Below are 288,358 nucleotides of genomic sequence, written 5' to 3' on the forward strand. Positions count from 1 at the left end.
TCTAGAAGAAACATGTGTTACACAATATTCATGAAGCGTACCCAGAACATGTGTTTTTATGATATATCAGCAGTGTTTGGAAACGATTTTTGTTCGTTAAAAACATGGCTGTCTGCGGGATGAGGGTAGCAGCTGTTATAACATGGGTATAGTCAAACCTTGTGACACTCTAGAAGTCTGATGTTTTGCACAATCATTATGAGACTTGCATAGAACCTTTTTTCAAATGATATATCAGCATTGTTTAAAAATGACCCTTGTCCTTTTAAAAACATGGCCGCCGTTGGGTAGGGCAGTTTTCTTATGTGAGTATAGTGGAACAAGGAGGTGAGGCTGTTGTTCGAGGCAATAGTGATATATTGTGCCAAATGACTTTCCACGAACCAGAAAAATGGCCACATAGCGTATGTAGTCGTGGTTACCATGGTTACCAACACAATTTTAGGCATTTACTTTTGTTTAGAATGAAGCTTGTAAATGTGGCTACAAAATAAAGAGGTTAGTTATCACAGCAAATGTAAAACATTTGAATTAAAAAAGAAAATGATATGTCAATACTCAAATTTTCGTTTATTTTTCCATTATGACCATGAAATGACCTTGACCATGACCTTTGGTGACCTTGATGATCTGTTTGGTAGAAGCCCTATATCAATGGATTACTTCTATCAGATATTAAAGTCAGTACATATAGGTGTTCAATAGACGAATTCAATTCATCTTTATTAGTAATTGAATCATAAAACGGCGGCAATCTTGGACGCCATCTTGGATTTCTAAGCCCTCCGGCACTTTCCAGAAAAACGACATCTTGTTCTGAAATCTACAGACCCTGACGAACATTTTTGTATATTAAACCCTCTGTTTATGAGTTGTGGCCAGTTAGATGTTATAAAGCTTAACAAATTTGCAGCAATAGTAGGGCAATTTTCAACTTCTGTCGTAAGTACTTGCATTAATGAGTAATAAACAAACTTACCCAGGACACGTGTATGCATATAAACTGACCGTTGTGATATGACTGAAATATTGTTCAACACGGCGGAACATTCCAATAAACAAAACAAGTTAACACAAAAAAAGTGTTATGCTTACGACCATGTTTTGACCTTCGACCTTTTGACATGTGTCTTGAACGCGATTCTACGAACAGATGTAAGTCCACAACCTCCACACCATGTATTAATATTAATTGCTCACGTGTACTATTAATGTTGGGGTCACCGCATTGGAAGGTAAATACATATCATACAGGACATGTATTTTCATCATAATTCACCAAAACGACAGCATTGCACGGAACATCGTGTATTAAACATGAATTCTAAGCAAAAGACTGGATTCAAGTCTTACTACTGCGACCGATACTTTTTTCAATATCAAAACGAAAGATTTATCATGTTTTTCACCAGACAGGAATGCTCGTTTAAAGGCATCATATTGACAAAGACAAACATATTGAACAAGCAATGCATACAGCTGTTTTTAATTTGTTGACAGTATGAACTAACTATCACTTATCAATTATCACTATCATTGCATAATACGGACATAACATCATCTTCTACATCATCTCCTTTATATATATCTTGAACAGACCGCCAACCTGACTTCACTATCAGATGTACACAACATTAGATCCAAAAAATTTCCTATAACAATCTAAAATAAGAATCGATTTAAATCAGTTTATTTTTTCACTCTGTTACTGGTATCTTTTCGTCTGTAAAATCAATTATATAAATGTATGTTTTACATTTATTATGAAGTATTATCCTATATAATCTTAATGCGCCTCAATAAATCTGGATCTGGTGTGTGCCTAAGAACAGACATAGACGCAGCTTCATTATACAAGATAATTCAAATGGCATACTTTAACAAGCAAAGTAACGGCACATCGTACCAGTAGGTTCGATACACAAAGACAAACATCGGAATGATTCATTTGTCGTAAAAAATGTATTAAGATGTAATTATATCAACTAACGAACATTTTCGATACTCTGCATTGTACGATCCAAATGACATAGTTATATGTACAGCTTAATGTTTACACGGTCTTACGAAACAAATGTCTGTGTTACATCCATCAAGCCAAAAAACAATGTTTTTTCACTGTGTATGATGAGAGTTCTTTCCGTATTGGCTTTAAGACATCCTCAACCACCATTTTCAATATAACATATATGTAAACCTGTATATTATTAAGACTGCTTACAAGTTCTTTCTCCCCCGTATTAAAGCAGATCCGCCATTCTACATGTTCATATTCGCTACCTTTAAAACCCACAGGTGTCACAAATGCTCCCATTCTTCCAACTTTGTCAACGATATCTGGTGGTGGCCAATGGCGACTACGTTTTGCCCATCTCAATAATATGCCAGGACAGTGACAGTGTACAGAAAAGACATTGTCTGTATGCAATACCACATCGGACCTCGGCATTGATGGTCCTGAACGTTCATGACGCACCTCGCCTTGCGGTAATTCACTTGTTTTGTAAATATCAAGTTGGAATCATTGTAGCATGTCTCTCCAGTAAATGAAGCATACAATGCCCGTGGTAGCACATGTCGGTGTTTAATGTAAACACAATAGTTTCCCTTGGTAATGTGTCAGAATTAACACCATCTTCAAAACAAATGATGCCTCATACTACAAAAAGTATATCGTAGTCACTTTCATACACGCGTGTCAGTCCCTCTGCCTTACTACGCGTAGTTAGTCTTAGTACTGTAGGCATCCGTGCAGTCAGCAGCCTATCCATCTCCCTGTAGGCGTCTCTTCGTGCCTGTCTTATGGGAGACCCATACCCCAGGCAGTTCATTATATTGTACATGTCTCTACCGAGGCTTCTTCACATTGAACCTCTATGTGCGGAAACCATTAGAATTGCAGGAAAATTGCTAAACTTTGTGAGACTCCTCATAGCAAATGTAGTCTATACATATACTTCACAAACCCATACCATTTATAAGATAATTATGTCGTTTAATAATAAAAATCATTCAGTTGTTAAATCTGTTCACAATATAAACGCATATGTATGTGTGCAGGTGTTATGGGATAATAATTTTTAATTATGTAAAGGGTAATCAGTATTGAAATAAGAACACGAACACGTCAAAGGATTAACCTTGAGTAAAGGATCCATTTAATACTGCAGAAGTGTTCAGCAAGGAACGTACTTTTAACGCATTATTTATTTTCTACGATGCTATCTTAACAGCCAATTATAAAGGAATGTGTTTTAAAACATAATGTTTTGACGCATGATACGAAACCAACTTCTACATGAACTGCATAAACACTCATACTTACAACTTCTATGTGAACTTCAAAATCACCAGTACTTAAAACGTCTAGGTTAACTACACAAATGCCAGTGCTTACAACGTTTCCTTGAGCCTCATATACACCAGTACTTACAACTTCTACTTCTACTTGAACTGCACATGCATCAATACTTACTAGGGAGTGACGACTGTGAAGGCCGCTGTTACGTCGAACACGTTTATCATCCGACTTATTACGCCAGGGACCACCTTCCGCCATATTTAGAATTATGTAATTAAACTATCATTTGTGCCCGTAACAAATACAATATTTTGAAAAGCATTTAAATCATTTAAACTATGCGTGTGAAATATGACGATTTTTCAAAGTGACCAAAATTGAGCGCGTTTATTGTAAATTGTTTAAAATACTACTAAATCTAATCAAAGCTCTGAAAGCACTAAAGTTGTTCTCAATTGTAAAATCTTAGACGCAACTCATTCTTTATAAATAGGTTGAAGCTGTTTTATCGCAAGTGTGAAATAAACACAAGCCATTCAAATGTATAAAGAGTGTGTATTAGCACCATGCTGGTATGTGTGTGCATTGTTTATCATTTTATTTATGTTATAGAGATAACTAAGACAAAATGACAACAACATGTGATTTTAAGACGTTCTGAAAGCATAGGAAAATATTATCAAAATGGTATATTGAGAACAAGTTAAGATATCATAAAATTTGCATTTACCATCATGTTCAATGGACACTGTTGGAATATCGAGTACCTATCACACTAAGAATATTATTTCCTGATGGAAATTCCCTTTACAACACTTTTTTGACAGCAAATAAAAATTCAAAATGTACAGTAAGACCTTAAATAACCTTTACATAACGACAGCAGATACGAATGAATAATTCGAATATTGCATAGGCTGATTCGAGAGAAATTCTCGGAGCTTGACTCAATCACTGTGTCTGCGCGAAGCGTAAAGGATGAAAAACTGTTCAGTGTAAGGAATTCTGTACTATTCGCTGCATGTTCAAACTACACATAGACACAACTTGTGGCCCAGTTACAAATACAAGTTAAAGTACATCTTGCTGAATTTCAGGGTTTGTAATCGGTCACTTATTGGTCAGGAGAAGACATAATTGACTATCGATAAACACAGTGTTGCTTTCAAGATGAGAAAACAAACTCCACCGAAATCGTGTAGGGGCATAATAAGATATCATTCATAACATAACACAAATGTTTGCCGCACTCGGTCAGCAAGTCTTGAAATCGTTCCTATGCGTCTAAAAAGGATACTTTAATTTTCCAGTGTGCTATATTTGCTATTTCAAATTCAATTTTATATCGAAAAGCAGTGTGCTTAAATGTGCCATTTACAATACGCCATGAGATTTTTAAAGACCCGCGTCATGCTAAAATGGGTATTATGCCATATGCGCCCATCATAGCTATAGCCCACCCAGCCTGCGCATCTTGCAGTCTGGTCAGGAGATACATAATAAGATCATGTCACATTGAGTGATTTTATAGCGGACAGCATCGCATCTGTACAGACTGCGCAAATGCGCAGGCTAGACTTGAACTTCATAGAACCCATTTTCGCATGACGCGGCTATGAAAGTGTGACTTGAATGTGTCGAAATAATATTGCATGCTTATCAAATATTAACATACGATATATTTCGTGGTGAAAGAAAACTCTGCGCTAATTAAATATGAACATACGATATATTTCTATGGCGTAAAAAGAAACCTGCGTGTTTATGAAATTTTAATATACGATATATTTCGAAGAAGAAGAAAGAAAACTGCGTGTTTGTATTCAAATATTAATAACGATATATTTCGATGGTGAAGAAAGACACTCATGAGGTGAATCAACGTTTTATACAACCAGAACTGTGAATATAAACAAACTTAACCTTTTATTATTGCGTTGTTATCATCGGCGCAATTGAGAATACAAGAACGTTTCCCAGACATATTAGATTTAACCCCGCTTTACGAGTATGTGCAACAGACGCGTGCAAGAGTATTGGGCTCTCCATATATCATGTTAATCAGCAGTAGTTCTAATGTTTCCCTATAACTTGCCTCAGATTTCGAAAGAATAGTGCTGCGCAATGTACCACGTGCTTCAGACACCGCACATAGTATTATTTAAATTTTTCATAAACATTCTCTTCCGCTACAGGTATAATTCATTGTTTAATGGTGTTTTCTATACACGCTCCGTTCAAATATATTTATTCATCACGATATATCACTGGGGCGTGCGTTATGTGTCGATTTGTGAATTAATATAGTGAACGAACTGAAACCTCTGACATATAAGACGAATCTTTCTCGACGCAAGATGCAGCTTCTCGTAGCTAGCATATATGGCTTGCAAAACGTGGTTAAAACCCTAGTTTTTTGGAACCTAACAACTAAAAATGGCAAAACAAAAAATTATCGCCGTATGTCGAAGTTGGTCAAGTCTGATGTTATAAACCTATACACGTACAGATTACTAAACATTACATTTTTTATATGATTAAGTTATGTAAAACAAGGAATTTGTATTTTTTAAAGCATTACACTTTTACGGTGATAAGAAATTAAACGCAAAAAGTACGCTAACAATTGGTAATCGAAAGAATGGGGCATCATACCACTAACCGGTTTAAGCGATGTCTGGTTGTCCCTGAAATTGTGAACACTAATCAATTTATCCCGATACTGAAAAACAGATAACGAGACCAGTACATCACTCACTGTAAAACCAGTGTCTCATCATATAGCTTGATAATATTTAATCAATTTAAACCTGCATCTGAACGATCTCGATATTGTTGAAAATAAACTGAACACAAGACTATTATAGTTAAATTACGTTTTTCGTCTTAAAAATTCTCTGTAGAAAAAGAAAGTTACCAGAACAATGTAGGAAATAATTACAAATGTGTTAGGAAACATAATTGACATCGAACATGAATATCACTCTGTTCTTCAATGTCATTTATATGATGATGTTCCAAATACAGTAATTCCAATGTATGATATATCCGTTCGAAATATGTTAAAGTTTAACGAACTTATTGATAGCATAAACAAAATAGTTTTAGGAAAAAGTTATATATACCATTATATGTACTTGAACGCGCATGATGTAATTATAGTATATACGCCTTTGTATTCAAATTTTCAAATTCCGGTGTCATTGCATTTCAAACGCGAAAAACGAGGCCGTCAGGTAGGGCTCACACGGGTCAAAAATATTCTTCGGGTCGGGTCGGCGGGTCAAAATTAAAATACCCGAGAAAATTCGGGTCGGGTCGGTTCGGGTCAGATAATAAATAAGTAAATTAAAATAAAACTACATTAATTGTCATAGCATGTTTTAGCGTTCTTAAATATTCAACTGCTTGTCAAGTTTATTGTTTAGAATATTATATTTTTTATTGTTTTGATTTATTTAATTTTGAATGAAATACTGAACTGCATAAAACTATTTATTAAGTTTACACAAGTTGTTGAACTTAATCAGCAAACGTAAGTATCAATAGCGATCAAAAGTGCATGTACGGGAAAAAACAACATGTCAGCAAAAATAGAGCTTGTCTTATTTTCAGGAGAGAAGCCACAGTAACTTTCACTGTAAGCTCTTATTGCATTTTCTACTTTAATGTCAATATATTTTATAAAACAAGTTTCGTTTTTTAACGTCGCCATTTTGGAATCTGAATAACTAATTAGACTCGACATGTATGCTTTTGGTGCGTTACTTCTATTTATGTATGACTATTTGTAATAACAACACTGCTTAAACTGATAAAGGGTGTGATTTTACTTCACTTGTTTAAAAGTGATGATTTGACTACACGTTCAACATGTAATATTGTACTGCGTAGCTTGCGACCGAATCGGTATCATTCGCAGAAACTTTGACCCGGATCCGCGGGTATTTTTTGACCCACGGATTCGTTTTTTTTCGGGTAACCGTTTGAGCACTACCGTCAGGTTGCTATTGACAATTCTAAAGAAACGTCGATACATAGAGAATAACAGGTTATTGTACCATCGTTTTGTAATATATCAGGCGAAGCTTATAATAATATAGCGGCGAGGCTTGCCGAGCCGTTATTTTATTCGTGCCGTGCCTGATATATTACAAAACGACGGACGGGACTGTAACCTGTTTTTCTATTTATCATACTACATTTTCCTTAAAATCTGCAAAAAAATCCATTTTTTCATATTTAAAATGTACGGATCCCCGCTGATTTTGCTGATCGGCTTTACACGTTGACATACATGTAGCAACGGCGTTCAAAAAGACGACACGAATACTCGCTTATTTTAAACATCGCATCGAGAGAAAAAAGTTATGTGCACTACGAATGGGAAGAGTACACCCACTGTTATAAACGTCTTGAATTGGATATCAGGATGGACTGCAGCGACAAATTTAATCGAAGAACACACTTCACCGAATAGTTTGGAGACGCCATTTTGGAGATGCGTATTGAAATTGACATTTTGATGATGGTGTCAATAATCCTTTGTTTTAATAGTTTCAGGATTAGCATACAGTTATCATTTGTCTTGACTTTCTGTGCAACACTTGCGAGTGCAAGGACTATAATATTACATCGATATTTAAGATTTATTGCCCATTGAAAACGTCATTTTACTTCTGTGGTGCAGCCTGTGGTGATTTAAAACAATAATTTTTTTTGTGATTTTAGACTTTACACTAGTATAATAATATGTACATTCTTGGTATTAAATTGTTTGTTTTTTTATCCTGATTCATGTTGATAGAAATTGTTGACTTTATTGCAAATCCCACGTAACTCCACACATTGACTGATATAAGAACTTCCTGTTGACCATGATATAAAAATATATCAGGCAACTTTATATCAGGCAGATATCAATGCGGTGGTATTATACAATTCGGGTTTACAATGACGTAATTTGACAACGCATTTATGAGATATTTTCGGCTATCTATTTATGCTTTGTGACTTCATTGGGGAAATGAAAAAAATATCATGCTTGTGGATTATCCAATACGGGCGATGTCTTTTTAACGGAAAAATCAATTAAATGATACGCATTTTATACATATTTGTTGCGTTTTTTAACCTTGTTCGATTGTATACAAAGTTTACTCGTTACAATACAGTAAAATCCCATGCAAGTACAGAAACAAGGTAATAGCAATAATAGATGCATCAGCAATATAACCTACAATATCTGCCACATATTGATATTCAGAAAAAAGTTTATAACATGTCGTTGATGAATCCAGTAGTGTCGTTTTACTTATTTTTGGGACGTATATGAAGACTACTATATCACATGAACGTTATCAATCAAATCACGAGATGATGCATACAACCGAATATATGACAACCTTGCTAACGTTTCATATATTGGAGAACATTATCAATTTGACTATTGATAGAGTATATAATGACGCTTTAAAGTAGATGATGACTGTTTTTGACGTGTACGTTTTTCATAGCTAACAACTTAAACCGTAAATATGGCGACGCTGCGGAAAACAAAACAGAAATGCATATTTAGTCACATTTGCAATTTTTAAATCTCTTCCATATGTTTCGCTTATCACTCAATCGTTTGCAGTGCTGCATCGTTTACAGAAACAGCAAGCACAAATAATAAACACTCACGCAAATATTTAATTGTTCACACACAAAATTTGCTTCTAAAGCAATAGTATGGACTTTTTTACCTTGGGTCGACGACTACATTTTTCCCATGTATTTTTTAACCGATATAATAATGTTAAATTTGTCAGCGCAAAGCCTGTAACTTGTTGTTGACCACTCAAAAAATAGCGTAAATTTTATTTTACTTTATATTAAAAGCACATATATATGTAGAGAACTATTGTTTTTTGGAAGTACGATTTTTATGCGCATGTGTATGTGTAAAACTTCGCATTTACTTTGCAGCTTCGTATAGAGATACATCTTGAACAACTGAGATTATGCATATTAAAGTTGTTTTACTGCTATTAAATGCACCGATATTAGAATACAGTAAGATTAAGATATACTATATATACAAATTAAAATGAATTACAAATCATTCGCTAAGTATAACATGCAACAAGCAACATGAGTAATATACTACTTATAAAAACATAAAACAAAGCCGTTATATTCAGTAAACTAGCTTAATATTGATCCACTGCACCATACCGGTTTGAGGTCACTGAAATATCAATATGTATCCGTATCATTTTGACCGTATAAATGAAGGCGCAACTATTTACATTCATTTCAAATCAAAGGCACACATTCGTGTGCGCAATGTTAATTCTAAGGTACGAATACCGCAGTTATTATGGAATAACGGGTCGTTATTTCTTCTGCTACTTTTTAGTCTAAGATTACATAGTTCGCAAATCGTTGCCTATAAAAAGGGAACTACTACGCAATATACCATAGTTAGTAACACTTTAAAACGTTTCCTTCTTTCCATCATTTTGTTTTACTTATTGTATTTTTATTTCGCTTCACGGAACTTTAAAATGGACCCAAACTATAAGGAGTCGGTGGTAAATACATCGAAAATAAATTGTCATATATTGTCTGCTTTTTCATTTTCATCATGTTGCTAAGGTAACAAGATACTGTATGAACGCAAGCTTAAGATTTGAACATGTTTATACATTCTCCTTTTGTCCTGTTCTTTCTTTCAATATTGACAGTACTAATAAGTTGACGTTAAAAGTACAACCAAGGGGACATTTTAGCAGCCAATGCGGATTAGTTTGCTGCTTAAAACATTATGCGCGTCTAGGGGGAAAGTATAATAGGAATACGGTACTCATGGGAAAGGTTATTGCATCTTATAAAATGATAAGTAATGTTTCTACAATGTAACACATAGTTAAATGTGCTACAGCCTCGACGTAGTCATCAAGGGTGGATCTGCGATTTTCGATTGCCGATATTATAAAGATGTGGCGATCGTGTGCTTTGTCTTTTTGTGGGTTTAGGTTTGAATGCAATTAACGTAGTAACGATTCGTTTGGGCGATTAAGGAGAATTTCATAACCGGTAAGTTGAGGACAGGACTGAAGATCCGTGCAACTGAGTCTGAGTACATTTTGATTGAATATCGATATTGCTACGAGGCGAATATATGCGAATGGACTGTACGGGTATCATGTTGGAAAGGTATGATGGGATAAGTATGTTCTTCATTTTGTACAGGTTAATAGACTTATAATATGTTCTTCTGTCGGATAGGAAATCCCATTTAAGATCCACTAGGACACGGTCTCTTTTTATCCAGAAAAACATAATACCTCTTTTTTCACGTAAACGTAATAAACATCAACAGCCTGATACTGTAATTAATGAAGTTCCAGTCATGAAAGTTAAGTCCCACAAGCATCTTGGACTAAACTTTTCAGACGATGCAAAATGGGCAACTCATATCTATTTTATGGTTGACAAGGTCCGGCAGCGAATTGGCATCCTCCGATTTTGAAAGTATTAATTATATCGCACAAGTCTAGTGCGCATGCATCTTTCATTTATCCGACTCCCGTTTGGAGTAATGCGATGTTGTGCAGGACAATTGTTCTAATGAACTAGTTAACGAAATTGAAGCTGTCCAAAACGAGGCTGCAAGGATCGCAACGTGCAATATCAATTTATGTAGCTGTGACCGTCTCCAAGTGAACACTTTTAATGGTGCATATGTATAAGGCATTTCATGATCAGAAAAAATGTGACCATTCTACTCATCGTTTAATAAGAAGAGAAGTTATATAGCACACTGCGTATCACTTACAAACTTCATGAACTTCATCATATTTATTGCTTTACTTTATAATTAATGCATCGTTTAATAAGAAGAGAAGTAATATAGCACACTGCGTATCACTTACAAACTTCATGAACTTCATCATATTGATTGCTTTACTTTATAATTAATGTATCGTTTAATAAGAAGAGAAGTAATATAGCACACTGCGTATCACTTACAAACTTCATGAACTTCATCATAGTGATTGTTTAACTTTATAATGAATGTTATCATTTACTGACGTCAGACACTTAGAGATCATGTATGATGGTGGTATTGTGCTTATCACATTTAATCATGTTAAGGGAATGTGAACAAGACTTAACACTACACTGTGTTCAGTGCAATCTGTAGGCTTATGTAAATTAAATAACTTGAACTCAATCACCAAAAACAAGTGTGATAAAAGGGAATAACTTTAACCTTCACGAAAAAGATAACTCTTTAATATTCTTTTTCAATGTATGTGTATTTCTTTACAAACACAAAAGACACATGATTCAAATAAAATATAATGTTTTGCGTTTAAAGTACTACCCCGGGGTTTAGATCAGCGAAGTTCCAGGATGTGTTGCAAACCGTGGCGAATGGCACTTATGATACGTATTCTGATTGTATGTGATCAAACATTTATTAAGCATTTTAACCCATGGTATAAAGTGTACTTCATTCAAATTATTTGTGTGTTTCGTGTTTGTTCAGACCCCAAGCACACCGAGCCAATGATGTATCAATCAAGACGTATCAATAATATAATCACTGAAATTAAGCGAAAAGCATTATTTAAAAAAGGGATTAGCATTTTACAGCGTTGCATCAACACACAAGATGTTCCAACAGCAACCCTTGTTCAAGATCCCAGACATGAATTATGTTCTTGAAAGTGTAAAAATATTCATACAATAGTATTTTTTACAAATAATAACATAGTACTATGTTATGTTTGTAAGTTAATAATTACCGAATACATATTCTTCGACAGCACAACTATTCAGTAAAGATATGGCAAGTAATATTAAGTTTTACCACATCGTATTTATATTCAGCAATGTTTTAAGGTGGATGAAATACAATTTTATTTTATTTTGAGCATGTAATTAAGTGATCAAAAGTATTTCATTTATTACGATAAATTAATTTTAGCTTGAAATACTTTAACACACGTTCACAGTTCACATGATAGTTTAAAGCACATGTTATGTTATTGAAGGGATGGGGGGACTATACATTCAATTTTATAGGATGAAAGTTGACATTACAAAGTTGTTAATTATATTTTTCAACTAAATAGTATATAGTGATTTTAATTTGTTTATCGAGTATAAATGGAAATAAATGTATTTAAAAAAACATTATGTCAATTTATACTTAAGCAACTAACAATACAATACAATATATGTGTTTAATCTACGTATTGCCACTTTTTGCCCGCTTTTCGAACCCGTTTTTAAACGAGTTAAATGGTTATTTATACTCACACATTTTTGTTTGTTAAGTATTATTTGTTCTCTAATATTTCAAATCTCTTAAAAAGTGCGTCCTTATTTCACATAAGGTTTTTAATAATACGCTTAATTCTCTTTATATTATTTGAACACATGTGCACTTGTTATTACTATGCTTGTAAATGACAATACAAGTATTAACAATGTTTTAAATGTGCTATAAATAAAAATATTAACTTTATTTGCGCAGTTATATATTTGGTAATTTCGGCTAAAGAAAATGTTTTATCAACAGGTGTTTGCTTTTTATTTTAATGCAAAAGATCTTCATATTAAAATACAAAAAGTCATAATGAACGAGGATTATAATGGGAACACAATAAAAAAAACGCGTGTGACTATCAACGTAAGTTCTCTACTTCCACAACATATTCAAGTCCAATACTACATTTTCATCTTCATTGAAGTATTTCAAGAATGATGTTGAAGGTAAAATACATAACGTTGTGTTTGTGCTATAACACATGCTTGCTTTATTGATAACTCTTGTTAAATATAAATCTAGAAAAAAATAACTTAATGTATGATTATTTACCTGAACAAAAAGTTACACCGTTTAGTACGATACTAAAATTTATAATATATGTTTATTTAGATCGGCACAATACAACATTGTCATGTATATAATATGCCTTGAATGATAATCAATCAAAATATTTACAGCACATGTTGGATTACAGATATAACGCAAACAATATACTAGACGAGGGAATAATTTCCGAAAATTTCAAGAAAAAGTATTCCGTTAATCAACCACAGCGAAGCATGATGGCAAATATCCTCGAAATCATTAATCAACAGATCATTTCATATACCAAGTTCCTGCATGAAATAGAATGTATTCTATCACCAATGAAAACAAACTCATACATGGTTGGCAGTTAGTTGACATACCGACAAGAAAATGATCTCTAGTTCTTAATTATAATATCAAGTTAACAAGAACATGAAGCATAACAGTGCATTTTCTTTTTTGGTTATACCAATAAAGTTTTGATGTGATCGTTGGAAATAACAAGATGTTACCTTCCGCCAATTACACATACATACACATGTAATCAAAAACCCTATACATACTTATATATGTTAACATTGATGCAACCTTTTCATTTGCAATGTTCACGTTTTAATTTAAAAGTATGACATGAATATGAAATAACAACTTACTTGCAAATTATACAGCGCACACAGCTATTCGGACTTATGTCAACATATTTGTATGTCCATTTGAACTATAAAACTAGCTTTGTTCTTTCAGCTCTGTATACCCCCTTTGCTGATTTGGTCACGCCTGTGTGTTTCCTGTTAACAAATACAATAACATGAAATGTGATTGGTCGGTTTAAACAATATCTACAAACACACTTAAAGGGACTGTCAACCACGAATGACGAGAAAAAAAGTTCTAAAACACCGTATTTTTTTATAATTGTTAGTTTATGTTGATTAAAATATCACGACTTGTATATTACATTACTTGAAAAAAGTTCATTTACAGTATATTCGGTGATAAAATTTCGCGATGTGAAATCGAAAGTACATCGCGAAAATAGGTGACATAACGAGATACATACTATAAATAACGCAAGTAGATTGATCATTTTATATATAAAATATATACAATTCACTACGCATGCACAAATAGCATTCCTGGGTTTACCACGTGACGATGATGATAAATCTACTGATGTTATTGATAGTGAACTTGAAGTTACCTGGTAGACATAGCCAGTAAAATTTCTTACCAAATATACTGAAAATATGATAACTTGACAACTTTATTCAAGTAATAAAATATACCAGTCGTGATATTTTAATCAATATAAACTAATAAAAGTAAAAGAATACGGTTATTACAACTTTTCTTTTCTGCGTCGTCGTTGTTGACAGTCCATTTAAGTTTAATATTGATATTGTTGTGTCTTAAATTTTGCCTTGTGTAATAGGACTATTTAATTAATATTTGTACAACCAATTCACGCTGTACAATAATAAAACTGTCACCTCGAAACAAAATCACATTATGTACTTAATTTACTCGAATACAATCTATTGAACAAAAACATTTGAGAACAATGCTGTGTTGGTTTTTACACTACTATAACATTGCCGATACGTATGTCAAAGCAGTATATATAGGAGAACGTTTAAAAACATATATTATGAAACTATTAAACATTTTAAGTTTAAATTCATATAGTGTTATAAATAACTGTAAGATTATCATCTTGTCATAGCGTTTTATTATTTTTTATATTTGAAGTGAATTATTTATTTGACTTGATTTTGTAACTGGTTTTTTATAATCTATATAAAAATCTATATAAAAAAAAGTTAAATATGTTATATTAGATTTGTATTAGTAGAATCATAAAACATTTTATCTTCGCTTTTTCGTAGAATCATTATTCTAAAGACAAGATATACCTAGGTTTTGTATATGTGACAATTTTAAAATGTTTTTGTTTTCTGTTTGATACGTGTTGTTTTACATTATACGTGTACAGTTTTTATTGTATAATGTTGTTGAGAGGCCTCGCTATAACTAAGATTACAATTGTTGAATATGAATAATTGTGTGTTATACACGTGTTGCCGCTAGGTGATACCGTCAGAAAATAAACAGTATAATATAAATGTATAATTAATAATATTAATATTGCAATTACAGCTATGTTATTATGATTATTATGTTTGTAATCATGTAAGCACAATGTGTATAGGTAATTATCATCTGTACATATGCCATCGGGAGGCATCTATACGTAAATAGTTATAATCTTAGCCCATGGATTGTAATCTTGTTTAAATATAATTATATAGTTACACTGTGAATGAAATACCCATAATTTCGTTCTCCAAGCGAACAAGTTAGTACCATATGTTAACAATCTAACATGGTCTTAATTTTGTGGTCTAAGGCATAATTATTGCTAGAGTAGTTTTCGATATAATTGTCTTTATGTCAATAATCGAGTGAATGATCTTTATTCTCATTTCAACATACATTTAGAATATAATTCAACAAGTATATTATACTCGTATGTGTGGTCACGTGGAGAAAATTACTTTTAAGTTATTAGTTTTTTGTTCAACATTGTATTTTATGTTAAAGTAAGTTTCTTATCGTCAATCTCGTGTTTCAATACCCATATATGCTTCACTTGGTAAGAGGCATACATTCATAATAATCTTCTTTAGTAATGTTTAGTTATCGTCAGAACAACTTAAAACATATCAGTAAATGAAACCCTAATAACTTGCAAAAACATACAAATGTTCTCTTAAAACCTGTACATGAAACTTTTACAAAATGATATGCAAGTGTATATTTTTGATTCATAAACATAATGTTTACCATAATATCATTATGAACATTTTAATATTAACATAACTATCATGTTTATACTGTGTCTTCAAAAACGGTTTAAATAACAATCCAGTAACTTGAATATGCAATGAGACAGACATTTTTTATTGCACTAATAATGTCGTAACTTGTATTCCTACATATTACGAATTCAGGTCTTGTTCTCTGTGAGACGACATGTATGGGTCATGGTACTCGGAACATGTAATAAAACATATATGTAGCACTTAGATTTGCAGAAGGAATCATATAGTGTGAGGGGAAATCAGCGTATTGAAATGATACACATGACACAACTGTTCACAGATGTCGGCATGTTTTGTAGTTTGTCGTGAAATTTTTTATATTGATAAATGTAAATATTGGCTATAAAACGCTCCAGTAAAAAATCAAGAATTAAAAAAAAGAAAAAAAGGTAAATGTCAGCAGGGCTCGAACCACTGACCTCTGGAGTCCTGGAGTAAAAAATCTACCACTTAGACCACTCTTCCGTCCTTCCGTATACCATGCCAGATATATCTTCTACTTTATATAAGCAAGGCTCGTAAGTTCATAAAATATAACGACAACAACAGAACTCTCCAAATTATTAGGTCATTTTGCGTTGCAACGCTTTATAATTTTCGAGTTTCTAAATCGTCAAAAGATGCATATAATGGCTATTTTAGAGCATGGTAAATGTTCAGTATTACTGTTTCCTCACAAATATCATAACTACAACAAAACTTTGCAAATCTGAAACAACTTTTTTCAATTTTGTTTATTTACCTAAACATGAAAAGATCCCTTTAACCAATCGACCTATTTTATTTCTGTGTAATAGGCTTAACATTAAGTTTAACTGTGACATCCTCAGTCAAATGATTTAGGTAAATCAAGCTTATAAACGTTTGCACGTTTGAATGGCGTCAGCACGGCGAAACGCAATTTACAATGGGGTGAACGTAAATAATGCATCAGTCGGGTTTAAGTGTGATGTTCATGATAAATAGGCTGCTAATTTAGTGCGCAATGTTTATAGATGTAAATGAAAACAATTTAAATAGAACCAACACATTCATAATTTCCACGATTTGTTTTATTTCAGTACTATAAAGTTCTTTTACAACATATCAAATTCTAACAATCAGGTGGGTGACGTTAAACACAAGATCATCAAAACGTTATAGTAATTGGTATAATGTCTTTTTGTATATACATTTTCTGTCATTATATTTTTGTCCTAGTTTCGTTCATCTTAAATTTTGGACATGAAAATAATACTTATTTTTTTACTATCCATAAACTTAGAGTAATTAAGGTATATCAAAATATTGTTTTATCCTTTAATATATTTTTTCATTTAAATTTGTTTACACCATACTTGAGAAACGTTAAGAATGACACAAGGCATGAACAAAATGGTGAATAAGCATTAAGCATTACAAAGAAACAAGCAGAAAACAAATCAACTCAATTTCTAGACAATCAATGACTGTGTCAGAAAAACTAAGTACTCCCATAATCCCTTCGTTAGCAATACACGTTTACACGAACGTTATCTCTGATAATTGGATGTTAATTGCCAACATCGAATATTACATTTGATCGGACGATTGGGGAATAACAGTAAATGAAATAGTTTATTCCAAAAGTCCATTCGCAAGCGGTTAACGCTTCAAGTGTAATCTGCGGACAGGTTTTACAATTATTTTTTCTGCTCGCGTATTCAATAAGTTACGGAAAGGGTCGTATCCAACCCGTACATCCTTCCCATGACCCCTTGATCGGGAGGCGGAAAATTACAACGGGCGAGGCATGGTATGGTATTGCGCAGGGGGGGGTTAGAGGGTTAGGGTTTGGGTTAGTGTTAGGGGTCGGGTTAGGGTTTGCGTTAGCCTAAACCCAACCCTAACCCTAACCCGACCCCTAATCCTAACCCTTACCCTAACCCTTTTTGGGGGTTATCACCCCTGACCATGCCTCGCCCGTTGTAGTTTTCCGCCTCCCCCGCTTGATCAATCGGAACCGCGGAAATATCGAACCCGTGATTATAGAAGTGTATCGTAAAACTTTTAAAACTCAAGCGCGTTTTCTTAAATCTGATCTTGCTTTATCTTTTGATCAAACAGACGTAAACACTAGAAAGAAATTCAGGTATGCACTGTTAAGTATTTAACACAATGGCTCATGTGATGATGTTCCTCTGACACCAATATAGTCAACAATCATTTAGAGAACTTATCTGATTTTTCAAACAAAATACAACAAATACAAATACAGGGAAGTTATGTATTGTTGTAATGATCTAGCAGACACCGAAACCGGAAGTTTTAAATGCCTCTTTTGCAAAGCTTAACAGGATAGACATCTAGACACGCAATCCAAATAATCCTACTTGAACTAATATACCGCATGAAACAAAATAACCCTCTCCCTGCACACACATGAAAGTGTGTACACAGTGCTGTCTAAACCATCAAGAAGTAATTATTAATCCGTCAGTTGAATATTATGTGATTTAACACACTTGGATATTCATTTACTTACCCCAAAAGGCTTAAAAGAATATGAAATACATCATATATGTTTGATTTTGAAAACATGCCAAAGGGTAGCTTCCTCCACTCTCTTTTGAACAGGTAACCAGTTCAAAATCTTAAAATGTTCATTAACTATATGTGACATATGACATAGACTGAGGACAAACCTTATTAATTTATTTTGTGTGACCTGAATGTTATCTTTCCAAAATTTGATAATACCTCGATACCAAAAACAACATGCGTAATCGAAATGAAATTGGATTAGAGCCATGACCAGAACACGTCGTATGTAACTAATCATACCACAGGAACGTTTGTAAGAGCATAAACATTACTATATTGTCATTTGTGACCTAAAGGCTATCATATATATGCTTTATGTTTTACATTTTTCTACGCGTATTCCAATATTGCGTAGAAGAGGAATAGTTTTGAAAACGAAAACTGAATACTTTCAACACTAAGAGCGCAAAAAATCGTCAACCACAGAGTGAAACAAGCTGACGCAGACAATTTAACCTGTTCAGGCCTTGCAAATTGTAAGTTTCATGTCACCAATCATAAGAACCATCAACTTATCAACACATCAAAATATAAACATTCGGCTGTTAGTATCGGTAGTACCGTGCATTATAATAATTCCTTTGCCTAACCTGCTCCGTGTAATTTATATAGGATCTGGCACAAGTTGTGATATTATACCATATTTTATTAAACGAGTTCAGGAATCATGTTAGTAAGCGAGCCTTTGGCGAGCTTTCTAACGAATTTCCTGGCTTTTTTTCAGAACTTTCTTGGAAATAAGCAAATTCAATAAATATTTACGCAAACATAATGATAAATCCCGAATGTTGGTTACATTTGGTGACGTCTTTTGACGTTGCAACGTCATTTCAGCAAAATAATAAAATGCGATTGGTCAATCGAACGAAAACTAAGCCAGTGAAAACTCTTAAAAATTAGATTACACATGTGTAAGATAAAAATATTCGTAATGGTTATATAACATGGGAAACAGGGTATGGCATGTGATTAAACAATATTATCATACCACCGCATTGATATCTGTCTGATATAACGTTGCCTGATACATTTTGTTATATCAGGTCAACAGGAGGTTTTTATATCACTCATGTTTGGATTAACATTGGCGTGCTCATGACGTTACTATTAAGACGTCAAACGACAAAAGTCATATTTTTTCCTGCTAAAACTGCAGTTTTATAGTGATTTTTTTCATCATTTCTTTACAATGGGGGACGTAGAGGTATGATAAACAGAAAAACAGGTTACTGCCTGATCTTTTTGTAAAATATCATATATTTTAACGATAATAAAAAATCGTTTTCAAGTATTAATCGCCATTTCATTCAACTAACATAATCATCATAACCGAACCCGCATATCACCGAGCCTAAGTGTCTCAGATGGTAAATAACTGGCTAATCAATCATGAAATTGTAAAATCGTGATTACCGGAATCCTACGTAAGATCGACTATCTCCGGTATCCTCCGTAAGATCACCTATCTGCAGAATCCTTCGTTAGATATATTATTTATGCTAACTTCCAGTTCGCTGAGCTTGCCATGAGAGTATGGGTCAAAACAACTGGAGCGTAATATGATTCGACTACTACTCGAACAGTCAATAATACTTACAGGACACTACTGAAACCATTGAGTGAATGCGTTTGGGCGGATGAGTACATGAATGCGTGGGTAAATGCGTGGGTAAGTGAGTGCGTAAGTGAGTGCGTAAGTGAGTGCCTGAAAGAGTGTAAGATTGAGTGAGAGAGTGCTTTCATGAATCAGAGGTAGGCAAGAAAAGCCGTAAATGGTTAAAGTTGTGGTTGCCATGTTTAAAAGTATCATGCATATATATGGGGCTTTAGACCGGATGTCCATAGAATTCATTATCTTCAAAATATAAACTGAGTTTATGAGTTCACTTTGTTGTTAGGTTTGGTAACTGTTTACGGCAGACACCTTTTTACAATATGAGAACAGCAAGACAAATTTGCACTTATACACCGTCAATACTGTAAGACACTTGCGGCACAGTTATTCCTCAACATGTAGCTTGCAGTAACGACATGCTTAGTCTTATAAATACTTAAACATTATATGGCAAGTGCACTAGGGAATTTTAGAAACATTTAAGGCAACGTTACACTAGTAAAATACAGACACGAAAAGTTTGCCGTTAACGGACGCCGCAGGATCTCAGGTTTTAATAAGGCTTTTGGATCTTGCTGCGTTTCTTATATACTTCAACGTGACAACTGACGTTTTGGGTGGTACTACGTACAACGTGTAGATCTGGAGACGGAACGAGCTTCTAACAAAATAGTCATAGTTTCATTCCATTTTGCTCCTTGGGCTAATGTTGATCCATACTTGTGGCACCGGGTCACTTACCGATTTATTGTTCTACTTAAGCCAAACTCTACAAATATTTAACCCCAAAAGTATTGGAAAATTCATTACAATAACATACTGCTGCCTCGTTTCTGCAATGTTCCTACATATCGGGCAATACAATCGAAAATAATACCTGAAAGACTTTAAATAAAACAGCCACATATGGATTTGTGTAATGTGCATGTTTATTTAAATTTTACAATAAAAGGGTAATTGTTCAACACATCCTGTGCAAATATTCATCGGCTGTTTTAACTTTCAATCACAATAACAAGGTTTTCGGGCAACTTTATATGCACTAATTTGTTTGTTTCTGTCTTCCAAATGAGTGGTACGAGACACCACTTACAAATAAAGATTAAAATACTTAATACATTCGTGTAACTGTATAGTGCGTGGTTATTTATATCATATCGGACGACATATGACCCAGTACTAGCAATGGCGGGGTCGTTTAAATACCACTTAATATGGGTAAATTGAAATATAATTATACACCAAACGTTTGAAATTAAGCATTCTTAGCTAAATTGAATCTGATATTTCTATGAATCACGCAATACACATACTTTATATACCGACATGTAAATCATTTGAACTTCTTAATGTTGATATCACGTTTAAACCCCTTTGTACATTTCATCGACAGGAGGCTTGGCTAAAGTTCAGAGATACCATATCAATCATCCATTTCAACACGATATCATACAACTTGTTGTGTGACTGTCATAATCAAACATTTTAAACACGTAATGTTTCATCAGTTCTATTTCATTACTGAAACGTCCTATGAATAACATGTTTATCGTTTGTTCATAATGTAGGATTCATATTTAAAGTCACACACCTTGAAATGAAATACATGTTAATCATTACATATAGATGCATTTTGAAAGTGTGCATAATTGCCATTAAATGCATAGCCTAGTTAGCAAGTAACGTATTATTTTTTAAATTTCAAAACCGAAAGTAGGAGTTCTATACGTTTACGTCCATTTCGACAAACGCGATTATTTTAAAGTTTTTTAGCGCAAAAGAGACGGATTTCTACATTGTAACCCGCAGATATATTCTAATTGGCATAGATAATATAAAATCCATAGCCTAGTAAGCAAATAATTTATTTATTTTTTTAAATTTTAAAACCGAAAGTAGGATTTCTAGACGTATACGTCCATTTCGACAAACGCGATTATTTTTAAGTTTGAAAGCGCAAATAGACGGATTTCTACCTTGCAACCAACAGATATATTCTAATTGGCATTGATGCAATATGTTTCTTATTTTTACTTAAATTAACTAGGCCATGTATTTCAGTTCAAGGTGTGTGGCTTTAAGACATTGGTTAATAGCAATGGCTTTTAACATCAAAACATGAAATCGGATGTGCAAAGGGGTGTATTACTAATTAACAAATTAATGTAAAAGGAGAAACTCAAAAACAATATTAGGAGTTGAAACCACCGATCTTGCATGTACAGTAACATAAAATGCTTGATATTATATATACAAAAAATAGACAGAATACGTTAAAATTAATGGTTTATTTGGTAGGATTCACATTGTAGCATTGTAAATCCAACCTAAAAGTGTAGTGCTAACAGACAAATGTGGTCGAAAAAGTACAAGAAATGTCTTAAACATGTCACAAAATAAAAAAATAGCTCTAATCCTACAGTCTCTTAATACTGATTACAATTGAAGAACAATACTGCGATATGTTCGAATGCATCCATAATGCACAGGTCAAACTGTTTAAGTATTAAAAATATCGGAATATTGAAACATCAGAAGGTGATAAACGTGTATTTACACCAGCTAGTACCGACGGATAATGCTAGTTCCTGAGTAATTTGATTATTTATACCAATGATTGTCTGAATGATCGACAAATTTCGTGCTAATAATTTATAGAGCTAATATATGTCATTGCATTTAATGTATTATGTAATTTTTTAGAATATAACATTTAAAGCATTATGCCTTATGAAGAATTTGCGGGTTTCTAAGTTTTGTAGCAAATATAGGATTACCAGTATTACGATCGACAAGGCTTCAGCGTGTACAACTTCGATTAACGGACGGAATGTTTATTCATAAAATATCACAACCCAATATACGCTATACACAAGATGCTAACCATTAATCACGTGCTTCACAAGTACTGCACACATTAACTTTGGAATATATTCATAAGAGCCGCATTCTAAAAAAATTAGGTTTAATACATATGCTTTAAGTGTTTGCTCTAATTAGACTGCGTATGCCTTACACTCTAAGCAAGGGCAACATCCATGTAAAGACTGAGTTGTTCGCACTCGCTTATAATTGATGACACCTTGTGTACGGTGCTTCGTTTGAATGAGGTCTTTTCTAAACAATGATTATGATGAGTTGGAACGGCCTTAACATAATAATATAGTTTTACAGATAATTAGAGTAAGCATGCAAGTTTAATTACTGATTTATGGCTATCAAAACAAATTATGATTATTTCGAAGTATTTATATAATGAAAGTTAGGTAATGAAAAGTATTTTTCAATAAAATATGTGTTGCCCCTTTACAATGTTCATTACTATTTTGTTAAATACATTATTTAATCTTATAAGCGTTATGGTAATTATCGAATAGTACATGCTGTATTCTCCATCTATTTCTATATTGGCTGCGTGTTCGATTCATATGTAAATTGACTGCGACGATGTCTATATTGGCAGGGTTGTATACCCAAACATGTGCATGCTGTGCTAAAAGCTGCGTTTATACCGACAGGTTCATTTTCATTGGCATATTTCAATGTTTAATGTAAAACGTAAAAAGTTGTGTTTGTGCAAATTATTGCAAATGTTTACTTAATTGATCACTCTTCTCAAAGAAAGAAAACTCGTGTCTAATCGAATACCTCTCTCATTTAGAATATAATTTCATGATGAAAATTCCCTGTACAAAACTTTTGAATTTGGATACCATATACAAATTCAAAATATACAATAAGATCATTGATGCAGATAAATAAAAAATAAATCTGCGAGCAATACTTTTTACTCGGGAATAAGGTAGTCATCAAGACAGCCCCGTTGACCCGTACATTGTTGTTTATGCATTACTTGTTACCCGAGCAGTTCACACGGTATCAACCACTCTGACCTAAACATTGGTATAGAGCACTAATTCGCTTTTTCCGCGTAGCTGTTTTACTCAGCTTTTCATCTAAATGACTTTTACAAGACGCCAGCAGACACGCATGAATATAGACATTCTTCTATAATCGATGAAAACAAACTCAGACATTGGCGTCAATTGGGCTACATACCGACAAAAAGTTGATCAGTAGTTCTCAAATATGAGTTTAAGTAAACAAGAAAATGAAGCATATCTGTGAATTTTCAGTTTGGGTTACTCCAACATCGTTGTGGTATAACACGTTGATAAATTCTGCCAAATACACATGTATTATCCATAAACCTATTCAGGTATATATTTAAATAGTTATAAAACATTTTCATTTGTAATGTACACATTTAAATTGAATAGTATACTATGAAAAATATAACACTTGACAATTATTCAGCGCACATATATTATATATGCTCATTTACACCTGAATAACCTGAACACGATACGCGAACAACTAAAAAGGCATATGAACGAGAAAAAACTTTGTTCTTACACTTCTATGATATCGCTGATACGACCGCCAGATATCATTTAAAATTTATATTATTTATATAACATAATCTTGGAATCTTGAACAAACATTGTTGTAATGTTAACTAGTGATGTATTGTTTTATAGTATACGTGTGTAATCATGAGTTCATATTGTTTGAAAACCTCGTTGAAAAAAAAAATCACTATCGCTTCATCAAGTTATACGATACAAGTTGTTTTAAATATGATTTCTTTAATTCGACGATCGATTGAATAGTCATTATGTTTATAATTTAAGACCTTTAGAATATAATACAATAGGTAACAGTAAACTCGTATGTTTCATCAGGCTGAGCAAGTAACTTTTAAGTTATGCGATATGTATGTTCACCATGGTCTTGTTTTTTATAGACAGTGTCTTATTGCCAATAACTTGCGTAAATTCCAATATTTGCTTAGGTTGTAAACATGCAAAACTTTTCACCGGAGTTTTGAATACTGCTCGTTTATAGTTACACATGTATTCGATTGATTCAATGTCTCTTCTTTCTAACAAATTTGTTCGTTAAAGATAAATCACAAAATTATTGTCAACTAGAGTAATAAATAATAATTGACATGATTCAAATTTAAAGATATAGAAGACAAAACAAAAAATCCAGATTCAAGGTTTGGTTGAGATAAATTGTGTTTCAACTTACGTCCGTTAATATTTAAATATATATGACATAATAACTCAATAATTCGATGGCACAGATTTTCAGAAGCTAGTTTGTATGTGGTATATCAACGTAAGCGATACATTAGTCATTATAATAAATAAATATATCAATACAATACATGAATGCATGTATGTTTGTTTTCCTATCAATAGCGTATATGCAGTTCTCAATGTTTATAAGTTATAATCATCCGGATTCATTCCTCTATTAAATGTTTTTTTTTGCAATTTTGTTAATGGTAAAATTAAACATAACAAAACGCTCTCAAAAAGCCTATCCGTTTGAAACTTACTTACTGTCAGTGCCTTAATCGAAACGGTAAAGGCGACAATTCAAACATATTTTTATCCTGACATAAGATTTTGGTTGTTCGGGTAGAGATATATTATCCGGTAAAATTGAATATACTATCGAGCAGGTAGAAAACGATAATTTGTTTATGACACTTGATACAAGGATTGCTAGACGATTAAGCGTCACCGTGCCTATTTAAGACATTCAAATTTGAATAAAGGTCAATATCAAATATTTAGTTGTTTGTCGTTACCTTCCAATGAGAAAACCAATCAACGTTATTTGAGTGAATTATGAATCAATAGCCCGTCGTCATATTTAGATTTCTTAAATACATTTATTTTTTAAAATCGTTTTTATCCCTTTAACGACTAAGGTTATGATACAGTATAACCTGCCCCCAAGACCACCTTTGAATAGCGACCCCCTTTCCATAACAACCACATCGATTTCCTCCCGAACGATTTCACTATATTTTACCTGCAAATAACATCCACATGCAAACAACGAAAGGCGACCGCCATTTTACATTCCCAAAATTCCATTTTGATAGCTAACAACGACCACTTCAATCATAACAATCAACGATTTCACAACTTTCAATAAAACAATGGCCGCCTTGATGCTGTAATAGTCACGTGATAAACATCTTGCTAGTACACGCGTCGGTCGGTATTGGCAAGTGACAGTGTACTGAACTCGATAGCAGTTTTTTGTTTATTTAATACACATTGCTAATTGGTAGACGCTTGCTTCGTTTATGCATTTGATAATTTGTCGAAAGTGTAAGAAGTTGCCTTTTTATTTTAGTGGCTCGCGATTAATGTACTAATTTCCGAAAATATCAAAGAAAAATTTGGGGCTTACATCAACTCATAAAGGAAATGTACGGTTTCGTTACAATTACGATGCCAATTACACATATACATTTTGATATTCATTCCTTTCTTAAATTTCTCCGTGATAAGTCGGCATAGATTTTAGATAAGTAAATTGTCAGTTTAAGTTAACCCTTATGACTTCCAAACGTAAGTGCTTGATGTTGAAAGAACGCGTTAAGGTGATTAGTATGTTATGCAAAGGACACAGTTGTAGAAGAGTGGCTTCTCTCTGATAGGCGTTTCTTGTTTGATTTAATTATTTTTAATTTGTTTAGCAGTCACATAAACAACCAAGCTATGTAATATGGAATTTTTACACCCATTATTGCTGCTTCTTCCTGTATTTGCGCGATGATTATCTGAGATATTAACTCTATGATTCTACATTCTCAAATCTTTTCTATAAAGAAGGAATGTAGTTGACAATTGTTAATAGTTTTATTTGATCGTTCGTCAAAAAGTTGTAATTCTGTTACTCTTGTATCTTCAATGCAATTGAGTAATTAAATAGTAATTAAATTGAATGCGTTTTAATTCCCTTTTATTATTGTTTAATTTGAGTTACAATGCTATGACGTTAAATTTTATTTACACTTGAATGTATAATGAATATTGCTGGGCCAAGTGTGAGGTTGAGCGCTCTATAACCAGGTTTAAACCCCCAATGCTTTGCATTGACCGTTCCAAGGCGGTGACCCCAGCTTTATTCATATTTTGTGTTAATGTTGGTTTGCATTGTGCTGTATTGTGCTGTTTTGTACTGTTTGTGCAATCGGTCACTTGCCTTAAATAAAGGACCAACTAATTGTTTTTAATGAAAATTTAATGCTGCTCCAGCAGCTGGAGTTTCACTTCTTTATATTGTGATCTTGGTGTAGGCAAGACTCAAATCCAGAACATTCTGAAGCGTAAACATGAGATAATGGACGAGTTAGCATATTTTGCAAAGTTTCAATCGATCCTGCGAATAGAGACCACCTGTGAATAAAGACCACATCAAACACATCCCTTGAGTGGTCATTATTGACAGGTTAGACTCTTTAGACGTGTTCATTTACTTTCGTATTCCTGTATACAGACCGATAACACACAAATTACTGATCATTTGATTACGTTTAAAGTTTTCCAATCACTTCCATTTAAAAGTAACGGATAATTTCCCAGTCATCCAAAGTCACGCAAATCACCACGAGCGCTTTGGAATGCCTTGTTTTGTTTTACCTTTCAACTGTGAGCTTATCGCATCAACTTGAGTGGATACAAATCCGGACTAAGATAAATATGAATGTCAAGTGTGGTAGCATCTCTATGTAGCTTTATAAGGGACTGTAACTGTAATTTGCAGTTATGTTAGCTTTTACGAAACTGAATTTCAATTTTGGTGGGGTCTTGTTTTGTGTGCGTGTGTGTATGGATTAGGGCGGATTGCCGCCGGAGGAAACTCCTCCTGTCCGGTATTATGGCCATAAGCCAAACTCGTGCGCGATTTAAACTGGGTGATAACCCGGTTCACCTAATTGGGAAGCGCGTGTACCGACCAATGCTCTTACCGGACAGCGAATGCAGCGATATTAAGTTTCATGTTATAACTCTAATCGACTTAAAAAAAACACCATCGCAAAGCATGATACAAATATCATTCAATATATGTTCATGTCATGTTCCAAAGACGCAGTATAGTTTCTTAAATAATATGCGTTATCATGGGGTGTGACTGTATATGACCGTAAATTGAGGTATAAAGAGACAATTTAGCAGTTTTCATCTATTTTAGACTGGCCAAGCTAATAAAGGTTCTCAATATAAACAAGTGAACCAAGTCTTTTGATGTGTATAACCAGTATTTGATATTTTAGGATAAATTTAGAACGTTCCTAGCTTAAGGATCACAACGGGGATCTTTGATCGCAGTAGTAAATTTGACAACAAGTCAATGGCGCGACATATAATAGTTAAACGGTAATGTATGCAATAATGTACACCATGTAGAGAACCAATTCAAAAATGTGCGAGTATTGTTGTTTGAAGTTATGTTTTATAAATAAATAGGAATAATCGAACTTTTATCAAGTTTATATGTTCAAATTATGTTGACAAAGGTTTATGGAGAATTTTTTTTCCCAATACATTATCTTAGTTTTTAAATGCATGTATATCTTGTTAAATCATATTATATTACCGTAGTGTCGTCAGTTTTAACCTTCAGTATATTTTTTACACAATTAATCACGTTCTGGAACGGCGCGCTTCGAGAATCGCCGCTTGTTTCTTATATTCCATGGCGCAAAACTAAGAAAAGAAAACAAACTATCCGTATTAGTCCGCATATCAGAACAAATAGTCGAACATGAATACATTACTTGTATACAGAAAACACGCCTTTGCTAACGTGCAAAATTTCAGAACATAGTAAATGTAATGCAATTTTCAAAAAGTACTAATAATACACATGGATACTAAAGTAAGTTATACATAGTTAATTACAAAAATGAGCTAATAGAAAGCAATTTTTTTTTCAAAGTACGAAATAAAACAAATGAATTTAAACCACTGCCGAGCTCTATTACATTATACGCGAGCCAAGTTGCAATCATTCTTTCATTGGCATGTTTATGTATTGTATGCAGCTCGTTTATCGTTTAGCATAACATGACCATCGATATTTATATGTTATAAAAGTATGTATTTTAAATTAGCTGGCGTGTACTTGGCTAGAGTATGCATGTTTTTGGCCAGCACTGGGAAAACACATGTAAACATTGGGCCATTTTGGTTTTAATAAATTGGAACACGTACTTACTGCATGGTATACTGCTCATGCAATTTGATCTTAATGTTCACATAAATGTTTACCAAAAAAACCTCTTTTTTTCACTAAATGAGTTAGTCACTTTGATATCGTATATGATAACTTTTTTATTACCGTCTAGACTGTCATTAGCCTTATTACAAACTAACGCGTAAAATGATCATGTAGAACAACCCATTTGTCGCATGGTGTAACCTATATTGATATAAATGTCGTATAGAAAAGGTAGGATTCACAGGAGGCTTATATTCGAGTAAAATGTTGTCAGGGGACAATTTTGATATTATACTATTCGTGAAACTCTTAGTCAGACGCGTTTTTTTTGAAATTTAAGACACCATTCAATGGTTAAATAAAATATGAGTATTCAATTGATTGATTAACTAAAGAAGAAATTTACTTCTGGGTGTCAGAGTATCTCCAGTACCCAGTTAACTTAGCCAGTCTAAAATAGATGTATTAGGTAGACCATATATGCAGGTTGATTTATCAAGGTCATTCTTGAGCGCTATGAAAGCTGTAGAACTGCAACGATTCGATCCGATGCATCGAAAAAAGTCGATTCGATTCTTTAACATATAGACATAAATACGTAAAGCGCGCTGTACTCTGACTACCGGTATTTGATACGGGTATAGGTTTTATCTTTACCAGTAATTACGACGCGCGCGATTGGTTACTTATTACTTTAGTCATCCAATCAATCAGCGCGTTACGGTCTACTTTCGAAAAAAGCGTCAAAATGGCTGAACAATTTGTGGCCAACAAATTGAAATTATCAGATGAGCATAGGAAGCTAAAATCAAAAGAGTGGCAGTATTTTGGGTTTCGGGATGGTAGCCCTCGCGATAAAGCTACGTGTAAACTGTGCTTCACGGACGTGGCGTACCCTAAGTCCGGCTCAAGCACTAATCTAATGCAACATGTCAAACGCAATTTTAACGTTGATTTAGCAGGAGGTAGCACCAGAGTAGCTTCTCAAGTCGCCAGCATTATTATTATTTATTTATTGTCACCTACCGATTTCACCGGATGGTTTACGCTCTGTCTGTCAGTCTGTCAGTTTGTCTGTCACACTTTTCTGGATCCTGCGATAACTTTAAAAATTCTTCATATTTTTTCATGAAACTTGAAATATGGATAGATGGTAATATGGACATTATGCACGCCATTTCATTGTGTTCCTACGTAAAGAATTATGGTTGCTATGGCAACAAATAGACTATAAAAACTGCTGAAAATGGTGGTTTTCTGGATCCTTCGATAACTTTAAAAGTTCTTAATATTTTTTCACGAAACTTAAAACACGGAAAGATGGCAATATGGACATTATGCACGTCATTTCAGTTTGTTTCTACGTCAAAAATTTTGGATGCTATGGCAACCAATACATATATTTAAAAAATCTGACAATGGTGGAATTTTCTGACAATGGTGGAGCCGGTAGGGGACATATATTGCTTGGCAATTGTCTTGTTTATTATATTATTGTGTAGATAAAACAATCTTTTAGTCAGAAGTGTATTGATATTAATATTGAGTTCCTAAATTGATATTTTTTTTATGAGTTTTATTGAAATATTGACATAGTTTGTCAGGAAATTGGCAGTTTCTTGCTAAATATTTCTTTCAAATGTTAATTTAACCCACCTTCAACAGTTTTTAAAACACTGTTGAACCAACCAAACTATATCTAACAAACACACAAATGCCCGAGATATCTAGGTATGCAATACAGATATCTAGGTATGCAAAACATTTGAACAGAAATATTTTGAGGCCGAAGAGTGAATATATGATAAAACTAGGTTGAAAGATGAATCGAATCGAATCGAAACAATCGGTATCGGACTGTCTGAAATCGAAATCGAATCAAGCTGTTGGTGAATCGTTGCAGCTCTAGAAAGCTGAACGCCATTATGAAGGCTGAACACCAGTATAACCATAAGCGCGCAACACGCTGTGTTAAAAAATTGTTTTCATATAGTAATCAATCAGAATAGCATTCGGTCATATTATATAGCTTTATCTCACGATTCCAATGTTTGTATGCGCGTATGCGAATGCCTTTATGTAATGATCCTTGTATGGCATGTTATGGTTTAAACATTATATTTATTCCTTTCTTTTTTCATGTTCACATTTATTAATGAATGTATGTTATGTATTATTGTATATGATTGTAGATCGGGTGTAAAGAATATGAATTGGTTTTACAATACGGTTCTGGTTATAGCTTGGAATGCTATATATTCTGTATGCAATACAACATAAGCAAATATGTTCCAACAACTGCCCGCCAAAATGACATATTTTAAATACAATTGTATTGTATTGCTGAGAGATGCACTCATTCAAACAATTACCTTTAGGACTTAGGTCACTGAGTGCGAATGTAATATAATTATACTTAACGGAATGCATTATAAGAACGTAGTGTGAACTATACTAGAACCAATTTCGGCAAAGTTATTTTTAATTGTACCAGAATATTTATCATGTAATGTAGTGTGCACCCGGAGGAGCAACAGTGGGAGGGGCCAACAGGGAACAGGACGTAGCATCCTGCTATTTAGAGCATGCGCTGCAACTTATTTCTCGAATGTCTCGTTAATGGGCTTACATTGAAAGAACAAAACAATAGGACAAATATGTTCATAATACGTAAATAACCATACTGTGAAGATAAATTAACATAACTGTTTACCAAAACCATATTGAATCTATCATAAATATATATCAGTCAGAAAATATCATTCAATTTGCAGAAAGGTCGATGTTTGCTCTCACTTTAAACCTCTGCAATGGGTTTTCCGTGTAGCAACTACTCTATTGTCTTAAAGGAGCCTTTTCACAGATTTTGGCATGTTTTGAAGTTTGCCATGAAATGCTTTATATTGATGAATGTACACACTGGATCTTAAAAGCTCCAGTAAAAAATCAAGAATTAAATTTAAAACGAAAAGAAAACAAGTAGACCGCAGCAGGGCTCGAACCAGTGACCCCCGTGTCCTGGAGTAAAAACGTATTAGACCGCTCGGCCATCCTGCCAAATAAGAGAACGTATTTTATACTTTATATAAGCAATCTTCGTAGTTTCACAAAATTAAACGTCAACAAAAGAACTCTCCAAATTATTCAATCTTTTCGCGTTGCAACGCTTTAAATTTTTCAGGTTTTAAAATCATTAAAAGATTAGTATAATGGTTATATTACACCAAGGTTAATGTTCAGTATTACTGTGTCCTCACAAATATCATAACTATAACGAAAATTTGCGAATCTGAAACGTAAAAAGATCCCTTAAAAATTGATTTTGAACTAACTTTAGCCTTGATTGATATCTGTGTATCTACACACAGTAGCCTACATTCACAAACCAGCCTCTGTATGTTTGTATCTCTGACTTAAGTTTTTTAATCTAGTTTTTGTTAGTAGGGCCGGCTAGCCCACTTTTTAGAACGCTGGAGTACACATTCGGATAACGAACGTGATCCCATGCCCGCTGTGATCTGATTAGCTTTGCAATGTTTGTTATGGCCATTCTCATAAATTTATTTGGAGTGGGGTAGGCGTCAGTTACTGGCATGAGTACTTGTACTATGTAAAGGGTATTGAGCGCAACTATACGAACAAATGTAACAAAACCATGTATTTAGGAAGAAGCTCTTTTATTTACAATAAAATACTTCGCAAGGTACCTACCAAGCATAAACAACTGTCAATAGCCCTCGATAAATCGATGCAGACACCAACGTAGGGACACATTGCGAACAAACTGTTAGGCTCCGCAATTCAAGCTAAAAATATTAAAGATAATATTTAATCAATTTATTGAATTAAATGACTCCATAATTACATGTTTACATTATAAAACACAAAACGCAAGAACGCACGATAAATTAAAGTATCCATTATTGTTGACAAGATATCGGAGTCTAGCATCACGCACGATTTCTCAATCAATTATGTATCTAAATATTATTTGCACCCTTCAATAATATTTAATCAATATGCATAGTCTCGTCAAAATTTCCATACAGTCAACATGGCTTTAAAGGGCAAAAAATATTATGTCAATATTATTGAGTCAATAAAATTGAAAATGATATTATGTGTGGATGGGCGGCTCAAAGGGCAAAAAATATTCTGTCAATATTATTGAGTTAATACAAATGACAATGATATTGTGTGTGGATGGACCGCTTAACGGCAAGTTATTAAATTTACATACATACGTCGAAATATCATGCGATACACATCACAACAATTTATTTCCGACGTATGATCGGGTTCCAGGCTTTATCGTCCGCATGCAACATTTCAGAAAGATTAATGATTTCTGAACGGAAAATTGCATCAAGATAATAATGAAATAATGAACCTGTCATTCGAACTTCATGTAGTGTAATTTAATTGCTGATTATGCAAATATATACAGTAGATAACTAATCATATTGCAATATATCAAATTACACACGTGCATATAAATAATGTATTTATCTCGTACAAGCCCTTTATAAAATACGTTATGTGGTGAGTTGGAGGACAATGCATTTGGGAATATACATGGAATTACTGTTAATTACAACAGACTTACAAGAGCATCTGTTTTGTATTTCAACAAGATCATTCAAACGACTTCCTTCCCAATTCATCCGCTGGCGGACCTCTCTCACAATCTCAGCTATACGACTCTCTATCGCCTGCAGCATAGGTTCCGACTTATTAACCACACGATTTTCATCCATGCACTGTATTAATCTGTTCCAGTACTTAAGGGACAGCAGTTCAAGCTCAACTCTCTTCTTGTTATACCACAACAGTGGCTCTGGATGCCATATTATTGCCTTCCGTATCCTCCGCATTCTTAGTAATGTATTTGCATCTTCATTTATTATGCAAGTGATAGTTTCTACCCGAATACGCGTTTGTCCTTCATCCAGTCCGCATGCTGCCATTAGATTCCTTTCTGGTATCATACAATATGGCAGTTTGATCTTTAATATTGCCGTTCTGAGTTGCTCTAATCCTTCCCTAAGCCAATACAACAAACTGCTTTCATTGAACTGTGCTTGTTGATTGTTCTCAGTTAGCCACAATAAAATGTTTTTAACTGTGTGTGATGAAATTTCTATCTTTACAGCCTTTAAAACATCATTATGCCATGTCCCAAAAGGACTCGGCATTGATGGTCCTGCACGTTCATAACGCACTTCGACTTGGATAAATTCAATGTTATTGTGAATATATAAATATAAATCGCTACTCAGGAGAACATGCCCATTGTCAACCTCACCTAGAGCAGCGCGCACAAATCGTGGAATCATTGTACCCTGTCGCTCTAGTAAATAAAGCCTACAATGTCCGTGGTAGCACATATCGGTTTTTAATGTAAACACGATAGTCTCCCTTGGTCATCTTTTAGAATGAACAACACCTTTTAAACAAATGATGCCTCTTACTACATAAAGTTTATCAATGTCACTTTCAAAAAAGCGAGTAAGCCCCTTTGCCTTGTTACCCGTAATGATCTGCGCGAGTTCACCACCTGACTGTGCAGTCTGCAGCCTATCATACTCCCTGTAGGCGTCTCTTCGTGCCTGTCTTATGTTAGACCCTTAGTCCAGGCAGTTCATTATAGTACATGTATCTACGGAGGCTTTTTCGCATTGAACCTGAATGTTCGGAAACCATGACAATTGCAGGAAAAATTGAAATGTTGCTTAACTTTGTGAGACTCCTCATAGCAAATGTAGTCTATACATATACTTTACAAACCCATACCATTTATAAGATAGTTTGTGTCCTTAAATAATGGAAATAAATAAGTTGTTAAATCTGTTTACAATATATACGCATATGCATGTGTGCATGTGTTATGGAATAATAATTTTTGTCACATGCCATTCCCTTTTTCCCATGTAATATAACCATTACATATTTTTTTTATTACACATGTGTAAAACACATTTTTAAGAGTTTTCATTGGCATAGTTTTCGTTTATTTTCCAATCGAATTATGTTATTTTGCTGAAATGACGTTGCAACGTCAAATGACGTCACGAAATGTAAACAACATGCTGGATTTATCATTATGTTTGCGTAAATGTTTATTTAATTTGCTCATTTAAAAGCATGTCATAAAAACGATATGGTACGAGTTGTCATATCATACTACATTTTATTTAAACTCGTCCAGGAAATTCGTTAGTAGGCTCGCCAAAGGCTCGCTTACTAACAAAATTCCTGAACTCGTTTAATAAAATATAGCATGATATGACAACTCGTACCAGATCCTATATAAATCGTGTAAAGGATAATCAGTATTGAAATAAGAACACGAACACATCAAAGGAGTATTCTCGAGTAAAGGATACATTTTAAACTGTATAAGTGTTCAGCAAGGAACGTACTTTTAACACATTATTTATTTTCGACGATGCTATCTTAATAGCCAATTATAAAGGAATGTGTTTTAAACCATTATGTTATGACGCATGGTACGAAACCACCTTCTACATGATCTGCATATACACACGTACTTATAACTTCTATGTGAACTTCACATATACCAATACTTACAATGTCTACTTATACAACATATTCACCAAGACTAACAACGTGTACATGAACAGCATATTCACCAGTACTAACAACGTGTACATGAACAACATATTCACCAATACATACAACGTGTACATGAACAACATATTCACCAGTACTAAAAACGTGTACATGAACAACACATTCACCAGTACTAACAACGTGTACATGAACAACACATTCACCAGTACTAACAACGTGTACATGAACAACATATTCACCAGTACTTACAACGTGTACATGAACAGCATATTCACCAGTACTAACAACGTGTACATGAACAACATATTCACCAATACATACAATGTGTACATGAACAACATATTCACCAGTACTAACAACGTGTACATGAACAACACATTAACCAGTACTAAAAACGTGTACATGAACAACATATTCACCAATACATACAACGTGTACATGAACAACATATTCACCAGTACTTACAACGTGTTCATGAACAACATATTCACCAATACATACAACGTGTACATGAACAACATATTCACCAGTACTAATAACGTGTACATGGACAGCATATTAACCAGTACTTACAACGTGTACATGAACAGCATATTCACCAATACATACAACGTGTACATGAACAACATATTCACCAGTACTTACAACGTGTACATGAACAACATATTCACCAGTACTAACAACGTGTACATGAACAGCATATTCACCAATACATACAACGTTTTCATGAACAACATATTCACCCGTACTTACAACGTGTACATAAACAACATATTCACCAGTACTAACAACGTGAACATGAACAACATATTCACCAGTACATACAACGTGTACATTAACAACATATACACCAGTACTAACAACGAGTACATGAACAACATATTCACCAATACATACAAAGTGTACATGAACAACATATTCACCAGTACTAACAAAGTGTACATGAACAACACATTCACCAGTACTAACAACGTGTACATGAACAACACATTCACCAGTACTAACAACGTGTACATGAACAGCATATTCACCAGTACTAACAACGTGTACATGAACATTATATTCACCAGTACAAACAACGTGTACATGAACAGCATATTCACCAATACATACAAAGTGTACATGAACAACATATTCACCAGTACTTACAACGTGTACATGAACAACATATTCACCAGTACTAACAACGTGTACATGAACAGCATATTCACCAGTACATACAACGTGTACGTGAACAACATATTAACCAGTACTTACAACGTGTACATGAACAACATATTCACCAGTACTAACAACGTGAACATGAACAACATATTCACCAGTACTAACAACGTGAACATGAACAACATATTCATCAATAACAACGTGTACATGAACAACATATTCACCAGTACTAACAACGTGTACATGAACAACATATTCATCAGTGCTTACAACGTGTACTTGAACTGTTCATACACCAATACTTGCAACGTGTTCATGAACAACATAATCACCAGTACTAAAAACATGAACAACATATTCACCAATATTTACAACGTGTGCATGAACAACCTATTTAACAGTACTTACAACGTATACATAAACAATATATTCACCAATACTTACAACGTGAACATGAACAGCATATTCACCAATACTTACAACGTGTACATGAACAACACATTCACAAGTACTTACAACGTATACATGAACAACATATTCACCAATATTTACAACGTGTACATGAACAACATATTCACCAATACTTACAACGTGTACATGAACAACACATTCACCAATACTTACAACGTGTATATGAACAACACATTCACCAATACTTACAACGTGTACATGAACAAAACATTCACAAGTACTTACCAGAGAGTGTCGGCTGTAGAGACCGCTGTTACGTGGGACATGTTCATGATTAGACTTATCACGCCATGGACCACCTTCCGCCATCTGTAAAATTATGTAATTAAAGTGTACATTTGATTATAAACTATCTTTTGTGCACGTAAGAAATACAATAAATCGAAAAGCATGAACATCCCATCATTCTATGTAAGCCAATACAAAAAACATTATTGTACCTAAAAATAGCATTTATAATTTAGTCAACGCATATGTATCATCCATTTTAAACTATGACTGTGAGATTAAGTGATTAATCAAAGTGAACAAAGAAGCGCGTATATTGTAAATTGTTGAAAAGACTATCAAATCTAAAAATGTCCACAAAAATATCATTATTGCTAAATGCAGAAGTTGGTCAAGTCCGCTTTTATATACATGTACTCATATACGTACAGATAAATAAACATTTTGTTGATATTATGTTATATAAAACAAGGACATTGTATTGTTTAAAACGTTACACTTTTACGGTGATAAGAAAGTGAACGCACAAATAACGCAAACAATCGGTTATCGAAAGATGAGGTATTCGAAAACAATCCGGTTTTACTGATGCATGGCTATTCCCTGAATCTGTTAACATTGATCGATTTATCCCGATACTGAATCAAAGCGCTGTAGGCACTGAAGGCCTGTGGCTAGGTTAAGTATGACGTAAACTGCGTTTACGATGTTTTGTCCGAATTTCTCCCTTTGTCCGAATTTATACGGATTGACCCTAGCGGTTGAGTGCAGAAGCTCAGAGACTGTAATTACAAGACAATAGTTGTGCATATACTACAGTGTACATAGACGGTGGAGGACAACACGATACTGGTTGTGGGAACGATAACCTTTTGTTCAACTCTACAGACCTGGTAGAGGTTCGTCTACATAGGTGGTGAAGATATACAACAACAACAACAACAACATGGCCGCAAAAAAACTGTTATTGTTGGCGTCAAATAAATCACTTTCAATAGAGTTAAAAAAGGTTTCTATTACATAATTAACCGATCAGGAAAACACTCATACTTCCTTTGTAATGTGTATACAAAAGAAAATCCACTTAAGCCCAAATCCCACCTTTGCCGGTCGACCGGCGAGGACCGGGATGATTCGTAGATTTTTTTTAACGCAGACACAATATTTCCCGGTGCCGCCCCGGTTGAAGCCGGTCAACAGCCCGGCAGAGTCCCGGTCAACCCGGACTGGCTACGGTTTATCCCGGTGAAGCCCTGGTAGAGCTCCGGTTGTCGCCGGTAGTGCCCTAGTGAAAGCCGGCAGCGTCCCGGCATAGCCCCGGTTGTCGCCGGTAGTGCCCCGGTTGAGCCCCGGTAAAAGCCGGCAGAGCCGAGGTATACCGTAACACCACCGGCACTCACCGCGTCTCTACCGGCATCAGAACCGGCAGAGCTACGGCAACGCCCCGGTTTTACCCCGGTCGTCGCCGGTAATGCCCCGGCGGAGTCCCGGTGAATGTCGGTGGCGTTCCGGCAGAGCGCCTGTTTTCTTATATACCGTAGCAATACTGGGACTCTAACGGCATTCATCGGGGCGTTGCCGTAGCTCTGCCGGGGTATGTATGGGCTCGGTGGAGCTACGGTGCCGTCCCGGTTGTTCCCGGTGCCGTCCCGTTGTTCCCGGTGCCGCCCCGGTCGTTGCCGGTTCTTCCCGGTGACTCCCGGTTCATTTTGGAGGTATTAAACATTTAAATACTTTCCCAGTGAAGCCCCGGTTCATCCCGGTCGTCACCGATGGAGCCCCGATTCATCCCGGTAGAGCCCCGGTTCATCCCGGTAGATCCCGGATAAGCAAAGGGGCTCCGCCGGAATCATAGTGAGACTTTGCCTTTACCGTGATAAAGAACGGTGTACAGATTGTGTACGTTGTCTCACGTAAAACTTTTCGCGCTCGATTTGCGCGCTCGATCTGCGCAGTGAAATATCATATCCGATAACTTCGTATATTTCCGAAAATGATCATGAATATATGTGGTTGTTGTTTTTTCATTTTCTTTTTTCTTGAATGTCTCGTTAACGCAAAATAAAATAATATCTTAAAATATGTTTATAAATACCCATTGTAATGTCTTTAAAAAATTATCAGAAAAAAAATTCTTCTTACTGTCTCTGTAGACACTCGTATGTTTTCGGCCTAGACCGTCAAGTGACTTATTATCGCATGAATATGCAAACAATAATAAAAACTATGTCGTAGCCAATACTTAGCAATTTTGCTTCAATGATATTTTGTACACGTTTTATGACACTGTCATGTTACATAGTGATGTTCTGTATTTACAAGGCGGGTTATTGAGATCTGCGAAGAACTGCTTTGATTGCGCATGAATTACCGCCAAGTGGTAAATCGGACTTTTGAGAATTCATTCATTCGTGGGTTTTGGCAGCCAACAAATTCTGACTGTCTCAGAAATCTGTATCATTGCTATGGCCTTAGGGCTACGCCCCATGCCAAAAATAGATCACGAGACCATTATATCACTAACTGTAAAACCAGTGTCTCATCATCTAGCTTAATGATTTTATATATGAATTTAAACCTGAATCTGAAAGATCATCGTATCTCGATATTGTTGAAAATAAAAGGAACACAAGACTATTATAGTTAAATTACGTTTTTCGTCTCACAAATTCTCTATATAAACAGAAAGACACCAGAACATTGTCAAAGATCATTGCCAATGTGTTGAGAAACCACATTAACATCGAAGATGAATATCAGTTTGTTTTTCAATGCCATTTGGTTTAAACATATTTATTCAATAATGTGTTTTACAACATAATTTTCACGCATCTAAAGTTTATAGGATTTGAACGATAGCTAGGCTAGTAGGTTTCCTTTCCTCAGTAGTATATGTACAAAACATAATGGCGGTATTTGCATTCTAAACACAAAACATTTGAATAATAATTTGAGTTTAAACAAGTTTATGTGTATGATGGGAACCAAAGCTGTTTAAGCATGTAAAAACAATTAATTAAGAAAAGAATATTGCTGGCGTGATTATGATTAAAGAAATCGTTTGTGAAAACAAATGTTAAAACTTAGAGAACCGATAGTTATACCACTCTTACCTTCCTGAGCCTTCGATGAAACAATGAACTGCATCGAACACTGCATAGTTATCTCTTATGGAAAGATTATCATCTCCATACAGTAGTGTGCGGAGTGATATAACCGTGTATTGTTCTAAAGTTCTTATTAAAGTTAATCTTATACCTGCATATAATGGACAGACCAGTAGAAAGTGAGTAGTGTCCTCTATTTTTCCGCATTGACGAAGAGGCGATGTAACCAGATTTCTATCAAATAAATGTTTATTAAGAGAACTACAATTAGTTCTCAGACGTGTGTGCAGCAGCTGCTGTCTTCGCTTACCATCATAGAACAACGGATTACTACGAGGTTTGTTAAGATCCAGGGCCTTTTTAAAATCAGATATGTTATCAACAAGTTTTGCTTCGTCTGGAAGTGAATTCTAAGCAGCAATTATTGAGGGAAAGAATGAATGTTGGTACAGAGCAGTCCTAGTCCGAGCACCATCTAAGTAGGTGAGGTGCGCAATAATCTTGTAGATCGCTCGCCAACTGATTGTAGGGACAGTGAGAATAAATATTCTGGACAAAGACCTTTGACCATTTTAAAGAAAAGAATGAGTTTGTGCTTGGACCTTCTTGTGCCAAGAGTTTCCCAGCCAATTTCATTAGAAAGTAAATTTAAGGACAAAAGTCGGGTACAGCCGGAAAAAATTCGGGCAGCTTCAGTTTGAATTTTATCTAACTCATTTTTTTTTCATACATTGTACAATTATCCCATAAAACATCTGCATATTCTATAATAGGTCGAATAAGCGTGAAATAAGTTATTTCAAGTGATCTTCGGTCAAGGCGAAAACTTAGAAGTTTTTTAGAAGTATGACACGTGACCATGCCTTTAATTTAATACACTCAATGTGTTGTTGCCAGCTTCCATCATTTGACAGAATAACGCCTCAATGTGTGTGACTATTCACTGCGGGCATTGGAGTATCGTACATATTGATAGGAGTATGATAGGGTTTGTCCCTCTTGCGCGATATAACAAGTGATTCTGACTTCAATGGATTGAATTTTACCAACCATGTATCGGCCCATTTTTCAATTTTGTCTTTATCGCGCTCTAAAACAGCGGCTTCAGTATTAGGACTGTCAACAACGACGAATAAACAAGTGTCGTCTGCAAATAAGTTTTTATGAGCTTGAATGTCATTTACAATGGCATTTATATATGCAAGAAATAATAGGGGACCAAGTATGGAGCCTTGTGGAACTCCAGCCCTGATTTCGGCTAGGGAAGATGAAGCCCCGGGAACCACTACCCTTTTACGCCTTTGATACAGATAGTTAGACAACCAGTCCAAAAGTTTATCTTTGATACCGACGCGTTTCAGTTTTAATATAAGGCCACTATGCCAGACTTTGTCGAATGCTTTGCTTATATCGGAAAAAACACCCTTACTTTCAATCCGTCATCGAGTGCTTTACAAAACGTGTTGTTAAGGTATGTAAGTTGGTTGACAGTAGTCACCATGCATAAATCCGGATTTAAATCTTGTGAAAAAATTAGTATCACGCAAAAAGTTAAATACATGTTTAAAGATAATCCGTTCTAGTACTTTTTCTATCCATGGTATTCAGACGTGAAATAGGGCGATAATTAGAGGGAATGGAAACGTCCCCTTTTTGAATATTGCACAAACGTTTAACGTTTTCCAATCAACGCCATTTATATACTGATTTTATGAAAAAAATATTTCCAAAGTATTATACATTCCTTCGAAATATGTTCAAATTTAGCGAACTAATTAATAGCTTAAACAAAATGATTTTAAGAAAACAGTATATACTAGTTTACTAGTATATTTGCTTAACGCGCATGTTGTTATTATAATATATAAGCTTTCTTATAAAGATTTTTTCAAGTTCTCAAATTCCGGTGTGATTTTTCTCCAAACGCGAAAAAAAAGGACGAAAAAGAAACGTCTTAACAATTCGGGTTTACAGTGACGTCATTCGTCAAAGTGTTAATTTTTAATTAGGAAGTCTATATTGAATGTTGTTCAGAATATGAATACGTCAAACTGAATTGTAATGTTACACGGCTTTGTGCTTGTTTATTTGTTTTGTGTAATTGTATGTATGTAATAAAATATACATAATACGAATACCACCAGCTGAATTTTATGTTCCGCTGGTTTGATTATGTTTGATTGTGTTTATTTGTTTATTTTAATGGTTTGTGTAATTATATTTACTTGTATTCATACTGGATACGAAACTGCGTTATTGTAGTTATGTTATGTAACATATCTAATGTAATCACTTATTGTATATATGTGTGCATAATATATGTAATCGAGTTTTATCATTTTCAATAGTATTCATAATGTTCAATCCTTCCTGTTTATAGTCCGGCTACACATATTGTTTGAATTACAACAACAATAAATTAATAAAAATAACATTTATAATTATAAGCTTATAAACAAAAATAAATCAATTAATTAGATTTAACTCAATCAATGTTATACATTTATAAATCCAACTTATATGCCGTATGCATTAACATTTCTCTGTTTAAACAGAAAGCGCAAACAATAAGAAAATAATAATTCAACAGAAATGTCATAAATGAACACGCGTTGACATATTTTATGCGCCAAAAAAGAATTAACTAGACGTTAGCAAATACACATTGAAAGACATAAGCAACAGTCAATAGCCTGAAAAAAGTATCTAGTAAGAAAATGTTTTTAACATACAATTTTTGCATTCTAAACAATCTTTAGCTAATTTAACAACACAATCAAAAATGAGCGACGTAAAATATAACTTGGCAATGTTTATACTTACAATGCTTTAATATTAAATATATTTACAAAAACCGTTAATTTGATAGCCTCTATGAAGAGATTTGAAAACCTCCTTGAACATATATTATGGGGTAAGTGTTTAATAGTAAAAAAGAGTCACTAATTTGATAACAGTGATTGAGGATTGACTGCTCGTGTTCATTCACATGTTCATGTTTGTTCTTTATTTGATCCAGGTACTAAAGTATTTGAGTTATCTATGTTCAAACATAAAGCTATACTGTAACAATAAAATACAAATACACACATGTGACCAGCACAAAAACAAACTATAGCTCAAGTCATCATTATGATACAACATAATTGTTTCTAAAAAACACGATCAGTGTGATTTAATTTGAAACACGCATACAATCGTTTGCGGCATGCATATGTCTTTAAACTCACAGTTAGATTGTATTCATGGTCACGTTGTTGGATGTCACATACACCTTTGGCATGAGTGAGGACTACTTCCTCTGTCAAGAACGCTGTGATAGTAACTTAAGCATTTACATCGACAACTTCGCCTTAATTGCATCTTTTTAAGTATCTGAACAAATAAAAATATTGTTTCACAAAAAAATAAAGAATAGAATACAACAGTATAATTGAGACATAATTAGTTTATTAATGACGTTTGTAAAACAAAATATTAAGAAAACAGGATTAGGTATGAAGCAGTAACTTCACGTCAGCCTTTCGATATTGTCATTGAAAAAATAAATATTCTCATTATATATCTGCATTTTTTTCCCACACCCAAATTAAAAGCCTAACATCTGATATACATATAAAACAATCTGAATAAATATTCACTTGGTCATACGCTCTTTTGCGCCTTTTTGTAGGCCTTCAAGCGTTATTAAATATCAAGTAACGTCGTCTAACCCCCATTTTGTCAAGCCTCATTTGATATCAAGTAACACCGTATAACCTTAATTGAAAGCCAAATAAGCTAATCAGGCTTTCATGCAGATATGCTGATTACAATTTCAGACTTTACACTGACGATAAAGTTGTAATCCATGTCCTTTTACACGCTTATACACCTCCACAACAGTGATATCATGTCTATTATGTATTAATGAGCAACACATTAGGAAAGCAGGCTCAATGCATTTGCTTAAAGTGTCGTCCAAGTGCAGTATGCACAGGCTTATCATGGACGACATTTTCAGCTTTAAGGGATTTTTTATTTAAAAAAAGTATCTTCTTAGGGAAAATCCGTTTTCGGCAGAAAGTGTTGTCCCTGCATAGCCTGTGCGGATTGCACAGGCTTATCTAAGACGACACTGTACGGACATGCATTCAGCCCAATTTTCCCACAGCCAGGCTCAATTGAAATATTTCATCCTCAACTGAAGCTGGGTTTGAAATCAGGTGGAAGCAGGTCTATAGATGTGTAGTACAGGACGTAGGCCGCAGATGTCTGCAAAAAAGGAAACGACTTCATATATAGAAGACATAAACTTTAGAAACATTATCAGGAGATACATTCCTGACCGTTGGTCTTTACTTAAGGCAAATGACCATTGCCTATACATGGCAATACATATAACACTATAAAAGACTTATAAAAGCATGGTTGGGTTCATTAAAAAACAATTTAAACACATGTGTTATTGTATGTAAAATTTGTAAACTTGATGTTTGCAGGAAAGGCAGTCACATAAGCTAAATGTTCATACACGTGATAGAAGCTCATTCAAGAAAAAAAAGATAAAAAAGTTTTATTAAAATTTCATTGCAGTTTTATAAGATTGTAGTAGTTTCGAAACATTTCCTTAGATTATTTTTTTTACAAAACACATAAAATAACAATATGTGTAAGGATTTTATGATTCTTCTAATAAATAAATTGTAAAAAAGTAAAATATATTTGAGCTTTGCTCTTTGAAAAGGGGCATAATGCATGTGCATTAACTTGATTTTTGCTAAAAGAGACTTCACTGAAATGAAAATATCGTAAACTCAGGAATCATTGCCCCTTATTAGCCTGTGTTGACTGCACAGTCTAATCTGGGACAACACTTTATGCACAGGCATGTAACCCGGTTTTCTCAGAGCGTAACTCATTTTAATTATACCTTGACACTGGATTCCGATGTTTCAAAGACTTCACTGTCATCAAACTTGTACCATGTCTGGGTGCATGGGTTTTTACAACAGGCTGTGTCTGGAGAAAAATACATTTATATATTACAAAGCATTTCTATATAACATGGGCTTACGATGAAATCTGTCAAGAAAAATCAATAACATTTTTCGTGTTAGAAAAAACGACTTTAAATTTGACAAAGTAGTGGTATACTTACAATGACCACCGTCCAGAGTTCCAAAATGATTCTACAACAAAAAGCAAAGTTTGATATCTTATGTCAAAAACACTTATTTAAACAATAATAATAAACAAAATGCATTATACAGAAAAAGTATTTTTCCTACTATCACATCTAGACTTGCATAACTTGTACTAATAGCCCTCTTGTCATAAATGATTAGTTAATACTTTTTATTTAACTTATTTATAGTATGTCATAAACTTAATTGATCTAGCTTGTCAATCTAGGCAAGGCAATATTGTACACATAAATGGTTGAAACATATTGCATGAAATAAATTAGTATATATCTGTTACGTGAATCTGACCTATTGCAAAGAATAAATGTTAATCTGTTACTCACTGACACTGCATACAGTTTATAAGACTTTGGCCGTGGACCAATCACAAACGAGGACATATCCATCCCACTGGTCGGGAAGTCTACATGGGCGTTGATCTTGGTGCGCCACTGTCCCTCATAAACAAACCTGGAAATGTCTGAAGATGTCAGTACACACATCCAAAAATGTCTATTGGTATCAGTATTCAGATCTCGAAATATCAGAATATGTCAGTACATTTGTACACAAATCTAGAAATGTCTGAATATGTTAGAACACAATTTTAGAAATGTCAGAAGATGTCAGTATATATTTATAGAAAATGTTAAGAATCAACAGCAAGATCTCTCATTTTGCCTTAGGAAAGCTCTTTAGGGAAAGCATTGTTGGAAAATTACTAAACTGAACACTCCTATCTTAACCTCCCCTTTACCTGTTGAGAGCAATTAGACGTATACGAAGCAGTTTTCAGATCCCCACCTTACCTGTTGAGAGCAATAAGCAGTATGTGAGGCAGTTTCCAGATCCCCGCCTAACCTATTGAGAGCAATAAGCAGTATGTGAGGCAGTTTCCAGATCCCCACCTTGCCTGTTGAGAGCAATAATCAGTATGTGAGGCAGTTTCCAGATCCCCGCCTAACCTATTGAGAGCAATAAGCAGTATGTTAGGCAGTTTCCAGATCCCCGCCTAACCTATTGAAAGCAATAAGCAGTATGTGAGGAAATTTCCAGATCCCCACCTTACCTGTTGAGAGCAATGAGCAGTATGTGAGGCAGTTTCCAGATCCCCATCTGACCTATTGAGAGCAATAAGCAGTAGGTGAGGCAGTTTACAGATTCCCATCTTACCTGTTGAGAGCAATAAGCAGTATGTGAGGCAGTTTCCAGATCCCCCCTTACCTGTTGACAGCAATAAGCAGAATGTGAGGCAGTTTCCAGATCCCCATCTTACCTGTTTACAGCAATAAGCAGTATGTGTGGCAGTTTCAAGATCCCCATTACCTGTTGAGAGCAATTAGCAGTATGTGTGGCAGTTTCCAGATCTCCAGTTTCATGATAGCGTCTCTGTAAGTTCTACACTGGGGACATTCCCACTTGGAGTTACCCGTCATCTTCTCCTCGGCAGAAAACTGACGCAGGCAGTCCTGAAATATATATGCCTCCATCTGGGAAATATATGAGCCTCAATATGGGAAATATATCAGCCTCAATCTGGGAAATATATCAGCCTCAATCTGGGAAATATATCAGCCTCAATCTGGGAAATATATGAGCCTCAATATGGAAAATATATGAACCTCCATCTGGGAAATAAATGAGCCTCAATATGGAAAATATATGAACCGCCATCTGGGAAATATATGAGCCTCAATCTAGGAAGTATATCAGACTCAATCTGGGAAATATATGAGCCTCAATCTGGGAAATATACAAGACTCAATCTGGGAAATATATGAGTCTCAATCTAGGAAATATATGAACCTCAATCTTGGAAATATATGAGCCTCAATCTGGGAAATATATTAGTCATAATCTGGGAAATATATGAGCCTCAATCTGGGAAATATATGAGCCTCAATCTGGAAAATATAGGAGCCTCAATATGGGAAATAAATAAGCCTCCATCTGGGAAATATATGAACCTCAATATGAGAAATATATGAACCTCCATCTGGGAAATATATGAGCCTCAATCTGGAAAATATAGGAGCCTCAATATGGGAAATAAATAAGCCTCCATCTGGGAAATATATGAACCTCAATATGGGAAATATATGAACCTCCATCTGGGAAATATATGAGCCTCAATCTGGGAAATATATGAGCCTCAATCTGGGAAATATATGAGCCTCAATCTGGGAAATATATGAACTGCCATCTAGGGAATATATGAGCCTCAATCTAGGAATTATATCAGCCTCAATCTGGGAAATATATGAGCCTAATTCTGGGAAATGTATTAGCCTCAATCTGGGAAATATACAAGCCTCAATCTGGGAAATATATGAGTCTCAATCTGGGAAATATATGAGTCATAATCTGGGAAATATATGAGCCTCAATCTGGGAAATATATGAGTCTCAATCTGGGAAATACATGAGCCTCAATCTGGGAAATATATGAGTCATAATCTGGGAAATATATGAGCCTCAATCTGGGAAATATATGAGTCATAATCTGGGAAATATATGAGCCTCAATCTGGGAAATATATGAGTCTCAATCCGGCAAATATATTAGTCATACTCTGGGAAATATATGAGCCTCAATCTGAGAAATATATGAGCCTCAATCCTGGAAATATTCGAGTCATAATCTGGGAAATATATGAGTCATAATCTGGGAAATATATGAGCCTCAATCTAGGAAATATATGAGTCATAATCTGGGAAATATATGAGTCTCAATCTGGGAAATATATGAGCCTCAATCTGGGAAATATATATGAGCCTCAATCTGGGAAATATTTGAGTCTCAATCTGGGAAATATATGAGTCTCAATCTGGGAAATATATGAGTCATAATCTGGGAAATATATTAGTCATAATCTGGGAAATATATGAGCCTCAATCTGGGAAATATATGAGTCATAATCTGAGAAATATATGTACCTCAATCTGGGAAATATATGAGTCTCAATCTGGAAAATATATGAGTCAAAACCTGGGAAATATATGAGCCTCAATCTGGGAAATATATGAGTCATAATCTGAGAAATATATGAGCCTCAATCTGGTAAATATATGAGTCTCAATCTGGGAAATATATTAGTCATAATCTGGGAAATATATGAGCCTCAATCTGAGAAATATATGAGCCTCAATCCTGGAAATATATGAGTCATAATCTGGGAAATATATGAGCCTCAATCTGGGAAATATATGAGTTATAATCTGGGAAATATATGAGCCTCAATCTAGGAAATATATGAGTCATAATCTGGGAAATATATGAGTCTCAATCTGGGAAATATATGAGCCTCAATCTGGGAAATATATGAGCCTCAATCTGGTAAATATATGAGCCTCAATATGGTAAATAGATCAGTGTCAATCTGGAAAATGGGCCTAAACTGGATTTTCTCTAAGAATAGAATGTCCTTTATAGTAAAAATACATAAAAGTGGAAAGTGTCATCAATGATTAGCGTGTGCGAACTGCACAAGAATAAGGACCAGTTTTCCCTCAGCAAGGCTCATTTGACATAATGAAGCTCCAAACGCATTATCAGGAGCCCTTGGCCTACCAAACAAGACTTTATATTTGAAACATAATATAAGGCATAGAATATTTTTATCCCGTTTTAGGTGTAACAAAGGCATCAACAAGAGCTGTCAGAAGACAGCGTGCTCGACTCTTTGAGTGCTTGACAGTGTAACGTATGCCATCATGGGGAACTTGTTCATATTCAATAAGGTCAAGGTAATATAGTCATATTCTAACTGGAAGAGGGCCATAACTGAAACATATTGATCGCTTATGTTTTAAAGAAGTGGTGCATTATTGACGATTCTGAGTTCAGGTATATTTCCACAATTTATTGAACATTTGTAAAGCATAAAACAAAATAATAAGATTATATTTCAAGTTTGATAGCAATAGCTTGGGTGGGATGGTTTGACAGTCTTTCAAAAATAAAATAATAATGTGTGGTGTGGTCATTTATTAGATGATAATAGTATTTAAAAACTAAGATTTTTTTTTAATTCCGTCAAAATGCCAACCAGAGTTATGTAACTTGTCCTGTACAGTCCGCTTATGATAGTTAGCCAGTGTTCCAAGTCTGAAAGCAATAGCTTTGATACTTTAGGAGTAAAATTGACCAAAACACAAAACTTAACCAAATTTTCAATTTCTAAGTATAAAAGTTGCCATAATGCTATCAAAATGCCAGTCAGAGTTACAAAACTTTGCCTGCACAGCCCCCTTATGATAGTTAGTAAGTGTTGCAAATTAATATGAAAGCAATAGCTTTGATACTTTAGGAATAAAGTGGACCTAAACACAAAACTTCACTAAATTTTCACATTTCTAAGTATAAAAAGGGGCATAACTCTAAAAATAATGCTGACAGAGTTATGCACCTTGACCTACACAATTATTTGTTGTCATAAAGAAGTATTCCAAGTTTGAGTTAATTATCTTTGATAGTGTTAAAGTTATTTGACTTAATAAAAAACATTTTTAACCAATGGCGACGCTGACGCCGCGACGAGTAGTATAGCTCCCATTTTTCTTCGAAGAGTCGAGCTAAAAACGACCACTGGACGCTCAATTCTCCAATACAATTTTAAAGTACCCATGTTTCATTGCCACAATAAGTTTATTTTTGTGATGAAATAATTAATACCCCAGTTAGTACCACTTCAATTGTGAAATTGGACCTAAAGCTAACAATCTCACTCAGTTATAAGTCCATACAAATAGTTGAAAGAAAAACAATAATTCCACCATTATCATAGACGTTTGAGTAAAGGAATAATACATGTTTCAAACGTCTCAAACAATAAGCATTTTTATACACAGTTGACCACAATCAAACGCTATATTTTGAAACAAGAAAACAGAAATTATATGAAAATTTAGCATTCAGTCCAGCTATGAAATAACTTTTTTATTTTGTTTATTATTTGTGACCTTCACAAGACAGATTCTGCACTAATTGACCACAGAGCATATAACCCAAATAGACACTTACCCCATGTGTACATCTGGTTGTCTTGGGGATGGGCAGGGACAGATACATGAATGCCTGGAACTAGTAGACACTTACCCCAAGTGTACACCTGGTTGTTTTGGGGATGGGCAGCGACAGATACATGAATGCCTGGAACTTCACACTCTGTTTCCGGCACGTCAGACACATGATGGTGGTCTTTAGCTGACCCTGTTTGAAAACACAGAAAATGACATTGAGATAAAAACAAGCAAATTCTTTGAATTGATTTATCCCAATAAAAATATGTTTTGTGACGGACGGACAGACAGACAACGTCAATTCTATATCCCTACGCCTTTGGCAGGGGATAATAATAATTATATTAGGCCTATACAACAATCAGTTGATAATGTATTCCAGCACATACCAGTTGAATAAACATTGTTACAAGAAGGCAAGAAGACCAACACTTTAAGCACATCATAAAGTGCGGAGGGGCTACTTCAATCACACATCAACACACCTGGAACAATTCTACTATAATGGACTCGTTGTGCAGTTTGTGGTCTCTCCAGGAAATCTCTGCAGCCTTCACGTCAGGAAGTCCCTCATTGTTCTGTTCTGGGATCCGAGGTTTGACCTTCACCTGCAGGTGTCACAGTAATGAGTCTTGCTATAGGAAAATGGGCTGGTAGGCACTTGCATTATGTCGTCCCAGATTGGCCTGTGCAGTGCACACAGGCTAATAAGGGAAGACACTTTCTACCAAGAGTTAATTTTCGTTACGAGGTGATCTCTTTTATATTAAAAAACCCATACAAGCAAAAAGAACATGTTGACCCTGATAAGTCTGTGCACATTTGCCAAAGCTAATCCGGGGTGACACTTTACACACCTGTATTAAGCCCCGTTTTCCCAAGATGTGGCTTAAATATAGGAACAATGACTATAAAAATCCTTGCCAATAGTCTTTACAAAATAGAAAATTATTTCAAGTATTACAAGGTTTTGGCCATGGTCAATTGAGCAGTTTCTGAGACATTAAAGTGTTACCTTGTTGAGTCCTTCATGCAGTCCGTCCATAAGGAAGGTGAGGAACTCCTGCGAGTCCTGGTGCATGTAGCCTGCAATCATGGGCTGATGTCGACCCACCACGGCCTGACATAATAATATAAATGTAAACATAATAATTTGAGCTTCGTTCTGGGAAAACTGGGCTTAAAGCATGTGCATTAAAGCTCATCCCAGATTGACCTGTGCAGTCCGTTGTCATTTCCGTATAAAGGAAGTCTCTTCTTATCAAAATCCACTTAAAGTGGAAAGTTTCGTCCCTGATTAGCCATGTAGATAGCCTGTGCATACTGCACATAATTATCTCAGGAGAAACTTGACGCACATGTATTAAATCAGGATTTCTTAGAGCGAGGAACATATATATGTCATACATAAAAAAACTAGGTTAGAGTTGAAAGCACATGAATTTATTAGGTGAGGCTTAGAAAACATAAAGCACGAGCCTCTTCAAGTGGTTCAGAGTTTCAAGCCAAGCAAATGAGTATTAGCAGATCCACAATCAAAAACTGACCATTGCCCTACTTTGGTTTGTATTGTGGATATCATATGTATGTATTTAAGACAAGTTTTTGATATTGTCTTTTCATAAGTTCTTGATTATGAGACGTTAATGTATTGACTATTTGTGTTGTAGACAGATTAGAAAATAGCAAAAAAGGGCAACAGCAAACAGTGTGATTACATATTACCTTTAAGTCCCTGGGTGTGATACAGCGGTACTGTCCCGACCACAAGGCCTTCACCACATAGGCAAAGTCATCCACCACCTCACCCAGGCTGTCCCTGTTAAACAGCAACATATTTTCCATTAGTCATCTACAGTTTTATCAACTAACTAGTCTTATCGAGCCTTATTCTGGAAAAATGGGGCTAAATGCATGTGCCCAAACTTTCGGCTTAAACTAAATTTTCAGGAAGAACAGACTTGCATGTTGTTTAAAATGTCCACACAATTTGTATGCCAAATAACAAAGATTCAACAGTATATTAACTTGTTTATCCAACGCTGTCTGCTTTTAATGTATTAACCTTGTTCTGGTAAAACTTGGCTAAATGCATGCACTTAAAGAGTTTCCCTTATTAGCATTTGCAGTCCACACAGACTTATCAGGGACGACACTGTCCGTTTTTAATTGTTTTTGTTTAAAGAAAGCATCTCTCTTAACAAAAATCCAGTCTAAGCAGAAAGTGTCATCCCTGATTAGCTTGTGCAGATTAAATGCATATTTTTTTTTGCAAAGCAGAATGTTGCTGTTTTACCTGTTGATGTCTCGCAGGTATATGTCCATGATGAGGTACGTAATCAACGGTGAAGTGTTGTTCAGACACTGGATGGTGCTGTTCATGTAGCAGCTGTTGCCGAGGTTACGTAGACCCGTTAATGCACGATCCTACATGTGAGAAGCAACACTGTTATGATGCTCTACAATAAAGTCCCATTACGGAAAAACTGGGTTTAATGCATGTCAATTAATGCATACGCAGTGTCGTTCCATATTACCATGTGCTTGCAGCACAGGCAAATCAAGAACAACACGTTCTGCCTAGTCTAGATTTGGTTTAGAAGAGACTTCCTTAACATGAACAATTCCATACCAGTGGAAGGTGACGTCCTAGATATGTCTGTGAGGACTGCACAGGCTAATTAGGACACTTTAAAAACATGCATTAAGACTAAATTCTAAAGAGATAAAAACGCAGGAAAATGACTTCATCGCCATTGACTTAAAAATAAAGAGCAGGTATTTGAATAAATAGTGTATTTAAATTGTAAGCAGGTATCTATCACTAAAGTCATTTAAACAAAGATGAAAAACCAACCATATATATTCAATGTTAATTGATGGATCAAAGAGACATACATTATGATTGCAAATATATATATATATATATATATATATATATATATATATATATATATATATATATATATATATATATATATATATATATATATATATATATATATATATATATATATATATATATATATATATATATATGGCAAATGTATGTCTAAACAAGAGATGTGTTTGTCAGAAACACAATGCCCCCTAATGTGCCTTTTGACCTTTGGCCTTGAAGGATGACCTTGACCTTTCACCACTCAAAATGTGCAGCTCCATGAGATACACATGCAATCCAAATATCATGTTCAATATTTCAAAAGTTATCGTGAAACTTTAACCAAGGTTAAAGTTTTGGGTCAGAATGACAGAATGACTGACAGACAGGCCAAAAACGATATGCCCCCGATCATTTGATTTATAAGTTGATTTATCATGCTTTATAAGTTGATGAAATACAAGTCACTTGTTTAGTCTCAAAACAAAATACATGCTTTATAAGTTGATGAAATACAAGTCAACATACTAAAATCTATGTATCATTTTACTCGCTATTTTTCCAATACTAAATCACCTGGATTTTTTTAACGACGTCATCATGGAGATTTGTGAACTTAAAGTCACATAAAATAAAAGAAAAATAAAACAAATATAAACAATTTGAATATGAGCTAAAATGTCTCTGACATGAATCAAGCACTTAACCAGCCTTTTAAGTAGCATCATCTTACTGTTAACACATTTGACATTCTACTTATAATATTCCGTCATAACAAAACTCTGAAATTGGTAGTTGCTACTAATATATATTATGCCATATCCCCAACATTTAAACAAAACAGACTTTGCAGAACAGAAAGTGCTAATAATAATTTTATCTCTTTATAGTTAAGTCCATACAATGTTTTCATATCATATTCTTCAGGCATTGTATGCATGACTGACATGGCATCATAACGGCATAAACATTGTTCTTATGCGTCATACAAATACAAAATAGAGAGTTATATCGTAGTCAATATTGGAATTTTGTTTATCAATAAATTTATGTAAATATATGTTCAAAGTACTTTGTGAAAGATAATGAAGGAGTATTACACTAGTCAATTGTTACAAGAGTATGTATCAGTCTTATGGGTTGCGCTATTTTTGTCTGCCTCTCCTAAGAAATACGGTTTAACACAAGCCACTCCACTTTGCTGAGGCTCACTCTTGAATCAATAGACTAGGGTTATATTCTGTATGTATTCATACATTCATATATAATACATAATATAATCACTCACCACACTTCCATATATGGGGTTCAGATCTCGTCTCTTGGTTGGCATGGGTATGAGCTCCTCCCTGGAAACAAAAACAAGAGATCAACCACAGAGGTTCACAGAAAGCAAATAATCGACAGATCTTAGCTCACATAAGTACAGGATGCTGCTAAAAAGGGACATATTTGAAAATTTGACCAGTTTGATGATATTTTCTAATTATTTTCTGAGCCAAAGAAATTGTGTAATTTAACACTTGTAAGTATTGTTTTCGAGCATTGGCTTTTTTGTAATTGCAAATAAAATGTTGCCACAATATCTTTAATTTCAAAAGATATTCATATTAATTTTTTGTGTAGAGAAGTAAATATCGGCACTCATTTTTAGTTTCGATCCACTCACTTACCTCACATTCGTCTTTCCCCACCCACTCACCTTAAATTCCTCTTTTCTCCACCCACTAGCCTCAAGCTCCTCTTTGCTCCACCCACTAACCTCCCATTCGTCTATCCCCACTCACTAACCTCAAATTCCTCTTTGCTCCACCCACTAACCTCAAGTTACTCTTTGTTCCATCCACGTACCTCACATTACTCTTTCTCCATCCACTAACCTCAAATTCCTCTTTGCCCCACCAACTAACCTCAAGTACCTCTTTGCTCCAACCAATAACCTCAAATTCTTCTTTGCCCAACCCACTAACCTCACATTTCCCTTTGCCCCACCCAGATACTTCACTTTTCTCTTTTCTCCGCCCATCTATCTCACTTTTTCTTTTTACTCCTTCATCTAACTCATTGTTTCTATTATCCCCCTACCTGGCTATTTCTCTTTGCTTCTCTTTCTTTCTGTCGATCTCAGCCTGTTTCCTCCGCTGTTCCTCCAGGGCGGTCTGTCTCTCTCTCTCTCTCTCTCTGCTCTGGCAGCAATCTCTCTCTCTCTGCACAGCCTCTCCTCTATCTGAAGTCTCTGAGCATCCTCCTTGTCCTAGGGATGAAGCCAAGTAAAACTTTAGGCCTCGTTCTTGGAAAACTTGGCTAAATGCATGTGCGTAAAGTGTCGCCCCAGATTAGCCTGTGCATTTTGCACAGCCCAGTTTTCCAAGAATGCACGCATATGCACAAAAAAGAATACAACAAGAGATAATTGTCAGAAACACAGAGCCCCCTTCTACGCTGCTTTGAAGCTATATATTTGACCTTTGACCTTGAAGGATTAACTTGACCTTTTCATCACTCAAAATGTGCAGCTCCATGAGATACACATGCATGCCAAACATCAAGTTGCTATCTGTAGCGACATATAAGTTATAAGCATTTTCGAAACCAAAATGCAAAACCTAAATGCAAAGTGTGACGGAAAGACAGACAGACGGACGGTATGATCACTATATGCCCTCCTTCGGGGGCATAAAAAGATACACTGTTTTTCAGTGAATAATGAAGCAGGCCTTTTTGTCCTTTTCAGGAATAAAATGTGAACATTAACTAACTGTTGCCCAAATGTTGTTTTGTTTTCCTACAGAAAACAATATGAAAAAATTTCATATTGTTTCTGAAGAAAAAACATCAACATTTTGATAACAGTTACAATTGAATTATGCAGTTGATTCATTCCATTCTCAATTTCACAAAACAATACTAATTACCATTTTTTTCCTTCGGAAAACCTGGTCAAAAAGGTGCCTGAGAATGTCTTTGTTTCAGAAAACTTAATTTAAACAATATTGAAATATGGCTGACCTTTTTGCTAAATTTCATAAAACAGCATGTGTTTTTTTTACTGGCCTTGTTCTTTTTCAGCAATATAAACATCGAGAAATATAAGCTGTACCAGCAGGACAGGCACCGATAACTTGAACTTGTGTAAAGTTGTTGAGAGTTTTCTTCATTTTAGAAAACACTGCGGCAAGCTTTTATATGTGACACTTTCCTCTTTAACAAGAGCTTGTCACAGTAGTGCCATATGCCCGCCAAAATGTGTTTGCTTGTATGACAACATTTGTTTTAGAGAGTAGAATAATATTTGTAAAAACAAATAAAGAGAGATAATTCATTATGCTCCGGACAAAAACAATTTTTTTTTAAATAAAATTCATTTTAATCATTAAATACTTACCTGCTATCCCTAGCTATACCTTCCCAGGTGGGTTAGCTTCTCCAGAAATCTTCAAGTGCCGGAATTCGACCACCTCTCCTACTGAAACAGATCAGGTTAAGCATAGTACAATGTAACCTAACCGGAAATCAAGAACCGTAACTCATCTTACTTTTCTAATTAATTATGAAAATATAAAACGATGAGCGGGGTTGGGAGGTGGGACTTACCGATAGCAGGTAAGTATTTAATTATTAAAATGAATTTTTTTTTTTTTTAAATTGTTTTAATATTATAATTAATTACCTGCTATCCCTAGCTGATTTTGTAGCTATGGTGGGAGGTTCTCGTATATTTTCCCATCACAGCAAAAAACCTATTATCAGGTTTCTCAGCCAAAGATATTCGCAATATGTCCTCATACAATCTTCGTTAGTACTATATTGTACTTAGTTTCTGGATAGAACGAGTACATTACGCCATGGAAGAAACTACTGTTTGAGCAACCACAAGAGGACCCAATCTATATAAATTGTTCTGATGACACTCAAGAAAACGAAGATAGAATGAGAAAAAGGTGGTCGGATTCCTCCAAAAAGTAGCTTGAAGCACTTCAGTAAGTAAAATATTATTAATATACGCCCACGAAGCCGAAAGAGCTCTTAAATCATGCGGTCTAATCTTAAAAAGGGGTAAATCCCTAGATGAGAGAAATGAATACGCCTTCTTAATAGTCGAGGCTACCCAACGATAATGCGAAGCCTCAGACACATCCCCCTTTTAATGGAATGAAAAGTCTCTAACGAGAACCTCGAATATAGTTTACTCTTAAGATAGAATTTTAACGTCCTGACTGGGTAAAGAATTCTATCATTATCATCTTCATGTCCACAAATATAGAAAGATTTGAAATTTGAAGGGTTATAAGCCATAAAGGGGAGTTGATTTTAAGCAAGGAATCCTGGCTAACATAACAGAATTACAGATATGAATGGTAAAAACCATAATAAGATGAAAACAGTCTTAAAATATATATTGGGACTGTTAATAAGCCCGATGGAACAAAGGTTCATAGGAAGCTCATTAAGCAACCAAATAACACAAGCCAAACCTATTAAGAAGGTAATTGAACGAAAAACATAATGTTGACGTTTCATAGCTTGGATCAGTATAAATATGTCTCTCTGAGATATGAAATTGACCTGTGAAGAAGTTTCCTGAAAATAATTGTACAGGATACTACAAAAAAGGTCGTAAAACCATAATCCCATGGTTCATTAATTAGTTTCCATGAAATTATGGCACAAACTCACCAAGAAGGCAAGATATTTACAGTTATGTAAAGTGGACAAATGTATAACAATCGCACACCCTGATGGACCAATTTCTGTGAAATGCATTATTGACGTTTTTCAGAATCAAACTGCGATCTACGATCGCATTACGATTACTATTAGCGTTCGATGATAAACAACGTTTTCCGATTAGCTTTGCATATACATCCACGCCATTGTAAACATAATGCTGCGCATGCGCAAATTATATTCCATTAAATCCAACGGAAAATAATTCGACAGAAAGAACTGCAAGACAAAACGTCCATCAGGGCGTTGAGACGACCTGGTATGTGTAAAACGATAGAGAATTTTCTTGCACAGAATGAAAAAGTTCCTGGTTTCCAGACACAAAGAGTGATAAAATGTTCACCTCTGTGTCTGGAAGTAAACAACGACCGATGTGTGTTAGTTGAAACGTCGGTTTATTGTCGTTTCATCTAATCCCCGTTTCGTCTAACTTATCGGTAATAACAGATGTGAAGTCTTTTCGTCAAACCGATGAGGTCAGTTCGTCTATGTGTGAATTTGTATTGTTATCCGGTTCTCAATATGGCCTTCGTTTGCAATTACTAACTACGGTAATTATTAAAGACGTTATTTACTCAAAAACACGCGTGGCTTGTGTTTGTGAGTTGTTTGGTATCACAGCTTTTGAGTTGTTGTTCGCACATCGGTGTTTTGGGGTATAACTAAAATGTTTCACAAAGGAAAAGTCACAACAGATGTGTTGTCTGTTGACATCATACACAAGAGTCTCGAAAATGGTTCCAGATGAACACCCTACTCTTCCTTGATCGCGTCTGTCATAAGATACAAAGACGGTTGCGGAGGAAGAAGGAGCACTCCTGTCAAAGGAGTCTACTCGTCTAGCCACCATTGAAGCTGTGGTATTAACTCCGAAAGAATTGGAATCTGTGATAACATATTGTCCGGAAACCATTTCCAACAAACTGAGAGGTTTGTAGCTTCTAGTCCGTTCATTATGTAAGGATCAGATAAATCCTAAGGCACATTCCACAGTTCTCCTAGTTTGGAATGTCTATTAGATGATTCAAACGATTGAAATACTGGTAAAACAGTAGAACCAATAGGAAGGCGTGTATCAATGCGAGAAGCATCAATAACAAGCCTGTTGGAATCAATATTAATGACTATTTTTCGTGATTGAGATTGTCGAATAGTAGACATCCCCGCAGGTATTGGGCAATAATCATCACTAAGATTTGAAATATCATTCATAAATCCGATTAATTGATTACAATTATTGATCCGTGACATCATTGGAATCTGCCTCTGAATCGGCTTCATTGTCTACAACACCAGAAGTGTGTAAATAATCAGCGGAAACAGAATGGAAAAACTAGGCCTAGTATCATGTACCAAATTGCGAGTATCTGATAATGATGAATGACCATCCACCAAATCAATCATCTGATAATTAAAACCAGAAAAATGTGGTAAATTATCAGGATTGACCGGTACGAATTGCCCAGACGAATATTAAAGCCCTAACGTGTCCAGATTCGACGGTGTTGGAGCAAGAGGTAACCTAAAAAATAGCAAAGCCGATATCCGTAGAGCAGAGTAAGTATCTGTAGTGGTGAGACAAACACTATACGACAAAGTCTGCGAAAAAGTACCAGTCTAGCAACCTTTGTTAATGTTAAACTGGAAACTGTATCTGGTACATAGGGTACCTCAACATTACAATCCGAGACAGGATAGTAATGTGTAAGATACGAGTAGTCAGAGCGAGACTGTCTACGTGAAGCATGATGACGAGCTTATACCTGCAAAACCGAGAAATAGATCGGATGCAATGGAAACGACGTCTCGTAGAGTAACGTCTCCAAGAGTCTCGAGATGATCGGAAACGATCAAATTGACGCCGTTATTGAGGGTTACTCGATAAAGAAGATCGTGTAAGACGTCTTCATATTTGTCGGTACTAGTTGACGACCCAGATGCCTTAAAAGAAGAAGATGAGGATAATAATCCGATGATGAATATCGATGTCTGTTCTTGATCGATGACCGGTGCCCGGTGACCGTTAGTATTGACCGGTGACCGGTAGTATTGACCAGTGACCGGACCGATACCACGGACCGGTGATCGGTGACCGGACCAGCCCAGGTGAGTTACCCGGTGATGTACCGGTCATTCTATGACCAGTGTTGTCATTGGGCAATGGTCGTATGGCGTCTGTAGTCCTTGACCAATGCCATCGAGCATAAACCGGCTGACGGTTGTGACCATATGGTCTGATATTGATCGATTTTGTAAAGAAGAGAGCATAGTAAGATCTCCATCATGCCCTATACCCGGTGAATGATGTTGCCATTCTCGTCCATAGAAAGTGGTAGGAATGATAGGATTATCCTCTGATATCGAATAATGACTATCCGCAAATTCAACACACTGATAATTAAAGACGGAAATAGACGATGCATTATCAGAAGTGACAGGTACATAATTCCAAAGGAATCTTGAACCATGTGTCACGCATAGACGGTATAGCAGCCGGGGGTACCGACTAGGAATAGAAGTAGATGCCCTCGGTGCAGATAAAACAGCTGTTGTGGTGAGATGAACACCAGAATAAAAGGGCTGTGAAATCGGATCAGTCACTGCGACATGTGTTAACATCATAATGGAAACTGGTGCATAGGGTATGGCGACATTACAATCAGAAATAGAATAGTAATGTGACCGGTCATAAAAGTCGGAACGACAATGCTTCAATGAAGCTTGTCTACGATCTTTATTCATGTAATGACGTGATCTAGAACAGCAACGATGGCGAGAGCTAGAACGGCTACGACGGTAATAACGCATCCTCGAGTATCGTTTCCGTGATGATGGATGATGTTCATAACGATTACGTGAATGAGGACTGCTCGATGAATAAGAGCGTGTACCTCTATCATCGGAACTAGTCGACGACGAATGTGCATTCGACGACGAAGATGTGTTAAACTCGATGAAGAAGAAGAACGTCTGTTTCTGATCGTTGACCGGTGATCAGCAACTGTTGACCGGTTAATAATCAGTGCATGTTGACCGGTGTACGGTGACCTGTCAGTATGACCGGTGACTGATGACCGGTGTTTGTGACGAATGTGCATTTGACGAAGAAGAAGTTGAATAATCCGATGAAGAAGAACGTATTCTGATCGTTGACTGATGAGTATATATGACCGGTGACCGGTATTCGGTGGGTCTGACCGGTGACCGGTGACCGGACCGGTAATTGTTGACCAGTGACCAGTGGGTATGACCGGTGACCGGTGGGTATGACCGGTGACCGGACCGGTCTCTGTTGACCGGTGGGTCTGACCGGTGACCGGACCGGTCAATGTTGACCGGTGACCGGTTGGTCTGACCGGTGACCACTGACCGGACCGGTCAGTGTTGACCGGTGACCGGTGGGTCTGACCGGTGACCGGACCGGTCAATGTTGACCGGTTGTTTTGACCGGTGACCGGACCGGTCCCCGGTGACCGGACCGGTCCCCGGTGACCGGTGGGTCTGACCGGTTACCGGACCGGTCAATGTTGACCGGTGACCGGTAGGTCTGACCGGTAACACCACCGGTCCCCGGTGACCGGTCGTTGTCCGGACCGGTCCCCGGTGACCGGTCCGGTGCCCGGTGACGTACTGGTCATGAAATGACCAGCGTAATCACCGGATAATGATCGCATGGCGGCTGCCATTTGGTCTGGCATTGGTCGATGTCCTTGACCAATGCCATCAGGCAAAGACCGGCTGACGGTTGTCGCCATAAGGTCTGATGTTGATCGACTTGGAAAAGTACGATCGCCATCCTGCCTGATACCCGGTGACTGATGTCTGCAATGCGTCATCTGTGTTCTTCAAAGTCACCGGGTATTTGTATCTGCGACCATCGTGTATTCGATGATATGAAAGACAAGAGCAAAACATATTCGACAATAAAACTGGTCACAGACCAGATTATATTACGGTACATAAAATCATTATTTGCCCATAATGAAAATAATTAGCATTCTCTTATTATCATTGTAAAAGAGAAAGTCAATAGTACCTATGTTACGATTGCAGAAGTTTAATTTAAAAAAAGATCGTCATATGGAAAGTAAAATCATTATTGCACACAATGGCAAATGATCAACATTCTGTCATTGTATAAAAGAAAACCTATGCCCGATCTTGACCAATGCCGTCATGACTGATGCTGCAATAGATCATCTGACGTTTGGTGTAACGTCATCGGAAATTTCTCATCTGTTGAAGATTCATATGTACGTTTTCTGCAAGAAAACGTTCTGCGACGGATTGCTTTCCGCCACGTCGCATCGTCTAACGCACTACAAACAGAGAATTTATGTTCAAAGGAACAATTAGTGCATAATAAACAAGTCTTGTGGAAATCCCACGAAGCCTTAATATGCCTATACAAACCTCTAGTTTGTAAACTCATTCCTATTCTTAAGAGAAAAAGAAGAGAATCCGCGTAAGAAAACAATGTAAAAAGAACAAAATAACTGAAATAATCAGTTAAACACAATATTTACAATGTACAAACTTGTCAATAAGTTGTTGACAAAAATCACGAAATCCTCGTGCTCAAATCATGAGCACATGGAAAAACCCGGCAAAAAGTGAAAAACAATGAATTATCAACAAAATAATTTACAAGAAAGATTTCTGAATGAAGCAGAAACGATAAATTATACAATTATTCAATTTCAAACCCAATTCCACCACGCAGAATAGAAATAAAAGTCCAAATTTAAAGCCGATAAAAAATTGCGATCTGCACGGTGTGTTGTCCAGAAACGTAAGATGAGTTACAGTTCTTGATTTCCGGTTAGGTTACATTGTACTATGCTTAACCTGATCTGTTTCAGTAGGAGAGGTGGACGAATTCCGGCACTTGAAGATTTCTGGAGAAGCTAACCCACCTGGGAAGGTATAGCTAGGGATAGCAGGTAATTATTTATGATGTTAAAATTTACTTTGAAATTAAATAAAGGGATATTATTCAAACACTAAGGTAAATAGAGTTATGGTTCTTAGTCACTGCACTTCTCCTACTTGTCATCTGTTTAAGTTTGAAGTTTCAAGTAAATCTCTTCAGTGGATTTAGAGTTATGCTTCGGACAAAAATTTACTTTAAAATTATATAAAAGGGGAGATAATTAAAAAATTAAGGTAGATAGAGTAATGGTTCAGTAGATTTAGAGTTATGCTCCGGACAAAATTTACTTTAAAGTTATATAAAAGGGGAGATAATTAAAAAATTAAGGTAGATAGATTTATGGTTCTTAGTCACTTAATCTTTCCTACTTGCCATCTGTTTATATTTCAAGTTTCAAGTAAATCCCTTCAGTAGATTTAGAGTAATGCTCCGGACAAAAATTTACTTAAAAATTTTATTATAGGGGAGACAATTCAAAAACTAAGGTAGATAGAGTTATGGTTCTTGGTCACTGCACTTCTCCTAGTTGCCATCTGTTTATATTTCAAGTTTGAAGTAAATCCCTTCAGTAGATTTAGAGTTATGGCTCCGGACAAAAATTTACTTTAAAATTATATAAAAGGGGAGACAATTCAAAAACTAAGGTAGATAGAGTTGTAATTCTTGGTAACTGCACTTCTCCTAGTTGCCATCTGTTTATATTTGAAGTTTCAAGTAAATCCCTTCAGTAGATTTAGAGTTATGCTCCGGACAAAAATTTACTTTAAAATCATATAAAGGGGAGATAATTCAAAAATTAAGGTAGATAGAGTTGTGGTTCTTAGTCACTGCACTTCTCCTAGTTGCCATCTGTTTATATTTCAAGTATTAAGTAAATTCCTTCAGTAGATTTCGAGTTATGCTCCGGACAAAAATTTACTTTAAAATTATATTAAAGGGGAAACAATTCAAAAACGAAGATAGATAGAATTATGGTTCTTGGTCAATACACTTCTCCTAGTTGCCATCTGTTTATATTCTAAGTTTAAAGTAAATCCATTGAATAGATTTGGAGTTATGCTCCGGACAAAGTTTCAGCCGGACGGCCGAATGGACGGACAGACGGACGGACAGACGGACAGGACCAATTACTTAATCCCCTCCGAATTTTTTTCGGCAAGGATAAAAAAATTAACAATAATGCAATATGGCTGACATTTTAAAAAAATTAGAACAATAATCATATGTGGCTGAAATTTCCTCCGTTTCAGAAATCAATGTGAAGAGAAATGTGGCATACTTTGTTTTTCCTCTTTTACAAAATACTGTCAAAAGTTGGTAAATGTGTCTGACCTTTATGGAATGTGTCTGACCTTTATGAAATGTGTCAGACCTTAATGAAATGTGTCTGACCTTAATGAAATGTGTCTGATCTTTATGAAATGTGTCTGATCTTAATGAAATGTGTTTGACCTTTATGAAATGTATCTTATATTTATGAAATGTGTCTGACATTTATGAAATGTGGCTGACCTTTATTAAATGTTTCTTACCTTATTGTCTTGTTCCAGACGGAGATTTTTTGTCGCCTCCTCTGCAGCAGTCATCTCCCTTTGCCTGCGCTCTTCCTCTTCACGAGCCCTCAACTGAGCATCCTGGCGTGGCATAGTGATATTGAATGATAAACTATAATTTGAGAAGCGCTCTGGAAACACCAGGGTCATGTAAATGTGCATTAATAAGGCTAGATTAGGCTAATCAGGGATATCACTTTATGCTTTTATAGCATTTTTGGTGATACTTTACGCAAATGTATCCCTCCCCACTCTCCACTTTTATAGCTTTAACTTTAGCATTGTTAATGTACAACAATCAAAATTGCACATGAACAATATTGTGTTATACTGAACAAAACATCTACGTTTGAAATTAATGGTGTCTGTTAGACTGTATAGGACAGACTCTCATGTTGATTTCAATATACAATTGCATTGCTTTGTCTTTCAGTTTTTGTTTTTCAAATTTAGACATACCATGCTAGTATCAATGGAATGGAATGTTAACGTTAATAAAAGGAACATAATTATAAGTATGAATCACCTGCAATGTAAGTGTTGTTGAAATTGTGATTATTTTCTTAAGCAATCAACAGAAATGAAAAGATAACTTTAAGAAAAATTAATAAACATAAAATGTCACATAAGTAGACAAGTGTTTGGATTTATCTAAAGCATTGTTTTGTTAAAACTCAAGGGAAATATTTTAGAACTTTCCACATATAAGCCATACAAGAACACATCATACCAACCTGCAATTCTCTTTCTTCTATCCTTTTTCTTTGAATTTCTGCATCTTGCTGCTGTTTTCTCTTTTGCTCTGTTTCCTCTTGTTGTTGTTTTCTCTTTTGCTCTATTTCCTCTTGCTGCTCCTTTCTCTTTCTCTCCAGTCTCAGTTTTTCCACCTCTTCCTGTCTTCTCCTCTGATCCTCTTCAGCACGCGATTCTTGTTGTCTTCAAGCAGTAAATACTGATTGTTAAGACTGGATTGGTCATTGTCTCCGGCTCAGTTTTTATAAAACAGTAACTCTAATACTCTTAAATATTCTACAATTTAAATGTGGAACGGAAAATACGTTTAAAGGCACCTGGCCATACTACGGGGTTACTGTACTTTTTAGTATATATTCCGTATTTATTTTATGTCATTTATTTTATTAAAATGCTGAAATAAAAAACATGGAAAACTAATGGCAAAATGTAAGTTATCAGCCAGTTTCTACCTGTTTTCTTCTTCCCGATCTTTCCTCAGTTCCTGTGTTCTGGTGTTCTGTTTTTCCTCGTCCATTTTCTGCTGAAGACGCCTCTTTAACCTGGCAACAGTCAAATAACAGCATGAGAGGCAACACCTAATTAGATCTTGTTATAGTAATGATGAAAGCCCCAAGTATCTAGAAACTTCATCTCAAGTTTGTGGTGAAACTGAAATGAAATATGTGTTATTCAGAAATACCTTCACATGTTGCAGGCCAGGATATTATTAAGACACAGGGGCCTTATACAATCAATTAACTGGTCATGAACGTAAACATCTCTTTATTCAATTGTGTAGAATTCTTATCATCCATTTAATGTTAATAATTACACTATTCTAAAATCAAATATGCCTTTTATGTTCAACAAACTTAAACAAAATGACTAGATCAGCTACAAAATAACAAGCTTAATTACACAATGACTAGCTTAATTACAAAACATCTAGCTTATCTACAAAATGACTTGCTTAACCAAGAAATAACAAGCTTAACTACAAAATGACTTGCTTCACTACAAAAATGAGCTGCTAAACTACAAGATAAATAGCTTATCTGCAAAATGGATTGCTTAACTACAAAATAACAAGCTATGCTACACAATGACTTGCTTAACTACAAAATTACAAGCTAACCACAAAATGACTAGCTTTACTACATAATGACTAGCTTTACAACAAAGTGACTAGTGTAACTGAAGAATGACTTTGCTTAACTACAAAATAAAAATAGCTTTACTAACAAAATGCCTCAACTTAAAATGTTATGATATAACAGATACAATCAAAGCCTGACAATAACACATTTAAATTTTCTTTGACAGAACAGCTAAGGGTTGAAAATTCAGTACGCTACTTTAATAACAAGCTCAGGTTTTTTGTATGATGTGATTTCAATAATGATGGTCATCTCTCACCTTTTAATGCAATCAGACTATATGAAATGTCAATGAAATGTTATTCATGGTAAATCATGAAACTTTTCTATCTCCTTAACATTTCTATGTTACACTTGTTTTGCCTAAATCCCTCTGACTGTGTACCTCATAAGGTCTGCCATATCTGCTTGCTCTTTTTTCTTCATTTCTTCCAAATGTGAGAGACTTTTCTCCTCTTCTCTCATTTTCTCCAGTCTGGCTTGTGATTCCTCAATCAATCTCTCACTCTGCACCCTCATGTCTTCAAACTCCTTTTCCTTGATTTTCTTTTGCCTTTCAAGTTCCTGAAGATCTTTAGATATTTCACTGGAAATTCTACTCAAACCTGTTGCTGGATCTAATTCAGTTTTATTTTCAATGTGCTCAGTCCTTTGATTGTCTGCCCTGGTGTCAGTATATGTAACATTAAAAAATCCGGCCCTGAAATCAGGATTTGTAGAACCTTGATTCTGATTGGCTGGCTTGCTGGTTGCTGCAGACCTGACATCTGGATATAGAAAACTTGATGAAGATTCAGACACATTAGAATTTGTTTTCACACTTATTTTTGTAACTTTGGATTTTGTAGATCGATCAACAGTGGATTTTAAAAACCTATTGATGGTTGTTTTACCACTTGGTGTTGTTAAGCCTCCATTTTGAAAGCCACTGATGCTGTCTAATGAACTTGAATTCGTTGTGGTGTCTGCTGGTTTAACTTCGGCTGTTGTGGGTTGCAGGCATTCCTGGTCATAGTCGGGGTCGTCAAAATCCACTGAAAACATACGATTGTATAAATAAGCTGTGTTATGGGAAAACAGGGCTTAATGCATGCATGTTAAATGTCCTCCCAGATTAGCCTGTGCAGTCTTCAGATCTGATAGCATTTTATTTAAGGCATTTGACAAACACTGCCAAAACAATCTAGCATTGTAAAAAAAGCATACAAATATGTCTCCAAAGAACCATAAACAAATTTAGATTTAATTAAAACTATAAACACTGCGCAGTTCTTACACAGTCCCGCCTGCGTGTCCTGTACAACTGGCCTGGATATCTTGTCAAAGGACGGGTTGAGACACTTCATGGGGTACTCCAGCATCCACTGTTCATATCCCCCGTCCAGGATGAGCGGCTCGCTCTTGATGATCACTGTACTGTCATACTGAAATGGAGTGCATGTGCTTGCATGTTTTAATCTTCAGTTTAAGCGGAAAGTGTTGTACCTGATTAGCCTGTGCAGACTGCACAAGCTAATCTTGGACGACACTTTACGTTCAATTAAGCCCTGTTATCCACCATAAAGGATGGGAGCTCACTCTTGATGATCAATGTAATGTCAAACTGAAATAGATCTGAAGCCTCGCTATTTGAATACAGGTCTTTATGCATTTCCGTTAAGTATTGTACTGTCAAACTGAAAAAGATCCGAACCCTAGCTCTGTGAAAAGAGTTCTTAATGCATGTGCGTGAAGTGTTATACTGTCATACTGAAATACTTTGAAAGTTCATGCATGTTACAATCGAGCATTGAGCCTTTTTTCAGGGAAAATGGGGCTTATGGAATATGAAGTTCGCTAATCAAGGATGATACTTTATGCTTTCATAATTTTTTGTTGAAAGAAAAAGGCTCTTCTTAGCAAAAATCCTTTAAGGCTGAAAGTGACACTTCACGCACATGCATTAAGCTGTGTTTTCCCAAAGCGGGGCTCAAATATATTGGAGTGCAAATGTAATTACCTTAAACAGTGCATCTTTCAGTGTATGTAGTGTGCTTCCAATCTTCACGTTCTCGAACCTCGAGGTCCAGTCCAATAGAACAATGTGATCAATGTTACCTCGCTGCTTCCATAGTGAAAGTGAGTCCATGGGGAGGGCCTTCTCTATGTACGACACCGTCGTCCTGGAACGGAAAGTGACAAGTGCGTACAATCTCATCCAAGATTAGCCAGTGCAGTCTGCGCAGACTTATCAGAGACGACCATAGTCCATGGGGAATGCCATGGGGAATGCCTTCTCAATGTCAGACACTGTGGTCCTGAGAGGGAAGTTGAATGCTCTTACAGGATAAAAAATGGTTTGCTTATTTAAGGTGCAAGGGATGTGAGGTCACGGTGGCATAGTTGATATGGTTGCTGGCTAGCAACTATGGTTGCTGGCTAGCAACCGGAAGGTCACGGGTTTGATACCCACCAGGAGCATTCTTTCGATCTATCCGAAAGACACAAAGTAATCATTATACCCAGGAAAGGGATTTGAGATCATTTCAAAAAGCCAAAAGGCTTTCAATGCAAACCAGCAAAACTAAATAGGTTGAACTAAGAGATGTGAAACAAGAGTTGTGTATGCACCCACTTTAATCTGGTTCATATAGAATTGCCCTTGCCAATCTGTCTGTCGGTCCTTGTTCACATATGTACACAAACTCATTTCTCTTGTATAGATGTAGAAGAAGATAAATAAAGACCAACAATAATGACTGTAACATTATTTGCATTTGTAGCAATGAAATGTCGAGGGTTTTCATAAAATGTGGACACTTTAAATCAGGAATGTCTGGATTTTTAAGATAAAATTAGAAATTTGTGTAAGTCATTTTTTGTTGTGTTTGTGTTAAGTTTGTGGATCGGTCAACCTGCAAAATCAACTAAAAAAATGGTGGACGATCAAAGGACTGGGAGCATTCATAATAAAACCAATTAACGAATAATACTGATTTTACAGTAATTACTGAACACAAGTTGAACCCTTTACCCCATAAGATGCAAAAATGACTTTTGCATCCAGCATAAAACCAGAACAGCCTGCGAGTAACTTGCAGTCTGTTCAGGTTTTATGCTGCTGGCTGCTCATCAGTAAGTAAGGGTTGGAAATGAAGCCTTTAAAATTAGAATTTACCAAGAAAGGTATTTAAACAAGACTATTGCCATGCAATGAAAGTCCCCTACCTACGCAGGATCCACCATTTTCAGCAATATTTGTAGTTTATTTGTTGCCATAGCAACCACAATTCTTGAAGAGGGAACACAATGAAATTATGTGCATAATGTGCATAATCTCCATATGGTCAACTATCCATGTTTCAAGTTTCATGAAAAAATATATGAACAACTGTTAAAGTTATCGCAGGATCCACCATTTTCAGCAATATTTCTAGTCTATTTGTTGCCATAGCAACCATAATTCTTGACGTAGGAACAACATGTAATGACGTGCATAATTATCATATTGCCATCTGTCCATGTTTCAAGTTTCATGAAAAAATATGAAGAACTTTTAAAGTTATCACAAGATCCAGAAAAGTGTGACAGACTGACAGACACACAGAGCGCAAACCATAAGTCCTTCTCCGATTTCACCTGTAGGGGACAAATAAAGGTAACTTTCTATGGGACTACAAACATGTCAAAATGCATATCTAAGTGGTAAACGTTTTAACATCATATAAGTCTCCTACAAATTGACTTTGTGAATACGGGCCAAGGTTATTGAAATAGTCACTAACCCAGGTTTTACTGCTGATGCTGGCACATTGATGATGGCTTTGTGGGTGAGTCTGGACTCCTGGAAGTCCTCTATTGACCTCACATCCATCAGTATCAGCTGGGTGTCTCGGTCCTCCAATATCTGGTTCAGCTGGGCACAGGTGAGCTTGCCTGGATTGGACTTTGGGGGCAAAGGGCTCTCCAGTTCTGCAAGCAAACAGACATCATCATAAAGTTAGTTTTTGTTCCAATTCAGGGGACGATTCTTGATGCAAAAACAGTATATAATTTTCCCAACCTAAAATTCCCAATTGAAGGCTTAATTTGATTTTTTTTTCTCAACATTTAGAGTACCCATCAAGCTCTATAAGTTGAATCTTAGTAAATATAATAGTATTATCAATTTTGAAGCATATGTTAACAAAACAACATCACTCATTTCGCAATTTTAGTCAATCCCAGCAATTTTTCCCAATCCAAAGGGACCCAGACCCATTCTTAATATGGTGAAAAAAACACTGTCATAACAAAATATGTGTTTGTCAGAAACACTATGTCCCCTTTTTGCGCTGCTTTGAAGCTATATATTTGACCTTTGACCTTGAAGGATGACCTTGACCTTTCACCAATCAAAATGTGCAGCTCCATGAGATACACATGCCTGCTAAATATCAAGTTGCCATCTTTAATATTGCAAAAGTTATTGCAAATGTTAAAGTTGGCGCAAACAAACAAACACACAAACAAAGCAACAAACCAACAAATCAATAGACAGGGCAAAAACAATATGTCCCCCACTATAGTGGTGGGGGACATAAAAAGTTCTCACTAAATGGTACAGCTAAGGGCGGCTTGTCTAATCTGGGTCAGTCTTGAGAACAGGCCATGTTTTACAGTAATATTAGCAATTACAATAATGCCCTAATCAGACTTCGCACAAGTGAGTGGTCACAACACAACAGTTATTCCAATTTAACTCATGAATTTTGCATTTGGAATATAGTTCTTTTTTTCATAAAAGCCAATGAAACATGTCAGATGGTAACATAACAAGATAAGCTAGATAAATCTTGATGTTGCCGTCTGTCTTTCGTCCATTTACTTTAAGATCACATACATGAGCCTCTATCTTGGAAAATCAGACTTAATTCATGTGCATTATGGGTTGTCCCAGATTAGCCTGTAAAGTCTGCACAAGCTAATCAGGGACCACACTTTCCGCATTTATGGATATTTTTTATTTAAACCAAGTCTCTTCTTAGCAAGAATCCAACTCAGACAGAAAGTTTCTTTTCTAAGTAGCCTGTGCAGACAGAACAGGTTAATCCGGGAAACACTTTAAGCACATGCAATAGGGCCAGTTTTCCCATAGCGAAGCCCTCATTTATTTTACAGCTGTTTTGTACCCCCATTTGTATTCTGGTCCTCTTTTTTCCTGCCGTATATCGTGGCTGTAGACACATCGTTGTCCTTCTTTTGTCCAGGCTGCTGAGGCTCAGAGGGTTTCCAATTCTTCAGAAATGCCAGTTTGTTGGCAACCACTTCTGCTTCCAACAGGTCGTATCTACAAACACAGAGCAAGTTGAATCTATAAATAAAGAGCAAGTCATATCTGTAAACACAGAGAAAGACATATCTACAAACACAGAGCAAGCCATATCAACAAACAAAGAGCAAGTCATATCTACAAACACAGAGCAGGTCATATCTACAAACACAGAGCAAGTGGTATCAAAACACACATAGAAAGTCGTTTCTACATATAGAGAGCAAGTCAATTCTACAAACAAAGAGCAAGTCATATCTGCAAACACTGAGCAAATTGTATCAACAAACACAGGGTAAGTCATATATATAAACACAGAGCAAGTCATATCTATAAACACAGAGCAAGTTGTATTTACAAACACCGAGCAAGTTGTATCTAGAAATACAGAGCAAGTCATATCTGCAAATGCTAAGCAAATTGTGTTAAAACAGAGCAAGTCATATCTATAAACACAGAGCAAGTTGTATTTACAAACACAGAGCTAGTTGTATCTAGAAATACAGAGCAAGTCATATCTAGAAATGCTGAGCAAATTGTGTCAACACAGAGCAAGTCATATCTTTAAACACAGAGCAAGTTGTATTTACAAATACAGAGCAAGTTGTATCTAGACATACAGAGCAAGTCACATTAACAAATGCAGAGCAAGTTTTGTCTACAAACACAGAGCAAGTTGTATCTACAAACACAGAGCAAGTTGTATCTAGACATACAGAGCAAGTCACATTAACAAATGCAGAGCAAGTTTTGTCTGCAAACACAGAGTAAGTCGTATCTACATACATAGAGGTAACACTTTACAGCTCAGATACATGTTTTGACTTGTTTGTAGACCCTAAAAAATCAAATTTATTTTAAGACTGTTCATACTAGATTCAAATTTTAAAGGCTTCATTTCAAACCCTATGATACTGATGAGCAGCAAACAGCATAAAACCTGAACAGCCTGCAAGTCACTCAAGACAAGTCTGAGTTTGTTAACCGATATCTGTGATGACTAAAATACTGTAAAAAATGTCAAAATATTCAACCAATCTGAACAATGACCTAAACTTGTGTAAGTTATACCACAATTGCAGTTCATGAACCCAAACTGTGTGACATAATGTAGTTAATTTATAATAGTAAACACATTATCACTTTCAATTAAAAGTGTGTTACCCTCAGTGAGCGTACAATGTAACCTACTACTATTTTACCTCTCTTTCAGACTTCCAGAGAGTTCCTCTGCCTTTTCAATGGCTGACATCAGATTCTTGGCACCGAGGAGGTTGTAATAGTAGGTCTGCAATGAATAATTGGGTCAAAAGTGATAAAATTTCAAAATGATTGCATAAAAAAGCAGGACTATTTTACAACTAAAGGGACATTACACAAACTTATTTTCTTGCAATTAACATATCAAGGGACCTTACTCACCTTCTCTTTCCTAAAGTCTGCAGTTTTCTTGAGGAAAGTGATGACATTGAAGTACTTCATAAGCAATTAAACATTACAAACAAAACATAATAAAGGGACTTAACAAAACCTCGTTTTCTTGCAAGCATTATAGCAAAGGACCAAAGCTCCACCCTGCCGCCTCTGGCTCCCAACATACCATTGTTTCTTCGGACATTATTATAGACAAAATTTTATTTGTAGTATTAATAAATTAACTACACTTTTACAGTGAAACTAGTTTTTATAATTTAATAATGTTTTAACTAAATAGGCATGCAATATATATATATTAAAAAAATACTCACGCTATATTGAGCTTATTATGCCAAAGGGATAATATTGCCCTCTCACTTAAAATATTCTTTGGACAAATGAGCACCCTGTTTTTTTTTCAAATCCTAGCTGAAGAAACAATCACCTTCTCCTTTTTATAGTCAGCAGTTTTCTTGAGGAAGGTGACCAAATTAAAGTACTTCATGAAGAGAACGTAGGCTCGTTCCTCGTCCTCCATCAGGTCACTATGTTCAGCTTCCTTAAGAATCTTGTCAGCGGTCTTCACCAGGCTGAAACCAGTCACAGGAAATATATTACCCCCGCTCCTGGAAAATGAAGCCAAATGCAATGCAGCATGTGCATAAAGTATCATCACCCGGGTCAGGGAAGACACTTTCCGCTAATATGGTATTTTTTTGTTTAAGAAAGTCTCTTCTTAGCAAAAATCCAGTTTGTCCTGTGCAGATGACACTTAACAAACATGCATTTAGCCATGTTTCACTCATATACAAAATAAGTTTTTGCTTCATAGAAAAAAAATTACGCAGAATCTTGCTTTTTTTAAAGATGGACTGTACAATAGAAAATGTTGAGTCAGGTGGCTTACTTGATAGCCATTTTATTATGAAAATAGTTTCAAACATCAGAAATGGACTATGCTAAAATGCAGCACTAGAGGGCGCAGACTGATTATTTGACAATATTTAAGAATTAAATAGGATTGTGTCTATAGTATTTTGTTTTGCTTATAATTTTTGTATTTTGATTTCACTATGAAAGTGTAACTTAACAAACATACCATTTTCTTTCCTCCCTTTCCTGCCTCTCTAGACAAGTCAACACATGATGCGATATTGAATGGGTTCGATCACCATTTGAGAGCTTTGTTTAGATCTCCCAAAAAAAGACATCAAGTACTGGTTCCACCCAGGAAATGGACTCGAGTATTTTCTAATAAGCCTTAGGCTTAGATGAAATTAAGTTTAAATAAATAGGTTTAAACTAAACTTAAGTATGACTAACTAGTTTCATGTAATATTGTATAGAATATAAAGTTGTTTTTTTACATTTTTGCATTGTTTGTTATCATTTTGGCGGGCAGCTCTGCCTTTTTGTCTAACTCCCCCATGTTTTTGGCTATGTAGAGCTCCTTCTTCTTGGAATGTTTGCTGGACGACCCTGGCATGTTGATGGGTCACCTGCGCTGGAATTACACATAATAATTACAAGAGCCTCATTCTGGAAAATTTGGGCTTAATGCATTTGCGTTGTCCTTAATTAGCCTGTTCAGACTGCACTTTCTACCTAGACAGGATTTTGTTTAGAATAAACTTCCTATAAAAGAAAAAAGTCCATTAAAGCGGAAAGTGTCATCTCTAGTTGGCCTGTGTGGGCTGTCAACGTTAATTAAAATTTCGTACATCATTTAAATATTTTTCGGAAAATACACGTGTTTTTATTTTAACAAATAAATGCAAACAACACATAATTTATCCATTATATAAAACATGTTTGTATACCTATTGAATACATGTTATTAAAATTTAGCAGTCAAATGTATATTTTACAATTTTAATAGGGGTATAATACTCGCATTAGTGACTCGAATGTATGCATCTCGAATATGCCCTATTTATGACACTTACTGATTGATGTATAATAGAAGCTGAGAATATACCATAATGATTAACACGTCTGTAATTACCAATTGAAGGTAAAGTGCCACAATCGTTATTATTGTACATGTATATCGGCTTAAGTTTGCATCTCGAGTACGCCCAATTTATGACACATATGGTTTGATGTTAACAATTACACTAATTGATAATTTATGTGTCATTAAATGACGAAATAATAGAACAATTGCCATTTATTGCCACGTCATTTTTATATTTAATATTTTGTCACAATCCTGAATGAACATCAATTAGTTATTGATTAAGACATGATCCCTACGGTCCGCAAATGTTCAAATTTAAACAAGCATGTTGTCATTAATGTCATTACAGCCACTAAAAAAAATTAACAAGTATGTTGTAATTTATGTAATTATATCAACTTTAATATTTTATACAATATTGAAGGAGTGGAACACGAAATGAATATTAATTCTGACATGTTCCGTATGGTCCGCAAATGTTGAAATTTAAACGAGTATGTTGTCAGTAATGTCTTTACATCAACTTTAATATTTTATTAACTGTATTTATACAATATTGAAGGAGTTGAATACGAAATGAATATTTATTCTGACATGTTTTGTATGGTCAGCAAATGTTCAAAATTTAAACAAGTCATTAATGACATTACGTCAACTTTAATATTGTATTAAATGTATAAATACAATATAAGGAAGTGAAACAAAAAATGAATATTAATTCAGACATGTTCCGTATGGTCCGCAAAATCCGGGCCGTATAGTCCGCTTATCTGGGCCATATAGTCTGCTAATCTGTGCCGTATAGTCCGCTTATCTGGGCCATGTGGTATGGGTCGTATGGTCCATGGTCCGTATTGTCCCTAATTCCATTTAAGTAGTACACACCCCAACAATGACCAATCAAGTAGTATGCTTTATGCTTGTTGAGTCATGGACGTGGGTTATTTTCATGAAGTTGTTAAATCACACACATTTTGTAAATATATGACTTATCATTATGAATCATTATGAACATAATCATTATCATTTGTTCTTTATTTTTGTTGTTTTTTTCCAAACATTTCTCTTTAATATTAATAAATAATCGATATCGTTGATGGTGTCAAACCCCCATCTTGAAAAGAGGTTCTTGTAGAGCCGTGCATTCTGATTGGCTATTTTATTTTCAAGATTTGAATTCTATAGTACATTTTATAAATAGCCTTATAACTGGTATTGCAAGGGAGTTTAATTTCTTGTGAAATAATGTCAACAGAAGAAAAAGTTTGAAAAATACTTATACATAAACGATTGTGTGTTCCTTAGGAACACTATATGATCAATACATAAAAGAGGAAATATTTCATGAATTACAATTTTTACCTGTTTTTGTAGCATTTGATTTTTGTTGCATTGTGACAAAACACTTTCCGTAACAGACTGCATCATATGGAATGTTGTATCTATCTATCTATTTATACCGCTACACCCTCTCTCGAGTATTATGTGATGGTGCGCTGCCAGTGCAAGACATTAAAGGAAGAAATGTATAGGAGACTAAAAGTATTACTGTACAGTATTTATGACAGATGAAATAAAAGTTGATAATGTTAATTTAAGAAATTGAATATACAGTTAAAAGAGATAAAAACTATATTTTCAGTTTAAACATGGTGGGATAAGGTGGTCACCCCCTGTTTGAATTGACCAATGGTAGGGACCTGCACAAGCTCAGATGGCAGTGCGTTCCAAAGAATAATGGTAGCTGGAAAAAAGGAATATTTATAGTAATTACATGTGGTTAGGATCTGTCCGTATGAGAGAGGGTGTGAGTGCCTGGAAGATCTGAAAGAAGGTTGAATGTAGTGGGGTAAGGGAACTGCAACCAGCCCGTGCACAATCTTGTAAAATCTTGTCAGGCCTCCTATTCTCAAGGGAGCGCAAACCTAAATAACCTAACATTTCTTGGACACTGCTGTATGATGTCTATTGCGACCCATCGCGCAGCTCTGCGCTGGACCATTTCCACTTTTTGGATGTTCTGCTGGGTATAGGGACACCAGACAGAACTTGCATGTTCAAGTTGAGGTCCGACCAGGTTATATAAGCGAATTCCCTTACGATTGAATTTTTAGAGGGGATGTTACGTTTAAGGAAGTTAAGTGTCTGGCTAGCCTTGGTTGTAAACTGATTTACATGTTTGTTCCAGTTAAGGTCCGAGGAAGTAGTGACGCCTAGGTACTTTGCATCACTAACAGTTTCTAGGACTCGGCCATGGAGTTAATATGTAAACATAAAGGAGCGTTAAGACTTTGTGATACTGTACACTTAGAGGGATCAAACTCCATGTCCCATTGGGCTTCCCATACTTGTAACCTATCAAGGTCTTACTGCAAGATCCTTTCTTGGGAGGTATTGTTTACGGTGATGTAAACAGCAGTGTCATCGGCGAATAACCTCACCTGTGAGACAATATTTTCAGGCAGGTCATAAGAGCAATCCTGCCAATCTTAGACCTATCTCCCTTACCTGCGTCCTTATTAAATTACTTGAGCATTTAGTAGCATCCAATATCACAAAACATTTCCAGGCTTCATCAATTTTAAGAGAAGTGAGTAACGCCTGGACACCCTTTACTGAGACGGTAACCTTGGGCATGGAGGGATATTTGCATTTAAGTTCCTGAGGGGTATATATTAGGGATTGGACTTTCATTTTGCACAGTTGACATAACCTTATTGGAGGCATTGGGGTGAAGACTGATTGGAATTGACGATTTGATATGTTAGCTTTGTCCTTGCAGTCTGAGTGGAGTTTGTTATTTTCTAATAAAGGGGAAATGCCTTGAGAATCCTGTTTTGCATATTTTGTTAAAGAGAAGAGTTTCTTGCGGGCAAATTTTTTACCTTCATGACTACAGTACAGTCCACGCGTTTTCCCCAAAAAACGCGCTCCCTCCGCGGGGCATTTGTCTGCTAGAGAGTGATTCCGCGGCGGGGAGGGCAAGGTGTACTCGCTAAAATGCTCTGCATTCTGCCAAGTTAGCTAATACGCACAGCGTTTATTACTTAAGCCTAGTCGGTAAATGCAGACAATCAGGACACCGCCGCGCGACACTGCGGAAGCAGTGTGCTACTGTGCATGCCAAATAATAAAAATATTGTTATTAAAAATTGTTTAAATACTGTGGCTTATAAAAAAAAAGATAATTGTATAAAAAATTAATACATGTTTTTATTCACAGGTACGTAGATTTTAGTCTACATGATGAAAATCAATCATGGACCGAAAATAGAAATTTTGTTCTCTGAAAATGTTGGAAATTCATCCAACAACTTCAAGAAAATCTTGAAACAGTTCTTCCATCAGGGTTTGACTTTGACATGATACAAACTGCCCTGAAGCTTACGACATTTATATATGGAGGTGCGTACTTGAAAACCACCTTTAAGGTTCAGTATCTTCCAAATGAAGAAGAACTTATGAACAATATAAGCAAGATAATAAGAGAAGAATTGATTCCTCGCGAAGAGATGGAAAAAGTGGTAAAAGTAAACGGTGATGACAACAATCAGTGGGAAAATGATCTTCCAAAAAGTCAATACAGAGATGCAACAATGCTGTACTCGAGCATGAAACACAAGATTCCAAAAATGTTGGTAGAAGAATTAGATAGGAGAATAAAATATGTAGATCTCACTCAATCTGGAGATCAAAAACAATCTGGGGATGAAGAAACTTCAAGTATTATTTATTCCAGGATATAAAATCAAAGAGAAAAATTGTTAAGAAAATATGGTGATAAACTTACGACTAAATGGCCGATTTCTTAGCCGGTGCTAAGGGAAGTGAGAGATCTTGCACTTTCTCTCATGAACCGACTCAATAAAACCAAGTCGGCAATTTTTGACATTGAATTTTTGATTTGGTTGCTCTTGAGGGATCCAAAACTTTCATAAATTTTATTACCGGGCTACCGATTAATTTCTATAAACTGCAGATTTTTACTTCTCACTGACCTTACATAGTTTTCTTAAAATATTTCAGAAACATGGGAACACTGATGGAAGAATTTCTTGGGAAACTGTTTAAGATATTGCAGTAGATCTTGACAGTGAAGAAATACAAGACATACAATCCGCAGTTGATGATCTCTTGAGAAAGTCATTAGCTGATGTGGAAGATAAATACCCACACTTCAAATCCAAAAAGATAGTGCCATGTGGAAATATGGCTGAAAAAACTCGGATCTGGAGATTTACGGGAGATAACACAACAGCTGTCTTAGAGTTTGACTTTCTGGCCATAATACAAAAGTTTCAACCAGGATCTTTCAGATATGTGAATTCTTGTGAAGGGTTTATGGAAGTAGAAGACATATTGGGACAGTTTCCAGAGGAATATACTAATGATAGTGATGAGGCTGGTACAATTGGTAAGATCAGCATTAAACGCTTTTCCTTCAATTATAGGCTATACATGATGAAATCGGTATCAAATCTATGCAGGTGTTATGAATTCGAAACTGAAGAAGACATAATTAATGGCTGTGAAGTAGTCAGATTTGGTAATGTCAAAAAAAACGTGGTGATATGATAAGAATTGTGTGAAGTGCAAGGTGTAAAAGAGTACAGGCACTTTGGTGTTTGCCACTGGAGGTCAATACCTTCCAATAGAATTGAACTGCACAGTAGCGTTTCTATGGGAAAGGAACACCGAAAAATGTTTAACATCACCATGCGAGTTGTCACGGCAACAGAAGAATATAAATCAGAAATTTATCATCCTCATCGACTTTCTACCAGCAATTGAAGTAACAAAGATCAAACCTGACTTATCCACAGAGTTACATGGCACTGGATCTGACAGTCACAATAGCAGTAAAAGCGGAACTACTACACATGAACATGTTTGTTACCTGGTTCCAAAAGGATGTAAGCTTTCGATTAAAGTTTTTTTTCAAGTTTTCAAGTGTGTGGTGATTGTTCTCCAAACGCGGAAAACGAAGACATCAGGTCGCTTTTGGCGATTTAAAAGAAACGTTGTTACATATCGGGCTTACAATGACCTTATTTGGCAACGTGTTCATGAACTATTTACGGATATCTTTTCGTGCTTAGCAAGATGGGGAAATATCATGTTTGTTGATCATCCAATACGGGCGCTGTTTTTATACATAATTGATGCGTTATTTTACCTTGTTCGATCGGTTACAAAGTTCACACGTTACAATACAGTAAAACCGCATGCACATACATAAACATAGTAATAGGTATAATAAATGCAACAGAAATATAGCCTACAATATCTGCGAGATATTGATATTAAAAAATATATATGTTTACTACCTGTCGTTAATGCATCCAATTAGTATCGTTCTTCTTTGTCGGTGGCGTAGAAGGCGTACATGTTGAATTTGTACAAATATCACATGAACGTTATCAATGAATCACGAGATGATGCATACAATCAAATACATACCAACCTTGCTCAGGTTTCATATATTTGAGAAAATTGTCAAATCGGCTATCAATAGGTAGTATAGTGACGCTTTCTCAAATAAACGGATTATGCTCCAGTCACTCAAAGCCACGAACATTACCACGGGGTGTAAGTTTGACCATCATTTCTGGTAGCGGCTCTTTGTAGCATTATTTACGAAGTTTGCGGGGTCATTTCATAACTGAAGCTGAATTGTATCAGGACCACGTGTGTCCTTGCTCGCCTACATAATTAACTTACTAGACTGCCAAAAGTAGGGACGAATTTGAAATTATAGCTGTTATTACCTACTATGTAAGTTGGTGGTGTGCTGTGTGTGGAGGGTGTGTGGGTACTCTGAGGAAACTCCACCTGTCCGTTACTATGGCGACTTACCTAACTCACATGCGCCGAGAGCGGAGATTTAACCCGGTGGCCTTGAAGAGAAGCGATTGTACCGACCACCCCGTTAACAGGACAGTTAATGTCGTTCAGCAAGATTAAGCATCCTGCAATGAATTAAACGATTCTACTAAACACCATCATATACCATTGATAATTAGTTTATTTAAGATAACCTGTCATGACCCATGTCGCAGTCTAGCGGCTAAACTTAAATGCGTTAACAAGAATGTATGATTGTTAAGGAATGGTAGCTTTAATTGACGTAAATATAGACGATTTATCTGGCAATTACTGTAAAGCTATAATAAAACAGCCTCGGCTAATAACTCAATTATGATATTGACGTTGCTAATAGATAATTTTATCAGTGTTACACATATTTACTATCACTGAAAATTAGTTAAATCGAATTTGGTCAATTTTACATGATTTAAATGTATTCGTACTGATTTTTTATACATTCAAAAATGTTAGTTTTTTTACCTGATCTTTGTTCTTAATTGTATCCAAGTTCCTGATAACAAATAAGTTTGAATTATTTGCTGGCTGACATGGATGCACAGTTAATACTTATATTACAATGAACATGCCACATACGTCATCTGATTATGTTCCCCATTCAAATTCAATGAGTTGGCAATGATAAGTTTGTATTTGACAAAGCAATTTATCAGCTAGAGGTTCGTTTAAGATAGCAATGTTTACTTTATAATGCGTCAGCACACTTGGTTTTAATAAACGTCTTTTTACGAGTCACAATTTAGACTGATAAGATTAAATATGTACTTCCTTGATCTTTACAGAACATCACAACGCAAAGACTTATGTATAATACACTCTATATTGTAATACACTGATTAACATCCGATCCATCTAGATGCATTATAAAATGCTATTTAGATTTGCAATTATATATAATCTAAACATACTCATGTTGTATTAAACTAGTAATTTACCATTTATTTAAACTTCCGTTATAGTTATGCTGGAGTGTTGTTAGCGATACATGTCGCCATACGAAGCGTGTAATAAAAGTTTTAACCATCTGTCTTTTACATACATTAATACTGTATTAGAGGTGTTTTTTTAATTATCAGTGTTGTTACTCATTTTATTTACATCTGCTAAAACGTCTCAGCGATTCAATATACTCGTGTTGCTGGTGGGATACTTAAGAGTGTTCTGTAAAAAAGGAGAAAAAAGTCCACGAGTGAAAAAACTAACAGGAAAGTTGAAAGCAAATAATGTTAAAGAATGTTAAAAAAAAACTAAGTTGCGCAAAATGTTAAATAATTTTCGTTTTCAGATTCTTAAATGCAAACATGTACAAAATACATGTATATCTTTGCGATTTTCATCGACTTGCGGTAACCTTTTTTTTAATAAATGTATACTTATTTTAATTATGACTAAAACACGAGTTCACACACGTCGGTGTCGTACTGAACGTTGTGCTTCTAACCACATGCGGATTTATTACCAGTGGTTTCCTTTCAAATTACCCGGTGAAATCCCTGCTTCCCCCCTTAGGAAATAATTGACTACATTTAAACATTACTTATTCATGTCATCCTTGTTTTTTAGTAATATAACGTATATATTTGTACAAAGTATCATTTCATATTTAATTAAAAAACACATGTATAACCCACTAAATGAAAAGAAACACCACACAATTTAAATTTACATTAATACTCAAATTTGATCGATAAAAAAGGTTCGCCATTCCATATCTTGCGTATTCTGACATTAAGGCGATTTAAACCCTTTTGTGTCTAATCAAATGCAAACATCTACTTAGCATTCATAAGAGTCCTTATGAAGATTAGTTCATTTTTTGGTTCCTTAAGTTGTGACACTCTCAAATATTAATATCAGGCTTAAAGGGATCTTTTCACGCTTTGGTAAATTGACAAAATTGAAAAAAGTTGTTTCAGATTCGTAAGTTTTCGTTTTAGTTATGATATTTGTGAGGAAACAGTAATACTGAACATTAACCATGCTCTAATATAGCCATTATATGCATCTTTTGACGATTTTAAAACCTAAAAATTATAAAGCGTTGCAACGCGAAACGATTGAATAATTTGGAGAGTTCTGTTTTTGTCGTTAAATTTTGTGAAACTACGAAGATTGCTTATATAAGGTATAAAATACGTCAAGAATGTGTACTCGGCGGAATAGCTCAGTAGGCTAAAGCGTTTTTACTTCAGGGCTCTGGCAGGACTACAGGGGTCACTGGTTCGAATCCTGCTCCGGGCAATGTTCTTTTCCTTTTCTTAATTTTTTTCTTGATTTTTTACTGGAGCTTTTATGATCCAATGTTTACATTTATCAATATAAAGCATTTAATGAATAAGTCAAAAAATGCCAAAATCTGTGAAAAGGCCCCTTTAATGTGTATATGCATAAAACAAACTCGTACTGAGATAACCTTATCGATGTATTGGTAAAGCAAAGCGATACTAGCTTGATGATAACGCGGCATTTTAATATATCAGAGTCTAATTTTTTAAACAGCGCCGTACAAATTCTTGATTATAGTTATGATTTCCTACTCTTCAGCAATATTAGACGAATGCGAAAAACAAACCTGTCATATGTGGGAAATTCAAATGAAGAGCAGGAAAAACATGTTGTCGTAAGATAAAGTAGCAAAGGTGAAAATGCTGTACAAGAATCCATGTGATTGATTCGATCTATACAAAAATTCCTACCAACTGATATACGCCCGGTTCTTCGAACTTTGAGCGGTGACAACTCTAAGCGTTCGGGAACATACCAAGTGGTGACACATTCGGTTGCACTGAGAGATACGTTTGTATTTAACAGGAACATATTGTATCCGACATTTACATATCAGTCTACTGGCAGTGGCTATTCATTGCTCTCACCATAACCTCTATAGAGGCTCAATGAACATTAAATAAAAATATGAAGAGGCTCAAAAAGGGCATTCATTTGAGTAACAATAATAATATCAAGGGAAGCATTAAAAAAATAAAAACCCATAAACATGTAGTTAAAGTTATAATTTAAATAACACTATATATTTCATATATTTGTCTTTCAAAACATGTATAAATAAATATATTGTTAAATAAATATATAACGCTGCACTACACATTTGGATTTCAGGAGCTTGTTGTCCAGCCAGATGTGAGTTATTTACCTTTCTATTATGTCTACGGCTATTCTTCCCCTACATTTGATTCGAGAAGGGCAGTTGGCATATAGAACAGAACAGAACAGAACATAAGTTTATTACGACTTGTACATAGTACATCGTCAGTCTTAACCTTGTAATTATACATACATCAACAGGCCATGTGAATAGGAAGTGATCATACAGTTATAAGTAATATACATTCAATCTAACGTAATGCATGCAAGTAGTTTGAGGAAAAAGAAAGTAGCATTTTTACAAACTATTTATGTGGCAGGGTGGCTATCTAGTTATCAACATTTACGGAAAAAGAAAATAGCATTTTTACAAACTATATACTGGAATACGTATTTGACCATAGCACAGGTAAATTAAAGTATCAGGTCAAGTTAATGTAATTAAACTGAACGCTGTGTTATGACCTAATTATATATATATATAAAAAACACTAACAAACAAATCCTTTGTAAACGTAATATTATGTTTTGTCCATCCCACTGAATCATGGGCCTTGTGCGCGACTGTACAAACAAAGCATAGAGTATATGTAACTAGCCCAAAATAAGCACAGCACGCACTCACCTTCGCTTACACATTTAGCCTATACATTTAGCATTACAATTTAAAATAAAATGATTAAACACAAATAGCCATTCAATTAATTAGAGTTTAATTAAAATGTTAAATATTCCCCATAACAATAGAAAGGAAAATGAATCATGTTAAAAAACTATGTCATCCAGTCCGACTGCTGGCAAAGTCTTAGTGAATTATGTATCTGTGTTCCATGCCGCAAAAGTGTATGATCTGTACGGCACAATGAGTATATAATCAATTTTTCACCGCGATATTTTGTAATCAGATATTAATATCATTCACGATTTAGAACTTTCTTACTACAAACTGAGTTCAAGTATTACTATGACATATAATATGTCCTAAACGTAAACAATTGTCTGTAAGATTCGTCGATAAATTAATGTTAACGTCAATGAATTTAAAACATGATAGTTTATTTCACTAGTTAACCTACGCCGCAGTAGTTATATATTATATATTATATTGTAGCAAACATAAACACCATTATCTATACTATATTAACTTGAATTATACAAAATCGAACGAAATGCATATATTTGCCTTCGTGTAATTGTTTTGGCCATTATTAAAGTAAAATGGTAAATTACCACAAAATATCCCATCTTCAAAACCCATGGTATATATGCGTTATCACTGAATCATAATCCTGTGGGAGAGCAGGCTAAAACTAGTTCATTATTATAAACACACATGACTAAAATAATGACCTATGCAATTAAACCACTACTCAATAACCAGGCAAGCAACGGTCGTTTGCTCGGATTCTTGTACGAAGCGATGTTCGCCTAGATATCCTTAATTATGTGCGTTTAAAGAGCCTGTGTAAATGAGTTATTTATCTTTTTCTAATGCATCTTACTCGAAAACAAGTTTTGTTTAAATGCATAACATTTTCAAAGACATACGCATTGAACAAGGAATGCATATATACATATGTTGTAAATTGTTGAATGTATGAAAAATGCATTTTCGACGATTTATTCATGAAACGCAAATCACATCCCCGAGTTATTTCACAATTCATCATTTGACGGACCTCTATCACTATCTCATGTATACACGTCTCGCTAGAGAGTTCAACATATGATCCGAATAATTTACAACATCATTCTCATATACACCTCAATTGACATAAATTTAAATGTTTCACTCTGTCACGGGTGTCTTTACGTATTAAACATAAATTATATAAACGTATATTACACCTTAACTTTGTAATATAGTCCTATTATATAATCTTTGATGGTATAATATAAGCATAAAAATATGTTTTTCGAGACATTTTGAGACGTAATATTTCTAAGAAGGGACCATTGTCAAAGCTTCAATAAACATGTAATTCATATGGCATATTTTACCAATCAAATCAACGGAACATCGTACCAATTCGTTACATAGACAATGAAATACTTCAATGTTGAATGCTTCACGTATCTGTTATAATGTACTAATATTGAACTAACATGAATACGCACACATTTCGATACTCATTCTGCATTTTGCGATCATATATGTACATATAAAACTTAATGTTTTAACGGTCTTCCGAAAGAAATTTCAGCCTAACATCTTGCAAGGAGCATGGTGAATAGAAGACAACGCTCAACATTAAAAACAAAAAGTTTGCTTCCAACAATACAAACGCATGAATCAACAAGGAAATATGCATCATACAAATAAGCTTAGTTTATGGAAAAAAAATCAGTGCATTTTTTATAAGATTGGGTAACGATTATTAATAATTATTAAAAAAGTTGATCTGAAACAAAGCATAAATTTATAAAGTAACCGATTTATACAAGTTCTCGGTATACGTTATGAGTATGAGCACTAATCTAATTGTACGTGCGTATTTTTAAGTTAACTTACACAATTTAAAACAATCAAATAAGTCACATTCTATCAATTAAATGAATTGCAAAGGAAAAACAAAACAGCACGTATTCATTTCAGCTACAAGCAAACAAGCATTCAACTGTATATAAGGGAAGCTCCAAGTATAAACAGTCGTCAACTCAACAGTAATTGACATCATGTGAAATAACTTAAATATGTCGGACAATGTGGTATATATTGTATTGTATTGTATTCAAAAGAAATAAAAAGTCTCAAATACATCTAACACATGTATAACTTTATAGTAAATATTAGTATAGACGATGAATGTTGTGAATTGAAATAGTGAGGTATAAAAATGTATGACGCACTCATACTTCTGACGTAGGGACAGGCATGCTTTATAGTATTTTGCAACGCGTTATATACATGCACGATGTTTTTTCTAGAACATACTGACTCTTCTTTCTATGACATTCAAAACACTTAAAAGACCCTAGAATATGGGTTCGCGCTGCAATTAATTGCGCGATTTCAGAAAGTAAACGCTATGAACGGAAAATATTCATCAAATAAATATTGAATAATGCTCGTGTCAATTCGAACACTTACAGTTACATTTTATTACTTAATGGTGCAATAATTTATCATGTAACCATCCATATCGCCGGAGATCTAATTACGCATTAGTACGTAAATAGTGTATGTTTTAGACGTCCTAAATTAACTACGTTTTGTAGTGAATAGTTGGACATGTAAATTTTACGAAATTACTGTCATCTTCAACAAAATCACATGTTTATCATGTAAAATATCTCGATCAGATCATTCAAACGACTTTCTTCCCAATTCATCCTCTGACGGACCTCTCTCGATAACTCAACCATACGACTCAGTATCGCCTGCAACATAGGATCAGACCTATTGACCACACCACTCTCGTCCTTGCACTGGTCACATCTGTTCCAGGGCTTCAGATGCAGCAGTTCCAGCTCAACCCTTTCCTTGTTATACCACAACAGTGGCTCTGGGTGCGAGATTATTGCCAACCGTGTCTTTGGCAATCTAAGTAATATATTTGAACCTTCGTTCATCATGTCCGTGATAGTTTCTACCCAGGTACGCTTTTGCTCTTCATCCAGTCCGCAAGCTGCCATTAGATTCCTGTCTGGTATCATATAATATGGCAGATGGATCTTAAATATTGCCGTTCTTAGTTTTCCAAGTCCTTCCCGAAGCCAATAAAACAAACTATGTGTATCAAACTGTGCTTGTGGATTGTTCTCTGCTAGCCAAAATAAATGTTTTTCACTGTGTATGATGCAATTTCCTTCTTTGCTAGCTTTAACACATCCTTAACCACCATTTTCAATATAACATGTATGTAAACCTGTATATAATTAAGACTGCTCACAAGTTCATTCTCCCCCGTGTTTAAGCAGATCCTCCATTGTACGTGTTGATATTCACTACCCTTATAACCAACAGGTGACAGAAATGCTCCCATTCGCACAAGTATCATCCATTTTAAACTATGAGTGTGAGATTTGGCGATTTATCAAAGTGAACAACATTGAGGGCGTAAATTGTAAATTGTTCAAAAGACAATCAAATCTAAAAATGTCAAAACAATCATTATCGCTATATGCCAAAGTTGGTCAAGTCCCATTTTATATACTTTTATGTTATGTAAAACAAGGAAATTGTATGTTGTGTGGCGTTTCACTTTAAGGTTATAAGACATTGAACGCACAGAAAAGGCAAACAATTGGTCATCGAATGAAGGGGACATTCAGAAACAAACCGGTTTTACCGTTGTCTGGCTATTCCTTATATATGTGAACACTGATGAATTTATCCCGTTACTGAAAGCAGATCACGATACAAGCACATCACTTACTGTAAATCAAGTGTCTCATCATCTAGCTTAATTATTTTATATAGGAATTTAAACAAGCATCTGAAAGATCATATCATCTTGATATTGTTGAAAATAAACGAAGCACAAGACTATTATAGTTAAATTAAGTTTTTCCTCTAACAAATTCTCTATAGAAACAGAATACACCAGAATATTGGAAGAGATCATAGCAAATGTTTAGAAAACCAAATTGACATCGATGATGAATATCAATGTGTTCTTCAACGGCATTTATATGCTGATGTTATGAATACAGTTTTTCAAAAATAATATATTCACATTACAAAATATGTTCAAGTTTAACGAACTAATTAATAGCTTAAACATAAGGTTTAAGATATATATATATATATATATATATATATATATATATATATATATATATATATATATATATATATATATATATATATATATATATATATATATATACGTCGGGTCGCTTTTGGCGATTTAAAAGAAACGTTGTTATAAATCGGGTTACAATTACGTCATTCGGCAACGTGTTCATGTACTATTTACGGATATATTTTCGTGCTTAGTGAGATAATTGGGGAAATGTTGAAAATATCATGTTTGTTGATGATCCAATACGGGCGTTTTCTTTTAAGAGGTGAAATCAAATAAATGCAACACTTTTTACTAGTATTTATAACTTTTACGTGAACTGCCCATCCACTACTACGAACAACTTCTACGTGACTTACATTTGACTTTAAAATAGCTTACTGTTGTATTGATATCGGAAGTAATGGATAACGTACATAGTGTTCACCATCGAACCGAGTTATGTTCATGTTGTTTATCAAGTGTTACAATTCAATTATGAATACTTTTGTATTAGGGTTAATAGTTTTATATTGATATTCATTTATACGTATTTAAACAAACTTAGTTTATATACATAAGTTAAGAAACGATCTGAAAACATTTTGACCAGCATAGTCATCTGTTAATAAGAAATATAAAAAATGATATAAGACTTCGTGTCACTTATACACTTCATGTCAGTACATTATTATTTATTTGATATGTTTATTAGACCCGTTAAAAACTGAGAGTGCATTACAATAATTTATGTGGGTTGTGTTGTGCTTATTATCTTTTAAAGCCTCTGACCAATGAAATACATGTTAATCAATACATATAGATGCACTTTGATAGTGTGCAAAATTGTCATTAAATCTATAACCTAGTTGGCAAGTAATTTATTATTTTTTTAAAACGGTACCGCTTTTAAAACCGAAAGTAGGATTTCTATACGTATACGTCCATTTCAACAAACGTGATTATTTTTAAGTTTGTAAGCGCAAAAAGACGGATTTCTACCTTGTAACTACCAGATATATTTTAATTGGCATAGATAAAATATTTTTCTTATTTATACTTAAATTTACTATGCCAAATAAGTTATGTGGCTTTAACCATGTGTTGGGAATTCAAACGAGACTGCACAAAACGGTATATGTCTTGAGAACTTCCTGAATGTAATTCATGTTAATTGTACTATATCGCCATAAAAACGTTTTCCAAACATTGCTAAAATGAGATCACTATGAACTTAATTAAATAGAAAACATTTAATCATACATTTCACGGCATGTCGATTTGTTAAAAATACAACAAATGCTTAGTTAAATCCAAATTGTGTGTTCCGCGTTTGCCCGAGATAATCAATGCGTCATGTTCCTGGACATCTTGCTAACTGTGAAAAATTGTTAACATGTATACTTAAAGGCACTTTTACGCTTTTATCAAAATGTCTCGACTCTTCGTCGTCGGATTTCGTTAACAAAAGGAATATTATAACACATACATCACTGTGAATATATCCTTAATATATATTTGAATTGGTCTTAAATTCGATACGTGATCATTAAAACTTTATACCACTGAAAAATAAAGCCACACAATCCCACAATCTAACACAATCTCAAAGGAAATCGTCTAATGTTAAATTTTGTTAATTTAAGATATTTTAATTGTATTTTTATTAAAGTTTTAATACATGCACACATGTAGTTTTCTTGCCTGGTCGTTTTTGTATATTATCCAATTTCCCAATAGAAAATGATTTTGGATTCAATAACTATTTGATTAATGGCTTGTATGCATGAACCACAGGCAGCAGTATCGTAAATTTACCCCCCCCCCCCTGACCTTACCCCCCCCCCCAAGCTTACCCCAGGGGTTCCAGATTGTTAAATGTACACTTATTGTGACGCGTAATAAAATTAAATCCATTGAGTGACATATAGCGAGAAAGATGAATTTAAATAAATATTAAAGTACATCCGGCTAAGTGAATGGTAACATACCAAGCGGAAACACCTTCGGGTTCACGGCATCATACCAAGTGCATGGTGTCATCTCCAAGTGAACGGTAACATTCACAGTTGTGACTTTTCCAGGTGTACGTTAACGTACCAAGTGGTTATACCTCAGGGTAAACGGGAAATTACCAAGTGGCGACTTCCGGGTTTGCGTTAACATACCAAGAGGCGACAACTCCGGATCTACTGGAACATATCAAGCTGTGGCACCTCCGGATGTACGGGGACATGCCAAGTTGTGTCATATCCAGACGTACAGTTACAACCAAGTGGTGACAACTGCGAGTGTGCGGGAAAATACAAAGTTGTGACACTGGCGGGTGTATGAGAACATACAAAGATGTGTCACCTCCGAAGGAACAATACCAAGCAGTGAAATCTCCGGTATGTTGGGGATCATTTCCAGCAATGCAGGTTTTGCGGAAATGTAGTATGATACTGATATCTGTTTGTGTATGGGGATAAACCGGCTAAATGCGGTTATTGTTTACGGGAAGTCCCTGAGCGTGAGAGTCAAGCAGGATTATGTAATTTTCGGACGAGACCCGCACCTAATGCACGGAACGTCGTGAAAAGCGATTGCCATGAGACGGGGGAATGTCGGAACCGTCGGAGTGGCTGACGTCGGAACCATAAGTCCGTGGCGGGTCTTCGGGCGGATAATCCAAACACAATCAAATGTAGAGATTTGATAGATTACATGACGCATTTCTCGGGAAGGTGTCAACCTACCGAAGTAGGAAAAACAGACATTCAATGCTGGAAATAAAGTTCATCATCATAATCATCTTGATCATCATCCTCATCATCATCATCATCTTCTTCTTCTTCTTCTTCTTCTTCTTCTTTATCATCACCATTATCATCATCATCATCATCATCATCATCAACACATCATCATCATCATCATCATCATCATCATCATCATCATCATCATCATCATCATCATCATCATCATCATCATCATCATAATCATCATCAATCCTCCTCCTCCTCATCATCATCATTATCATCATCATAACTATCATCATCATCAGCAGCAGCATAATCATCAATAATCATCATCATCATCAACATCATCGTCATCATTGTAAAAAACCGTGTGTATATCTTAAGTACTAGAAAATTTTGTTCATTTAACGTATAGTCTTCGAGAAATTCGAAAATACAGTAAATATTGTAATAGTCGGAACGGCTTAACAACATAAGGCTAATACCAGTTTTGTTGCAACATATACCCACTCTTATGTCTCTTCTTCTGTTTCAATACAAATAAGTATCGGGTCGCCTTAAAATGTAAAATAACCCATGATTACATTCCTTGTTTATCTCTAAAACTAAAAACACGTGCTGTTATAAATATTAACTATATATATTGATTCGATGGTGGAACACATTTGTATTTTGTGATGCGCATTTACTGGTGCAATATTATACGACTGTGTTTCCTGGTAATCAACTCAGAGTTGTAGCATTTAACATGTCAAATTTTAGATTACCGACAATTCAACTGATCTGAATTTAACATGTGTCAGTCACGTGACTTCCCTGATTGAATCACTAATATGTAAGTAATCACACGTTTCATTAAAATCTTTTGTATTTAAGATAATATGAGTACACTTAACAAACCTTTAAAATAAATTCCCACGACACTAGAAGCGACAATACATCAGGCTTCTTAGCTCACAACAACATATACAAGAGGAGATAAATCACGGAACAGATAAAGAAGATATATTTGCCAACATTTACAGAAACTTGTACTGAACTACTAAAGAGCTGTTTGAGGACTGGGTGCTGACATGACGTGCTCTGTAGTGGTATTTGCATACTGCAGGTATGTTTTCTGTTCTTTAAAAAATCCGCAATTCGAACTCTTATCAAAAAGCATATTTTGGGTCCGTTTCATAAACAATTCTTAAGTTTTTCGTAAGAATTTTGCGATTCTTACGTACGAACGTTCGTACGCCAATTCCTACGAACGATTCATAAACGCGTTCGCAAACTTAAGAATTCTCACGCATCTTACAAACGTTAAACCAGTCTACGTTCTTCAATTGAAGGTTTGAAATGACGTTACACTATACTATGGCGCCATCTATCAGATTAAGTCTACGAAAATCAATAAAACCTATTGATTACGTATAGATTTTATCTTCATTTTTTTAGGTTTCTTTGTTGACATTGAAATGCACTATTATTGGGCTAAAAATGGCTTAGAGTAAAATGCTGAAAGTTACTGCCAGCGTTTGATATATTTATCCGGATTTACAACGGAACGTTTTTATATTGATTGACATGTAGAAAATCTGTATTATTAAGAAGATGGTATTCCACATCAGGTAAGATTATAAATCTGCACGACATCGTGATAACAATCGCATTTATAAAACATTGACATGTAATGTTTTGTTTTTGAAGGTAAATAAATGTTAAAACTGGCTAAATTGTAATTTTCTTATAATTTTAAATGTAAGTATATGGCATTTAAGTTATAATACTAACTTTGTTTATGAGTCAGATGGTAATATTTGTAAAGATATTTGTGTGTTTGGGCTATTTTGTCAAATTCCCGTTCAAAGTCCAATATCATAAAGCGCGCAAAGGAATACGAAACAATAATCTCTTTGAACAAAACGTTCCTAAACATGCTTTGTGAGTAGGAATTTCGATAAAATAGAGGCCATTTTACAGAATATTGACATTAATATAAACACATTTAAAAGAAAACATAGCTCACAACAACCGATTTAGTGTAAGATTGTTCGGGTATGTTTCAGTATATTTTTCGTATCCGGGGTACATTTAAGTAAATGGAAGGGTACCCGACCACGGGGTACATTTAAGTAGTTCCCGAGCCGACACTGATAAATCGACGTTACTTACATGTGTGTGTGTGTTGCAAATTGGACACTTCTATATTAAATTGAATAATAATTCAATTAAGCTTTGGTAAGACATATTTTCTGATTTATAAAATATTTTGTAAAAAGTAACATTTATATGATGTTTTATGTCAGGAAATTATATTTGAAGTCTGCAAAAAAAATTGAAATTTTATCTTATTATTTCTTTATTAAATCAGTTATTCATCATGTCAGCAACAGTCAATCTTGTTTTTTTATAACAGTGATTTAATTATGGATGTGTGATAGTAATAAATTTTGTTTGTGTTTCAGTATAGAACAGATATTGTATGAAGTATATAAAGGCGATTCATTGACTACTTGCGCAGATGCATCCTGGGTGAAAGAAGTTATGTCTTACTTAGGCAGCATATTAGTCAACTGCATGTAATAACTTATGTTTTGTATATACCGGTAGTGGCTGTTATCATTATTATATTTCATACTCATTTACAATACTTTGTAACTTCAATTTTGTTAAAAAATAGGCATCTGAACAATACAAAACTACAAATAAAAATATATTTTTAGTTTGAATGTTTTGTATCTTTTAATAGGAAGTTTTAATTAAGAATTTGCATGTGTATGTGATCTAATGAAGACAAAGATTTCATAACATATCTTAATTAATTTAGTAACTGGTACATGCTAAAGTTTGGTGCATCCTGATGATTAACATGCAGTTATAAGAGTTTCAATCATGACTCAAAGTTTTGTTTCATTCCAAATAAATTAAGGATACATCACATTTTTGCACTGGTACTTTGTATGTTCTTTTTTTTTAAGAAATGTTGATGTGGAATCAATTAAAGAAGTTTCAGTGTCTCTTCTCTATTCTCTAATTTGAGCGATAGAGCTTGTCGGAGATTAAGATTGCCATGAACTTTTTTAATTAGAACAGTGAATAGTTACCCTTACAATAGAAAATTAAAACCCAAAGTATAAAGTAGAGAACATGCATGTCCGTGTCTTCTGTATCAATCAACCATCATCCATCATTCCATGTATTCCAGTGTGCTCCATACATTCTAGTTTGACATAGATGTAACTAACCTTTTAATTTGTATATAAGAGTCGCTTTTTTTATTATCCTCTATTCTGTATTTAGAAAATGCTTATCCAGTACTTCAAACCATGGTGCGTGGTAATTCAAAAGAAACGTTAAACTTTTACATTTGACCTTGTTTTGTCATCGCGATTTTGCAAACAAGGGAATCAACTGTGCTCTCTATAAAGATAAATCACTAAAATGTACAACAATTTACCGACTTTTTCATTTTAAAGAGAGTATTATTGCGTCATTTATAGAAAAAAGCATTAAAAATCTTTTTTTAATTTGGTAAAATTTGTCAAGACGATCACTCGCTTAGGCGGCCATATTTTGCGAACGCTACGACGGCCCTTGACCATTCGTAACTTTTACATTGGAACTGACGCATTCGTAGCAAGTGGTTGCTTAAGAATTATTTAATGAAACGCTCGGATTTTCTTACGAAGTTCGTAAGTATACTTACGTAAGAAAACGTGCGTACGAACGTTAATGAAACGGGTCCATTAGCCCGATCCGAATATAGATGTTTTCAACTCGCAAATATAGGATTATTGTCATTTTGTAATAAAACAAGAGCTGTGTTCGTGAAACAAAATGCCCCCTACTGCGCCGCTTCGAAGCCATATATTTGACCTTTGACCTTGAAGGATGACATTGACCTTGACATTTCACCTTTCAAAATGTGCAGCTTTATGAGATACGCATGCATGCCAAATATCGAGTTGCTATCTTCAATATTGCAAAATTTAACATTTGACCTTAATCTTTGACCTTGAAGGATGACCTTGACCTTTCACCACTCCAAATATGCAGCTCCATGAGATATGCATGAATGCCAAATATCGAGTTGCTATCTTCAATATTGCAAAAATTGACCTTTGACCTTAACCTATGACTTTGAAGGATGACATTGACCTTTCACCACTCAAAATGTGCAGCTCCATGAGATGCATATGCATGCCTAAATATCAAGTTGCTAGTTTCAATATGGAAAAAGTTATGGCCAATGTTAAAGTTTTCGGACGGACAGACGCCATATATTTGACATTTGAGCTTGAAGGGATGACCTTGACCTTCACCTTTCACCATTCAAAATGTTCAGCTCAACGAGATACACATGCATGACAAATATCAAGTTTCTATCTTCAATATTGCAAATTTGACCTTTGACCTTGACCTGAAAGGATGGCCTTGACCTTGACCTTTCACCACTCAAAATGTGCAGCTCCATGAGATGTACATACATGCCAAATATCAAGTTGCTGTCTTCAATATTGCAAAATTTGAACTTTGACCTTGACCTAGAAGGATGACCTTGACCTTGACCTTTCACCTTTCAAACTGTGCAGCTCCATGAGATGCACATGCATGCCAAATATCAAGTTGCTATCTTCAATCAAGTTGCTATCTTCAAATTGAAAAAGTTATGACCAATGTTAAAGTTTTCGGACGGACATAAGATATATATTTGACATTTGACCTTGAAAAATGACCTTGACCTTCACCTTTCACCACTCAAAATGTTCAGCTCCATGAGATACACATGCATGCCAAATATCAAGTTGCTATCTTCAATATAGAAAACGTTATGGCCACTGTTAGATTTTTCGGACGGACGGACAGACGCCATATATTTGGCATTTGACCTTGAAGGATGACCTTGACCTTCACCTTTCATCACTCAAAATGTGCAGCTCCGTGAGATGCACATGCATGCCAAATATCAATTTGCTATCTTAAATATTGAAAAAGTAATGGCAAATGTTAAAGTTTTCGGACGGATAGACGCCATATATTTGACATTTGACCTTGAAGGATGACCTTGACCTTCACTTTCTACCACTCAAAATGTTCAGCTCCATAAGATACACATGCATGCCAAATATCAAGTTGCTATCTTCAATATTGCAAAATTTGACCTTTGACATTTGACCTTGAAGGATGACCTTCACCTTCACCTTTCACCACTCAAAATGTGCTGCTCCATGAGATGCACATGCATACCAACTATCAAGTTGGTATGTTAAATATTGTAAAAGTTATGACCATTAAAGTTTTCGGACGGACGGACAGACTGACATACTGACATACTGGCGGACAGTTCAACTGCTATATGCCACCCTACCGGGGGCATAAAAAAATGATCGAGTGTTTATGAACGTCTAAATTATGCGCATGGTTATTATAATTTAATTTACAAGTAAAGAGGTGCATGATGACAGGTACACACCAAACATGCACGCATATCAGTTGAGTTTATTTATAACGTCAAAACAATTAAAACTGGGTAACAGTTATATAACAACAGAACATGCGCGGATAATTATGGATTAATTATCAATTTAGAACTACAGAATTGACTCTAGTATTTAAATCGGTACCGACAATTCATTTCCATACCAAACGAATTATTACTAATGTATTTAACTAGACAGGAATTCTCGCTTTAAGACATAATATTTAAACAGACATACGAATTGAACAATAAATGCATATAAACATAGTAGTAAATTGTTGAAAGTATGAACTATTGCATAACTATCACTTGCGACGATTATTGCATAATACGGATATAACATCATCAGAATGAATTTTAAAAGTTACCGATTTATACATTTACGCGGTACGTAATTACATTACTATGAACACTTATAAAAGTGTACGTACCGTTTTTTTCAGTTATCAAACACAACTTAAAAATCCAATAATACACGTCAGAAAAATTAATGAATTACGGCGGAAAAACAAAACACTATTCATATTGTCGGAAGTCAAACCCCACATGAGCTCATTAATATTTTATGTTTTAGACGCCCTAAAAAAACTACATTATGTAGTGAATTGTTGGACATTTACATTTCATTTAATACTGTCATTTACAACACAATTACATGAGCATCAGTACATTTATCTCATTGAGATCATTCAAACGACTTCCTTCCCAATTCATCCTCTTACGGACCTTTCGCAATAACTCATCCCTACGACTCTTTATCGCCTGCAGCATAGGATCCGACTCTTTGACCACACCATTCTCATCCATGCACTGTATAAATGGTATCAATCTGTTCATTAACTTTAAATGCAGCAGTTCAAACTCCACTCTCTTCTTGTTATACCATAACAGTGGCTCTGGATGAGACAGTATTGCCTTCCGTATCCTCGGCAGTCTTAATAATGTATATGAACCTTCGTTCATCATGTCCGTGATAGTATTTACCCATGTACGCTTTTGCCCTTCATCCAGTCCGCATGCTGCCATTAGATTCCTTTCTGGTATCATATAATATGGCAGTTGGATCTTTGATATTGCCGTTCTTAGTTGTTCCAATCCTTCCCGAAGCCAATACAACAAACTGCTTTCATTGAACTGTGCTTGTGGATTGTTCTCCACAAGCCACAATACAATGTTTTTCACTGTGTATGATGTAATTTCTTTCTTTACTGGCTTTAAAACATCCTTAACCACCATTTTCAATATAACATATACGTACACCTGGGTGTTATTGAGACTACTCATAAGTTCATTCTCACCAGTATTAAAACAGATCCGCCATTCTACATGTTGATATTTGCTACCCTTAAAACCAACAGGTGTCACAAATGCTCCCATTCTTACAACTTTGTGAACGATATCCGGGGGTGGCCAATAGCGACTACGTTCTGCCCATCTCAATAGTATGCCAGGACAGTGACAGCGTATAGAATGGACATTGTCTATATGCCAGGGCCCATAGGACCTCGGCCTTGATGGTCCTGCACGTTCATGACGCACCTTGCCTAAATCTACCTTATTGTTGAGATCAAAATATAACGTACTACTCAGGAGAACCTGCCCATTTTCATCCTCACACAGAGCATCGCGAATTAAAGTTGGTATTATTGTACCATGTCGCTCTTGTAAATGAAGCCTACAATGTCCGTGGTAGCACATGTCGGTGTTTAATGTAAACACAATAGTCCCCCTTGGTAATCTTTCAGCATAGACACCACCTTCTAAACATATGATGCTTCTAACTACATAAAGTTGATCTGTGTCACTTTCAAACAAGCGTGTCAGTCCCTCTGCCTTACTACCCGTAGTTATTATTAGTGTTCCAGGTACCCGTGCAGACTGCAGCCTATCATGCTCCCTGAAGGCGTCTCTCCGTGCCTTTCTTATGTGAGACCCATACCCCAGGCAGTTCATGATAGTACCTGTCTCTACGGAGGCCTTTTCACATTGAACCTGAATGTGCGGAAACCATCAATATTTCAGGAATAAATTATATGTTGCTAATATGTTTAGACTCATAGCAAATGTAGTCTAAACGGGTACTATACAAACCATAACATTTGTAAGATAATTATTTCGTTAAATAATGGAAATCATGAAGTGGTTAATTCTGTTTACAATATAAGCGCAAATGCATGTGTACATTATAAAGAAATGTGTCTGAAATCATTATGTTATGACCTATCGTACGAAACCAAATTCTATGTAACCTGCACATACACCAGTACATACTTTCAAGGTGAACTACACAATCACCAGTACTTACAACTTCAAGGTGAACTACACAAATACCAGTACTAACCAAATCTACGTGAACCTGACATACACCTGTATTTGCACAATCTGCGTGCAATGCATACACATAAGTACTTACAACTTCTGCATGAACTACATATGCACCAGAACTTACAATGTCTACTTCAAATGCACATAGACCAAATACTTACAACGTTCACATGAACAACAAATACACTAGTGCTTATATATAGTTTCTCCCTAAACAACACATACACAGGTACTTGCAACTTCTCCGCATTCTAAAAAATACACCAGTGCTTACAATGTCTACGTGAACTGCACATACACCACTACTTACAACGTGTAAATGGACAACACATACACCAGTACTTAAAATGTCTACTTGAACTGCACATACACCACTACTTACAACGTGTACATGAACAACACACACGCCAATACTTACTAGAGAGTGACGACTGTGAAGGCAGCTGTTCCGTGGAACACGTTCATCATCCGACTTATCACGCCAGGGGCCACCTTCCGCCATCTGTACAATTATGTAATTAAACTGCACATTTGATTATAAACTACTATTTGTGTCCGAAAAGCATCAACAGCACATCATTATGTGTTCGCCCTAACAAAAGACATGATCGTACCTATAAATATCATCTATAGTTTATTTACCGCATATGTAACATCCATTGTTAACTACGAGTGTGAGATTTGGCAATTTATCAAAGCGAACAAAATTGAGAGCGTTCATTGTTAACTCTTTAAAAGACTAACAAATTATACAAAATGTCAAAACAATCATTATCGCTTTATGCCGAAGTTGGTCAAGTCCCCTTTTATGTACTCATATACGTACAGATAAATAAATATTTTTTTGATAAAATGTTATGTAAAGCAAGGAAATTGTAAATTGTTAAAAGCGTTACGCTTTTACGGTGATAAGAAATTGAACGCGAAAAAAACGCAAACACCGACCTCGAAAGAAGGGGGCATTATTAAACAAACCGGTTTTAGCGAAGGCCTGGCTATTCCTGGAATCTGTGAATACTGATCAATTCATCCCGTTTCTGAAAACCAGATCACGTGACAAGTTCGTCACTGATTGTATATCCAGTGTGTGATCATCTCGTTTAATGAATTTAAACATGCATCTGAAAGATCATCGTATCTTGATATTGTTGAAAATAAAAGGAACACTATACTATTATAGTTAAATTACGTTTTTCGTCTCACAAATTCTCTATAGAAAAAAGAAAGACACCAGAACATTGTAAGAGATAATTGCACATCTGTTAGGAAATTGACATCAAGGATGAATATTGCTTTGTTCCTCATTTGCATTTATATGCTGATGTTATGAATACATTAATTTCAAAGTATTATATATTCCTTAAAATATGTTCAAGTTTAACGAACTAATTAATATCTTAAACAAAAGCGTTTAAAAAAATATACCTATATATTTATTCAAGCGCATGTTGTTATTATCATATAAAAGCTTTCGTATAAAGTATGTTTCAAGTTTTCAAATTCCGGTGTGATTTTTCTCCAAACACGAAAAACGAGGACGTCTTTGGCGATAAAAAAGAAACGTCGTTACAATAACGGTTTACAATGACGTCATTTGGCAATGTGTTAATGAAATATTTACGGTTATCTGTTCGTAATAATATTAATTGTATTTGTGCACATAACAAAATACTACAATCCATATGAACAGTTATTAACAATTCAGAAATATCACAGATAGTCACCATCATAGATAATAATACACACACACACACATATATATATATATATATATATATATATATATATATATATATATATATATATATATATATATATATATATATATATATAAACAAAAACGCTGTATTATTTTTTGCCGAAGCTTTCGACCTCACGGTCTTCATCAGCGGCCATTTTTTATTTTCAGATGTTTTATTATGAACGGAAATGACGTCGTGCATTTCCGGCGTCAACGTTTTTTACGCGCCCTTTTATTAACGTTTATTCTTGCACGTTGATGCCATATGGTCGGTATGTCCTTAGTTTTGACTTCCACAATTGTTCCATGGTTTTGCGGTACTCGTCCGACCCGCTGAGTATTTCGAGTCCCATTATTTGGAAATCATCCATGGAATGTCCGTCGGTGTAGAAATGTTCAGCTACCGGGTCACTGTGCTGTGTGCGAATACGCGACAGATTCAATAGATGTCGCTGGTACAGAGTTCCGCCGGTCTCTCCCACATACACGAACCTGCGACAGCGACGACAGTTGACCGCGTACACAACATTGGATGCTTTGCAATCAACATTGTTTCTGACGCTGTACTTCCTGCCGCTGGGATCTGTGAAATATTCCGCCTTCATCATGTACGGGCAAATGGCGCATCTTTGCGCCCCACAGGGCCCGCTCATATTGGGTTTTCGGAAGTACATCCTATTGTGTTTTTGTGCACTAGGATGTCTTGCAGGTTGCAATCCCGTATGAAGGCTACTAATGGGGGCTCAGAGAATACTTCCTTCATTTTATCAGACGTGTGCAGCGTGTGTAGGTGTCTACGGATGATACGGCCGATGTTGGGTAGTGCGCGCGAAAACGTTATCACCAGCGGAATCCTTGTATTATGCTCCGAGTTTGTCTTTTCGCGCAAAAGGTCCTCTCTCTTTTTATTGTCGACCTTTATCAATTCGGTCTCTACAAACGCCCCGTCATATCCACGGTTCACGAGCTGTGTTTTCGCCTGTCTGTGCTTCCGGTAGGCAACCTCCATATATATATATATATATATATATATATATATATATATATATATATATATATATATATATATATATATATATATATATATATATATATATATATATATATATATATATATATATATATATATATATATGGTTTATATTCTATTACACTTTATCACACGTATTGGTCAAAATTAAATTATAATGAAATATAGATATAAAAGTGCACTGGATAACCCGTCAAGTTTTGACGAAAGATCGTACAAAACTTATTTCCAACGGGGTCCAAAGCCGTCACATGTAGATCTGAGTGACGTAATATTATATCATAAATTCGTAATATATGATGGAAAAAAGTGAAAACGGTCTCACAATGTCATATTATGGTATTAATAAAATAATTCTTGTTTTTAAATACGAAAACACATCGTATGATGATGAACTTGACAGGATTGCATAAACACAGTTTATAAATGTATTACAAAATGGTTTACAGTTTAAAAATGTATAGCAATATAGTTTACATTTTAAAAATGTATTACAATATGGTTTACAGATCTAAAACCAAATGATAAAAAGTTAATAATACAGATACTCTTGTTTCTCAACTTTTTTCATTTCTTCTAATAAATGTTTCTTAACAAGTTTTTTGAACGTTTTCTTAGACTTTGTGCATCGTATATGTTTTTGCAAGTTATTCCAGTCTTTTATTGCATTATGGTAAAAAGATTTGGAAGTAAAAGTATCAACTGGATGTACGTGATGATCACCCTTATCATTAGATCTAGTCCCGAAAGAATGGATATTACTACATTTAGTGAAATTGTTGTGCATATAACTGGGAGCTATATTGTTAAAAATCTTATATACATGATACAGTCGCAATTGTTTACATCTATACTCAATATTCAGAAATGTAAGATCCTTAAAATCTGCAACACGAAGTGATGTTCTACAATGGTAGTTATGAATAAAACGTACAACTTTGTTTTGAGCTACCTGCAGTTTCTTTTTTAAAGTTTGTGTAAGACCACAGAACCAGGAAGATGATGCGTAGTCTAGATGGCATTGTATTAAGGAATTACAAAAAGTCTTCCTAAGGGACTAATTTAAAAAACTTTGTTGACGATATACAAATTTAATTCTTGAATTAACTTTACTTAAAATACTATCTACAATAGATGTACCTGACAAATCTGAATCTAAAAATGAACCGAGTTATTTAACTGTACTTGAAGATTTCATTTCCTGGCCATTACATGAAATAGTAAAATTTGGATTTTGCTTAACTTTTTCTTGGATCCAAAAAGAATACATTCTGTTTTCCAAAGATGCAAAGACAGTTTGTTATCAATTAGCCATTAACTGCAATTTTCTAGCTCTTTGCCTAGAACCTGACTAAAATAAGATGGATCTATGTGGGAAAACAAAATCACACTATCGTCTGCATAAAGAATAAGTTTGCAAAACGAACTAATGCTTGTGCTCATATCATTTATATATGCCAGGAACAATAAAGGCCCAATGCTTAGTGAGTTGATTAAGAAAATATCACGTTTGTGGATTATCCAATAAAAACGCTGTCTTTTTAATGGTAAAATCAATTGAATGCAATGCATTTGATACATATTTGTTGCGTTATTTAACCTTGTTCGATTGTATGCAAAGTGTACACGTTACAATACAATAAAACCGCATGCAAGTACAGAAACAAAGTAATGGGAATAGTAAATTCAACAGAAATATAACCTAAGATATCTGCCACGTATTGATTTTCAGAAAAAAATATGTTTATTACCTGTCGTTAATGTATCCAGGAGTTTCGTTCTACGTATTTTGGGGGCGTACTTGTGGACTTTGTACATATATCACATGAACGTTATCAATGAATCACGTGATGAGGCCGATGCATACAATCGAATATAAACACACTTGTTACGTTTATTATGTTTGAGAACATTTTAAAACGGTTTATCGAAATAGAATATAGTTACATTTTAAAGTAGATGATAACTCGCTTTGAAATCGCTTCTATAACTTTCGTTTAACCAAAGATGTAGATAACATGTTCTCTCTGGTTTAACACTCCGTCATTTACAGTGCTGTATCTTTTAAAGAAAAAGCAAGCAAAACTAATGAACACGCATGCAAATATTTAATTGTTCACAAACGAAAGTTGCTTATAACGCAATAATATGTCACGTTTAACGTGGGGTCGACTACATCCCATGCATGTATTAACCGATATAATAATGGTGTTTGGCGCAAAGTCGATTAATGGCTGTTGAACGCTAAAAATGGAAATTTAAATAACTAAATAAATCAAAATATTGTGTATAAATCAGCTGCTTTAAAGGATTATTATATCCGTGTTGTTGTTTTTTATAGAGAACTTTTCTGGACCATTCACAATACGCAAGCTTATCTGGGTATAAAAAAAAGACCCAACAGCCTTCCGTACAGTTTGATAATAAACACTGACGTGACGATATAGTGCGTAAAACTATACGTAAGTCATCTTTACGAGATAGCGTGTTGTTGATAGGAAGTTACTAAACCGCGTTGTTTTTAAATCGCTTATAACTAAGAAGTTATCACTACGCCATGTATCGTGCGACTCAGAATGGATTGTTGATTTGCGTTTGGATATAAAGAAAGTAGTTCGCGATTAACGTGTGCTTGGTACAGTACGAATGACAAGAACAAATGCGTTAATGCGCTCCGACAAGTCATGTTTCTTATAACAAAAAGTTCCCACGATGAAAGAACATGCTGGGTATGCTTTTATCGATCTATACATTCAGGGGATCGACGTTTTTATCATCAGAAACTTAAGGTTAATGAAAATTTCCGTCAAAGTTTAGTTTAAAAGAGATCTTGTAGTAGTCGCAGCATATTTTCAATTCGGATCGGTGGGTAAATCAGTCCTTACAGATCTCGTTTCTGCTCTATAACCTTGTTCAAGCTAGGGGACGTGTGGATGATGCATAAGCGACTACTTGATAAATTATTGCAGGAAAGAACTTCTAAAACGCAGTTATGAATGGTTTATTCCAGTAACAACGCAGAATACAGACAATCATTACATACAACAAAACTTTACATTATTGCAATATACAAAACGAGTTTTATCAATTTCAATGGTAGTACTCATAATGTTTAATCCTTCCTGTTTATAGTCCGGCTACACATATTGTTTGAATTACAACAACAATAAATAAGTAATAATAACATTTTAAATTATAAGCATATAAACACAAACAAGGGCTGTTTGTAAAACATGCATGCCCCCCATATGGGCTCTAAGTTGTAGTGACAGCCATTTTGTAAATATGTTTTTGTCACTGTGACCTTGACCTTTGACCTAGTGACCTGAAAATCAATAGGGGTCATCTGCGAGTCATGATCAATGTACCTATGAAGTTTCATGATTCTAGGCATAAGCGTTCTTGAATTATCATCCGGAAACCATTTTACTATTTCGGGTCACAGTGACATTGACCTTTGACCTAGTGACCTCAAAATCAATAGGGGTCATCTGTGAGTCATGATCAATGTACCTATGACGTTTCATGATCCTAGGCCTAAGCGTTCTTGAGTTATCGTCTGACAACCACCTGGTGGACGGACCGACCGACCGACAGACCGACATGAGCAAAGCCTTCGAAGGGGGGCATAATAAATCAATTGATTAGATTTAACTCAATCAATGTTATACGTTTATAAAACCAACTTACATGCCATATGCATGTACATTTCGCTGTTTGAACAGAAAGCGCAAACAATAAGCAAATAATTATTCAACAGAAATGTCATAAATGAACACGCGTTGACATATTTTTTGCGCCAAAAAAGATTAAACTAGATGTTAGCAAATACACGTTGAACGACATAAGCAAAATTCAATAGGCTGAACAAAGTATCTGGTTAGAAAATGTTTTACACATACAATCTTTGCATTCTAAACAATCTTTATCTCATTGACAACACAATATAAAATGTGCGACGTAAAATATAACTTAGTAATGATTATGCTTACAATGTTTCATATTAAATATCTTTACAAAAACCTTTTATTGGACAGCCTCTATGAAGAGGTTTGAAAACCTCCTTCAACATATATTATGGGGTAAGTGTTTAATAGTAAAAAAGAGTCACTAATATGATAACATTGATTAAGGATTGACTGCTCGTGTTCATTCACGATTTGCATGTTTGTTCTGTATTTGATCCAGCTTCTTAAGTATTTGATTTATCAATGTTCAAACACAAAGTTATACTGTAACAATACACTACAAATACACACATGTGACCAGCACAAAAACAAAACATAGCTCAAGTCATAATTCTGATACTACATTATTTCTTCAGAAAAACACGTGAAACACGCATACAATCCTTTGCAGTATGCATATGTCTTTAAACTGACATTTAGAGTGTATGCATGGTCACGTTCTTCGATGCCACATACACCTTTGTCATGAGTGAAGACTACATCCCCCGTCAATGAAGCTGTGATCATAACTGTAACATTTACACCGACAACTTCACCTTAGTAACGTCTTTCTGGTTATAACTTACAATTTCCTGAACAAACACAGCTTTAGTTTCACAACAAAGAAATAGTAGATAACAGTAGAATTGTGACATTATTAGTTCATTTATGAAGTTTGTTAAACAAAATATGAAGAAAACAGGACTAGGCACCGAACGTTCTCATTATATATCTGGATTATTTTCACACACTCAAATTGAAACAAAACATTTGATATACATATAAAACATACTGAATAAATATTGGCTTGGCCATACGCTTGTAGGAGCCTTCTTGTGTGCTTTCAATCGTCATTTGATATCAAGTAACACCGTCTGACCTCCATTCTAAGCCAAATGAGCTTATCAGACTTTTATGCTGATATGCTGATGACAATTTATGACTTTAAAATTAAAATCAAGTTGTAATCCATGTAATTTAAGAAGCATTAACAGTCTACAATAGTGATTCCATGTGTACATTATATAAATGAGCCATACACTGGGGAAATGGGCTGAATGCATGCCTGTTAAGTGTCACCGTTCAGTCCGCACAGGCTTATCATGGATGACACTGTCCACTTAGACAGAGTTTTTTATTTTAAGAAATCTCTTCTAAGAGGAAATCAAGTTTCGGCAGAAAGTGTCATCCCTTCACAGGCTTATTTTAGACGACACTTTTCAAACATGCATTCAGCCCAATATTCCCAGAGCGAGGCTCCTTTGAAGTGTCTCATCCTCAACTGAAGCTGGGTTTGAAATCAGGAGGGAGCAGGTCTATAGACGTGTAGTAAAGGACGTAGGCCGCAGATGTCTGGAAAAGGGAAAACAACTTAATAATATAGGTGAAATTAAACTCCAGAAATATTATCAGGAGAAAAACTCCTACCCGTTAGTCTTTACTTAAGGAAAGATTGCCTATACATGACAATACATATAACTCGATACAAGACTTATTAAAGCATGGTTGGGTTCATTATAAAATAATTTAATCACATGTTTTATTGTATGTACAATTTGTAACTTAAGTTTTGCAGGAAAGGAAGTCACATAACCTAAATGTTCATACACGTGATGGAAGCTCCTTCAAGTGAACAAAAGATAACACTGTTTTATTTAAATTTCATTGCAGTTTTATAAGATTGTAGTAGTTTCAAAACATTTTCTTAGATTATTTTTTATTTTACAAAACAAATAACATATCAATATGTGTAAAGATTTTACTATTCTTCTAATAACAAAATTGTAAAAAAGTAAAATATATTTGAGCTTTGCTCTTTGAAAAGGGGAATAATGCATGTGCATAAACTTGATTTTTGCTAAAAGAGACTTTACTGAAATGAAAATATCGTAAACTCAGGAATCGTTGCCCCTTATTAGCCTGTGTTGACTGCACAGTCTAATCTGGGACAACACTTTATGCACAGGCATGTAACCCGGATTTCTCAGAGCACAACTCATTTTAATTCTACCTTGACACTGGATTCCGATGTTTCATAGACTTCACTGTCATCAAACTTGTACCATTTCTGGGTGCATGGGTTTTTACAACAGGCTGTGTCTGGAGAAAAATACATTTATATATTATAAAGCATTCCTATACAACATGGGCTTACGATGAAATCTGTCCAAAAAAATCAATAACATTTTTCATGCTAGAAAAAACAACTTTAAATTTAAAAAAAATAGTGGTATACTTACAATGTCCCCCGTCCAGAGTTCCAAAATGATTCTACAACAAAAAGGAAAGTTTGATATCTTATGTCAAAAACACTTATTTAAACAATAATGGATGAAACAAAATGCATTATACAGAAAAAGTATTTTTCCTACTATCACATCTAGACTTGCATAACTTGTACTAATAGCCCTCTTGTCATAAATGATTGGTTAATACTTTTTATTAAACTTATTTATAGTATGTCAGAAACTTGAATTGATCTAGCTAGGCATTATTTTACACATAAATGGTTGGAACATATTGCATGAAATCAATTAGTATATATTTGTTACGTGAATCTGACCTATTGCAAAGAATAAATGTTAATCTGTTACTCACTGACACTGCATACAGTTTATAAGACTTTGGCCGTGGACCAATCACAAACGAGGACATATCCATCCCACTGGTCGGGAAGTCTACATGGGCGTTGATCTTGGTGCGCCACTGTCCCTCGTAAACAAACCTGGAAATGTCTGAAGATGTCAGTACACACATCCAATAATGTCTGAAGGTATCAGTATTCAGATCTCGAAATATCAGAATATGTCAGTACACAAATCTAGAAATGTCTGAATATGTTAGAACACAATTTTAGAAATGTCAGAAGATGTTAGTATATATTTATTGAAAATTTTAAGAAACAACAGCAAGATCTCTCATTTTGCCTTAGGAAAGCTTTTTAGGGAAAGCATTGTTGGAAAATTACTTAACTGAACATTCCTATCTTAACCTCCCCTTTACCTGTTGAGAGCAATTAGACGTATACAAAGCTGTTTCCAGATCCCCACCTTACCTGTTGAGAGCAATAAGCAGAATGTGAGGCAGTTTCCAGATCCCCGCCTAACCTATTGAAAGCAATAAGCAGTATGTGAGGCAGTTTCCAGATACCCACCTTGCCTGTTGAGAGCAATAAGCAGTATGTGAGGCAGTTTCCAGATCCCCGCCTAACCTGTTGAGAGCAATTAGACGTATACAAAGCAGTTTCCAGATCCCCGCCTAACCTATTGAGAGCAATAAGCAGTATGTGAGGCAGTTTCCAGATCCCCACCTTACCTGTTGAGAGCAATGAGCAGTACGTGAGGCAGTTTCCAGATCCCCATCTGACCTATTGAGAGCAATAAGCAGTATGTGAGGCAGTTTACAGATTCCCATCTTACCTATTGACAGCAATAAGCAGTATGTGGGGAAGTTTCCAGATCCCCATCTTACCTGTTGAGCGCAATAAGCAGTATGTGAGGCAGTTTCCAGATCTCCAGTTTCATGATAGCGTCTCTGTAGGTTCTACACTGGGGACATTGCCACTTGGAGCTACCCGTCATCTTTTCCTCGGCAGAAAACTGACGCAGGCAGTCCTAAAATAGGGAAATATAGGAGCCTCAATCTGGGAAATATATGAGTCTCGATCTGGGAAATATATGAGCCTCCATCTGGAAAATATATGAACCTCCATCTGGGAAATATATGAGCCTCAATCTAGGAAATATATGAGCCTCAGTCTGGGAAACATATGAGCCTCAATCTGGAAAATATATGAGCTTCAATCTGGGAAATATATGAGCCTGAATCTAGGAAATATATGAGCCTCCATCTGGGAAATATATGAGCCTCAATCTGGGAAATATATGAGCATCAGTCTGGGAAATATATGAGCCTGAATCTGGGAAATATATGAGCCTCAATCTGAGAAATATATGAGCCTCAATCTGGGAAATATATTAGCCTCAGTCTGGGAAATATATGAGCCTCAATCTAGGAAATATATGAGCCTCAATCTGGGAAATATATGAGCATCAGTCTGGGAAATATATGAGCCTGAATCTGGGAAATATATGAGCCTCAATCTGAGAAATATATGAGCCTGAATCTGGGAAATATATAAGCCTGAATCTGAGAAATATATGAGCCTCAATCTGGGAAATATATGAGCCTCAATCTGGGAAATATATGAGCCTCAATCTGGGAAATATATGAGCCTGAATCTGAGAAATATATAAGCCTCAATCTGAGATATATATGAGCCTCAATCTGGGAAATATATGAGCCTCAATATGGGAAATATATGAGCCTGAATCTGGGAAATATATGAGCCTCAATCTAGGAAACATTTGAGTCTCAATATGGGAAATATAAGAGCCTCAATCTAGGAAATATATGAGCCTCAGTCTGGGAAATATATGAGCCTCAGTCTGGGAAATATATGAGCCTCAATCTGGGAAATATATGAGCCTCAATCTGGGAAATATATGAGCCTCAATCTGGGAAATATATGAGCCTCAATCTGGGAAATATATGAGCCTCAATCTGGGAAATATATGAGCCTCAGTCTGGGAAATATATGAGCCTCAATCTGATAAATATATGAGCCTCAATCTGGGAAATATATGAGCCTCAATCTGGGAAATATATGAGCCTCAATCTGGGAAATATATGAGCCTGAATCTGGGAAACATATGAGCCTCAATCTGGAAAATATATGAGCCTCAATCTAGGAAATATATGAGCCTGAATCTGAGAAATATATAAGCCTCAATCTGAGAAATATATGAGCTTCAATCTGGGAAATATATGAGCTTCAATCTGGGAAATATATGAGCCTCAATCTGGGAAATATATGAGCCTGAATCTGGGAAATATATGAGCCTCAATCTGGGAAATATATATGAGCCTCAATCTGGGAAATATATGAGCCTCAATCTAGGAAATATATGAGCCTCAATCTGGGAAATATATAAGCCTCAATCTAGGAAACATATGAGCCTCAATCTGGGAAATATATGAGCCTGAATCTGGGAAATATATGAGCCTCAATCTGGGAAACATATGAGCCTCAATATGGGAAATATATGAGCCTCAATCTGGGGAAATATATGAGCCTAAATCTGGGAAATGAGCCTCAATCTGGGAAATATATGAGCCTCAATCTGGGAAATATGAGCCTCAATATGGGAAATATATGAGCTTCAATATGGGAAATGAACCTCAATCTCAGAAATATATGAGCCTCAATCTGGGAAATATATGAGCCTCAATATGGGAAATATATGAGCCTCAATCTGAGAAATATATGAGTTTTAATCTAGAAAAATGGGTTTAATGCATGTATGTGAAGTGTTGACCCAGATAAGCATTTGCAGTCTACACAGACCAATCAGGGACAAAAACAAGTGCCTCCACTGGATTTTTTCTAAGAAAAAAATCCTTTATACGGAAAATACCATAAAAGCGGAAAGTGTCATCACTGAAAGCCTGTGCGGACTTGCACAATCATTAGGACCCGTTTTCCCAAAACAAGGCTCATTTGAAACAATGAAGCTCCAAACACATTATCATGGCTAATGGCCTACAAATCAAAGCTTTATAAACTTAATATAATGCATAATATATTTTCATCCATGTTGGGAAGGACAGAAGCACCAAAAAGGACCACTGGATGCTGAAATTCCTTGAATAAAATGTTCAAGTTCTCATGTCTCATTGCTACAATGAGTTTATTTATGTAATGCAATAATGAATATCCCAGTTAGTACCACATAAATTGTGAAATTGACCTAAAGCTTGCAATCTCACTCAATTGCAAAAAAATAATAAGAACAAGGGACAAAATTGTCACAAAACCAGGTTTTCATTGTGGAAAGAAAATCTGATAAAGGGAGACAACTCAAACTGAACTTTTGAAATGAACAAACAAAATTAACCCCCTTTGTAAGTTTGTTTTAAAATAAATCTATTTTTAGTCGTGGCGACCTTGACATTGGAGATATTGACGTGATTCTTTTGTGCGACACACCGTCCCATGATGGTGAACAAATGTGCCAAATGATTTTAAAATCTCATAATGAATGACATGTTATAGCCCAGACAAGCTCATTTATGGCTATTTTTTACCTTTGAACTCAAAGTGTGACCTTGACCTTGGAGATATTGACGTAATTTTTTCGCGCGACATACCGTCTAATGATGGTTAACAAATGTGCCAAATGATTTTAAAATCTCACAATGAACGACAAAGTTATGGCCCGGACAAGCTTGTTCCGCCCGCCCGCCAGCCCGCCAGCCAGCCCGCCCGCCCGCATTCGCCAATCTAATAACCACCAGTTTTTTCCTTCGGAAAACCTGGTTAAAAACGTAATTCCACCATAATCATTGACTTCTGAGTAAACAAATAAAGCATGTTTAAAACGTCTCACACAAGTAGCATTTTTTATACACAGTTGACCACTCAAATGCTATATATTGAGACAAGAAAACAGAAATTCTATGAAAATTTACCATTCAGTCCAGCGCTGAAATAACTGTTTTTATTTTATTCATTATTTGTGACCTTCACAAGACAGTTTCTGCACTAATTCATTACAGAGCATATAACGAAAGCAGACACTTACCCCCAATGTACACCTGGTTGTTTTGGGGATGGGCAGGGACAGATACATGAATGCCTGGAACTTCACACTTTGTTTCCTGCATGTAAGACACATTATGGTTGTCTTCAGCTGACCCTGTATAAAAAAAACCACAGAAAATGACATTTAGATCAAAACAAGCAAATTCTTTGAATTGATATACCCCGCCAAAAATAAGTTTTGTGACAGACAGACTGATGGACAACACCAATTCTATATCTCTTCACCTTTGGCAGCGTATAATGATGATTATAATATACAACAATCATTTGATAATTTATTCCAGTATACACCAGTTGATATAAATTGTTACAAGCAGGCAAGAAGACCAACACTTTAACACATCATGAAGAGCGGAGAGGCTATGTCAATCACACATCTACACACCTGAAACAGTTCCACTATTATTGACTCGTTGTGCAGTTTGTGGTCTCTCCAGGAAATCTCTGCAGCCTTCACATCAGGGAGTCCTTCATTGTTCTGTTCTGGGATCCGAGGTTTGACCTTCACCTGCAGGTGTCACAGTAATGAATTTTGCTATGGGAAAACGGGCTGGTAAGCATTTGCAGTCCAAACAGGCTAATAAGGGAAGACACTCCCCATAGATTTGATTCGTTTAGAAGAGACTTCCTTTGTGCTTAAAATTCCATACATTTTATAAGTGGAAAGTGTCGCCCCTGATAAGCCTTTGCAGACTGCACAGGGCGGCTAATCTTGTAATACAACTTAAGTACATCCGTTAATCTCCGTTTTGCTAGAGCAAAGTCAAATATAGGAACAAAAAACAATTAAAATCCTTGCCAATAGTCACTGCCCAAATACAACATTATTTCAAAATGAAAAGAATAAGGCCATTATCAATTGAGCATAATTGAGCCGAGTTTTAGAAATGTAAGACATAGTGTTACCTTGTTGAGTCCCTCATGCAGCCCATCCATAAGGAAGGTGAGGAACTCTTGGGAGTCCTGCTGTTCATACCCTGCAAACATGGGCTGATGTCGACCCACCACTGCCTGTAATAAAAATATGAGCCTCGCTTTGGGATAATGTGGCTTAATGCATGTGCGTAAAGTGTCGTCCAAGATTAGCCTGTGCAGTCTGCATAGGCTAATCAAGGACAACACTTTCTGCCTCTACTTGATTTTTGCAAAGAATTTATTAAAATAAAAAATACAATAAAAGCGTAAAGTGTCGTTCCTGATTAGCCTGTTCGGGCTGCACAGGCTCATCTGGGATGATACTTTATGCATATGTATTTAGCCCAGTTTTCACAGAAAACGCCTCTTATACATGTCATACATAGCCGGCAAACATGGAATAATGTCGACTAACCAATGCCTAAAATAATAATATTTATTCTATATCCAATAAATTCATCCAATGGGCATTCTTCATAAGTACCACGTGACCGTCCAATATATTCCGGTATTGGATCCAAAAAGTCTGTATTTTTTCCATATTGGACAGTTGAGTACAAGTGCACTAAGCAATTGTTTTATAACGATAAAAGCCGTTACCGAGAAAAAATATCCGAATGTACAATATTCGATTCACACAGGCGATATTTAGATTGTATTTCTTAAATAAATAAATTGGATAAATGTTAGAAATTAAAAACAAATGCAACAGCAAGTGATATTGTTATTGTTTGAAATTGAAAAACAAATGCAACAGCAAAACAAAAACTCTATTTTATTAACCTCAATGACAGCTTTAATCCAATGCTTATAGCAACACAGTTAAATGATATGCCCTTCCATATTCTGTTCTTCCATCCCTTTATCGAAATGTATTTAAATCCACACTTTCTTTGATAGCGTTTGTATCCCATGCTAACCATTCTGACCCAAAACACGATTTACGAATTCGTAATCCTGTCGGAGCGAGTTGTTTTATTCCTATCGAAGTTAACAATTATGCATTACAAACACACAATCCGAAATACGTTTTGGATTCGTTCGATGATTTAAAAAAATATTATGATTAATTTACTGTTAAACACAAACACGTCCATAGTGATTAGTGTTGTCCTTAAAATGTAGAAAGTCTTGCTTATACTAGTATGTTTCGTCAGAGAAATGGCGTCACACGAGATACGTCATAAATTGCGTAATCAGATGAATGAAAATAAAAATACGGAAAGCTGGTTTGGTAATATATTTTAAAGAAGAAACAAAAGAGCGTTAGAAAGGGATATAGAATAAAAAGATTATTAGACGTTTAAACTGTACAATACGTGATATATTTGGACTCGCACACAGTTTGAAGTCATATTGGACTCGCCTAACGGCTCGTCCAATATGACTTAAACTGTGTGCTCGTCCAAATATATCTCCGTATTGTACAGTGAAACGTCTAATAACCTATAAATATGTCATACATAAACTATACTATGTTTGTGTTATATGCACATGAGTTTACTAAGCAAGGCCTTAGACAACATAAATCATGAGAATCAGCAAATGATTCACATATTTGAGCCAAACAAATAAAGTTATATGGTAATCTCTTTATCCTATCATTTACACATGTTTCTGTCTTCCTTACAAAAGTCTCCAAAATATATTTGTAAACAACGTTTAACCATCAAATGAGGTAATGGAAATAAACACAATAAGCAAGATACTGGGCATATTTACTTGATTACCTTAAAATCCCAGGTGTGATACAGCAGTTACACATTACCTTAAAGTTCCTGGGTGTGATACAGGGGTTACACATTACATTAAAGTCCCTGGGTGTGATACAGGGGTTACACATTACCTTAAAGTCCCTGGGTGTGATACAGCAGTTACACATTACCTTAAAGTCCCTGGGTGTGATACAGGGGTTACACATTACCTTAAAAATTCCTGGGTGTGATACAGCAGTTACACATTACCTTAAAGTCACTGGGTGTGATACAGGGGTTACACATTACATTAAAGTCCCTGGGTGTGATACAGGGGTTACACATTACCGTAAAGTCCCTGGGTGTGATACAGGGGTTACACATTACCTTAAAAATTCCTGGGTGTGATACAGCAGTTACACATTACCTTAAAGTCACTGGGTGTGATACAGGGGTTACACATTACATTAAAGTCCCTGGGTGTGATACAGGGGTTACACATTACCTTAAAGTCCCTGGGTGTGATACAGCAGTTACACATTACCTTAAAGTCCCTGGGTGTGATACAGGGGTTACACATTACCTTAAAAATTCCTGGGTGTGATACAGCAGTTACACATTACCTTAAAGTCCCTTGGTGTGATACAGCAGTTACACATTACCTTAAAGTCCCTGGGTGTGATACAGGGGTTACACATTACCGTAAAGTCACTGGGTGTGATACAGGGGTTACACATTACCTTAAAGTCCCTGGGTGTGATACAGGAGTTACACATTACCTTAAAGTCCCTGGGTGGGATACAGCAGTTACACATTACCTTAAAGTCCCTGGGTGTGATACAGCGGTACTGTCCCGACCACAGAGCCTTCACCACATAGGCAAAGTCATCCACCACCTCACCTAGGCTGTCCCTGTTAAACAGTGACATATTTACAGAAATCATGTACAGTTTTATCTACTGACTAGTCTTATTGATGATATTCTTTAACAATAGTCTCACTAAAGATATGCCAATTGAGTTATAACCACATTCCTGTAATACTATTTCTTTGTGTATTGATACTTCCATCAATGCTACAGGATGTTAACCCTTTGTTATCCCCACGCTTTTTGAAAAAAAGGTGAGGATATTGTGGTTATCTCCGCCGTCCGTCCGTCTGTCCGTCCGTCCGTCCGTCTGTCTGTCTGTCTGTCTGTCTGTCTGTCTGTCCGTCCGTCCTGGCCACTATCTCCTCCTACACTAAAAGCACTAGAACCTTGAAACTTACACACATGGTAGCTATGAGCATATGTGCGACCCTGCACTATTTGGAATTTTGATCTGACCCCTGGGTCAAAAGTAATAGCGGTTGGGGTGGGGCCGCGTCAGAAATTATCACTCATTTTTTTAGGTTATTTTACATTTACTTCTTTATTTCTACACCGATTCACTTCAAATTGATACTGGACCTCTCTTATGACAATACGGTCAATCTCAACCATGCATGGCCCCATTCCCAACCCTGGGGCGCCCCGCCCACATAGGCCACACCCACCAAAAATTTCCATTTACTATAATTTTTTCATTTCTACACGGATTCACTTCAAATTGATACTGAACTTTTGTTATGACATTAGGGTCAATCTCAACTATGCATGGCCCCAATCCCAACCCTGGGGCGCCCGCCCACAAAGGCCACACCCACCAAAAAATTCCATTTACTATATTTTTTTCATTTCTACACGGATTCACTTCAAATTGATACTGAACTTCTCTTATGACATTAGGGTCAATCTCAACTATGCATGGCCCCATAACCAACCCTGGGGCCCCGCCCACATAGACCACACCCACCCAAAATTGCCTTTACTATAATTTCTTCATTTCTACACCGATTCACTTCAAATTGATATTGAACTTCTCTTATGACAATACAGTCAATCTCAACTATGCATGGCCCCATTACCAACCCTGGGGCGCCCCGCCCACATAGACCACACCCACCCAAAATTGCCTTTTACTATAATTTCTTTATTTCTACACCGATTCACTTCAAATTGATACTGAACCTCTCTTATGACAATACGGTCAATCTCAACTATGCATGGCCCCATTACCAACCCTGGGGCCCCGCCCACATAGACCACACCCGCCCAAAATTGCCTTTTACTATAATTTCTTCATTTCTACACCGATTCACTTCAAATTGATACTGAACTTCTCTTATGACAATACGGTCAATCTCAACTATGCATGGCACAATTACCAACCCTGGGGCGCCCTGCCCACATATGTCACACCCACCCAAAATTGCCTTTTACTATAACTTCTTCATTTCTACACCAATTCACTTCTAATTGATGATGAACTTCTCTTATGACAATACGGTCAATCTCAGCTATGCATGGCCCCATTACCAACCCTGGGGCACACCTAGGTCAAACATTCGGCGTGGGGATACGCGTCGGCCTCTGCCGCGCCATTTCTAGTTACATTTTGTTTTTGCATTTTATGAAGTCTTATTATACACTGTTTACAGCAAACAATTGTTTTAACTTGTCAATGGCTTAACTCAATTTGAATCAAATATTAAAATTAAATCAATAGACAAGAATGCAACAGTTTGTTACTTTTTATTTGGTTTAAAATGACCTCACAATTCTTATCTCCAAGAACAAAGAGTAAATGATGAATTAACAGGTTTATCCAACACTTTCTGCCTTAATGTTGTTTTCTATTTTACAGATGTTTCCCATTCATCAATTTAACATTTTACCACTCAGAAGTCAAGTTAAAATGGTTAAGTGCAACCAGCATAAACCAGAACAGCCTGATAGTAACTCGCAGTATGTTTAGGTTTTATGCTGTTTGCTACTCATCCGTATCTTAGGGTTGGAAACTTATCCCTTAAATCTTTAATTTACAAATATATTAACTATGATTTTTTAAGGGATTACAAATTGGTCAAAAAAAGTATCATAACCGTAAAAGATTAAGATGAAAAGGCCCTCCTGTAATAGCCTGAACAGAATGCAACCACAGAGTTTCCCTAAGAATATTGCTCTGTTACCTGCCACAGAACAGAAACATAGTATTGGCCTCAAGCTTTTTCTCAATTCTGTCAAAGTGTTCTTTGCAGTCTAAATATTGAGCATTATAGCAATGTCGTGTGGTTAGGAATACATTGGTAAAAGTATTATGAATGTTTGTATTGTATTGCTCTCAAGTATTTACAAATAACTAAATAAATATTTTTTAACCAATTTTAATGTGTTACCTGTTGATGTCTCGCAGGTATATGTCCGTGATGAGGTAGGTAACCAACGGTGACGTGTTGTTCAGGCACTGGATGGTGCTGTTCATGTAACAGCTGTTGCCAAGGTTACGAAGACCAGTCAACGCTCGATCCTACACGGGGAATGCAACAATGAAAGAATTTTTTCACCATTTTTAAGAGATCAGGGCCCAGGAAATTGACTTAATTCCTGACTTGATTTATTTGCCCTAGACTTTGACTGAATTGTCCTTGACTTTGACTTAATTGCCCTTGACTTGATTTAATTGCCCTTGACTTTGACTTTATTGCCCTTGACTTTCACTTAATTGCCCTAGACTTTGTCTTAATTGCCCTTGCCTTGATTTAATTACCCTTGACTTTGACTTTATTGCCCTTGACTTTGAGTTAATTGCCAATTACTTTGACTTGATTGGCCTTGAGCTTGACTTAATTGCCCCCGACTTTGATATAATTGACTTGACATTGACTTAATAGCCCTTGCAATTGACTTAATTGCCCTTGACTTAAATTCCCTTTAATTTGACTTTACTGCCATTAACGTTGACAAAATTGTCCTAGACTTTTACTTAATTGCCCTTGACTTTGACTTGCCCTTGCCTTTGATTTAATTGCCTTTGACTTAATTGCCCTAGACTTTGTCTTAATTGCCATTGACTTTGACTTAATTGCCCTTGACATTGACTGAATTGCCTTTGAAATAGACTTAATCACCCTTGACTTAATTTCCCTTTTTTTGACTTGATTGGCTTTGAATTTGACTGAATTGCCCTTGACTTTGACTTAACTGCTATTGACTTTGACTTCATTACCATAAGAATAAAAAGCAGATACTTTTTATGTATATTTAAGTGCTGTGTGCGCCTCTTGAGTGATACGTTTTAACAAAAGCCACTCCACTCTGCTGAGGCACACTCTTGAAACAGTTGACTAATGTAATATACATTCATATAATCTATCACTCACCACACTTCCATATATGGGGTTTAAATCTCGTCTCTTGGCTGGCATGGGTATCAGCTCCTCCCTGGCAACATATACGAGAGATCAACCACAGAGGTCCACAGAAAACAAATAATGGAAAGATCTAGGATCACAAAAAGTACAGGCTACTGCTAAAAAGAGGCATATTGGAAAATCTCACCAGTTTGATAACATTTTCTAATAATCAACACTTGTAATTATGTTTTTTAGCAAAGGTATGTTTTTGTATTTGCAAGTAAAATTTTGCCACAGTATCTTAAATTTCAAAGGTATTTATCAATATTTTTGTGAAGAGACGTAAAGATTGGCGTCTTGGTGGAAGCAATAAAGGAGCAGAAGGGCATTGTCATGCTCAAGATCTTTACTGACCACATACCCGGTTGCTAGGCAGACACCCTATCAACTACCCCACAGCAACCTGTCATTGATGAAATGAGCAATAGAAACAGATAATACTGAAAAAAGTTGAGATTTTGTGTCTAAGAAACATTACCTGTCAACTGGTTTGGTTCCCCTGTTTACAGAAGGCAGGGGTCTCTGTTGTTGAACCAGTCTGTCCTCATTTTCAAGTAGTTTGGCGATGTTAGGTGATGAGTTGGACCTACTCAGACCCCGCCTTTGGGTTTCGGGTTCATCCTTGAGTTTTGTTGTGTATGTACCAGATCTTGTGTCTAAAATATTAATGGAACAGTATAAACATAAAAAAATATGTGCTCTGCTCTGGGGAAATGGTGTTTAATGCCTGCACAGTCTATGTAAATATAACATGTATTAATGAGAGATTATTTGAACCATAAAACATAAGCTAATTATACCATAACATATTAAAATTCATTTCTTAAATTGTCACAAATTGTCAGAACCAAACTTTTCCCCAAAGCAAGTGTCATAAGTTGAAGACTTATTCTCAAAAGCATCGTCTTCACAAGTGTAGTCCCATCAGATCAGGACTTATTTCTCAAAATGTTACTAGTACCAGACTTGTTTACAACAGTGATAAAGTGCAGCCACTGACCTGGGGGAGGTTTCCACCGTGTTATCCCCAGGCTATGGTTAACATGAATATCTCTATGTTGCAGGAACTAGTTTATGAGCCAAGCTCTAGGAAAACTGGACTTAATGCACGTGCATAGTTTCGATCTATATCAACCAGTGCAGTTCGCTTAAACTGGATTTTCATTTACAAGCAACTTCCTTAAAACGCAAAATTCCAAAAGCACTTGTAGCACATGCAGTGATAAACTGCAGCCACTGACCTGGGGGAGGTTCCCACTGTGTTGTTCCCAGGCTGTGGTTCACATAGAAATATCTCTGTGTGGCTGGGTCCAGTTTTTTCTCCCATCCGACCGGCAGATTTGGTGATGGAACAATTTTTGTGCGAGATTTCGCTTCTGAAATGAGAGTAAACATGCAGTGTGTTGAAGGTGTGTTGTCTCTGTTATCACAAAACCTCACAATTTTTAAAGATATGCGCTATGTTAAGACATGCTTTGACATGAAATACAAATATTTGAATAATTTTCCTTGCCATAGTAGATTTTCCAATGATTAACCCTTTGCATGCTGGGAAATTTGTCGTCTGCTAAAATGTTGTCTGCTAAATTTCTAAAATTAGCATTTTCTTCGATTTTTTTCAAAGAATACTATCAGAATAGCAAACAGTTTGGATCCTGATGAGACGCCACGTTCTGTGGCGTCTCATCTGGATCCAAACTGTTTGCACAGGCCTTCAAAATTCGGTTCCCGCACTGTTTTTTACATACACATTTCATGACAGAAGTCCATGACTGCACATTTCGAAACATAAGTCTATGACAAACCATTCACAAGTCGTAGTTTCTCGTCAGCCTGTTTGCGCGCCTCCTCAGCTCTCCTCCGGTCCTCCTCCTCTCTTGCGCGTCGTTCTCGCTCCAACCTCTCACGCTCAGCAGCCTCCTTCTCCTGCCTGCATAAGGATAACAGTGGCTTTGTGCTTGTCATTAATTTAACAACATTCTGGGAAAACTGGGCTTAACGCATATGGGTTGTGTTGTGCCTAATTAGCCTGTGCATTTCACACAGGCTTATCAGGGACAACACTTTCAGCACATGCATTCAGCCCAGTGTTCACAGAACGAGGCTAAATTAATATAAACAAGATGTGTTTGTGAAACACTATGCCCCCCCTTATATTTGACCTTTGACCTTGAAGGATGACCTTGACCTTTCACCACTGAAAATGTGCAGCTAAATGAGATACACATGCATCCCAAATATCAAGTTGCTATCTTCAGTATTGCAAAAGTTACGGCCAATGTTAAAGTTTGACGCAAACCAACAAACAGACAGGGCAAAAACAATATGTTCCCCAGTCTATAAAAATGTGGAAACACATACTGATGTCATATACAAGCTATAAATTTGAAAGCCCATTTAAGTTTCACGCAAATAAATTTGACCATTTGCCTAGCCCACTTACTCACTTTTCCTTTTTTTCTTCCCTTTTATTCTCCACCTTTTTTATCTACCTTTTGCTTAACTCTCCTACACATACATTTTTTCTTGGCTCCAAAACCCACTCACTTACCTCACATTCCTCTTTGCCCCACACACTTACCTCACTTTTTTCATTCCCCCGGCCCACATATCTCACTTTTTCTTTTTACTACGCCAACTCCTTCATCTGCATCTGTTACCCACCTACCTGGCTATTTCTCTTTGCTCCTCTTTCTTTCTGTCAATCTCAGCCTGTTTCCTCCTTTGTTCCTCCAGGGCTGCCTGTCGTTCTTTCTCTGCTCTGGCAGCCAGATCTCTCTCTCTGCGCAGCCTCTCCTCTATCTCAAGTCTATGAGCATCCTCCTTGGCCTAGGGATGAAGCCAAGTAAAAATATACGCCTTGTTCTTGGAAAACTTGGCTAAATGCATGTGCATAAAGCGTCGTCCTAGGTTAGCCTGTGCAGTGCGCACAGCCCAGTTTTCCCAGAATGAACGCATATGCACAAGAGAAAATACAAAAAGATACACTGTGTTTCAGTCAATTATGAAGAGGACCTTTTCTTCCTTTTCAGGAATAAAATGTGAACAATGATTAACTGTGGCCCAAATGTTCTTTTTTTTGTTTCAGAAAACAATATGAAAAAGGTGACATGTGGCTGACCCATTCTTAATTTCACAAAAAAATACATAAACAAGTGACTGGGAATGTCTATGTTTCAGAAAACTTAATTAAAACAATATTGAAATATGGCTGACCTTTTTGCTAAATTTAATAAAACAGCATGTTTTTTCACTGGCCTTGTTCTCTGTTTCAGCAATATAAACAAAGTGAGACATAAGCTGTACCAGAAGGAAAGGCGCCAATAACTTAACTTGTGTAAAGTTGTTGACAGTTTTCATCATTTCAGAAAACACTGCAACAAGCTTTTAAATGTGACACTTTCCTCTTAAAAAAAAGAAAAATGGTGAAATATGGCTGACATTTCAGAAAAATCAGAACAATTATGAAGTGTGGCTAACATTTTCCTCTGTTTCAGAAATCAATGTAAAGAGCTTTATGAAATGTGTCTGACCATTATGAAATGTGTCTGACCTTTATGAAAAGTCTCTGACCTGTATAAAATGTGTCTGACCTTTATGAAAGTTGTCTGACCTTTATGAAAATTGTCTGACCTTTATGAAATGTATCTGACCTTTATGAAATGTGTCTGACCTTTATGAAATGTGTCTGACCTTTATGAAATGTGTCTGACCTTATTATCTTGTTCCAGACGGAGTTTTCTTGCCGCCTCCTCTGCAGAAGTGATCTCCCTTTGTCTTCGTTCTTCTTCCTCACGAACCCTCAACTGAGCATCCTGGCATGGCATGGCATGGCATATTGATATTGAATAATGAACTATTATTTGAGAAGCGCTCTGAGAATAACAGGCTCATTTCAATGTGCGCAGATTAGGCTAAATTAGGATAATCAGGGATATCACTCTCTGCTTGCATAGAATATTATGTGATACTTTACGCAAATAAAGCCCTGTTTTCCCAGTGCCCATCTCATTTCTATTGTCACTATTAAGCCTGCACTGACAAAATTATAGTAAATGACAACGTGAAATTTATCTCTCCCCGCCTCCACTTTTATAGGTAGCTATAACTTAATTAAGCAATGTTAACGTACGGAAATAAAAATTGCACATAAACAATATCATGTTATACTGAACAAAACATCTACCTTTGAAATGAATGTTGTCTGTTGGACTGTATAAGACAGACTTCCATGTTGATTTTAGTATACTAGCTTTGTCTTTCAGTTTTTGTTTTTCAAATTTAGACATACCATGATAGTATCAATGGAATGGAATGTTAACATTAATAGAAGGAACATAATTATTAGTATGAATCAAATACAACGTAAGTGTTGTTGATATTGTGATTATTTTCTTAAGCAATCAACAGAAATGAAAAGATAACTTTAAGAAAAATTAATAAACATAAAATGTCACATAAATAGACAAATGTTTGGATTTATCAAAAGCATTGTTTTGTTAAAATTCAAGGAAAATTTTTTAGACCTTTCCACATATAAGCCATACAAGAACACATCAAACCAACCTGCAATACTCGTTCTTCTATCCTTTTTCTTTCAATTTCTGCATCTTGCTGCTGCTTTCTCTTTTGCTCTGTTTCCTCTTGCTGCTGTTTTCTCTTTTGCTCTATTTCCTCTTGCTGCTCCTTTCTCTTTCTCTCCATTCTCAGTTTTTCCACCTCTTCCTGTCTTCTCCTCTGATCCTCTTCAGCACGCGATATCTGGGCTAGTTCTTGTTGTCTTCAAGCAGTAAATACTGATTGTTAAGACTGGATTGGTCATTGTCCCCGGCTCAGTTTTTATAAAAAAGTAACTCTAGTACTCTTAAATATACTACAATTTAAATGGGGAATGGAAAATACGTTTAAAGGCACCTGGCCATACTCCGGGGTTACTGTACTTTTAGTATATATTCCGTACTTAGGGTACATATACATTGTAGGATACTTAAAGAGTTCCCAGGGTACTTTTAAGTAGTACCTGAACCGACAATGACCGATCGAGCATGATTTAGATGTACCTGTTAAATGCTTACAATAAAATTAATGTAAAAAATATAAGGCAAATAACAGGTTTTTTAGAATTTTAAGTAATACAGGTGTCCTTTATTGGTAAAAACACTTAATCAATTAAAGATTGTGTATGACTTTCAAAACGGCCTTTATGTTAATTTTGTTATTACACCATATGCCTTAGTTTCATGATAACATCTGTGTACTTTTTGAATTATTACTATTTTAAGTTTGGGTTCTTGTAGTTTACAGTGATCTGACTACGGACCTTTGATAATCCGTCAACATAATCATTATATTAATTAATTCAATACCAACCTAATCAAAGTACATTGTATCTTCAAAAGAGCTACCAAAGGATCCAGACGAACAGAAGGAGTACAAACCTAGCCCTCCCCTGCCTCCCTGTAAATTACCCATCACCCATAAGCAAAACACCCCTAAAATGTTTGAAAAGCCCCTAGATGTACTGAGAAAAAACAACTCTATACTATATAGGAAGGACAAAACATCAGGAGAGCAAATCATTATCATATTTGTCATTTATTTTATTAAAATACTGAAATAAAAAACATGGAAAACTAATGGCAAAATGTAAGTTATCAGCCAGTTTTTACCTGTTTTCTTCTTCCCACTCTTTCCTCAGTTCCTGTGTTCTGGTGTTCTGTTTTTCCTCGTCTATTTTCTGCTGAAGACTCCTTTTTAACCTGGCAACAGTCAAATAACAGCATGAGAGGCAACACCTAATTAGATCTTGTTATAGTAATGATGAAAGCACCAAGTATCTAGAAACTTCATCTCAAGTTTGTGGTGAAACTGAAATGAAATTTGTGTTATTCAGAAATACCTTCACATGTTGCAGGCCAGGATCTTGTTAAGACACAGGGGCCTTATAAAATAATTAACTAGTCATCATCGTAAACATCCCTTTATTCAATTGTGTACAATTCTTATCATCCATTTAATGTTAATAATTACACTTTTCTAAAATCAAATATGCTTTTTATGTTCAACAAACTTAAACAAAATGACTAGATTGGCTACACATTAACAAGCTTAACTACACAATGACTAGCTTAATTACAAATTATCTAGCTTATCTTCAAAATGACTTGCTTAACCAAGAAATAACAAGCTTAACTACAAAATGACTTGCTTCACTACAAAAATGAGCTGCTAAACTACAAGATAAATAGCTTTTCTACAAAATGGATTGCTTAACTACAAAATTACAAGCTAACCACAAAATGACTAGCTTTACTACATAATAACTAGCTTTACAACAAAGTGACTAGTGTAACTACAGAATGACTAGCTTAACAACAAAATGAATAGCTTAACTACACAATGACTAGCTTTACAACAAAGTGACTAGTGTAACTGAAGAATGACTAGCTCAACTTAAAATGTTATGATATAACAGATACAATCAAAGCCTGACAAGAATGCATTTACATTTTCTTTGACAGAACAGCTAAGGGTTGAAAATTCAGTACGCTACTTTAATAACAAGCTCAGGGTTTTTTTATGATGTGAATAATTGCAGTAATGATGGTCATCTCTCACCTTTTAATGCAATCAGACTATATGAAATGTTATTTCATGGTAAATCATGAAACTTTTTTATCTCCTTAACATTTCTATGTAAGATACACTAGTTTTGCCTAAATCCCTGTGACTGTGTACCTCATAAGATCTGCCACATCTGCTTGCTCTTTTTTCTTCATTTCTTCCAATTGTGAGAGACTTTTCTCCTCTTCTCTCATTTTCTCCAGTCTGGCTTGTGACTCCTCAATCAATCTCTCACTCTGCACCCTCATGTCTTCCAACTCCTTTTCCTTGATTTTCTTTTGCCTTTCAAGTTCCTGAAGATCTTTAGATATTTCACTGGAAATTCCACTCAAACCTGTTGGTGGATCTAATTCAGTTTTATTTTCAATGCGCTCAGTCCTTTGATTGTCTGCCCTGCTGTCAGTATATGTAACATTTGAAAAACCGGCCCTGAAATCAGGATTTGTAGAACCTTGATTCTGATTGGCTGGCTTGCTGGATGCTGCAGACCTGACATCTGGATATAGAAAACTTGATGAAGATTCAGACACATCAGAATTTGTATTCACACTTATTTTTGTAATATTGGATTTTGTAGATCGATCAACAGTAGGTTTTAAAGACCTATTGATGGTTGGTCTACCACTTGGTGTTGTTAAGCCTCCATTTTGAAAGCCACTGATGCTGTCTAATAAACTTGAAGACATTGCAGTGTCTCCTGGGTTGACCTCGGCTGGTTTTGGTTGCAGGAATTCCTGGTCATAGTCGGGGTAGTCAAAATCCACTGAAAACATAGAATTTTACACATGAGCTGCGTTATGGGATAACAGGGCTTAATGCATGCACATAATATGTCCTCCTAGTTCAGCCTGCACAGTGTGCACATCTGATAGCATTTTATTTTAGGCCATTGACAAACATTGCCTATACAATCTAGAACTGTGGAAATAGCATACAAATATGTCGCCCATGAACCATAAACAAATTTAGATTTAATTGAAACTATAAAGATTAGCGCAGTTCTTACGCAGTCCCGCCTGCGTGTCCTGTACAACTGGCCTGGATATCTTGTCAAATGACGGGTTGAGACACTTCATGGGGTATTCTAACATCCACTGTTCATATCCCCCGTCCAGGATGAGAGGCTCGCTCTTGATTATCACTGTACTGTCATACTGAAATAGATCCGAAGCCTGGTGTTATACTGTCAGACTGAAAAACATGAAGGTTAATGCATGTAACAAGCAAGAAATACACTATCACTTCCACTGCTTGTATCTACCATCAAGGGAGAATCATAGAAGTCTCTATTATCATTATTACTTTACTGTCATACTGAAATAGAGTGAAAGGTTCATGCATGGAACAAACCAGAATTAAGCCTCGTTCTGGGAAAATGGGGCTTAATGAATCATGAATGTGTGTAAAGTGCAGCACAGGCTAATCAGGGATGATACTTTCTGCTTTTATGTTTTTTTGTTTTAAAAAGCCTCTTCTTAGCAAAAACCACTTTAGGCTGAAAGTGACACTTCATGCATTAAGCTCCAGTGACACTTCGCGCACATGCATTAAGCTCCAGTGACACTTCATGCATTAAGCTCCATTTTCTCAGAGCAAGGCTCAAATAAATTCGAGTACATCACCACAGCATCCATCGGCGCCATGGCATAATGGATACAGTGCCCGTCTAGTGACCAGGAGGTCAATGGTGTAATCCCCATTATGGGAGCGTTCTTTTGATCTTCCCAATAGACACCAAGTACTGGTTCTGTACTGGTTCTAGGCCCAAGAGACGGACTCGAGAGTCTCTCACATAAACCTAAGGCTTTCTATAAACCGTTCTATGCAACGGAGGTAAAATAAATACGTTTAAACTTACAGTATTCAAATGTAATTACCTTAAACAATGCATCTTTCAGTGTCTGTAGAGAGCTCCCAATCTTCACATTCTCAAACCTGGAGTTCCAGTCCAGTAGAACGATGTGATCAATGTTACCTCGTTGCTTCCATAGTGAAAGTGAGTCCATTGGGAGGGCCTTCTCTATGTACGACACAGTCGTCCTGGAACGGAAAGTGACAAGTGGGTAAAGTGTCGTAACAGATTAGCCTGTGGGGTGTTGTCAAATAAAATAAAAAATTTGAGTAGGTGATTTTTAGATTTGTGTGTTAAGTTTGTGGATTGGTCAACCCATGAAATAAACAACAATTTAGTGGTCAAACAAAGGACTGAGAGCATTGAAAGTAAAACAAGTTTACGAATAATACTGACTTTACAGTAATTACTGAACAAAAATTAAATCATATTAGTCTCCTACAAAGTGACTTATTAATAAGTGCCCAGGTAATAGAAATATTCACCAACCCAGGTTTGACTGCTGATGCTGGCACATTGATGATGGCCTTGTGGGTGAGCCTGGACTCCTGGAAGTCCTCTATTGACCTCATGTCCATCAGTATCAGCTGGGTGTCTCGGTCCTCCAACATCTGGTAGAGCTGTGCACAGGTCAGCTTGCCTGGATTGGACTTGGGGGGCAAAGGGCTTACCAGTTCTGCAAGCATACTAACATTATCATACAGTGTGTTTTTCTTCATTCCCATTCGGACAAAATTCCCAATTAACAAAAGTTTTTAAATTCCCCAAATGAAACCTAAATATTCCCAATTGAAGGTTTATTATTTTTTTTAGATCTCAGCATTTAATTCGCACCCAGCTCTATAAGTTGAACCTTAGAAAATATAATATTGAAAACACTTTTATTATAAATTTTGAAGCATTTTTTAGCAGAACATAACAGCACTAATTTCCAAATTTTAGTGTAAACACAGCTATTTTTCCCCAATCCAAAGCAACCCGGACCCATTCCCAAAAGTGTGAAAACAAACACTGTCATACAATGTTCTCACGGCTGTGGCCAGCTTATCTTTTTTTCATAAAAGCTAATTAAACATGTCAGAAGGTAGAAGATCAAGATAAGCTACATAAATCTTGATTTTGAAGTTTATCTTTCTTCCAATTACTTTTAGATCACATGCATAAGCCCTTTTCTGGGAAAACCAGACTTAATGCATGTGCATTATGGGTTGTCCCAGATTAGCCAGTAAAGTCGGCACAGGCTAATCAGGGACCACAATTTCAGCTTTTATGGATTTTTTTATTTAAAAGAAGTCTCTTCTCAGCAAGAATGCAACTCAAACGGAAAGTGTCTTGTCTGATGAGCCTGTGCAGACTGCACAGCCTAATCTGGGACGACACTTATGCATGTGCAATAGCGCTAGTTTTCCCACAGTGAGGCCCCATCATCTATTTTACAGCTGTGTTGTACCCCCATTAGTCTTCTGGTCCCCTTCTTTCCTGTTGTATATCGTGTCTGTAGACACATCGTTGTCCTTCTGTTTTCCAGGCTGCTGAGGCTCTGAGGGTTTCTCATTCTCCAGAGATGCAAGTTTGTTGGCAACCATCTCTGCTTCCAACAGGTCATATCTAAAAACACAGAGCAAGATAAATCTACAAACACAGTACAAGTTGTATCTAGTATAATAATCTACAAACACAGAGCCAATCTAACTTAAAAACATAAAGTAAACTACAAACTTTGAAGTGTTTGTAGTCCTTTATAACACCAAATTAAATTAAAGACCTTTCTTACTAGATTTAGATTTTCAAGGCTTTGTTTCCAACCCTTACATACTGATACACGTCAAAAATGATAGAAACCTGAACAGCATATGAGTTACCCACAGAGTGTTTGCCATGTAACCTACAACTAATGTACCTTTCTTTCAGACTTCCAGAGAGTTCCTCTGCTTTGTCTATGGCTGCCATCAGATTCTTAGCACCAAGAAGGTTGTCATAGTATGTCTGCAATAAATAATATTTACACAACAAGTTGACAAGGAATGTAAGGTTATTTGACAAGGGATTAAACTCTTTTATGACAAGGGATGTCACGACTCACGAGTAGAATAAGGATGTTTCTCTAGTTGAAAAGGGATATAACTCTCGTTGACAAGGGATGTGACTAGTAGGAAAAGGATGTAACTCTCATTTACAAGGGATGAAACTCTAGTCGACAAGGGTTGTAAGTACTAAAAAAAGGACGTCACTCTAGTTAACACCAAATAAAACTCTAGTTTACATGGCTGGTAACTAGTTGACACGGTCCAAAAATGTCTTAAGCTATATGCTGTCAGCATTAAGACAGACAGACATTTTATTTGACTTGCACGATGTACATTGTCAACATCACATGTGTTTGGAATTGATATATGTCAACATGTATATACGCCGAAAACAAGTGTCAACAAACATGAATATGAACAAAACAAGTGTATATTGAAGTACAATAGATTAATGCATGGCATAAAACCCAAACACTTAACTAAAGGGACATCATTCAATCTTATCACAGCAAGTGACATAACTGACCTTTTCTTTTCTATAGCCTGCCGTTTTCTTTAAGAAAGTTACGACTTTAAACAACTTCCTAAACCATAAATATACAATAAACATACTTATAGGAAATTACACAATTTTATTATCACTGTTTACTTGTATTATAGCAAGGGACATAACTCACCTTCTCTTTCCTATAGTCTACAGTTTTCTGTTACAGCAAGGGACATAACTCACCTTCTCTTCCCCATAGTCTACAGTTTTCTGTTACAGCAAGGGACATAACTCACCTTCTCTTTCCTATAGTCTACAGTTTTCTTTTACAGCAAGGGACATAACTCACCTTCTCTTTCCTATAGTCTACAGTTTTCTGTTACAGCAAGGGGCATAACTCACCTTCTATTTCCTATAGTTTACAGTTTTCTATTTCAGCAAGCGACATAACTCGCCTTCTCTTTCCTTTAGTCTGCAGTTTTCTATTACAGCAAGGGACATAACTCACCTTCTCTTTCCTATAGTCTACAGTTTTCTATTATAGCAAGGGACATAACTCACCTTCTCTTTCCTATAGTCTGCAGTTTTCTTAAGGAAGGTGACCACATTAAAGTACTTCATGAAGAGAACGTAGGCTCGTTCCTCATCTTCCATCAGGTCACTATGTTCAGCTTCCTTGAGCATCTTGTCAGCAGTCTTCACCAAGCTGAAACCAGTCATGTGAAACATACTAGCCCCGCTTTGGGAAATGGGGCCAAATGCATGTGCATAAAGTGTCCTCCCAGATTAGCCTGTTCAGTTTGCACAGGCAAATCATGGATGGCCCTTAAAGCTTTTACAGTATTTGTGGTTTAAAGGTGGTCTCTTCTCAGCAAAAATCCGGTTTAGCCGGAGTGTTGTTCCCTGATTAGCCTTTGCAAACTGCACTTGTAAGCTGAACTCGGTATACACTTTACTCACATGCTTAAAACCATGTTTTCTAAGATCGAGAATCATATCGTTTGCTTCAAAAGTTACAATATGAGAAGAATCCAGCTGTTTTTAAAGATCAACTTTGAAAGTGTAACTTAACACTTAGAAAGTACCATTCTCTTTCCTTCCTCTCCTGCCACTCCATACTACTCAACACATACATGTATTGGTTTGATCCCCACTGTGAGAGCATTCTTTACATCACCCAAAAAGACACCAAGTACTGGCTCTAACCAGGAAATGGACTTGAGTGCTTTTAAGAGAGCCTTAGGCTAAGATGCAATTAAGCTTAAATAAATAGGTAAAAACTTAACTAAAGTATAACTATCTGTTTTCATATAATATTGTAAAGAATATGAAGTAATTCTCTTGTTTTATACATTTTTGCATTGTTTGTCTTCAGTTTGGCAGGCAGCTCTGCCATTTTGTTTAAATCTCCCATGTTCTTGGCTATGTAGAGCTCCTTCTTCTTGGAATGTTTGCTGGACGATCCTGGCATGTTGACTGGTCACCTGCGCTGAAATACACATAATAATTACAAGATCCTCATATTGCGTAACATAAAATACATAAATACTTTCAGTTAACATTTTAATATTCAATAATATAAATAAAAACAACATTAGACTGTGCATGGCATTGAAGCTGATGTTATTAGGAACCAAGAAGGATACATGTACATGACCTAAGTCACTCACCAACGATGAAACAGAAATGATCTGATCAGTTTATGAGATGTTTCCATGAACTATTTGAGAAATCATCCAATATATCATCATGATAATTTTGTGAGCATGTATCATCTTGATTGGGCAAAAATTATAACTTCTTCCATGTGCACAATGTTTATCCTCCACGTGGTTCTTCTTGCATGCTCTGAGCTTTTACGAGTACATACGTACAGCTTAGACCTGGAGGGTCAATAGCTAGGAGTTTAATTATTGCAGCTGGAAGTTGGATTATTGCAACTTCTTTTGAAAAATAATTATAAATAAACGATTTTGCGCTCCTTAGGAACACTATATGAACAATACATAAAAGAGAAAAATATTTGATTAATTACAATATTGACCTGTTTTTAAGCATTTGTTTTTTGTCACATAGTGACAAAACGCTTTCCGTAACAGACTGCATCATGTGGAATGTTCTATCTAGGGATTTCACACAATCTCCATACCCACAACTCAACAAGAACCTTCCATACTTACCTGTACTGTTCCATCTACATCTCCATCATACGTCGGCGCAATCACACTTGATTATTACGCGACTGGTGGTGCTAGGTCAAGAGAAAGATGAAAATTCAAATGATAGGATAGATAGAAGAGATTTGATAGTTAAAAGTTTAGAGATAGAAAAAGTTTGCCCAGCTACGTTTTCACCTATTCAACCCAGACCTCTCGTGTAACGGTGGCCGCGGCTGGCACAGCAATGGGAATCACTAGGGGTTACTTGAAGCTGGGCACCTAACAGTGATTAGAAGGTGAGTGAGGAAAGCCCCTGCTTAAAGGATACCAAGTCAGGGGCCTCTGCGACTGTCGCAGGGAGGTGGTTCCAAACGGATATAGTATGTGGGAAAAATGAATTCTTGTGGTAGGATGTGAATGTAGACGACTGGTGGTACTTCCTGTTTTGATCCTTAGGGCAACTTGGGGCTTGTATAAGGTACTGGTTGGCTGGAATATCTACCAGGTCATTGATGATCTTATACAGCATGGTGAGTTGCGCTTAAGTCCATCGTGATTTGAGCGTCTCCCACCCCAAGTGCTCGATCATGGAAAATACGCTGCTGGTGTTGTGGTAACGGTTGGTTACATATCTAGCAGCCCTCCTCTGTACCATCTCGAGCTTGTATGCCATGTCCTTTGTAAGGGGTTCCACACTGTGAAGCAATACTCAAGGCCTGGCCGGACAAGAGAGCTGTATGCCGTGGTCTTAACCTTCTCATTGCTGACGCCTAGATTGCGCTGGAGAAAACCGAGTGTGCTGTTTCCCTTTTTTACTGTTATGTCCACATGGTGGTTCCATGAAAGGTTTTGAGACAAGGTCACTCCCAGGTACTTGGTAGTCGAGTCAGTCTCAAGGATGTGATCTTTTAGGGAGTAATGGAACATGATTGGGTTCCTCTTTTTGTGGACACGAAGAATGCTGCACTTCTCTGGGTGAAAGTCCATACCCCATTGTTTCTCCCATTTGGCAAGCATTATCAGGTCGTTGTGTAGGATCTGGCAATCTTCTTCCGAGTTGATTTCTCGATACACCACACAGTCATCTGCATATAGCCTTACTCTGGATGTGACATGAAGTGGCAAGTCGTTGATGAAAACAAGAAATAAAATGGGTTCGAAAGAAGCTTCCCTGGGGGACTCCGCTGATGACGGGTGCTGGCTCGGATGTTGCTCCATCAACGACTACCCTCCGTGTGCAGTCTGTAAGAAAGGCTGCAATCCACTTCAAGGTTTTGCCCCTGATGCCATAGTGACTGAGTTTGGTGAGCAGGCGACTATGTGGCACACGATCGAAGATCTTGCTTAAATTGAGTACAGCAAGGTCATGTTGTTTATGGCGGGCCATGGAATGGACGAGCTCAATCGTCAGCATCAGTAGCTGGGTTTTGCAGCTCTGTCTTCTCCTGAAACCGTGTTGGCAGTACGTGAGCATGGCATGTCTATCAAGGTGGCACATTATCTTGCTTACAATAATGTGTTCCAAGATCTTATATGCTATACATGTCAGTGAAACCAGCCTGTAGTTGCTGGCTTTGAATCTTTCCCCTTTCTTGTAAATTGCCAACACATTGGTTGTCTTCCACACGTCTGGTTTACTGCCATTTGATAGGCACCTACTGTATATGATATTCAGGAAAGGAGCACACTGGTCTGCCATCTCTTTGTAGATGCGTGCAGGAATTAAGTCAGGCCCGGCTGCTTTTGAACATTAAGTTTCCTGAGAAGGGCATGTATACCTTCTGTGGTGATGTCTATTTTTGGCATGATAGGTGATGGTTCACCCTCAGGTATTGGGATGCTGGAACTGTCCTCCTTGGTAAAGACTGAGTGGTACTGTCGGTTTAGGATGTTGGCCTCTTCAGTCCCAGTGTTTTTGTTCACTTATAGGGGAATGGTGGCGGGGCCCATCCAAAGGGGAAAAATGCGTTGTTTTTTAGGAAAAGGGGAAAATTAAAAATTCACTCTTTTATATGTAATGATATTTATTATATGAATTCACATGTTTGTATGAATATAATATTTACAGAAGAATGTCTCTGTCCTTTTTCTGAAATATATATCAATGATTTTTTCTACATTAGTTTCAGACAGTTCAGCCTTCATGCACAGTCTCAGTTTTCTTAGCCTTTTTGAGTCGAATTGAGTTTTTTTAAATCGATTAAATGGCAAATTTGAGCATTTTTTATCAATAAAATGGACCAAAGGCCTTTTCCTGGCCATTTTGGGAGACAAATGCAATTGATGTGAAAAGTCCACTGATTTGGAAAAAACTAATCTGATTTAATGTAACACTTAATAATAATTAAAAATCATATAAATTATAGTTATATACTTTGTTAGTTATTTATGAAATAAATTTGAGATATATCTGTCATAATTATGAAACAGTTCTTTCTTAAAAAAAAACAAAAAAAAAATATTTTTTTTTTTTTTTACTTCTGAAGGATATTTTTTTTACAAAATGGGAGAAAAATATATACTCTTTTTTGAGGGGAATGGGGCCGAATATCAGCCCCGAAATTGCCATAAAAAAAACACTGAGTCCGATCATCATGCAGTTTTCCTTTATTCTTCAGTGGAGCTACCCCGCAGTTGTCTTTCCTTAAGGATTTGATGTAATTCCAAATTTTTTTTTTGTTTCGAGTGTTGTTCTGTGTTGGTAAGATCTACTTCTATTAGATTTTCAATATATCTCCAGTATTCTTGTCTTTCATGTTTCTGGGTTTCTTTCTTATCTTTGAGGCATCAGCTTCTATCCTTAAGGGAACCAGTAGATTTAAATTTGGAGTGAAGTTTGTTCCTTTTTCGATGGAGGGACTTAATTGTTTTTGTGATCCATGGTTTTTGGACTTTGTTGTTGGGATGTACATGCGACTTCAATTTGTTCTTGAAAGCCTTCCAAGTGTGGTCGATTAAGATGTTGGCAGTTTCTTAAGTGAACTCTGGTAGGTAGGCAGACAGTTCATCTCTGAGCCTGTTAAAGTAATGGCTATATTTCTAGAATATGAAAAATACTAGTTGCTTTTACTGCCTTTGCTTTGCTTATGTATTATTAAGTATTTTATTTTGATTGCCTGTGCTTGCTTCTACGAGTTTGCTTTAAGTTTGCCTCTAGTTGTTTCTTGCTTCTATTTTGTTGCTTGCTTATAGTTTGTTTCATGCTTTTATTCTGTTTTTGTTGTGAGAAAGCTGCCGATCAGTTCATCTTGAATCTGATTCGAGGTGATATTCGTCTTTAGCACTTTTTTATCTGTCGCATTTTTGTGTTTCTTTTTTAATTCAGTTTCTTACATTGCTGTCTTATTGCAGTTTTTAAACCTACTTGCAGGTCTAGATCAGCATCTTCCTACATAGTTTTTAATTGCCTCCTATGTTATTCTATTTTATTTAAGCTTTGATATGATTTTTGATATGCTTTTGTATTCTATTGAAATTATATTATGTCATACACTGACTCTGAAGCTGGTCCAGCTTTTTTGTGCATTATTGTTTTGATAATACAGTTAGCCCCTATATGCATGCTACAGTCTTTCTCCGCCCCCACATGTGCAAAACCAGCAGGAAAGTCAAATATTGTCAAATTTAGTTCAATGTTGCATGTAATTTTTGTCCTAACCTGTGTTTCACCCTTAAACATATATATGACTTTTCTTTTTAGCTGTTTTACTCATGTTTTACTGTTTATGTTTGTTGTTTAGTTGTTCAAAAGCTTTGCAGCTTATGTTACTTGTTATATGTCTTGCCGACTCATAATAAAATTTATTTCATTTGATTTGAAATAATATAATTGACCATTTTACAAGTCAATCTTATCAAAATCTAATCTAAACCAACTGCTTATAGTCCTATTTAATAAAAGCAACACACGCAATACTTTCTCATAAAAAATTTGACCAGCCTAACACAACTTACATCAAAGAAGTTGTGAGGTGGTTAAATGTTGCAAAATAGCTTATGTCAAAAACTGATTCAGTGTAAAACCAAAAACGAAACTGTACAAATACAAACCTGGCACAGCAGAAAGTTAATAGTATTTCGTAGTTGTCAACAAAATCAACTTAATTACAATTATGAAACGGAAATTTCACATTGTAATCATAATCGCGATGCTTTTTCCTGAAATTTTAAAGTGTCAACTTTCACTGTCCACCCTGTTTACATGTTAAATAAAATATATAATTTTGACGAAATATATAAACGAAAATAGAGACATTGCACACAATAAAATAACAAATAATAATTTATGTGATGTCAATATAATTTATTGTTTTTTATATTGTATTTATATATAGCTTTTGCGTCAAGTAAACATTTTCAATGTTTTAATTAATTTCGTTTACTTTCCAATTGTACAAATTTGTTTAACTCCGGAAGATGGCGTGTCCCACTTTCACTTTGAAAATTTTCATTTATTTATTTATTTTATTTTCAATTTGCAACATCTTAAACTGTAAAAAGTCTAAGGAGAAGGAACCAGTTAAAGGAAAGAAGAAAGACATTCGGGATTTCAATGATGCCGACATAGAAAAACTTTACGACGAGTGGGAAGTATGATGCTACACATATTCGCGATATTACTGTAGGCTACAATACGCTAAGTTCTTGATACCATAGTCACTCAGGGCCCCTTGCTTCACTTTGGGGGATTGGAGCCGGGGCCCATAGAGGGTGGAATTTCGCATCGTTTTGGGCGAAAAGGAGAATTTTAGAAGATCTTTTCACCAACCATTCAACACCTAAAATTCGGTATTTCTACAACCCGAGCATTATCTCAATCTGACTGGCTCGGTCTTTTACATAGGTCGCCATTGTCAAGATTTTTTTTATGGTATCATACCTTAGACGATGCGGAAACAGCATCGTCAAAATGTAAATACAAAAAACAAAATTTGTGGAGCGAATTTTTAGCTGAAATAGGGGAAAAAAGTATACTTTTTCATGGGAGAACTCGCCGATATCCGGCGGTATAAAGTGCAAAACGAGGGCCCTGATAGTATATCATTTTTAAAAGCTTCACTGGCCAGAGGCCAGCAGGGTTTATGTCATGGTCCTCTGTCCGTTGTGCGTGCGTCCGTGCGTACACTTTTTCTTTAAACATCTTCTTCTCCTAAACTACATGTCCAAATCTGATAAAACTTCTCACAAATGTTCCTGAAATGAACCTCTTTCAAATTTGTTCAAATTATGCCCCTGGGGTCAAATTTAACCCCGCCCTGGGGGTCAATAAATTGAACATATGCTTATATAAAGCCTATTTTGTGCAAACTTTAAAAATCTTTTGTCCATAACCATTGGGCCTATTACTTTTGGTATGTAGTGACATTTAATAATTCTCTTCTTTGTTTGTTCAAATTATGCCCTGGGGGTCAAATTTGACCCTGCCCCGGGGGTCACAAAAATGAACATATGCTTATATAAAGCCTATTTTGTGCAAACTTTAAAAATCTTTATGTCCATTACCGTAGGGCCTCAGGCTACCAAATTCGATATGTAGTGACATCGAATAGCTCTCTTCTTAGTTTGTTCAAATTATGCCCCTGGGGTCAAATTTGACCCTGCCCCGGGGGTTACAAAAATGAACATATGCTTAAATAAGGCCTATTTTGTGCAAACTTTCAAAATCTTCTTGTCCATAACTGTATGGCATAGGGCTACCAAATTTGGTATGTAGTGACATATAATAGTCCTCTACCAAGTTTGTTCAAATTATGCCCCTCGGATCAAATTTGACCGTTCCACAGGGTCACAAAATTGAACAAATGCTTATATTGGGCCTATTTTGAACAAACTTAAAAAATCTTTCTGTCCATAACCATTTGGCCTTTTTCTACCAAATTTGGTAGGTATTAAAATCTTAAAGCTCTACCAAGTTTTTTTCAAATTATGCCCCTGGGTTCAAATTTGACCCTGCCCCGGGGGTCACAAAAATGAACATACTAGTATGCTTAAAAAAGGCCTATTTTGTGCAAACTTAAAAAATCTTCTTGTTCATAATTATAGAGCCTAGGGCTACTAAATTTGGTATGTAGTGACATTTAATAGTCCTCTACCAAATTTGTTCAAATTATTCTCCTGGGCTCAAATTTGACCCTGCCCCAGGGGTCACAAAACTGAACATATGCTTATATAAAGCCTCTTTTTGTGAAAACTGTAAAAAATCTTCCTGTCCATAACCATTGGGCCTAGGGCTACCAAATTTGGTATATAGTGACATCTTTTAGTTTTCTACCAAGTTTGTTCAAATTATGCCCCTGGGGCCAAATTTATCTCTTGATTTGAAGGCTCCCATTAAAAAGTTGTTCAAGAAAATTTGAATCGTCAAAAACATGGCCACAGGAAGTCATTGAACTTTGCCTGTTTATGCGTTTTTGCTTTTTATTCATTATGGGATGAATAAACTATTTTCTTCTCAATCTAAAAGTTTATCAAAATGCACTTGGAATAACTTTTTAATTATAAGAGATAAATGCATACATGTCAAGCGTGAAAGGTAGACCAACATGTTAACTATCCATAAATGTTAACCCTTTACCAAAGGACACATTTTGGACTGCCCCAAATTGAAAGAGATTGCAGACGAGAAATAATATTGTAAAGGACTATTTATAAATTGGCTGGGTGGGGTAGAAATCATTGTGATAAAAAGAGAAATTGCTCATTATGAGCAATTTCTCCTTTTTGAAACCAGAAGTCCTCTTTCAAAACGAAAACAAACTCTTCAGAAGGAGTTATGGTCTATTGGAACGTCAGATGGAAAAAGTAAAGGAAAAGTTAGGTCAAGCTAATTGTTTGTCATGATATCTCTTTTAACCTCACGCCATAGGCAAGTAGTGTTGCCATGATCGCAACATCTTGATGAATTAAAATTCAATTTTTTGTCTCATAAACCTTTACTTTGTTTAACAAATAACCTCTACGAAGTTATCATTCCTAGTGCCTTTCGGCACCTCATGAACCTGAAAAACTCGTAACTTTATGTTTCCTCAGGCAAATATCTTCTTTGTACAATAAACAATTTCTTCACCACGTTAACAATCCTGCTACACTCACTAATGCCTCAAGAATGAAGTAAAGTTCAGGTGATCTACGTCATAAGGTATTTTGCATATGTCATGAACTATATAAGTAACAGAAACTTTGAAACCTACAAACACTTTTTAGAATTTTGGAAAAAGATTCATGATTGAATGAAGGAACTTTCATTAATCTTGTAGAACATGCGTAAATTTGATCTTCAGCAACTAAAAATTTGTGAAATAGAAAGAACGACAATATCTTTTGGAGAGATAAATGTACCTACATTATAAGCAAAGGACCGGTGCGACAATTCCCGGGCTTTTTAGTCTGTTTAGTTAACACTGTAGTAACGTTTTCCATATATAAAAATGCTCACCCTTCCAACTTTAAGCGCCCAGTGGGATGAGGGATAGAAAGAGAAAGTCACATGCTTGAGTACATTTCAACCCATGCGCATTGCACGCTTTTTTCGCATAAAAATCAGTGGAGCGATACAGGGCCATCATGGTCCTCTTGTTTCTATTCTACTTTTGTGTGGGGGAAGGGGGGGGGGTATTTTTTGACTTTGCGAACAGTCTAGTAATTACAACAAAACTTATTTGCTGGATTTCATTTCGCTGCAGTTCACTATAACGTATTTAAAACAAAGATTGTATTTGAAATCTATCTATCTATAAAATATTGATTATGAATATGTGCTGAAGCTGTAGCTTAATTCAGATGCCCAATCCACCAACAGGCTGTAAAATTATGGAACTTGCCCCTCATTTAACTTTCACAGTTGAAATTATGCTCACCAATGGACAATTTTTGTGATAAATGTTAGACTACATGTAGGTGATTTCCCCAAATCAGGAACAAAATAAGTGAACAATTAAAATACAAAATACCCATAAAACAGATAAATATGGCTGAGATAAACATGCTTAAGTTGGCAAACAAACATGATTTTTATTAAAATACAAAAAAACAACAATCATGCATAATTAAAAAAGACATTTACCTTCAGTGCTTTTGGGGTACACATTTGGGATGTTACTTTGCCCCACTCCCAAAGTCAAAAGTACGTTTTGTTTCTCAAATGACTGCCTAAAATTCCCAATTGAAAATTTTCAAAACAAATACAATGTGTAGAAAAAATGCAACATTTACTTAATATCCCCATGCAGCTATATGAGTTGAACCTTAGTACAGTGATTTTTTAGCTCGGCTGTTTTCGGAGAAACCCCGGGGTATTGTCATAGCCAGCTTGTTGTCCACCGTCGTCGTGCTAAAACCTGAACATTGGCTCTAATATCAAAGTGCTTCCATCTACAACTTTGAAACTTCATATGTAGATGCACCTTGATGAGTTCTACATGCCACACCCATTCTGGGGTCACTAGGTCAAAGGTCGAGGTCACTGTGACCTCTAAAACAAAGAAAAATTCTGAAAAGCTTTCTTTTATTCAAAACTGCACCCGCAGCCGAGCGTGGCATCTGTTATGCGGTGCTCTTGTTTACTTGATATTTTACAGGCTGAGGCTTTTGGGTTGAGAAATTAGCATTATAAACCATGAAATTGGGAGAAATTAAGTATCATTGATATGCTTACAAATAACTGTTTTCAATTGGCTTATAAGTGCATGTTTAACTGCATTATTTAATTGATATTACACAGTGCTATATAATTATATTGGCTTGCTTTATAATAATTTTAATAAACCAACCTGTTGTAAAGGCTGTAATTTTGGGTCAACAAATATCAATTTAAACATATTCCTAAGAAAACCCCCAACTGATTTCCCAATTGTAGTCAAAATTACACAATTTGTTCCACAATTTTGGACAAAAAACTTTTGACTAATTTTCCTTATGTGAAACACTGTTCAGTATTATTATTTCACAGGAGGGAGACGAGGACCAGTTGGAGCCAGATGAGTTGCCGGAGTGGAAGAGAGACCCTCCCCAGGTGGACATGTCACAGCTCAACATGCAGGACCCTGAGGGCATGCTCAAGGCTACCAAGAAGGGGAGAACACTCATGATGTTTGCTACAGTGTCAGGTAGGACTGTGAACTAAGGGGAGAACACTCATGATGTTTGCTACAGTGTCAAGTAGGACTGTGAACTAAGGGGAGACCACTCATGATGTTTGCTACGGTGTCAGGTAAGACTGTGAACTAAATGGAAAACACTCATGATGTTTGCTACAGTGTCAGATAGGACTGTGAACTAAATGGAAAACACTCATGATGCTTGCTACATTGCAGGTAGGACAGTGAACTAAGGGGAGAACACTCACGATGTTTGCTACAGTGTCAGGTAGGACTGTGAACAAAGGGGAGAACACTCATGATGTTTGCTACGGTGTCAGGTAGGATTATGAATTAAAGGGAGAACACTCATGATGATTGCTACGGTGTCAGGTAGGACTGTGAACTAAGGGGAGAACACTCATGCTGTTTGCTACCGTGTCAGGTAGGACTGTGAACTAAGGGGTAAACACTCATGATGTTTGCTACGGTGTCAGGTAGGATTGTGAACTAAGGGGAGAACACTCATGATGTTTGCTACGGTGTCAGGTAGGACTGTGTACTAAGGGGATAACACTCATGATGTTTGCTACAGTGTCAGGTAGGATTGTGAACTAAGGGGAAAACACTTATGATGTTTGCTACAGTGTCAAGTAGGACTGTGAACTAAGGGGAGAACACTCATGATGTTTGCTGCAGTGTCAAGTAGGACTGTGAACTAAGGGGAGAACACTCATGATGTTAGCTACGGTGTCAAGTAGGACTGTGAACTAAAGGGAAAACACTCATGATGTTTGCTACAGTGTCAAGTCGGACTGTGAACTAAGGGGAGAACACTCATGATGTTTGTTACAGTGTCAGGTAGGACTGTGGACTAAGGGCTGAACACTCATGACGTTTGCTACAGTGTCAAGTAGGACTGTGAACTTATGGGAGACCACTCATGGTGTTTGCTACAGTGTCAAGTAGGACTGTGAACTAAGGGGAGAACACTCATGATGTTTGCTTCGGTGTCAGATAGGACTGTGAACTAAGAGGAGAACACTCATGATGTGTGCTACGGTTTCAGGTAAGACTGTGAACTAAGGGGAGAACACTCATGATGTTTGCTACTGTGTCATGTAGGATTGTGACCTAAGGGGATAACACTCATGATGTTTGCTACAGTGTCTGGTAGGACAGTGAACTAAAGGGAAAACACTCATGATGTTTGCTACAGTATCAAGTTGGACTGTGAACTAAGGGGAGAACACTCATGATGTTTGTTACAGTGTCAGGTAAGACTGTGGACTAAGGGCTGAACACTCATGACGTTTGCTACAGTGTCAAGTAGGACTGTGAACTGATGGGAGACCACTCATGATGTTTGCTACAGTGTCAAGTAGGACTTTGAACTAAGGGGAGAACACTCATGATGTTTGCTACAGTGTCAAGTAAGAATGTGAACTAAGGGGAGAACACTCATGCTGTTTGCTACAGTGTCAAGTAGGACAGTGAACTAAAGGGAGAACACTCATGATGTTTGCTACAGTGTCAAGTAGGACTGTGAAATAAGGGGAGAGCACTCATGATGTTTGTTACGGTGTTAGGTAGGACTGTGAACTAAGGGGAGAACACTCATGATGTTGCTAAAGTGTCAGATAGGACTGTGAACTAAGGGGAGAACACTCATGATGTTTGCTACAGTGTCATGTAGGACAGTGAACTAAGGGAAGAACACTCATGATGCTTGCTATGGTTTCTGGTAGTACTGTGAACTAAAGGGAGAACACTCATGATGTTTGCTACGGTGTCAGGTAGGACTGTGAACTAAGGGGAGAACACTCATGATGTTTGCTACGGTGTCAAGTAGGACTGTGAACTAAGGGGAGAACACTCATGATGTTTGCTACAGTGTCAGGTAGGACTGTGAACTAAGGGGAGAACACTCATGATGTTTGCGACAGTGTCAAGTAGGACTGTTAACTAAGGGGAGAACACTCATTATGTTTGCTATAGTGTCAAGTAGGACTGCGAACTAAGGGGAGAACACTCATGATGTTTGCTACAGTGTCAGGTAGGACTGTGAACTAAGGGGAGAACACTCATGATGTTTGCTACAGTTTCAGGTAGGACTGTGAACTAAGGGGAGAACACTCATGATGTTTGCTACAGTGTCAGGTAGGATTGTGAACTAAGGGGAGAACACTCATGATGTTTGCTACAGTGTCAAGTAGGACTGTGAACTAAGGGGAGAACACTCATGATGTTTGCTACAGTGTCAGGTAGGATTGTGAACTTAGGGGAGAACACTCATGATGTTTGCTACGGTGTCAGGTAGGACTGTGAACTAAGGGGAACACACATGATGTTTGCTACGGTGTCAGGTAAGACTATGAACTGAGAGGAGAACACTCATGATGTTTGCTACAGTGTCAGATAGGACTGTGAACTAACGGGAGAACACTCATGATGTTTGCTACAGTGCCAGATAGGACTGTGAACTAAGGGGAGAACGCTTATGATGTTTGCTACGGTGTCAGATAGGACTGTGAACTAAGGGGAGAACACTCATTATGTTTGCTACAGTGTCAGATAGGACTGTGAACTTAGGGGAGAACACTCATGATGTTTGCTGCGGTGTCAGATAGGACTGTGAACTAAGGGGAGAAAACTTATGATGTTTGCTACAGTGTCAGGTAGGACTGTGAACTAAGGGGAGAACACTCATGATGTTTGCGACAGTGTCAAGTAGGACTGTTAACTAAGGGGAGAACACTCATTATGTTTGCTATAGTGTCAGAAAGGACTGCGAACTAAGGGGAGAACACTCATGATGCTTGCTACAGTGTCAAGTAGGACTGTGAACTAAGTGGAGAACACTCATGATGTTTGCTACGATGTCAGGTAAGACTGTGAACTAAGAGGAGAACACTCATGATGTTTGCTACAGTTTCAGGTAGGACTGTGGACTAAGGGGAGAACACTCACGATGTTTACTACATCGTCAGGTATGACTGTGAACTAAGGGGAGAACACTCATTATGTTTGCTACAGTGTCAGGTAGGACTGTAAACTAAGGGGAGAATACTCATGATGTTTGCTACGGTGTCAGGTAGGACTGTGAACTAAGGGGAGAACACTCATAGATGTTTGCTTCAGTGTCAGATAGGACTGTGAACTAAGGGGAGAACACTCGTGATGTTTGCTATGGTGTCAGGTAAGACTATGAACTAAGGGGAGAACACTCATGATGTTTGCTACGGTGTCAGATAGGACTGTGAACTAAGAGGAGAACACTCATGATGCTTGCTACGGTTTCAGGTAAGACTGTGAACTAAGGGGAGAACACTCATGATGTTTGCTACAGTGTCATGTAGGATTGTGAACTAAGCAGGGTTGGCATATTGACCGGTCAATTGAGTATTGACCGGGCCGGCGGTCAATACCCGGTTAAAACCGGTCAATACTGGTCATTACTGGTCTTTACTGGTCAATACTGGTCGATTGAAAATTGTAGCATTTAAACATCACAAAGGAGCCATTTTATATTAAATGAATAATTATTCTGTAATTGATAAACTCTTTTCTGAGTTATTTATTGTAAAAAAAATCTTAAAAGCTGTAAAAAGTTACTTCTTTATTATTTATGGAAACAGCCACAAATACATAAGGACTAAGGCAATACCTTTATCTCAGTGTATCACATCTGCTACTAAAGTATTATTACTATTGTAGGTACCATAGTATTTCACTTATCTATTGATATATCTATTTGATAAGCAGATGGACAAACAGAACTCTTGTGTATTCTAGGGTAATAAATCTGGCCTCTAAGCCTTAATTGGTAATAAAATGCATGCAGTGTTATGTCTCTGATATTGACAATTAAGCAAATCTGCCCTTAGGCACTCACACAAAAGGAGATTGCATTGTACTTAATAGTTACTTTTAACTTGTTTCCTTTCTGTATTAAGAGGGTTTATTCCCTTTCATATTTAAAAGTTCAATTGGTATTCAAATGAATAAACAATCAAAGTTCTTGAGTTTGCCAAAAAATAATGTTTTCTAATTGTGGGTCTACTCTTCTTTTAAATTATTTTTTCTTTTAATAATTATTTCTTAATATGTTTTTTATTTTTATATCAATGGAAAATGAAAGATTTTTTCACTATTTTGTTTAAAAAGTATTTAAAGAAATCAATGCAAAAATACATGACAAGTAAGGATCATGTCAAAAAGGTGCCATTTAAGGCCCTATCATCAGTTTTGGGTACCCTAACCTGTATAGGTGAGAAGACTGTTAGAAGACTGTAGGGACAGTGGGGCATGAGGAACAACTCATACACAGTAATTGACAGGTTCAGGTTCTTGTTGAATCAAGCACAGAATTATCTGAGCATTCATAATTCATTACAATTTTTAAAAAAGTTCAATCGACCAGAAAAATCCAATTGACCAACTTTGACTAATTTGCAAATTTTGAGAGATTGGCCTACAAATTGCATGAACAGGTATAAAATAGTGGGTATTAATAGCTTAAGACATTGTTGGCAACATGTCTGTTTAATTTATATTATCAATATTGTTTAATTAGGCATGGAATATAAATCAAAATTGGGGGTAAAGTTCAATCGACCAGTATTGACCAGTAATGACCACTTCGGGAGTATTGACCGGGGCGGTTTTAACCGGTTAAAACCGGCGGTTAAAACCGGGGGTGGTCGATTGGTGCCAACCCTGGAACTAAGGGGATAACACTCATGATGTTTGCTACAGTGTCAGGTAGGACAGTGAACTAAGGGGAGAACACTCATGATGTTTGCTACGGTGTCAGGTAGGACTGTGAACTAAGGGGAGAACACTCATGATGTTTGTTACGGTGTCTGGTAGGACTGTGACCTAAGGGGAGAACACTCATGATGTTTGTTACGGTGTCAGGTACATTCAGCTTTTTATGCATAAAGTGTCATCCCATGAAAGCCTGTGCAGTCCACACAGGCTAATTAGAGACCATATTTTCCAATTGAATGTATTTTGAGGCTTCTGGTGAGGTGGCATATAGAAGTCAGTCTTTCCATCTGGCATTCAATTCTCCGGAGGTATTTTACGCAATGTTTTCAGTTAATGAGCTGATTTTTGGTTTGTGAGTCTACCTACATGACCTACATAAGAAGTGTGAAATTGATTTTAGGCGAAGTTATGGGTCTTGGACTTGTTTTACGGATTTTTTTTACTAAACACTTTCAGATATTTAACTGGTTTTTGATGTGTGAGCCTACCTACATGACTTATAGATGAAGTGTGAGTTTCATTTAGGTCAATTGATTTTTGGCTAAGTTTAATATGGGCCTTGTTTTCTCTGAAATTTGCAGTAAGGGGGTTTGTGTTTCTTATTTTGTTTTAAAGAAGGTCTCTTCTAATCAGTATTCAGTGTAGGCAGAAACTGCATACGTTGTATTCTTATAATACTGGAATGACACTGTACGCACATTCAGCCAAGTGTGCACAGAACGAGGCTCAAATAGGGATTTAAAAATAGTCTGTAACCTCATTACTAAGCTTTGCCTGAAAATGCCTCTCATTCTTGCATTATTACTATTTATATGTTTTCATTTAATTTGTTGCTGTTATACTTTTGTATGTTTCCCCTATAATTTGTGCAGTATTTCTTGTTATTTCGACAGTTTGTTGCAGTAATACTTGTTATCTCAGCTGCTTGTTGCTGTGTTACTTGTCCTTTCCACTCATTCTTTCTGATTACATCGATATTCACACTTCTTGTTACACACATACTTAGCACACATTGTTCCAGTAATACTTGTGATGTCCACTGTTTGTTGCAGTAATACTTGTTATTTCCAATAATTGGTGCACTTTGACTTGTTATTTCCACTGTTTGGTGCAGTATTACCGGTACTTGTTATTTCCACCGGTTGGTGTAGTATTATTTGTTATTTCCACAGTGTGATGCAGTAATTATTGTAATTTCCACTGTTTGTTGCAATAATACTTGTTATTTCCACTGTTTGGTGTAGTCTTACTTGTTATTTATACTGTTTGGTGCAGTCTTACTTGTTATTTCCACTGTTTTGTTGCAGTATTACTTGTTATTTCCACTGTTTGTGCAGTTAGACTTGTTATTTATGCCATTTGGTGCAGTTTTACATGTACTTGTTTTTTGCACTATTTGTTTCATCATTACTTCTTTATTTCCACTGACATTTGCAGGCAATCCGTCCCAGCCTGAGACAGAGAAGATAACCCAGATCTGGCAGGGCAGCCTGTTCAACGCCAACATGGAAACACAGAGGTAACTCACATACAGCAACTGAATCTGTGGCAGTTCATTCCTGAAGTCCGTCCTCTATGCAGGGGTTTCATAATGAACCTGCTATCTTAAACAAAATATGTTGCAACACCCTGCTATTATGATAACTGAAACTGTTTACATGCTAAGCTTTAAATCACTCTTGAACATCATCTTACCAGTTTAAAACTTATTGAAACCAATCTTATGTGCAGGTAAATGGTCAGCAACAAACATGCAATATCTCTATTAAGTATGAGTATTACAGACAAAATTGAGAACAGTGTGACATTTATTTACAGGTATGTTGTCAGTGACAACCAGGTGATATTTATTTGCAAATATGTTGTCAGTGACAATCATTTGATATTTCAGGTACATTGTCACCAACAACCATGTGATATTTGCTGGTATGTTGTCAGTGACAACGGTATAATATTTGAAGGTTTAATATGTGACAACCATGTGATATTTTAAGGTATGATTTCAGTGACAACTGTGTGATATATGCAAGTATGTTGTCAGTGACAACCATGTGATATTTGCAGGTACGTTGTCAGTGACAACCATGTGATATTTGCAGGTACACTTCAACACCGTTATTTCGAACACCAATAATCCGAAGTCTCCGTTATTTCGAAGTATTTTTCCGGTCCCGATTTTGGTTCTTCTTTGTTTAATGTAAAATTTCATTGTTAATCCGAACTTCGTTAAACCGAAGAAATCGTTAATTCGAAGTGATTCTGTCGGTCCCAACACTATAATTCGCACCTAATTATCAATCTTTAATCCGAAGTCAAAACTGCAAAATACTGAGCGTAATTTTACACCTTTGTCGTGGCGCGTCAAAAGCCGATAATTACACCTCTGTCGTCTGCGTGAACGCCGGTGTTCAGAGAGACATCGCGTATTATTAAAAAAAGGTTAATTCATTTCCGAAAATGTATTCATATGTATGTATGTCTGATAATTTGTGCTATTCATTTTATTTTATATGTTCTGTAAATAGAGAAAAATAACAACAAGAAAAAGAATCGTTTTATTCCCCCGTTTGATACTTTCTTTTACCGCTTGTTACGGTTCTTTAATCTGTTAATTCATTTCCGAAAATGTATTCATCTGTATTTACATGTATGACAATTTGTGCTATTCGTTATATTTTATATGGTCTGATAATTTGTGATATTCGTTTTATTTTATGTGTTCAGATAATTAGCGCATATTCAGTATATTTAATATGTTCTGTACATAGAGAAAACATAAAAAGAAGAACAAGAATCGTTTTATTCCTTCGTTTGTTACAAGTAGAAATCTATTGCAATCTGACTAGTTTACTTTTTTAAGTAAACAATTATTAATAGTAGCGTTTAACTGAACCATGCGAGTTCCACAACGTTTTATTATTACAGAATCCTCAGAAGTCGTCTGTCAAATGTTTATTTCGAATTATCGTTAATCCGAAGTTTTTTTTAACGGTCCCGACGACTTCAAAATAACGGTGTTGAAGTGTATGTTGTCAGTGAAAACTGTGTGATAAATGCAGGTGCATTGTCAGTGACAACCATGTGATATTTTCAGGTATGTTGTCAGTGACAACTGTATGATATATGCAGGTACGTTGTCAGTGACAACCATGTGATATTTGCAGGTACATTGTCAGTGACAACCATGTGATATTTGCAGGTACATTGTCAGTGACAACCATGTTATATATACAGGTATGTTGTCAGTGACAACTGTGTGATATTTGCAGGTATGTTGTCGGTGACAACCGTGTGATATTCATGCTCAAGGATGGGGCCACAGCCTGGGAGATCAAGGACTTCCTGGTTCAGCAGGACCGCTGTGAGGAGGTCACCATAGAGGGCAAGAGCTACCCGGGCAAGGTTAGTTGTGTGGGAGAGATACCTGGGCAATGTTTGTGGGATATCTGGGGAATTGGCATGAGATATCTGGGTAATGTTTGTGAGATATCTGGGGAATCGGGTGAAATATCTGGGAAATGCTTGTGAAAGATCTGGGGATTTGGGGTGAAATATCTGGGAAATAGGGGTGAGATATCTGGGAAATGGGGGTGAAATACATAGGAAATGGGGGCGAGATACATGGGAAATAGGGGTTTGATACATGGGAAATGGGGGTGAGATATCTGGGAAATGGGGGTGAGATATCTGTGAAATGGGGGTGAGAAACATGGGAAATGGGGGGCGCGATACATGGGAAATGGGGAGAGATATCTGGGAAATGGGGGTGAGATACATGGGAAATGGTTTCAGATACCTTGGAAATTTGGTGAGATACCTGGGAAATGGGGGGAAGATATCTGGGAAATGGGGGTGAGATATCTGGGAAATGGGGGGGAGATATCTGGGAAATGGGGGGGAGATATCTGGGAAATGGGGGGGAGATATCTGGGAAATGGGGGTGAGATACATGGAAAATGGGGGTGAGATACCAGGGTTTTTTGTGGCCCGATTTTATAGCCGAAATTCGGCTATGTTCCCAATCCCAAAAAGTATACTTTTTTCCCAAAATGTGACCTAAAATTCCCAATTTCCAAAAAAAAAATTTTTTTTTAAGAGGTGTCTAATGCGTATTTTATCTCAATTTTAATTCAATTACATCTAACAAAGTATTATATGATTGTGTTCTTTTAATTAGAATGATTATAAAGAGTTATGTTATATCAAATTTAGTATTTCCCTAATCAGTGGACTTTTTGTTTGGAATAAAAAGGCTAATGAATTTTATTTTCCCAATTTCATGAAATTGCCGATAAAATTCCCAATTCCAAAGCCATGGGCTATCTTCCCAAAAAGTGGGAAAAAAACCCTGGATACATGGGAAATGGGAGTGAGATACATGGGAAATGGGGGCGAGTTACATGGGAAATGGGGGTGAGATACATGGGAAATGGGAGTGAGATACATGGGAAATGGGGGCGAGTTACATGGGAAATGGGGGCGAGATACATGGGAAATGGGAGTGAGATACATGGGAAATGGGGGCGAGTTACATGGGAAATGGGAGTGAGATACATGGGAAATGGGAGTGAGATACATGGGAAATGGGGGCGAGTTACATGGGAAATGGGAGTGAGATACATGGGAAATGGGGGCGAGATACATGAAAAATTGGGGGTGAGATACCTGGGAAATAGGGGTGAGATATCTGGGAAATAGGGGCGAGATTCATGGGAAATGGGGGCGATATACCTAGGAAATGGGAGTGAAATACCTGGGAAATGGGAGTGAGATACATGGGAAATGGCGAGATACATGAAAGATTGGGGTGAGATACCTGGGAAATGGGGGTGAGATGAATGGGAAATGGGGGCGAGATACATGGGAAATGTGTGTGATATATCTGGGACATTTGGGTGAGATACATGGGAAATGGGGGTGATATACATGGGAAATGGGGGTGAGATATCTGGGAAATTGGGGTGAGATACATGGGAAATGGGGGTGAGATACATGGAAAATGTTTGTTATATATCTGGGACATTGGGGTGAGATACATGGGAAATGGGGGTGAGATATCTGGGGAATTGGGTGAGATACATCGGAAATGGGGGTGAGATACGTGGGAAATGGGGGTGAGAAAGATATCCAGTGACACTCTCTTGCATAGCTGATTGTGATTTGATGAATGGTCATCAAGATTTGATTGGAAATGATGCCATCATTTCCATAAGAAAGAGATCTTTTCAAAAGCTATGTAAGACACTTATATAATTGTCCTCCGCCAAAGACGGAGAGATATAGAATTAGTGTTGTTTGTCTGTCATTCCATATGTAGTCTGTCAAAAACTTTTCAAGGCTATATCTCAGAAACTATATAAGATATATAGAAACTATATAAGATATTAACACGAAACTTCATGGATGTAAAGATATCAATAAGGAGAAGTGCCATGTACAAGAACCATTACCCTGCACTTTGTTTCGTAAGAGTTATTGCCCTTTGTTTTGTTTTTTTAATGATGTAACTATGATGTAAATTTTCAGGGCTAAATCTCAAATACCATAGATAAATACCAAAGATTTCAACATGAAATTTCATGGATGTATTGATATCAATGAAGAGAAGTGCCATGATTAAAAAACATAACAAGATTTCAACATGAAACTTCATGGATGTATTAATATCAATGAAGAGAAGTGCCATGATTAAAAAACATAACCCTACACTATCTGAAAAAAAGGTTATTGCCCTTTTTAAAGATTAAATTTCCAGGGTTATAATTGTGATACAAGATTTCAACATGAAACTTCATGGATGTATTATTTTCAATGAGGAGAATTGCCTTGCACAGGAACCATAACGCTAATCTTTCTTATATAAGAGTTATTGCCCTTGGTAGATTATTATATGATGTAACTTTTCAGGGCTAAATCTTTAGGCATGCTGAAAGATTTCATAATGAAGCTTTATTGGTGTATAGTATTAATAAGGAGAATAGTAAAAACAATTACCCTACTTTTTTAGGATTATACTGTATATCAAGGGATTTGCACCCTTCCATTAACAAAATGTATTAAGCGGGGATATCAACAAATGTGCTTGTTAATTATGATTTGCTTTAAAAAATATCTTATAAAATATCTGTTATTGAAAAAATTGCTTGAACGATTTTATCTTATTTGTCTATAAACATCCATTTAATTTTATTGTTTGTAAGTGTTGGTTTCAAAGTGACTGACAACTTTGTCTGTATTGACTTGATTTTCTGCTTGAGAAAACACTCAGAACACATAAGCCTTGTTCTGGGAAAACTGGGCTTAATGCATGTGTTTAAAAGTCAGGGACAACACTTCTTGCCACTATGTTATTTCTTATTTTAATGAAGTATTCACAGGCTAATCTGGGATGACACTAAACATGCATGCATTAAGCCCAGTTTTATCAGTACAAGGCTTATATTATAATTAAAGTCGTCAGAGTTTCATGTTTTGTTTTTGTTAAAATCCAGGGCGCCTCAGGTAAAGGTGACAATAAAAAGGAGAAGACGAAATCAAAAAATGCCAAAGAGACTGACAATAAACCAAAAGATAAAAAAGACAAAACAAGTCAGAAATCCAAAAAGGAAGAAGAAATTACAGACAACAATACAAGCAGGAAGAAGAATACCGAGTTATGATGATCATTTTAAATGTTATGATGAGTAATTAAATGATGTGATGAGGTTTATATACTGATAAGTTGGACATATATTTGTGTTAACAAATAAAAGATAAAAATACAGGCTGTACAAAACGGTTGAGTATTGAAATACATGTATTTAGGCATTTATTTGAAAAGGCAACTTTATCCTATTACCAGATGAAAATCAATAGTATAACAACGATCGTATAAACATGAGCTTTATACTATCGCTATTTTTAGATCAGATTTGGGTTTTTCCAAAAATTGGAGAATCTGTTTTTGTCAACTACGGAAAAACTAAATCGTCAAAAAATGCCATATTTGACAGTTATTAATGGAAAATTGTGATGAAATAATAGGATAAATAGAATATTATGTGAGTTTTGGATAAAGATCAAGTTTATCATGCTCGGCACGAACCATGTCAGCGCTCGGCAAGCCTCGCGCTACATCGGTTCTAAGCCTGGCATGATAAACTTGATCTTTATCCAAAACTCACATAATATTCTCTATTTATTATGAATTCAAAAAAAAGAAGTAACCTTGCATGAATTTGGATATGTACATGTAGGTAAATGGATAAGCATTCTAATTGTATCAGTACAGTAAAGTTAAATGTGTCACACAGCACTCATTTGTGTTATATGTGTCAAATGAAATAGCAAGGCATCTGTGTGCTAAGGTCACATTTCTGGTTGGACTAAGTATTTCAGATGAAGTTCTACAATGTTCAGTTTTGGGAATCTCATTAAAGCAGGGTGTTGTGTTTATGTTAAGTTACAAATTATTTTCTCATAAGAACATATATAACCTTTTTACTTATCATTGTCCAGTTAGCGGTCAAATACTATTTGCTATAAATATAAGCCTTGTTCTGGGAAAACGGGGCTTAATGAATATGCGTTGTGTCATTCTAGATTTGCATGTGAAGTCTGCACAGGCTAATCAAGGACACTTCACTTTACTGGAATTTTTCATTTCAAGGTTGTCTGTTCTAAACAAAAACCCAGTCTAGGGTCTAATTGTCATTCCTGATTAGCCTGTTAAGAATGCACAGAATAATATAGGACGACACTTTACACACAAGCATTAGGCCCTGTTTTCCCAGAGTGTATTTCCATGTTTTCTTCTTGTCCCACATGTTGATTTTGTTGCTCATACTCAATGCATGGGGCAGGCTAGTTCTCCTTATATTGCTCATGAGCAACATTGTGAACAGTCCAGCAGTAACATTTTCTTCCCAAGCATCATGCTCAAAACATGTTTTCTTATCAAATCTCCACAGAGCTTGTAAATGGTTCTGGCCAGTTGAAAAACATGGTTACCAAAGGGCTCGACTTTTTTGCTTATATGGCTATAGTGAAACATTGTTAACGCACTGTAAGTAACTTTTTTACACCCAATCATCATGAAACTTATTCAGAACATGTTTTATTATGAAATGTGGGCTGAGTTCTAAAATTGTTCCAAGTTTTTCAAAAAATTGCAACCAGGGTGTGGGATAATTTTCCATAAATGGCGAAAGTGAAACCTGCAGAAGTAACATTTTGTGTCCAATCTTTATGAAATTACTCAGAACCTTTGCTCATATTAATATTTTTATTGAGTTTGTAAAAGAGTCCTGTTAGTTGAACAACATAGGGGAATGTGGGATGCAAGTAGTGAATAACTTCCTGCTTAGATCAGTCAAGTAGTGAATAACTTCCTGCATAGATCAGTCAAGTTTCTTAGAGACTCAGGTGGGCACCTAAGTGACTTTTGTATGTGTTGTTAATGAGATTTTTTGCAAATGTATTTGTATTAATAGTGAATTGTTATTTAAGCAAGTTTTTAACATTTTTAATTGCGATGTGTTCTTAATGGAATAGTATGTAATACCCAAAGCAAATATGACAGTAAGGCTTATTTTGAATTGAGCTTTTCTACTTGATTTTTTTCATATTAAACCACAAGAACACCTTGATCCTTTCATTTCAGCATTCTTGCACTAATCAGATGTGTTTATTTATATGTCTTTACAGTTTGTCAGATACTTAAAGAATGTATCTTTTTTTGTTCATTAACCCTTTACCCCTTAGGTACGTATTTTGACGCATTGGTAGTCCCTTAGAAAGTTAAATTTAATTAAAGACCTTTCATACAAGATAAAAGTTTTAAAGGCTTCATTTCCGATCCTTAAATACTGATGAGAAGCAAACAGCATAAAACCTGAACAGACAGCGAATTACTCGTAGGCTGTTCTAGTTTTATGCTGTTTGCACATGGCTATTTATCCCCACGCTTTTTGAAAAAAAGGTGGGGATATTGTGGTTATCTCCGCCGTCCGTCCGTCCGTCTGTCTGTCTGTCTGTCTGTCTGTCCGTCCGTCCTGGCCACTATCTCCTCCTACACTAAAAGCACTATAACCTTGAAACTTACACACATGGTAGCTATGAGCATATGTGCGACCCTGCACTATTTGGAATTTTGATCTGACCCCTGGGTCAAAAGTTATAGCGGTTGGGGTGGGGCCGCGTCAGAAATTATCACTCATTTTTTTAGGTTATTTTACATTTACTTCTTTATTTCTACACCGATTCACTTCAAATTGATACTGGACCTCTCTTATGACAATACGGTCAATCTCAACCATGCATGGCCCCATTCCCAACCCTGGGGCGCCCCGCCCACATAGGCCACACCCACCAAAAATTTCCATTTACTATAATTTTTTCATTTCTACACGGATTCACTTCAAATTGATACTGAACTTTTGTTATGACATTAGTGTCAATCTCAACTATGCATGGCCCCAATCCCAACCCTGGGCACCCGCCCACATAGGCCACACCCACCAAAAAATTCCATTTACTATAATTTTTTCATTTCTACACGGATTCACTTCAAATTGATACTGAACTTCTCTTATGACATTAGGGTCAATCTCAACTATGCATGGCCCCATAAACAACCCTGGGGCCCCGCCCACATAGACCACACCCACCCAAAATTGCCTTTTACTATAATTTCTTCATTTCTACACAGATTCACTTCAAATTGATACTGAACCTCTCTTATGACAATACGGTCAATCTCAACTATGCATGGCCCCATTACCAACCCTGGGGCCCCGCCCACATAGACCACACCCGCCCAAAATTGCCTTTTACTATAATTTCTTCATTTCTACACCGATTCACTTCAAATTGATACTGAACTTCTCTTATGACAATACGGTCAATCTCAACTATGCATGGCACAATTACCAACCCTGGGGCGCCCTGCCCACATATGTCACACCCACCCAAAATTGCCTTTTACTATAACTTCTTCATTTCTACACCAATTCACTTCTAATTGATGATGAACTTCTCTTATGACAATACGGTCAATCTCAGCTATGCATGGCCCCATTACCAACCCTGGGGCACACCTAGGTCAAACATTGGGCGTGGGGATACGCGTCGGCCTCTGCCGCGCCATTTCTAGTTTTACTTTGCTTCTGAATGGGAAAGGATTAAGTTTTCTCTATAATGTGTGTCTGTGTATGTAAGTTTACATGTAGCTTCTGTGTATACCAGTATATCTGTGTATAACAGTATGTCTGTGTACACCAGTATGTCTGTGTATACCAGCATGTCTGTGTACACCAGTATGTCTGTGTACACCAGTATATGTGTGTACACCAGTATGTCTGTGTACACCAGTATGTCTGAGTATACCAGTATGTCTGTGTACACCAGTATGTCTGTGTACACCAGTATGTCTGTGTACACCAGTATGTCTGCGTATACCAGTATGTCTGTGTACACCAGTATGTCTGTGTAAACCAGTATGTCTGTGTACACCAGTATGTCTGTGTACACCAGTATATGTGTGTACACCAGTATGTCTGTGTATACCAGTATGTCTGTGTACACCAGTATGTCTGCGTATACCAGTATGTCTGTGTACACCAGTATGTCTGTGTACACCAGTATGTCTGAGTATACCAGTATGTCTGTGTACACCAGTATATGTGTGTACACCAGTATGTCTGTGTACACCAGTATGTCTGAGTATACCAGTATGTCTGTGTATACCAGTATATGTGTGTACACCAGTATGTCTGTGTACACCAGTATGTCTGTGTACACCAGTATGTCTGTGTACACCAGTATGTCTGTGTACACCAGTATGTCTGTGTACACCAGTATGTCTGTGTACACCAGTATGTCTGTGTACACCAGTATGTCTGTGTACACCAGTATGTCTGTGTATACCAGTATATGTGTGTACACCAGTATGTCTGTGTACACCAGTATATGTGTGTACACCAGTATGTCTGTGTACACCAGTATGTCTGTGTACACCAGTATGTCTGTGTACACCAGTATGTCTGAGTATACCAGTATGTCTGTGTACACCAGTATGTCTGTGTACACCAGTATGTCTGTGTACACCAGTATATGTGTGTACACCAGTATGTCTGTGTACACCAGTATGTCTGAGTATACCAGTATGTCTGTGTATACCAGTATATGTGTGTACACCAGTATGTCTGTGTACACCAGTATGTCTGTGTACACCAGTATGTCTGTGTACACCAGTATGTCTGAGTATACCAGTATGTCTGTGTACACCAGTATGTCTGTGTATACCAGTATGTCTGTGTACACCAGTATGTCTGTGTACACCAGTATGTCTGTGTACACCAGTATGTCTGTGTATACCAGTATGTCTGTGTACACCAGTATGTCTGTGTACACCAGTATATGTGTGTACACCAGTATGTCTGTGTACACCAGTATATGTGTGTACACCAGTATATGTGTGTACACCAGTATGTCTGTGTACACCAGTATGTCTGTGTATACCAGTATATGTGTGTACACCAGTATGTCTGTGTACACCAGTATGTCTGTGTACACCAGTATATGTGTGTACACCAGTATGTCTGTGTACACCAGTATATGTGTGTACACCAGTATGTCTGTGTACACCAGTATGTCTGTGTACACCAGTATATGTGTGTACACCAGTATGTCTGTGTATACCAGTATGTCTGTGTACACCAGTATGTCTGTGTACACCAGTATGTCTGTGTACACCAGTATGTCTGTGTACACCAGTATGTCTGTGTACACCAGTATGTCTGTGTACACCAGTATGTCTGAGTATACCAGTATGTCTGTGTACACCAGTATGTCTGTGTACACCAGTATGTCTGTGTACACCAGTATATGTGTGTACACCAGTATGTCTGTGTACACCAGTATGTCTGAGTATACCAGTATGTCTGTGTATACCAGTATATGTGTGTACACCAGTATGTCTGTGTACACCAGTATGTCTGAGTATACCAGTATGTCTGTGTATACCAGTATATGTGTGTACACCAGTATGTCTGTGTACACCAGTATGTCTGTGTACACCAGTATGTCTGTGTACACCAGTATGTCTGTGTACACCAGTATATGTGTGTACACCAGTATGTCTGTGTACACCAGTATATGTGTGTACACCAGTATATGTGTGTACACCAGTATGTCTGTGTACACCAGTATATGTGTGTACACCAGTATGTCTGTGTACACCAGTATGTCTGTGTACACCAGTATGTCTGAGTATACCAGTATATGTGTGTACACCAGTATGTCTGTGTACACCAGTATATGTGTGTACACCAGTATGTCTGTGTACACCAGTATGTCTGAGTATACCAGTATGTCTGTGTACACCAGTATGTCTGTGTATACCAGTATGTCTGTGTATACCAGTATGTCTGTGTACACCAGTATGTCTGTGTATTTCAGTATGTCTGTGTAAACCAGTATGTCTCTTGAAGATATTGTCAGTGTTGTCAATGAATGGTTGAATGGGAAGAAGTAAAATACACTATCCCTACATGCATGTGCATTATTATATTAAACTGTATCCCTACTTTTGTACTTACAGGATATTTATGTATTTTGAAATATACATTACAAATGTTTAAATGCTTCAAGTTAAATTTAAAACAGCATGTCTGGCAAAGCTGGGAAGTGTTTCATATCAGCAATCTAATACATTGATGGGTATTCAGCAGTGTTTCATATCAGCAATCTAATACATTCATGGGTATTCAGCAGTGTTTCATATCAGCAATCTAATACATTGATGGGTATTCAGCAGCCAAATGTGTTCATGTTAACCCTTTACTACATAGATACATATTTTGACACATTTGAAGTCCCTTACAAAGTTAAATTTAAATACAGACCTTTTTTACTAGATTTAAGTTTTAATTGCTTCATGTCCAACCCTTTGAAATGGATGAGCAGCAAACTGCATAAAACCTGAACAGACTGCCAGTCACTTGCAGGCTATTCTGATTTTATGTTGTTTGCACATAACCATTTGGACTATGCTTCCAAGTGGAAAAGGGTTTACCTTAGGCCATCGTCATGTGACATTGTGTCAATCCAAAGATATCAGACTTGAGAACCATGGACTAATTGTAACCTCATTTGACACAGGTTCGATCCCCCGCTTAATCCTAACCTACTAACTTTTGGATAGCATGAAATGTTAAACCTAGGAGTAGTGTACTAGTGGCTTCACTTCAGACTCTAAAGGATCGCAGATCGGCTCTGAACAGGATGTCTCCAGTACCTTGCAGTCTCTATACCCCATGAAACAACTGACAAGTCTCTGATGACACAGTCTCTATACCCCATGAAACAACTGACAAGTCTCTGACGATTGCTATTTGTAGAAATGCCAGTACACTATAACAACTTGCTGCCATTAAAAAACATACATTTGCCTTCAGAAGAACTAATTATACCCCCACAAAAGAAAGTTTAGGGGGGTATATAGGAGTGAGCTTGTCTGTCGGTCAGTCGGTCCATATTAAGTGTCCGCTCAATAATTCAAGTAGTTTTCATCTGATCTTCACCAAACTAGGTCACGGGGTCACTTAGTGCGCTTTAAACATTGAGCATGTTGTCTGCTCTCTAATTGAAGTAGTTTTCATCCAATCTTCACCAAATTGGTCAGATGTACCTAGATGATGTCTAGATCAAGTTCCAATATGGGTCATGCTGGGTCAAAAACTAGGTCATAGGGTCACTCAGTGCGTTTTAAACATTAAGCATGGTGTCCGCTCTCTAATTAAAGTAGTTTTCATCCAATCTTCACCAAACTTGGTCAGATATTGTATCGATGTCTAGGTCAAGTTCGAATATGGGTCATGCCGGGTCAAAAACTAGTTCATAGGGTCACTTAGTGCGTTTTAAACATTGAACATGTTGTCCGCTCTCTAATTGAAGTAGTTTTCATCCAATCATCACCAAACGTGGTCAGAAGTTGTATCTAGATGATGTCTAGTTCAAGTTCGAATATGGGTCATGCCGAGTCAAAAACTAGGTCATGGGTTCACTATGTGCGTTTTAAACATTGAGCATGTTGACCGCTCTCTAATTGAAGTAGTTTTCATCCAATCTTCACCAAACTTGGTCAGATGTTGTATCTAGATGATGTCTTGGTCAAGTTTGAATATGGGTCATGCTGGGTCAAAAACTGGGTCACGGGGTCACTTAGTGCATTTTAAACATTGAGCATGGTGTCCGCATTCTAATTCAAGTAGTTTTCAACTGAGCTTCACGAAACTTGGTCAGAAGTTGTATCTAAATGAGGGCTAGGCCAAGTTCGAACATGGGTCATGGCTGGTCAAAAACTAGGTCACCGGGTCACTTAGTGTGTTTAAAACATTTAGCATGATGTCCTCTGTTTTTTGTGAACACAAAATGCAAAATATTCTGTGTCAATGCGGGGTTGGGGGTATTCGTCACGTCTGTGACAAAGCTCTAGTTCTAATAAATGTATCATATTAAAGGGGCCTTTTCATGTTCGGGTAAATTGACAAAATTGAAAAAAGTTGTTTCAGATTTGCAAATTTTATTTTTAGATATGATATTTGTGAGGAAACAGTAATACTGAACATTTACCATGCTCTAGAAAAGACATTATATGCATCTTTTGACAATTTAAAAACCAGAAAATTATAAAGCGTTGCAACGCAAAATGAATTAATAATTTGGAGAGTTCTGTTGTTGTCGTTTTATTTTGTGAAACTACGAGGATTGGTTATATAAGTTTAAAATACACCTGTCATTGTATCCGGAAGGATGGCCGAGTGGTCTAAGTGGGAGACATTTTACTCCAGGACTCCAGGGGTCAGTGGTTTGAGCCCTGCTGACGGTCACCTTTTTTTTCTTTCTTTAATTTTATTCTTGATTTTTCACTGGAGCATTTTATATCCAATGTTAACATTTAGCAATATAAAGCATTTAATGACAAACTTTTAAATCTGTGAAAAGGCCCCTTTAACACTTGAAAACATTGCAAGCAAATCTTAGCAGAGGAAAATACCGTTCAGCGTGCTCATACATGTATTCGCACTGAGCAGTGGAGTTGTAGATAAATTAAATCATGTGTGAAAACAAACACAACAGATAAAATTAATGCAACATTTATTAAACAAAGAGAATGCTTCCATAATTAACTAATAATGGCAGTACAATTTATACAGATGCATGTACTTTAAATACAGCCTTTAGTCCGCATAATTGAATGAGGTAACAGACATGAGAATACAACTATTAAGCCTGGTTTATGTTCACCCAGTCTCGTAGTATAACTCTAATTTAATCAGTGAAGACACTTTCTGCCCACACTGGATATACGTTTAGAAGAGACTTTATTTAACACAAAAATCCATAAAAGTCGAAAGTGTCACCCATGGTTAGTCTAATCTGGGGCAACACTTTAAGCACATGCTTTATGCCCAATTGTCCCGAAATGAGGATAATATTTTTTTTTTAACTTGAGCATTGAAAGAAAATCACTTATTGGTTGTAAACTAATATTGTGCAGTCAAATTAAATGTATTTTGAAAAATGCTTATTTTACAAATACGCCTTTCTTTTAAAACTAACTAAATATACACAGTACACAAAAAATTCTTACAATGCAAGTTAGCTTAATAAAATGTTTGCAATTGAATATCTGGAAATAAAAGCTAAAACCATGGTTTATAGTGTCATAAACCATGTGAAAAAGAAGGTGTAAATACACAATTCAAAGCGAAACAGTTTACCATCCCATTCACTTTTTAAAAATGAAGTAACACCACTTTTTACTGCTCTACTAGATTAAGAAAATAAATATGAAAATAAATATCCAGTAATTGGAGCCGAGCTCTCTGAAAACGGGGCTTAATTCATGTGTGTAATGTGTTGTTCTAGATAAGCCTGTGCAGTCTACACATACTAATCAAGGAAACACTTTCTGCTTTAGTCTGATGTCTCTTCTTTGCAAAAAATCCAATTAAAGTATAAAGTGTCATCCCTTATGTACATGTGCAAACACAGGCTAATCTGGGACGACACTTTATGCACATGCAAGCCCAGTTTTCTCAGAACAAGGCTCATATGTGAACGTTATAAGCATGGTGACTCCATCATAAAAATGGTATAATTTCAAAACACCAAGATATATAATATTTGTCTCTGACCCCAGAAATACATGAATAACATTCAATTACAAACTATACACAATTTATAATAATCATCAAATTAATCAAGTGTTAAGATTAATTGTATCTACTTTATATTTCCATGTAAAATACACCCATTAAGCACTTTAACCATGCTTAACTTCAGAAAATTAAAAAAAAAAAGCAAAAACACAGGAAATTAAGGTTTTGAACAGTTTTAAGTAAAAATCTCCCTTAATGCACCGATGATTATGTTGTATTTGCTTGTAACAGGTTCATCACACTTGAAGCCATGGTAATGTAAAATCATTATTATTTGTCGGATATAAATGTTCATTGATTTGGAGAGTTGACTGATCCACCAATAGAACACAAACACATTGGAAAATTACCCACCCAAAATCAGATCTACAAAATCAAGTGTTCCACAAGAGACATTTTTCAAAAAACAAAATATTTAATTTCAACAAATATAAACGATTTTACAGTATTTTGCCAATACCAATAAACATCAGCAAAGAAATGAATACATATATCATGATAACATTTGAGGAAATTAATAATAACTATAATATTATAAAAATAAAATATATTTGCAATTAAACAAAATATTTAATAATTATTTTATGATGAATAACAGATAATTGATGACTAAAGTTTATGCACAACATTGTAACTCCGAAGATTTTTTTTTAAAGAAGCAATTTCCAATAAATAAATACCTACCTTTCAGAATATTAAAAAAAAGAAACTTTTACAAATAATGCAGTGAAATACAACCATTGTAACAAGCCCACATGTTGTTATATGGGCAGAGCTCTGAGAAAACAGGGCTTAATGCATTTGTTTAAAGTGTTGTCCCGGGTTAGCCTTTACAGTCTGCACAGGCTAATCAGAAATAACTCTCACATACCCTTCCTTTTTCGCTAAAAAAACCTTTCATTAAGCGAAAAGAAAGGAAAAAAAAGCCAAAAGTGTTGTCCCTGATAAGCCTATGCAGATACATGTAGCTCTATGCACATGCATTAACTCTTTCAGTGCTGCAACCGAACTTTGAAGGCCTTTGCAAACAGTTTGGATCCAGATGAGACGCCACAGAATGTGGCGTCTCATCAGGATCCAAACTGTTTGCTATTCTGATAGTATTCTTTGAAAAAAAATCGAAGAAAATGCTAATTTTAGAATTTCAGCAGACGACATTTTAGCAGATGAAAAATTTCCCAGCATGCAAAGTGTTAAGCCTGTTTTTTCAGAGCAAGGCTCACATGTGACTTTCAATCAGGACCAAGAATCATCTTCCATTTAACAGAATAAAAACTGTTTGTGTCTTTAATAACCAATTGTGTTTGTGCATTGATTAAGAATTAATTTTGTGTGTGGTTTTCTGGTTTTCCAAGCAATTTTTAATTGAAAGTTTCACAAAACTTTAAATAAACTAATATAAACAATGTCCTGTCAATTGCTTGTTTTTTATTATTGTCAATCATATGCAAAATGTTAAACAAATTAATTTTTGTATTGTATATTGTACAGAATTCCCCCAATATTTACACACCATTCTTTCTTCTCAAAGAATCATCACATTTGTTTACACATTTACAACACATCCATCTACAACATCCAACTATTAAAACAGAGTTTGATCTATACCATATATATGTCAGACATGGAAATGTTAATAAATAAATCACACCATCAGCTTGTCCATATTCTCAGATCAACTGAGACCATTTGTAACATTGCTCATGATTGGTTTAATTTATAGTGTCTAAGCCCTATTTAAAATGTCCAACCAATCATGCTGATCCTTACAAAATGCAATTAATCACAAAAGAAAATTCTGTTACTATGGCAGATAGCTGGAAAATAACACATAATAAATGTACAAAGCTTGATTTAAACAAACTTAGGAAAGATGAGAGCTTGACAAACATTTACAATAATTATGTCTTATTTGTCTGTCCCTTTAATCACTGTTTTCTGTAAGCACAGATTTGACCAATCACATCTTTCTCTTGGGATGTCCAATCAAATTGCATGTTTCATCTGCCTGGTAGAGCACTCTGGGATGACCAAGCAGGAGGCTTGATCCATATACTAGTATTTTATGGTAAAACTGTATTTTGTAAGTTTTGTTCACACACTTATGGATGTTTATAAAGTTTTGCTTCACAGACATTCTCAAGTCAATACTAAACAGTATGAATACTAGATTTGTTTTCTTCCTTGACCAATCATAATGCTTGTTAAACAGTGTGTTTTGTTCTAGACCAATCACAATGCTTGTTACAAACTGTTTATGTCCTATGGAATTCCGGTACAATACTTCATGATCTCTATGGTGATGTGCCCTTCATAAATGTGTCTGGAACAGAAGAAAACAACACACATATAGTTAAGCATATATCTGCAGAGGCAAGGTCCAAGTTTGACCTTCAAGAAACTAAAATCACTTATAATTTGTGTGTGAGTTATAAAAGTATGAACTTATATCCGAGCCATGTTCTTAAACTGCCCTGATAATGAGCCAAGTTATTCAAAAGATTATTTAATATTTTCAAATTACCCCCCCCCCACCCCAGCATTAAAATAAGTACAAATTCTGCCAATATTAGTGAATTTTCGTTTGCAGATATTTGATTATTTATAAAGATTTATGGCCCATGAAAAGCTACTACTGTCATGATTTGGTACTGTAAACATAAATAGAAATGGGTGGAATTACATGTATTCAGAGACAATATATAACTTTAGGGTTTCAACACTTTATTAAATCAGTAAAAAAATGTAGGTTTCTGAGCTAAGCTTTGTAATATTGACAGCTATGGAAAAGCTAACGTCACAAATATTGTAACACTAAAAAAAAATTACTTCTTAATTGTTCATAAATATATTTAAAAACAAGGGCTGTTTGTAAAACATGCATGCCCCCCATATGGGCTGTCAGTTGTAGTGGCAGCCATTGTGTGAATACGTTTTTTGTCACTGTGACCTTATTACATGTATATATAATTATTTCCAAACCAGTTTTCGCGCACAGAAAAACGAACAAGAGCACCGCCTTGGGGGTGCAGACCGCTCATCTTTTTTTCTTTTTAAAAGAAAAGGACCTGTCTCAATTTCAATCACAAAGGATGGAGGGGTGGAGTGAAGAGGGGTGTATAGTGTGGGGGTCTGGTCATTTATTACATTATCTTTTTAGCTCACCTGAGCGATAGCTCGAGGTGAGCTATTGTGATCACTCAGCGTCCGGCGTCCGTCCGTCTGTAAACAATTTGTAAACATCTTCTTCTACTAAACCATTGAGCCAATTTCAACTAAATTTCATGTGGAGCATCCCTAGGTCATGGGACAAAAGAATTGTTAAAAAAAATTTGATCACATAACCAAGATGGCCGCCACACTTATAGGGGGGCATGCATGTTTTACAAACAGCCCTTGTTTCTATGGGATTTTAACCACAACTGTTCATGTTTATCTCCGACACATATTTTTAGGTCACCTGTCATGAAGTGACACGGTGAGCTTATGTGATCGTGTGATGTCCGGCGTCCGTTGTGCGTGCCTGTTCGTGTCCGTGCGTCCGTCCGTCAACAACTTGTTTGTGTAGACAGTAGAGGTCAAAGTTTGCATCCAATCTTGATGAAATTTGGTCAAAATGTTTATCTTGATGAAATCCGGTTTGGGATTGTATTTGGGTCATCTGGGGTCAAAAACAAGGTCACTAGGTCAAATAATAGAACAACCTTCTGTAGACAATAGAGGTCACAGTTTTCATCCAATCTTTATGAAATTTGGTCAGAATGTTTATCTTGATGAAATCTGGGTTGGGATTTTATTTGGGTCATCTGGGGTCAAAAACTAGGTCACTAGGTCAAATAATAGAAAAACCTTGTGTAGACATTAGAGATCACAGTTTTCATCCAACCTTTATGAAATTTGGTCAGAATTCTTGATGAAATCTGGGTGGGATTGTATTTGGGTCATCTGGGGTAAAAATCTAGGTCAAATAAATAGAAAAACCTTGTGTTGACAATAGAGGTCACAGTTTTCATCCAATATTTATGAACTGTGGTCAGAATGTTTATCTTGATGAAATCTGGATTGGGATTGTATTTGGGTCATCTAGAGTCAGGAACTAGGTCACTAGGTCAAATCATAGAAAAACATTGTGTAGACAATAGAGGTCATAGTTTTCATCTGATCTTAATGAGTCAGGTGAGCGATTCAGGGCCATCATGGCCCTCTTGTTATTTTTTTTTTTTTTTTGGGGGGGGGGGGGGGGGGGGGTAATCTTGGGTGGGATGGTTGGACGGTATTTCAAATAAAATAATAAAAATAAATATTTGTTTTTTTTTAACCATGTTTGAAAAAAACAAGAGATGTGTTTGTCAGAAACACAATGGCCCCTATTGCCCAGCTTTAAAAATTTTTTTTTTTTTTTTTACCTTCAACCACTCAAAATGTGCAGATTTATGAGAAGGCCGCTTTGAAATATTATTTTTTTTACCTTTGGCCTTGAAGGATGACCTTGACCTTGAAGGATGACCTTGAACTTCAACCACTCAAAATGTGCAGCTTCATGATAACGCCGCTTTTAAATTATTATTTTTTTGACCTTGAAGGATGACCTTGACCTTGAAGAATGACCTTGACCTTGAACTTCCATAACTCAAAATGTGCAGCTTCATGAGAACGCCGCTTTGAAATTTGTTATTATTTATTTGACCTTTAACCTTGAAGGATGACCTTGATCTTGAAGGATGACCTTGACCTTGAACTTCCACCACTCAAACTGTGCAGCTTCATAAGAACGCCGCTTTGAATTTTTTTTATTTATTTTTTTTACCTTGAAGGATGACCTTGAACTTCCACCACTCAAAATGTGCAGCTTCATGATAACGCAACTATTTTTTCTTCAATATTTTGTTTGACCTTTGACCTTGAAGGATGACCTTGAAGAACGACCTTGACCTTGAACCTACACCACTCAAAATGTACAGCTTCATGATAACGCCGCCTTGACTTTTTTTTTACCTTTGACCTTGAAAGGATGACCTTGATGAATGACCTTGAACTTCCCCACTCATAATGTGCAGCTTCATGATAATGCCGCTTAGAAAATTTTTATTTGTTTTTTTACCTTTGACCTTGAAGGATGACCTTGACCTTGAAGGATGACCTTGCGGACGGACGGAGACCCCACCACAACAGTACATAATATAATCTGCAAATGTGGTCCTAAACTGCATCCAAGAACGAGTCACTGTGACCTTGACCTTTGATCTAGTGACCTCAAAATCAATAGGGGTCATCTGCCAGTCATGATCATTGTACCTATGAAGTTTCATGATCCTAGGCGTAAGCGTTCTTGAGTTATCATCCGGAAACCATCTGGTGGACGGACCGACGGACAGACCGACCGACCAACATGTGCAAAACAATATACCCCCTCTTCTTCGAAGGGGGGCATAATAAATCATGCTGTTGAAAGAAGACTGTTGCCAATCTCCCATATACAATCTGTTTATTCTTCACATGATATACAGAATGTTCCTTGCTCCCTTGTATGGCAACCGTTTTCTCGCTTATACATTAGCAAGTTGTCACCTTTATAAACTCCCTATACACAAGCAAGTTTTCTCCCTTATTAACTAGCAATTCATCTCATTATCTCCCTTAAGCACTAGCAAGTTTTATCCCTTATTAACTAGCAATTTATCAAATTATCTCCCTTAAACACTAGCAAGTTATCTCCCTTATATATTAGCCTGTTATTTCCCTTGTACATTAGCCAGTTATTTCCCTTGTACATTAGAGAGTTATCTCCCTAATTCACAGATGCTATATCTCCATAATACATTATGCATTTTTACCTGACTTCCCTGGAAAGCAAACAATTACTTTTTGTGAGTCAGTGCATGAATGAAAATATGTGAACTGTTCTTCCAAACAAGCTGTTTTGCTTTGTACTATTTTGTCTGCATTAAATACCAGTTGCCCAGCTCAGTAAGCGGTAAGGATACATCTGTTGTTTTTTTCCTTTTTTCATACCATTTTGTAGTGTTATTATCCCGAGTGCACCCACACATTATATCACTAGCTAAGACTTGAGTAGATAAGTAGAGTTAGCAAGTAAGGTGACCATAAATACAGTAAAGCTTACATGAATGATATGACAAACTCCACCATGGACATAAGAACAAGAGGTGTGCTTGTCAGGAACACAATGCCCCCTATTGTGCTGCTTTGAAGCCAAAAATTTGACCTCTGACCTTGAAGGATGACCTTGACCTTTCATCACTCAAAATGTGCAGCTCCATGAGATACACATGCATGCCAAATATAAAGTTGCTATCTTCAATATTGCAAAAGTTATGAACAAGGTTTAAGTTTTGACGCCGCTTTGAAGCCATATATTTGACCTTGAAAGATAACCTTGACCTTTCACGACTCAAAATGTGCAGCTCCATGAGATACACATGCATGCAAAATATCAAGTTGCTATCTTCAATATTGCAAAGTAATTAAATATTGCAAAACTTTAAGCAAGGTTTAAGTTTTCCACAGAATGACAGACAGACAGACAGGCCAAAAACAATATACCCCCCATTCATTCGATCCAGGGGCATAAAAAAGGTCACAATAAGGTATAAGTTACAACATGAAGCATGCTTTTTCTGTCACCAATTATGCAATAATTAACATATTTTAATTGATGCACATTTAACAATCAAGAACAGAAATGTATACATGAATATGAAAGAACTTAATGTCCAAGGATCTAACACAATTTGCTGCAAAATATTCCCATCACAAAAGTAAACCTGTATTAGTAAGTTTTACAAGGAAAATATGCTTTATTTTCTTCTATATTCTATTGAAGTTGTTGTCACCAATAAAATGCGGTAAATTTTAATATGCTTTGTAAGTTCATTAACCCAACTTTCTTCAGTCCCAGTGTTCAAGAGAATGAAAATGCAAAGAGTATAATGTCAAAATGTTGAATCTACTTTATATTTCTATATCAGATACAGTAGTCCCATGCAAACATCCTGATAAATATCACATCACACAAACATACCCATAAACACAACAAGGGGAACTGTTAGTCAACTATACCAAGGGGAGCTTATAATTTTAGCCAACTAGGCCCAGGGGAGCTAATTATGTTTGCCAACTAGGCCCAGGGGAGCTTATAATGTTAGCCAATTACGGCAAGGGAAGCTAATTATGTTAGCCAACTAGGCCAAGGGGAGCTAATAATGTTAGCCAACTACGCCTAAGGGGGCTAACCAGGTTAGTAAACTGTAATCAACTAGAATGTAACTACCATTCTAAACAGACACTGCCTGCATACTGGCTTAACACTTATAGTGCAGGAAAAATTATATTCACATATATGTATTATTATTAATTACAATACGATCAAAATATAATTTTATTCCTAACTTGTGTGATAATGTCATAATTTTTTTTTTTTGAATTCTTCACCCCACATTATCTTTAAATACACACTTATGGACAGAACTTTCCTACTGTTTTAACCATTCAGTTACATCTAGAAATAACTTTGATATCCCACCTAATCAAATACAAATGTGTCACAGACACTGATCATGCCTCCACCATGTGTCACAGACACTGATCATGCCTCCACAATGTGTCACAGACACTGATCATGCCTCCACAATGTGTCACAGACACTGATCATGCCTCCACAATGTGTCACAGACACTGATCATGCCTCCACAATGTGTCACAGACACTGATCATGCCTCCACAACACATACTTGGGCACATTCAAATCCACTATATATTCTACAGATGATAAATTGACGAAGGGCCCTGATTCTACCAAAACTTGTGGCAGCCACAATTCATTTCTTTACAATCATGTACACATTAAGGTAATTTAACTGGGAATGTGTGAGCAGGATCCATCCAAAAGTAAAGGAGAAGTTGAAAACAAAAAATGTTGGGACTATAAATCATACATGTATAATGGAAAAGCAGACAAAGGGACATAATTTCCGCAAAAACGCGTTGCAACCAAAGTTCCTTTCTTTCTGATCATCTATACGTTGAGGTTATTCTACTGTGAAAGTTTGAGCAACATCTATCAAGTAGTTTAAGAGGATTTAGTAAAGAAACATATTGGGAATATATATTCTACAGTAGAAAAACAGACAAAGGGCCGTAATTCTGCCAAAAAGCGTCGCAGCCCTAATTCCTTATTTAAAGATTATCAATTCATTAATGTCATTCAACAGTGAAACATTAAAAGAGTTTTACCTGTAGATAAATTAAAGTTCAAAACACAAGCGTGAGGATGTATAAATCGACAGATGGACTGACAAGTGCAATGTTGAATGCCCCCCACCTTGAGGGAGCTCCTAAAGGCCAACGTATCAAAGCAGCCTGTTTGAATCAATGTCAATATGAGCATAGTTAGCAGAAAACTGGGCTTTAACCCTTTCAGTGCGGGAACCGAATTTTGAAGGCCTTTGCAAACAGTTTGGATCCAGATGAGACGCCACAGAACGTGGCGTCTCATCAGGATCCAACTGTTTGCTATTCTGATAATATTCTTTGAAAAAAAATGCTAATTTTAGAAATTAAGCAGAAGACATTTTATCAGACGACAAATTTCCCAGCATGCATTGGGCTTTAAGCATGTGCATAAAGTGTATTCCCAGATTGGCCTTTGCAGTCCGCACAGGCTAACTGAGACAACTCTTTCTGCTTTTATGGAATTTATCGTTTAATGGAAGTCACTTATAAATGAAAATCCAATAAACACCTTCCCACTTAGAAGCTAACTGAAAATGGCTAAGTGCAAACAGCATAAAACCAGAACAGCATGTGAGTAGATTGCAGTCCGTTCAGGTTTTATGCTGTTTGCTGCTCATCAGTATCTAAGGATTGGAAATGAAGCCTTAAACACTTGAATCTAGTAAAAAGTCTTTATTAATTTAACTCTACAAATGTGTCAACATCCATATCTAAGTGGTAAAAGGGTAAGGCAGAAAGCATCATCTCTTATTAGCCTGACTCCACAAGTTATCTGGGAGGACACTTTACTCACGCTTGATTGGTCATTGTCGGCTAGGGTACTACTTACCTGTACCCCAGGTACTCTGAAGTATACTTACATGTACCCTGGGTATGGTAAATATACTAAAATTTATCCGGGAATTTATCGCTTAATCTGTCTTTGTCGGCTATTTTTTTTTAATTAATTATTTTCACATTTATGAAAATTTTCTGTAAAATGACCTCTATATTATCGAAACTCATACTCAAAAGCATGGTGATGCAGTTTTTTTTTTAAATAGAAGTTTGTACACTTAAGAATACCTGGGGTACATGTAAGTAGTACCCGAGCCGACAATGACCAATCCAGCTTTACTAACATGCATGAAGCCCAGTTGTCCACAAAAAAGTCTCATATACCTCACAGTTAAGCCTGTAATGCATGCGCAGCAAACAATATACCAATATAAACTGGACTACAACAAAACATACAACTGAACTGGACCCATATTCACCCACTTTCTCATAAATTTATTATACATTTTGTACATCATAATTTGGAAATAATACAAAAATGCGACACATAGATATTAAATAGAAAATTGTAAAAATTGTATCATTCAAATTGGAAAGATAAATTTAGAATTGTGTAATTGATTTAACTCTCAGAACACAGGGATTAATGGTGTCTTGTTCTGAGAAAGCTGGTCATAATGCATGTGCGTAAAGTGTCGTCCCAGATTAGCCTGTGCAGTCCTCACAGGCTAATCTGGGTCGACACTTTCGGCTTAAATGGTATTTTCCGTTTAAAGGAAGTCACTTTTTACCGATAATCTAGTTTAAGCGGAAAGTGTCGTCCCTGATTAGCCTGTGCGGACTGCACAGGCTAATCTGGGACGACATTTTACGGACATGCATTATGACCAGCTTTCTCAGAACACAGGGATTAATTCATGTGAGACACATGTCGTCACAGATTCACCTGTGCAGTCTGATTTCTGCTTATGGAAAAAAAATGTGTTTACCAGAAGTCTCTTCTTAACAAAAATAAAGTTTTGTTGAAAAGTGCTGTCCCTGATTAGCCCGTGTGGACTACACAGGCTAATCTGGACTGACACTTTAAGCACATGCTTTGAGCCGGCATTTTCAACAGCACCGCTCATTTTATTTAATTCCAATTGGAACAAGGGCTGTTTGTAAAACATGCATGCCCCCCATATGGGCTGTCCATTGTAGTGGCAGCCATTGTGTGAGTATGATTTTTGTCACTGTAACCTTGACCTTTGACCTAGTGACCTGAAAATCAATAGGGGTCATCTGCGAGTCAAGATCAATGTACCTATGGAGTGTCATGATCCTAGGCAAAAGCGTTCTTGAGTTATCATCCGAAAATCATTTTACTATTTCCGGTCACCGTGACCTTGACCTTTGACCTTGTGACCTCAAAATCAATAGGGGTCATCTGCGAGTCATGATCAATCTACCTATGAAGTTTCATGATCCTAGGCGTATGCGTTCTCGAGTTATCATCCGAAAACCATTTTACTATTTCAGGTCACCGTGACCTTGACCTTTGACCTAGTGACCTCAAAAACAATAGGGGTCATCTGCAAGTCATGAGCAATCTACCCATGAAGTTTCATGACCCTAGGCGTATGCGTTCTTGAGTTATCATCCGGAAACCATTTTACTATTTCGGGTCACCGTGACCTTGACCTTTGACCTAGTGACCTCAAAATTGATAGGGGTCATCTGTGAGTCATGATAAATCTACCCATGAAGTTTCATGATCCTAGGCGTATGCGTTCTTGAGTTATCATCCGGAAACCATTTTACTATTTCGGGTCACCGTGACCTTGACATTTGACCTAGTGACCTCAAAATTGATAGGGGTCATCTGCGAGTCATGATCAATCTACCCATGAAGTTTCATGATCCTAGGCGTATGCGTTCTTGAGTTATCATCCGGAAAGCATTTTACTATTTCGGGTCACCGTGACCTTGACCTTTGACCTAGTGACCTCAAAATCAATAGGGGTCATCTGCGAGTCATGATCAATCTACCCATGAAGTTTCATGATCCAAAGCGTATGCGTTCTTGAGTTATCATCCGGAAACCATTTTACTATTTCGGGTCACCGTGACCTTGACCTTTGACCTAGTGACCTCAAAATCAATAGGGGTCATCTGCGAGTCATGATCAATGTACCTATGAAGTTTCATGATCCTAGCCCCAAGCGTTCTTGAGTTATCATAAGACAACCACCTGGTGGACGGACCGACCGACCGACCGACATGAGCAAAGCAATATACCCCCTCTTCTTTGAAGGGGGGCATAATGAAATGGAAATTTAACACATTCATATAACTTGTGAGACATTGCCCTAAACTTAAGACAAGAACATTTTTAATAATTATGAAATCTCCAAAGGCTTGTTATAAATTTCAAATTTTACAATTTTTGAAACTCATCTTTTCGAGTAGGAACCAGAAGGAACCTACAAAATATGCAAATAACATTGTAAAAAATGCACACTAAATGAATATTGGGCACAGAAAAAATACGGCACAGTTTAATGTGTGTTAAAAACAGGAGGTCCTGAAAGACACAAAGTCGCTCTGTGCAGCCCAAGATATCATTGAAACATTGTTCTGACCAAGTTTCATGAAGATCGGACAATAAGTGTGGCCTCTAGAGTCTTAACAAGACAAATGTTGACGACAAAAGGTGATAACAAAAGCTCAACAGTAAGCACGTTGTTCTCAGGTAAACTTAAAACAACACTTTTTTAAAAGTTTAAGACTAAATAAAAAGCAGCTCTCAACTTAAATTCTTAAGATTGTTTGTGAATATGTGCCCAGGACAATAAAGCATACAACTCTTTCATCTCATTTAAAAGTGTTAACCCTTTTCCACTCAGAAGCAAATTTAAAAAATGGCCATCTACATGTATAAGCAACCAGCATAAAACCAGAGCAGCCTTCAAGTAACTTGCATGCTGTTCAGGTTTTTTGCTGTTTGTTCCTCATCAGTATCTTAGGGTTGGAAATGAAACCTTTAAAACTTGAATCTATTTAGAAGGGTCATTAATTTGATTTTCTAAGGGACTACAAAAGCATCAAAGAGCATATATGAGTGGTATAGGGTTACGAAGATATAACAGTTGCACCCTTATCCAAACACAAAACAAACCCTACTAGAGGCAAGCCATCACGTCCCACGTACCTAGGTCTGTAAAACGCAAGACGAAAAAAGTAATGAAGCAAAGTCACACAGTGCTTGAAGGCATGTGGCCAGCAAATCAACCAGTAGAAAGAAATCAGCCTTGCTTAGAGAACACCGGGCTCAATGCATGTACAAGTATGTATCAGAGAACACCGGGCTCAATGCATGTACAAGTATGTATCAGAGAACACCGGGCTCAATGCATGTACAAGTATGTATCAGAGAACACCAGGCTCAATGCATGTACAAGTATGTATCAGAGAACACCAGGCTCAATGCATGTACAAGTATGTATCAGAGAACACCGGGCTCAATGCATGTACAAGTATGTATCAGAGAACACCGGGCTCAATGCATGTACAAGTATGTATCAGAGAACACCAGGCTCAATGCATGTACAAGTATGTATCAGAGAACACCGGGCTCAATGCATGTACAAGTATGTATCAGAGAACACCGGGCTCAATGCATGTACAAGTATGTATCAGAGAACACCGGGCTCAATGCATGTACAAGTATGTATCAGAGAACACCGGGCTCAATGCATGTACAAGTATGTATCAGAGAACACCGGGCTCAATGCATGTACAAGTATGTATCAGAGAACACCAGGCTCAATGCATGTACAAGTATGTATCAGAGAACACCGGGCTCAATGCATGTACAAGTATGTATCAGAGAACACCGGGCTCAATGCATGTACTAGAATGTAAAATGTTGCCCAAGATTAGCCTGTGCAGTCTTTAATGCTAATCAGGGAAGACACTCTCAGACTTAGTTGGATTTTCACTATGAAGATACTTCCTTTAAAGGCTCTATAAAGGTGACAATCTGTAATTATTTACCGATTTTTTTTTTTTTTTGTCCATATTTTATTTATAAAAGTTATCAAAAACAATATATAAATGCTATTGGACATTACCAAAAAATTATGAGCAATACAACTTGGTTTGAGCTCAAAATACAGTGTCCTCCAAGTCAATTGTGTTTACAAACAATCAGTTTATTTACATCGCTGTTTACTCGGGAAAGTGAAAGTAAAAGTGACTCAGGTCACCAAAATATATCGTTGATTTTCAACGTTTTCCGGTGTCACTCACAAAGTAGGTCTCTTTTAAATGGTTAAAACGTTTGTAGTGATCGAATAAATTACTTTCTGCTGATAAAAAGTTGTTTAAAATAGAATTAAAATTGAATTTTATTTCGGCTATTTTTAGCATATGTCAGCGCTTGGAGGCTACACATCACGTTGGTTGCAAAGTTGTAAACATTTCTTCCAATTATGAAACGGGTATATCTTCCATAATTCTTGACAACATTCCACCTAAGCTGTGTTATACATGTAAGCATTTTTTATGCAAGAGCAATTGAGATCCGGTAAAAATTAGACCAGTTTATATGCATAATAATTGGATTTGTCACCTTTATAGTGCCTTTAAACAAAAAATACAATAAAAGCGGAAAGTGTCCTTCCTTATTAGCCTGTGTGGACTACAATAAGCCCTGTTCTCTCACAGCCAGGCTAAAATGTATAGCAACAGCTTGAGATGATTTATATGAACAAACTTCATAAAAGTAGCAGTCATGAGCACATAAAACAATTTTGTCAACCATCCCATCACCATTCAAGTGTTTGCCCTATTTGCTGGCCAAACACCCTTATCTCCATAGAAAACAAAGCAGGCCTGCTACTGTTTCAGTCAGATACATATGGGCCATCCTTGTGAAAAAGGGGTTAAATGCATGTGTGTAAACATGGCTTAGTGCAGATGCAGACTGCACAGGCTAATCTGGTATGACACTTTCCTCTTTATTGTATTTTTTGTTTAAAGGAAGTCTTTTTTTGGGCAAAAATTCAGTTAAGACTCCACTGGCTGTTCTGAGACAACATTTTACGCACATGCATTTAGCCCCATTTCCCAAAATCACTGCTAATATCTTACAATAAATCTAAACAAGAGTAGCAAATAACAATACAATTAAGAATTGAAAAATAAACAAGCAAATTCGTTGAATTGATATCCCCCGCCAATATGCTTCTGGACACAAAAGTGTTATTGTGACACTTAAAAAAGCATTTTTTCAAGATACAAAGGGCCATTACCCTGTTATAAACAGATGGTGTACAATGCCATTTGGCGTGCATTATCCTCTTATCCATATATATAATCATACCAAGTTTCAATGAAATCCTCCAAAGCGCTTTCAAGATATGGCTTCGGACACAAAAGGGCCGGACAGAAAGACGGACGGACGGACAACGCCAAAACAATATTCCTCCACCTATGGCGGGGGATAATAATAGCTATCATATTAAATTAAATGCATAAAACACTTCAGAAGCGATTATTCATTTATGAGTTTCTAGCAAAATGTGTCAAACAGTCTGTAAATACCATTTTACATTAAGTTGTAAGACTCCATTGACTTAAGGGGTTCCAACTGAAAAAGTGGGTGGTCAAATATAATACCTGTCTGTGGTTTGCATCAAAATGTCTCTCATAACATTGAGTCATGCTCTGGGAAAACAGGGCTTAATGCATGGACGTAAAATGTTGACCCAAATTAGCCTGTGCAGTCTACACAGGCTAGTCAGAGACATCGTTTAAACAAAAACTTCTTAAAGCAGCACGTGTTGTCTCTGATGAGCCTGTGCAGACTGCACAGGCTAAAATGTGACAATACTTTACGCACATACATAGTCTTCCCAGATCCCAGCTTAATTCCATCGTGAGGATTGCACTGACTGGATTTGATGAAACATTCTTTGGAAATTCTTACACAAACCAAAGCTAAAGGCAGTGAAAAAATGTAAGCAGATGAATGTACTGTATACATTAAAGAATGTATGCCCTAAAAAGGCCATTAATACGGACATATCAAAGTATTGCAACATTACACTTGGCGTTTCTTATTATTAGAAATGTTTTCTTGCATGCAAGATTCTTACTTTGGATTTTTAGATGCATTTAACATACTGGCAGAAACTATAACATTCATGAAATGCATTTTTAGTTACACTCTTGTCACACAACTTTAATATTTCACCATCAAACCACTGTTTCAATGCAAGCCTTTGTTAGGGACCATTACCAGAAAAAACCTTCAGCACACTTATTTCCCTGGAAAGATGCAGAATTAAACCAACTCTAAAACTAACCCATGACATGCAGAATGTAATGTATATTGTCTACGGAATGGTATGTTCCGAAACAATACTGCATCCAAAATGAGCAAAACTTAAGCTTTCATGTTTGTTAATGATGTTCCCCAAAACTGATTTAACCTAATAATGCCTAGTGGACTCTCCCACCCTTCTAAATTGGATCAATTTATTTCCAAAAGTAGGGGTGTCTGGTATACTTATGTCTATATTTAGAATATTTCTTACAGAAATTTCTTTAAGCAAACAGCGCAGACCCAGATGAGACGCCGCATTATGCAGCGTCTCATCTGGGTCTACGCTGTTTGCAATGTCCTTTTTTCAGGACGCTAGGCATGAATGGGTTAACCTATTCCCACTCAGTAGAAAAGTGAAAATAGTTATATGCAAACAGCATTAAACCAGAACAGCCTGTGAGTAACTCGCAGTCTGGTAAGGTTTTATGCTGTTTGCTGCTCATCAGTACCTTGGGTTGGAAATGGAGCCGTTAAAACTTGAATCTAGTAAAAAACGTTTTTAATGAAATTTAACTTTCTAAGGGACTACAAATGCGTCAAAATTTGTATCAAAATGGTAAAGGGTTAGGTGTCTTAACACACATCCTGTACCAAATTGGCAAATATTCTTTGAAGCAAATTCATGAAATATGACCGATTTAATAAGTTGTAGAAAGTAAACATAAGAACATTAAATAAAGCTTCAGTTATACAAGAAGAATCAAATTATTGTTGGATACAATCCTCTCTATATATACTGGCGTGTGATTGATGTGATGTCTATTGGGAGGAAATTTCTGGACAACGAGACAAGTTTGCAGGGGTTTAAAAATTACTGATATCTAAACGGACAATTCAGATCATGGAATACTTAGATAGACCAGAGCCGAAATCCGCACTGTCTTATCCCCTGAACAAGTCCTGATAAGATACCATGATCTTGCAATCAAAACTCTCAATGAGTCCTCATTGTTAGATAACTGGGGTTAATGTATGTCCATAAAGTGCTGTCCCAGATTTGCCTGTCCAGTCTGCACAGACTAATCAGGGACCACACCTGCAGAATAAACTGGATTAAACTACCTTAAAACAATAAATAACATTAAAGCAGAAAGTGTTGTCCCTGAAGAGCCTGTGCAGACTGCACAGGCTAATCTAGGACAACACATAACAAACAGGCATTTAGCCAAGTTGTCCCAGAACAAGGCTCAGGCGTTCTCACGCAAGATACTAAATACCCACCGACTCCGGTATATCTCCTTGTTCTTCACTCTCCTCCCCCGCATTTGCAGATACATTGAACCCAACACTCTGTGGTCGAGAACCCGAATGTACCGTTGAGTCACCCGCTCTTCTGTGATCACCATCTGTCACAGATGAGTAATTCGAGCCAACAACCACACCAGATTCAACTTTATCAACGTCAAAACTGACGGTAGAGTATCTGTAACCAACATCAACACTTGTCCCGATCGACAACCCAGATGAAGTGTCCAAGGTTTTCAATGCTGGTTCTTCATCAAACTCAACTTGTACGCTGTCTACATTGACCCCACTATGGGCTCCAGACGTTATCTCTATAGTGGTCTTGTTGACTGTGTGTGTGGAGGAGTGGCTGCTACGATGTGTTGTGGAGGTCTCTTGGCTCGTGTGGCCCGGTGATACAGTGCTAGATTGCTCTGAGGTCATACTGGCAGCTGCACATGTAATATAAATTATATTCATATGATAAAATTTGAATTGTACAATTGAGCCTTGCTTTGGAGAAATGGGGCTTAATGCATGTGCACAAAGTGTTGTCCCTGATTAAACTGCGCAGGCCGCACAGGCTTATCAGAGATGACACATTTTGCCTTAAATGAATCTGTTGTCTGGAAAAGATTTCATAACGTTTTAGTTTCTTATTGAATCATCACATTTTTAGTTTGAAAACTGATGATTTACATTCTATTAAATTTACAAATTGTGAAATACAATGTTTATTAAAACTGTTATATACCTTAAGCACATTGCTGAGACATATTATTTATGAAAAACAGTTTAGGTAAATCCTAAAATAACAAACTGAACACTTTCTTAAAGATTAACTCTGAACACTCCAATTTTCTAACAGTAAATAACCGTGTATTACGCGAATTTTTTAACCGCCAAGTAATTATTTTTAAAAAATTATTCCAGAATTGAGAGAAGTCTATAGCTATGCAACCCATGCTCCAGATCATAAAAACACTTCCTTATTTAAATACAAAATAAGGCTTTCCAATTATATGGATTTATAGCGCACTAGTAAAATGGACTCTTTTTTCACGCTCTTTTTTCGTTTGAAATATGTGTTGCTCCATTTTGGCACAAAAAAAAACCCGTTGAGTCTGTTATACATGGTTATGTGTAATACAAGGATAAGTACAGGATCACCAATGTTAACAATTGAACTGCAGAGAACATGCAACACAACTGGTTTTTCACCCTTCACAAATGGAACCTTGCTCTTTTTCCACCACCTTTTCTTGATAACTGTAAATTCACCGACCTGACAATTTCTCACAGCAGACAATGCCATATTGAAAACCAAAGCCAATACTCAATAATATGGAGGAATCCTTCAATTTCCATATTGATGTTATTCATTGGCTGCAGTCTGTATTGTTATATTTTATTAAACCAATCAAAAGTAAATTGGAAATTTTAAATACCGTTAATTTTGTAAAATTAGTGAAATAACATATTCATCTCTGAAAAGAATTAAGCTAAAGCACAAAGGCTGGGGGGCCTTCCATATTAACACCCCTCCAGTATTACTTGTTATTTACATTACATCTTATTGAATAAAGCATATACCTCATGAATATATATATATAATAAATGGCTGATTGAATATCAGTACTTAAGTGGGAACTGCTTAAGTAAATCACTTACAAATTACAAAGTTAACATCCAACAGTTTTTTTCTTTCTTTCTTCTTAACCATTTCCCTCTCAGAAGCAAAGTGAAAATGGCTATGTGCAAACAGCATAAAACCAGAACAGCCTGCTAGTAACTCGCAGTCTGTTCAGGTTTAATGCTGTTTGCTGCTCATCAATATCTAAGGGTTGGAAACGAAGCCTTTAAAACTTGAATCAAGTAAGAAAGGTCTTTAATAAAATTAAACTTTCTAAGGGACTACAAATGCATAGTCCCTGAGCGGGAATAGGTTAAAAAGTTAGTTTCTATACCTGGCTATGATAACTTAAGTTCTCTATGTGGGACAGAGCACTATAGTCTATACCTGGCTATGATAACTTAAGTTCTCTATGTGGGACAGAGCACTATAGTCTATACCTGGCTATGATAACTTAAGTTCTCTATGTGGGACAGAGCACTATAGTCTATACCTGGCTATGATAACTTAAGTTCTCTATGTGGGACAGAGCACTATAGTCTATACCTGGCTATGATAACTTAAGTTCTCTATGTGGGACAGAGCACTATAGTCTATACCTGGCTATGATAACTTAAGTTCTCTATGTGGGACAGAGCACTATAGTCTATACCTGACTATGATAACTTAAGTTCTCTATGTGGGACAGAGCACTATAGTCTATACCTGGCTATGATAACTTAAGTTCTCTATGTGGGACATAGCACTATAGTCTATACCTGGCTATGATAACTTAAGTTCTCTATGTGGGACAGAGCACTATAGTCTATACCTGGCTATGATAACTTTAAGTTCTCTATGTGGGACAGAGCACTATAGTCTATACCTGGCTATGATAACTTAAGTTCTCTATGTGGGACAGAGCACTATAGTCTATCCCTGGCTATGATAACTTACAGTTCTCTATGTGGGACAGAGCACTATAGTCTATCCCTGGCTATGATAACTTACAGTTCTCTATGTGGGACAGAGCACTATAGTCTATACCTGGCTATGATAACTTACAGTTCTCTATGTGGGACAGAGCACTATAGTCTATCCCTGGCTATGATAACTTAAGTTCTCTATGTGGGACAGAGCACAATAGTCTTTCCCTGGCTATGATAACTAACAGTTCTCTATGTGGGACAGAGCACTATCGTCTATCCCTGGCTATGATAACTTACAGTTCTCTATGTGGGACAGAGCACCATAGTTTATCCCTGGCTATGATAACTTACAGTTCTCTATGTGGGACAGAGCACTATAGTCTATCCCTGGCTATGATAACTTACAGTTCTCTATGTGGGACAGAGCACTATCGTCTATCCCTGGCTATGATAACTTACAGTTCTCTATGTGGGACAGAGCACCATAGTTTATCCCTGGATATGATAACTTACAGTTCTCTATGTGGGACAGAGCACCATAGTTTATCCCTGGCTATGATAACTTACAGTTCTCTATGTGGGACAGAGCACCATAGTTTATCCCTGGCTATGATAACTTACAGTTCTCTATGTGGGACAGAGCACCATAGTTTATCCCTGGCTATGATAACTTACAGTTCTCTATGTGGGACAGAGCCATGAACTTGGTAGGGGAACTGTTCAGGGAGGGGGTGGCTGAGTCCACTGGCAGGTTGGGGATGGCAGCATCTGGGGAGTGCAAAGAGGTCAATACATCAGTGCAGAGGTTAACAATGGTCATTAGTGCAACTAATGAGGTGAATAGAGGTCAATAAAGCCTCATTCTGGGGACACTGGACTTCCAGCAAAATAAAACAAGCCTTTTGGGAAAGTTAGGTTTCATGCATGTGTGTAAAGTGTCGTCCCAGATAAGCCTGTGCAGTATGCACCGCCTAACCAGGTATGACACTTTCCGCATATTCAGATTATTTGCTCTGAAAAGACTTCCTATTAACAAAATAAACATAAAAGCGGATTGTTTTCTCCCTAATTAGCCTGTGTGGACTGCGTAGGCCAATCTGGGGGACACTACACGCACATGCATTAAGCCCTGTTTTCCCATAGTGAGTCTCATATGATATAGAACTCGCAGGCACCAAATATTGGAGTTCAAGCCAGCAATCAAATAAAGCCGCTGTTTTGGAATGCAAAGAGGCACACTCAAAGATTTTCTTGGAAAGCCCCACATACCCAGTACATCGCTAGACATGCTTGGACTGGAGGGAGTGTAGCTGGGGGTCCCCTCAGTGTAGTCAGTGTAGGTCGGAGTCGACTCTGACACACTCACGGGAGACTGACGGATCTTGGCCACCGCGTCCTGCTGGGGGATCGTACGAAACAACATCGGGTCCGGCCTCTCTGATCTGTAATAACAGGTTGGATATCATTTGAGAATTTCAAAGTTCTTGATGGTTTTTTTTATTTTCAACACTGTAGGAACGGGGCTGTGGCCCTGTAAATAGGGAAAAATTCTGTTGTTTTCACAAACATTAGGAAATTCATGTATTTTATTTTTTTCTAACAAATACTTTTCAGTGTTATATTAAATAGGGCTTTACACAGCTGCATTTCACAGCATGCAGATTTTTTTTATGACTTGAGATTTATTAAGAATAATTAACTGATATAAAATGTTACTGGTCACAACATAAGACTGTGAAAATCAATGAACCTCTGTAAACATGGCGCTTAATTCATGTGTGTACTAAGTTGTCCCTGATTTGCCTATACAGTACACACAGTCTCAGCAGGGACGACACTTTCCATTTATATGGAATTTCTTATTTAAAGGAAGACTTTTCTAAACCAAAATCAAGTCTTTGCAGAAAATATTGTCCTTAATAAACCAGTGCGAACTGTACAGGCAATTCTGGGACACTGTACTCACATGCATTAAGCATGTTTTTCTCAGAACAAGGCTCCATCATCTACTTGACTATGATCAGCACGCTCACCTGTAAGTGTCCGTGTGTACGACAGGTAGGGGGGTGGTGTGGGTGCGGGGGCGGGCACCTGTCACTGCCTCGTCAAATGAAGGGGGCGGAGTTGACGAAGTGGAACTGCCAATCAGAAGATCCGGTCTGGCGCCTGTGGTTCCTGCAATTGATAGGCCCAATCTTCATATGCATTATTTTACAAGATTACTTCTAATGGCCAGTATTGAAGTACAAGAGTTATTATACACATTTTAAATACATTAAACTCTAGATAATTGTATTCGAGTAATTACTTAAATGAATCTGAAGTACCATATCATTCATTATTTAGAACTTAATATAATTGTATTTGAGTAATTACTTAAATGAATCTGAAGTAACAATTGCATTTGACTTTTGACCTAAAGATGTCAAATTCAATAGAAATCTTCTCTTCCAAGTAACAAACAAACAGATTTGCATGGAAGCAGGTAAAATTGTTTTAAAGATAATTATTCTGAAGCAACTGTTACAAATTTACTTTAACAAGCCTCCGTTTCCTTGACTTTTGGCCTGTTATCCTCAAATTTGATTAGCTTCTTCCTTGCCTCTAAAGTGACTGTTACAACATTTGGATGGTAGTAGGTCATACTGTTCTTTAGATTTTTGCAGAAATGAATGGTCAACTGACCAACCAACTAATCAACCTACTATTAAGTTCAACGATATATACCGTTAATTTTTTAATAAGGGACATAATAAGATAAAAAGGGGAAATGGAAAAATGTCTTACTGATCAAAACCTGAGCCATGTCATGCAAAAATGGGTCTTATGCCATGTGAGGCCAGCAAAGCTCAAATCAACCTGCACAATCCAGCATTGTGGGTAAGATCTAACCTGCACCATAATGAGACAACCAAAAGCAGACATGACTTCATTGAGGACAGGTTAGCTCCAGACAAGAATGCATGGCTGCATATGGCAGAAGAACTATTTTCACATGAAGCGGCTCATAACTAAAGAATGTGAAATTAAGGGTATGCAAAATTATAAAAGGCATTTTTTATGTTTTTCATCACAACGTTTGTCTTGAGGCAGCAAAATGAGGGGTGGTATTGGAATTATATCCACTATTTCTCACCCGGTAGTTTGTCGTCATAGTCGTTCATACTCTGCGAGCGAGGACCGCGGTCACCTGGCTTCTTCTTGGACGGGGAATGTTTGAGTGCTGAAAGAATGAGCCACAAGGGAATTAACAGACACAAAGAAACAATGAGCCACAGGATAATTAATAGACACAAAGATAAAATGGATTACAAATGTATAATAGGCTGAAAGAAGCTACTATGTACACTTGGGTAAAATAACTTAAAAAGAAAGTACAAAAATTGATTATGTTCGGTTTTAGTTTTGATGTTATTAATAAATAAATTTTAAAATATTTTTGTCTTAAGTAAAAAGTACAATTAAAGTACAATTAAAAATCTTATTTTATTAGTATTTATATTTCATATTATTTTTTACAAGTGTATATTCCAGTATATGTGTCCAAAATATTTTTAAAATATATGGGACATTGTTAATTTGTAAATTACAAATCAACAAAAAAATGCCATAGTTATGAAACCAACATACACAAAAGTAAAGTCGAAAGCATGTAACTGAGGGAAGAGATAAAAGTACTCATATGTCATACAGACAGACTAAGAAATTATGCACAAGTACATAGTGTTTAATAATAGCATTTCCCACACAAAAACAAGATTAAATTAAGGTTATTTTGGGAAAACATATTCAAGATAAGGAAATGTATCATTGCTGATACATTTCTTTATGGAGCACTTCTTGACACGTTTGCACAAAAAGAAAACAAGTTCACACATGCTTATAATTCATTTACCTATTGAAACTGGGTTTAATGCAAATGCATAAAATAACATCCCACAGTAGCCTGTGCAGTCTACACAGGCTAATCATAGATGACACTCTCAGCCTTTTGCGGAGTTTTGTGTTTAAATTATGATTCTTCTCAATAAAAATCCAGTCTAGGCAGAAAATGTTGTCCCTAATTAGCCTGTGCAGACAGCACAGGCTTATCTGGGACAAAACTTTATGCACATGCATAAGGCTCTATTTTCATAGAACTAGTCACATAGGCATTAAACATCCAACAGACTAGGACGTTCAGCAAATGCAGGCATGATCTTATGAGGAAAGATTGTTACAGTGTGGCAGAGTTCAGAAAGAGACTAAATAAATCTTGAAGATTTACAATTAAGACCATTGACGCATGAAATGCAGAGAAATGGAAAAATGTATAATGCTAGAGTGAACAGAAGTAGAATCCCATAATCTTGTAGGCATAACCTCAAGATGAAAGACTACCAACTGCAAATTAACAGCAGAAAAGCAAATGTTTCCTGAATCAAAACAAGATGCCTGTCTGCAAAATAAGCAAGTACATAACCGCTGGGCTAAGAAAATGAGAATATTAATTTGAGACTCATGTAGCAAAACTGGGCTTAATGCATGTGTGTTAAGTGTAATCCTAAATTTTCCTGTGCAAACTGCACAGGCTAAGCAGGGACACAAGTTTCCGAACTGTATCCCCAATTAGACTCTTTGGACTGCACAGAACTGTATCCCCAATTTGACTCTTTGGACTGCACAGAACTGTATCCCCAATTAGACTCTTTGGACTGCACAGAACTGTATCCCCAATTAGACTCTTTGGACTGCACAGAACTGTATCCCCAATTAGACTCTTTGGACTGCACAGAACTGTATCCCCAATAAGACTCTTTGGACTGCACAGAACTGTATCCCCAATTAGACTCTTTGGACTGCACAGAACTGTATCCCCAATAAGACTCTTTGGACTGCACAGAACTGTATCCCCAATTAGACTCTTTGGACTGCACAGAACTGTATCCCCAATTAGACTCTTTGGACTGCACAGAACTGTATCCCCAATTAGACTCTTTAGACTGCACAGAACTGTATCCCCAATTAGACTCTTTGGACTGCACAGAACTGTATCCCCAATTAGACTCTTTGGACTGCACAGAACTGTATCCCCAATTAGACTCTTTGGACTGCACAGAACTGTATCCCCAATTAGACTCTTTGGACTGCACAGAACTGTATCCCCAATTAGACTCTTTGGACTGCACAGAACTGTATCCCCAATTAGACTCTTTGGACTGCACAGAACTGTATCCCCAATTAGACTCTTTGGACTGCACAGAACTGTATCCCCAATTAGACTCTTTGGACTGCACAGAACTGTATCCCCAATTAGACTCTTTGGACTGCACAGAACTGTATCCCCAATTAGACTCTTTGGACTGCACAGAACTGTATCCCCAATTAGACTCTTTGGACTGCACAGAACTGTATCCCCAATTAGACTCTTTGGACTGCACAGAACTGTATCCCCAATTAGACTCTTTGGACTGCACAGAACTGTATCCCCAATTAGACTCTTTGGACTGCACAGAACTGTATCCCCAATTAGACTCTTTGGACTGCACAGAACTGTATCCCCAATTAGACTCTTTGGACTGCACAGAACTGTATCCCCAATTAGACTCTTTGGACTGCACAGAACTGTATCCCCAATTAGACTCTTTGGACTGCACAGAACTGTATCCCCAATTAGACTCTTTGGACTGCACAGAACTGTATCCCCAATTAGACTCTTTGGACTGCACAGAACTGTATCCCCAATTAGACTCTTTGGACTGCACAGTCTCATCTGAGTGGACACTACGCACATCCATTAAGACTTGTTTTTCCAGAGCAATTCTTATATGTTTTTTTTTAATTGAACACATTGAGAAACAGTTATGAGAGACTGCAAGAGACATATTTCAGGCAAGGCCAAGTCCTGTTTCTCTCACCCCCATGGTGGCCGTGCTGGCGGAAATTGTCTGTAATTAATTGATAAGATGTTATAATTTAGGTTCAAAAACGTTTAATAGGTATGTTGTCTGCCTTGCCGCTTACTTATGCATGGTTTGAGCCCCACTGGGAGAGTAATGGAACTACTATGCATTATTCATATCAAAAATGTATGTCAATATGGAAACAACAACAACAAATACAACAAACCATGCTCTTGTAATCATATTTTTGCACACACAAAAATACATCACTGGAAATTCTTGGAATATCAAACCCTTTTATATATTTTAGTTCAGTGAGGGCCAATCTATGTTTAATTAATTATGCATTTCACTATTGTGTAAGTCTAATCATTCGTTGTAGTTACTTAAAATACATATCAGCAACTATATCACAGGCTATTTTTGACAAGATTCATTTAAGAATGACTCTTAAAACATGCAACAAATTAAAGCATTCAATAACTCAGCATATAAGAGAGCATATTTCTTCTATTTCATTAAATACATGATGACTGTTAACAAATAACAAATAAAAAAAAGTGAAACAATTCTGACAATAATGCTTATGACAACTAATTTTAAAACACAAACAATGAACTAAAATTGCACACAACACTGTGTTTCAATTAACAAACATTCTTAAAAATGAACAGAAACTTGCAAACTAATACCAGTTCTAAAATGACCTACAATATAAGCATTGATTTTTTTTTGCTTAAAATTTTCAGCCTGTGCCTTTTAGATTTGGGATAAATAGCGCAATATAAATGTACCATGATATTGGGACAAATGAAACATAATTAATATGATTATAAACTAAAGTTAATCAATTGTTAATAAGTGCATACTTAATGTCATTTTTTAATGTCTATTATAGTGTGCTACCAATTATATTGCTGTATAATTAACGCAATAAACCAAATATTAAGTTTATTGGTAAAATTTGGCATCATATTGGGAAAATTTTGCTAAGATTTTTGGGAAAATATGGAATTTCTGCAATTGGGAAACAGCCTGTAAGAGGCTGCAATTTTGGTGAAAAAATTCCTGAAAAGGTATAACAATTGAAAAGAAATCCAAATTTGAACATGATATATGAGTTGAGTATATCCATAGTCCCATAGCGATCCTGTACTGCACTGGCTCTGGACTGCACTGGCTCTGGACTGCACTGGCTGCAGTGCTCCAGCTAGGATTTGAAAAGGGCAGGGGGGCTTTTTTGTCAAAAGGGCACTGCGATGCGCAGTATTTTGTGAAAAGGGCACTTACGACGCGCAGTATTTTGTGAAAAGCGCACGTTCGAGCGCGCGGGTGTTTCTGGAATGCTTTCTATTGCATGTTAATTTATATGTTATAAATAATTGTATTATTCCCATTATTATTAAACCATTCAAATATAATGTCTACAATGAGGATTAAACTAATTACAATGTAATAAGAGATTTATGAATTATCATATGTAAAAAAAAAAAAAAAAAAAATATAATTTTGTTTTTTTTTTGGTTTTTTTTTTGAGGGGGGGGGGCAGGGCGGAGGTTCTGGGGGGGGGGGGGGAGGAGGTTCGGGAGGGCAGGGCGCGGCGCCCTTCAATTTAGGCCTAGCTGGAGCACTGCTGGCTCAAGCATCCCAGAAAAATCTTAACTTTATTTGAACTTAAAGGAAACTTTTACATCAAATCTAATGCCCAGCAAGTGGAGAACATATGAAAATCAAGATTTGGCAAAACATTCTGTATAATCATGGGCCAGGTTACCTAGGACCAGATGACCAGATTTTTCTAGGGGTTCATATGCAAGTATTAGCGAATGACTAAATGTCACAATATATCATATGAGCACTGAATTAATAACAATAATGAAGTCTGTTAAAAACGCAGGTTTGTGGCTTGGACCCCATTATCCACACTATATTACAGTTACAGTGTATCATACTAGTAAAGTAACATCTTGAAATGATGTTTTCATTACATTAAATAAAACCTTTCTGTTATTTAAAAACAAATACCGTACACAGCAAACTCAAAAAATCATGGAACCAACGTAAACATCATTAATGCTGCATTATAGATACAATAAAAAACAATAGGGCCATGGGCCCTGAGGCGCTCACCTGAGACCCAAGGAAACTTGACTATTCTGTTCTGACCAATGTTTCATAAAATTGGCCAATAAATATGGCCAATATAGCGTAAACAAGTTTTCAATATAGCAACAGAAGGAACCCCCCCCCCCCCCCCCCCCCCCCCCGCAACCATGTTTTTTTTTTAAAGAAACCAGGAGAATTTTCAAACTAGACCAAGAAGTCATTTGAACAAGTGTTTCATCTAAATTGCACAAAAAATGTGACTTCAAGAGTGTAAAAAAGGTTTCCCTATAGCCATATAAGGAAAAATGTCCAGCATCCTGGCGGCCATGTTTTTCGACAAACAATTATCATTTTGAAACTCAGCCTACTTTCTTTAAGCAAATGTTCTGAGAAAGTTTAATACAGATTGGAATATTAATGTGACTTCTTGAGATTTATCAAGGTTAAGCAGTGTCCGACAAATCCATTGCCCGGAGCCCGGGGGCTACCGAAAATTTTCATCGGGCTACTGAAATTTTCCAGCTGACGCCCGCCGGGCTACTATAAATCTATAAGATCGGTAGCCCGGTTTATTGACGGACATACGTAGAATAAACACGCTGACCATGTGTTTGTACACTGTGTATTGCTTATAATCCGATAACAAAGTGCAATCTATTATCTTATCAGTCACCGATCACTTGCGGTAATGTCTTCAACAGTAACAGTGTATTTTAATCATCCAATCAGAATCAACATTTGTCGTCTGCTAATAATATAATGAGAGCCGGTTGGATAGTTGGCGCACATGATGCAACATCATTTCGCAGTTTGGAATTCTTTGTTAACCGCAACAATGAGTAATAGCGACAACGTTTTTGATATCGTTAAATATCCAAGGACGCCAAACATTAAATAAATCAAAATAATAGCGGATTCTTCAAAACGGTAACGAAACCGAAAATGAATATTAATGACAACTTTGTGAACGGGGTTAACACCTGCTAATTAGTTTGCATTGTCAATTAATAATTGGATTAATCGACTGTAAATCAATAATCCCATATATGCCCGATTTATATTTTTAAAACCAAATTATGGGTGGGTAATATAGACGATAAGAGTCATAAACACAAACGTTTGAAATTTTCCTAAAGTGTCAAATGAATTTCGGCATATGGTTCTATTTAAAGATATGATGAAATTAGCTCCCAATCAGGACCGTTGTATTGCAACATGCGTAAGTAACCTGCCACGGTTTGCACGCGTTGTGTACAGCTATTTTAGGTTACAAAATTCTACATTTAAGAAATAAATTTCTTTGTCCTGATAAAAAGCGCGCGAAAATTGGCGTGGGTGTATTTATTTGTAAATAATAAAAATTTCGTAGCGGGTACAACATTGAGATCATTTATTTTCCATTAAAAGTTTCGTTGTGAATTTCAACTAAAGTACCGGGGTATCTCGCGAATTATTTTGCATTGACATTTTCTCTTAATAAAATATCATGTAAACACGCTGTATCGTTACCGTTACGCTGTATCAGTTCCTTCATTATTGAAACAATTATTGTATTGTATACTGACTGCACACAAGTGTCGTAACATACGAATGGAATACGTAAATTCGGACAGTACTTAAAGTCGGACACAAGTAAATAAATGATTTAATACTCTTGATTTCTTGAAAATCGGTATTTGTTGTTAAAAAGGGCAATTGCATTGATTAACACCATACGAGTCAATCGTATTGATCATCTAAACGCTTTATTTACGTTTACGACTTAACGTGCTGTCCGAATTTAAGTACACAAACATGTGCACATACATGTAATATCTACATGTAGCATATGATTTTCTTTGGTACATTTACATTTAAGTACACGGTGCCTGTACTGTAACATTAATTTAAGATATTGACTGTGTACATCAGACTACTTGCTGTTTTATGTATATGTATGTATACATATTATATATATGTAAATGAAGGAATAAAATGAAGATGAAAACCTGCCTCTTATCATTTTGTAGGAAAATTTTATGGGCTACCAAATATTTTTATTGGTAGCCCAGTGGGCTACCTGAAAAATAAGAAATTTGTCGGACACTGGGTTAAGCTATAGCTATTAAAGGAAGACTGCCCGGCCCCCAGGCAGCCATGTTTTTCAATGAACTGTAACCATTTTCGAACTAAGCCCAGATATCATAAGAACAAACGTTCTAACCAAGTTTCATGAAGACTGGACTAAAATGTGACTTCAATAGTGTTGACAAGATTTGCTATAGCCATATAGGGAACAAGAGCACCGCATAACGGGTGCCACGCTCGGCTACGAGGGCAGTTTTGAATACATGAAAGCATGTCAGAATTTTTTTTAATTTTTTTTAGAGGTCACAGTGACCTTGACCTTTGACCTAGTGACCTCAAAATGGGTGTGGCGTATAGAACTCATCAAGGTGCATCTACATATGAAGTTTCAAAGTTGTAGGTGGAAGCAATTAGATTTTAGAGCCAATGTTAAGATTTTAGAACGACGCAGACGGCGAACGTCAGACGGCGGACGACACAACGAGCTGGCTATGACAATACCTCGGGTTTTCTCCAAAACAACGAGCTAAAAATGCCCCACACCCTGGCGGCCATGTTTTTCAACAAACCAGAACTCATCCAAGACATCATTACAACAAATGTTCTAACATTGTTTCATGGAGATTAGACCATAAATGTGACTTCTAAAGTATTAACATGGTTTTACAATAGCCATATAAGGAAAACTGCCCTGCCCATTGCAGCGATGTTTTTCAACAGACCAGAACCAATTTGGAACTCATCCAAGATATCATTAGAAATAATTGTCTGACTCAGTTTCATGAAGATTGGACAATAAATGTTACTTGTAGATTGTAAACATGGTTTCATTTAGGCCATATAATGAAAACTGCCACGCCCCCCCTGGGAGTCATGTTTTTCAACCAACTGGAACCATTCTTGAATTGGTCCAGGATATAATTGGTATATGTGTTCTGACCAAGTTTCATAAAGATTTAAAATTAATGTGACCTCTAGAGTGTTAACAAGGTAAATATTGCCGGATGAGGTAGGATGCATGACGGACAACGCAAGATAGACATAAGATGATCACAAAGGCTCACCATGAGCACATTGTTCTCAGGTAAGATAAAAAAGAAAACAAGTTTATAGAGTAGTCACAGGTGGCATCCAGATTAGTAGCAAATTTGTGACACACAATATGCAGTCAAAACTTACTAGCAACTTAGTAATTAAGATATTAATGGTGTCATACCAACAAATTTAAGGCATTCCAAATGAGAACAATAGAATATAATTAAAAGTATAAACACTCAACGCTACTGGTGCAAACTTACATCGACGAAACATTTTCGCTTTAGAAGAAAAAGAATATAACAAAAATGATTTGTAAACACATAAATTAGTTTCATTTCACAACAAAAATCAAGGTACATGATGAGCCTTAAGCTGTCACCTGTTTGCACGGTTGACCTAGTTTCTAAATGCGCATGACCCAGATTTTCCTTTCCCTAGACATTGTCCAGCTAACATTGTGACCATTTTCATCAAGACTGCGTAATAAATGTGGGCTAAACAGTTGACAAAGGCTTTTCTATGATTTGACCTTTTGACCTAATTTTTGGAAACACAGGAGTCGTATTCCTTTTGGCCTGGACATTATAAATATAGCATTCTTACCAAGTTGCATTGATATTGGATGAAAAATGTGTACTGTATCTCAAGTGGCTACAGGCTTAACCCATTCCCACTTAGAAGCAAAGTGAAAATAGCTTTTAAAACCAGCATAAAACCAGAAAAGCCTGCGAGTAACTTGCAATCTGTTCAGGTTTTATGCTGTTTGCTGCTCATCAGTATCCAAGGTCTGGAAATGAAGCCTTAAAAACTTCAATCTAGTAAATAAGATCTTAAATTAATTATTACTTTCTAAGGGACTACAAATGCCTGAAAATGCGTATCTAAGTGGTAAAGGGTTTAAGTTGACGACATATGATAAGCAACTTATGACTTAGGAGGACCATGATGGCTAGCTCGATGAGAGAACTTGCTGAGGCGAGCTTAACCCATTTATGCCTAGCGTCTAGAAAAAAGGCCTTGGAAAACAGCGTAGACCCAGATGAGACGGCACATAATGCAGCGTCTCATCTGGTTCTGCTCTGTTTGCTTAAAGGAATTTCGGTAAGAAATATTCTAAATATAGAAATAACTAGGCCTAAGCGTTCTTGAGTTATCATCCGGAAACCATCTGGTAGACGGACAGACCGACATGTGCAAAACAATATACCCCCTCTTCTTCGAAGGGGGGCATAAATATACTAAACATCCATAATTTTGGAAATAAATGGATCCAATTAAGAAGGATGGGAGAGTCCACTAGGCATAAACGGGTTAAGGTATGACTATTGATGACAGTGAATGCTTTATTTGTGATTTCAGAGATTAAATAATAAATAGAAGGTTTCTAAAAAATGATATAAATGTATAATACAATTTTATTAGTGAGAGCAATATATGAGCTTATTGATGATCATGTATTTGTAATGTTTATGGTGCAATGTACATTTAATTTGGGTAATTCTGAACATCAGGAAGAGTTGAAAGGTGAGTGTTTGAATGCTGTTGGGTAGAAATTGAACGAAAAGATTGTTGAATACAATTTGTGGTGGATAATAATTACAGACTTTTATAATTGAACTCATTATGACCATGCTAAGTTCTACAATTGATCTGGCAAAACAGGAAAGGGCTTTATTAAAACTTGGAAAATAGGATTCAATGAATTCAGAGCAGTGGATACAATTAACAAGTAGTGCAGTGGTTCATTAGTTCAGAATAATGAAACATCAACTCGTTTCAACAAAGAGTAAACTCACAGGTATGGATTCCATGAACACTGAGCACAAGTATTTAATATTTGAATTGTTAAATGACGGATTTTTTTCACTCTATGGTATGAAGTCAGTGTGTCAGGGAAATTACATGCTATCAATTCAGAAACAATTTTGAAAAGGAGTTCCCAATGGTTCAGTGAACACAGGGCAGTTGGACAGCAAAAATAGGTAATGATTCCATGAACACAGAGCAATGATTCTCTTTACACAGAGTATTAATGCTGCATATTATGGAGGTGTGCAGCAAAGGGAGGTAATTTAGGATATACCTTGATCCCAACCAAGACCAAACCAGGCCCTGCCTAAAGAATACAAAAAATAATGAAAAATTATTGATGCTGGTTATTCTGTTTCCATTTATGAATTAATAATGGCACTTGAGGTTCCTTAAACAACAGAGAAAATACATAATGAAGTGATAAAATCTCAAAATTTAGGTTTTGTTCATTTCCAATGGGTATTAATCAGGGCAAAGTTTTCCTCAAGTAAACTATTAGAAAAAATAGGTGTCTGTTAGTGTTATATATGCAGATGTAGTTTTTGTTGATGACCTTTTACAAAAATTGAAGTTTCAGGATCGATACGAATTAAACCCTCAATAAATAAATATTATTGAACTAACACTCTGGGAAAACAGGGTTTAATGCATGTGCGTACATTTGTTCAAGATTAGCCTGTGCAGACTACACAGGCTAAGAAGGTGCAACATTTTTTCTGCCAACACCGATTGTTGTTTACAGCCTTCTAATGCAAAATTCCACAAATGCTGAAATGGTTGTCCCTTATTAATCTGTGCGGACTGAGCCACTTAATTTGGACAATATTTTACCACATGCATTAAGCCTCATTTTCCCAGAGCGAGGCTCAATTTCAATATTTCATTATAACATTCCAAAATAATACTGCATATTATGACATTAAGGAACTAAGATATATATTCCAATCAATATTCCAGATATTACGTCACTAGATGCCACTACACAGTCCAAGTCTGACACCCACGGCCCTGTTACCCACTGTCTATTTTCTATAATGTTCAGGAAATCAACACAACGTAAAAAAAACACTATGAATAATGTGTTCCATAAAACTTGGCCCATAGTCTAGACCATACAGCCAATACTATGAACTTCACTCTGTAAAAATAGGGCTTAATGCAAATGTGCAAGAGTTATCACAGATTAGCATGTTCAACGCACAGGATAATCAGGTTCGACAATTTCCACAGAAGCTGAATTTCGCTAAGAAGAGAATTCCTTAAATCGAAAACAAACATAAAAGTGGATAGTGTTGTCCCTGATACGCCTGTACATAAATGCATTAAACCCCCTTATCCCAGAACAAGGCTGACAGTTTAACCTGTAACTTAGCATAACAGCCGTGGGTGCCAGATGTTATGTGTTGCTGTAACAAAGTATATTTCATTTATAAAGGGCTTAAGAAAATTCAACCATGCGAAACAAGCTTGTAATTGCTATGTATTTTGCCTGTTATTATGCATTTTAAACAATAAGTATCATATTAATATACCTATTTAGACTTTTTTAAATTGATTTATGTTCATAGAATACAGACAGTGGTTTCATGATCACACACCTCAGGTTTCATAAAGCTTGACCATCGCTTAATAAAATAATTTTGGTTAATAATACATTGACTGAGAGTTTTATAAACATAGACAGCAGGTTTCATAAGCCTTGACTTCCGATTAATTACTCATATGAAAGCAAATCAAACTGTGGGTGTAATAGAAATTCCAGCCATGGGTAACACTAAATGAGGGTTTCATAAACCCTGACGGCTGATTTATTCAAAAGCCTATCAAACTGTGGGTGCAGAGACTATTCTGGCCGTGGATGTCAGACAGGTTCAACAAAACTTGTAACAGATTACACACATAGACTAAGATAAACCAGTCGGAGCTGACAATACAGTCGGAGTTACCTAGACCGACAAGTTTTCGGAAGCGATGTGACGCTTTAAACGTTGGTGGATCCACTAGGTTGCACAAGAGAGACGGGTATGGTGTCATACAAGATTTAATAAAAGGGTATATATTTGCGTCTCTCTCTGTGAAAAAGGGGTTAAGTGAGTGTGCATAAAGGATTGTCCTAAATTAGCCAGTGCAGTCTGCACAGGCTAATCAGGGACAAAACTTTCCGCTTTTATTGTATTTTTCATTAAAGAAAGACTTTTTATATCAAAAATATAGTTTAAGCGGAAAGTGTTGTCCTTATAGAGACTGCATATGCTAATCTGGGATGACACTATATGCACATGCATTACACCATCTTTACAGAGTGAAACTCATCTGCTCTTGGTTTATTTGTTTACATGTGTTACCACATTTCAGCCATATAAAGGCAGTCAGTAAACCTACCGTAATTACTCTATATTTGTTTACATGTGTTACCACATTTCAGCCATATAAAGGCAGTCAGTTAACCTACCGTAATTACTCTATATTTGTTTACATGTGTTACCACATTTCAGCCATATAAAGGCAGTCAGTAAACCTACCGTAATTACTCTATATTTGTTTACATGTGTTACCCCATTTCAGCCATATAAAGGCAGTCAGTAAACCTACCATAATTACTCTATATTTGTTTACATGTGATACCATATTTCAGCCATATAAAGGCAGTCAGTAAACCTACCGTAATTACTCTATATTTGTTTACATGTGATACCACATTTCAGCCATATAAAGGCAGTCAGTAAACCTACCGTAATTACTCTATATTTGTTTACATGTGATACCACATTTCAGCCATATAAAGGCAGTCAGTAAACCTACCGTAATTACTCTATATTGTTTACATGTGTAACCACATTTCAGCCATATAAAGGCAGTCAGTAAACCTACCGTAATTACTCTATGTTATTACGGTACTCAACACTTTCCCACGGCAGACTTAGCCTATCTGAGAAATCTGCCAGTAATAAATTGTGTATGAGCCGCATTCTAGGAAAACAGGCTTTAATGCATGTGCATACAGCTAGTCAGGGACAACACTTTCTGCCTTTACTCGCGTTTTGCTAATAATTAACTTATTTACACAAAAAATACAATAAAAGCAGAAAGGGTCATCCCAGATTAGCCTGTGAAAACCTTGCATGCTAATCTGGGAGAAAACTTTAAACACATGGATTAAAATCGGTTTCCCAAGAGCAGCTGATGAACTTAGTTCATATCTAATCGCTACTAACAAGTTTTCTTATCTAATCGCTTCTAACAAGTTTTCTTATCTAATCGCTTCTAACAAGTTTTTTTCCAACAAGATTCAAGCCTTTTGATAAGTCTATGTCATTCAAAATATGTGATTATTAACTTGGAAAGAGAAAAGTTCAAACTCTCATGTAATAATTTCAGAAAGTTATAGAAGAGAAAAACACATCTGAACAAGAGAAGCTGAAAAAAAACAATTATAGGGTGTGTTATGATTCCTCCCATTTATACCAAGTTACTTGTAAATCTCCAGAAAGTTGGTGAAGGTAAGATGAAAACTGATTGTGTAAGAGAGCAAAACCCCAAAAGTGTGGACAGACTGACAGTATGGTACTATATGCCTCCCTTTAGACATCAAAAAGACCAATAGAGCTAGAAAAGGGATCACATAAGACCAATAGAGCTAAAAAAGGGATCACACAATCTACAAATACCACAAGATCATACTGGCAATCAACAGAAATAAATGAGGCAAACATAAGTGTCCACCACATAATCAGGTCTCATATGTTCCTTTACCATTACAACAGGCTTCATACAATCAGAGTTCAAGACCCTTATTTCATATCAAAAGGTATGTTTCAACTGGACTTAAAATTTAATCAAATATTTTAGCATTCGAAGTGTACAGAATCCATAGTTTGATAGTTTAATGGTAACAGATTAGATTTTATATGCAATTTTTTTCAAAAGTTGAGACACAAACTGAAATTATGTTAATTAAATACTCAATAACTGGGCCAACACTACATGTGAATTATATCTAATTAGATTGGAAATATTTCAACTTAAAGAACTGATGTCTTATAATAACTAAGAAAAATGTTATGATTATATAGAGGTACATTGTTAAACAAACTAAATGGTTAGGTTTTGATTTGGATCAACTATTTGGCCATAAGTCTTTGATTTGAACTTAAAATATGATAATAAAGAATTATGAACAAAAAAGGCAACAACTCTTGATGAAAAAAAACCAGTAATTTTTGTTAAATATTGGAATGTTTTATTAATAATTACATTTAATTTAATTTGGTGATGAACACACCTATAAGTTAAACATCTTGTTTGAGTTTTAGAATATACCATTATATGATAAACACACTATGATCATTTATAACTTATAACAAATTAATTGATGTCAGAGGCATTGTGTGCCTACATTAATCAAAGCTGCACAAGTCATCAGACTGCACTGTTTGACACTCTCTGTGGTTTTAGTATTAATCACTTCACAAGAGTGTCAGACTTGACTATTAATCACTTCACAAGAGTGTCAGACTTGACTATTAATCACTTCACAAGAGTGTCAGACTTGACTATTAATCACTTCACAAGAGTGTCAGACTTGACTATTAATCACTTCACAAGAGTGTCAGACTTGACATGTTAATTCACAGCGTGGTCACTGTAGAGACTTGTACACTCGATATTGCCCAATGGTAGCCCATGAAGTACCTGTTTTTTATCCAAAATAACTCTTTCAGTGTGGGAACCGAATTTTGAAGGCCTGTGCAAACAGTTTGGATCCAGATGAGACGCCACAGAACGTGGCGTCTCATCAGGATCCAAACTGTTTGCTATTCTGATAGTATTCTTTGAAAAAAAACGAAGAAAATGCTAATTTTCGAAATTTAGCAAACAACATTTTAGCAGACGACAAATTTCCCAGCATGCAAAGGGTTAAACCTCACAATCCAATTATTACACAAATATCCAGTGTCAATGTCTCTACAGTGGCTTCAATGATCCTCGTCCCATTCTGGGAAAGCTGGGCTGTGTGTAAAAGAATTCCCCAGATAAGCCTGTGCAGTTCACGCAGGCTCATCAGGGACAACATTTTCAATATAAACTGGATTTTCTTTTACAAGAGACTTCATTTAACCAACAAATTCCATAAAAGAGGAGAGTGTAGCCCTTGATAAGCCTGTGCGGACCACACAGGTTAATCTGGGACAACACTTAACACAACTGCATTATGCCATATTTTCCCAGAACAAGACTCGTTTTATTCCGTATAAATGCCATCCTACAAAGGATTTCTACATGTCCAAAATAGTGTAAAGACATTTACCATCCTGTATTAGTTCTGAAATAGGCAAAACTGGCTTGTACTTTTATGCAGATTTATGCAGTATTCTGTACCAATTTTCCACACTTGGGCATTTTTGTCTTAAATGAATGACTAACTTTCAAGCCCTATTTGCTTACATTTTGTTGCATTTAATACATTTTATATGTCATGTACTTATATTGTCAAAACATGTTGTATTCATGTAGTCATTGGTTAAAAAATGGATACATTTTTTGTAAATACGTTAAAAATGATTCAGCATGAATCACTTTGGCAGTAAAATTATCAATGTTGGTCATACATGCCTTAAAAGAAACTCATTGCTTAGTTCACTGAAGGGACATTTAAACAATTCATTTCATACTTAATGATAACGGCACCTACAGCAGACAATTGAAGCGATGTTTAAACTAATACAATAATATTTGACATACATTTTTATTGCACTACATATGAGCTTTGCTCTGGAATATAGGGCATAATTCATGTTAACCCTTTTAGTGCGGGTACCGAATTTTAAAGGCACTTGCAAACAGTTTGGATCCAGATGAGACGCCACAGAATGTGGCGTCTCATCTGGATCCAAACTGTTTGCTATTCTGATAGTATTCTTTCAAAAAAATCGAAGAAAATGCTAATTTTCGAAATTCAGCAGACGCAGGCGCAGTCTACACAGGATAATCAGAGACAACTTTTTCTGCTTTTACAGAATTTATGTTTAAAGGAAGTCTATTCCAAACGAAAAATCTAGTATGGGCCAAAAGTGTCATCCCTGATTAGCCGGTGCAGTCCACACAGGTTAATCTGGGATGACACTTTACCCACATGCATTAAGCCCTATTTTTCCACAACGCAGCTCATATTGTCTGTAATAAAGCTATGATGACAGACCAGTCATGCATCAGCTACTTACGAGATGGTGCCTTTTTGAACACAGTGTTTATACAGAATTTTTGAAATCTCTCGGAATAGAAGCTTGGGTTGGTCACGGAGACGGTGTCCTAAAAGTAGAGACAACCATGTTAAGACAAGTCATGATCACTGAGAACTGTTCAATATTGGGCATTTAATTTGTTAAATACTGTGAAATCATTTATATTGGTCAGCATACAATTTTGAGTTATTTAAAAAATTACTTTAGAATTGTGTTAACTGTTTATCAAAATTAGCTCCGCACTGTTAAAACAGGCCATATACATGTGTGTTAAGAGACCAAATAAGCCTGTCCAATCTGCACAGTCTATTCAGGGATGACACTTTCCACTTTATTAAATTTTTCGTTGTAAAGCCTCTTATTAAAAAAAATCGATTTTAGGTGGATTAAAAAGGCCCTGATAGACCTGTGCAGACAATTTACACACATGCATTTACACCTGCTTGCCCGAATTGTGTCTCAGTCGAATACTGCTCTACTTACCCCATCCGCGATCATGGACTTAAAGGTATGCTCAAACTTCTTCCTGAACCGGTAGCACTGCAGGATATCTATGACACCCAGGTACAGTAGCAGTCTCTCACCTCGAGCATTCTTAGCGGGTATACCACCGGGCCTGTGGACAGAAAGGGGATAATATAACAATGCAGGATGTCTATGACAACCAGGTACAGGAGCAGTCTTTCACCTCGAGCATTCTTAGCAGGTATACCACCGGGCCTGTGGACAGTAAACAAGAGTTATATTACTTATATTGCAGGGCTTTCCTTTGACCCGAGCTCCCGGGTTTTGACGCTTGAAAATTACAGAATACCCTAGTTTGACTCTTGAGAAAATTACGTCATGCGTCACATTTGACCCGGGGGAATGTACCGACTTGCGTCAAAGAGATCAAAAGTTATTAAGAGTAATCGATAATTGGCTTGGGGCGGAGTATCTTTTGGTAGACGCTAACCGTTATCGCCCGTTTCCAATCATTGAAGCACAAGTCCGCCCAGTAGGCGGAGTTTTGCCCATTGAGAAATCTAATAATGACCAATTAAAACACTGCTGGTTTGATGACGCGTGTATCAACGTTCCATTATTTATCTGAGCGTTTGTTATCAGCTGTTTGCAGAAACGACATGTATTCAACCCACCAAAACAGAATGGACTCACCCGCGTCAGTTTTAATAATATCCAATATATAATTATAACATCCCTATCCACAATATTTTGAGAAATACTTCCACAATATGTCAGAATGTGTTTCCAATGCTGAATAGAGTGTACCCAACCCTGTTTTATTCCATGTTTGCTCCGTTCAAAGACGCGCGAAAGTTATGCTGGCATATGTACTGTCTACAAAGTAAATTTACACGCTTTGCATCAGAGTTGCTAATAATAACCATAGAACTGGTATAACTGACCGTGCGGCAAAGTGACAAATTTGGATGCTGCATCTGCTAATTGATTACAACATAGGTGTAATAATTGACCATTTGAGACGGCATAGAAAATCGGCGTGTTTGTCGCACGTCCTCGGTAAAGATGGCACATGAAATAATTAAATCCGGATTTGAGCCGTCCAGGGTCGATTTTGAGATGATAGGAAATCCAATTAGTTAGTTTAAGGAGGTATTTTGATGGTAAACGGCTGGCACTGACATGAGAAGTAACTGATGAAACATCTTTTTGTTTTGTTTTAAAACATTTTCGCTACTTTCCCAAAACCGTACCATTCTACGAACGTTGCTATAGTTGTCCGCCAACTATAAATTATCTATTAGCAAAGTAAAGCACTGCAATATCATACTTAAAACAATATGTCAACTGAATTATATATTAATTGCGTATTTGCTAGGTTACTTATTACTGGCTTTCATTTTCTGCAGACAAACAAAACACATATTTTATTTCATTCGCAAACGACGTATCTCTACCCGTTTTCGGATACGGTATGGTTCGTCGATTTTAATTTATTTCCAACGGTCTTTATAACATCTTTTATAGAATGACAAATACACATGCGGTGTTACGGATGGTCTGATTGATAAAATTTTGCATTGTACTCGCAAGAAATTGCACATAGAAAGAAAATAAAGAATAACAATAAGCAAGGGCTGGAGGGGCTCTGCCCTCTATTCCCTTTATCATACGGTCTCTGAATCTCTGCTTAATTTTCCGTATTTCGAATTTGGGACAATTGACACCCCTGATATATATTACATGTATGTCACTACAAGTGCGAGTGTATTTTTCACAATGTTGGTCACAATGTATGTTTGCATTATCTCTTTTATTGACTGGAATATATTAAGAAATAAATGTTTAGATATTTGTAAATTTGTTGCTTTATATATATATATATATCTCAGTAATTCGCTTTAAGTACAAAAGATCATTGACTCTCCTGCGTTATTATTATGACTCATACAAATTTGATTTTGACTCTTGAAAATTTGGTCCCAAGAGTCATTGACTCTTGAGATTGGAGGTCTAAGGAAAGCCCTGTATTGCTTTGCTTAAATAATTAAATACCCTCATGATTAAAGAGGGAATGGACTCAAAACTGACTTGTAAGCAGACATTTGTGATAATTGGTATTGTCTTCCTTTTTTGACTATTATAATTTCGACACAGACATCGTTAAATTGAAGATCCACAGGCCTATTGACAGATATCCAGTATTCTGTAACTCTCTCAACACAGGGGCTTGCACATCTGTATTGCATTTCTTCTTACACATGTAGCAAACAGTAGCATACTATAGAACTTGGTGTACGGAAGAAACCCCCTCCGGAAGAAACCCCCTTCGCTAAAAACGGCAGGGCGGAAGAAACCCCCTTTCATAGTTTGAATACGCGGAAGAAACCCCCTCGCTTGTTTTGCATAGGCGGAACAAACCCCCTTCGAGTTTTCAGACAGGCAGAATAAACCCCCTTCCATAGCGGAACAAACCCCCTTCCAGACGATTTAGTTACATTCAAACGCACGGTAATTGTTTACAGAAATTCACTTTCATTGTCAGAAAGTTCCCGGGAAGCAGGTTTTTTTGCATGATTCAATTTATTTTTAAAGACGAATGCTTCGGTTATTATAGGAAATTATGTACGAAAAATCTTCGTCACTATCGGCTCTGGGCTCTAATTTTCTGTTTTTGTTATTTTTATCAATCTACTACAAATTAACGCATATAAAAGGTATAATCTCACTGAAGCGAGTACAAGACAAATTCATCTCATCATTAACAACTTGTGAACAAACGGCCGGTACACCTCTTTACTCAGCACATAACAGTTTGGAAATAGATATTCGCACCTTCATTTAATTATATAAAAGGTCCTTTAATGTACCGGCTATTGTAGATAATGATGAGAAGTTGTGTCATGATCGGCGCCTTTGCGGCTCGTGTGAAGTTATGTTTTATTACCATCTTGATTAATTCTTCACAGCTTGTGAACAAACGGCCGTTACACTCCTTTAATCAGATTTTCGCACCTTCATTCAATTATCACGATAACGATGTTTGAGTTTCACAGATTGAATATTTGTGTGTATCATTAACAACTTCATTAACAACTTGTGAACAAACGGCCGGTACACTTCTTTACTGTAAATCCGAAACACACTCCCGTAAGTTGGTGTTAACGCGTTTTTAATACGAAATACACACTTCCGAATGTAAATGTTACCGCAACGTTGAAATATTTTTGCATTGTAAATTCTATTTTGTGTTAACTCTTTTTCTCAATAAAAAAGGCGCGAAAATTATGCAGCATATAAAGCGTGGGTGTATTGAGCGTTGTAACAAGCACACAACTAGTCAAGGGTTTGATGCATGTTCGGAGGGAATATTTCATCAAGTCTATAAATAGTCACTTATGCCGAAATTTATTTGATACAAGAAAAAAATGCCAAGGTTTGTGTTAAAGAAATTATTGAGAGCTTTTATCGTTAATATTTACCAGAAAGTGCTTTAAAAATGTTATAAACGGGATGATTGGGAAATGAATATAAACTTAAAAAGTAGCAAGCATGCAGTTATAGAGTCGGGTTGAAACGGATGTATAGGGGAATCGTTCGAGTCGGGATTTTACTACCTCTGCGGGAAAGACTTAACACTTAGGAAGGGGGTTTATTCCGCCTGTCTGAAAACACGAAGGGGGTTTATTCCGCCTGTCTGAAAACTCGAAGGGGGTTTGTTCCGCCTATGCAAAACTAGCGAGGGGGTTTCTTCCGCGTATGCAAACTATGAAAGGGGGTTTCTTCTGCCCTGCCGTTTTTAGCAAAGGGGGTTTCTTCCGAAGGGGGTTTATTCCGGTAATCTAGAACTTAACAATTTTAACAATGGGCTGGTCCCTTTGGATTGGGAAAATGTGCGGCTTTTTAATATATGTAATGTTTTTGTTTTACTATTAAATTTCGCAGAATTGAGAATGCAGCTGTAAAAGTGTTTTCAATATTATATTTACTAAGGTTCAAATTAAAGACCAGGGGCCCGTCTTATCAAAGATCGTACGACATTATTACCTTACGATGCAATTTTTGAAGCGCCATAATACGTAACCGTCACATTTATAATTACTTTTGTTGAACATTTCCATTCATTTTCAATGTGGCTGTCAAATATCCTACATATTTGAAACATACAAATCATAACCACTTAAATTTTAAAATTACAAAATTCAATCGTAAGTTAACATTGTCGTACGATCTTTGATAAGACGGGCCCCTGGATGGGTGATGAACTTAATGTTGAGATTTATAAAAATAAAAAAAATTGTTTGAAACCTTCAATTGGGAATTGTTAGGTTCTGATTGGGAACAAGAGATGTGTTTGTTAGAAACACCATGTCCCCTTCTGCGCCGCTTTGAAGCTATATATTTGACCTTTGATCTTGAAGGATGACCTTGACCATGACCTTTCACTACTCAAAATGTGCAGCTCAATGAGATACACATGCATGCCAAATATGAAGTTGCTATCTTCAATATTGCAAAAGTTATGGCAAAATGTTAAAGTTGGAGCAAACAAACACACAAACCAACCAACCAACACACAGGGCAAAAACAATATGTCCCCCACTATAGTGGTGGGGGACATAAAAATATATACCCCAAATTTCCACGAAATAAATCACTGTACTATATTAAAAATGTTTACTCATGGGCATTATGGCATGTTTCAATGTAAGGACAACAGTCGGCAATGTGTTAGAAATGTATGCATGACTAGCACCTACTACATTCAGAAAAAGGTTATAAAAACTTATGAAAATACAGATACCATATTAATACATATGTGAAACATACAGTTCTTAGTTAATGTCAAATAAATCAAGGCAATAATGCCAATTAGTATACATTTTTAACATATCATGCATTATATACACCACTGGGTCAAAAATGAAAAATGTGTTGCCATTTTCTGAATGTAAAATAGAAGAATGAGTACTTACGGGATGTCATCTGCATCAAACTCTTCCAACATGTCCCTCACTTCAGCCTGTATGGACTCCATGGGGGTCGAGTATTGGGTCACCTTCGTACGCATGGACTTGCCTCGTGCCAGACCTGCTGTAGAGAAGGTAGATATTGTTGCATGGGCTCCTCACTATGCCTCCTTATGGGAACACTGGGCTAAATGCATGTGCGTTAAGTGTCGTCCCAGATTAGCCTGTGCAGTGTGCACTGGCTTATCAGTGACAAAACTTTCGGATTTCATTTTTTTTTTTTAAGGAAGCGTTTTTTAATCTTTAATCCAGTTTCTTTTTCACCATTATGGGAATGGGGCTGGGGCCCTTTTTAATGAGAACAATTAAACCATTTTGACTAAAATTGGGGAAAAAAAAAAATTAGTCATATTGTTCATAAATACAGTCAAGTTACCATTACGGGATCATTACCCATAGCGGATCATTTTGAGTCTGCGTAAAGAGACAAATAGTTGACATTTTTAGAAGATTTTTTGCACACAGCATCTTCAAGGCCTGTTCTTGAAAATGCATTGATTGAATCGTTATCTGAGCTACTCTTTGTCAAACATTTCAGTATGTTTTGCTGACATGTATATACGACTTTGTTGACTTCCGTCTCATTTCCAAATCGAGGTTGAACATTATTTGTGGCCACATGCTATAACTCTGTTGGAAAGTAAGAAGTTTACGCATTAATTTAAAGGCCATTTAATAGTCTTTGTGCCTGCAAAAGTCCATTTCAGTTTTGATTCGTGTTTAAAATTTTGCAACACCTTAAATGAAATGAAGAATTAAGGCAATAACGGATCAAGCGTGATAATATGCGTATTGATAATATATTATATTAAAATATATGCAAATCCTGTTGATTCTTTTAATAAAGATCTCAATCTGAATGTTTTATTTATGCTCCATGTTCAATATCGATGATTAGATATGATTCAAACAATTTACATGGTTTATAACATGCCCATATCTTTTCGATCTATTTAGGATTTTCAACAAATAATTCACACGTCATGCCTAAAGTGTAGATACAAGATAACATATAGAAAATAATTAAAAACAAAAAAAATGAATATAATTTATAACTGGCAATGTTACTTGGTCATTGTAAACGACACAGTTCATGTTTCAACAGTTCAAATAGCGTGTTAGGTGCCCTCCTAAATGGTTTCGATCGCGTGATCTGTTATGGCTACAACTGATCCGTTAATGCATGAATTCTGAAGCGAAAAAAAGGTATCACAAATACATTTTGTCTGCGCTAAGAAATAAGACTATGTGCTAAAACAGTAAGCCAAGGTAATATTTAATCTAACTGGTGTAAAAAGAAGTCTCAAACCATTTATTGCTTTTCACCAGAACAACTGTATTACACTACTGATCCGGTAATGGTAACTTGACTGTACTATAAAATTGTGAATAAGTGTTCTTACATAACCCAGGATTGGGAGTTGAACTGAAAATTTAAATTATAAAAAAATAAAAATAAATTGTAACATTGGATTTAGAATTTTAGGCAGTCAATTTGAAAAACTAATCACTTTGAAAAGTACAGGCCCAAAATTTACCAAACTTTTCACTTCCCATTTTAGTATTATCCCTTGAAACGAATTGAAACAAAGAGTGACAAGAGTGTGTTAAAACTGCACAGTTTTAACTTATGTTTTATGTGCGGGTTTTACTTATTACATCAATGAAATCAAATCACACAGAAATACAAGTGAGGCTTTTTTAACTACATTAGAGAAATCATGGAAGGTAATAAATAGCCCTATATACCACTCAGACACAGGCCTACAGTTTTCCAGTAAGTGCTGTGTATTTGCCTTTCACCTCGGGTAAGACCATGAGTTTTAGTATACCATAACACAAGTTGGTCTTATATCAAAAAGTTAATTATTTTACTATTATATTGTAAGAACAAGTTAGATAACATTTTCACCAAATACAATTTAAGCATGTCTGCCACACCCAAATTAAATAACTGGGATTTTCAACTTGGTCTCAAACTGATGAAAAGTTAAAACTGTTCTGAAGGATGAAAAGAAAACATGATTTGTGCCTTCAGTGGATGTTTACAATGTAAATTAAAGAAAAGGAATAGGAATTTGAGTTTGTAATCTGTAAATAAACAATGATTTTAAATGTAGAATTTGATCACAAAGGCAGCTTTTGGAAAGAAAATTGTATTTATGTTGCAGATAAACAATGAAAAAATGAAATTCATGTTGCTTCTAACATACCCAGAAAATGTAAACTACAAGTACAAGCATAATTAGATTTTTTTACAATTACAGAACTTTTTGAGTTCTTAAAACTAACAATGAATAACAGTCACTTGTCATGAAAGTGTTTAATAATGTACTTTGAATATGTGTAATATTTTGTATGTATGTGTATATGAGGATAAGGTACACTACATATTTTAGCATGTAGAAAGGAAAGAAAACTGTACCACTAGTATACAGGGATGCTACTTTGCTACACCGGGGTACAAACTGTAATTTACAAATAAAATGCAGAATGTAAAAATTTGTTAAACAAAATGTTAAAAATAGCCAGCACACCATAGTGTCAAACTGTGAAATAAACTTTGAAAAGTGCTTTTGTTTCTTTGTCTTTTAGAAAACTGATTATCACTTATGTTTAATCCAGACAAGTATCAAAGAATACAATGTAAGAAGAGGAATTGAATCAGGTATTGTCAAATCATTATTATCTTTGGAACATTAATTTTTGTTGATTTCGTGGGTTGACCAATCAACCAATTTTACACAAACACATCACAAATTCCTTTTTTAATCAGATATCAACAAAATTGTGTGTCCATGAAAGTTTTTTTTTTGAAAAACCTCTTAATGTCATGCCAAAAAACAATAATGATTTTACAGTGCTTATATTAAAATCATGTTTTTCTATATTGCCATTTCTATTTACCCCATCTTTTGAAAATAAACAAAGCTCTGTGAATGTCATAAAGTAACTAGAAAATCAAGGTTAAACATCCTGTTACCCATTACAGTTGTTAAAATGTTAGTAATACAGACCACCACCTTTGTTTTTACCGCTTTCGGGCGTCTCAAAGTTGACTCTGTCTGAGGTGGAGAGCCCAGCCCCTGTGCTTGTAGTGGTAGCATTCAGGTTGGACGTACCAGACTCCTGTGGGGTGTAAAAAAGACATACACAAAAAATACATATTAGTCTCACTTTGGGACAACCGGGCTTAAAGCGGTGGTCAATCATTTGACGAAAAAATAAAAGTTCTAAACTACTTTATTTTTGTACAATGATTACTTTATATTGATTAATATATCACAACTGGTATATTACATTACTTGAAAATATTTGTTAAGTTTTCATATTTTCAATATATTCGGTAATAACATTTTACTGAGTGTCTACCAGGTAACTACCTGTTAACTACAATTAACGCAAGTACAAAAATGTAGATTGATCATTTTATATATAAAATCTATACAATTCACTACGCATGCGCAATTTGCATCCCTGTGTTAAGCAGGTGAAGAAGATGATCAATGTAATGGCGTTATTTATAGTTAATTAATTAATTATGAACCACATTCTGGGAAAACTGGGTTATGTGCACAGGCTAATCAGGCATGAACTGCACAGGCTAATCAGGCATGAACTGCACAGGCTAATCAGGCATGAACTGCACAGGCTAATCAGGGACAACACTTTAAACTTAAAAGGAATTTTAGGTTAGAGGAGACTTCCTTTAAACCACAAGTTCTATAATAATGGAAAGTGTCCTTCCTGGTTAGCCTGTGTGAACTGCACAGGCTAATCTATGACAACAGTAAAAACATTTTCACAGAAAGAAGCTTATATTCATGGCATATCTAAAAGCCCACCCTCAGCGTACCTGTCCTTCTTTGCCATATGTTGCTATAAACATTGAACATGTAAAACCTCACCACTTTATTGGGCACATCTAAATCCCCACCCTGAGTGTACCATTTCTTTCTTGGCACATCTAAATCCCCACCCTGAGCATACCTTTTCCTTCTTGGCACATCTAAATCCCCACCCTGAGTGTACCTTTTCCTTCTTGTAACATCTAAATCCCCACCCTCAGTGTACCATTTCTTTCTTGGCACATCTTAATCCCCACCCTTGGCGTACCATTTCCTTCTTGGTACATCTAAATCCCCTCCCTGAGCGTACCTTTTCCTTCTTGGCCATGTCCAGGTTGTGTATTCCCACCAGCAGACTGTAATCCATGATTTTAAAACTCTCCAACACCTGCAGTGAAACAAACACCTAGGTCATGTGACATAAATATAGGGGGTCATGTGACAAACACATAGGTCATGTGACATTAATATAGGGGGTCATGTGACAAACACATAGGCCATGTGACATAAATATAGGGGGTCATGTGACAAACATATAGTTCATATGACATAAATAAAGGGGGTCATGTGACAAACACATAGGGCATGTGACATAAATATAGCGGATCATGAGACAAACACATAGGTCATGTGACATAAATATAGGGGGTCCTGTGACACTATCAATGGCAGGGATAGAATTAAGTGGTTTTCCGTTATTCTAGTGCGAGCATATTAAGGTCAGGGCAACTCAAATTCAGAATTTGGTAGTTCGTCCTGACAGTTTTTCTGCACCTAACAAAAAAAAAACATAATAGCTAAAAGGGCCGACCCCAATAAGCCTGTGTGGACTGCACAGGCTTATCTAGGAGGACACTTTACGCACATGCATTATGCCCAGTTTTCCCAGAATATCTTAAAATAAAAGTTGAGACCCAAATGTTATATTTAATGAAACATTTTTACTGGTCTTTTCAGTAAATACAAAATTTAAGTATTTATTTTGTACGGACATGCATTAAGCCCTCTTTTCCTAGACCTCAGTTTTTGGTGATTCCCATGTACATACCCTGCAGTCCCTCTGTATGGTGATTCCCATGTACATACCCTGCAGTCCCTCTGTATGGTCTTCACCAGGGCATCATAAGTGTCTTTTTCTAGCATAAGACCCTCTGGGTGCAACTCCATGAAGTCCAGATCCTAAAAAAAAACAATGAAGCAAATGGTGTTAGTTTTGAAACTACCTGCATGGACTTGAGACTTGTGCGTAAAGTGTCATCCCAGATAAGTCTGTGCAGTCTGCACATTCTGATCAGGGACAACACTTTCAGGTTAATGTTTAAATGCTTATGGAATTTTGCTTTAAAGCATCTGTTTATATTTCAAATCCTTTCTGTAGATTTATAGTTATGCTCCGGACAAAAATTTACTTTAAAATTATATAAAAGGGGAGATAATTCAAAAACTATGGTAGATAGAGTTATGGTTCTTGGTCACTGCACTTCTCCTAGTTGCCATCTGTTTATATTCTAAGTTTTAAGTAAATCCATTGAATAGATTTGGAGTTATGCTCTGGACAAAGTTTCGGACAGACAGGAGCAATTACTATATCCCCTCCGATTTTTTTTTCGGCGGGGATAAACAAGCCAGTCTTACCTTCAGGGTGGGTGCAGACTTGGCCCTCTCAGTCTTGGAGGCCTTCCTCTTGTATGTGCTCCCCTTCAAGTCATACTTCTCATGCATCTTCACCACGCTGGGCAGGATGTTGTTCATCACCACAAAGCGGATGTTCTTGCCTCCGCACTGAAATACACAGCTCAGTTTATTGACTTAACTTAATAAACCGCGCTCTGTGGAAACATGATTTTAAGCAAGGATTTGAATGTTTTTTCAAACAATAACTTGTTCGGGTACACATACCGGTACATTCCCGGTACATTCATGGATTTTGGATTCTGAGAAAAATTGAGGATTTGCAACAATCATTTCACAGTGGGTTTGTGTAAAATGTGTGGATCAGTCAACCCACCAACTCAATGAAAATCAATGTCCCACAAATAATAATTATTTTACATCAACATAGCAGGGTCAGGCTTCACACTCACAAAACCCTGAATTGCCAGTCAAGCACTCGACAGTCCGGTCTAGCTGGGCTCAAACTTTGAGCTCCACAACTCACCTGGTAACAATACAGCCCATAGAACTTTGGCAGCAACGTCCGTGGGTTCTGGTTTAAATTCTGAAACACACAAAATATATCATTAAATAAATATTTTGTTTCATTAAAACACATGCAAACCATCAAACCAATAAGCCTAAAGAATTTTATCAGTATGACATGATTTTATATGTTATCAACTGATTGGCAAAGTTTTCTGATCAATAAATAATAAATGACAAAAGAAAATCAGTAAAATTCAAAGAAATGACAGAAGAAAGCTTTACTCGATTGAAATCAATATCAGTTTTCCATGACACATGGAAATAAACTGACAAGTATAAACATGAAATTACTCTCTAATTGCTTTGAAGAGTAGTTGCAATTAGAACTTTCAAAAACAAAACGAAGTCAATATGCCTTCTTGATGTGTTTATATTTTAATGGATGGTTTAGCCTTGACCTGCTCTATCTAATGGTTGAGCCTTGACCTGCTCTATCTAATGGTTGAGCCTTGACCTGCTCTATCTAATGGTTGAGCCTTGACCTGCTCTATCTAATGGTTGAGCCTTGACCTGCTCTATCTAATGGTTGAGCCTTGACCTGCTCTATCTAATGGTTGAGCCTTGACCTGCTCTATCTAATGGTTGAGCCTTGACCTGCTCTATCTAATGGTTAAGCCTTGACCTGCTCTATCTAATGGTTGAGCCTTGACCTGCTCTATCTAATGGTTGAGCCTTGTCCTGCTCTATCTAATGGTTGAGCCTTGACCTGCTCTATATTATGGTTGAGCCTTGACCTGCTCTATCTAATGGTTGAGCCTTGACCTGCTCTATCTAATGGTTGAGCCTTGACTTGCTCTATCTAATGGTTGAGCCTTGACCTGCTCTATCTAATGGTTGAGCCTTGACTTGCTCTATCTATGGTTGAGCCTTGACCTGCTCTTTCTAATGGTTGAGCCTTGACCTGCTCTATCTAATGGTTGAGCCTTGACCTGCTCTATCTAATGGTACTATAAATATGAGCCTTGCTCTGAGAAAACAGGGTTTAATTCAGGTGCCTAAAGTGCAGGGGCATTCGTAGCCATTTTGGAAAAAGGACTCTGGTCGAATAGGTATTTTTTTAACGATAAAATGGCAAATTTTGGAGTTTTTAAAGGACTAAATGGAATAAATTGGTTTATGCCTATTCAACAAATGTTGAGACATCAGGCTATTTCCTGGCCATTTTTAGAAAAAATATGTGATTCGCGCAATAAGTCCACTGTTTTTAAAAAAATTTAGTTTGGGATAGTTTCCGTTTTACGACCTTTTTAAAAAGCAGAAAACCCCCTTACGGGTCATCCCAGATTAGCCTATGAAGTCCACACAGGCTTAGTAGGGATAACACTTTCTGTCTAGAGTAGATTTTCCTTTACAAGAAAGTGTTTTTGAATCTGGTGTGAATTTTGCAATAACAGTAATTGTTGTTGTTATTGTTGGATTATGATTGTCTCATATGCTACGTTTCAATCTGCAGCCATCTATATAATTAAAATTGAAAGAAAAAGTTGTAATGAATTCTGATATAGCACATCCAGTAATTTGAGGAAGGTAATACAGTGCTTCAGCTAGGCCTAAATTGAAGGGCGCCCCGCCCTGCCCTCCCGAACCTCCGCCCTGCCCTTCCTAGGGCCCCCCCTGCCCTTAAAAAATAAAATAAAGAATAATGAATGATGATGAATAAATCCCTTATTACCTTATTACAATACATTGTAATTAATTTATTCTTATTGTAGACATTATATTTGAATTGTTTAATAATAATGGGAATAATAAATTTTAACAATTATAAATAACATATAAATTAACATGCAAGAGGAAGCATTCCAGAAACGCCCATGCTCGAAAGTGCCCTTTTGACAAAATACTGCGTGTCCAAAGTGCCCTTTTGACAAAAAAGCCCCCCCCCCTGCCCTTTCCAAATCCTAGCTGGAGCACTGGTAATACATAAAGGCTATGTCAGGGCTTGGGGAGTAAGTGAAGAACATATGGAAAACAAGATTTGGCTGATATATCTGGTCTTTGCATGGTCCTCTAAAAGATAAAAAATCATCAACAATGGTGAGAATTAAGTCTTCATCATGGTAAGAACGCAATATAATGACGTTTCGTATTAAGTAGAAAGCTGATCTCTCTAAACCCAATAACGTTTGAACAAAGATGTCTTGAAATAAAGCCACATTCACAAAGGCACTTGTCACCACACTTGTGGTTTGGATATATTCATTATAATACATGTACATCAATGCACATTCATAATCTGTTACATGAAGAACACTTAATAAACTTCCTCTTACAAAATTTAAACCTGAGCTTTTAAAACGAATGATTAATGACTGCTGTTTATACTCTCAGGCTAGTGTAAAATTATCAATAACATCATTTTTTCAAGGAAAAAATGAACCATTACATGATTCAATTTAAGTCTTGTTCTGGAAAAAACAGGCTTAATGCCCTTGTGTAAAGAGCTGTCCCAGATTAGCCTATGCAGTCCTCACAGGCTGATCAGGGACGCCACTTTCTGCTTTTTTATATCTTTCTTTTATAGGAAGTCTCTTCTTAATGAAAATCCAGTAGAGGCAGAAAGTGTGGACTCTGATAAGCCTGTGCGGACTGCAGAGGCCAATCAGGGACGACACTTTATGCACAAGCATTAAGCTCCATTTTCCCAGAGTGATGTATCAGCTGCAATCTGTTCACAGCAACTCACCATGTAATAACCAGGTAATAGTTTCTGAAGGAAGTTGGCCTCCTTGTGTTGTGCAGTCTTGATAATGAACTCATCATCTGCCGAGATGTAGAATATGCTACCACCCGCACCAGGGTTGGATAACTCTGTCATTGCAGCATCACATAGGGACAGCTGGAAACAAGGGAAACAAAAACTGTATTGCTAGATGTTACAAAAAGGTCATTATTGAGGCAGAAAAAGCTGCCCACACTGCCAGGGTTTCATAACTCTGTCATTGGGGGCAGCACATACGGACATCTGTTAACAAGGGAGATAATGCTAACAAGGGAACTAGTGAATGTATTGTCAGATATCAAGAGAGGTAATTCTAGACAGAAATGCCGCCTTTTGTCCAAGAGTAGGATAACTCTGTCCTCACAGCATCACATATGAAACGTTGTTAACAAGAAAAATAACAAATATATCACTAGATATCAAGGGAGAAAATACTACATGTTGAATATACTGCCCCTGAGTTGGTTAACATTGTCATAATGGCTTTATAGGACAGTTATAAACAAGAGCACCGCATAACGGGTGCCAACGCTCAGCAGCGAAAGCTTGTCAGATTTTTATTTTTAAGGGGTCACAGTGACCTTGACCTTTGACCTAGTGACCCAAAAAGTCATCAAGGTGCATGTACATATGAAGTTTCAAAGTTGTGGGTGGAAGCACGATAATTTTAGAGGCAATGTAAAGGTTTTAGCACGACGCCTGGACGGCGGACGACGAGGAGGCTATGACAATACCTCGGGTTTTCTCCGTAAACAGCCCAGCTAAAAATGGCAATGATGTTGACAATGGAAGTAATAACAACATAGTCATATATCAAGGGAGGCTATTCTAGCTGCAGCATCCTGTACTAATCTGGGATGACACTGTATGCACATGCATTAAACCCCCTTTTCACAGAGTGAGGCTCAAATAAATAATTAGTATGTCATATAACTCAACACTACCATAAGATACCAACCATAAAGTCCTCGGGTCGAATGTTGAACAGTTCTCGAAAGAATCTGAACGCCATGGGAGCGTACGTCTTGAATCTGAAGTCACTGTAGTGATGTGCAGGGGTCATGTTACTGCCCTCGCTGAAATGGAAAAATGGTGCTTAATGCATGTGCATAAAGTATTGTCCCAGATTAGCCTGTGCAGTCAACACTGGCTAATCAGGGACGACACTATCCACTTAAGACTGGATATTTGTTCCTTTAAACGAAAATACCATAAAACCAGAATGAGTCACCCCTGAGTAGCCTATGGAGACTGCTTATCTGAGAATACACTTTACGCACATGCATTAGTCCGGATTTCCAAGAACCAGATGCATGTATGGCAAAGAAATTCTTTCTTTTTTGAATAATCGAAAGTCTCCACGTTCTGGCCTTTGTGTAAGGAAATTAAGGCAACACGAAACAATCGAATAATTTGGAGAGTTCTGTTGTCATTTGACACTACAAGGATTGCTTATATGAAGTATAAACTACATCACTCATGTATGAGCAAGGATGGCCGAGTGGTCTAAGCGGTAGACTTTTACTTCAGGGGTCAGTTGTTCAAGCCCAGATGAGGGTAACTTTGTTTCCTTCTTTGAAACTTTGTTTCTTTCTTTAATTTTATTTTTGATTTTTAACTGAAGCTTTTTAGATCCAAATTTTACATTTACCAATTATAAAACATTTAATGACAAACTTTAATACATGCCAAAGTCTGTGAAAAGGTCCCTTTAAAGGTTTGGGTTTATAGTCTGATATTGATGATGGGTTATCATAAGCAGACTTTCACATTTACATCCCAATAACTGGGATATACTTTGTCTGTTTACACTCAAAGCAGTATGCAGCCACGGCACATTAGCTTATTAAACTTACAGGTACCTAATTATACACTTGGATGGAGAGAAGCAAGCGTGGGATTAATTGTGTGCTCCAAAACATTCCAGTTGTCTGATTGGGATTCAAACCAGGGACCTTCCGATTCCTAGACCAGTGTTCTACCACTAGACAACTGTTCCCTCTCTTTTTAGTTGAGTGTAGCCCAGACTTACTTTGGGAAGACAACCGATTGCACAACACCAAAGTCCTGCATTAGTAGATCTCTCTCTGGCTTGGATGACAGCCCGCCCACACTCTGTCCTATACCCAGCTGTATGGCAGCCATCAGTTCACTGGTGGGACGCTGTGGGAAACAACAACAACAGATAGAGATAAATATGGCAATTTAAACTCACTGGTGGGACGCTGGTGGGAAATAACGTATGGAACATTGAAGTTAACAAGCACATTATATTACTGTTAAGATTATAATGACATAAACTTCTCTATAAATTATTATAAACATTTGAAGCATGTCGATGTATGTTAATCTAATCCCAAAACTTAATTGGACAAGTATAAACAAACAATAACATTAATAGTCCTTCTTACTGCTATTTAATTATGTCCGGTATAATCCGGTGAGGTCCTGTAAAATTTATAAGGGACTGGGCCTTGTGTCCTGTAATAACTATCAAATGAGATAATAATAATGAAACCTCTGCTATTGAAGGTCCTGAGGAAAGGCCAGTTTTTCCATGACTGCAGGTTACCTTCTTGTATGTGACTAGCCTTTCTGATCTACCCGTCTGTGGCCAATCTTGTCCTTAATGCATGTGCGTAAAGTGTCGTCCCTGTGCAGTCCGCACTGAACAGGATTTTCCTTTAGCAAAGGCTTCATTAAACAAATATTCCATACAAGCGGAAAGTTTCCTCCCTGATTAGCCTTAGCAGCTTGCACGGGCTAATCTGGGACAACACTTTACACACATGCATTAAGCACAGATTTGTTTCCAGAAGGTTACCTTCTTGTATGTGACCAATCCCTTCTCGTCCACTCGTCTGTGGCCAATCTTCCGTTCCCGTTCCTTGGCCATGGTCCCCAGAGTCTTACCATCCACCATCGTACTGCCTCTCTCTGACTGACCACTCTGTAGGACACAAAAACCTGGTCAATAATTTTTGTCGATCAAGTGTGGGACAGAACAAATGAGATATACTGTTTGGTATTGAGAATGAGAAATACTGTTTGGTATTGAGAATGAGAAATACTGTTTGGTATTGAGAATGAGAAATACTGTTTGGTATTGAGAATGAGATATACTGTTTGGTATTATTGAGAAATACTGTTTGGTATTGAGAATGAGAAATACTGTTTGGAATTGGGAATGAGATATACTGTTTGGTATTGAGAATGAGAAATACTGTTTGGTATTGAGAATGAGAAATACTGTTTGATAATTGAGAATGAGATATACTGTTTGGTATTGAGAATGAGAAATACTGTTTGGAATTGAGAATGAGATATACTGTTTGGTATTGAGAATGAGAAATACTGTTTGGAATTGGGAATGAGATATACTGTTTGGTATTGAGAATGAGAAATACTGTTTGATATTGAGAATGAGATATACTGCTTGGTATTGAGAATGAGATATACTGTTTGGTATTGAGAATGAGAAATACTGTTTGATAATTGAGAATGAGATATACTGTTTGGTATTGAGAATGAGAAATACTGTTTGGAATTGAGAATGAGATATACTGTTTGGAATTGGGAATGAGATATACTGTTTGGTATTGAGAATGAGAAATACTGTTTGGAATTGGGAATGAGATATACTGTTTGGTATTGAGAATGAGAAATACTGTTTGGATTTGAGAATGAGATATACTGTTTGGAATTGAGAATGAGAAATACTGTTTGATATTGAGAATGAGAAATACTGTTTGGTATTAAGAATGAGATATACTGTTTGGTATTGAGAATGAGAAATACTGTTTGACATTGAGAATGAGAAATACTGTTTGGTATTGAGAATGAGAAATACTGTTTGGAATTGGGAATGGGGCTGAATTATTTGGCTCAATTCCTAATACCAAACAGTATATTGCAATTTTTCAGGATACAAGTTACACTGGAATATAAGGCGCTTTCTCTAACTTCTAACATTTTTTTCAATTTTATCCAAATATAAGTACATGTATTACCATAATAGCTTCACTTTGTTTAGCAATACTTATAACATAACTTTGATGTTCAGTCAATGATTGTGAATGAAGCCAAATTGTTCGTCCAGCATGACAATAGAATAACACTTGTGTAAGACAACTAATTTATAAAATCAACAAGCATTTCCATTTAATGTTTAAGTGTCTAGTACTTTTGATTTGTCAATAAACTTTTTGTACTTAATGCAACCTCATAATTTGAGTTCAACTCCTTACTTTCTAGTATAAATTGAAATTTATGCTCTTGCTATGTATAAACTGACCTTGTTGTGTTTGATCTGTATAAACTGACCATGTTGTGCTTGATCTGTATAAACTGACCATGTTGTGCTTGATCTGTATAAACTGACCATGTTGTGCTTGATCTGTATTAACTGACCATGTTGTGCTTGATCTGAATACACTAACATTGTTGTGTTTGATCTGTATAAACTGACCATGTTGTGCTTGATCTGTATAAACTGACCATGTTGTGCTTGGTCTGTTTAAACTGACAATGCTGTGCTTGATCTGTATAAACTGACCACGTTGTGCTTGATCTGTATAAACTGACCATGTTGTGCTTGGTCTGTATAAACTGACCATGTTGTGCTTGATCTGTATAAACTGACCATGTTGTGCTTGGTCTGTATAAACTGACCATATTGTACTTGATCTGTATAAACTGACCATGTTGTGCTTAATCTGTATAAACTGACCATGTAATGCTTGATCTGTATAAACAGACCATGTTGTGTTTGATCTGTATAAACTGACCATGTTGTGCTTGATCTGTATGTATTGACCATGTTGTGCTTTATCTGTATAAACTGTCCACGTTGTGCTTGATCTGTATAAACTTACCATGTTGTGCGTGATCTGTATGCACTGTCCATGTATCAAGAAATATTCCCAAGTATGCATTCAAACATGTAAATCAGTGAAATGTTTACTTCTCTTTCATGTTTGATTTTATTTCAAAAATGCTTATTCAAAATAATGACTCTTCAATATATGTTGACATTTGACATCTCATATGCTGGAAAATTGTTTGTCCCATTTCACAGGCTTCCTGAAAAGTCCCAAAAAGTGCCTGTCAACCTGACAGGCTGATGGAAAAGTTAGCCTGTCTAGACAAACATTTTATCTTGCCTCTGTTGCAGGGTCGAAAAATTTTAATATCTCCGATCAACAGGAAGTAGTGTATTCCTACGCACGCTGTGACGATTAACATTAGATTAACATTCTAATATTTGACGTTTTAAATTTATTAAGACGCATCATAAATGTTGTCGTTATATTATATATCATCCTTTTGTTCTTCTTTAAAATATATTACCAAACCAGCTTTCCGTATTTATCATTTTCAATTACTTGATGACGCAATTTATGACTTATCTAGTGTGACATCATTTCTCAGACGAAACATGCTATCTATATTATCTCAGGATTTTAGGGACAAAAATTTTGACATTGTGGTTTTAACGGTATTTATTTTTAATAAAGCATCGAACGAATCATAATTGTATTTCGGATTGTGTGTTTGTCATTCATAATTGCTTACTTCGATAGGAATAAAATTATTTGCTAGGCCTACGGCAGGATAACAATTTCTATGGCAATGGATTAAAAATGTCATTAAGATAAATACAATTTAGTTTTTGTTTTGCTGCTGCATTTTTTTTAACAAGAAAATTATCACATTCTCAATTCGTTTTTTATTTCTTCTCATATTTTCAATCGGAAAGTATTAAAAAGAACATTTTAAAGTGAAACTATTTTTTACGTGACACAATCGGTAGTTATTCGTTCGTCTGGAATGTTGTGTACATGTAGGAGGCTCGACAAGAATAATTATATTGTTATGTCAATTTATTATTTGTATTTGATAAAATGTGTCAACGACATGAAACAGGATAAATAGAATACATGGTTGGTGCCGAGATGGAGAAAGTTTATCCGGTTGGGCCCGAAAAAGAAAAATTGGGCTCGCTAAAGCTCGCCCTATTTTCTTTTTCTAAGCCTCACCGGATAAACTTTCTCCATCTCGGCACCAACCATGTATTCTCTATCACCTGACCCAACAGTGTGAAGTTATAACTGAAGGTTTAAGTAAAGTTTAACTCATATTTATTGCAATGTGCAGGCTGTGAATAAGTACACTCGATAAAGTAAAGTGTTCTAGTGTATGATGGACAGTGTATGATGGACAACAGCTTTAAATTCTAGTCAGACTCATAACAAAATATCATAACCAGTTGGTGTTGCCTTCTTTATCCTGAAAGTCAATACCATCATCAGAATCACAATCAGTTTTCATGTGTAGTTTTTTGTTACAACCTTTGTAATTGGATAGATGGCAATATGTCAAATCAATAAAATTGATGTTTTCGAAAAAAACACAAAGGGAGAGCACTTTTAAGAACTAGTGACACGTTCTAAAGTGTTCTTTATGACAAACAAGCGGGCCAAGATGGCCCTAGTTCGCTCACCTGAGAGGAGTTGGTTCATTCAATATTTACCAAATGTCAAACTTGACCTAGATATTGTCCAGACAAACATCCTGGTCAAGTTTTATCATTATTGAACCAAAACTCTGGCATATGGGGTGATTTTGTTTTTATAAGATCTGACCAGGTGACCTATATTTTGAGTTGACCCCCCTTACCAAACATCAAACTTTGCTTACAAAAATAAATATTATGGCCAAGATTCATAAAATCTGAAACAAAATTGTGACCTCTAGAGTGTTTACAAGGATTTTTTGTATAATATAATGAAAATTTGGACAATCTAAAGGCAATAATTATGGCATTAATTATGTGATATATATAAAACCAATCTTTTCACCAAGTTTCATGGTGATTGGGCAAAAAATGTGACTTCTAGAGTGTTCACAAGCTTTTTTTTACTATATTAATATGAGAAAACTGCCCCCCCCCCCCCCCCCCCGCAGCCATGTTATTCAACTGACCGGAACCATTTTTAAACTCAACTCTCATATCAAGGAAACAAATGTTCTGACCAAATTTCATGAAAATTGGGCCAAAAATGTGACTTCTAGAGTGTTCACATGTTTTCACTACATGTATATACATATAGAGAAAAATGCCCGGACAACTGGCAGCCATGTTTATTGATCTGGACCATTTTCAAACTCGTCCGAGATATCAATAAAACCAATGTTTTGACCAACTTTCATGATGATTGGGCAAAAATTGTGACTTCTAGAGTGTTTACAAGGTTTCTCTATAGCCAAATAAGGAAAACTGCCCCCCCCCCTCCCGGAAGCCATATTATTCAACTGACCGGAACCATTTTCGAACTCAACTCTCATATCAAGGAAACAAATGTTCTAACCAAATTTCATGAAAATTGGGCCAAAAATGTGAATTCTAGAGAGTTCACATGTTTTCACTAAATACATATACAGCAAAATGCCCCGCCCACCGATCTGGACCATTTTCAAACTCATCCGAGATATCAATAAAACCAATGTTTTGACCAACATTCATGATGAATGATGATTGGGCAAAAATTGTGACTTCTAAGAGTGTTTACAAGGTTTCTCTATAGCCAAATAAGGAAAACTGCCCCACCCACTGGCAGCCATGTTTTTCAACGAACCGGAACCACTTTTGAACTCAACCAATCATTAAGACAAGCATTTTGACAAAGTTACATGAAGATTGGGCATGAAATGTGACTTCTACAGTGTTTACAAGTTTTTTCCTTTTTTTACCTAGTGACCTAGTTTTTGACCCGGCACGACCCAGTTTCAAACTCGACCAGAATTTCATTGGGACAAAGCTTCTGACCAAGTTTCATGAAGATCGGACAATAAATGTGGCCTCTAGAGTGTTTCGAACAAATGTGGACGGACGACAGACAGACGGACGGACGACGGACAAAGACCGGTCACAAAAGCTCAGCCTCAAATGGGCTTAAAAGGCTCGAAATTCACGAAAAAAGTGATTCTAATGGGGTGTTTTAGTTCTTTTGGCAAGTATTAAACTTTTCGGTATTTAGTCATAATTTTTTTGGCCTGTCACAAGGACGTGCAATATTAGAAACTTCGTGGGACCGTAAAGAATTTTGCTGGACAAGACCGGCAGTCCAGCCTTTTCAGGAAGCCTAATTTCAGGAATATGAACCGGTAAGTTTATTATTGTAATGTTTAAACAAGAGCACCGCACAGGGGCTGCCAACGCTCGGCTACAGGTGCAGTTTTAATTTATTTCTTTTAATTTTAAGAGGTCACAGTGACCTTGACCTTTGGGCTAGTGACCCAAAAATGGGTATGGCGTGTAGAACTCATCAAGGTGCAGCTACATATGAAGTTTCAAAGTTGGAGGTGGAAACACTTTGATTTTAGAGCCAAAGTTAAGGTTTTGGCACGACGCAGATGGCGGACCAGCTGGCTATGACAATTCATGTTACTTTTGTATATGCGTGATCTGGATGTGATTCAAGAGAAGTCAGAGGGGAGCACAACTCTGTCAAATGGTTTTGGACAACAAGATGTGCAGAACAGGGTGACAAACCATTTTAACTAAATACAGCCATTGAACAAAAAATATGAGTCACTTACCTCTGACACTTGGGACTTGTACTGCCTTGACACTGTAACAGACAAACATGAAACATTGCTGAGAATATCATTCACAAGCTTTCAACTATGGTTAAGAGAACTTACTCACAGATTTTCGTATTTTTGAAAAAAAACTTTTAATTAATTTACTTACAACATTGCAACATTTACATGTAGCATAGTTTTAAGTAATTATAATAACAAGAGAACAAAGTTAAATTAAAAAAAGAGATGTGCTTGTCAGAAACACAATGCCCCCTATTGCGCCGCTTTGAAAAACAAGGGCTGTTTGTAAAACATGCATGCCCCCCATAGGGGCTGTCAGTTGTAGTGGCAGCCATTGTGTGAATACGTTTTTTGTCACTGTGACCTTGACCTTTGACCTAATGTAAGTTATCATCCGGAAACCATTGTACTATTTCGAGTCACTGTGACCTTGACCTTTGACCTAGTGACCTGAAAATCAATAGGGGTCATCTGCCAGTCATGATCAATGTACCTATGAAGTTTCATGATCCTAGGTCTAAGCACTCTTGAGTTATCATCCGGAAACAATTTTACTATTTCGAGTCACTGTGACCTTGACCTTTGACCTAGTGACCTGAAAATTGATAGGGGTCATCTACCAGTCATGATCAATGTACCTATGAAGTTTCATGATCCTAGGCCTAAGCGTTCTTGAGTTATCATCCGGAAACCATCTGGTGGACCGATCGACCGACCGACATATGCAAAACAATATACCCCCTCTTCTTTGAAGGGGGGCATAATAATCTTTATCTCTTGCTGACAAATTATTACAACATAACAACAATTACCATGATTACAAAACAACATTCCTAATGATTGATTGTCTTAACAAGTGGTTACTGATCTTAGCCATCACAGATAAGCTTTCATTCTCACACCTGCTCTCATTTGCAATAATGGGCTAATTAATTAACTGATAACAAATACTGCCCTTGGGTCATGTTTGCACTGGTCTAATCTGCTTCAGTAATTAACTGCCATATACTGGCTGCTCAACATTAGGCAATCATTATCATGAAAAGTGCAACACAAGTTTACAAATCCATTTGGTCATTTTCTGAAAAAAAAACACATTCTACAATTGGGATTTCCGTAGTAATGCTTCCACTTGCAGACGCTTGCGTGGGTACAGACATCTCAATTACTACTTTTTTTTTTTTAATGGTTGCATAAGTAATACATAACACTTCTACAATATCATTTATTGATGCCATTTATGAAAATTATTAACTGCAACATTGTTTTCAATTGTTGCTGACGAAATATAGCCATTTTTATAACATGGATTTCTGTCAGTTCCCCAGAGTAGGCACCACAATGTCCCATGTCAATGGAATTACATGAGATATAATACACAATTAACATTGCTTATATAAAATGTATCAATATTTATTATTATAATGGAAAATGCTACAAAAGGTAAGTTTGGTAATTTATAACAATTATAATTATTAATTATAATAATTTATAATAATTAATTTTCTACAATTGGATTTCGTTGACTTAACATAATAAAGCTGCCATACGCAGTTGATCATGTTTTGACTTTGGAAATGTGATAAAATCAAAGCTTTGAACTATACATTTTGGATACTGACAGTTTGAGTTACATAAACCCCATTGATACTGTCAAAACAAATTTCATTTAATTTTTTGAAATACAATAAACAAAACTCGTTGAAAAAATGTGAAGCAAGACATTAAGCTTGTCTGGAATAATGGCGCCCGTTTTATCTGTCGTTGATTGTTAGATCCATATTTAGATAAGAATCTGAATAACAGGCAGCGAGATGAAAATTAAGACCATATTTCATGGAAAAAATGCTGAACAGACGACTGATCATAAGTAATGATTTTAAACAGCACATTAGGTAACTTACAATATGCAAAGTTTACCATCAAAGGATTTTTTATTGAAGAGGTCACCATGCCCCTTTTTAGGCCCCTGCCATTCTTTTAGTTATGATAAATCCCTAAGTTATGGCATGCATTTGCTGTAACAACTATTATTGATAGCTTGTATGTGTGAGATTGCTTATCATTCATTTTGGATAATCCTTCTTAAACATTGTCTTGCATGTGCTTACACATGTATGTGATGTATATTAGAGTCACACTAGGGACTATTTGGTCCCATTTAAAATAATCTTGTGATTGTTGTAATCATGAAACTTGCTTATAAACCGAATCCTAAATAACTAAAACCTTGTACAAAAGTTGAAATTTTGATATTATAGACATATACCTGACATAGAAGGGACAGATATTTTGCCATTTTACGGAGATCTACCTAATTGTTTTTGTGACTCATATATGAAACACAGTGGGGGGTTTTCCATTCAAAATTGGGTCTGGTAATCAGCCCTATTCCCAATGGAACAAAGTATGTATTTTTCCTCAATGGAAACTAAAAATTCCCAATGGAATTAAGGTTTCCCCCCCCCAAAAAAATGATATATTATTTTTTTACACACAATCATGCAGTGATTTATTTTGCTGTGCGTCCCGCGTGCCAGACGCACGTTTTTTTCTGGGGACTCATCATTCTCAAACATGTGCGTACTTGAAACGCATTGTTTAAAAACTCTGATTTTCAACATCGTCAAAGTTGTACATGATACAGAGTTTGATTCATGGAGATAAGTGAAACACATGTAAACACCGTTTTGAAAAACAAATGTAGAACGGAAGTAACATTACTACATTCGGAATGTAATACGCGTATTTGGATTGGTTGAAATATATCAATTATCCAATCAGTACGGCGTTTTAATAAAAGTTTGTTGGACGTTTAATTGGCTGTCCCGGATGGTAAACAAAGAAAATGCCACCCAAAAAGGTTTTAAAAATTGACCATCAACAATTTAAATTCGTTGTGTAGGTATTTATCAATAACGCAGCCTCAATGTAAACCATGTGGTTTAAATGTGAAGAATAAACGGCGGAAAACACATTTTGCGTTCGTCTGTTGTGAGGGCAGACAGTTATATAGTAAAGCAATGCTATTATACTTCTCTGGATTAATTGTTCATTGTTGTTTTTTCTAAAGTGACAATTTAAAATTTGCAAGTTCTGAAATACGAAGTATCTTTTATTTATTTGTTTTGAGAAAAATCAAGGCGAGAAGCCTACACACCTTAAATACAGTACATGTATGAGTGTTGTTACACTAAATCTGTATTGAAGGTGTAAACCTTTTGACCAAAGCAGAAATTGTCTTTTGTCACACTGTTTGAAAGGGCTTATTTTGACAAAAAAATTATAAACACTAGTCATCCAATTTATTAAAACACTAGTCAGTCGAAACTGTTAAAGATGTTAAAAGTTCTCTGTTTAAGATGTCATATGTTTCACTGTTTGTTATTAAAAGTAAAACAAACTAGAAATGGCGCGGCAGAGGCCGACGCGTATCCCCACGCCGAATGTTTGACCTAGGTGTGCCCCAGGGTTGGTAATGGGGCCATGCATAGCTGAGATTGACCGTATTGTCATAAGAGAAGTTCATCATCAATTAGAAGTGAATTGGTGTAGAAATGAAGAAGTTATAGTGAAAGGCAATTTTGGGTGGGTGTGACATATGTTGGCAGGGCGCCCCAGGGTTGGTAATTGTGCCATGCATAGTTGAGATTGACCGTATTGTCATAAGAGAAGTTCAGTATCAATTTGAAGTGAATCGGTGTAGAAATGAAGAAATTATAGTAAAAGGCAATTTTGGGCGGGTGTGGTCTATGTGGGCGGGGCCCCAGGGTTGGTAATGGGGCCATGCATAGTTGAGATTGACCGTATTGTCATAAGAGAGGTTCAGTATCAATTTGAAGTGAATTGGTGTAGAAATGAAGAAATTATAGTAAAAGGCAATTTTGGGTGGGTGTGGTCTATGTGGGCGGGGCGCCCCAGGGTTGGTAATGGGGCCATGCATAGTTGAGATTGACTGTATTGTCATAAGAGAAGTTCAATATCAATTTGAAGTGAATCGGTGTAGAAATGAAGAAATTATAGTAAAGGCAATTTTGGGTGGGTGTGGTCTATGTGGGCGGGGCCCCAGGGTTGGTTATGGGGCCATGCATAGTTGAGATTGACCCTAATGTCATAAGAGAAGTTCAGTATCAATTTGAAGTGAATCCGTGTAGAAATGAAAAAATTATAGTAAATGGAATTTTTTGGTGGGTGTGGCCTATGTGGGCGGGCGCCCCAGGGTTGGGATTGGGGCCATGCATAGTTGAGATTGACCCTAATGTCATAACAAAAGTTCAGTATCAATTTGAAGTGAATCCGTGTAGAAATGAAAAAATTATAGTAAATGGAAATTTTTGGTGGGTGTGGCCTATGTGGGCGGGGCGCCCCAGGGTTGGGAATGGGGCCATGCATGGTTGAGATTGACCGTATTGTCATAAGAGAGGTCCAGTATCAATTTGAAGTGAATCGGTGTAGAAATAAAGAAGTAAATGTAAAATAACCTAAAAAAATGAGTGATAATTTCTGACGCGGCCCCACCCCAACCACTATAACTTTTGACCCAGGGGTCAGATCAAAATTCCAAATAGTGCAGGGTCGCACATATGCTCATAGCTACCATGTGTGTAAGTTTCAAGGTTCTAGTGCTTTTAGTGTAGGAGGAGATAGTGGCCAGGACGGACGGACAGACGGACGGACGGCGGAGATAACCACAATATCCCCACCTTTTTTTCAAAAAGCGTGGGGATAATAAAGATTTTACTTGCTATAAACCTATTTCTGTTTTTAGCTGTAAAATTGCATAAAAGAGCCCCTAGCTATGGTGTATCATGTTTAGTACTCAGTAGATTATTTGTAACAATCTGGGACCCATTGTTTTCAGTTTGGACCCATTGTTTCAAACATGCGAGTCACGGGGACTCATTGATGTAGATTTCAAAACGAATCACTGATCATGTGTGTACAAATAAATCAAAGCTGAGGATTAGTGTTCTTATTGCTGTTGTTAAACTGAATGATTTGTGAAAATAAACACTAAAATCATCAACTTTTAATGAATTGGGTTTTCAACGGCTTCCATGCAAAAAATCACAACTATTCCACCACCGCTCCCACCCCATGATGAAATTCATCTCCAAACATGATTGCTGTGAATATCATAATGAAGAGCATAACATTGAATGATAATTTTTATACACATATTTAGATTCCTTATTCATTGGTAAAAAATATATACATGTATCATGCATTGTGTATTGAAAAAATAAGCTAAGTGAGACATTTTTACAGGAACATCTGATTGGATGTGAAACATTAAGGTGAGGAAACCAGAAATTTTAAATTTTCCCAAATGTTCACTATTTTTTTTATATGAACACTATACCGGTATATTAAAATAACTTGCTTAAATCAAAACCTTGAGTGTGCTACATGTGTGCATATTTATTCAGAAAATGCATGAAAAACCAATTTAAACTTCTGATGAATCGATTACGTTTTTGAAAAAGCCCCCATAATTTACCCAGGTTAAGACCATCAGATATTAAATTTCATAAACCAATTGTATATTAATAATCTTAGTTTTTCTATTCTAAACGAAAGAACTCTCCCCCACCATTGATAAGATTTTTCAGCCATACTGTTTACGGCTATTAAAGTAATATCATTTTTGAAGTCCACCAGTCCTATATGTAGAGGTGAAAGTAGTGACAAATGTTAAAAAAGCACAATAATATTTTCAACAAACTCTTGATAAGTTCAAGTGAGGATTCTAGTTGCAATAATTCAACTCTCTGCTTTATAACCACAAGAGTTGCTGCGAGTTGCAATGCGGCGTCTATTGTCAAAATGTGCAAAATTTGATCACCACTGCAAGGGCTAAGGAACACTGATACTGCAAAAACTTATCAACATTTACCTGTCTAAAGCACAAACTTATGCAAATTGTACCATAAATGCAAGAAATATTGCTTTTTTATTTACTTTGTTATTCTTTCAAACGCTTCACTATATTGAACAACTGTTGCAATGTTGCAGACTTCAAGTGTCGCTTTCGGTATTGTTGCAGTACACTAATCATTTGTACATCGTCATTTGTGATATAGCCTAAGTCAATAACGATTTTCGAATATTCATACTGGTCCAACATTTAAACATAAAAATGTTAACAAGAATAGTGTGTTGAAATATTTTAAGGATTCATGCAAAGGATAACGTCTGTAGGTTGCCATTGAGGTCAATTTAATGTGTTCTTGAAGTTTATTCATAGCTTTTCTTAATTGGTCAGGAACGACTTCTGGTTAATGATGCGCACTGATAAGCTGTGCAGAACTGCGGTTGTATTTATGAAGGGACTCCCAGAGCTGTCACAGCAAAAATTATCCAAGGCTCTGGGAGTCCATTTATATGAACTAGCATGACTAGTGAGGATTCAAGATGTATCATGTAATAGTGCTGCAACAATATACCGGTATATCAGTATATATCGCAATACGCAATCCGCATAATGTTTTGCGATAATAAATAATAAGATAATAAAAAAAAATTATGTTACAGCATTCTGGTAAGTTACACAACCACCTTTTTAACATCCACAGTTCTCTTTCTGGTTATTATTATTCTTGTTGGCTTTTATAATAGTTCTCAAAATGGCAAATGAAACGAAGTTGAGTTTGACTTTATGGACGTAATGCTTAGTAAAGCAAAAAAAAGGGTAAATTGTTTATAATGCATTTTGTAAAAAAGGCTAGAAATGCCAATAGGATATAACTAGAACATAAACATACAATACAAAGATTATGTTCATGTAATTAAGTTGGTTTACAATATATTGTAATAAATTGCAATACGGATTTTTGAACTGACAATATATTGCAATACGGTTTTAGGCGTATTGTTGCAGCACTATCATGTAATGTGGCATGGGAGAGACACATCCTTGTAGTTCACACGCGTTTGTTTTTATATCCCACAGCATTAAGTTGAATGAATAAACAAACACTGCAATAAAGTCAGCAACCACCCACATCTTTCTTAACCCTTTCCCTGATAGACCCCTTATCTGATTTGCCACCCCAGACCAATACCAGTCCTGCTGTTCTGATATAAGTGACTCCATATACAGCTGATAAGCCTGACTACCGGTACACCATCTCAATAGGGTTATTTGGAAAATATTGGAAAATTTCTCAACTGTTACACCTGTCTTGTTTAGGCTTAATTTTCACTTAGTTCCTTGCATTTCACATCATTTGTGTCAATGTAAATCTTGTAGAGAAATAAATTCTCCTTCTAACCATATAAATTTTAAGTTTGTATTCTAAACAATGCATGATGTTGAATGAACAACAAAGCCACACTTTTTTCAAGTAAAACATAATTTTATTCAGTGTGTTATTGACAATAAATACTGAAACATTAGGCGGTTAATATTTTGATTTGTCGGCATTTTGTTTCATTTCAGGCTCCATGCAGTTTTCAGATCATAATCTCTGTGCTTTATTACCCGAACTCGTTAGTTTCTGGACACGTGTGCTACTGAAAAAAGCCACCGGGATTGCGTTTTATGGCCCAAACAAACACAAAGTGTCTAGTATCCCGTGTGTTTTATCCCTAAATATTATATAAGCATGTGCACTATTAATTATTATGTTGGTCAGTACAAAAGGCCTACTGAAAACCGCCGACTGTGTCTTTGTTTTATTGCTCAATCAAGCAGCGATAATCCAATATCCTGCGTATTACAAAAACACAAACTTTAGATAAACACGTGTCGTCTGTCAAAACAATAATTGCTTACGTCAGTTAACATGTCGAAGTAATTCTCGTATATGATCTCGGAAACGGGACTTGCTTTAAACATTAACCATTATGATATTAATTTTCATAAGATTTGCTAAAAACAAATGAGAACCAAACAAACATACACAGACAACACAAAATATTAATAATTATGACAAATTAAATGGAAAAAAACGTTGGTTTATTTTCGAAAAATCAATTTTACTTTCTCCCAATTTCCAGAAAATGACTTGTACATGTTGCATAAAATCTAAATATAGATGACACTGTTAATTGGTTGTTGTAAAAGAATATGAACCAGGCTTTTTCCGCCCTATGCCACGGGTCCGAAATTCGGCCCCATTCCCAATGCAAATCTGGTTGTTTTTTTCCCAATTAAAAAAAAAATTACCAATTCCAAAAAAAAAAAATGTTTTTTTTTTTTTTAACCTTAAAATATATGAGTTAACCTGATCCAGTGTAGAAAATAGAAAGTATTGCATAATTAAATTATTTGTTGCCTTGAATTTGTTTTAAAAACTGTAAAATATGTTAATGATTATTTAAGACTTTCCTTATTTTCCTCAAAATCAGGCGCTTTGCGTGATTTTTTTCACCTCAAAAAAGGTCAGGCCTTTTCCCCAAATTCAGATTAAAAAACCTGCACTTATTACACATGTTCATAATATTTTGTAAAATTTTAATAATAAGTTATCAAAATAGTCGTTATTTACCAGTTAACGGCTTCTTTGAAATATAAGAAACACTTTTTACATGCGATAATTTTTCCCAATTGAGCCAATTTTGCGATTAATTTTTTTCCCAAAATGGGGGTTTTCACGACGCGAAATTCCCAAAATTCCAGTCTGGCGTTTTCCCAAAATGGAGCGGAAAAAGCCTGTGAACTTTACACGGCACTTTGCGTGCAATCAGATACAGCACATTAATTGTTGCAATATTGAAGGAACTAAATTATGAAAATGATACAGTGTTTATTACTTTTATTTTATTCAGGAAAATGTCAAAATCATTTGCGAGATACCCCGATACTCAAATGGAAATTTACTACTAAGCTTTTACAATGTTGTCGGCGCTACGCAGTTTTTGTGTATAAATAAATACACCCACGCCAATTTTCGCGCGCTTTTTGTCAAGACCAACACTGGACACGAAAATATCATGGGCATATACATGTATTTATTTGCTGCTACAATTTGTAAAAGGACATGAACTGTACACGATGCGCGCACACCACATTAAGTTATTTACGCGTGTTGGACTATCCTTGTCCCGATTGGACACCTATTTCATCAAATCTTTAAATAGAAACATATGCCGAAATTCATTTGATACTTTAGAAAAATGTTGGATGTCTGTGTTAATGAGTTTTCTTGAGCACTTTTGTCGTCAATATAAATCAGAATTTGCAGTTGAAAATGGATATTGGGAATATACGGGATTATCGGGTAATGGATAGACCAGGCTTTTTCCGCTCCATTTTGGGAAAACGCCACACTGGAATTTTGGGAATTTCGCGTCGTGAAAACCCCCATTTTGGGAAAAAAATTAATCGCAAAATTGGCTCAATTGGGAAAAATTATCGCATGTAAATTATTTAAAACAGTGTTTCTTATATTTCAAAGAAGCCGTTAACTGGTAAATAACGACTATTTTGATAACTTATTATTAAAATTTTACAAAATATTATGAACATGTGTGATTAGTGCAGGTTTTTTTTATCTGAATTTGGGGGAAAGGCTTGGCCTTTTTGAGGTGAAAAAAATCGCGGGAAGCGCCGGATTTTGAGGAAAAAAAGGAAAGTCTTAAATAATCATTAACATATTTTACAGTTCTTAAAACAAATTCAAGGCAACAGATAATTTAATTATGCAATACTTTCTATTTTCTACACCAGATCAGGTCAACTTATATATTTAAAGGGTAAAAAAAAAAAAAAAAAAATTTTTTTTTTTGAATTGGGAATTTTTTTTTCAATTGGGAAAAAAACAACCAGATTTGCATTGGGAATGGGGCCGAATTTCGGACCCGTGGCATAGGGCGGAAAAAGCCTGTAGACACGGAAAAATTCTTATGTATGCGGTAATCGATAGAGACAGTACTAAACGCATGTATCGGGGAAGCGATAGACTCGGGATTATACGCATCGATCTTGGAAAGGGTAAACACCGCATGTGAGCCACTTAATCAAATCCAAAGTGCCACAGCCCTAACACCTAGCTGAAATAATTCGCGTTCAGAATAAATCTGAACGCTGAAACTCCGGTCTGTAAAAACCATAACGAAAAATAAATACAATATTATTATGAGAATTACAGTATTTACAAGTGTATGTATCTGCAATCTACCTTTTGTTTGAAAAATATGAACTTAAATCACAAAAATTACCTGTATAACATTTAAAATCATAGACATGGAGCGATCATTTTCTCAAAGGCAGCCATTTTGGCATTGTTGTTGTTGTTGTTATTTCGTACCATAGCTATTTCGTACCTTTTACTTTTGAGGTATTTTGTTACTGTCGATTCTAATATTTTGAGTTATAATAGTTATAATTCTTTTTTTGCTTCATCTTCTTACTATTTCCAATTTCATTTCTTACTGTTTTGCGCATATTGCACACTTAATTTTTGTGTTTGAACTCAGTTACAAACATAGTTGAATTTAACCTCCAGTTCAAGGGAGATAACATGAACCCTTTACTATACAAGGATTTATATTGGATGAAACAAACTCGAAATATAGTTTATTAACAGGTAAATTTCGATATATTTTGCTCAATTAATACTATTTAGGCAACGTTCTTTCACAATAGTCACAAATATGTGTGTATTTAAATTCAGGAGTGATGTGACCGAAATTCGTGTCGGAACTCTCGCTATTAAAAAGATAGAGTGGACTATTCTAGGTTGGCGCTAAGGAAAAAAAACTTAGTCGCCAAACCTAGGGGGGTCCGGGGGCATGCCCCACCTGAAAATGTCCTGAGCAAAATTAAGACTATTTTTGTCTGAAATTAGCCCTTTTTTTGCTTGAAAAATTTTCTTCGCTGGTGAGCCACTTGCTGACATTTTGCAGGAGATTTTTTTGTTTACACAGACACCGGTGGCGTAGTGATAATGATACATTACCACCCAGGGATCATATTTTTTTCGGTTTTGTCGGTCCTAGACCGATTGGGGTTATGAAAGACCGATTGAAAATCCCAAACAGTCGGTCCGATTCTGTTTGCTATTAAAATTCCCATGTCATGAAATCGATTACACAGTGGACATGCTAACACACCCTAATGACATTCTTATCTCGATTATGTGTGATAAACCATTCACTGCAGTCTCTAAACTGGTCAGGACCCGTTTATTGCACGTTAGACCAAGAATCAAAAACTTGTGAACAGCGGATTAAAGACGCACCCGAAAAGACGCGTCTGAATGCACGCGCTGTAACTAAACAAAACATGCCGATACATTTTCCACCAGCGTAATAATCCGGTAATAAAATTATGAATGAAAGTCGCGGATCTGATCGACAGAACAGCCGAAAGTTATTTTTATGGGCGGAACTTCACATAAAATAGTGCACAAGAAAAATAAAATACATTGAATAAATCTTTAGTAAAACCGTGTTAGAATCGAAATAATTCGTGTACTTCATTGTTGAATAACTCACGGCCGGAAAATTAGATTCGTGGTTTCAAATGCTTCGCTCTGGTGATTAAATCCCTGCGCATCTAAACTATCGGACGTGGGTTATTTGACAACAAATTATTTCTTAATTATTTGGTTTGTTGTTGTCAGTAGCCAACCTACAAACATACATTTGTTTGGTTCAGTGCATGTTTGTAAGATATTATTGTGTCGACAACAATTTAAAACATGGGTATAGACTTTCACAGATTAATAATATTGACAACGATGAAAAAAGTCTTATAAAACAGCACACGAAACAACAATGAAATACCAAATGATAAAACCATTTGAGAAAACTCGTTCCGTTTAAAAAAATGCCTAAGGGAATTGTACTTGTACATGTATTTTACCACCTTATTTAATATATTTTAACGTAATTTGTCATGATTTCGGACACACATTTTCGGATACTTTTATATCCGGACCGATTGATGTTGCGGGAAAATATGATCCCTGTTACCACCGTAAAACAGTTTTCGGTACATGTGGTATTTAGGTTAGAAACCACAGCCCTCCCGTCTCGGTAGTAATTATACAACATTTTATGTAATCCAAACACTACTTTTTTTCATTTTTTTTTTGTTTTTGAAGAAATGCGTGAGAAATTACTTAGTCAGCATGAGACCGTCATTCCATGTCAAAAACCGTGAGACTCACGGCGAAACCGTGAGACTTGACAGGTAGATGTTTCCGATTCTGCATTCAGGTCTGCACTATTTTAGACGTCTTCGGATCGCGAACCTAACATTTGGTAATTTCCTTAGCTTATTCTGTCCGCTTTCTTTTCTAAAGAATTGTGTTAATTTCTGTTGCTTTGACTTTCCATTTTCGTTCACAGCATCCATTTTTCCCAGAATCTGCAACTCGCTTTCGAAATCGGTCTTTCATGTCGCATAGCTACCGTAAAGGGAAGTTACTCATATCTACTTTTTTAGCCAATCAAAATCGTTGTTTCTTTGGAAATTAGTTTTAAGTGGCTATGTCAATGCCATAACTCTGCCCATCTGATTAAATGACAATTCCGTACTGGTCGATTCGATGACGTTGAATCGTAACATCTAGAGCATAGGCCATTACACGGCACGCTTCAGTGATTATCATGTAAATCTCCAAGTAACCCAAATACTCGAAAAGTCTGGTCGCAGTGTAAAGCATGACCACTTAAGACATTAGCCATGTGGATTATTGACCTAGGCCGTCGTCATTATCCCCTGGGGCCTTTCCGGTAAGGGTAATGATTGTGTAATCTTAGCGATGTTTTTGGCGTTTTATACGGTCTGAAAACAGGCATTTAGAGTGTGCATTTGTAAAGCATAGGGTCTTTTTTTCAATCGCCAATTTCATGAAAATCTTATTTTTAATCGCCAGCCAGGAATTGTAATCGCCAATGGCGATTTTGGCAATCGGTAACGCTAACGTAGCTATTGACGCCAAGAGTCTGCCAAAGCAAAAATCATCAAAAGACTCTAAGGCGGCAATTTATATTGACTACCCTAACACCTGAGAAATGTTAATGTTATGATGAACTATCACTACAATGACATTCCTAATCAATCCAACAGATGCGGTATATGTTTCGAAGCTTTATTTTTCAAAAACAAATATTTCTTTTTAAAATACCAGTCCTGGTTTATCTGGATTATGAAATGTCACTAAATTTGAGCAAATTTTCTACCTGACAATTCCATGTCGTTCGCGGTTGCCATTTCTCTTGCTCGACGCAAACCCAAGCGGAATTAACTGGCGAAATTGTATGTCATCATATGTAGTAATTATGCTTACATTTTATGTAAAAAATATGTATCAGTCTATTGAAAAGGGTTAAAAATACGATAAATGTTGGAAAATGTACACTTGGGTGTTTTTATTAATCTACGCATGCGCGAATATTTGGGTGTCGTGAAAATAACAAGTTGTATTTTTAGAAAAGTTCGATGTAATTAAGGTTACATTCTACTAAATAATTTTGCACCCTCCATGGTCCATTCGAGGGTATTGTCTATTTCTTATGAATTACTTTTCTATTCTGGTTTTAACGAAATTAAACGATTGCTACCATGTTTTAATGGTAATTTTGCGTATTCTGTGTATGGTGCATTTCATCCGGGACTAAATTGAAAGATGGACGTTTGCGGTGCGTTTATTGAAGGGATATTCTTCGGTGCCGAACCCCGTTTTTTGAGTCCGCTTGCATTTTGACGAATTTTACATTCGTAGCATTTACGAGAAGTTATTTTTTTGGCTGAAAATATTTTAAGAGGACGGATCCATTTTTGAATTGATACCAGGCTTGCCACACTTGATAGGAAAGGCAAGAAAGTAGGAGTTTTAATGGCACACATTATGTGATTGGAATAGGTGTAATCTTACTTTTACCGTCAGTTTTGTTAGTTCAATCGTTTTAATGGTATTTTTTCAGTTTTTCTTGTATGGTTATGGGCTATATCAATCTGTGCTTTCTTATACTTATTCTTAGACTTCATAACTCTGGAACATGTAAGTGCTGACCTTTGTATTTTAACCGTAGAAAGTATTACCGGCCTACCCCATATTTGTCCAATACCAAAGACCTTAGGTTATCTCTTATTCCAAAGCTGTAGATGGCCGTATTCATTAAAATTGCCAATATTTTTAATATAGTTCTAAATCATGACTGTTTCTTACGCCTCGAATAATATCTGAATACATGAACACGATTTGGAACAATCTTTCATCGATTAGGAATGTTAAAATATTTTACAACAAATTTTGAAATGTATATAGATTACACATTTTCATTGGTATTTTATATTTGTATGATGTGTTATTTGTATTGACGATATTTAAAAATAGCTTTAAAAAATACATATACCTGTAACCAACCTGGAAAAACGCATAAAGCTGTCTGCATTCTTTCAAGTATTTTTTTCAGTTAAAAATGAAATGTTGGTTCGGTGGTCTCCGTGAAGAACATCTTGGAAGTATAGTAGTATATGTATTCAGTATTGTATCCATCATAAATTAAGAACGATATAATTTAATGGGTGTTCGTTTAATGTCATTTAAAATACTTTGGGACTATGTTTACAGAAAGAGCCTTTCCTAAACCTAGTATGAAATTTACAGACGGACATTTCAGATAGACACTACGTACAGATACACGCGATAACTACACGGCAAAAACAATCTTTAAAAAAGATTTTACTAGTATAGACTTGGCAGTCAATCAATAAGCTTACTAAGTTATGATTTTATATTTCAACGAAACAAATAAGCACATGGATACTTAATTAGAAATAATTCATTATCTAACAACCTTTGAAACACAGAAAAGCGGGGCGTTCTATGGGTTTGCTGGTTACTTAAAATTTACGTTCGGTTCACGATTGCGTCAACACCGTTCAGAACACAAGTATTATAACACGAACTGTATTGAAAAAAACAACAAAGCAAGAATTGAACCTGGGTATTCCGGATCAAAAGGCTTACCATTCAACGTCGAGCATCCTGACTGAAATATTAGGTCCAAATGTAATACTTCAATCATATTAAACCTTGTATAAGCAATCCAACTATAGTCATAAAATGAAACGAACACTACAAAAACATTCAGATTTATTCAATTGTTTCGCATTTGTAACGATTCATAATTTTATTAATTGCACCCAATTACTTTTAAACGGAGATATATCTCCACAATGTGTCTAACCATTCAGTGTTTTTTTTGCTATATGGTGCACAGTGTTTCATTATACATTTAATTTTAATCTGACACAAGGTTGAGAACTCCCTATAAATCAATATTATAATGCACGTCGCAGTTGATTAACATTTTCTATGATAAAAGTTATAAAGGTATGAGCAGTTGAAACATATCAAATATTAATTAAACCTAATTCATCAGTTGTAATAAAATCAATAAATTTAGCTAACTCAATCTGATCAACATTTTAACGTTTACGAGAATTACGAGCGACTGCCTTCGGTTTGGTTACTAACTTTTAAAGATGTACATGTATTCTCCTTTTCACAAATTGTTAAAACACGATTCACGAGAAAAAAAATCGTGTTGCTTGTTCTATTGTTACTACAAAAACTGCATGTTAAACAATAAAACATGTTTGTTTCGATAAGTTTTTTTCTTGCAGCAGAAGAAGTAAAATGTTTTTGCAAAGATATATAGTTTAAATATGGAGCTACAATTTATTTCAATAATTGTACATTATTGTCATATTCACATATATACTAACTATGTATGTATATTTTTTAAGGATTTATGATATTGTACGTAGCATCATGATATGCAATTTTGATAAATCATGCTGACACTTACGTTTCAGAAAGCAGAATTTTGTATTGTACGTGTTCATAATTTATCATCCTAGCCCTTTGATACCTCCGTGGTTACAAGGACATAAATTATTCGATTGACTTCTTATTTGCGTTTAGTGCACAACATACAGCGGTTAACTTTTGTAACAATTTGATTTGTGCGAAATGTTTTCACTACAAATGTTTTCTAGATTTATTTCTATACATGTGAACGTGTTAATAGCCCAGAAAACAGTCGCACTGAAAAGACATTGCGGTGACTAAACATGAACAAAAACATTTTTGAAAATTAATCATTGAATTAATCATTGCCCAAAATGCCATGAGTGGAGTAATACGTTTTAAAATAAATATATTTATTGTATCATGGTGCGAACGCTACTGGTATTTAATGTGTTTACTTAATGTTTTATGTTTTAACAGATGATTAGCTTATAATTATTAATAAACTGTGTTGAATTGAGGCATTACTCAGCATAGACCAAACTAACCTTTGAGGTTGATGTTCATCCACGATGAAGAGGATACTGTTTTTTTTATTTTGCAAAGTCGTCAAAAGAAACACACTTGTAATACTCAGGAAGAGAAAAATACATATGAAATAAGTACTGCTAGTATAGTGTGTGTTTGTGTGTGTTTTTTAATACATGACGTAGATTTATGGCATTTGTCATACAAAAGAACATGAATGTCAGTAGGACCGTGGACATATTTTCTTTTGTACACGTTTATAATGTGTAATGTTTGTTATTTAGCAATACGCCACGTCTTAGTCAGACGTAACGTCTTGCTGTCCGGGTCCGTCAAAGACAGGCTCGGGTCGTCCCTTCTCTTAACCCTTTTTAGAGAGGCAGTGTAGGGTTTATCGTTTTAAAAACAGCTATATACAGTGAAGCATGAGAAATTGATATCGTGCGTATGTCCATATATTTATTTTTCTGATTGTGCATATTGTTTTTTATAATAGACGTAATGTTTATTTCATTATTCACAAAATACTTTATTTCCACATTTTAAAACAAGCCGAGTTACTTTTTCCGTATGAAGGACAGATGCTTAATATTTTAACATTCTAAAGAAACGCACAATTCGACAACAGTTAGAATTATTACAATTTACACGATTGGGTATTTTTACCGGTAATCTATATTACTGACTGCGCAATTCCTCTATTCATGGCGACTTTACAAACGATAAACGATGTAAACCGATCGCAAAGGAAGCCGCTCCTTCAACTGAAACTCCCTTGATATATAATTTATTTATACAATTACAAACACAATGTTTCATGTGGTCTGTTTTCTAAATATGCGAACCATTATATACCCATATCATTTGTTTAGACATTATTTTCAACCATCATTGAGGAATTAAACATTATAACCGCAAATATATACTTTTCTCTATTATTTTTAAACAGCCCAATATACAATGTAAAAGAAATTCCTAGGACGAAGACAGATAAGTATAATATAAATCTCATTTTATTTGAAACATCACATTTTATATCATGTTTAAATTGACCGACCTTTTGCCGAATGTTCGTCATTGATCACCTTATCAAGTCTTCAATACTTTCCTTGATGTGGAATTGGAAAAATCATCTCATTTTAATATTCTCACGAATGAACACTTGCTTGCACATTGGAATGAACGGAATCTTTTTGACTGAACTGTACACCAGTTAATTTAACATCACCAGATTGATCGAGCATGCATCTTAAGAACTAAACATTACTTTGCCTTTATATCGGTTCAGTTTCAGTTTGTGTTAATTCTTTATATCAGTTTTGGCATAAAATGCATTACCGATACAAATATGGTCAAATAAGTTCAACAGTTTATCGTTCCATACATAAATGATTAATGCAAAAAGAAATGCATTTAAATAAGCATAATCAAGAGATTGTCAAAACATGCATGCGTTTTATTGAAATATTATATATAATTATATAAATATTCATAATATTTAAATATATTAATATCTTAATATGCTAATTTTGTACCTCAAAACATTCAGTAGTACTTGAATGTGACAGTGTAGTATTAAACTGTTACGTTGAGTTTAATGTAAACCTACGTAATAAAAGCATGTATATGCTCCATTTATATCTGTAAGTTATTAACATATAGTATACCAGATTGCTTTCCCGGTGTTACCGTGGTACACCCGGTAGCTTAAGCACCATAGTTCGTATCGCATTATTACATATCATTGTGCTTTTTCAACGTTTTTTTTCAACTTTTTTTTCAACGTCAATATTTTTTTCTTTTAGTGCAATACATTTAGCAACTATTCTCTTATTTGTTCGTCAGAATGAGCTCAACAGACGTGAGAAATGTAACAAAATGGAATGTTTATAAGTTTCGACGTTGACATTTTAATTTAGAAGTGTATGCCTAGAAAACAGTACATTTTAACGCATGACTGTGAAAAAATTAGCTTACTCACACTAGAATTGTGAGTATAACAATTGTTCCAAAATCCATATCCAATAACAAACTAAACAGCTTTAGGTAATGAGGTCTGTTAATGGCAGGTAATGATAAGTTGATCATCTCCTTTCGGTCGCTTGTGTTGCCTGCTTCTTGCGCACCTTAAATTTCTAAGTTAATCCGATCCGAAATTATCCAAAAACAATCTGTAATGATACTATAACTTCAAATAACACATATGTAAATGTATTCATGATTATTCAATATCACGCAGTCGCACAGTGAAATCCTAATTTGAATTTGTTATATAATATAAATACATTTCCAGCATGGTTAAGACAATTTTGCCTTACAATGTAATGACCCCAAACTAGTGATGCGCGAGTGAACTTTCATAGTATATTGTGAAAACTATTGCTCCAAATCGTATGTTTGTGAAAATCCCGCGTCCTAGAAAATATGACCTCCATTTTGAAAATGGTGACCTACTACCGGTAGTCGTGCAAACGTTTTAACGCGTAATACGATATTGTCCTCACAATCAGCATAATTTTGATTTTTTTTAATTGCCTGAAGCGAGCATTTCCTTTCCCGCTTACCCTCACTGCCTTTGAATTGAGTATATTTGTTCTACTTTTAATCAGTGTTGTGCTAAAAAAACAATTTACTGAATGAGGCAAGAAAATCTATATTGCTTCGTTTAGCTAATTTATGTATTAAAGTATTTAAACTTAGAGCTGAACATGTTAAGCTTTATGAGAGATTATCTTTTCCCAGAATTGATATATTATGTAATGAATAATCAGTATATAATTTCTAACAGGACACTTTTGTTTCTCAATCAATAAAGGATTTGGACATACACTTAATTTTGTTAAAAAATTAAGAGCCTTTTCTAACATATTACCCTTACAAAAATCTTTTGTTTTTTCAAAATGCATAAAAATGTTGTTAAATTTGCCGTATGTATATTTATGATTGATTGTGTGTGTGTTTTATTGTACGATGAGCTGTATATGCGTAAGTCACAAGTAAACCATCTGTTATGTTCTGTTCTGCTATTGCTCGATTGCAAAAGCTTCTAACTGTTATGCATCGAACAATGGTAATGAAGGGTAAATCATCAGCGATTGCAGCGATGGTCTTGCGATGTAAATGTTCTAAATACATTACAAAAATATCATTTAATGACATGAAAATATGTTCAGACTATTATTATTACTATTAAGATTTTATTAAACACGTGTAACGTTTTTGTGAACTTTTTTTTCGCACACAAGTCTATAAGTAACATCGCCTTTATATAATCGATAAGTTATAAAGCATGAAAGACACTGTATTAGCACATAACACGTTTCTGTTAGATAACTGATATATGAACACATAGGAGGCAAAAGAAAACTTCTCATATATATATATTTTTAGATTGTATAATTTTATTTAAGCTATTTAAAGAGTATAACGTGGTGAGCATATACAAGTCGTGACAGCTTTTCTATGAAAATCTGTTGAAGTCGACTTACAAGCTTCAGGTACATATAAGTCTCGTGTATTTCAGAACGGAATTAAACGATGTTTGCAATGACAGTTAACTTCGTTGTTTGAATGAGTCAAACGTTTAAAAATGAAATTAATAAACAATAGACTAAGTTTGATACAATAAAACAAGACATAAACAACTTTGAAAAAATAAAAGGGATAACATCTAAATTATTTTAGCATAGTTCTAGGTCTGAAAACTACCGAGACCGCGTAACTGACACTATGTGTATATATATATATATATTATTCGAATCCGATATTCCGATTCAAATATTCGATTTTTTATTCGATTTTTATTAAAATTATTGATATTCTGATACAACAGAAGTGGGCAAATACAAAGTCGCATTCAACTTTTGTGCCGGCGACTTAAGTGTATTAGTCAATTTAATGATAAAGCTGTAGTCATTGTTTCGATGGAGCACGCTTTTATTCAGTCGGGATCAACTCGGTAGCTCTAGAGTTATGCCCCCTAAATTTACTGAAATTGAGAAATTGTGTGTGTCTGTAGCTGTTACTCAGTTACTATAATAATACAAATGATAATTATGTATGAAACTAATAAATACATGTCTAATATCATACTGTGGTAGTACATGTTAAAGTTTTGTTGGGAGCGATTAGGTTACTCAAACATTATTGTCCCTTAATTTATTTATATTGAGGAATTTACTTGTAGCTGAAAAAGTAACTATATAACACCGTAATCACGGTGCCTATACCACGTGACTTTTTAAGATCTGTGTGGGGAGTTAAATGTCAACAAAAGCACGACAAAGGTAAGATTTTTAAGGATAACTTTTTTAATATGTCATCATTTTCAATGGGATAAAGTGAAGAGCCCGCTCATTCATGAGAGTTTTCTATAGGTATCATGATTTTGTAAAACAAATTAATCTTTTTTCAGTAAAGTGCAACCGCGCGTTTGAACGGTTAGAAAAAGGTAGGATCAGTGTGGGGACATTATTTTATTATGACACAGAAACATCACCTCTCGTGAAATAAAGCAATAAACTTTATGGGCGGAGCTTACACTATATCATTTTGCATTCTTTTTTTAGGTTTCTTTCATATATTTATGGAAACAAAATCAAGAAAAATATTCTAACAGTAATATGATCTGTGTGGTATACGTGTTTAGAAGGATCTGTGTGGTATCCGTGTTTCTACAATTTACGGATAAATTGAGATAATAACGACAATATATATATTTTTTGCACAGAACAAATTCCACTCTTGTCTAGTATATATTTTTTGATTAATTTCAATTATTTCAAATTCAATACAACAAATACTACTACTACTAATACTACTACTACTATTACTACTACTTCTGCTACTACTACTACTAAAACTACTGCTACTACTACTACTACTACTACTACTACTACGACTACTACTACTACTACTACTACTACTACTACTACTACTACTACTACTACTACTACTACTACTACTACTACTACTACTACTACTACTACTACAACTAATAGTAGTAGTAGTAGATCTATTATTATTATTTAAAAATTCATTCATTTCAGTAATCACCTACTAGTATTTGGCACTAGTGAGCGGACAAGGGTTAAGGGAAGAAAAAACAGAGGAAACAGTTTCACGAGACAGGAATGCTATACAGAAGGGGACACTAGGAGTAAGGTGGGAGCGGGCGAGACGAAACGATAGCAAACTGTTGCCAACAATAAGAATGCGGATAGACGAACACAATGGACATTTTAATTCTGACACAAAATCTGCAATAGAAATTGTGTCAAATATTACACAGGTTGACAAAAAGCAAAGGCATGTTCTTTACGGAGTAATACGTATGTTTTAAAATCAAATTTGGAATACAAACTGATAAAACAGAATCCACCAGACGTATTGGCTTGTCATTTTGTTGTTATTTAAAGTTTAAGGTAAACGGTATGTTTATTAAAAACAAAATACTGGTCATAGTAGAAACATATATATATGTGTGTGTTTGTGTGTTTTATTTCATATATGGAATTCATATTGTTGCATTAGTTTATTACATAGTATAGATATTGACAATCCTTCGCCATGTGTTGGTGATAATGTCATGTTATAAATTATGTCGTTGTATTCAGTGCAACAAATGTATGTTTATCTTTAGCGTTAATTATTTATATGGGAATATAAAAAGTAAATGAATAAATATTATATTATATTATTATATATGTACGATTCTCCTCTTGTGTTGTGGATGGTTGCAGCTCTGAAGAATGTCAAGACGCATTTCGAATTAAGGAGTATTGTATTGTATACACAACCACATTGCATACATTGTTTACTGTCAATTACCACGACCTAGAGTAATTATAAGCAGGCAGTTAATTATGTAAAGCAATCGTGAAAATCCCTAGTATTAGAAACCATGGCTGCTTATGATTATCGAACTAGCTCGTGACAGCGGTATTTAAAATTGAAACCAACGAAAAAACATCGCAAAACTTTAATCAAGTTATAATTAAAAAAGAATCACAGATTCGATAATACACATCACAGATGCGATATATTAATGAATAACGTAAATCCAAATTATTGCACAATTATTTGAGATGATTTCAAACACACAAACGAACTAAACGAAACCTAAAAATTAATCAAATTCGGATAACTTTAGAATCATTTTGAAAAGTAAAGTAAACGTAAAACAACGAATAAAATAACGTAAAACGATAATGAAGTTACACAGAAAAACTGTAAACTATAATGATTTTTAATCAGTATTCACGGATTTATGTAAAGTCCTCACGTATCGAGAAAGGTTTGCTTTGCGTTTGTACGTTTTGAAACACTCCTCACTACTGTAACACTTGTCATGCATGTGGGTATTGACGTGCTCTCTGAGGTCATTCTCACTCGTAACTGCCAACCCACACTGGTAACATTTCACCAATCCCTCTTTTTTGCACTTTTCTCTCTAGCCACGAGTAGGTACTTGTCCGCAAAGCTCCTGCCGCACTGTACACACACATGACATTGGGGTCCTTTGTTCGTTGAAGCCTTCTAAGATTGTAGGCATCCTGAGAAAAAACAACATATTTTATTCACGTGACATTTCAATGCGTAAACACGCTATTTAAAAATGTTAGTATCTGAGGACACGCGTTCGTTAGTTTTAAATTACAAACGATTTGACGATTATTGAGTTATTTCAAAATATATGATAACCTGAGAGATGAGATATATTGTATATTTGTGTTGTTTCAAGAAAATCCGTTCATCTGTTTGTTAGCATAACTGTATAAAAATGTAACTATTTTTAAGGTATTTAATCTTACCTGAAATGCTTTCCCACAGCAGTTATAGTTTCCAGAGTTAGCGTGTCCCCTAATGTGGCGCAATAATCCAGCTCTGGTCTTCGACATTTTTCCGCATTCAGAGCATTGAGCCATACCTTAAAGCAAATATAATATCAAAAATAATATACAATACATTACTTCACCTGACAGTAGTGTTTGGCGCCAAAATAAAAATGGAATTTGATACAATAACATAAAGTATACACTTATTTAAGGTAAGCATGGACTTGTCATCGATTTAAGATGCTCCAGCGTAAGATTTTAATATTATAATGGGGATTGTACAGAATGCCTGTAAATCATAATTATGTATTAGTTCAACAAGCGGTGCAAGCGTAGTGTATAGCCATTATGTGTTTTACATGCTAGCGCATTTAAAAATCCCGTTTCAAATACATTGTTGACAAGCATTTTCTTAAACAACTAAATAGAACTAAAAAACTTAAAAACAGTATACCACACAGATCCGTTGAAAAACGTATACCACACAGATCATATTACGGTAAGAATAGTTTTCTTGAATTTTGTTTCGTAAATAAATAAAAGAAACCTGAAAATGGATGCAAAATGATATAGTGTAAGCCCCGCCCCTAAAATTTATTTCTTAGTTTCACCAGAGGTGATGTTTTTGTGTAAAAAAAAATAATGTCCCCACACTGATCCTACCCTTTTCTAACCGTTCAAACGCGCGGTTGCACTTTACTGAAAAAATACTTATTTGTTTTATAAAATCATGATACATATAGAAAACTCTCATGAATAAGCGGGCTCTCCACTTAATCCCATTAAAAATGGTGACATATTAAAAAAGTTTTCCTTAAAAATCTTATCTTCGTCGCGCTTTTGTTGATATTTTACTCCCCACACAGATCTTAAAAAGTCACGTGGTATAGGCACCGTGGTAATAACAGTTGAAAACATTGCTACCACACCGGTCGACATGCGACACGTGCGCGATATTTGCTCGATATAGTGTCGAGTGTCATATCGTGAGTCGCGCGTCGTATCGTGCGTCAAGCAAATGTCGCGTGTCGACCAAGGGAATTTAAGGTCGACAGGCGACATTTGCGCGACATTTGCTCGATATAGTGTCGAGTGTCAGATCACATGTCGCGCGTCACATCGTACGTTGCTCAAATGTTTAGTGTTGCGCTCGAAGGTCGACACACCACAATTGAAGTCGACATGCGACAATTGAAGTCGACATGCGAAGCGACACGCGACATTCTTCGCGACGCACGATATGACAGTCGACAGTCAATATTTTTTGCAATATATATTTTTCTAAAACCCAGAACGTTATGCGACACTCAAATCTTGATTGTCGCACGTCGACTTCAAATGTCGAGTGTCATATCGTGCGTCGCTTGAATGTCGTGCGTTGGCCTCGAAGGTCGACACGCGACAATCAACTTGGTCCTATCCGGATATCTCATAGTTCTATTCGCTACAAAGTATTCATTGGTTAATCAATACGCCAACGCTTTCTATGCCTTCCTCGCGGATTATGTGCCATTATTAAGTGTACGAATATAATTCGCGTGCATTTTTGCAGAACAGATAATTTAAACAAAGAAGATGTGCAGTTCATGTCGCAATCAAAACTTGATTTGGTGGTCAATTAGAGTATAAACATGAATGATAAAGTGGCAAATGACAATGTCTCGATCAACCTCCGCGCAAAGATTTACTTGACATGAACCTGCACAGGGTGCAGGATCACATGACTTTGTGGGAACCGGTAAGGGGTTCCTTTTTTCGAATAACGTTTTAACATAATTGTTTTGAAATGTCAACAAGTGCATAAAAAGCAGATTTTTATGCGGCTTATGGCAATGCGAAATAAATCAGAATTACTTTTTAAACATGTGTTCTTGTTAAAAAATATTTGTGTACTGCATTCATTTATACGGTTTTGCTTCACGGAACGAGAAATTTTGTCACCGATTTCAGACGTATTCAAGGATTTATACTAATACCTTATGATATCGACACAAACTGCAAGAAAAACTGTCTTTTATGCACTAAAGATGTTTGCAAATGAATTGCAATAACTTGAGATATTTGCTAAAATAAATTTCTTAACGATGTGTGTTTACATTCTGCCCAGTTCGTGAGTAACCCCTGCAAACCCCGTTGATTCAACGCCCTGAGCATAGCTTTATCAAACTCCCAACCACGGGATGATAGCAGACCCGCGTGGTACAATGATGTTCCGATTGTAATTTTGTTTTATTTAGGTAATTTGTTTATTATGAATCTAAACCCATACACTATCTTCAAAATATAAAAAGAAACTGATAATTCTTTTCATATTATAATACATCTACAAAAAATATAAACATTCCATATCTGGAAGGATTTTCTTGTGATGGAGATTGTATGTGAGATCATGGGTTGACAACTCTGCGTGGAGATTGTGTCCCGATATGGCTTTACAAATATGTCATGCATGCACTACTTTAAATGTTGATTAACCAGAAAAATATATCAAATAAGAAACGTTTTGTTAGGAAATAATCAATGCTGAATGCTGTATCGCACTTCAGCAACGATGCATTGAACAAACATTCGAATGTGATTTTTTTATATAAAGAACATAACCGGACGGTCAAAGGTAAGGGCAATAAGATCTAGGGGCGTATAAAGCGAATATTCGAATATATTCGACTAAGGAAAAACGAATGTTCTAATTTAATAACATATTCATTCCTTTCCTTACAAAATATACATGTTCATTAAATAAAATATAAATGCAATATTAAATGTGAAATTATTTTCCTTCAGAATTGCTGCTAGTAAACCATACTTCACAGTTGAACATATTATATATTTTCCAACTTTGAACGTCCGTGAATTTAAAAAAAATAATATTTTTTTAGATTCGTTTCTTGCTGTAAACATTGTTAATAAAATATATAATAAACACTTTTTTGATAGCTGATTTTTATTTTGTTTGAATGGTGGAAAACTTACATAAATAACAGTCTTATAAAAGCAACAACATGTTTTCTTTTTATAAACGTAAAGTTCATAGACTTTGTAGTGCTAAGAGCTTCAAGCGATGTGCTTTCTAGGAAAGCAATAAAATGTTACTATCTTTATACAGTATTTCACTAAGGAAAGCAAAGTAAAGTATAAGTAAATATATATTATCGATAAGTAGTATTTACTTATCGATAAGTAAACATCGGTATATTTGCACAGAACATGCAGGTTTATAACATAAAAAAAATGCAATGAAGTTGGTTAAATCACTGTTTAAAGGGGCCTTTTCACAGATTATGGCATGTATTGAAGTTTGTCATTAAATGCTTTATATAGTTTGTCATTAAATGCTTTATATTGATATATGTAAACATTTGATCTAAAATGCTCCAGTAAAAAATCAAGAATAAAAAAAGTAACCATCGACAGGGCTCGAACCACTGACCCCTTGAGTCCTGGAGTAAAAGTCTACCAGTTAGACCACTCGGCCATCCGTGCTGATACAATGCAGATACATGTATTTTATACTTTATATACGCAATCCTCGTTGTTTCAAAAAATATAACGACAACAACTGAACACTCCAAATTATTCAACCGTTTCGCGTTGCAACGCTTTATAATGTTCAGGTATTTAAATAGTCAAACGTTGCATATTATGGCTATTGAAGAGCATGGTAAATGTGCAGTATTACTGTATCCTCACAAGTATCTAAACTAAAACGAAAATTTGTGAATCTGAAACTTTTTAAAATTTCGTTAATTTACTAAAACGGGAAAAGGCCCCTTTAAGGAATTCATCCAAGTTATACATAATACATAACCCTAGTTTAACAATGATAGTATAAATTATGTTCTACATGCTTCTTAATTGCAACATAATCTAGATAATTAAAACTGTAAAATAACACCAACAACGCACGGTGAATTACAATGTGCGAGTAAATTTTTGGGAGAACATTAGTCTAATCGTATTGCTACATCGTGGTTATGAAACAGGTAACATAAAACATGATGTATCTGAAGCGATTCTTTATCAACATTTAACTAAACGAGTAAACCAGAGAAAGATGCACAGTTCCAAGGATTTTATAATTATAACGTAAAGTCGACCCCTTTATTTAAAATTTAAAATTTATGTTAATATTATATGTTATATCTCATCCTTAAATTTAGGTTTTGAAAATATAGTTAGTCTGAATTATGACATTATTATTTAAATTCAGACATATCCATAATTACTATTAAGGCACAATAAAGCATAATTTAAATTAAGAGTTTTGTCTAGAAACCTTTTTATTACAGCTCGATTGCATCGAAAGCCTACGGCGTCCGTTTTCTGGGCGGATCTTGTATAATTGGTGTCTTTAGTAGAGATCACAAGAACAGTGGGGATCGAAACCGTGAACCATATCCATAACTCCCCGGTAAATTAATGAAAATGATTTCAATTTATAATAAGAATTTAATATTGATAAACATTTGAATACAATAAATAATATAAAGAACGTTTTCATCCAACATGCGAAACTTATTCCCATGCAATGCTTCCGGTTCCGGTCAAAACAAGTGGTAAAGAAAAATATGTAATTCTTATTTAAATTAGAATAGCATATACAGTCAGTGGTCGTATGCAAAAAGTGTGAAAAATGTGAAAAGTGCATATGTGCTGGATATATTGGACTACGTCGTATGTATCAATCTTCAGTTTTAGACATTTAATGGCATTTACAGTTTTTCCACAGTAAGAAAAATGGGCGGGGAATAGCGTTACAGATGTTTTTACAAGTGTATTACAGAAGTGTCAAAATACTATAAGTGTGAAAAGTGTAGAAAGTGCATATGTGTTGGATATATAGGACTCTACATCGTATGTATCAATCGCACAGGTTTTGACAATTTAATGACATTTACAGATTTTTCCACAATCAGAGTTATGGGCGGGGAATAGCGTAACAGGTGTTTGACAGGTGTATTACAAAGCAGTCACCATTATTGGTCACTCGTCACGCTTGACATATCGGATCGAATCGTCACGCTTGAAGGACTCGCTATAGCGATTTATTAAAGAGACATATTAACCGTTAATACGTGTTTTATCGGCTTATAACAATCGCTCCGTAGCAGCTCTATAAACAAAATGAAAAAACGGCAACACTCATCTACTGCAAGCGAAACGACAAATGCAGAAGCAAGTATACTGGACAGTACGGTATTTGAAAATGAAGATAATGCTGCAAAAAACACTCCCCTAAATAGTAACAAACAGAAAAAATCGAAACCGGATTCCAAGAAACAAAAAACAATGTCAACCTTTGTTAAAAGTGCATCAAACGAAACTAATATGACATCTGAGCAATGTATCGAAAAAAAATTAGAGGAAATAAATAATAAACTGTCCAAAGTTCTTACAAAAGAAGATTCTTCCTTCATTAGAGAAATTGTTAAGGAAACTGTCGAGCAAATAAAGGAGAAACTTCTTGGGACCGTTCTACGAAGACTCGAAATCCTAGAAGGATTACAAAATGACGTCTTAGAAAAGAACAAACAAATTGAGGAACTTAAAAGCAAAAATGAAATGTTACACACTGAAAAAAGCACTTCCGCCATTCATAATGAATTCGAAAACAATACGGAACAATATAGTAGACGAAACAACATCAGAATGACTGGCGTTCTAGACGATCAAGAGCGGCAGTCATCAAGCACCGTAACACAGAAAATAGTATCGCTCGTAAACGAGCACCTAGGTATACCGATAACACCGAGTGACATAGACATCGCCCACCGATTAGGAAAATTTAAACCAACCGAAAACAGGCCTATTATTATAAAATTTGTGAGACGACAAACGAAAGTCGATATCTTACGAAAAGCTAAGCAATTCAGAGGCACCGGCATCTTCGTCAACGAAGACCTTACAAAACTTAACGCTGAAATCCTGGCATCAGTGCGACTTAAAGATAGTGTCAACGTCGAAAAATGCTGGTCCTTTGAGGGGAAAATCTACGCGCTTTTCAAAGGAAATCAACACGCCACACAAATAGCTTTCGCGGATTACAAAAACTGGTTATCAAAACCTTGGCCACGAAAGTCTTACTCCGAATCACTCAATACCTCCTCCCAGGCGAACTCTAGACGGTTAACAAGAAGAAAAAATTGACAGTTAAACCGATTTGTATTATATATTGATATCTAATGAATGTATAATTACACTGAATTTATGAAAAATTACTCTTTTTGCACTCTTTTTCTCGAACAGATTTTACGTTAATATTGAACGAAAATCAAGTGTAGTTTTTAAGCTTTTCTACTATACATATTGCGGTCGTCTTTTTGTTAAATAATAATAATATATTTTCTTCCATCTTTTATCAATTGCACATATGTTGTAGCTACGTCCTAGTTTTCCGTGCACTACTTATCAACGCAGTTACTCCCCTTGTAATCAGGCGTGTCAGTTAATCATCATCAAGTAATTCAGTATAATAAAATTTATGATAAACGCAATTCTGTTTCTGTAATAAACAAATAAAGCGTTGTTTACAATCTACCTTTTTTTCTCTATCCTGATATATAAAGTAAACATGGTCAAAACACAAAAATATACTTGTAAATATGTACATATTGGAATTATTTTTTTTATAAATACTTATCACAACCCTGTATGTATTGAGTATTGATTTAGGTGTTAATTTACTGGAAAATATACAGGATTCGCTGCCTTTTTGTTTCCCCTCTCACTGTTAAAACATGAGGCGGAAAAAATAAGTACCTTTCTATTTAATATGTATTATATTACATGTATATAGATTTATCATGCAAATTCCCGTGTAAAATTGTATTTTTTTATATGTAATGATATCAAATTTAAGATATTTAAAATACAGCATTTAATACCATTTGCCACGATACTGCTTCTTTTTGTCTCATGTGTATGCAGTTCCAAGTAAGCAAGAAAGAATTCTGATCCTATTAAGTATGAAATGCATAACACATACATCCTGGTTAAATATGTTTGAAACAAAAAAAAAATACACAATCCAAGCGGTACAATAGGGGGCGTTGTGGTTCACAAACGCAGCTCTTGTTTTAACTATTTTGGTATGCAGGCATTTAAAAACTGTATGTAAACAGCTCATACATAAAAAACATTAATGTTTTCCTATATCAGTAGTTAATTAATAGAACACCCAATAAACGATAAATTAAATAACATACATGTTTGTAAAAACATATTGGATTATTTACTTCATTAATGCCATTACAACGTGTCAGAATTATTTTGGGATAGATGTCAAAACAAATTTTTTGATTTTTTAAGATACCTCAACTTTAATAAAAAGTAAACGTATACACAAGCTACGCTAAAAAAAGTACAAGTACTATTTAAAGCTGTACTGACAGTTTTTAAACGCACGGTACATCAACCACAAATTATATACTCGTTCTAATATCTAGAGTAATAACCCGTTCACAGCTAACGGTTAAAACAAGTGGTAGGCAGGGAATATGCATTTTTTTATGTGAGGTTGATTGCTAACGGTTGATAATATAATGGGTTATTTGTATTGATCCGTTGGATGAATGCATTGTACGTCTGCTTATGAAAACACTTTGACAGCTGTTATGTTTTGCTTTTGTGTTGTTGAAATAGTCATATTTAAGTTGTGCAAACAATTTCTGTATTTTTATACTCTTCTTTATTGTGCGACTTTTTAGAAAATACAATATATTTGTATTGAAGTTTTTTTGTGTTTTTTTATATTACCATTTATTATTATTGGGTGTACTAGGTTGCCACAATGTACTGGATTTTCTTTTTATAAATGAAATAAAATTATGAACACATGCGTATGGTACAAGTGTCAGTACAAACCATGTTAACATATAAATAACGAAAACATTATAAATTGAATAATAAATATATTATAAATTATAAATAAATTAAATATTAAATAAATTATATGTGTACTACATAAAGTTCGAACAATCGTTACATGAACAAATGTATTTAATTGGTATTTAATTGTTACTAATAAATACCTTAATTGTATCTTAAGCGAATGCACTACTCAGGCTTTATGAATACATGAGAACTGTATATATGCACACATAGTTGTTGTTACGCCTTGTACGTGTTCTTACTTTAACTGCCGTGATTGTATACATGTGTACTGAATATATGTACACATTGTTGCTGTTACACCTTGTACGTGTTCTTACTTTAATGCTGTTACACCTTGTACATGTTCTTACTTTAAAGGGATCTTTTCACGCTTTGGTAAATTGACAAAATTGAAAAAAGTTGTTTCAGATTCGCAAATTTTCGTTTTAGTTATGATATTTGTGAGGAAACAGTAATACTGAACATTTACCATGGTCTAATATAGCCATAATATGCATCTTTTGACGATTTTAAAACCTAAAAATTATAAAGCGTTGCAACGCGAAACGATTGAATAATTTGGAGAGTTCTGTTTTTATCGTTAAATTTTTTGAAACTACGAAGATTGTTTATATAAGGTATAAAATACTTAAATTATATGTACTCGGCGGAATAGCTCAGTAGGCTAAAGCGTTTTTACTTCAGGACTCTGGCAGGACTCCTGGGGTCACTGGTTCGAAACCTGGTCCGGGCAATGTTCTTTTCCTTTTTTAAATTTTATTCTTGATTTTTTACTGGAGCTTTTACGATCCAATGTTTACATTTATCGATATAAAGCATTTAATGAATAAGTTAAAAAATGCCAAAATCTGTGAAAAGGCCCCTTTAATGCTGCGATTGTATACATGAGTACTGTATATGTGCACACATTGTTGTTGTTACGCCTTGTACGTATTATTACTGTGTAAGAACACATTTTTTTTTGCGTTTGAAGATTATGTTTTATGTAGGTCTACAGTAGTCACGTCAAATTTAATAGTATACTGTGTAATGCAATGCTATTAGATATATAAGTTTTTCATGAGCTGACAATATGCTATTGGTCGTTTTCACGCTATAATAAACACAGTCATACACAATTAAGAGCACACACACGCGCGCGCAGACACATACACGCTATACACTGCTATTTTTGTTAAATACATACACACATCCACTGAAAATATTTTTGTTACATACATAGACACTTCATTAAAAAAAAGGCCATTACGGCTGTCTAAACTTTCGATTTTCGTGTTTTAGACTGCCATAGAGTGGCGTCTCTTAATACATACTAAACAGTTTAAAATTATATTCTAGTGCTGCTTGGTAAACCGTAGCGGCAATTTAGCGTTCACTAGATTGCCACAATGTACGGGAACTTTTTATGAATGAAATAAAATTATGAACACATGCATACACACACGAACTTATGTAGGTCTACAGTAGTCACGTCAAATTTAATAGTATACTGTGTAATGCAGTGCTATTAGATATATAAGTTTTTCATGAGCTGACAATATGCTATTGGTCGTTTCATGCTATAATAAACACAGTCATACACAATTAAGAGCACACACACGCGCGCAGACACATACACGCTATACACTGCTATTTTTGTTAAATACATACACACATCCACTGAAAATATTATTGTTACATACATAGACACTTCATTAAAAAAAGGCCATTACGGCTGTCTAAACTTTCGATTTTCGTGTTTTAGACTGCCATAGAGTGGCGTCTCTTAATACATACTAAACAGTTTAAAATTATATTATAGTTTTGCTTGGTAAACCGTAGCGGCAATTTAGCGTGCACTAGGTTGCCACAATGTACGGGAACTTTTTATGAATGAAATAAAATTATGAACACATGCATACACACACGAACATAATAAATACACTATGATTAATTCAATTATTAAAACTCCACATATGACTTAAAGGAAATAATTAAGTATTTTGTTTCTTTCAGTTGTTTGCATTAAATATTATCTTGAAATAGTGATTTATGATTATATTTACTGACTTGTATATGCTATTTTTATTTTTATTCAGTTCATTTTAGATGTCGAAAGGATACCCTAAAATGTTCACTTTAGTGAATATAGTCGTTTATTATTTTTTTCTTACTCTTGTGATTATTTTTTTTATTTCTTCATTTCTATGGAATATTCATCTTTTTGTTTCCATAATTTGTGTTTTCTTTTTTTCGTTGTTTGTATGTATGGATATCTTATCGTTTATAATAGAAAGCAACTGGACTTTAAAAAAAAAATAAAGATCAACCGGACAAGCACACACACATTATCATTTACAACACCCTTCACCATTTTAAATGATTAAATTATGTACTTTAAATGTAAAAGGGCTAAACAATAAAGATAAACGCATAAAAATCTTCAAATGGTTAGACGAAAAAAAATATAGTATATGCCTAATACAGGAAAGTCACTTGACACATACTTTAGCACAAACCTTAAAAGATGAATGGGACGGAGAAATCTATCTCAGTGGACAACATACTAATAAACAAGGCATTGCCTTTCTGATAAAAAGTAACATAGGGATCACAGTTGATAACCTTAACGAAATAATAATTGGCAGACTAGCAAGTATAGATATAAAAATACATGAAACACAACTAACAATAATCAACGTTTACGGTCCTAACATAGATGACTCCACATTTTACGAAACATTACAATCCATTATAATTAATAACCAAGATAAAAATATTATAAGTCGGTGGTGATTTCAATACTGTCCTGAACCCAGTATTAGATAAAAAGAATGGAAACCTTTATACTCATCCTAAAAATAGAAATAGTTTAAATAACATAATTGAAAACTACAATATGATAGATATCTGGCGTACAGTACACCCAAACGAAAGCAAATTCACCTGGCACTCAAACACAAAACCAACAATATTTTGTAGACTAGACTATTTTTTAATATCTGAATCTCTTTGCAACATTATTGACACATGTAACATAAAACCAGGATTTATGACTGATCACTCTCTAGTTGAACTTAAACTGCATAATATACAACCTGAAAGAGGCCCAGGATACTTTAAAATTAACAACAGCATCTTATTGGATACACAATATCAAACACAAATAAAACAGGAAATATTATATACAGTTTAAAATAATAAAGATGCAAACCCAAACACCTTATGGGAAGTAATTAAAGGAAATATACGTAACACAACAATTAGATACACATCATTTAAACAAAAAGAAACACACAAACTTGAAACTGAAACCATCAAAACCATTGAAACACTTGAAAAACAATTGCATCAAACAAACACAAATGATACCACCGACATTGAAAATGAAATAACATTTAAAAAACAAATATTAGATGGAATCTATCATACACGTCTCAATGGAATAATACTAAGAGCGCGTGCACAGCATGTTGAACACAATGAAAAAAATACAAAATACTTCGCAAACATTGAAAAACGTAGAAGTGAACAAAAAACTATACACAAATTAGTAGTCAATGGCAAAGATATAACAAACATGACTCAAATACTAGAAGAACAACGTTTATTTTTCGAAACCCTCTATAAACGAAAACATGTTGAAAATAACACCCTTTTTAAAAATACACATCATGCTTTAAACGAAGAGGAAAAACAACTGTGCGACGGATTGCTTAATGAATATGAATGTGGATTAGCCCTAAAAGATATGCAAAATAACAAAAGCCCAGGATCTGATGGCATCACAATAGAATTTTATAAAATATTCTGGAATGATATAAAAACACATCTTATTAATTCACTAAACTATTCATTTAACAACGAAAACTTAACTACGCTACAAAAACAAGGTATTATATCACTTATTCCAAAACCTGGAAAAAACTTAGAATCCTTATCAAACTGGCGTCCGATTAGTTTACTAAACAATGATTATAAAATTGCAACTAAAAGTATAGCAAACAGAATAAAAAAAGTATTACCAGCAATCATTTCAAGATCTCAATCTGGTTTCATAAAGGGACGTTACATTGGTGAAAACGTTCGTCTTATCCAAGAATGCATAAACTATTTCAACAATTCAAATAATCCTGGTCTAATATTCTTTGCAGACTTCGAAAAGGCATTCGATTCGCTTGATCATTCATTTATGTTCTCTTGCTTAGAAAATATGAACTTTGGTGAAAGTCTCATTCAATGGGTCAAACTATTCTATACCGATATTAACAGTTTAATCATTAACAATGGCTTCTTTTCAAACAGTTTTAACATCGAACGAGGGGTTCGACAAGGATGTCCACTCTCATCATCGCTATTTATTATCTGCATCGAGTATCTATCACATCACATCCAATCAAATAAACACATAAAAGGCATATCACTAGAACCTGACGAAGAAATGCAACTTATTTTTTAAACGACAATTACGATTCTTTCCATAACCTAATAGAATCGCTAACCCTTTACGGAATGACATCGGGTCTGAAACTAAACAAAAGTAAATGTACTGTGCTACGAGCAGGTAAATTAAAACAAAGTAATGTCCTATATAAAAAAGAAATGAAATTTAATTGGACATCCGATGAAGCCACAACGTTAGGAATTACTTTCACAAATAATGAAAAAGATACAGTTCTTAAAAACATACTACCTAAATTACAGAATTTTAAAAACTGCTTAAAATCATGGCATCACCGTAAACTTACACTTATCGGAAAAAACACAGTATTGAAAACGTTTGCACTTCCTAAATTAATTTATGTATTAACAGTCCTCCCAAATCCACCATATGATATTATTAACGATATAAAATCAGCAATATTTAATTTCATATGGGACGGTAAGCCTGATAAAATAAAACGAACTCAGTTAATTCAATCTGTAGAAAATGGAGGTATCCAATTAACGAACATTGACTCATTCTTGAATGCAATCAAATGCAGCTGGGTTAAAAGATACCTAGACAATGCCAATACAAGTAAATGGAAATTATTCTATCAGAAAATCCTAAAAAAATATGGTGACTCCTTACTCTTTGAATGTAACATCAGCAAATCTATCTTACATGAAATTGCAAACGAAAACATATTTCTGTCTGATGTTCTATCAGCATGGTGTGATGTCACGCATAACCTAGAAACCCAAACAAGCAGTAAAACTATTCTATGGAACAATAAAGACATAACTTCAAACAATAAGACGTTTTTCTATAAAGATTGGTTTGAACGAAGCATTAAATATGTCGACCAATTATATGACTACAGAATTAAGGATTTCTACTCTTTTAATGATATATGCTACATATACGGAATACCTTCAAATAATTTTCTGAAGTACTACACATTAATCAAAAGCATACCCATACATATTAAATCTGAAATCAATACAAATAATACACCATGTACTCAAACAACATTCGTAGAAAATATACTTGGAAGAAAAAACAAAACAAATAAAATATTTTACACACTACAAATTAAAAACCCAACAGAAAACTCAAAAACCCAAAATAAATGGCAAGTCCTTTTCGGAGTACATGAACTTAAATGGAAACACATATTTACCATGCCATATAAAGCAACTATTGAAAGCACTCTGAGAAATTTTCAATATAAATACATACATAGAATTATAGCTACAAATAAATACCTCTTTAAATGCAAATTATCTAACTCAAATCTGTGTGACTTCTGCAGTGAAAACATCGAAACTATAGAACACCTGTTTTGGGAGTGCAAACACATCCAGCCTATTTGGAATCATTTAACATCTTTTCTTGAACAACAGCAACTAAACGTTAAATTATCTTTCTTAAATGTAAGTTTCGGAATTTACTCATTGAAATCAAAAGATTGTAATAATATTGTGAATTTTATTCTTATAATGATGAAATTGTTCATCTTTAACATGAAGTTCAAAAAACAAGTACCAAATTTTAATTGTTTTATCCATAGTCTTAAACTTAAAGTCCAGATTGAGAAAGAAATAGCCCTCAGTAATGACACATTACAAAACTTTGAACAAAAATGGAATCGGATTAAATTCTCATGATGCTTGTCCACTTATATACATTTCACTCTAATGTAAGTTATCTTTCTAAAATATTTTTGTATGTTTTTTTTTTCAATCTTATAAGATCATTTTGAATATACAACGAAACACACAAGTCCAGTATGCTTTCTTCCGACTTTATACAACTCATCATTTTTCATAACAATTCTTCTATTATTTTTTTCTTTTCTCTTTAAAAAAAAAATACATATTAGCATATCTTGTATAACATGTCTGAACTTTATTGCTTTGTACAATCACTATGTTGTATATATTCATGTATACATTGTATGTATTATATTGAATAAAAAAAAAAAAAGAAACTTATTCCCAAATTACATTACAAACACACAATGTATATCTTTCATGATAAAGCGACTTTAAATAATCTTATCTAAAAGTGACAGAATAAATGCTAAATTCCAGTCTTAGAATAAAAATTAATGTAATTCAAAAGGACATACGTTAAGACACGTTAATTTCGACAATTTCAGCCTTAATTAAGTTTTCTTTGATCATATATATATTGAACCAAAGAATGGATAAACAATGAGCATATCTTTTTACTCCATAGGTAAATTCTGCTGGCATTATAATCAATCCTACAATTAAAAATAACTTTACACATTTCAATAGGACCTTCTATTGTACTTTGAATGGAAAGATTCATTATACAAATAGGAACTGTGAAACTCTGGAAACATTATCATGTCATAATAATTGGCCCAAAGGCTTTCACCATAAAGCAATATTTATTACCAATGGCCTTAAAATCTATTCAATACATTCAATTTGACATAAATAGAAAATGTTGATTAAACAAGGGCTCAAAATCTTAGAACGGCCAATTGGGGGGGACTAGTTTAAACAGGTTGATGGATAGCCTTACCTCACTCTAAGGCCAGAGTTAATAACAAAAAACGAAAGTGTGAATACACATAAAGTCACCGCATTATCATTCAAATGAAAAAAAAACGCGACAATACAAGGGGAAATAATTTGATCAACTACACTTAAATACTAAACCAATACACAAATCACAACAGCAACAGATTCACAACTTTTTTAGGCCCGACGACATGCTATCAGTACAATAATCAACTTAATCCCTTCTTGATAACAATTCACAACACAGGATCATACATGTATAGTACAAATTCCAGATCATCGTCATGCATAGATAAAGTGTACAATAACCCAACACGTAGCATAGATGTATTTGCATCGTTTATGTATATCCATGTTACATCAAAAATGTATATATTTAATTTCATTTCATCAGAGAAATAGTTGAAAAAATATTATTATTCACAAAAAATATATGTAATGATATCTATGAATAAATATCACGAGTGATCATAGAAAATATATATTTTCCATGATCTCGAGTGAATTAAAATTGATAATCCACCGAATCCAACAAATTTTCTTTTTATTTTATGCTTTTTTTACAGTTTATATACATTGTTAAAGAGTACAACAGTGAAATTATCAGTTTTAATTCACTGATATTTCTCTATAAACCACCGGGAAACATAAAATAATAATAAATAACACTATGTTTAATTGTATATACGTTAGTTAAAACGATATATTTTTATTATTATTTAAAAAAATCTTCGCACAAATCAACGATCATATTTCATTTAAGTAACGTTGAAACTAATTTTTAAATATCTAAACCAGAGAAAGATGTACAGTTCCAAGGATTTTATAATTATAACGTAAAGTCGACCCCTTTATTTAAAATTTAAAATTTATGTTAATATTATATGTTATATCCCATCCTTAAATTTAGGTTTCGAAAATATAGTAAGTCTGAATTATGACATTATTATTTAAATTCAGACATATCCATAATAACTATTAAGGCACAATAAAGCATAATTTAAATTAAGAGTTTTGTCTAGAAACCTTTTAATTACAGCTCGATTGCATCGAAAGCCTACGGCGTCCGTTTTCTGGGCGGATCTTGTATAATTGGTGTCTTTAGTAGAGATCACAAGAACAGTGGGGATCGAAACCGTGAACCATATCCATAACTCCCCGGTAAATTAATGAAAATGATTTCAATTTATAATAAGAATTTAATAATGATAAACATTTGAATACAATAAATAATATAAAGAACGTTTTCATCCAACATGCGAAACTTATTTCCAAATTACATTACAAACACACAATGTATATCTTTCATTTTAAAGCGACTTTAAATAATCTTATCTAAAAGTGACAGAATAAATGCTAAATTCCAGTCTTAGAATAAAAATTAATGTAATTCAAAAGGACATACGTTAAGACACGTTAATTTCGACAATTTCAGCCTTAATTAAGTTTTCTTTGATCATATATATATTGAACCAAAGAATGGATAAACAATGAGCATATCTTTTTACTCCATAGGTAAATTCTGCTGGCATTATAATCAATCCTACAATTAAAAAATAACTTTACACATTTCAATAGGACCTTCTATTGTACTTTGAATGGAAAGATTCATTATACAAATAGGAACTGTGAAACTCTGGAAACATTATCATGTCATAATAATTGGCCCTAAGGCTTTCACCATAAAGCAATATTTATTACCAATGGCCTTAAAATCTATTCAATACATTCAATTTGACATAAATAAAAAATGTTGATTAAACAAGGGCTCATAATCTTAGAACGGCCAATTGGGGGGACTAGTTTAAACCGGTTGATGGATAGCCTTACCTCACTCTTAGGCCAGAGTTAATAACAAAAAACGAAAGTGTGAATACACATAAAGTCACCGCATTATCATTCAAATGAAAAAAAAACGCGACAATACAAGGGGAAATAATTTGATCAACTACACTTAAATACTAAACCAATACACAAATCACAACAGCAACAGATTCACAACTTTTTTAGGCCCGACGACATGCTATCAGTACAATAATCAACTTAATCCCTTCTTGATAACAATTCACAACACAGGATCATACATGTATAGTACAAATTCCAGATCATCGTCATGCATAGATAAAGTGTACAATAACCCAACACGTAGCATAGATGTATTTGCATCGTTTATGTATATCCATGTTACATCAAAAATGTATATATTTAATTTCATTTCATCAGAGAAATAGTTGAAAAAATATTATTATTCACAAAAAATATATGTAATGATAACTATGAATAAATATCACGAGTGATCATAGAAAATATATATTTTCTATGATCACGAGTGAATTAAAATTGATAATCCACCGAATCCAACAAATTTTCTTTTTATTTAATGCTTTTTTTTACAGTTTATATACATTGTTAAAGAGTACAACAGTGAAATTATCAGTTTTAATTCACTGATATTTCTCTATAAACCACCGGGAAACATAAAATAATAATAAATAACACTATGTTTAATTGTATATACGTTAGTTAAAGGTGAACTGTCGATTTTATAACGAAAAATGCAGTTTTATAAATATGTATATTCTAAAACGAGTGGAATCATCAAGAGCTATGGCAAAAAATGTTACGATACTAAAAAACGATGTTTTTGTTTTCCGTAAACCGCCCGGGTATTTCCGCCACCTAGTTTGGTTGTGACGTCACAGGCACTCAACGCGCATGAATTGGAAACTCGTCCAATGTTATTGCGAATCGAAGCGTGAACACTCCGCGCTTAATGTCAAATTTGACACTCAATAGATCTATCACGTTAGCATAATACAATTCTTTTACACAAGTTTTATTGAAATCGTGTGCTTTTTTTGTATTTTTTGCAAGACAATCGTTATTCGATATGGTTCAGTGTGTTGCTTTCGGGTACAAAGAACATGAGGAAAAGGGAAAGAAGGTTTTTTTCCGTTTTCCGAAGGATGATGTTACTTGTAAGAAATGGATAAAGGCAGTCAATTCCAGGAGAGTAATCGATGGGAGACTGGTTGATTTCAAACCGAGTAAGGCATTTAGATTGTGCTTGAAACATTTTGACGACAGTTGTTTTTTTTTCATCCTCCAAGTGTTATGGCTAGTGTTGGAATGGAGTTAAAGCTCAAGCTCAAAGCTGGTGCAATTCCAACGCTATTTCCGGAAACAGAGGCATACAAAGCTTCAAAGAAAGCTCCACTAAATCCCAACGACCTTGGACCAGGGAAGCACAACCGAGCGAAGTATGGCGCCTATTCTAAAAGGAACCAGAAACCGGTAATTATGTTTCTAATGACTAATCTGTGCTTGTTTATTTTGATATTCACAGTGCTAAATAATTTTAGTCTGATTAGTCAGCATATTATTACAAATGATTTCAAGACACTTGTATTAAAAAATGCGTTGACATCTGGTTAGAAAATAATGCACAATGGTCTCCGATGCAAGTTTATTTCAAATACTGGTCAGGCTAATAGATTCTACAAAGGAGAGGAAGCTGTACTGTAGAAATATTGTTTGACCTATAGACTATAGTATTCTCACACATTGTTTTGTCAAACATTTGAATCCGCAAACAACTTATAAGTATTTCTTCACAGTATTAACCATGCATTATTATTAAATAAATGATATTTTATCAATAACATCAAGGTGGTCTTATAAGCGCAGTGGTTGATATGTGTCTTTCTCAGCTAGGTGACCAGAGCTCAAGGCCATTTCCTGTATATTGTTGAGTAATGTCAGAGCTGTTGATGGTCAACATACAGGATGGATTAGGTTTTTCTGGATAATGAGCCTTCCACTCAGAACACATCCGCAAAAAATGGAAATCTTTCTGTACCAAGTAGCTGGAAAATGCTGCTTATATGATAATTCCAATTTCATCCACACTTTAAAAGTCTAGTCAGTTTATAAGGAATGCTGGGGCACACATGGGTTCGATCATGTACAGCCTTATGCCCAGTATGGATATGCCTAATTATTTTACCTTTTAATATATATTTTTCAAAATTTTCTCATATTTTGTATGCATGTATGAATTAATGGCTTAGTGACAAACAATTAATTAAAACACTTCTCTTATTAATAAGGAAAAATAGGTTAATCAGTGGAACAGCTTTAAAACTGACAAAAACATTCCATTTGATAAATAAATAAGACTAGCTAACTCACCAAAAATATTCAAAGTATAAAAATAATATTGGGCTTATTTCAATTACATTTCCATAAGATAAGAAAGTATGAGAGAATCAAAGTGCTGGTAAAACAATAATTATGTAAACTTTCTTATACTGATATATTGAACAAAATAAAAAAAAGTACTGTTTATTACTTTAGTTAAAAACTTTATTAAAAAGTAAATTAGAATAGTATTAATAAAAATATTAATGGTATTTACTAACACCATTTAGCATGCTGTATTGAATTATTCAGATAAAAATGTAAATTGAGAAGGTTTTTGTGCATGGACTGTAATTATTTGTACAATTTATTATTTCTTAAACAATGAACAGCTTGGCATTTCTCTGAAATAATATTCTCTCTATTCAATTAAATATAACAAAGCACATGATTGCTTCTTAGTTTTTTTTTAAGTTTCAAGAATGTCCATGGTTACCAGTCAAATTGACACCAGTTACCAGTGTTGTGTATTAATCCATACAGAACTGCCATCAGTGTCTTGGAGTTTATGGCTATTTGGTTGTTGAATAGCGCCTTATCTTTGGATATATCACAAGATAATGGTAGAACACAGTATGGTTTCAAGATAAAAGATTATTCCTAGCCCAATTAAATAAACAAACAATCATAAAATGTATTACTATCAGACCAGTGCCCTAGCTTAGCTAACCAAGGGGTGCCGTTCCAAGTCCCACCCAAGGTCTCACTATGCCCTACACCATGCTCTTGTGTGGATTTTATCATATGATTATAAAGGAAGTTGTAATTATCAATAAATTAATATAAATGTTCAAACTGAAACTAGTTTTATTTATAAAAGAAATTGTGTTTTCAATTAACAATCATGTTATTAGAAATATTTACTTAGTAATTATAATGAAACACATGCTTTTATATTAAAATTATGCAAATGAGATACTATGGCTTTGTGCACTGAAGAGCTCTTTTAAGAATCAGCACCCTTCAATTTCAAAATCCGAAAAAGGAAACTGATCAGACTATCCCCACTACCACTAAAAGGCAAATGATTAAAATATATCTGTCGCGTTCTGAGAAAACTAGGCATAATGCCTGTGCGTAAAGTGTCGTCCCATATTAGCCTGTGCAGTCCAAAAAATACCATTCCAGCAGAAAGTGTCGTCCCTGATTAGTCTGTGCGGACCGCAAGCAGGCTGAGACCAGACAGGGGGAAAAAAGATACAGACTCTCCTATCCTAAGAACAAGGCTGGACACCATGTGGTTAAAGCAGTTAAAGAGAATTGCACTTATGGTAATGTATTTATAATGAATTTTATTGTATACAGTAAATAATAACCACAGATAGCAATATTGAATTATCTTGTTGAAGAATTTTGTTTTTGCACATAAAAAATACATTACCGCTTACAGAAATCACCTGAACTTGTCCAATATGTTGAAACAAAATTTAGAAATTATGATTCTAAAATCTGGTGATTATTCTGAATGTAAAACAACATTAAATGTATTTGCATTTTGAACTTGTTGAGTTTTTAGAATAATCTTGATACAAGTCTCTTTTTCTGAACAGATAGTGAAATTATCTAAGATATCAAAATAAATACATGAGTTTACATGCAATCTTTTATCAAAATGTTTGGTTTCTTAAAGCAATAGATTTCTGTAATACATGGTTGAAGACAACAATACAAAAAACATTCATTGTTTATTATTTTCTAATAAAAAGGAACAATTTATCAATAATTATAATTTATTTTAATATAACTTTCCGACTATGTTGATGAACTAATGGCAGAGCTGCTTAGGATGAAAGAGGAGTACAAGAGCGATGCCAATGCAAGGGCTGCCTCTGGCAACATTCTGTTTTCACCCTGTCTTCATCTGCAAACAGAATCCTGATGTCAGAGGCTGCAGAACCATCGTTCGCGATTTAATTAGCGAACAGGGATGGAAATTAGTGGTTGCCCGTTTTGTTGTATAGTTATCTATTACTTTTAAAGAAAGTATTGATTACACATGACACTACATGTACATAGTATTGGGCGCGTTAAGGCTTACGATGGGAAACCAAAAAACTATAGATGGTTGTCCATGTGGGCAACCAACTGTAAAATGTTAGTTTCCATCCATGGCGAAGCAAAATCCAATGGACGGAAATTTCTGGCGAATGGCTGCCACAGCGCATGAAGGAAGAGGTCGTCGGTCCTTCTTGCTCAGACGGTGCCAAATCCAACGAGCCTGTCTTCTATATGCAATGTATCTGTATACTCTGAAGTTATAAATGTATAAGTATACCATTATGATAAATATTAGTATGTTTAGTAAAACAAAGGTACTTTTCAACTTGACAATTACACAAGCCATGCTGTAGCAGATTCTTACTTAAGTTTACAGTTTATTAAACTTATTCAGCTTGAATATAATATTATATAATATATATTTTACTGAAAATATGTCAGAAATCAGATTTTGTAAGCAACTTCACATCATGTTGTAGCAGGTTGTTATTGTAGTGTACTTTTGAAAAAAATAAACAGCTTGTATTTATATTTTTATTTCAAATGTTGAAAAATAATAATGAACTGGCATTTGTAAGTTACCAAAAATCATTGTGTAGCAAATTGATACTTCATTTTACAATTAGATAACCCAGTCATCTTGTATACACGCATATTTTAATGTTGATTAAAATTGTTGTCTTTTTTATGTTATTTTTATTATTTGTATGAAAACATATTTACAGTATGAAATACAAATGACAAGTTCACACAAAACATTGTGTTATTTAATGTCTACAGTGTATTTTCTTTACAAACAATCTGTCCTGGTTTCATAAACATTTTTAATAATTAATGACAACTTACTCATGTATTGGTTCTTCATCACCGATGGGACCATTTACATCAAGGAACTCATAAAACGAAACTTCAATGACATCTGGATGGAGACAGTTAGCTTTGAAGCCAGTATGCTCAGTTATGCACTTTACCCCTGCCTCGTCCATCCTTTCCATCAGCTCTGGGTGGTGTACGGAAGAAACCCCCTCCGGAACAAACCCCCTTCGCTAAAATCGGCAGGGCTCTGGGTATTCTGTGCAGCATTTTCACTCAATCTGCACACGATATGGTGTGCAACATGAACATGCACACCTGAAAATAAAAGAAATACGTCGAATTGCAATACAAACATTCCTTCCTAATCAGAACAGGTTCAAGTATCCGTTCTAATTTATAATAATTAAACCATACAACCTAGTCATATTCAACAAGCTTGTACTGTAGAATAACAATCAAAGAATAATTTTATTTTGTTTTTTGCCGACACCTGCTTGTAACAAAATTATATATTTACCAATCCGTATTCCCAACACGATGGTCGTCTTGGGCATCGGCAAAATTTTCCTCGCTGTCCGAGTCAGAAAAATCTGATTGACTGTCACTAAATTCTGGCTTATACATATACGGTTGAACGGAAAACTCATCGTAATCGCTATCATCTTCCATTTTTCAACAATTTTTTAACTAAAGTTGCAAGATATAATACATCTGAAGCCATTTATAATGCCGGCTCGTATTTGAGTCGTTATTGAGTGCCTATGACGTCACTTCCGGTTTGAATGAAAATGGCGAGAACATCGGAATGTGTGAAAAATCGCGATTTTGTTCTATTCGTTCTCGCTAATAACACCGTATTTGAAATGAAGTGAGGTGCGAAATAGTTTAGATATGCACTTAATTCGATAAATAAAGGTGTTTTACGGGTTTTTAAAACCGTGGCAGGTGAACTTTAAAACGATATATTTATATTATTATTTAAAAAATCTTCGCACAAATCAACGATCATGTTTCATTTAAGTAACGTTGAAACTAATTTTTAAATATCTAACACATAACGCATTAAGATTGCACGCTAACTTTAGTAATACTGTATAACTTAATACTTAATAGTGATTATTCGGTTGATGAAGGGACGGTTGCATGATATGGCATGCCATAATTGCGCATTTGTACAAAACCTTTTCATTTCCAAATTGTAATAAATGGCGTGTGCAATCTAGATTTGTATTGGATCAAAATGGTGGTTATGTTCTTATATTTAGCGCATTAATGCATTAATTGTTTTACAATTGGTTTACATATTAACATAATTATCAACACAAAAACGTACATACAGTTATACTTGCTCTAAGCGGAAATACAATTAGGCGATATAATTTTGCACGACAATAAAGCCGGAAAATCATACGGCATGATTTATATATAGACATATAACAACACACTTTGTAGCGCAAAAGAAACAACTTTTACATGACCAACAATAATGAATAACATTTATAAACATTATAGTTTGTCATTCATTAAAAATACATCACCATATGGCATGTACATGGTATAAAAACATCATGATAATAAAGCACACACTAGCAAAGACAAACACGACTATTAGTGAAACTTATAGATGCTCCCCGATGATGCGCTGTATAAACGTATGTGTTTATTTTGTGGAAACGATTTATTTCTCAAGAGGAATAAACTGAACGACATGACAACCGTTATATTATCCCTGAAGGGATATTGCGTATAACATTTCACCACAATCGGATCGTTAGTTCCTGTTACCTGATACAAAAAACGTAATATGCATTAACATGCCAAATTATTAATAAAATGGCAATAGCTATTTGCGAATTGTTTGAAGCTAAGAAACCTGACAATATCCGCCTGTTCATCGAATAAATCCAATGCTATGTTTCGTCAAATTCAAATAATGATTTACTGAGATTTCGCGCGGAAACGTGCGACGTACGTAAAGACGAAAGATCGGACATTGAGTTGGATGGAGACGGTTATCGGGACTCATGCAAAATCAACTCCATCCAAATACAAATTCTGTTAGACGGAAAAAGCAGAGACTATGTGCGTCCTGTTTTCGGAGAGCATACAAATAAAAGCAGTACAGTATGTATGCCCAGACAGCGATTTGATAAGTATAAGTGTAGCGTTTTAGATTCTTAAAGTGCTAGTCCTTCGGCATGCCTTAAAGAAAAATATGTCATCGTAAAAATATATTTTTTATTTTATTTTGTATACGACATTATGGTAACTATATGTTAAAATCTTATTCAGAAAATGTATAGACACTGTATGTGTTTTCATTGTGTTAATAAAATGTATTAATTACCTTTGCACTGAAGTTCTATTCTAATGTAAAATGCATTGTGAAACTTAAACTGACTATCATGGATTGAGTTATCACGATCGCCATAATCATCATATTCACAATAAAAACACTCTTCGCATAAGGAGCAAGAAATCAAAGTCACTCCTGGGAATTGAAGTAAATGGAGATCCCGCATAATGTCGTCATACTCTCTAAGCCTATCCTCATCAACACCACAATGCAGCCTGCACTCAAGCGGGTGATCACACTCGGAAAATTTTCCCAGTAGATTCCGCAACTCAACCGGTGACAAAGCAATGAACTCAATTGTCTTTTTATTGCATGCATTAAAATTGAAATCCAACGGTTCGCTATCATTTATAAACGTGAAGAATGCTATCTTCAACGATTCTAGTTCCGCGATCGTATGCAGTATATTGGCAAAAAGATCGTACCTTGAAATACGGAACAATTCAAGATTTTTAATTTTCAGCCCAGTTAATGCCTCGTACAATCCCTCACAGTCTGGACTGCATACAAACGTTAAATTGTTTCGATCACGTTGGATTGAGTTCGACTCGCAACTGTCCCCATCAGAAGTGTGATTATCGTTGCACGGTTTATCACTAAAGGCACTTGACGTTGCTATTATGCAGCCTCTAAGCCTGCAAGTTACTGCATGATCAAATGAGGCAAGTTTCATCAACAAGTGTCGCAGCCATGTAGATGATATTGTGACATTTTGTAATGTAATTTCTTCGATAGTGCAAGGAACTATGATGTCTTTAATTCCTGTTGCATGTGAATTGCTTCCAGGAAATATCATTTCTATATCGTTTTGCATCTCTATTGTTGCATCATCGGGAAACAACAATTTCGAAAAAGAAACGATTACGCAATCTATCCGTATGGTTTTCAATGTCTTGAAGTTATCTGTAATTCTAAAGTTAGCACTGTTTTTGTACCAATCAATAAGTCGGGTGGCCGCGCAGTCAACGGTGAAGGTTAACTTCAGATTCTCAAGACAATGAGCTGACGATATCAGTACGTCTTTTATGTATTGTGAATGCAAATATAATTCACCAGATTTCAAACAACTGTCTATTATTGTCAATGACCGAATGTTTGATAGGTTCACTTTTACAACGCAGTTGAATGGTATATAATCTACATAATAAAACTGATGCCAGTAGTTTATCGAACTGAGTTTCAATTTAATCTTAGTTTCATCAACGTCGTTAGCCAGAGCTTCTCTACATCCGTCCATTAGAGTTTTCTGGAATTTCATTAGATACCATGTTCCTTCTAGTCCGTCCAGTAAGCACGATAGTTTATTTGCTGCTTCGATATTAAGCCCACACAGAAACTTAAAAATATTAAACATATCGTCTATGTTATAATGTCCTTTTTCTATCAACCAAGGGATGAAGACATCAATGGCATGTTGACTGCATGCTATGAAATATGCAGCTAGAAATTCTTGCACGCTTTTATGTACGAATGAAAACGTGGATGATGCATACGTTAACGTTGGACATTTTCTTTCTACAAGAATACCGCAACGAAGAGCAAATTTCTTTATGTCTTTGGAAATCTTATACTTTTTCATGTCTTTGTCCACAAATACAATACGAAACTCTTTTACGAGAGAAAATAACTGCCGAAATGCGAGAAGTGAAAGTGTATTAATAATTTCGATATTTGGTTTTAAGTAGCGTGTACGTGCGAAACATTTGACCGGTGGCCACTGGTAACCGTTATCTTGTTTTCCGGTCCCAACTTTTCCAGTCTTTATAAGAAGGGTGTCGAGCAATACGCTATATATTTCACATGATGATCCTTTTAAAGGATTGTCTTCGATCCATGCAAGCACAAAGAGGTTTAGCAACATTGGCTTCAACATCATATCATTGTTGACATTGGAAGATCGCAAGTAACTTTCGAAATCACAAAGATGAGAGGTTATATCACCATCTTTGTATTTCCCAATCACCTTTGCGCACAGCTTGTATGGATCCTGTACGCCTTCCAACATGATCAAATCACCGACGTCTGAATCTTTGATGCTTTCGTCAGCCATTTTCCACGGTCGCGTTGTAGTTAATACGAAACAGCTAGTATGACTACTAAGCATCAACGGTTGTCCTAGTTTGATTTGCACATCATTCCACTCATCAAGACCGTCTTGCACCACAAGGCATATTTCCTTTTCCATGATTTGTTGTACGAGTGCGTAGGCTTTTTCCCGCTTAAAGTCAGAATATATTATGTCTGTAACTTGTTGCTTAATCATCTTAGGTATTTCACGTTCACCAATAGAATCTCTCAACGTGACAAGAAAGACAAATGGAAACATCTGTAACGTTTCAAGGTCCTCCAAATCAGTTTCCGCTTCATTAGTTTTAATTGTTGATTGAAACCCTTTGCACCAGTCTAACACTAACTTTGCTACAAACGTTGTTTTACCAGAACCTGCTTCGCCTTGTACGAATATACGTACACCATTTTTGCAAGTTGCACCAAACATGTCTTTGTAAGAATGAATTATGGTTCTTCCTTCTTGTTCATATTGTCCTTGAGACCGCCACTTATTCTTGTCTGTTCTGTAGAGTATAGGTGTAGCATACATCTCTTCTAAAGTCGTGCTGTCATTACTAGGGTTTAATCGAGATAATGGCATGCTCTTGAGTTTTATGTTATAATGTTGAATCAACTTTTGACGAAATTCTGAAATCATACAGATACGCGTTTTAATTAAACAGTCTCGGGCGTATATTTTTATCATAGAATATATATTTTCTATCAATACCAGTTAAAAAAGTTAATTCATTTTATCAAATATTTAAACAATCAAAATAACATTCCTGAATCAATTGTCTTCTAGAAGAGAAGCCTCATGCACTACGATAATTAGACAATGTAGGTTTTTTTTTAATTAATCATCTTAGGTATTTCACATGACAAGAAAGACAAATTGGAACATCTGTAACGTTTCAGGGTCAACCAACTCGGATTTCGCTTCATCAGTTTGCAGAGTTGATTGAAACACTTTGAATCAGTCTAACACTAATTTCGCAACAAACGTTGTTTTGACAGAACCTGCTTCACATGGTAAGAATATGCGTACACTACATATTACAATATACGTGGTTCTTCGTTCTTTTTCATTTTGTTCTTGAGGTTGGTAAATGTTCTTACGAGATACTGACATGTGCTTAAGTTTACTAAGTGTAATACTTAATCAACGTTTGACTAAACTATGAAAGAAAGAAACTCGTTTTGTAACAGTCACTGACAAATATGTTTTGCTACAATTGCATATTTGCGGTCTGGTGTTCGATATTATAGATTTTAGAATTACAGTTTTATTTGTATGTATATACTATCACGTTGTATGATAACAGTATTATTTCAAAAAGTACTCATACAATATATAATATATAAATTATGTTGTTCATAGAAAAGTAGCCAAAATGTACGAACATTTTGTAATTCCTACAATAATCAATGATACATGGGATCCATTATTACCTCAAACGCGCTCGTATGCGTTCCAGGTTAAGACATTGTACACGGATTTTACGTGTCGAGCTAACTTTTGATTTATTTTAACCAAAATTTAAACTTTATAAGTTTCATAAATAATGATTACTTATTGCGTATTCTAAATTTGAATTGAAGAAGGTTCGTTTTTATAATATAGTAAACCAGCTGACCTTATATTTAATCATTAAATTCAAACTAATAAACAAAATGTGTCATAAATGTGGCCGCGGGATGGGGAGGTTTTTCTAAGGATTGATCTGTGTACGTTTTTGAAATCACATGGCAAACATTCTGTCCAAGACTAAAGTTTAACTTTTCCCTAAAGAGTGGTATTCAATGTATGTAGAATATTGACACGAACATCTACCAACTAACGACGCACGTAAACGGACGACGAACATATTAGTATAACAAGAGCTAACATGAGCACACTGTTCTAACAAGAGCTAAAAGATTAAAATGACTTTAATAATATGTTTGGAAAAGCATTAATAAATGTTTTTAAACGTTATAAACGTAAACGTAAAACGTTATACAAACGCGTTATAGTTACTTTCTGTCAATAATTGGGGACAGACGTCTATACAAAAAATTGTGTTTAGTACGCTGTCATCTTCAAAAGCCTGTAATGTCTAATAGTAGTGCACGAGGTTGGTCTTCAAACGCTTCTGCGTTCGCATCTCGGAAAGAATTTTTTTTTTTTGATGTGTTTTGTGATTTATGTAAGGTGTGGCATGCCTTTCAACTTATTTAAAGTGCTAATATTTTTTATTTACCACCAAGATCGCCTTGGTTCAATATATATTGCTTACTCCTAACAAACGGAAGAGCGGTCTCAAGATTTCTCACACCAAAAACTGGTTATACCTAGAAAACGGACCCGAAAGTTATTAAAAGCTTTAGGTTTATAATGCAATCGAGCACATATGTAAGGGACTAAACCTACATATAATATGAATTATTCGCGTTGATAATCACACACACGGTGCCACAAGAAAAATAGTGCACCCATTCGTTAAACCGAGATCAAACAAACACGCGAATAAAGCAGTTCAGCTATATAATACTTAAAACTTCTTACAATAATTGGCATAAGACAAGTGTTATTTGTATGTTATCATTTGCATCATATGTCCCAGTTTCCAGAGAAAGCTGTTTGGTTAATTGACAAAATTAAACAAAAATGATACAGATTCGCTTATTTTCGTTGTAGTTACATCACTCATTTTATGAGCACGGATGGCCTTGTGGTCTAAGCGTTAGACTTTGACTCCACGTTAGGTGGTTCGAGCCCAGTTGAGGGTTACTTGCTTTCTTTCTTTAATTTTACTCTTGTCCTTTATTGTAGCTTTTACGATTCAATGTTTGCATTCATCTATATAAAGCATTTAATGACAAACTTAAATACATGCAAGAATCTGTGAAAATGTCCCTTTTAAACATTTGCATGATGTTTGCATTGAAAGTCCTGTTTTTATTGTTAATAAAACGGTTCGATATTAAGGTCTTCTAATAAACCTTCGTTTTAATTTTATATGTTTAAATGGCGTCTGAAATGATATATTTAAGGTTTAATCATCATTTATGCTATGCCAGATGAACCTTATGAAGTGTAGTAACACCATTTTAATGTAAACATTGACCCCCGATTCAAACAGTTAATAAACACTGGCTTTATTTATAAACTAGTGTGTTTTTTAGAAGTCCCAAGACTTTGATGAAAAGTGCTTCTTTTTAGCACTATTAGAATAGTTGTTAATAATTAAGTTTATTAAGCATTTGGACTTTGAGAATAATCATTTATTTAAATTTCAATGAAGTAACATTTACGTGATAAGTTATACAAATTAATACGCAAATTAATACGTGAGTTCGTTTAGAAAAAGAAATATGTCAAATTTATTAAAATTATAAAAGATTGCTCATTTTGTTCAACCAATCTTTTAAACCCTGTATTTTATTCAAGGCGGGGTTTATTAAACGACCCCGAAATTGGAAACAGTTTATTGACATTAATAACGGGATTTCTCCCGATGCAAACATCGTGCTTGTGATTTACATTTTATTTTTCTGAAAATTAGGTAAACGCTAAAACAAAAATAACATTAGTCCAATATTACCTATTTTAAGAAAATGTACAGTACCATGGGGAATGGTTTGTTTCGCGGATTAGCTAAATCTTGGTTGTAAAAAATGATATGTTACTTTTCCTGCGGCACCGTGTTTTTTACTTAAACAAAGCCAGTGTTGATAAAAATATTGACTTATAGCCGGGTCAATATATGGAAACAAAAATCAACCATTAAAACTGCTATAAAAGGTATCTAAACTGATCTTGGTAGTGTTGAAGGTCCTTTAAAACGTATAAAAAAATGTACCGAAATTGGACCTTTTTTATTTAATATTTTTCAAGAGAGCCACAAAGACGGCCGCCAATACCTATTAATGATAACGACTGTGTAAATATCTGCTCGAATTTGATGATTTGGATGTCGATACCGGGTTTTGGGGGGCAAAGAACACATTCAGATCATCATACATAGTGTAAATTGATTATGTTACACAGACATAAAAAATTGCGTCCAAAATAGCCAACGACACAATATGACGAACCACAAGCCCATAACTTTTGACTAATACACGATGATTTGTATTACAAACGGAGACAAGGAACACTTTGATTGAATTGTTAATATCACTAAACCGTTTAATTATCATAGAATCCTATGTATGACATTCAGCTGTACACTAGAACATCATAAACACCTTTGTCCATAAAATTTGTCTCATGGCGTTAAATTGTCGGTGTCGTCCCCCTACATTTCGCTTCCAGTATCGACCTCTTGTTAATCGTTTGGATTGTCACAGGGCCACATACAGTGCAGGGGAGTCCATAGCGTTTAAGAGGATTAACATTCTACAGAACAATTACAATGGATGCTTTTCACCTGTTCTTTTGGTGCAGCATATTTTGGGTCGTGATTGGAATTGATTGGTCGTTGCTCTGTCTCCATTCTCATTCAGTCGGTTATATATTTTTTGATAGTTAAAGCACTGGATATGGAATACTATTGCATGCGATACTGGAGGAAGTCGCTCAGGAGAGACAAGTGTTTCGGCAGAAGCCACTTCTTTGTAAAAATATTATGGCAGGGAACGCTGTTCAGAAGGCTTTGCAGGTGCAATAAGTTTGCTGGAAACTGCTACAAAGACAGCTTATAGCTAAAATGACACAGGAGATCCCGTGATACAGATACTGCTGGATCATGCCGAAGAGTTGTTTTATTCCCTTCTTAGGGGCGACGCTAGCGGATGCTACATGGTCTTAGATTTTGTTCACAAAAGAGACGGATACAGAGAAAAAGAAACATGAACATGCCCGATCTCGGCTGCTGCTCAATTCAAGACAAATGGAAGAGCTCCGCTGTCTTTCTGGCGTTTTCTGGTGGGGTCAAAATCTTGAAGCCATATTGTCGTATAAACTGAGACCCATCCTTCTGCCCTTTTTGAAACCAAGAGCATACTTCGTAAAGAGATCATGCTGCAGACGCATCAAGTGAGGCAGTGATGAACAGTATTGCCGAAGCAGATTGCTTGATGGTTGCTCTTTGCTCCATCGTTTACAATGGAAAAAAGGGCGACTCATATGACGCAATAGCCGAGATTTATGCAGATTATACTAAGGCATTACGTAAGGAAAAGCGACAGTGGTATTCAATGTCATTCCATAAAAAACAACACACACCAGAGACGAGAAAAGCTTTGAATCCTATTGTGAGCTTCACCAAAAACAGATTGCTCATGCAAAAATGAGTACATCTTGTCTCGTGACAAAACAAGGCATGCGTGATTGCTCTGATCAGCACAGCTCTGACTAAAATAAGATGTTATTTTGTTCTGTAACCAGTGGATGTAGAGGTTGATTTTGTAAAATCGAAAGTGGAACGATCCCATCATAAAATCAATTCGAAGACAAACTTTCAAAGGAACACCACGTTTATAATATTTACCATTTGAAAGAACGTTTAGGAGACGAAGTTTGCAATAAGCTGCCCTTGTCTATGCTTACTTAGAGTGTGATTCAACTTCAAAGATTTTCGGCATCGAAAGAGATCAGTCTTTCGGATATACGTAAAACCTGTTCCTAACTTGAAGTCATTTGCTAATTCATTCACCCTTCCCAAATTGGCAAATGCTTGACGATGAATCTATTTGGAGGCAAGTCCAATGATTCCTTTAAATCATGCGCAATTGCATTTTCACAAAGAAAGCTTCTTACGAAACATTGATCACTCTTGTGCAACGTCCCCCAACACCAAATACAACATCATTCCATAACCAGCGCGTTTACTATCAGATCATTGTATAGTTATATAAAACGACTGAATAGGAAATGAAACAGCACAACGACCAAATACATTAAAAACCATGAACTAAACAATTCCTACAGAACTATTGAAACTCATCCATTGGCATTGTAACTGTTTTGTAGGATGTAAATCCTCTCGATGTAGCATCAGCCCTGCACTGCTGTATGTTTTTCTTGTTAAACCGAAAACTGTGATAATACAAACAATTCACAAGATGTCGGTACTGATGAGGAGTTCAGTTACAATGTAATGTTCTCAAAAAAATGTTATGGAAAAAGATGATTGTTTATTAGGTGATAGTAGACAGCTGAATGCCATAAATTGGATTTCATGATTATTCAACTGCTAAGTGATATCAACAATAAAGTGTTCATTTTCTCCAAAGCTGGCGTTTGACATAACAATCATTACGTATAATAACAATCATCATGTATTTGCCTAAAGTTATGAACTTGTGGTCCATCGTATTGCATCGGTCGCCATTTTGGACGGAATGTTGTCCGAGGATCGTAATGTGTTCTTTGACCACAGAAACGTAGGTATAGACATCAAAGTAATCAAATTCGAATGGACATTTACATAGTCATTATCATTAATAGGTATTGGAGGTTATCTTGAAATAATTAACCTCAGGAGGTCCGATTTCGATTAACAGTTCATGTTATTCAAAACATCAACTTAGTTAACGGCCTTGAGCAATTGTCAATGGTATTTAATATAAATAATGAAACAAACACACAACATTACTTCGAAGAGAAATTTACCTTTCACTTCTTGATTATATTGATTTGTGTCTTCCTTGATTTCTTTATACTTCTCATCTAGAATTTCAAGGGTTTTCTGCTTCTTGGACTCAATTATCCCTACCACGTTTTTGCCTTCTCGTAAAATGCGCTTTTCAGTTTCTTTTCCTTTGTCATCTATTTTTTGAAGACTGGCCTGCTCTTTATTTTCCATAACTTCAATAGTTTTTTCCCCTTTTTTTGAAACGCTCTTTTCAGCTTCTTTTCGCTTCTTATGTATATTTTGAAGACTGATCTGCTTCGTAGTCTCTATCTCTTGAAGGGTTTTTTCGCCTTCTTTTGAAACGCTCTTTTCTACTTCTCTCCCCTTTTCGTCTATATTTTGAAGACTGGCTTGCTGCTTAGTCTCTATCTCTTGAAGCGTTTCTTCGCCTTTTTGTGAAACGCTCTTTTCAGCTTCTTTTCCCTTTTCATCTATATTTTGAAGACTGGCATGCTTCGTAGTCTGCATCTCTTGAATTGTTTGCTCGCCTTGTTGGGAAATGCGCTTCTCTGCTTCTTTTGCCTTTTCATCTATATTTTGAAGACTGGCTTGCTGCTTAGTCTCTATCGCTTGAAGTGCGTTTTGTCTTTCTTGTAAAACACGTTCCGCAGCTTCTTTCGCATTTTGGTCTAAACTTTTAAGACACGTTTTTAAATGGGCTGTAATATCTTCTAGACTCTTATCTATTTTTTCTGAGAGTCCTTGTTGTTCTTGTGTAAGTGTTTCTCCTGATCTCTGCAGTTTAAGTAGCGTTTGTTGTGCGTCTTTGAGATGTTCAATCAGTTGTTCCGGGGTTATGAATGGCTGATTATTCTGTAACTGTTCATATACGAGACATTTTTCTAAATAACTGAATTTTAAATACAATAAGAGTCAATACAGTGAAAAAAATCCAAATAAGCAATTATCTTTGGAATGTTAAAGATACTTGCATTATTCATTGAACATATAATAACATCGACACCATCGGACCGCTAGTCGTTAACACGTTATGTATGTGTAAGCTGTATGTATCCGAACGGTCTTATCTCGTAAATTTTGTACTCACATCTATGAGTTTATTTCTAGCTGTTGTCGCGTCTGGGTCAATTGCAAGGTACGCTGGGTCGGAGAGCAGTGACGTGAGTGTCTGGATATAATCATTTAGATCTGTGTCTGTAACCTGACAACTGGTTGTGTGACGTACTGCTTTACTGATCTGACGAGCCTAGAAATGAAGGTAGGACTACAATGAGAATTAGATGTAAAAGAAATCATTCGATATAAACGTACACATGTTTTTATTTAGCACTTAAATCCTACAATATACTTGGTACAAATCATGCTCAGTTTAATTAATGAATAAGTAAGCTAGATACAATATTATCAAATAACACAGCAATTAATTTGTGTAAGTAAAGATTAAAATTCCTTTGATCAAAACAAGTAATTTATGAGCACCTGGGTCAAAATGCATTGCGGCGATGCTGCTATGGGGAAGGAGAAGAACATGTCGAAGTGCTTGCAATTGAGTAGGACACTTATAACTCCATTGAAGTCAGTGTCCTGAACAGACGAAACATCAATGTAACCATCTGGAGGCAGAAAGCATTTGGCGACTTCCCAGTGACTGGTCCCCCATAATTTTGCTCTTGTATTCTTCCATGATGGAAGCGAATATCTGTGATACGATTCGATGTTTTTTTTAACTTTGTCACATACGCCAACAGGACAAGGTCGATGTTTAAAAGCTGGGAGTTTGTGAAACTTACACGGTTTAGTATTTTGACATTTCCATTTCCCTTGAGGACAAGGGAGTAAGTTTTCTGTATAACATTGTCCACAACTAGCCACGACCGCAGCGTGTACCTTTTGTACTTCTGTGTCAACAAACTTTTCTAGTCCTTGTTTGGTGACAATCAGAGCGATGGACGCTTTAAACCAGTTAGACGTCTCCTTGTCGGTGAACACATTATTTATGTTCGCAGACATTTTTCAAGTTCTAATAACCATCCCATACCGTTTCACTACATTCGTTTACTGAAATATAACATAAGCATATACAATACGTGTCTATATGTTCAGTCACGAGTTTGGGTCGTAACAATCAAAAGGACACGGTGCAAAACAGGTTTTGATAAAGATTTTATCACAAAATCATCAACCTCAAGTAATGGCATCTGTTAATTTCTATCTACATTTATCGAGTATACTTTAGACAAACTGAAACTCCAGTTGCATCTTTGTTATCATTGCAACTCAAATGCAACTGCAAGAACACCCGAATTGTAACTTCTTTGGCACTATGAAATGAAACCAAATTAAGTATCAGTTACATCTAATCTTCCATTTAAGGTAGAGCAACCCTATTGATTTCCCGCGATTTCTTTGAATTCTTCGAAGTTTGAAGTGCTTAATATTAGGTGCCGTAGCCTAGTGGTTAAGGCGATAGACTAGAAATATTTTAGGATATTCCCGCGCTGGTTCGAATCCTGCCGACGACGTACAATTTTTGCGACGCGTTTTAATTTTTTTTCTAACGTAATTTTATTTAATATGGCATATAAGCTATGTTTATTGTTAAATATGTTGCAATTTTTATTCACATTCTTTAATTTTTAAAATTAAAGCAACGTAATGGGTAATTTACTGCTGAAAATACGAACCATGCATGTTGAATTTTTATTTTTATTTCAAAAAGTAAACGGTTAATCTGTCTACTTCTTGGTATTTTTGCTGTATATAGTGTATCTATAAAAACTAAGTTCAAAAATTACTTTAATGATACTCTTTTGAATTTAATGACACTTTGTTTTTAACCAACCCAAGTTCTACTTGCCTGAAACCACTTTCATGGTGCTCTTCCATAGATAACACGTTATAAAAAATAAATGTATGTAAAAGAAAAAAAAATCATCTTGTTTAAACTGTTAACACCTTTACTGCATCTGTACACACCAACTGCATGCATATATTTGGAAATCTGAATGAATTATGGAACTTTCATATACCCAAAGGGTGCACATAAACTGGACAAAAGCCGAGTGTGGGGGTGGTTTGGAAAAAATCAGTATATTTTTTTTTAAGGATGGAAAGACTACCTAAAAATTGCATGTAGTTCAGTGAAATGATGCTGATTAAGAAAATAATAGATTCGATTATATTTGGATAGGTTCCCATTACGGGTGCGCTACCTTAAGCAAATCAAAGTATACTTTTCCAGGAAAAAACAATCCTATTAGTTTTCAAATCCCAATTTAATAACTTTATTTCAGATGGTTCTAAAAAAAATTAATAACATAAATATGTTCCACATAAATTTATAAATGCAATTTTAAAAAGGCAACAAATAAGGTGTGTTTGTTTGTACTGAATTAATAAGGATTAATCAATATACGTGTATATTTCTACAAAACAAAACACGTTATGTGTAAGTAGCATGAGCTTGGTATAGCAATCAACAGGTTTAAAGGATCATGGCGTTTTTACATGAAGCATTTCCATGAGGTGACCCTAGGAAAAATCATTTGTAGGGTTCATTTTCTGTATGTTGTGTTATATATAATGTTGATGATCTATTTTTTACGATTGTTTAAAGTGATTATAAATGTATTTATTATAGTTGTGTGAATGAACAAACTGGTTATACAGGTTTTGGATGGGGAACATGTCCAATGGTGCGGAAATCAAGATTCATCGTGCATAGATTTGTATATTTGGTCATTTGACAGGCATGCGTGAACAGCGGAGACGAAATTGAAAACGTTTTATTTATGTATGCTCTGTTGGTTTAAAGGTTTAAATGTTTATACTATGTTTTATGTGTTTTTGTAAGGTTAATGAGAGCAGACGGAGGGCTTGTGATAGAAATGTGTATTGGTTCCGGACATTACGACTAAACGTGTTATACTCTATTTTTCTCAGTTCTGTGTATGAAGGCACTTATTTGTCATTCATATTTTATGGCATTTTTGGAATCAGTGTTTGCGTGTGTGTTTCAAGAAATAAAAATACCCTGCTTGTCATGACAACTTAACAAACGTGTTTGTTTTTATTCTAAATGGTTAGATGATATATAACTTATGTTAATCATTAAATGTAATTGAACATAAAACATAACTTGGCTTAGTGTTAATTCTGCTATATTTAAAACCAGTTTAAACCACCGATACATCGCATTTGCCGTCCACGGCGGGGATCCCATTTTTAATTATTTTTGCACGCTGAATATTTTTGTTAAAGATTTCGTCCAGAATAGTATAAGCAATAGCTCACGCAACTTAAAAAAGAAGAATACAGGAAATAACAATAATTTCGTTTCGGCGGAATAATGTCTCCATTGTTTCATTTTCCTATATTATTCAGCATTTAACCTATTAGAACATAAAATTTATGTACGTGCTCCTTATGGATAAATGTCCGATGTATTATAAATATTATCATTCTCAACTAGCGAAACGATTAATCTTCAACAAATAACACATTATATTTCTAAACTTTGAAAGACGTTACAAGACACAATTTAATTCTCAAAGCAGCCAACTCGCATGTACATTTCTTATTATAAAAAGTAGGCTAAAGCGATTTTAATAATAAATAGCGAGCAAACATTTGTTATTTTCAATGTTAGTAAAATAAGAAATTATATACGAAAGTAAGTTCATACCTACTTAATTTTCAAAACACTTTTTGAAACCATACTGCCCCTGGAAAATACACTTTAAATCTACATGCCGCATTTTAATTAATTTTTTTAAGATGGCGTATTTAGTCTTTTGATGTTGATTTCGTTGTCTTTTAACAACAAATTGTGTGCAGTAACATCCGTGCCAATTTTTAACACACAAGCAGGGCATTAAGGTGTAGATATGTTTATTGTGAATGTTCCCTAATAAATGAACCACTAATTTTCATAATAGAGCACATTAACATATTTGGTACTTATTGGCACCATACATGTTCACGTAGTGATTTACACCAAAAAAACGCGAATACAAAATGAGTTTCCTTACTATGATTAGGGTACAATTTTACTAAGCAACTTACGCAAGTCTTAGACTTACGCACATGTTTTAAAATAATTGAATTTCATTTGTTTAAGATTGACGCAAATTTATTTTTAATTGCAATGAAACATTTTATTATGAATTTCATTAAAACATACCATATGTCAACGAAGCGAGTATTTTAAGGAATTATACTGAATTTAAAATATGTGCGTAAATCTACGAATTGCGTAACTAGCTTAGTAAATCGGTATCCAGCTCATTAATTATCGCGTAAAGCCGTCGCCTATTTTTGGTATACATACCTTTTTCACCAATTATGCAAATGTAACGGTCCAGTGACTTCTAACATTTATCTGCCAGGTTTTATGACCGTTAGCAGGTTGTAAATCACATGCTTGAGGTGTCGACGGCAAAGGTGTTGATTTCTGGAAAAAAGTGATCGAAAATTAAGAGTAATTGATAATTGGTGAATATATCGGTGTCCGAAAAATTGGAATAACAAACAATTATTATTTTCACTAAAAAAGAGGGTGTTCAAAAACTTAGAGCGTCCGAAAACTTAGAGTGATTACGGTTATCGAGATTTCAGGTTCAATGTTGTGTTTCCTTGTACTGTTTAGGCAATTGTGTCCGAAAAATTGGAATAGCAAACAATTATTATTTTGACTAAAAAAGAGGGTGTTCGAAAACTTAGAGCGTCCGACAACTTAGAGTGATTACGGTTATCGAGATTTCAGGTTCAATGTTGTGTTTCCTTGTACTGTTTAGGCAATTGTGTCCGAAAAATTGGAATAGCAAACAATTATTATTTTGACTAAAAAAAAGGGTGTTCGAAAACTTAGAGTGTCCGAAAACTTAGAGTGATTACGGTTATCGAGATTTCAGGTTCAATGTTGTGTTTCCTTGTACTATTTAGGCAATTGGTCATTTGCCTTATATAAAAGACAAGTGAAAAAAGTATATATCCTCATAATGTTCATGTACTGTTAAACTTAATTATTATATTGAACACAAGGTAAGTCAACTATATTCTTTTCAGCACTTACACATGCAAATAAGGCGCACATATGTGTTTAATATATTTAAATATTTAATTTATTGAATAATTTACAAAAACTTTTTTTAACAATTAATAATTTGCTTCCATCAAGAAGAATCCAGGTTATTTCATCCTATTTTACGTTCACACTATCGCGAAGATCCATATCCGTTTGTAATCAAGTGATGGGATGTACAACATAAAGGAAAAGTAGATCTGAAGACGCTTTCATTTTGATATGAATTGTGCTTATGATCTATAAGCATCATACCCCTACAAGCATACATAGAGGATATTTGTTGGTTTCGGTAGCATATCGAATTTAATTCACGAGTGATCATAGAAATTTATATTTTCACGAGTGGCGTAGCCACGAGTGAAAATATTTTTTTCTATGATCACGAGTGAATTAAATTCGATATGCTACCGAAACCAACAAATTTTCTTTTTATTTTATGCTTATTTTTGTAGTTTTGTTAATTTTCCGAATTTGCCTCATTAAGTTTCCCCGTGGGGTGCCTCAATTTTTAGAACGCACAAAGAACTTACTACACAAGAAAATAGTTCACATCTGTAAAAAGTGTATTACTATTAAAATCAATGTTTTATTCAACATATATCTTTTTCATACTTTATACATTCAATATTATTACAAACAATAGTTTAATTTAAATTATTATGAAATTAATAGTGTTGCATATACTGGCGTAGTAATTTGTGTATTCAACTGATCTCAAAGTTACGAAAGTGCTCGCCATGTTGAACAACACTTTTACGACTTGCTGGATTAATAACACATAACTGGATTAAACTAGGAACGCAAACATATTTCAACAGTGTTTTTGTGCTAAATGGTTTCGATATCAATCACTGTCACTCTCTGCAATAAGACGGATTCGCTTGTAGTGTCGCTGTACAGGGGAATCTGCGGTTACCGCCGGTGTACGGGATGGAGATTGCCTCTGGTGATTGACTACGTTCTGTGTCTGGGAAAGGCCCATGTAAGATTCAGAGTTGTGAAAATTAAATGTTACATTGCCCTGGAAATGTGAGTTGACAAAAAATCCTCGGGCCATCGGAAAATCACTTGATGCAGGTGTGGCTGACGCAGTGGCAGTGGCTGTGCGGTTGTGCTTTTCAACTGACTGGTTTGAATGAGAAAGTATTTTTGAAATATTTTTTGACTGTTCCTTGTTCAAACTGCTGTAATTATTTAAGCTGTTAATATTTCTGTGCCCTGAAATCTGTATTATTTGATGAGCAGGAACATTCTCGTCATTCAGCTTCTGAATCAAGTGCTTTCTTGCACTGAAAAAAGTTTATTTCTATGGTAAAAATAAAATCGATATTCAACGGTACACATGACATATTACATAAGATATAAGTTGTAATTGTTTTGTGTGCTCTTGAAACACTTCAATAAATACATGGTGGTCTGTCAAGTACTGGATGTAATGGAACCGGAAAGTAGAGGAATAGTACTAGTCGAGTACAGGAGATTTTATGAATTAAAATTTTGAGTGTTGTAGCATGTAAATTGGACAAACAACACCTACTTAATAAATGGGAGGTAAGTGATTTTTATTATATATTTTAGTCTTGTTATGAAAGTAGTGTATATAATATGGGGTTTTGACCTGTATGGGGTGATTCTTGGCTCTTGAATACCAGCATCTGTTTTCATCTCGGTCATTATGCTGTATAGCTTGTTTATTCCCATGGCAGACTTCCTGAACCAGCATTG

At 35.6% G+C, this 288,358-nt stretch overlaps 8 protein-coding genes and 1 long non-coding RNA gene across 30 annotated transcripts in view; 2 read left to right on the forward strand and 7 right to left on the reverse strand.

The window, feature by feature from the left end:
* The window catches only part of LOC127869379 (peptidyl-prolyl cis-trans isomerase FKBP8-like), a 59,634-nt gene extending 45,685 nt beyond the window's left edge, over positions 1-13,949 (reverse strand). For all 4 annotated transcript variants that reach the window (XM_052411901.1, XM_052411900.1, XM_052411898.1 and 1 more), the window contains exon 1: positions 13,814-13,949. The gene's annotated coding sequence lies outside the window, so the exon portion shown is untranslated. The remainder of the gene's footprint in view (positions 1-13,813) is intronic.
* A 29,349-nt stretch (positions 13,950-43,298) lies between these two features.
* LOC127869380 (ubiquitin carboxyl-terminal hydrolase 8-like) lies at positions 43,299-137,583 on the reverse strand. 5 transcript variants are annotated; one of them, XM_052411903.1, is made up of 27 exons: positions 137,425-137,583; positions 132,568-132,704; positions 131,777-131,921; positions 130,602-130,687; positions 130,152-130,309; positions 129,191-129,377; positions 128,727-128,889; positions 127,856-128,003; positions 126,964-127,612; positions 125,895-125,984; positions 124,792-125,005; positions 123,939-124,040; positions 122,894-123,054; positions 122,031-122,155; positions 121,467-121,601; positions 120,704-120,881; positions 120,193-120,253; positions 119,209-119,339; positions 52,790-52,883; positions 52,080-52,184; positions 51,550-51,672; positions 51,141-51,254; positions 47,371-47,513; positions 46,389-46,515; positions 46,020-46,050; positions 45,792-45,880; positions 43,299-45,133 (listed from the first exon to the last, which is right to left on the reverse strand). In XM_052411903.1, the coding sequence occupies exons 2-27, from the start codon at positions 132,684-132,686 to the stop codon at positions 45,059-45,061; spliced, it is 3,753 nt and encodes a 1,250-aa protein (XP_052267863.1). In that variant the 5' UTR covers positions 132,687-132,704; positions 137,425-137,583; the 3' UTR covers positions 43,299-45,058. The 5 variants fall into 5 exon arrangements, with proteins under 5 accessions (XP_052267863.1, XP_052267865.1, XP_052267864.1 ...); XM_052411905.1 differs by lacking the exon at positions 52,790-52,883 and adding an exon at positions 116,769-116,862; XM_052411904.1 differs by lacking the exons at positions 52,080-52,184; positions 52,790-52,883 and adding exons at positions 114,248-114,352; positions 116,769-116,862.
* Positions 53,405-82,387, reverse strand: LOC127869381 (ubiquitin carboxyl-terminal hydrolase 8-like). 3 transcript variants are annotated; one of them, XM_052411908.1, is made up of 16 exons: positions 82,066-82,387; positions 81,574-81,686; positions 75,125-75,256; positions 74,203-74,347; positions 73,544-73,629; positions 72,202-72,359; positions 70,816-71,002; positions 69,051-69,213; positions 68,328-68,475; positions 67,437-68,085; positions 66,365-66,454; positions 65,894-66,095; positions 65,139-65,240; positions 56,031-56,199; positions 55,234-55,294; positions 53,405-53,491 (listed from the first exon to the last, which is right to left on the reverse strand). In XM_052411908.1, exons 3-14 carry the CDS (start codon positions 75,241-75,243, stop codon positions 56,035-56,037), a joined length of 2,214 nt encoding a protein of 737 aa, XP_052267868.1. In that variant the 5' UTR covers positions 75,244-75,256; positions 81,574-81,686; positions 82,066-82,387; the 3' UTR covers positions 53,405-53,491; positions 55,234-55,294; positions 56,031-56,034. The 3 variants fall into 3 exon arrangements, with proteins under 3 accessions (XP_052267868.1, XP_052267867.1, XP_052267870.1); XM_052411907.1 differs by having other exon boundaries at positions 75,125-75,261; XM_052411910.1 differs by lacking the exons at positions 81,574-81,686; positions 82,066-82,387 and adding an exon at positions 81,045-81,138 and having other exon boundaries at positions 75,125-75,261.
* Positions 97,821-104,549, reverse strand: LOC127869382 (uncharacterized). 2 transcript variants are annotated; one of them, XM_052411911.1, is made up of 3 exons: positions 104,482-104,549; positions 100,378-100,461; positions 97,821-99,626 (listed from the first exon to the last, which is right to left on the reverse strand). In XM_052411911.1, exons 2-3 carry the CDS (start codon positions 100,459-100,461, stop codon positions 98,286-98,288), a joined length of 1,425 nt encoding a protein of 474 aa, XP_052267871.1. In that variant the 5' UTR covers positions 104,482-104,549; the 3' UTR covers positions 97,821-98,285. The 2 variants fall into 2 exon arrangements, with proteins under 2 accessions (XP_052267871.1, XP_052267872.1); XM_052411912.1 differs by having other exon boundaries at positions 100,374-100,461.
* A 193-nt stretch (positions 137,584-137,776) lies between the features above and the next one.
* LOC127869383 (LRP chaperone MESD-like) lies at positions 137,777-153,985 on the forward strand. Its single transcript, XM_052411913.1, has 5 exons — positions 137,777-137,964; positions 142,322-142,478; positions 148,659-148,740; positions 150,491-150,623; positions 153,713-153,985. Exons 1-5 carry the CDS (start codon positions 137,791-137,793, stop codon positions 153,878-153,880), a joined length of 714 nt encoding a protein of 237 aa, XP_052267873.1. The 5' UTR covers positions 137,777-137,790; the 3' UTR covers positions 153,881-153,985.
* An 8,357-nt stretch (positions 153,986-162,342) lies between these two features.
* LOC127869384 (phosphatidylinositol 4-phosphate 5-kinase type-1 alpha-like) lies at positions 162,343-237,972 on the reverse strand. 12 transcript variants are annotated; one of them, XM_052411916.1, is made up of 24 exons: positions 237,750-237,972; positions 224,607-224,638; positions 218,830-218,955; positions 218,038-218,168; positions 216,964-217,081; positions 215,970-216,122; positions 213,240-213,299; positions 212,717-212,863; positions 212,168-212,260; positions 211,392-211,469; positions 210,257-210,362; positions 207,180-207,297; positions 202,222-202,354; positions 201,718-201,805; positions 200,805-200,819; positions 195,768-195,800; positions 185,728-185,814; positions 184,625-184,766; positions 183,861-184,033; positions 183,267-183,359; positions 181,272-181,319; positions 180,048-180,502; positions 175,619-175,652; positions 162,343-165,749 (listed from the first exon to the last, which is right to left on the reverse strand). In XM_052411916.1, the coding sequence occupies exons 1-23, from the start codon at positions 237,778-237,780 to the stop codon at positions 175,647-175,649; spliced, it is 2,466 nt and encodes an 821-aa protein (XP_052267876.1). In that variant the 5' UTR covers positions 237,781-237,972; the 3' UTR covers positions 162,343-165,749; positions 175,619-175,646. The 12 variants fall into 12 exon arrangements, with proteins under 12 accessions (XP_052267876.1, XP_052267880.1, XP_052267877.1 ...); XM_052411920.1 differs by lacking the exon at positions 175,619-175,652 and having other exon boundaries at positions 207,180-207,294; positions 210,269-210,362; XM_052411917.1 differs by lacking the exon at positions 175,619-175,652 and having other exon boundaries at positions 210,269-210,362.
* Positions 237,973-271,789: 33,817 nt separating this feature from the next.
* LOC127869385 (uncharacterized) lies at positions 271,790-286,003 on the reverse strand. The gene is made up of 5 exons (XM_052411927.1): positions 285,878-286,003; positions 282,028-282,606; positions 281,636-281,794; positions 280,566-281,406; positions 271,790-274,612 (listed from the first exon to the last, which is right to left on the reverse strand). Exons 2-5 carry the CDS (start codon positions 282,556-282,558, stop codon positions 271,899-271,901), a joined length of 4,245 nt encoding a protein of 1,414 aa, XP_052267887.1. The 5' UTR covers positions 282,559-282,606; positions 285,878-286,003; the 3' UTR covers positions 271,790-271,898.
* Positions 286,004-287,199: 1,196 nt separating this feature from the next.
* Positions 287,200-288,358, reverse strand: part of LOC127869386 (uncharacterized) — a 2,825-nt gene continuing 1,666 nt past the window's right edge. The window contains exons 2-3 of the mRNA XM_052411929.1: positions 288,252-288,358; positions 287,200-287,922 (exon numbers count right to left, since the gene is read on the reverse strand). The exon at positions 288,252-288,358 is cut by the window's right edge and continues 145 nt beyond it. Coding sequence (XP_052267889.1) covers positions 287,478-287,922; positions 288,252-288,358 — 552 coding nt within the window. The 3' untranslated portion in view covers positions 287,200-287,477. The remainder of the gene's footprint in view (positions 287,923-288,251) is intronic.
* LOC127869387 (uncharacterized) overlaps positions 287,888-288,358 on the forward strand; it is a 1,392-nt gene continuing 921 nt past the window's right edge. The window contains exon 1 of the long non-coding RNA XR_008044537.1: positions 287,888-288,358. This exon is cut by the window's right edge and continues 162 nt beyond it. This is a non-coding gene — a long non-coding RNA (uncharacterized LOC127869387).

Source organism: Dreissena polymorpha, chromosome 2 (genome assembly GCF_020536995.1).
Source record: "Dreissena polymorpha isolate Duluth1 chromosome 2, UMN_Dpol_1.0, whole genome shotgun sequence".
Lineage (NCBI taxonomy): Eukaryota > Metazoa > Mollusca > Bivalvia > Myida > Dreissenidae > Dreissena > Dreissena polymorpha.

Bases quoted from the DNA above. Each gene is read 5' to 3' on its own strand.
- LOC127869383 (XM_052411913.1), top strand. From the start codon at position 137,791: ATGGCGTGTCCCACTTTCACTTTGAAAATTTTCATTTATTTATTTATT. The intron at 137,965-142,321 runs GTATGATGCTAC...ATTATTTCACAG, and splicing joins AACTTTACGACGAGTGGGAA to GAGGGAGACGAGGACCAGTT. The intron at 150,624-153,712 runs GTTAGTTGTGTG...GTTAAAATCCAG, and splicing joins GCAAGAGCTACCCGGGCAAG to GGCGCCTCAGGTAAAGGTGA.
- LOC127869385 (XM_052411927.1), bottom strand. From the start codon at position 282,558: ATGTCTGCGAACATAAATAATGTGTTCACCGACAAGGAGACGTCTAAC. The intron at 281,795-282,027 runs GTGCTCATAAAT...CTTCATTTCTAG, and splicing joins CGCAATGCATTTTGACCCAG to GCTCGTCAGATCAGTAAAGC. The intron at 281,407-281,635 runs GTGAGTACAAAA...GTATATGAACAG, and splicing joins CTAGAAATAAACTCATAGAT to TTACAGAATAATCAGCCATT.
- LOC127869382 (XM_052411911.1), bottom strand. From the start codon at position 100,461: ATGGCGGAAGGTGGCCCCTGGCGTGATAAGTCGGATGATGAACGTGTT. The intron at 99,627-100,377 runs GTAAGTATTGGC...CCGCACATTCAG, and splicing joins TTCACAGTCGTCACTCTCTA to GTTCAATGTGAAAAGGCCTC.
- LOC127869384 (XM_052411914.1), bottom strand. From the start codon at position 237,780: ATGGCAACCGCGAACGACATGGAATTGTCAG. The intron at 202,355-207,179 runs GTAAGTACTCAT...TTCTGTCCACAG, and splicing joins TTTGATGCAGATGACATCCC to GCCCGGTGGTATACCCGCTA. The intron at 180,503-181,271 runs GTGAAAAACCAG...TTACATGTGCAG, and splicing joins CAAGGTTCCATTTGTGAAGG to CTGCCAGTATGACCTCAGAG.
- LOC127869381 (XM_052411908.1), bottom strand. From the start codon at position 75,243: ATGCCAGGGTCGTCCAGCAAACATTCCAAGAAGAAGGAGCTCTACATA. The intron at 73,630-74,202 runs GTGATTGTTTCT...TATTCATTGCAG, and splicing joins CTGACTATAAAAAGGAGAAG to ACCTACTATTACAACCTCCT. The intron at 56,200-65,138 runs GTAAGAAACATT...CTTCATCCCTAG, and splicing joins GTCTGGAACAAGACAATAAG to GACAAGGAGGATGCTCAGAG.
- LOC127869380 (XM_052411903.1), bottom strand. From the start codon at position 132,686: ATGCCAGGATCGTCCAGCAAACATTCCAAGAAGAAGGAGCTCTACATA. The intron at 130,688-131,776 runs GTGAGTTATGTC...TATTTATTGCAG, and splicing joins CAGACTATAGGAAAGAGAAG to ACATACTATGACAACCTTCT. The intron at 130,310-130,601 runs GTACATTAGTTG...CTGTGTTTTTAG, and splicing joins TCTGGAAGTCTGAAAGAAAG to ATATGACCTGTTGGAAGCAG.